The sequence below is a fragment of the Antennarius striatus genome, chromosome 22 (assembly GCF_040054535.1).
Source record: "Antennarius striatus isolate MH-2024 chromosome 22, ASM4005453v1, whole genome shotgun sequence".
Lineage (NCBI taxonomy): Eukaryota > Metazoa > Chordata > Actinopteri > Lophiiformes > Antennariidae > Antennarius > Antennarius striatus.
This window is the reverse complement of record NC_090797.1, coordinates 14,420,116-14,708,473: the sequence shown is the minus strand read 5'-3', so window position 1 is coordinate 14,708,473 and position 288,358 is coordinate 14,420,116. Positions and strand designations below refer to the sequence as shown.

At 44.8% G+C, this 288,358-nt stretch overlaps 7 protein-coding genes and 1 non-coding gene across 15 annotated transcripts in view; 6 read left to right on the top strand and 2 right to left on the bottom strand.

The window, feature by feature from the left end:
• tmem178bb (transmembrane protein 178Bb) overlaps positions 1-26,114 on the bottom strand; it is a 48,631-nt gene extending 22,517 nt beyond the window's left edge. The window contains exons 1-2 of the mRNA XM_068307197.1: positions 25,327-26,114; positions 6,145-6,258 (exon numbers count right to left, since the gene is read on the bottom strand). Of these exons, the coding sequence (XP_068163298.1) occupies positions 6,145-6,258; positions 25,327-25,717 (505 nt within the window). The 5' untranslated portion in view covers positions 25,718-26,114. The remainder of the gene's footprint in view (positions 1-6,144; positions 6,259-25,326) is intronic.
• A 14,613-nt stretch (positions 26,115-40,727) lies between these two features.
• On the top strand, positions 40,728-42,971 carry mrps33 (mitochondrial ribosomal protein S33). The gene is made up of 3 exons (XM_068307024.1): positions 40,728-40,865; positions 41,877-42,096; positions 42,696-42,971. The coding sequence occupies exons 2-3, from the start codon at positions 41,882-41,884 to the stop codon at positions 42,799-42,801; spliced, it is 321 nt and encodes a 106-aa protein (XP_068163125.1). The 5' UTR covers positions 40,728-40,865; positions 41,877-41,881; the 3' UTR covers positions 42,802-42,971.
• A 7,428-nt stretch (positions 42,972-50,399) lies between these two features.
• Positions 50,400-86,254, top strand: braf (B-Raf proto-oncogene, serine/threonine kinase). 2 transcript variants are annotated; one of them, XM_068306419.1, is made up of 20 exons: positions 50,400-50,582; positions 57,866-57,967; positions 58,064-58,345; positions 61,708-61,811; positions 62,050-62,152; positions 62,243-62,391; positions 68,725-68,844; positions 69,170-69,329; positions 70,684-70,723; positions 73,394-73,513; positions 76,007-76,143; positions 76,217-76,334; positions 76,449-76,533; positions 76,677-76,853; positions 76,933-76,979; positions 77,770-77,888; positions 77,965-78,096; positions 81,539-81,673; positions 82,254-82,407; positions 82,576-86,254. In XM_068306419.1, exons 1-20 carry the CDS (start codon positions 50,427-50,429, stop codon positions 82,596-82,598), a joined length of 2,463 nt encoding a protein of 820 aa, XP_068162520.1. In that variant the 5' UTR covers positions 50,400-50,426; the 3' UTR covers positions 82,599-86,254. The 2 variants fall into 2 exon arrangements, with proteins under 2 accessions (XP_068162520.1, XP_068162521.1); XM_068306420.1 differs by lacking the exon at positions 73,394-73,513 and having other exon boundaries at positions 50,401-50,582.
• A 16,065-nt stretch (positions 86,255-102,319) lies between these two features.
• large1 (LARGE xylosyl- and glucuronyltransferase 1) lies at positions 102,320-148,717 on the top strand. The gene is made up of 15 exons (XM_068306791.1): positions 102,320-107,235; positions 111,522-111,706; positions 116,368-116,666; positions 122,105-122,187; positions 123,057-123,180; positions 123,761-123,932; positions 124,273-124,377; positions 126,013-126,125; positions 129,694-129,819; positions 132,086-132,241; positions 143,077-143,240; positions 144,024-144,302; positions 144,464-144,610; positions 146,891-147,086; positions 147,806-148,717. Exons 2-15 carry the CDS (start codon positions 111,601-111,603, stop codon positions 148,001-148,003), a joined length of 2,268 nt encoding a protein of 755 aa, XP_068162892.1. The 5' UTR covers positions 102,320-107,235; positions 111,522-111,600; the 3' UTR covers positions 148,004-148,717.
• A 1,982-nt stretch (positions 148,718-150,699) lies between these two features.
• Positions 150,700-150,773, top strand: trnai-aau (transfer RNA isoleucine (anticodon AAU)). The gene has a single exon. It is a non-coding gene; the product is annotated as a tRNA-Ile (tRNA).
• A 4,213-nt stretch (positions 150,774-154,986) lies between these two features.
• On the bottom strand, positions 154,987-171,536 carry recql (RecQ helicase-like). Of its 7 annotated transcripts, XR_011034228.1 has the most exons (17): positions 171,150-171,522; positions 169,803-170,021; positions 169,554-169,733; positions 169,370-169,476; positions 167,135-167,333; positions 164,917-165,083; positions 164,754-164,835; positions 164,525-164,673; positions 164,204-164,321; positions 163,976-164,114; positions 162,173-162,264; positions 161,862-162,078; positions 160,638-160,767; positions 159,147-159,274; positions 158,714-158,835; positions 158,564-158,624; positions 154,987-158,458 (listed from the first exon to the last, which is right to left on the bottom strand). XR_011034228.1 is itself a non-coding variant. In XM_068307439.1 (16 exons), the coding sequence occupies exons 2-15, from the start codon at positions 171,163-171,165 to the stop codon at positions 159,170-159,172; spliced, it is 1,920 nt and encodes a 639-aa protein (XP_068163540.1). In that variant the 5' UTR covers positions 171,166-171,318; positions 171,413-171,536; the 3' UTR covers positions 154,987-158,458; positions 159,147-159,169. The 7 variants fall into 7 exon arrangements, 5 of the variants coding, with proteins under 5 accessions (XP_068163540.1, XP_068163539.1, XP_068163542.1 ...); XR_011034227.1 differs by having other exon boundaries at positions 158,564-158,835; XM_068307439.1 differs by lacking the exons at positions 158,564-158,624; positions 158,714-158,835 and having other exon boundaries at positions 171,150-171,318; positions 171,413-171,536.
• Positions 171,537-172,939: 1,403 nt separating this feature from the next.
• Positions 172,940-191,844, top strand: LOC137589345 (cyclic nucleotide-gated cation channel-like). The gene is made up of 10 exons (XM_068307034.1): positions 172,940-173,047; positions 173,857-173,967; positions 174,094-174,285; positions 174,365-174,475; positions 187,314-187,420; positions 187,529-188,016; positions 188,110-188,388; positions 188,474-188,572; positions 191,209-191,586; positions 191,659-191,844. The coding sequence occupies exons 1-10, from the start codon at positions 172,959-172,961 to the stop codon at positions 191,842-191,844; spliced, it is 2,040 nt and encodes a 679-aa protein (XP_068163135.1). The 5' UTR covers positions 172,940-172,958.
• A 14,783-nt stretch (positions 191,845-206,627) lies between these two features.
• fgl1 (fibrinogen-like 1) lies at positions 206,628-214,221 on the top strand. Its single transcript, XM_068307462.1, has 7 exons — positions 206,628-206,810; positions 210,635-210,803; positions 211,087-211,246; positions 211,331-211,428; positions 212,480-212,568; positions 212,886-213,073; positions 213,151-214,221. Exons 1-7 carry the CDS (start codon positions 206,748-206,750, stop codon positions 213,347-213,349), a joined length of 966 nt encoding a protein of 321 aa, XP_068163563.1. The 5' UTR covers positions 206,628-206,747; the 3' UTR covers positions 213,350-214,221.
• The last annotated feature ends 74,137 nt before the right edge of the window (positions 214,222-288,358 follow it).

Genomic DNA, 288,358 nt, shown 5'->3' with positions numbered 1-288,358 from the left:
CATGAAGTAAGGCACGCAATTCTCCTGCCTCATTGTAGGGGGCGCTGGTGACCCCAGGGATTCGGCCGAGGAAGACGATTCCTCGGCCGCAGAAGAAGCAAACGACAATCTACAGTATAGTCAGCGAGTCAAGTGCAGCCATGCATTTGTTTTCCACTCGTCTTGCCTTACTATAAAAATGGAGGCTTACATATCTCAACTCAAAATTTTTTCAATGCTTTTATTCAGAAGGAGCTGCGCATGGACTTCATTTATAAATAAACATAACAGATAAACATGTAGGTAACAACATAGCGGTTTTTTTTAGTCAAATATGCTTATTTGTGTTAGTTTGTATGTGTAAATTATTCTGCTCTGAGACTATAACAATAACCCACTCACTGTAGTTAATTAAATGGTAAATAAGTTACACTGTAGGTTCATGTGTTTATAAATCCACTTATGATGAGATCAGTGCCTCACCAGCCATGAACCTCATCGCATGTCAGTGAGAACGATGGCTTTGCCAGAGGTGTTCATGCCACAGAATATTTCCATGTGAGTCAGTAAATACTCATCACAGCACTGCTGTCCTGGTCTAAGGAAAGCTGCTGTTTTAAAGGCTGACCACGCAATATGACTTCACATTCTTCAAGAATATTAAAGAACAGCAGCCTCACATTCATCCCTCTAGGCATGATTCAGCATCTCACTTTATCTGTCAGAGCCAGTCAGAACCATGGAAGACAGCAGGGGCTCACACACTACCTGTCATGGCTGATTTAATCTCCATCTTCTGGCATGAAAAACAAGTTTTGGGCAGTTTATATCCAAAGACGTCAGTTATGCTGTTCAGCGGGGCAGAGCTCCTCCATCGATATCGTTCTACACGAGTGTAGTGACAACCTGATGCCCAGTAGGTGGCAGCAGTGAGACTAGAACTCATTTGCGCTTCAAGATTCATGGCTTCGCTACATCGCAGATTTTTGTAGGTAGTCACCTGATACCGTACGCGCATGCTATTGGCTGACAGCATCCATGTGTGTGTGTTGCGTTCTGACTCATGGTTCCTCCCGCGATTTTTCTTTAATACAAACATATTTTAAACAGTCATCTTAAGGATATTAAAAAAAACTGATGTCCAATTTGCAGCTACTATTCCGCTGAAGGATAACAACTGACGGCATCACCTTGGCCTCGAGCATTGATATGGCCACGGTGTGTCCTTTAACTTAAACCATTTAAAAAACTTTTAGGAATTATTTCACTTGTTAATTTTCACAAAAATAATTCTGCATCAAAAAGATGTGAAAAAAATAATCTAACACAGCCAGACACAGGTCAGAACATCATAACTCCTACATCAGCTGTGTAATAAACTAAACCTGAAGGTCATGTTGGAAACATGACTGAGCTGGCGATGCAGCTGTCAATCTGTTGTGTGCAGCAATAAAGATAGTCATGAACATGAAGGCATTTTTTGAGCAGGAGGGAACAGGACGGACATGTGGACCTGCTGGAAGACAAATGTTGATGAGGCTGGTAATTAACCTCATGTAAATGACACTGAGATCTGGCAGTTAACGTAACCCTGCTCCCTGTAGCTGCAGCAAGGAGCTACAAACAAACCCAACCTGCCCACAAGTCATCCAGAGGAGCTCCTGACTGTTTTTGAGGAGGCTCTGCTACCCCTCAACAGTGAGTCCATACCATGTACATACAGTTTTTTATTCTGTTAAAAACAAAGCCTGTTTGTTCCACTGATGAACACCTTCATTATTTAGAGCGGGGACATGAGATCACTGGTCACTAGAGACGTCTGTGGAAACGAATGTCAGATGTGAAGAGACAGCACTTCCATCTGTGATTGAGGGTGATCCCAGGTTTCAACAGCCCTGCTTTTAAACCCTACTGGATGATCAGAGTGGGTGACCCCACGTGTTACCTTCTAGTAAATAGGAATTCTTAACAGTATAATGTAAACATTCGCCTTATCAATATTTGACTTCAAACATTCAGCTTACATTCTTGGATGAACAAACACGACTACTGCAGTTCCCCTTTTACCTGAGGATGAACCAAATTAAAGAGTTTAGTTATAACTGCATCTAATACCTGAGGACTGTTTTTTTAGTAATTCATTGACACCACACGCTTTTTTATTACGGAGATTCTTAATAACATAATACATTTCTTTAGTATGTAAGGGACAGTTTATCTCATCATTAATGCTATGGGTTATATCACATGTGTTGAAATCATTAGAGTTTTCAGTTGAGTCAGCCTTTTTATGTAGAGCTTCAAAATGTTTAACAGAAGATTCTACGGTAACTTTACAAGGTGGAACCTTTTGACCCAAAGCTTTATTGATTAATTTCCAGTATTCCTTAGAGTCACTCGATTTCAAATTCCTAAGAGTTGAATGAAAACTTCTGATATACAATAAGTTTTTACTGAATTCAGTAAGAGACACTTATAACTGTTAGATTATACAGTTCAATCTGGGCCTCAGATGATATCAACTTTTTATTCACCTATGCAGCTGAGTGCGACGTGAGTGGGATGAGGATCAGCACCTCCAAATCCAAGGTCATGAGTTCCGAATGAAAAAAGGTGGTCTTTGCTCTAAGGAGTTCAAGTATCTCAGGGTCTTGTTCATGAGTGAGGGAAGGACGGCTTGGTTTCCTGTCTTCTTTTCAGCTCCACTTTCTCTAATCCATCCAACATAATTGTCCTCACCACTGTCTCCAATCCCTCCATTATGGCTGTCCTCACCACTGTCTCTAATCTGTCCATCATGACTGTCCTCACCACTGTCTCTAATCTATCCATCATGGCTGGTGTCATCACTGTCTAATCCAGCCATCATGGATGTCACCACTGTCTCTAATCACTCTGACATCTTACATGAAAGGTTGGTGGGGCTTTAATATAAAAATGTAATGACTTCATTTAACACAGTTAAGTAAGTGAAAGAGGACATGAAGGTAGTTGGTGTGAGAGAAGAGGATGCAGAAGACAGGGTTAGATGGAGGACACTGATTGGCTGTGGTGACCCCCGAAGGGTAAAGTCGAAAGGAAAAGAAGAGATTACTACAGTGATACCTCTACTTACGAATGTCTCTACTTATGAAATTTTCTACTTACGGAATTTCTCAGCTGGAAAATATTACCACTACTTACGAAAGAAACTTCGACTTACGTAATGTAAAAGCACAGTGTCGGCTGATACTCGAATCTCCCACAGGTTCCTGAATGCAACATTCTCATAGCTGCTCTGCCAATGGCTATTACCTATTACGTATCTTCCTGGCTTCCCATTGGCCTCTGTGTGGAGCTAGAACGGTGCTTATGGAGTTTCTCGGCATTCGGCACTCGACCCGTGAGGTAGTCTGATAGTTTTGCGCAAATATAATAACTTTTTGAGTACGTATTCGCTATGGACCCCAAGAAAGTGACGGAGAAAAGAGGAAAAGAAAAGACGAAGAAAAGAGTGTTTTTGTCCGTACAAACAAAGCAAGAGATGATAGAAAAGCCTGAAAAAGGGATGCGTTTGGTTGATCTCGCCAAAGAATATGGCCGTAATGCATCTACAATCACCACGTTATTAAAACTAAAGGAAGTTTAAGGAGTTTAAGGCATCGTGTGGGTGGTTGGAGAGGTTCAGAAGGAGGACTGGAATTCACTCTCTTGTTCATGGTGGGGCAAGAGGGCATGGACCAAAGAGGGCAATAAAACAATCGTCATTATTATTATGTACTCTATTCTTTGTTTTTTACATTATGCACAACTCTCATTTATTGTGTAATGATCTAATTGTAACATGTATTTGTTACATGTTTTGGTGCATTTTTATGCTTTATAAAACATTTATGTCTGAATTTTTGTGGGCTTGGAACGGATTGGGGAATTTGCATGAAAAAAGTGTCTCTACTTACGTAATTTCTTCCGGAACCAATTAATTTCGTAAGTGCAGGTACCACTGTATTATAAATTGCTGAAGAGTGCAGTTAATCTACCATTCTGTTTGTCTGTTTGATTATGATTTGAAGGAGGCTCTACCTTAGAACCTCGACAGGATGAAAGAAGCAACACTTAAATAAAACTAGAAAGTTTATGCCTCTCAATGACTAAAGTCCCTATTGGCATGGAGGCTCTTTGCCTAATCCAACAACTCTAGCAGCCACATCAGGAGTGGGAGTGGTTTTCCACGGAACAATTAGCCTCAGCCACAACCTTTAGCGGCTGCCTTGGATTAGACACTGTCACTCATTGCTAACTGCTTATGCTTCCTTTTGAAGTGACTAAACCCCTAAGCTGCAGTTGGAGAAACCCTCCAAAGCCAGCGTCAAATGTGTGCGATGTGCATCTGTGACAGAGTGTGGGTGGGAGAGAACGCTGTCCTCTCACTGCTTTGAGGCTCTGCAGGAGCAGCAAAAGAGTTTTTGGTTTGTGTCTGTTGCTGCTGTTGCCACTCACTGCAGCGTTTCTTGACTGACAGAAACAAATGAGTATCATGTTCATCTGTGAGCCTTGGAAGCAACGTTGACGTCACCGAGCAATTTCCTCACAACTATGTCATGGGAGTGTAGGAATTGCCGGAGCTCAATTTCACACTCTTAATGACAGTCGAGACTCTTCTGTCATTCTTACTAAATCCTTACAAGTCTTGCAGCATCGTGGGCAGATTTCATCCTGGACATCTGCGTTCAACATCAAACCATTAAACTCTGACCAAACTACTACAAAGTGTGAATTGGAGTCATCATCGTAATTTGCCTTTGATGCCAGTCCGGTCCTAGGGCAGCAACAAAACCTTTCCAACCCTTCTGTCCTACAGTGTTCTGTCCTATGAATGCTTGAGACTCTCCAACTCTTACTCCTATTCTATGCCAGGTGATCTTAGGTTGTCCTAGTGTAGTGTCCAGACTTCAGCATAGTGCTGTTGTTGTCATGTCAATGGGATCTTTTCTCAGCACAGGCCCAACCCATTTCTACCTCCTTCTCAGCACGATGGTCAAGAGTTTGGTCAAATGACACAGACAAGTCTTTGTAAACCTTTAGTATGAAAAGCAGACAGTTTGTGAAGATAATAATGGATTAGATTTCTAGAGCGCTTTTCTAAACACTCAGAGTCACTTTACAGTGGATTCATTATTCATTCACTGCCCATTGGTACTTGGTGATGGTAATGATGATGATGGTGCTGGTAAACTGCATGTGTAGCCACAGCTGCCTACACACCAGTGGGTGCCTTGCTGGAGGCATGGACGGTAAAGGGTCTTGCCCAAGGACGCAACGACAGATGACTTAGGAAGCAGGCTTTGAACGTTGAACTGTACGATCATTGAACAAGCTGCTCTACCACCTGAGCCACTGGCGCTCCAAGATCTCTGTCATTCTCCAACATCCTGTACTAAAGACCAGTCAACAGTTCAACTTTTGTTTTTGTAGAACACAGTTTTGACCTCCATATTTTATTCAGTTCATGAAATGCATTTCTTCCTTTGTTGAGATGGTCATTTAAATCCTTTTCTGCACCTCCATCATAACTTGCAGTTCTACCCAGACACGTATAGTACCAGCATGAGAGAAGTTTTCTCTATTAACCTGAATTGAGGAAGCAATTGTTTGACCAAGGGAGGATAATTTCTCCTGCATGTGTAGAAGCAGAGCAAGATCAGCTGCCTAATTTATGTTGTCAAGTGGCCATCGAATGCATCTATTCTGATCCTGAATTCTTTGATTCAAGTCTCAGGTAACCACAGCGTTGAAGAGCAATGCTGACATCACACAAATTATTTCACATAGAATTTATTTCCAACTCTACTCTGTTATTGTAGTGACTTTTGTTTACAGTACAAGGACGATCTCTTTAGACATTCCATAAGGCTCACTATATTTAAGAGACTTTCATGGTGGATGCAATCATCTCAACTACAAGAAGATGAACAAAAAAACGAATGAAGGAACGAACGAAGGAACCAATAAATTCTAGCAGAAAAGAAAAAAGTCTCTTTAATGTAAAACAGGACAACAAGTCAAGCATTCACTCCACATAAGATCTCCATTCATCTGACAGACCTGCCCATTAAAAACTGAAGCACCCTACTGGTCACACAAACCCAGTTAAAATGGCACATGGTCACAGAAAAGCAGACTTACGAAGGGAGTGCCACTCGTCCTGCCTTATGGTCTTGGTGATGTTGTAGGAGAGGTTTTTGGGTATCGTAGCCGAGGAGTAGTGATACTTGATGTAGGAGCACCTTGGAATGGAACCTGAAGAGAGAAAAATGATCAGCACTGAAACAAATGACCAATAGATAATAGATCCACACTGATGACACTCATGAGGACTCAACTGACACAACACATGATCAAGATACAGCTAAAGAGGCTACGTCTGCAATCATTTGCTGAACACCCAGACGCAGGAACTCATCTGTCGGACACTGCAGCCATCTGTAGTTCAGTGAGCATCTGGTGTCAACCTTTAACAGCTACTTCAATGTCTCACGACGATGGTGCCAGAAATGATGAGCCTGTTCACAAACCAGTCAACAGGACTGGTGAAAAAATATCTGAGTTCATTAGTAAGGAATAACAGCATTGGTGTTCTCAGTGTTTCTTGCTAAGATTCATTTGTATACAGCTCTTTGGAGTTGTGTGCAATGAAAACACAGACACTCCTGGGGTACGTGAACCTCGGTCTCCAACACAGAACCCTGTTATCATGCCACTGATTTGTGTTCAGAGTTTGCCGTTTCTTTTAAACTGACAGTATTGTTACAGAAACCTGCAGGTATATTCATAGCTAGTGTTTGGCAACAACAACCGTTTCTACATAAAGCTGTTCTTTTTCAGTGTTTTTAGTTCAGGTTGTTTCATTTCAAACTATCATGTGTCTGATGGTACTTGACTTACTGGGGTCTTTTTAATACATTCTCTGTGCACAGGGCTAGCATCACCACAACGTGAGACTAGAGGGTCTAACACTCGGTGTTCTGTGGCTGGTGAAATCCATTTCTGCATATGTGCCTAATGGGCTCGCTCTGGAGAGACTACATGGCGTACTAAGAACTGCTTTATTTGGAAACTTGGGAGATTTCAAAAGGGAGATTACCCCCCCCCCCAACAATCACTCGCCCATTACTGAACTCAACTTATTATGCAAGGCCCCTGTACATCCCTCAGTAAAACATGATCTAATAATGTAACTGTTATGACCTCCAGAATCACCTTGGCTCCTAGAATCAATGTGGCCTCCAGCTCCACTGTGAGGAATCTGGGGGTTACGTTTGATTAGGATATGTCTTTTAACTCTTTTTAAATCTAATGCCATACACATTTCTAGCACAGACATCTTTAAATTGTGTAATATCTCAAAAATAATTCTGTCTCTAAAGGTACAGAAAATTATTCCATGAATTTGCTACTTCCAGGCTGGGTGATTGTAATTCCTCATGATGAGACATCTGTCACCTCTCAGCCTCATTCCTTATCTGATGCTCCGGCAGCGCAAATTCATTTCTGTCAACTTTGGCTCAACAGAATGTCGGGCTAATAATGGTTTAAAATGTAGGCTGCAGCTAATCAATGCTATGCAATGCTATGTAGGCTGTAGCTAATCAATGGCGCCATATCTCTTTCCCGCCAGAGAAAGACAAAACGTTCCGTTCAGGTTTGCATCTACAGTAGCTACATTGCTAAACAGCATGAACACAGGTTCTTCTGAGTCAGCAACATGTTATGAGGTCACGTCCACTTATCGACTGAACTGTGAGGATGGACGAGAAAGCATGAATCCTGTTTATTCCTTTTTTACAAAGACATTCTCCCATTTAAGACGGGAGTGTGTTAGAACATTTCTCCAATGGCGATCTGACAGTCAAACTGGAGTCTAAAATACAATCCTACAATTGCTATCCCCACATAACATTCCCACTTTAAGAAGTGACAAAGCCATCATATTCTGAATCAGACCTAATTACCCAGGTACCTTTTCGACAGTCAGCAATGATGTGCTTAAAGTGTTCCCACATGCAGTCTTTAATATGACAGACTAACGTTACTGCTGCATCCTGTCTGGATGCTGCGTTTATCTGAGGAACCTCACGTGTCTGTACGTTATGCTTAGATTGAGACACGTCCACAGATTGTCAGGACCAGGCTATCAGAGCTGTGGGGGATGTATGGTGCGTAGCTTCAGTATCAGCATGCTGTGTAGAGAACATTTAAAATCAAAGAGACGTCTGAGCAAACGGCAGAAAGTTGGTGGTTAACAACAGGACTCTGAACGCATCACGCCCACGGTACTGGTCCGTGGGGCAGTCAGTACCGGTCCACGACCCGGGGGTTGGTAGCCACTGCCCATTGGCCCAGCCCAGACTAATCAGAAACACAACGTCACACACCTAGGCCACGTTATTTTTGCCACATATCTGTATCAACATGTTTGTCGGAGTGGAACACATCGCTGTACGTTTGAGGCTCCTGATGCGTGGACCCATGGACAGCTGAGTGACTCACTCCAGGAAGTAAATGACTAATAGACGTGACGTGAATCTGAGACATTTTTAAAAGGCATAACAGCTTCACTCTTCAGACTGAGGCTGGTCACAGACAGATCACACAGTACAAGATGAACAGTGTTTAGTCAACTGGTCTGATAGTCTGGCGGTTGACGCCCACTGACTTAATTATTATAAATGATATTCTGCTCTGTCCTGCTGTTATTAACACAAGCTACTATCTTTTATTGCTATTATGGATGAACATGTTTGTTTCTCTATTTGTACTTTTTACTGTGAACCCATAAATCCTTCCTCATCAGGGCGTGGCTGGTTGGTCTCTCCTGTGCACTCCAGTCTCCACCTCTCGTGGGTCGTCCCATTCACCAGCTCACCATAGACACACCAGATCTTCATCAGATCACCAGTTCTTCCTCCTAGTAACCTGTTGAGTCACTTCCTGTTTTATTCTTCATTTGCTAGATGCTAATGTTGCTGCACCTCCCAGCTGTTCTGGGCCCCGCCCTGGACGTCTGTCGGCTCTCAGATCAGCTGATCATTCATTCATCACTGTTTTTCAAAGCCTGTCATTTCCACTCATTAACTCTGTGTCAGTGGTTTCTGAGGTCCAGAGTGGGTCCAGTCATCATGACTCATTTAACATCATAAATTCGTCTCCATGTTGCTGAGGACGTCTCCTATTGGCTGAAGTGTGTCATGACAAACTATCTTGTGTGGTTCAGGAGGGTGTGTTGTTGTGTTGGAGGGATGTAGGAGTCATGGACGGATAGACAGGAAGTAACGGTGAAGGGTTACCAGAGGACCATGACAGGTCCTGGAAACAATGGTTCAGAACAGCAGAACGAACAACAGAAACAATAACATCATCATCATCAACAACAAGTATTACGTCTTGCTCGAAGCACATCTCAAACAAATGTTTTCAACTTCCTGGTTTGATATTAACGTCCTGCTTCAAAGCAGAGATGTAATGTGACTGGCAGTGTTTGTGTGTTCATCCGTTCTTCTGTCCGTTAGTTAGTCACAACCGTTACAGATAGAAAGATGAAACAAAGAGCACATTACTCAGGTGGCAAAGGGGATGAAAATGAGACGATGACCTTGAGAAAACTGGTTCAAGGCAATATTTCAACTTTTGTACACCGAGGAACCCGATAAGATAGATGAGGGAGAAGACCAGTGTGCGTGACAAAAGCACTAACTTTGATCTTTGGCCTACTCAAGTAGGTCAGGGTAAAATCAAAGCACTTACTTTGATTTTTGACCTACTCAAGTAGTCAGGGTAAAATCAAAGCACTAGCTTTGATCAATGCAAGTAGGTCAGGGTAAAATTCACAATTCAGAGGTGTCGCGGGATGTTGCAATCTGTGACTGCATTAGTTCTTGTTTCTTTGATCATGTTTTACTCTCATTTTATCAGTGAAATAATAATGAAAGGAAGTTTTCAGTCTCTTTTTATTTCTTCCTGTCTAGAAGTGATTGTTGAGCGGCTGAAGCTTCATTTGTGTTTTCTTCATTCAAACATTCATTTAAACAAAAAGAAAATACCTTGCTAGGGTCTCAGTTCATGGACATGGTGATTAACTATATAATGTGTGTTATTAACAAAACATACTGATGAATAATTAAGGATGAGCCAAACCCAGATCCCGCTCTAGAACACACTGTCACTGAAGGGGTGAAGATGCCATGAATAGAAAGAATAAATGTACTCATTGTTGTGAGTACTTGTAGGATATATTTAGTAGTTTAAACATGATTGAATTTAACATACTGTAAGCACTGCTTTATTACAAATACGGTCCTTGTGAATTATTTCAGTCTTGTGTTTTACAGAGCAAGAACAATAGTCATGAGACATCTGCAAAATGAATAGACTGAGAAAAGAATCGGCTCAGCAGCTCCAGCAGAGAAGAAGCTGCAGGAGGACACACTCTATGTCCACAGACGGGACACTACAGACGTGTGGCATGTCTGTGGCTGCAGGAGGACACACTCTATGTCCACAGACGGGACACTACAGACGTGTGGCGTGTCTGTGGCTGCAGGAGGACACACTCTATGTCCACAGACGGGACACTACAGACGTGTGGCGTGTCTGTGGCTGCAGGAGGACACACTCTATGTCCACAGACGGGACACTACAGACGTGTGGCGTGTCTGTGGCTGCAGGAGGACACACTCTATGTCCACAGACGGGACACTACAGACGTGTGGCGTGTCTGTGGCTGCAGGAGGACACACTCTATGTCCACAGACGGGACACTACAGACGTGTGGCGTGTCTGTGGCTGCAGGAGGACACACTCTTTGTCCACAGACGTGACACTACAGACGTGTTCACTGAGCTGACGATCAGGTAGTGATCGTCACATGTTGGTAACTACAAGAAAACATTCAATAAAAACATAGAATTAGGGATCAACAGTACAGGTAGTCCTCAACCTAGAGACAGGTAGTCCTCAACCTATGAACACACCTGGTTCAGAGAGGTTCTTCATAGCTGAATTGTTAGTAAGTTGTTATTTATTAAATTTCAATCTTTTTTAACCCTTACAGCCCTATGATCGCGGCCGCTCGATCAGATCACGTGATGTTTTTAAACCATTCGTAACAAATAAAGTCTGTCACGTGGATTGCTGCGTGCATGTTTACACGACAGTATAGATGTGAAACTGTCTTCCGGGTTTTATTTTGAGTTGATTGACCCCGGAAAACTGGAGATATGATTGTTTACATTTGATCTAAGACAAGCGGTTCAAATGGCTTCTTTTATTGGTCTAATCAGATGCAGGCGCCGTATTTCTGTCCATGTAGTCGCCATCGTACAAGTGGGGATGCGTTTATTCATGTTATTCAAACATGAATGAGTAAAACTCCTCAATACTCGTGCTCTTTCATTCATTTATTTATTCATTTTCCTGGCTGCTTCATCCGCTTGTGCGGGTCACAGGGAGCTGGAGCCTGGAGCTGAGAACTGCTGGTGCTCCATCGGCCACCACCTCCACTCCAGTCGTTTTGGTTTTTTTACCTGCTTGTTCATGTGCTTCATGTTCTGAGTTCATAAAAAACATGTTCTGTAACTTCTGTTCTTTTACTTCTGTGATCAAAAGCATTGCTTTGAATCTCAATTTTGAGGCTGCTCTGTAAATAGTTTTAACCCTTATTTCACGAGCCAAAAGGCTTCTACCCATCAGCCCTTTCTTTGTTGTAACAAAATAAAACTAGATAAATTTTTAAAAAAAGCTAAGCCCAGCTTTAATCCACTGAGGTGTTCCACCACACTCACGTGAATGATGCCCTGATGTCACTTCCTGGTCGTCAAAAGTCAGACACGCCTCTTTTTGTTTGATGACTCTGTTTGATTTCAATAAGTTTCTCAGTTAACTCCACCAACAGTTAACATCAACTAGCAAAACATTCAGAGTTCAGCGTTAGCGTCAGAAACCTGACCCGGACAACATTGGTTCCTACATAATTTAGTTCCTACAGGAGGACAACCCCATCAATAATGAATAAATGTGAACAGCAGGTGGTGACAGAGTTTTCTTACAGGTAGTCTATTCAACCTAACCTGACTTGTCTTCAGTCTCCATAAATACATTGTGGATTCTTTTTCCACTCAGTAGTTCACAGAGATGTGGAGAAAAGACGGACGAAACGCTGCAGATGACGCCAACAGGAAAGACCAAAAGACCACAGGAAGTCTGACATCAGAGAAAAATGTTCATTGGGTCTGAGATCTGCTGAGTCATGTTAACATGACATGTGAAATCTGAATCTCTGGGGTGTTAATGTTACACTGTTGGGTGGGTGTTGTGGCAGGAAAGGGAACTAGTAGTCAGATATGGCATGGGTTGTTCGTATCTTTGAATGTTCATAAATTGAATGTTTGTAAGTAAATGTTCGTAAATTGGATGTTCGTATTTAAGGACTACAGTAATCCCTCGTTACTCGTGGTTAATGCGTTCCAGGAACCACCCTCAAAAAATTCTGTGATATAGCAACAAACTATTTCTCTTTTTACGGTAATTTAAAAGCTTGTGAACCCTCCCCATACTGATATTAAACCACCTTCTATCTGTATTACCTTTAAAATACTCTGATAGACTGTTTAGAGCACTTTTTACATTCATAGACTCACAGAATGCAGCACATATCCTGATGCCATCAGCCAATGGAATCCACATACGTCAGTAGTGGACGTACGTTAGTAGTCCATGACTACCTACTAAAAATCCGTGATTAGGTGAAGCCACGCCTGTTGATGTGCGAATGTGCGAGGGATTACTGTACCTGTGTTGTGTATGGGTATAATTAGCATGCTAACACCTTAGTAAAGATTAAATAAAGGATGTGAGGGCCTGAAGAGTGAGCAGCTGCTTTCATTGGTGCAGCAGACAGGATGGACGGCCCCCACACAGATGGGAGGTCCTACAGTTCAAACACTGCATGGCCTCACTCTGGATGACCCACTTTCTGTCTGTCTCGGCCCCACATCCCTGCTAATACACCCATACGTATGGGATTAGACTGGAGAGCGGGGGGAGGGAGGGCAGCACAGCTATGGGGCAGATGGGGCTGGGGGGGCAGCTGAAGTCAAGGGATGGGGCTTCTGCTCGATCAAACCGTATTCACAAGCTGTCATCCTGCCTCCTGTCTTCTGCTCAAACAGTAAAGCTCATCTAGTGGATCATAGTAACGGTGTGGGAGGGATGCTGTTCCAGCGCATGGGGGGTGGGGGTGGGGGCAAAACCCTCCACAGAACCTAAACTGAACCAAAGCAAGCCAAAGAAAACTGATCTGAGTCGACCAGTAACAAATCCTGATGCAAACATCTGTTCAGCTCACAGCCGTCACCTCACCTCGTTTCCTCTTCCTTAACTCTGGCAGATTTAAGGAAGATAGCGTCAAATCAAAGAATGCTAACATTTTATTCTAACATATGTTAAGATTTATGTTACCATATATAGCTCAGTGTCTCTTTTAATGATCATGTTGACAGCACAGACATTGAGAGGTTGTTGGGTTTTTTTTAATAACAACTGGAAGAACACTGACTTTCAATGACTGAAGCTACGTACAACAGAAGGCACCATATACTAAAACCAGACCATAATGTAACCAATACCATTTAAAGATGCAGAATTGTTTCAGCACCAAGTTTCTTCAGGCTATTTTTCATTTAAAAGAAGGACTCTTCAAAAGCCAAACATCTTAAATGACTGTTAAATAAAAACAATAAATAAATAATAAATAAAAACAGAGATCGACCAAACTTCTTTCATGACGTCCCATCCTGAGTCCTCTGGTGGTAACTTCCCTTTTACTCAGGAGCTCAAATGGCTACAAACAAAAACACATCTCACATTCAAATACCATGGAAAGTTACAAATTATTTCAGGAACAACTGTGTATAATTAAAGCAAACTAAACTAAACTAAAATATTTCAAGCATTTTATTTTCATTTTGATAATTATGAACAGCTTAAAAATAAAAAAACATAAAAAACACATATCTTCTTCTTTCCCTTTCTGCTTTTCCCTTCAGGGGTCGCCACAGCGAATCAGTGTCCTCCATCTAACCCTGTCTTCTCATCCTCTTCTCTCACACCAACTACTTTCATGTCCTCTTTCATTACATCCATAAACCTCCTCTTTGGTCTTCCTCTAGGCCTCCTGCCTGGCAGTTCAGAACTCAGCATCCTTCTACCGATATATTCACTATCTCTCCTCTGGACATGTCCAAACCATCTCAGTCTGGCCTCTCTGACTTTATCTCCAGAACCTCTAACATGTGCTGTCCCTCTGATGTACTCATTCCTGATCCTATCCTTCCTGGTCACTCCCAGAGAGAACCTCAGCATCTTCATCTCTGCTACCTCCAGCTCTGTCTCCTGTCTTTTCCTCAGGGACACTGTCTCTAGACCAAACAACATCGCTGGTCTCACCACAGTTTTGTACACCTTTCCTTTCACTTTAGCTGAAACTCTTCTATCACACATCACACCTGACACTTTCCTCCACCCGTTCCATCCTGCCTGGACACGCTTCTTCACCTCTTTTCCACACTCTCCATTGCTCTGGACTGTTGAGCCTAAGTACTTCAAATCCTCCACCTTCTTGATCTCTTCTCCCTGTAACCTCACTCTTCCACTTGGGTCCCTCTCATTCACACACATGTACTCTGTCTTACTGCGGCTAACCTTCATTCCTCTCCTTTCCAGGACAAACCTCCACCTCTCTAGCTTCTCCTCCACCTGTTCCCTGCTCTCACTGCAGATCACAATGTCATCTGCAAACATCATAGTCCATGGAGATTCCTGTCTAACCTCGTCTGTCAGCCTGTCCATCACCATAGCAACAAGAAGGGGCTCAGAGCTGATCCCTGATGCAGTCCCACCTCCACCTTGAACTCCTCTGTCACACCTACACACACCTCACCACTGTCTTACAGTCCTCATACATGTCCTGCACTGCTCTAACATACTTCTCTGACACTCCAGACTTCCTCATACAATACCACAGTTCCTCTCTGGGCACCCTGTCATCAGCTTTCTCCAGATCTACAAAAACACAATGCAGCTCTGCTTGGCCTCCTCTGTACTCCTCTGTCAACATCTTCAAAGCAAATACTGCATCTGTAGTACTCTGTTTTGGCATGAAACCATACTGCTGCTCACAAATACTCACTTCTGCCCTTAGTCTAGCTTCCACTACTCTCTCCCATAACTTCATTGTATGTCTCATCAGCTTTATTCCTCTGTAGTTGCCACAACTCTGCACATCTCCCTTGTTCTTAAAAATGGTCACCAGCACACTTCTCCTCCATTCCTCAGGCATCTTCTCACTATCTAAGATCCTGTTGAACAACCCAGTCAAAAACTCTACTGCAACCTCTTCTAGACACTTCCATACCTCCACAGGTATACCATAGGGACCGAGTGTCTTTCCACTCTTCATTCTCTTCAGTGCCCTCCTCACTTCATTCTGACTAATCTTTGCTACATCCTGTTCCTCAGCAGTCACCTCTTCTAGTCTTTGTTCTCTCTCATTTTCCACCTTCATCAACTCTTCAAAGTACTCTTTCCATCTTCCCATAACACGACTGACATCTGTCAACAGACGTCCATCCCTACCCTTATAACAATATACGTATCGTTAATGTGGAATATTTTGACTTAGCTGCTTCTCACACGATCTTTAACCATCAGTCAAATTTTGCACCATGGAGAGCAGGTCAACGAGGACCACCGTATTTAGAAGAATAAAAGTTCCCTGGTGGTCTGGTTCTGGTCTAGGAAGTCCCTTTCCTTCATGCAGCCCATGAATGCCTAGACATGAGACAGGAAGTATTCAAACTACAATGGACTCTAAGTTAATATTTGATATGAACATCCAATATGTAAACTACACCTAATGCTAAAACTATATCTAGCACTAAATCCACATTTGAGAGTTAAACTACATTTCATATTTAAATAACATCCATCTGTCTAGTCACTCTACAGCAGCTTTTCCACTTTGTGAGTCATGGGGGTTGCTGGAGCTTATCCCAGCTGGTTACAGGTGAGAGGTGGGGTACACTCAGAACACATCGCCAGCGCATTGTGGGGCCACATGAAAGACAAACAACCATTCTGTCTGTCTGTCTGTCTGTCTGCATGCCTGTCTGTCTATCTACCAGGGTGTGGTTGTGTTTTCAGCACGTTCAGTGTGTATGTCAATAGATCATAATGAATAACAGGTGTCAGTCAGATAGCAGCGTTGACCCTGTCAATATAATGAACTACAATATCAATGAACTACACTAACAATGAACTACGCTACCAACAGACAGCATTAATGAAGGAACACATTTATCTTCAAGGGCTGAATGGTTGTCTTTCAGGTAGATCAGTGTTTTGCTATAAAATAAGATCTGTGTAGATTATCTAGTCACTAATCTATTGTGTAATGTAACAATCATCAATGCCGCAGTTTGTTTCAATTACCTTACATTTTCTGTATCTTTGCATTGACATTTGTAATACTTAAATAAAATAAAAATCACCATGTTCAGTGTTCCCACTCATATTCCTATGGGGTTCTTCTTTCTCCTGTATTGGACCAAAAGTTTTTGACAGTATCCGTACAACATCTCTTCTTCTGTTGTAACGCTTCATGGGAAAGATCTCGTATGTGTGGCTCAACCCTGGCAGCTTCAGAAGAAACATCTCCACACCTTATATTCATGCACGTGCAGCACTGAGGGTCATATGTTTGACTTTGGTGCAGCTGTTGAGGATGAATGTTGGGCTGCAGCCGGGACCCAGCCTCAGAGAGACCTTGACTGGACCTCAGAGAGACCTGGGTTCACCATGTGGTGGAATGATTTTGTGAATCATTGTCATTTGGTCCGTCTTACATAAAGTACTGTGCGAAGATGACCTATTAAGGAACTTATCCTGAAGAATGTTTTTGTGTCTGCAGAAGGTTAGTCTTGCAAAAACTGCTACGTGGCATCGCCAGAACCTTCTATTGGCCTGAGGCCACAACAAGAGCAACACACCTCCACATACACACACATTAGATTGTTGATGGTTTTAAAAGCTCTGAGGGAGAGAGGGAAAAAGTTCCAGGATTCCAGTGATGTCAGTACCAGAGATCTCTTAACAGTAGCTAAATCGTTTGTTTATATCATCGATGATACTGTTGGACTTCTCCTCAACTTATGTACATTATGATTTGGCAAATAAATATTTGTACCTCTGTACTTTGTCCTGTCTTATGAAATTCTCTCGCCACCACAACCACAAGGTCACAGATTGACCTGTGATCACAAACCAGAGCTATTGGTCTTCCTCTCTCAACCAACCTGTAATTACATCCATATTTAACAAAGTGATTCAGAGGCTAGGAAAGTCAATGTTTTGAAAGAATTTTCGATAGAATTTTATGATCGTGTTTTTAGTTGCTTTGAATAGTTTGTAAGCATATGAAAATGATGCTGCTGGGTAACATCAAAACCAATCAGAACCCTCAAAATTCCAGAGATCACACATAAATTAACTCTTTATGAATCTTTGTTCCTTCAGTTGTTCTGTGATTCATTCTCTTCTCTTCCTGGGGACACACCTAGGAAACACTGACAGCAGGTGTGGTTGGCTGGAGACAATGATGAGGAGGATGAGGAACGATGTGACTGCCTTCTCTCTTTCCATCCTGTTGTCATCTGAAAGCAGGAAGTCTCTGGGTGTCCACAGAAACACCTTAGCCACCAGAAAATCTTGGTGTAGTCCCTGCCTGTTACCATGACAACATAAACCAGAGGAGAAGTTGGGAGTTTCTTCATTGTTAGCAAGCAGATGGTGATGGTGTTCACATCCAGTCCCTCCAGTTAATCAGTGGGTGCACATTAGCAATCTGATGATGCTATGAGCACAGCGCTAAGATAACTGTCAGCTTTCACTTCCCAGCAGCCTCGGCTCTCTGCTCACACAGAATGGTCCCTTCATTGGACATAACTCTGGTATTGTCCAGTGCTTGAGAGTAGGAGAAAGGCCTTTTCATGTGAGGGAGGCAGCTGTGGCCACAGAGCGCCCTTCATCTGCTCTATCCACAGCCAGGCAGAAGAAGGCTCTGATTGATTAAGACTCTTTGAGCCCACAGCTCTCCTGACTTGATAAGTCATTGATTAAATAAGAGCTGGAAGGTGCAGGGGGAGAGAAGGGAAGTGTCTACTGGGGAGGGTTCGGACCCGGTTTCATCTAGAGGGTTTCAGGAGGTCTCAGTGGTGTTTGGTTCAGACAACTGAATAACATTCTGCTTTCAGTCATTAGGAGGCAGGGCTTACACCAACCAGTTGTTTTAAGGCTCCACTACTATCTCTAACATATTTACCTGTTGCATGTTTTCTACTCTTTGCCTTGATGAGGATAAGCCACTGACATAACAAATTTGAATTGTGTAGAGAATTCTCTCAGGCCTTTGCCGAGGTCATTAGAGGTCAATGAAAGCCCACAGTTCAAAAATAACAATAGTAACAATAGTAAAGTAAATGTATTTATTTCAAGATAAAATCCAAGATGGCTTGTGCCTCATTCTGTTAGTGTAAACAGGAGGTGACTACACTTTTATGTAATTGCTAACTGCTTAATATGCTAAACACAAACATGCCTCTGGCAAAAAAGCTCAATCAGTTACCATGGTGATCCAGGTTAAAATCGAGACACCTACATGAGGTTAACACTTCCAAACAGTCAGAACAAAGACAGAGGCAGGAACGGTGGTAGGTGTAACATTCAGACCATGAATCATGCGTGTGTGCTAACAACCATCCAACAACCATCCAACGACATGACTGTTCTTGATTCTAATGTACTAATGTGTGAATCATGGCAGCAGAAAGCAGTCCTGCTGTGTAATATGTGTAACACAGGACAGTGGAGGTTCTGCTGCTGTTGAGACAAAGGCCACCAACACACCTTGATCAGCCACTGATCACTGACCTCAGCCTGTACGTTCACCTCCTGGTAACCCTACCGCTGCTGGAGGATCTAAACAGACAGTTTAGATAAGACAATTTCCTGTCTTTGGGACTAATAAGGTTTGATTATTCTTCTTCCCCTTTCTGCCATTACCCCCCATGGGGTGCCTTCATGCAGCTCCAACACTCGTCTACATGCTACATGCTGTTGGACTATCTTAAAACTTAGTGGAGAGTTAATTGAAGTGTTTTCTTCGTCTTTTCATCAAGGATTAAATTATTAAAACTAAAACGCTTACCGTGAACTTATCTGGATTCAAAACAATCACGTGGATCACGAGTGATGCTTAACGGTAGATACTGGAGCTATAGATATTGGTAGATATTTGAACTATATGTACTGGTACATATTTGTAATATGGTTATTTGTTCTGCTCTGATTCATTGTACAGTAGCATGATATTATGTGTTTTTAACGGTTTGAGATCCCAATATTACAGTATTTGTGGTCGACAGATGTTAAATTGAGTGAAATGATACAAATTTGATAATTATTATTCCGTGTTTTTTTGGGGGTTTTTTGAACAGACATATAATGAAGAACGACTGAACTCTAATTCAACAATTCAAATTATGAACAATCTCTTGGAACCAGTTGTGTTTGTATGTTGAGGACTGCCTGTATCAACAAATGATAGCTTTTCTTGAATTCCTGCCTTCAGCCCACACTCTGGTAGTTTTTTGTTGATGTGAGCATCGTTATTGCTTCCCTTCTGAGCTACGAGCAGTGGCAGGAATCTATGTCTGTAAAACACATGAGGGGTCAGGATGGGCAGGGCTGTGACATTTCATCGTGTTACGCATCCAAACTCCCGTTCGGAAACTTTGACGACAGCTACATTTGCTGGCAAACAAAAAGAGGCTGGCTCTAGAGAATAAAGAGGTTATCCTTTTCCTGTGTGGAAGTTCACTCTTGTGTTTCTAGAACTAATCTTATCTTTCTGTAGATCATGAGGACACCCTGAGTGAAATCACTTGCAATATCTACAAGACCACACTAACACACATTAAACCATCTGTCTGTCCCTCCAAAGACTGATGGAACAACTTCTGTTCAACAATGATCAATAAGGTTGATTACACCACTTACCTAATGGTCTGTGGTCTAGTAAGTGTGACCCAAGTGTTCTCTCAAGGTCTCAGAAGCATCAAGCACCACATTCATCTAACTCTAAATCTCCTCCATCACACACCCTTGAGGTTGACCTCAACTATCTGTGGAACTTCAAGACAGTCACTAAATATCTTTCCACATCATGACTGACCAGCTTCTATATGAACAACATTTAACATCATCCAACACAATCTTGTGAAGCTAAGTGATTCATTAGGCCCACCCTGAGGTGTGATAACGAGGTGGGGTCAGCAGCACAGTTGGGGCATTGCTACCTGGAGGCAGCAGAACAGTCTTAAGTTAATGCAGCAGTATCTGTACTGCTATCTAAGGGGGACTTCGATAGTAGCATGTTCTGACATGCACAAACTACAACGTTTTTTTACACGTGTCATGTGTGGGGTGAGGATCCATATGCAGAACACCAGAGGAGTTCTCTGTCATAGTTTAATCAGACAAGCAGGAATCACAAGGAACTTTAAAAAGTCCGACCAACTGAAGCATGAAGAGGGAAGAAAACAATCTGGCACAGCACAAAAGGAAAATCCAGCTTAAAAAGCCTAAAACTATTCAGCCTGATGAGGGACAGGTGATGAGATTATGCACGAGGCTCTGCCTACAAGATGCAACTACAGAACTTCGACAGTACCCCCTCCACCTCCAACGTATCCTAGAGGAGTATCAGGATCGGGCTCCAGAACAGAATCAGGCACAGAATCTGGGACAGATTTGAGCTCAGGTTGAGGTGTGGGAACAGGCTTGGAGACAGGCTCTGGAGCTTTTGCTGAATTGGAGGCGAACGTCATCCAAGCATTCAAGCTGCAGCTTTTGGAAGAAGGCGGTGAAACATGGTATTCAGCGGCAAGTGGCGACGTAATTTATTTAGAGTCTTTTTTCCTCCAGGTTTTGGTGTTTTCTCAAGACTGTACCAGTACAGCAGCTGTACCAGGACCATGTTCTCTGCACTATCTGTGTCATTCCTCCATTATGACTTAAAGCCCATGGGCCAAGTCAGACCAACAGCTTCCAACCTGGGGCACCATGGATCACGTGAACACCCTGGAAGTACAAGCAGTTCTATTCAGGTATTTATTGTGGAGACAGGAAAGATGAAGGATCACATGACACAAGAGGAACGAATCACTAATAAAACAGGGACTCCACTCACACAGCATCTGTCAGACGAGAAGTCAAGCCTACACTGCTTCCATGTGTGTCGGATGAGCAGGCCTGCCAGCAGGCTCACTGACAGGGACCTACCAGGAACTTTAATCTCCTGGACACTCTTATTTATCCCTCCATATGATACAAGGCTCCTGAAGGGGATCCAGTTCTCCCCCTTCACAGTATGCTTGGACGGGAATGTGGTGTCTTATTCAGGACCTCAGTAGCAGATGGTGTAAGAAGAGGAGGTCTCACCTCCCCCACTCCTCCCCCATCTCCTCTATGACATCCTCATCTTCACGGCCATCTCTGGCAGCGCTCTTCATGCTGATCCAAACTGATCTGTATTCTGCTGTCTCTCTGATGCTCTTTATCTGCTTCTTTCTCTCCTGATGATTTTCCTTGTGAGTCAGTTAGCTCCTCCTCCTGCAGGAGGTCACATGACACACCCAGTCAAACAGAAGCCGAGCTACCGTACTGTGCGCTGGTACTGGTACTGTTTACTAGAGACGGTGATGTCTCCAGGTCTTCAATCGTCCCTCTGAGCTAAATGTTGTAGTCATATTCATGCACATGAAGACGTGAGCACATGAATGGACATCAGAGCCTGTCTGGACGCTGGGCAGGAACGACTCATGATGCCACGCTGCTGTGTCTTGTGCATCAATGGCAGAGAGGTTTGAGATGCTCACATCACAGGGGCTTACAGTCAAGTATCCATGACAACCTTGTAGAATGTTTAGCTCTCTACGCTCCCCATTCGCAATATGTACATGAAGAAGAAAAGACCTATTTTTTTACCTTCAATAACACCATTGATTCTACAATGATTGATTGATCGATGATGTCCATTTAAAGGATGTGTGTTAGTCCACTCAGACCTTCTGACCGTCCTACTCATCCTGTGACACATCCATCGTGTCCCACTGAAGACAATAAATATTGAGTAACTTCTGAAAAGGTCTGGTAATTTAAATATCTTATCTTACCAACGAAAAACGGTCTATTTCCTGTGGCGGATTAATCAACATTTGGTCCTCTACTAAGTGCTTGGGATTGAGTTAAAACATACTCCAGCGTGTGTGTGTGTGTGTGTGTGTGTGTGTGTGTGTGTGTGTGTGTGTGTGTGTGTGTGTGTGTGTGTGTGTGTGTGTGTGTGTGTGTGTGTGTGTGTGTGTGTGTGTGTGTGTGGGAAATCGCAGGCTGTCACATGGGTGGTCATCCGTTATGATGGATCAGAATCTGAATTTTTGAAGGATTTCTTAAAATTCACAAAGTTGTACTGACCCAGTATTTCTCTGTCTCTTTTCAGGTTGCCCTTCTTTTCATTAAAGAAATGTAATTCTGTATATCAGGCACAGACATTTGGCACAGACGTTTGCTGACAAAGAAAAATGTCCATGAGCCATTCTGAGTGACAGAAGTGGAATAAAGTGAACTACAGTTAAAAATAGATATATAATAAAGTAATTATAGATATGTAATTAATTAATTAAGTATTAATAAAACTGTAAAAAAAAAAAAAGTGATAAAGTAATGATTGATACATAATAAAGTGATTAAGTAACGACCAATATGTAATGAAGTGAAAAAGTAATGATTATTATGTATAAACATTATTTTTGTGTAAAGCTCCAACTTGAGCGACAACAGCTGGATTCATTCCTCTGAAAACAGAACTGTGTTGTTAAAGCGAACAGGAAGTGACTCATCGAGGCTCGAATCTGTGGCTGATTTAAACGAGAGCTTCCTGTGGAGAACATCAGCGTGAAACCGGTGGGCTCACACCGACGGACGTCACCGCCGTGTTCGATCTGGAGGAATACTTTGTTCTGGCATGAGTTTTTCTCCTTTATTCCTCAGAAAAATGTCTCTCTCAAATAAAAATCAATTTAACCTCCAAGAATTCCTTTAAATCAATATTCAAGACAGACTTTTATATTTGTGGCACTGATGTTTCACGTTCTGAAAGATGCAGCAATGATGTCATCATCATCCAACTCATGTTTGGAGTTTCTAACTGTATCGTGTGTCCATGTGGATAACATCTACAGTGTGAGTGTCCACATGTCATTGCGTTGCAGCAGATCATGCTAGTCGTCATCAGCATTATGTTGAGCAGCCGTCCTGAGTGCTCCATGAAGGCATCGATCTGCTCACAGCACAACTGTGGCTGAGCCATTACTGCAGACGGGGGCCATCAAGGCCATTCAGGCGTCCTCACAGGAAGACACAGCTGCAGTGCAGCACACACACAGAGCAGCACACACACACACACACACACACACACACACACACACACACACACACACACACAGAGTGCAGCACGCACACCGATTCAGAGACGACCCCATCTTCCAGTAACAATCCGCCTCCAGCCCAGCATGTCTGTTGGGACTATCGATCAGGCTTCAGAGGAATGTGTCTTTATGTTACGTCTCCATGTTTTTGAAATACTTGTGGGTAAAAATACTGTAAACAATAATGAATACCATATGATAATACTAAATACAGTACAGTTACATCAGTCATCAAAGACAATTACAGTAAGTTCAACGGTCTTCAAACGGCAACAGCAAATATTTGGCATGATAAATAACTTCTGTCACTCAGGGTGTGTGTCTGGACCGTCCGTCAGCATCCTGCTGTCCAGATCTAGTATTAAGAGACGACCCCTGACTCAAGTGAAGGAGACGTGTTTACTCATTAAAATCCACTCCTTCATGACTGAAGTGTCCTCTAGTCCAGCGGTCCCCCAACCCACGGACCGTTTAGCATCGGACAATATTTTCACAGACCGTCCTTGAAGATGTGGCAGATGAATACAACAAAATAAAATGACACGACCAGCAGAAAAACTGGTATTTATCAGCTTTCTTTTTCTCTGAAGTCACAGGATCTTCTGTCTCCTGCTGGTTCTTTTTCTCTGCAAAAAGAATGTTTCCACAGACGTTTGTTTCTTCTTGGTTCTGCTAGCTTGGGAGTTTCAATTTAGCTGTAATGTATTCTGTGTTAGCGTCCAAAGGTAGTCATGTGACCGAGGCAAGCATCTTGATAAGCGTCAAGAGTGACTCTTAGAGAGATGTGGAGGAGAGAATCCCCTCATTTATAATAAAACATCGTCTGCACTGTTTTCCTCTGGTGGCCTACTCTATTCTGTCAGGACCTCCACTAATCTGGTGTTTTATAACATTGGTATTAAGGTGTAAGTTGGTAAAAATAATAAAACAGCTCAGGTCTCTTCCATTCTAACAGCACTGCCTGTCTATCCACTACCCTGTTTGTGTTTTCTCTCTCCGTCTGGTCTCCTTATAACACAAAGGTGCAGCACTTCCCTCTCTGGTTCAAGGTAGGAAATTCTAATAAAGACTGACAACTTAGATCCCAGTGATGGTCACATGTATGCATTAAAATAAATAAGAGTTTTGCTGCAAGACTAAAACAAGCATTGATCTCATAAAAAGTTGCCCCCCTTTTATGGGGTTAAGCTATGAGAATACATGCAGACAAAAAAAAGAAAAACATCGTTCAGAATCAGATCAGAAAGAAAACAGGAATAATTGAAGTTCTAGATTCTATCTGTGTGGACTGACCCATAGACCAGTAACTGACTGACCCACGGACCAGTGACAACTGACCCATAGACCAGTACCGACTGACTCATACCCCAGTACCAGTCCACAGGCCAGAGGTTGGGGACCCCTGGTGAACCCCAGACACCAGGACTGCTGTGAACTCTTTAACGTTGCAGTATTTTTCCACACAGGTCCACAGACACCCCCTTGACAGTACCCACTGTCCTGAATGTCACATGTCCCACGGACACCTCACACCTGACTTCCTGAGAATGAGGTTCTAGCACCACACCTCCCACCAGCTTTGTGCATCACCGGTCAGACTGGGCTTGTTGCCTTCACCCACCGACAGCCGGCTACTAGTCTTCCTGGTGATGGATGACCCCCCACCCCCACCCCGGCTCGTGTCGGTGTGGTGTTTGACAGTCATCCCTACCTTTCTTGATGAGGGCCTCCATCTCCTGGTCGAAGCCCAGCCGGTGGCACCTCCTCCACAGCCCCATGTTGGTGGAGTTGTACTGCCTGTTGCACTCATCCGCAGCACTCATGGCGAACAGCTGCCGCCGGTTCCGGGCCAGCAGCAGCTTCTCCTCCCAGCGGGCCAGGCTGGCCCGGCTGGCCCGGCGGGCCCTCAGCGGCAGGCTGTTGTTGGGGATGTAGATGAAGCCCGGGTCCTTGCGGCGGCTGGAAACGCTTCGACACCGGTCCCGGTACCTCCGGGCGTCGGTCTCGTACCAGTGGTCGGAACACATCGCCACGGCCAGCATGCCCAGGGCGCAGAGAGAGAGCGACAGCCCGGCGTAGAGCAGTAACTTCCCGGCAGCCATTGTCGCCTCGGTCACAGCCGCATCAGCACCTCGACAGACGGACAGCTCCTCTGCGGCGTCCCGCTCAGCTCACATCCCCTCCGGGGCGCAGCGGCTGGACCATCATCCGGCGGCGCTCGGCTCGGACTCAGGCGGAGGCTTCCCGGCTCACGGGGCGCAGCGGGCTGGGAGGTGGGGGACACGGAAGGGCTTCGTCCTACTCGATGGTTGCTGCCGCAGCTCGGCTGGGTGAGAAGGAGCTTATCTCATCTGGTCCCCGGATCTCCAGCGTCCATCCGTCTGAGCCCAGAACGCATCAGCACGGTCCGGTCCAGAACGTCAGCCTGACGTCACACAGAACGGATAACGCTGCTCCGGTAGACGGCGGTCATCGGACACCGGCACACACACACACACACACACACACACACACTGACGCGGTATTAAAGCAGACGCATCGTTAGGCCTACATCTGGTTCAGCCTACCTGATGTCTGCAGCCCGTCAGCAGAGGGGGGAGACTGGAGGGATCAGGCAGCATCCGGCGCGCCTGATTGGATGACGGGAGGGCTGTGGACCAATCAGCAGCAGCCTGTCGTTAGCCTACATGCTGTGTGATTAAAGAAGCGTGAAGCTGCTCGTGTTGCTGCTGATGGAGCCTCGAACCTTCACCGCCGCTTCAGGAAGGGACGTGAACAACGAGGACTGGGGGTGGATGCACCCCGGGCTCCGAACCCGGACCGTCTTCACGAAATGTCCCCAAACGTTACAGGATCTGAACAAGCCTTCATCTTCCATAGGTCAAATATACCCCGAGTTTAAGACGTGAAGCTGTCGAGTCATCTGTTTTGGACTGTACTCATTGAAAATCTTCTTCTTCTTCTTCTTCTTCTTCTTCTTACATCAGATGTCGCTTAAAACTAGAATTTGGTTTCTATAAATTGACAAAAGACCTGAATAACTTTAGGAACATCTGGTGTTACAAAAATGCCCTATGCACTTTAGTTGATGACCACCTCACTTTTGCAAACTTCCTGTTATAATGCACTAATTCTTATATTGTATTTCCCTTTGTTTCTTGGTGTTTAATGTTTTTGAGTGTTTCGTATTTTTGAAATTTCATCTGATGAAAATTTGTAAAATGTTCTAAATGTTCTAAATGTTCTAAATGTTCTACATGTTAAATGTGATTGAAGTTTGTTTGGAAAAGATGTTTTGAGGCACTTAAATGCTTTCATCTAATGTAAAACTGCAAAATGTTTGAATGAGATTAAAGTGTTTTTGCAAAAAAAAATCTTCTTCTTCTTCTTCTTCTTCTTCTTCTTCTTCTTCTGTACAAACCTCCCCTCAAGAAAAAAACAGCCGACCTCCAGTGGAGGATTTTGCATGGTGCCGTCGGTTCCAATGCTTTTGTCTCTGTTTTTGCCCCTGCGGTGTCCAGCCAGTGTCCCTTCTGTCCTCTTCAGGAGACAGTCTTTCATACTTTCAGTGAGTGTGGGAGACTTGCAGTACTCTTCACTCTTCTAACAAATGTTTTTAACTTGTTCAATGAAAACTTTAGTATCAGGAAATTCATCTACGGTGCTGGGTACAATAGATCGAATCAGAGAAAGTGGCAGCTTTTAAATTTTATTTCTGGGGAGGCAAAACTTGCAATTCATGTGACCAGGAAGAGGAAAATTGAAAACGATACCACTCAAGAAGCAGCTACTGTTTTTTGCTGTAACATCAGATGTCGCTTAAAACTAGAATTTGGTTTCTATAAATTGACAAAAGACCTGAATAACTTTAGGAACATCTGGTGTTACAAAAATGTCCTATGCACTTTAGTTGATGACCACCTCACTTTTGCAAACTTCCTGTTATAATGCACTAATTCTTATATTGTATTTCCCTTTGTTTCTTGGTGTTTAATGTTTTTGAGTGTTTCATATTTTTGCAATTTCATCTGATGAAAATTTGTAAAATGTTCTAAATGTTCTAAATGTTCTACATGTTAAATGTGATTGAAGTTTGTTTGGAAAAGATGTTTTGAGGCACTTAAATGCTTTCATCTAATGTAAAACTGCAAAATGTTTGAATGAGATTAAAGTGTTTTTGCAAAAATCAAAAAAAAAAAATTCTTCTTCTTCTTCTTCTTCTTCTTCTTCTTCTTCTTCTTCTTCTTGTTCTTATCAAAAACCAAAGGGATGTTAATGTTCTGGTGGGTTTGACAAACTCATTCAATGTTTTAACTGCTGCAAAAGTAAACTGGAACAAAAGTGAAGCCCTTGCTGTTGGCGAGTGGCATGGCAACCTCCCAGTTCTTCCTCAAAACTTGTGTTGGAAGACTGATGGTCTCAAATATCTCGGTGTGTACCTGGGAGATGAGACAACAACCAGGAAGAACTGGGAGGGCGTCATTGACAAAATAGAAGGGAAACTTAAAAAATGGAAATGGTTGCTCCCCAGAATGTCGTACAGAGGTCGAGTTTTAGTGATAAACAACCTGGTGGCCTCGCAGCTGTGGCACCGCTTGGCCTGTATGGAGCCCCCATCAGGGTTTCTAGCCCAAATCCAGACCAAACTTGTTAACTTTTTCTGGGATGGGCTGCATTGGGTGCCTCAAGGAGTGTTGTTTTTATCAAGAGAGGAGGGGGGACAGGGCCTCATCCACCTGGCTAGCAGAACAGCCACGTTCAGATTACAGTTCATCCAGCGGTTTCTGACTGGACCAGCGAATCTGACGTGGAGAGAGGTGGCCAGCTGCATATTCAGACGAGTGAGCCACTTGGACCTGGATGCTGCACTGTTTTTAATGGACTCTAAGCTTCTAAAGTTAAATGGTTTGCCTCCGTTTTATCATGGTGTTTTTAAGTCGTGGGCCCTTTTTAAAAGCAGCCCAGGAAAAAGCTCCGACTCTTTGTTCTGGTTACTGAGGGAACCACTAGTGCATGGGGCCAGGCTGGACGTCTGCAGTGGAGCCACACCTGGTCTGTCTGCAGCGCTTTGCAGAACCAGGACCGTGACCCTCCAGCAACTGGTAGACAACGTCGGGCCTGCGCTGGCGGATGCCCAGGCTGTGAGTTCCCTGCTGAACATCCAGTCCACCAGGGTGGCTCAGAGGGTGCTACAACTGTGGAGGCAAAGACTTTCCTGGAAGGAGAAAAGCCTCCTCCTGGACTATAGTACAGGGACTGTACCAGACAGCAAAGATCCTTTCCCAGAGGTCCACATCAGTCCCCTGTTTGGAGAACTGGAGGGTCCTCTCCTCGGAGATGAACGACAAATCAGCCTGCACACGGCCAACAAAAAAATACTGCACAAACAATGTGTAAAAGTGATCAACAAGAAAAACCTGTGTAACAGAGCACCTACTACCTGGGCCAACAAGATGACGGGAAATGGACCTGACCCGCAGTGGAGACTTCTGTACAAACCTCCCCTCAAGAAAAAAACAGCCGACCTCCAGTGGAGGATTTTACATGGTGCCGTCGGTTCCAATGCTTTTGTCTCTGTTTTTGCCCCTGCGGTGTCCAGCCAGTGTCCCTTCTGTCTTCTTCAGGAGACAGTCTTTCATACTTTCAGTGAGTGTGGGAGACTTCAGTGCTCTTCACTCTTCTAACGAATGTTTTTAACTTGTTCAATGAAAACTTTAGTATCAGGAAATTCATCTACGGTGCTGGGTACAATAGATCGAATCAGAGAAAGTGGCAGCTTTTAAATTTTATTTCTGGGGAGGCAAAACTTGCAATTCATGTGACCAGGAAGAGGAAAATTGAAAACAATACCGCTCAAGAAGCAGCTACTGTCTTTTGCTGTAACATCAGATGTCGCTTAAAACTAGAATTTGGTTTCTATAAATTGACAAAAGACCTGAATAACTTTAGGAACATCTGGTGTTACAAAAATGCCCTATGCACTTTAGTTGATGACCACCTCACTTTTGCAAACTTCCTGTTATAATGCACTAATTCTTATATTGTATTTCCCTTTGTTTCTTGGTGTTTAATGTTTTTGAGTGTTTAGTGTTTTTGAAATTTCATCTAATGAAAATTTGTAAATGTTCTAAATGTTCTAAATGTTCTAAATGTGATTGAAGTTTGTTTGGAAAAGATGTTCTGAGGCACTTAAATGCTTTCATCTAATGTAAAACTGCAAAATGTTTGAATGAGATTAAAGTGTTTTTGCAAAAATCAAAAAAAAAAAATCTTCTTCTTCTTCTTCTTCTTCTGTTTTTGAGTGTTTAGTGTTTTTGAAATTTCATCTAATGAAAAACTGTAAAATGTTCTAAATGTTCTAAATGTTAAATGTGATTGGAGGGTTTTTTTAAAAAAAAATCTTCTGAGGCACTTTAGTGCTTCATCTAATGTAAAATTGCAAAATGTTTGAATGTGATTAAAGTGTTTTTGCAAAAATCAAAAAAAATCTTCTTCAAAGTCAAAGTCAGATCTATTGTCAAGTGTACCATACATGCACGACATACAGCACAGATGAAATTGCAGTCCTCTCAGACCCACGGTAAACAGGCAGTACAACAGGCAGTATAACAGGCAGTACAACAGGCAGTACTACACAAAGTATGAGACAAGACACAAAGGGATGGTACATCTCTATATACTCTCTAACCACATAGAGATGTTTATCTTCTTCTTCTTAAGAAGAGGTAGGAGTGTGTGGCGTGTTTGCTCATCTATTCACTCTATTTTTTGCTATTATTATATATTTGTACATGCTTTTGTGTACCATAATCTAACCACACTTCACTCTTGGGAGTTGGTGAGACGTGACATGACGAGAGTGTGGCATCATAGCACATTTCAGTCTTTTTTTCTGCTCGTATATTCACATTTCAGTTAGTCACAGTTACATCGCAGTTACGCTACGTTGGGTAGTTTGCGGGGCGTTTGCAGGGATTAGGAGATGATATGGTAGCCCCAGGGTGGGCAACCAAAGAGGAAGAAGCCGCACTTGAACAGCTCAGTCATGAGCATGGCATAAGGATGACACCAACTGTCAGCGGTAAAGGAGGCTCCCGATTGGACAAAAGAGTGGAGATTTTTCTAGATGAAGTTGAAAAAGGACATCAGTGCATGGGGGGGGGGGTTTGTCGGGATGTGGGTGTGGCGGATGGGGGTGGGAGGTTGGGTCTCCTTACCCCGTGCCACCTAGGCTTGTCCTGGGCGCCCTGGTGGTGTCAGCCACTGCCTCCTCTTGGTCTCTGGGTATACCTGGTTCTCGGTGCCCCCGGTGGCTCTTCAGGTGATGGCTTCTGGATTCTCCTGGCTACCGGGGTTGGGGGTGGTCTACTAGCCTCGCCATGATGGGTTCTGTTAGCCTCTCTGGGCGTTGGTTTCATCACACAGACATGTTGGTTCAGGGCTTACAAGCTCCTGTAGAGTGCAGTTGGTGAGAACCGTTGGGTCCCGTCAGAATGTGATGAGTCTCTCTTCAGACATCACACCTATCTCAGGCCCTCTGTCTTCTTTGTGCACTGGTTTCCTCTGGTGGACTATTCTATATTGTGATGACCTCCACTAATCTGATATTTCATTTCATTGGTATTAAGGTATCAGTTGTGAGAAATAATAAAACAAAGCTCAAGTCTCCACTCTAACAGCACTGCTTGTCTATCTACTACCCTGTTTGTGTTTTCTCTCTATGTCCGGTTTCTTCACTAATACACAAAGGTGTAGCACTTCCCTCTCTGGTTCAAGATAGGAAATTCAATAAAGACTGACAACTTGACCGTGATGGTCACACGCACACATTAAAATATATAAAAGATTTTGCTGCAAGAATAAAACGAGCATTGATCTCATTAAAAGTTGACGCCCTTTTGTGGGGTTGAATTATGAGTATACATGTAGACAAAAAAAAAAAAAGGTAGTTGTGAGCGGTGTGGTGATTAAGAACACTTTCACCCCCGTCCTCCCCCTGGCTAAAAGGGTGATCATAGGTCAGCAACAAGGCCCTGGAGATGGAGCTATCGGACATGGTCGGATCCTGACTCGTATGAAAACATACCCGATCGGCCACTGACCCCCAACAGGCATGTCACACCTTCCAGAGACAGGTTATGATGTGTTTAATGTGTGTCCAAATTGTTTTTAAATCAATCCACTGGACTTTAAGAAGGTTTCTTGAAGACGTTTCGCCTCTCATCCCAGAGGCTTCTTCAGTTCAGTTCATTAACCCACTGGGTTACACAGCTCGGACAAGACCAGCCACCAACAGAACTGAAGAAGCCTCTTGGATGAGAGGAGAAACATCTTCAACAAACTTTCTTAAAGTCCATTGGATTGACTTAAAGAACTTTTGATAACTTTTGATAAACCATCACAAGTAGATGTGAACTGAAGGCGCCACTGCCACCTACTGTAGTTGATGTGTAATTACACTTTATTTGGAACATCAGGAAATAAGCAAAGGGTAGTTTTGTCGTGCACATTCTCAAGGGTCACACGCAGCACTATTTGAGAATCACAGGGAAATGGGAGGAGTATTGTTCTGCCTGAAGTTCTGCACAAGGGGGGGCTCCTTCATTAAGTTTGGGGATAGGATATATTAACTGATCGGAAAAGGTTTTTCACTGGATTGAAGTATGGACCTCGTGTTTGGATGACAGATGATGAGCTTGGATGGATCATGGAATTAGGATATTTTCTATGGGCAGATGGGATGAGGATAGTGATTGATGGATGATAGGATGAGGATGGTGATTGATGGATGACACGATGAGGATGGTGATTGATGGATGAGGATGGTGATTAATGGGATGGCAGGATGAGCGTTGAGTGTTTAATTTTAGTAACTTTTTTTGTCATTACCAATGCTGGATTATGCATCCCATTCCTGTTTGTCTTCAGATTTATAATTTGCTTGGTGTTTATTTGTGAGTTTCTTCTTGGACTAAAACCTTTATATTTGAAGAAATCTTCTTTTCCTTTCTACTTTTCCCTTCAGGGGTCGCCACAGCGAATCAATTGCCTCCATCTAACTCTGTCTTCTGCATCCTCTTCTCTCACACCAACTACCTTCATGTCCTCCCTCATTACATCCATAAACCTCCTCTTTGGTCTTCCTCTAGGCCTCCTGCCTGGCAGTTCAAGACTCAGCATCCTTCTACCGATAAATTCACTATCTCTCCTCTGGACATGTCCAAACCATCTCAGTCTGGCCTCTCTGACTTTATCTCCAGAACCTCTAACATGTGCTGTCCCTCTGATGTACTCATTCCTGATCCTATCCATCCTGGTCACTCCCAGAGAGAACCTCAGCATCTTCATCTCTGCTACCTCCAGCTCTGTCTCCTGTCTTTTCCTCAGTGACACTGTCTCTAGACCAAACAACATCGCTGATTCTGCCTGTAACCTCACTCTTCCACTTGGGTCCCTCTCATTCACACACATGTACTCTGTCTTACTGCGGCTAACCTTCATTCCTCTCCTTTCCAGGACAAACCTCCACCTCTCTAGCTTCTCCTCCACCTGCTCCCTGCTCTCACTGCAGATCACAATGTCATCTGCAAACATCATAGTCCATGGAGATTCCTGTCTAACCTCGTCTGTCAGCCTGTCCATCACCATAGCAACAAGAAGGGGCTCAGAGCTGATCCCTGATGCAGTCCCACCTCCACCTTGAACTCCTCTGTCACACCTACAGCACACCTCACCACTGTCTTACAGTCCTCATACATGTCCTGCACCGCTCTAACATACTTCTCTGCCACTCCAGACTTCCTCATACAATACCACAGTTCCTCTCTGGGCACCCTGTCATCAGCTTTCTCCAGATCCGCAAAACACAATGTAGCTCCCTCTGGCCTTCTCTGTCCTTCTCTATCAACATCCTCAAAGAAAATACTGCATCTGTAGTACTCTTTATTGGCATGAAACCATACTGCTGCTCACAAATGCTCACTTCTGCCCTTACTCTAGCTTCAATTACTCTTTCCTATAACTTCATTGTATGTCTCATCAGCTTTATTCCTCTGTAGTTGCCACAACTCTGCACATCTCCCTTGTTCTTAAAAATGGAAACCAGCACACTTCTCCTCCATTCCTCAGGTATCTTCTCACTATCTAAGTTCCTGTTGAACAACCCAGTCAGAAACTCTACTGCCACCTCTCCTAGACACTTCCATACCTCTACAGGTATATCATCAGGACCGACTGCCTTTCCACTCTTCATCCTCTTCAATGCCCTCCTCACTTCATCCTGACTAATCTTTGTTACTTCCTGGTCCACAACAGTCACCTCTTCTGGTCTTTGTTCTCTCTCATTTTCCACGTTCATCTTCAAAGTACTCTTTCCATCTTCCCATCACACTAATAGCACCTGTCAATAGACTTCCATCCCTATCCGTAATCACCCTAACCTGCTGCACATCCTTCCCATCTCTGTCACTCTGTCTTGCCAACCTGTATAGATCAGTCTCTCCCTCCTTATTGTCCAACAAATCATCATAAGCCCCTTGTTTGGCCTTTGCTACCTCTACCTTCACCTTACGCTGCATCTCCCTGTACTCCTGTCTACTCTCCTCAGTCCTCTCAGTGTCCCACTTCCTCTTGGCTAACCTCTTTCTCTGTATACACTCCTGGACCTCCTCATTCCACCACCAAGTCTCCTTATCTACTTTCCTTCCAGATGACACACCAAGTACTCTCCTACCTGTCTCCCTGATCACATTAGCTGTAGTTGTCCAGTCATCTGGAAGCGCCTCCTGACCACCCATCTTATATTTGAAGAAATATGTGGCATAATTTCCAGAAGTCCTCTGAACTATATACTTCTGTGGAATTTAAGTCAGTTTCATGAGACCAAGAAAATAGTTTTTTTGATGTTTTGAAAATGTTTTCAGGAATTTTTTATGGATTTGTTCGTAACCTGTTAATGGTTTGATTTCAGTGAAATTACTTGACAAACCACAGATGAACGATCCCCTGATGATTCACTGTCCGACCTGACGATCCTCCTGGTTTATTGGCTGTCGAACCAGTCAGCAGACGAAACCTCCGCCAACAGTGCCTCCTGCTGGATGACTGTAGAAGCACAGACCCAACCATCAGTGGGACGGGATGGATAGATGGATGGATGGCACTCAGCCATAGTGAGGCCGAGACACACCACACAGAAAATAACAGACACTAAAATAACAGAAAATAATCACCCTGCTACTGAATCACGCAAGAGAAAAAAAGAGCATTTTTAAAAATCTTTTTGTAATTCATTTGTTAATGGATCTCTGCTCAGATTGTTGGTTCAGCTATAAAAGAAGAAGAAGCAGATGTTTTGATTTTTACAAAAAACTTTATCACAATCAATTAGTTTACAAAATAAATAAAAGTGCTTCAAGTACAAAAAATCAAAATTAAAAATAAGTACAATTTTCAAAATTCAGTGCATTACATCAGAAAATTTGCAAATGTAAGTTGATTATCAACTGTAGTGCACAGGATACTTTTGTGACACCAGATGTTCTGAAAGCTGTCAGGTTATTTTATAAAAACCAAACTCTATTTTCAACAACATCTGATGTTGCAACAAAAAAATTGCAGCTGCTTCTTGTTCTGTATTATTTTCAGTTTTCTTCTATCAGGTCACATAAATTACCCGTTTAGCTTCACCAGAAATGAAATTTAAAAGCTGCCACTTTTTTTTGGTTTGCTTTGTTGTACCCAGGACCATAAATAAAATTTCTGATATTAAAATTTTCACTGAATAAAATAAAAACATTTGTTAAAAGAGTGAAGAGCACTGCAAGTTTCTTACACTCACTAAAAACATGAAAAACTGTCTCACAAAGGGGACAGAAGGGACACTGGTTTGACACAGCAGGGTTCAACACAGAGATAAAAGCATTAAAACCAATGGCACCATGTAAAATGCTCCACTGGAGGTCGGCTGTTTTTTTCTTAAGGGGAGGTTTCAAACATACAGCCTTGCCCCCCGTCCTCTCTTGATAAAAACAACACTCCCTGGGGCACCCAATGGACCCCATCCCAGAAGAAATTTACAGGTTTAGTCTAGATCTGGGCTAAAAAACCTGATGGAGGGTCCACGCAGGCCAAACGGGGCCACGGCTGTGAGGTCACCAGGTTGTTGATCACCAGGACGCGACCTCTGTAAGACATTCAAGGAGCAACCATTTCCCTTTTTTAAGTTTCCGTTCCAATGACACCCTCCAAGTTCTTCCTGGTCATTGCCTCATTTCCAAGGTGCTTACCAAGATATTTAATTTAATTTAATGTAGTGACGTTTAACGTGATGAGGGAGAAGTTAAAATTCAGAACTTTAAAATAAATAATTAGAAATAAAAACAAAACTGTCGACCTCATCAGAATTAAAAACTCAGTTGTTTTCGTACTTTAATCATTTACTTTTTGAGTCGATATATTTCTTGGTCACTGAGTTCAGGCCTGGCTCTGTTTTTAATAAGTAGTTTTGCTGAATAATAAAATAAATAATAAGGAAAAAACTGTTCCAGATTTAGACCTTTCATGCCTTTAGTTTGTTGTAAGAACATTTTAAACATTTTTTTAAACATTTAAACATTTTTTTCCTCCCCTGCCCATTTTTCCTCTCCATTTAGATCATTTTCGGACAACCCATATTATTTATTCTGAATTCCCAAGGTTTAGTGGATAATTACTTCATGTCTGGAGCTGCTGGAAATCTTGAATAAATGTTTTTTTAACCAGATCCTCATCCTCATCATCTCCATCTTCCAACCAAGCGAGAATCAGAATCATGAAAACACGGGACGTGATGTTGAAACAGTCCATTGTGCCAAGGGGGGTGGGGGGGCGCTCACATTAGATTTGCCTTGGTGTTAAGAGTGGCATTGGGAGTTTCTTAACTATGGTATGTTGTTAATTTTGGGACACATCCTCAGTAGTGTACCTCCGAATCAGGGGGTGTTTCGGCCTTTAAACACTATACACCCTCATCGGAGGTGGCCAACTAAAGGGTGATCAAGCCTTAGCTTGTGTCCCATGTACAATCATTAAGGTCTGCTTCCCACGGGACCCAGCAAGGCAGGGGCGTCCTCTTCCCTGAGCCAGCCATACAGCTGACCGCATACCTCATGTGCCCTCATGTATGAGGGCTTTCAAATGGATTTCTAGGTGTGTGTGATGTGCAGGTGGGGGGGGGGTCATGATCGTAAAGCCCAGCAAGGATCTTTCCGCTTAATCCATATCCACTGGCTGTTTTTTTCAGCTGCTTGAGAAAGGGCTCTGGTGGCCTGGAGCAGAGCATGTCCATTGATGCCAATATCTTTCAGTAGTTTGATGGTGGAAGAAGCCACAAATCCTCTGCATCCCACTTCGACTGGACAGACCTTTGCATTCCATCCCTTCTGAACTGCATCAGCTGCCAGCTCTGTATAGCGCAGTTTCTTGCGCTCGTAGGCCTCCTCGACAGACTTCTCCCACGGGACTGTGAGCTCAATTATATACACAGACTTAAGTGAGGGGGACCACAGAACTATGTCTGGCCTAAGGTTGGTAGAAGCGATCTCAGGTGGAAAAATGAGTTGCTGGCCAACGTCAGCCAGCATCTTCCAGTCCCGGGCCATGGCTAGGTGTCCCGTTTCTGGCTGTGCAGGAGGATGTTTGGGCTTTGCTTGTCCCTCACGGATGAATGTTGTAGTTTTGAAGGGATTGTTTGTTCTTGGGGATAGGGAGTTTATTGCAGATCTCTTGGTCTCAATTGCTGCAGCCAGACTCTTGAGGACCTGATTGTGCCTCCAGGTGTAGCGGCCTTGCGTGAGGCTGGTCTTGCACCCAGTCATGTTGTGTCTGAGAGTCGCTGGAGCTGGGCAAAGGGGGAAGGTTGGATCCTCGCCATACCACTCATGTAAGTTTTTTGGTGACGGAAGCAAATCATATATAGCTCTTATGCTGAAGCTGATGTTGCTTGCTTCCATTTGCCAAGGTCCCCCCACTTGATCTTTCTCCTCTCCAGACCTTCCCAATGCATCCATTGCCCCTGTTTGGCAAGTGAGACAGCCTTTGCGCTTCTGGCAGTCTCCTCCTGTCTACGCACCTCCTCAACCACCAGCTTCCTCTGCTCAGACATTGATGCCTTATGCCACATTGGTTTGCTTGCTGCCAGGCCAAAGCCTCCTCTTCCATGCTGGGTATTCCTTACAATGTCTTGGTGTCTCAGGGCTGATGTAGCATGCTGCACAGCATTTGATGGAGTCCATTTGCGTCCCGTTAGTGGTGTGGGTGCAGCCTTGCTGATGGTCTGGTCCTTGGAGTCTTTCAACTACATCTGAAGCCTTACTTTGGAGAACTTGTATTCCTCTGTCAGACTTGTGAGAGGTAGTTCAAGCACCCCCTTTCCATAGAGGGCGATGTTGCTCAGACATCGTGGGACACCTAACCATTTCTTCACATATGAAGTAACGGTTCGCTCCATCTTCTCCACAGTTGTTATTGGGACTTCATAGATGGTGAGAGGCCACATTAGCCGAGGGAGAAGGCCAAACTGTAGGCACCAAAGTTTGAGCTTCCCAGGCAGTAGGGTCTTGTTGATGTCCTCCAGACCACTAGTAATGTCCTGCCTTATTTGCTGCACTTGATCTTTGTCTTTGAGGCTTGAATTGTACCATCTGCCCAGGCTTTTTACAGGTTGCTCAGACACCGTTGGTATCGGGTCCTCTCCAATATGGAACTTCACATCTTTTAGCTGTCCCCTGACTATGGAGACACTTCGAGATTTGCTTGGCTTTAATTCCATCCTGGCCCACTGGATTTTCTCCTGGAGTTTTCCAAGTAATCGTCTGGTGCATGCTGCAGTTGTGGTGATTGTAGTCATGTCATCCATGTATGCTCGGATAGGAGGGAGTCTGAGTCCGTTCTTGGTTCGTTCACCACCCACCACCCATTTTGATGCCCTGATGACGACCTCCATGGCCATAGTGAAGGCAAGAGGTGAGATTGTACAGCCTGCCATCATTCCCACTTCCAATCGCTGCCATGTTGTCGTGAAGTCAGGTGTTGTGAAACACAGTTGCATGTCTTGGAAGTAAGTTTTTACCAGTGTGGTGATGGGTTCTGGCACATGGAAAAAGTCGAAGGATTCCCAAAGGAGTTTATGGGGAACTGAGCCAAAGGCATTGGCCAGATCGAGGAAGATGACATAGAGGTCTCTTTTGTCCTTCTTAGCTGCTTGGATCTGGTGCCAGATCATGCTTGTATGCTCTAGGCAACCAGAGAACCCAGGAATTCCTGCTTTTTGTACAGCTGTATCAATGTACTTGTTCCTTTCCAGGTAAGTGGACAACCTCTGTGCTATTACACTGAAAAAGATTTTTCCCTCGACGTTGAGAAGGCAGATTGGTAATACTTGTCTCCTGTTTAACTTAGTTAGGAAGCTTAGATCCTGTCATTTATTTTTCTGTGAGGTTAATTATTTTTCTTTTGCAGATAGGATTGTTTTGTTTGTTATTTTGGCATTGGTTCAACCTGAAGTGAGCTCAACATATTATTTGGTATTTAGTTCTTGTAAATAAAAACTCAGATTTTCTTTATATACTTCAACCATTTGTCTGGTGGCTCCTTGGGACTCGGGGAAGATGGGGCCTGTTCGTGTTCTGGCTCAGGCCCTCCTAGACTGTGATTAGCCAGTAAGTCTGGTCCACATGAACAACCTGCCCCATCACTTTTCGTAGCCTGTTGGCCAAGAGCCTGGAGAGGAGCTTTTAGTCTGTGCAGAGGAGGGACACAGGCCGCCAGTTCCTGATGTCTTGCAAGTGTCCTTTTTTTGACAGGAACATGAGGACTGCCCTCCCACAGCTCAGGGGGAGCCGGCTTGTCATCGTGCTTTCCCTGAGCACAAGAAGCAGGTCCCCACCAATCACCTGCCAGAATTCTTTCTAGAACTCAACGGGCAGGTCGCCTAGGCCTGGAGACTTACCAGGTTTCATCCCCTACAGCGGTCCCCGGGCCGCGGACGGGTACCGGTCCGTGGGTCATTTGGTACCGGGCTGCACAGAAGGAAAAAATAATTTACATTACTTCTGTTTTATTTATTTCGGAGTCTGAAAGATGTTTTATTTCGAAAAGTGACGTCTGTGCGGAATGACACACAGATGAATGCTAGTGTCTGTCCTGCTTGACAGGTCTCAGTCACATGTCAGGTTACCAGCCCACACAATTAAGCGCCCACAACTGCGCCAGTGTTCTGGATTAAAGTCAAGGCAGATTATCCTGAGATCACATAAAAAGTATCCTAAACCCTGCTTCCATTTCCAACCTCCTGTCTCTGTGAAGTGGGATTTTCTGCAGTGACCGTAAAGAAAACCAAACTGGAGTAGACTGGACGTCCAGAACACACTTCAGGTGTCATTGTCTCCATTACCCCTAGATAAGCGGTATCCTAACACTAATTCTCATTATTATAATTATTATTATTGATTGACTCGTTCGCCTATTTATTGGAAATGATCAGTATTTCTCCTACGTTGAATTCAATGATTGTAAGTCGCTATATTTCAAAATAAACCTCATCAGTGCAGTCACTTGAATCGAGTTTTTAATATAATTATTTCTTATAACTATTTTGTTTACAAAGATGCTGATGATCAATTTATGAAAAAAAGGTTGTTTATCTGTTGATGTCTGCATTTCACGTAAAACCACTGCCGATGATTTATTATTAGACTACAGCTATCCTGGTGTCATTAATGATTATCCAGCAAATGAAGACCGATCAGAGAAAATATTGTCTTAGATGAAACCGGTCCGAGGTCCGGGGGTTGGGGACCGCTGGTCTACAGGGCTTCAGAAACCTCCTGCAGGGTATTCAGAGTGAAACAAGTCTTCACAGAAACCTCCAGCCCCGTCCCCTCTGTGGATGTAGAGTTAATCCTCCTCCCCCGCTCATATTTCCTCTTCAACCCACAGAAGAAATGAGTGGATTATCCATCAGATCGATATTATTAAATTTACTGCATACCATGGCGCCCCCTGCTGGCAGGGCCAGCAGCTCAGCCAAAGCACGCTTCCGGTCCCTGAGGAAGAAGAAGAAGAAGAAGAAGAGAACCAATCAGCGCTCAGATGTCGTGACTTGCGCACTGGCTGCAGTAATGGCGGCCATCGTGTGAAGGTTGACCTCAGTCGAGCCGCTCCACCGGAGTGAAGTCGCTTCTCTGACGGGTCCTTCCTCAAACGCTGCAGGTATGACGTCATCAGCTTGTTGCGTGTTTTATCTGTAGTCGCTCGTGACGATGGAGACACGCGGACAAGCGTCATTGTCGTCACGAGTCGTTGCTTTGTGCTGAGCTCCACCGCCACGTTGAGACGATCCGGGCGAGTTCTGCTCGCGTGTCACGTGACGACAAGGACAGTCCATCGGGCTTCACGGGAACAAGCTAACACAAGCTAGCATAGGTTAGCATGTTGACACACACCCCCCCCCCCGGAACCCCACGCGTGGAGGGTTCCGGTGTTTCCATGTCCTCAGTGGACAAGAGGGGCGTGTCTGAAGACAGGAACCGCCCCCCTCTGGGCGGCAGCGCGGATGGTTGTTCAGTGTCTCCACTGGTGTCTCTTTGCTTTGATGCTCCTTTGTGTTGGGGGGTTGAGCCGGGTGGTGGACCATGTCTGGTTGGACGGAGGGGGGCCATGTCTGGTTCTTGTTGGTGTCTCTATATCTTCTGTCCTGATGTAGGACTAGTCTACCTGATGTCCTACCGCTCCAGCGGTCTCACTTCCTGTCCTGTTACCTGATGTAGGACTAGTCTACCTGATGTCCTACCGCTCCAGCGGTCTCACTTCCTGTCCTGTTACCTGATGTAGGACTAGTCTACCTGATGTCCTACCGCTCCAGCGGTCTCACTTCCTGTCCTGTTACCTGATGTAGGACTAGTCTACCTGATGTCCTACCGCTCCAGCGGTCTCACTTCCTGTCCTGTTACCTGATGTAGGACTAGTCTACCTGATGTCCTACCTCTCCAGCGGTCTCACTTCCTGTCCTGTTACCTGATGTAGGACCAGTCTACCTGATGTCCTACCTCTCCAGCCGTCTCACTTCCTGTCCTGTTACCTGATGTAGGACCAGTCTACCTGATGTCCTACCTCTCCAGCGGTCTCACTTCCTGTCCTGTTACCTGATGTAGGACCAGTCTACCTGATGTCCTGCTGCTCCAGCCGTCTCACTTCCTGTCCCGTTGTCTCTCCTCTGTCCAGCGGCGATGGCCGGCCCGTCGGTCTACGCTGCACGCATGGCCAGATTGAGTGCTCAGATTTTCGGTGAACTCGTGCGTCCGACAGATGCCAGATCCATGAAGGTGGTCAGGATGTTCCAGGAGCCCCCCCTGGCCAGGAGGAAGGAGGTGTATGACTGGTACCCCCAGCACAACGTCTACTCCGCCATGACCAAGAAGCTGAGGTTCCTGGGACTGTTCAGGTAACTTTTATCTGCTTTGTTCTCATCCTGCCATTGAGTCACATCACAGTCCAGTTCATAGACCGCCGTTAAAGTGTGGTGGATAAATACAACAAAATAAAATGATACCAGCATTAAACTTTTTTTTAATCTAATAATAAAAGTGAATCCAGTTTGTATTAACTTTATTAGCAGCGTCCTCGTTAACGTCACACTAACGTTTGTTTGTTATTGGTTCTGCTAGTTTTGGAATTTCAGTTTAGCGGTAACGTATTCTGTGTTAGCGGCCGAAGAAGGTGGTCATGTGGCAAAGGCAAGCATCTTGACAAGAGTCAAGAGTGACTCGTAGACAGATGTGGAGGAGAGAATCCACTCATTTAAAATAAAACATTGTTCAGAATCAGACCAGAAAGAAAACAGAAATGATGGAAGTTCTGGAGTCTTTCTGTCTGACCCGGTACCAACTGACCCATGACCCTGGGGTTGGGGAGCACTACATAGAGGATTCTAATCAGGGTGATAATCACAGGCCATGTTTCACTACTGGAAGGCTTTTAATGTCACACTGCAGTAAGTATCGATGGGATGATACTTATTTTCCATTTGGTCTTCCTCTGCAGAGATGAACACGAAGACTTCAGGGAGGAGATCTGTCGTCTGAAGAAGCTGAGAGGGAAAGGAAAACCCAAGAAAGGAGAGGGGAAGAGAGCCAGCAAGAAAAAATAAAGGGAGCTGTGTGTGTGTGTGTGTGTGTGTGTGTGTGTGTGTGTGTGTGTGTGTGTGTGTGTTCCGGAGTCAACACCCAACGAACTAAATGTGTAACAGATACTTGTTTTTTTTTTTTTTACAAGCATCTTGTTTCACAAAGGATGTGTCTATTAAACAAACACAATATATTTGTCTTTGACATTTTTAAGGGGGGGTGGGGAGTATAATCTTAACATCCTGAACCGCAGAGCAGACGTCTAATACCTATAGGGAGGTTATTCCACAAGAAAGGGGCACGATAGGAGAAGGCCCTCTGGCCAGCTGACTTTTTTTTAACTCTAGGAACACACAAGAGACCTGTATTCTAAGAGCGGAGAGCCCTAATCGGTGTGTAAGGTTTAACAAGATCAGACAGATAAGTTGGAGCAGGCCCTTTAATGCTTTTGTATGTCAATAAGAGTACCTTAAAAAAAAATGTTCATTTGAGTTATCACCTCATGTTGATGTGGTGCTGAACCACGTTAGATAAATATCAGCTTGATATGAAAGTGCTGTATGTTCACTGTGTATAAGCAAAGCCTTCACTAAATACGCCATGGTAGCGGGGTTAGAAGGTCAGAAGGCAGAAACGACCAACTACCCAACCAAACAAATAAACAACCAGAGTTCGAAGAATAGATCACATCTCAATGTATTTCAGATGAGCGGCCAAAATCCCTCCCCCCAAAAGGGGTTGGGGGTGGGATTTAGCTATGGTTTGCTAATTAGCGTGCTGTTGGCTAAATCTGAGGCTTCTATTCAGATCACAAAGCATGATGGGAGAAAACAGAGTTGTGGTTATATGTTCAAGCCAGTCAAGTACAAATATGAACCATTATGAATCAAATACTGTATGAGACAGATACATGGTTTCTACTGACAGCAGACAAGGCTAGATTTAGAATAGACCCCTCCTCTCACCTGTAGACCAGTCATAGGCTCCAACAGAACCCATGACCTGCGAAGTGTGTAAGTGAGACAAGTTCGACAACAAAACAAATGGCTGAAGATGAGTGAATATTATATTAATTCACATTTACTACTTTAGGTTAAATGGGCATTATTCATCTTAAAATGGGAACTCTAAAATTGTAGCAGATCCATATCCAAACAGGACAATCTACATCAAGAGCAGCGACACATTCAGACTACTGCCTGATAAAGAAAATGGTGACAAAAGGATACGACCTGTCTGAAAACTGTTTTTTTTTCTACATATTAGAGGTGATAGCTGCCCCTGATACGAAACAAACATACATACAATGCAATGAACTCCAGCGCCCTTGATGCTGTGTTGAGAGGATTGACAAATCCATGATCCTGGATGAATACATGAGAAGATGGCCTTCTGGGATCAACAGCCTCAGGCAACAAGAGACAGAGTGATGAGGAAGACAAGGAGGCATCTCCAAGCGACGTGTCATTAGTTGATAGATGAAATACTTTTTACCACTTGCTGGAAAAGGCTGGTTAAGAAAACAACCCAGAACTCCACAAGGTGCAGCCCAACATAGACTAACAAGATTCAAGCTGGGACGGCACAGAAACATCTGTGTCAAGGATCTCGGTGTGTCCTGGTGTTCAGTGGAGTGAAGCTGCTCCTCCACAGGTCCTCAGTGAGATGCATCATCTCAACATGGAGAATCTGAACATGGGTGAACCCTCGTAGACGTGTTCCTAGACTGCCAGGAGCAGCAACGGCTCATTCACAGTCAGGCAAGATCCACAGAAGCATCCAGGAAACTTCAGACCTCTGTCTCCTCAGCTAAGGTCAGAGTTCATGCAACAATAAACAATAAAAATAAAAATCACAGTTCTACTAGTACTACAGTACTACAAGAACACTAATAATACAGCACTACTAATACAGTACCACTAATAATATAGTACAGTGATCCCTCGTTTAATGTAGCTGCATGAGGGCACAAGCCAGTGTCTTATTGTGCCAGTCCCAAGCCCGGATAAATACAGAGGGTTGCATCAGGAACGGCATCTGGCATAAAACTTTGCCAAATCAAACATGCGAATCAAACCTATGACTTCCATACCGGATCGGTCGAAGCCCGGGTTAACAACGACCACTACGGTGCTGTTGACCTACAGGGTGCCGGTTGAAATTGGACTACTGTTGGTCGAAGAAGGAGAGGAGGAAAGTGTTCATAGGAAGAGAGAGAAGAGGAGCACCAAGAGTATAGGACTGAGAGTAGGAAAAGGTAGAGTTGGTTGACATGATGCAGAGGAGGAAGGTAGACATACTGTGTGTTCAGGAGAGAAGGTGGAAAGGTAGCAAGGCTAGAAGTTTAGGAGCAGGGTTCAAAAAACAGCACCACTTTGCTACAGTACTACTAATGCCGCAGTACTACTGATGCTGCAGTACTACTGATGCTACAGTGCGACTGATTTTGCAGTCCTACTTATACTAAAATACTACTGATACTACAGGACTGTTAATACTACAGTACCAGCGACACTACAGTCCTACTAATACTGAATACTACTAATTCTGCAGTACCACTAATTCTGCAGTACTACTGATACTACTAATACTGCACGACTACTTATACTACAGTATACTGATACTATATTGATACTGGGAACTACTAAGTCTTACTACAGTATTACTGATACTACATTACTATTAATACAGTGATCCCTTGTTACTCACGGTTAACGTGTTCCAGGACCAACAGTGAAAAACAAAATTCCGCAAAATAGCGACAAACTCTTTATTCATTATTTTTGGAAGTTTAAACTTTTATGAATCCTCCCCATACTGATATTAAACAACCTTATATCTGTATCACCTTTTCTCACGATCATACAGACTGTTTACACTTGCATCCGTGTGCAGTGCACACACAAATGCTGTCATTCAACAGCATGCGCGTGACTACCAACTAAAAGTCTGTGATGTAGTGAAGCCGTCCATCCTGAAGTGCAAATGAGCGAGGGATTACTGTACTGCAGTATTACTGATACTATAGTACTACTAATACTGCAGTACTACTGATACTAAAGTACTACTGATACTGCAGTACTATTGATACTGCAGCACCACTGTTACTGCATTGCTACTTATACAACAGTGCTACAAATACTGCAGGACTACTAATCCTAAAGTAATACCAATGATACAGTGCTACTAATGCTGCATTACTAATACTACAGTACTACTAATGCTGTATTACTAATGCTACAGTACTACTAATGCTGCATTACTAATGCTACAGTGCTACTAATGCTGCATTACTAATGCTACAGTACTACTAATGCTGCATTACTAGTGCTACAGTACTACTAATGCTGCATTACTAATGCTACAGTGCTACTAATGCTGCATTACTAATGCTACAGTACTACCAATGCTACAATACTACAAATACTACAACACTTTGTATACTGGGGTATCACTGATACTACAGGACTACTAACACCACAGTACTACTAACACTACAGGACTACTAATTCCACAGTACTACTGATACTAAAGTAGTGCTAATACTTTAGAGAAGAAGCTGGGACTCAACCAGGTACGGGAGGTCTGGAATGGGATGAGAACCATCACCGGACACGAGAAAGGGTGCTACCGACATGACCGAGAGCGTCATCACTGCAGACCTGGTGACGACAACGCTGCAGAGGCTCCGTCCCTATAAGGCGGCTGGACCAGATAAGATCTCCCCAAGACTCCTCTGAGCCTGTGCTTTGGAACTGGGGGACCCCCTGCAACGATTGTTCAACCTCAGTCTGCAGCTGGGGAGGGTCCCGTCACTGTGGAAGACCTCCTGCATCGTCCCAGTACCCAAGAAAAGATGCCCTACTGAGCTCAACGACCACTGACCGGTCGCTCTTACCTCCAACGTAATGACCCTAGAGTGACTGGTCCTGGAGACCCTAGAGTGACTGGTCCTGGAGCTCATGCGTCCACAAGTGCAGAGTGCAATGGACCCTCTCCAGTTCACCTATCAGGCCAAGGTTGGAGTTGACGACGCTGTCTTGTACCTCCTCCACCGTGTGCTCTCCAACCTGGACACCGGGGGCTGTGCCGTCAGGGTGCTCTTCTTTGACTTTTCGAGCGCCTTCAACACCCTCCGGCCTTGGCTCCTACAGGACAAACTGACCTCCATGGCTGTGGACCCCTACCTCGTGAGCTGGATCACGGACTACCTAACAGACAGACCCCAGTAAGTCCGTATGGGGGACTGTTTTTCTTCTATGGTGACCAGCAGCACGGGGGCACCACAGGGGACCGTGCTCTCCCCCATTCTCTTCACCCTCTACACATCAGACTTCAAGCACAACTCGGATACATGCCACATACAGAAGTACTCCGATGACACTGCGATTGTGGCATGTATCCGGGAGGGTGATGAGGGGGAGTACAGGGCATTGGTGGCTGACTTCTTTGGAGTGGTGCCAACAGAACCAGCTCCAGCTCAACGTCTCCCAAGACCAAGGAGATGGTGCTGGATTTCCAGCGAGCAGCTCCCTCTCCACAACCAGTGATCATCGAAGGCAGTCAGGTGGAGGTGGTAGGAAACTATAAGTACCTGGGACTGCAGCTAGACAGCAGACTGGACTGGTCACTCAACTTGGACTGTGTGTACAAGAAGGGGCAGAGCAGGATGTACTTCCTGAGGAGGCTGGCCTCCTTCAACATCTGTCCTAAGCTCCTTCTCATGCTCTATCAGTCCGTAGTCTCCAGTGTGCTGTCATACGCCATTGTGTGTTGGGGTGGGGGGGCCAGGAAAAGAGGTATGGACCATCTTAACAGACTCATCTGCAGAGCGGGCTCAGTGGTCGGGCTGAGCCTGGACTCTGTGGAGCAGTTCTGGGGAGCAGGACCATGTCTAAATTCAGGGCCATCATGAACAACACCAGCCCCCCCTCCCCCCTGCACACCACCTTCTCCCAGCAGAGGAGCACCTTCAGCGACAGACTGCTGTCACACAGCACCTCCACAGAGAGGCTGAGGTGTTACTTCGTGCCCCGTGCCATCAGGGGGTACAATGACACCTCCCCCCCGCTCCTCCTGAGAGAGTCAGTGAGGTCAACACACGGTTAAATGGCTTTAATTTAATTTTACACTGTTTATATTTTCATTTTATACTGTTTATATTTTTATTTTTTTAGTATATGTACTTTTAATCTATCTATCTATCTATCTATCTATCTATCTATCTATCTATCTATCTATCTATCTATCTATCTATCTATCTATCTATCTATCTATCTATCTATCTATCTATCTAATGGTACAGTACTAATGCCACAGTACTGCTGATACCACAGTACTACTAATACCACAGTTGGATACTGCAGCACTACTAATGCTACCGTTTTACTTATACAACAGTACTGCTAATACTGCAGGATAACTAATATTACAGTACCACCAATACTGCAATACTACTAATGAGACAGTACTAATACTACTGCACAACTAATACTATAGTACTACTAATACTAGAGTACTACTAGAGAGTTCATTTTACCTCAAGAAAGTACTGCATCCCTGGGATGCGCTAACATGATGTTTATGCATCCCAAAAGTAACAACATTATATACGGTAGAAACCGTGTATGCAAGGATTGAGTTTTGGCATTAGTACAATATACAAACTAAACAGACTGTTAATTTTAAGAATTTAATTAACGACACCATGACTGTTTAAGTAAAAAGAATAAAAAAGTTCAATTATATTAGTTTTATCAAAATGTTAAAGCCTCGTCGTCATGTCAAAAACAGTTTTAGAAATAAAGAACGATGTACAGTAATACAGTTTTTTTTTACTTTTGCTTTTCACTCAATAGTTTTCTTTGCTTTTAATTCATATATTCTCCTGTGGACACTGCATCAAAATCTGACAGAACCTTCTCCAAATACATCCGTCTATTTTTCTTCATTAACTCTTGATTGTTTTTTATGCAAGAAAGCACTCATAGTCACTTCAGTACTGCTGACAAAGATGCCAACTTTTTTGGAGGCATGGTGATAATCAATCAATCAATCAATCTCTGGGCGTGATGCTAGTGCACCGTGGAGCCACTAAGAGACACAGAGAACCACGCATGCGCACACTCATACCTACAGTCAATTTTGTAGCCGGCCAATTAACCTGAAGATGGGAGGAAGCCGGAGAACCCAGAGAGAACCCACACAGACACGGGGAGAACATGCAAACTCCGCACAGAGTGGGACGCGAACCCGGAACCGCCTTGCTGTGCATCGACAGTGCTACCCACTGCCACATCAATCAATCAACATTTTTTGTATGGTGCTTAATCACATCAGCAGACATTTCAAAGCGCTTTAACACAGAGAAACCCAACAGGACTCTCTAAGGATAAGCGACAGCTTGTACTTGCACTGGAGGGTCTAACCAACTATTCGCTCTCACTGCAGCGTGTAAAATGAGCAGACGTGTGAGCGTTTGGTCGATTTTAATAAGGCAGAATCAGGTGAGTCTCATGACAAGAAACTCGCATGAGAAACTCGCACGAGATCATAACCATAACCATGAGTAACGATGGATTACTGCACTACTAATACTAAAGTACTGCTGATACTACTGTACTACTGATACTTCTTCTTTTTCTTTCGGCTTTTCCCTTCAGGGGTCGCCACATCGAATCAATTGCCTCCATCTAACCCTGTCTTCTGCTTCCTCTTCTCTCACACCAACTACCTTCATGTCCTCTTTCACTACATCCATAAACCTCCTCTTTGGTCTTCCTCTAGGCCTCCTGCCTGGCAGTTCAAAACTCAGCATCCTTCTACCAATATATTCACTATCTCTCCTCTGGACATGTCCAAACCATCTCAGTCTGGTCTCTCTGACTTTATCTCCAGAACCTCTAACATGTGCTGTCCCTCTGATGTACTCATTCCTGATCCTATCCATCCTGGTCACTCCCAGAGAGAACCTCAGCATCTTCATCTCTGCTACCTCCAGCTCCGTCTCCTGTCTTTTACTACAGTACTACTGGTACTACAGCACTACTAATACAGTACTTCTGGTACTACAGTACAACTGATCTCCATCTTAGTACCACAGCCTGAATGTTTTTATCAACACCAGCACCTCACCTCCATGTCTCCCGTCTCTATCATCCCGTTAACTTTTATCTCTCCCTCTTCTCTTCATCACCCCCTTGCTGGAAGGGAATCACTTTCTGGCTCTCTGTCTCCCCCTGCTGGCAGGAGTCTCACTAGGCCTCTCTGTCTCCCCCTGCTGGCAGGAGTCTCACTAGGCCTCTCTGTCTCCCCCTGCTGGCAGGAGTCTCACTAGGCCTCTCTGTCTCCCCCTGCTGGCAGGAGTCTCACTAGGCCTCTCTGTCTCCCCCTGCTGGCAGGAGTCTCACTAGGCCTCTCTGTCTCCCCCTGCTGGCAGGAGTCTCACTAGGCCTCTCTGTCTCCCCCTGCTGGCAGGAGTCTCACTAGGCCTCTCTGTCTCCCCCTGCTGGCAGGAGTCTCACTAGGCCTCTCTGTCTCCCCCTGCTGGCAGGAGTCTCACTAGGCCTCTCTGTCTCCCCCTGCTGGCAGGACTCGCCCTCTGCGCCTCCCTCTATTATTTTCCACTCTCTCTCTCTCGCAGTTTAAAATGGCGGCGTTGAGCAGCGCCGAGTCTCCACCGCCCGTCTTTAACGGAGACGCCGCAGACCGGGAGTCAGCCGCGGACAGAGGCCTGGAGGAGCTGGGAGCCGGTCTGGACTCCTCCTGCCCGCCGGGGCTCCCCGGGGACCCGCAAGATGAGGAGGTAAGCGCTCCGGCGGCAGGTAGCGGGCCAGGCTGGGCAGGAGACCCGGGCTGGGGACGGAGGGAACGTCCACCGACACCGGCTCGACTCGGGCGGGACCGAACGCGGCGCAGGCCCCGAACGCTCCGAGCGCCGGTTCCCGCAGACGATGACCTGCGGCGGCCGGGAGTGAGCGGGAGGAGGGACGTAGGCGTCCCGGGGAGGGGAGTCCGCTTCGGGCCTGCTGGAGTGCATCCGCTCCGGGCTTCGTGTTCCAGCCCCCCGCAGCCACCACTGGTGCGGCGCGGCTCCCGCACACGGCCGGCCCCGCAACCCACACAGGCGGCCTGAGAGGCTGAAGGGCACCGGGAACCAGTTTAATGCTGGTCTGAGGTGGGTTAGCTGGGAGTTTGTGAGGAAGAGGGAGGAGGAGAAGGAGGAAGAGGGAGGAGGAGGAGGAGGAAGAGGAGGGGGAGGAGAACTAAAGTCGTGCTTTTCATTTTTTAACATAACCGCAGTTCAACTTACAGTCCAGGCTTTAGAATGACCTCCACACACACACCCCTCCACACACACCTCATCAGGAGGGCCGTGAAGGGACCTCCAGGCTGGAGGCCTCGGTGTGGACCATCAGGACGCTCCCACGGTAACCGGATACACCAGAACACACTGGTGGGTTGATGTGGCTGAGTGGGTGACGGTGTCGGGGCTACTCAGTACCCCCTGGCAGCTCTTGTGAGGTCAGCGTGGAGGGTCAGAAAGACTTGGGGATTCCTGTCAGCGTTTTTGAACGTAGCAGAGCTTTTGGACCCTTTTTGGCCGATTCCACACACACACACACCAGTCAGTGGATTTCCATACTGGTGGGGACACATCAGAGCCACAGCTGAGGGATTTCTGATTCCCATTCTTCCACGGCTGGATGTGTTCAGGAACACGTCTATTTTATGGCACAGACTGGAGGTGAAGTCTGGAGAGATGCTTCTCTACACTTGAACAAGACAACATCCGTGTTGTGGATTGTTGACCTCAGCTGAAGGTGTGAAAGGGGCTCCTTAGAACTCTGGTCATGAAAACTTTTCCTCAGCTGGATCCGATGTCGGCTGTGAAGACAGTCCAGCTGTGGTGTCTGATTTAGGGTTTAGAGTACATGTGTCAAACTCTCAAAGCCCAGGGGCCAAATGTGGCCCTCCACATCATTTTATGTGGCCCGCAAGAGCATACAAGGTCAGAGTGTCTAAAAAAATAGGTCAAAAGTGTGCTTTGACCAAAAACAACATTTTCCACAATGCAGTAATTAAGTCCATTTCTAACTTGGAACGTTTTTAACAAAGTTAATGTCCTAACTTATGTTTGATGTTATGTTTCTTTATTCTCTTGAGTAGTTTGATCATTGATCGATAGTTATGTGTTACGTTATGTATAATAACCTGACAAATTAAAAAGCTTTTATGAGCATACTTAGAAGTGAGAGAGTTGTCATTGGTGCAGACTTCAATGGACATGTTGGTGTAGGTAACGGGTGATGAGGAGGTGATGGGCAGGTTTGGTATCCAGGAGATGAATGAAGAAGGACAGATGGTGGTTGACTTTGCGAAAAGGATGGAAATAGCTGTAGTGAATACTTTCATTCAGAAGAGGAAGGAACATAGGGCGACCTGTAAGAGTGGTGGAAGGAGCACACAGGTTGACTACATCTTGTGTAGACGGTGTAACCTGAAGGAGATCAGTGACTGTAAAGTAGTGGTAGGTGAGAGTGTAGCCAAACAGCATAGGATGGTGGTGTTTAGGACGACTCTGGTGGTGAGGAAGATGAAGAGGACAAGTCATCAACTCTTCAAAGTACTCTTTCCATCTCCCATCACACTAGCACCTGTCAATAGACTTCCATCCCTATCCTTAATCACCCTAACCTGCTGCATGTCCTTCCCACCTCTGTCTCTCTGTCTTGCCAACCTGTATAGATCAGTCTCTCCCTCCTTACTGTCCAACCTAGCATACAAGTCATCATAAGCTTCTTGTTTGGCCTTTGCTACCTCTACCTTCACCTTACGCTGCATCTCCCTGTACTCCTGTCTACTGTCCTCAGTCCTCTGTGTCCCACTTCTTCTTAGCTAACCTCTTTCTCTGTCTACACTCCTGTAGATATGTACACTCTTGCACATGTTAAAGGTTTTGGAGATAAAGTCAGAGAGGCCAGTCTGAGATGTTTTGGACATGTCCAGAGGAGAGATAGTGAATATATTGGTAGAAGGATGCCAAGTTTCAAACTGCCAGGCAGGAGGCCTAGAGGAAGACCAAAAAGGAGGTTTATGGATGTAGTCAAAAAGGACATGAAGGTAGTTGGTGTGAGAAGAGGATGCAGAAGACAGGGTTAGATTGAGGCAACAGATTTGCTGTGGCGACCCCTGAAGGGAAAAGCTGAAAGGAAAAGAAGATGTCATAACAGAGCAACAAACAAAAATACTTTTACTGTGCAACTGTAATGTTTGTAACTTGAATAAATAATACATTCAGAGTTAGATAACATTAACGAGTAGTTATATTACTTAATTACATTGACTTATATTAAGTTACATTTATAAGTTACATCTGGCTCTTTGAGGAGAGCCATGGTGCTGATGTGGCCCTCAGTGAAAATGAGTTTGACAACCCTTGGTTTAGAGCAGGGGTCACCCAACACGGTCGCCCCCAAGGACCACATAAGTTGCCCACAGGCTGTTCTAAAAACAGGACAACTTACATCACTACTCATTTCTGCTAAAATTTAATTTTATTCTGTTGCTATTCTTTTTAAATCACACTTGCATTTATATAGATTTGAAAATGACAATATCTTAAAAATATTTTAATTATACATGAACTTTAGATAAGTTTAGATCACCTCTGACCTACTCTAGTTCAAAGGTTAGTATGGTGCACGTGACAAAACCAGTGCTAGTGGATAGTGAGCTAGCAGGCACAGCGCAGATGAACACTGAATGCAGTTTCTGACCCCAAAACAAGTGTGGACAGACACTTCACTACGTGTCACATTTTTTGATAAAGAACAAGAAACCTTTTTCGGATGGTGAGGTTTTCAGAGAAGCTATGATGCTTGTAGCTAACACATTAGTCAAAGATACGAAACACGGTCCTGATGTCATCTCCTCATCTCCGATGTCCAGCTTGGAGCAAATATGAAGGCTAGACGAGTAACATCCTTGTGAATTTAACAGAGCAGCTGCACCGGGATCTCGCTGCCTGTACGTGGTTTAGTGTCCGGTGTCACGAGTCGGTAGACAGCGCCAGCACAGCTGATATTTATCCGAATGGTGTTTGATGACTTTTCTACAAAAGAACTGCTGACATTTCTGCCACTGAAGACAATAAGGCAGGGAGTTGACACATACGCCGCGGTCCAAACTTCTTTGTGGAGGAAGAGGTGCTAGTACAGAAGTTGGCATCAGTAACAACGAATGGGGCATCGGCCATGACGGGCCGGCATGCGAGCTTTATTGCACAATGCCAAAATTATCCAGAGTTCCCAAAATTTCTGCACTACCACTGCATCGTTCGTCATCAAGCGATTTGTGCGGACGTGACCGGTTTTGATCACGTGATGACTCCGGTAGTGAAGATCATAAACGGAATCATAAGCAACATGGAATGTTGAAGATGCTGCTGGATGAGCTGTCGGCTGAATATGGTGACCAGCTATTACACACAGAAATAAGATCGCTCAGCAGGGGACGGATTTTGCAGCAGTTTCTGTCATGTCTTGGTGAAATCAAAGAGTTCATGCACTCCTAACATCTGAACTGTGAACTGAAAGGTAAAGATAAAACTGTTGCTCACATGGTCAATGCAGTAAACACATTTAATGCCAAGATGACCATTTTTTCTGCGCAGGTGGAGAGGAAAAAAAATGCTGTATTTTCCCATTCAGTGTTAAATGACAATGTTGCTGCATCTGAAGCTTTGGATGAAGCTGTAAAAAAGTACTCCCAAGTCATAAACAGAACAGGAATTTGAAGAGAGATTTTCTGATTTTGAGCGGCTTGAACCATGTGTGTCATTTATTACAAATCCTTTCATACACGTAGACGTGACATCCACTGCTGAGCAGCTCAGTGCTTTGTTCAGTTTGAACGCTGGTGAGGTAGAGATAGAAATCCTAACGCTACGAATGACCTCCATCTCAAAGCTCATCAGTCTGCACTAAACCTTTGGTGCCTTGTGGACAAGGAGAAGTATAGTGGAGTATACACAGCAGCTATGAAAATTGCCTGCTTTTTTGGTTCAACCTATCTCTGTGAATCAGCCTTTTCCAACATGAACTTTATCAAGAACAAACACAGAACACGCCTGACTGATCCATGTTTACAGGACTCACTGAGAATTGCAGTGTCAAATTATTCACCAGATTATAACGCACTGGTGAGCAGCATACAGTGCCAGGCCTCCTGCCGTCATAGTAAATGAGCTGACCAATCACAGTTTTTTCTCATTGCTTAAACTGCAGCAAAATTCATCAAAAATATTGCACAAAATGTTAAATGTTCTGAAATGATTAATTCTTGTTCAGAGAAAAAAGTGTTTTCTTGTCTTAAATGGTAGAAGTGATTATTTGCAGGTGTCCCCTTGACTTTCAAATGTTTGAGCGAATAAACCAAGTGTTTCATGTTTAATGATGTTTTTCTGATTGTTATTGCTATATAAATTACTAATAATTGTGCAAAATAGTTATTGATATATGAACAATCACTTTACAATTACTGCTATCTTAATATCAGTATTACAAAGTTAGTTATTCATGCAGTTTTGTTATTTAGGCGGTTTGTAACAAACAGATCCTGTTTAGCCCTCATACTACTCGGTGGACATGAAGTAGCCCTCGTCCTCAAAAAGGTTGGTGACCCCTGGTTTAGAGGGTACCAGAGAGGCTCCATCAGTCACAGGTCATCATAACATTGTAATTTCACGTGGTACAAAACCAAACGGCAGGAAATGGGTTAAACAAGGTATGGAAAGACAGTTAGCTGCAGCTCCTGTAGATGTGTTAAGGTTAGCTTCGGGTGCTATTGCTTCATACCATGTATTCAGTCACAGATTCTTTTTGTTTAAAATGTATTTCAGTATATTGTAAGTACAAGTTCAGATCAGCAGTTGTCCATTGTCCAATGGGTTTGTCGCGGAGGGTATGATATAATCTAATTAGTTAGCCGTTAGCTTTGTGCCCCAAACTGTCTTCCATATCAACCTTTGTGTGAATTCGGTCTTCTAGACCAGTAAACATGGACATCAACCTGTTCAGTCGAGGAACCTGTAAGCAAATGCTGTCCAGCTCAACGGGGTTCTGGACATGTCGCTGTCCAGTCTAGATATTGAAGTTCCATTCTGGTGGACTGTCCTGTTGAAGCCCGTTTCCACATTGGTAAATCTTCAGCTTCTATTATTTCATTCCGTCTGGTGAGACCTTTGGCTTAGTTCAACAAAGTTTTAGTAAAAAAGGTGAAAGGCTCCACTTGATTATTTGTGCAACGTTATACCTCTTACAATTTTATCTAAGGCCAGGAATCCCCCCAAATACCTTTGACATTTCTTGGCTAAGGTACCGGTCGCATATTATGGGATGTCTGTAGGTGTTCATAGATCCTCTGGGTGCCTTCAGTGTGAATGAATTAAGAATCGCCGGAAGTGGATTTGATGTGTGTGTGTGTGTGTGTGTCTGTGTGTCTGTGTGGCCTGAGCAAACTGGCCTCAGATCTGAAAGGTTCTTAAAAGGAAATATTTTCTGTGAAGTGGAGCAAGCAGAAGAGATGTTGGATGTTTTTGACGGCCCCTGGGCATCTGCAGATGAGCAGACACTTGTTTTTGTTAAAAACTGTCAGAGTGTGTTTTGAATATTTTGGTGCCTTCTTGTGCCACCTGGATTTTCTTCCAACAACAGGTTGAAGATATTTCTTATTCTGCTGATACAAGGAAGGCTTCACACCAATATTATACTGTACATCCCCAACATTTTCACTTCGAAGACAGTATTTGTGTGGATGCATGATACTGAAACAATATCCCTTGAGAATGAGATTGTCGTCTGTTTGTAATGCGTTGGTCTATGGGTCTACACGTTGGAGGTCTGACAAGTCGGTCATTCTGACTGTTAAAGGACAACTTCATGTCCAGAATACTGTGAGTTTCAAGGGGCTGCTGATTTGTTCAGTTCATTCATCAGTCAGCATTTTGGTCTGGAATCGTGTGCCAGGAGCAGAGCTCCACATTTGTTTAGGGTGTTTGAGCTAAACCTTCTATGCACGGCCCCCAGGTATTGAAGAGTTGCTTTTTGGTTTGTTAATTCATCGGCTATTTTTTAGGAAATGAAAATCTCAACAAATGAGGCTGATTTCTGAAGGAAATTGCACACATACTGAAGGTGACAATGACAATTTCTTTATGATGCAGAATTCACTCACCAACATGCATTGTACAGTCGAACCTCGGTTTTCGAACGCTTCTGTTCTCGACCAGATCGGTTTTCGACCAGAAAATCCGAGAATTTTACGTCTCTGAACTCGACCAAAATTCGGCTCTCGACCAAACCGAAAGATGCCGAGCGTACCTGAACGCGACTCACTTGGGAGCCGAGTGAACTGCCCAGGATGCTTCCTCCGTAGCGCATTCGTGTTCAAAGTTCGGTAGGATATCTTTTATTAAAATAAAACACAGTATCTATTTCTACCCCTTTTTATTTATGGTAAACAGTACACAGTGCAGTTTATGGTGTAAAATAGTAAAACAAAACTTCTAAAAAGTTATTTTTTAGACTTGGAACGGATTAAAATTATTTACATTAATTATAATGGGAAAAATAGTTTCGAATTTTGAACAACTCGCTTTTTGAAAAGCCTTCTGGAAAGGATTATGTTCGAAAACCGAGGGTTGACTGTATTCGATATCATGTCGTGTTCACAGCTTTATTAGATATGCACTTTTTAATTGCAATTTTTAGTTTTATCAGGCCCTTGGCCAATGGGGGAAGTTCTCTGCTTTGACTGTTGGGTTGATGTGTTTCTGGTTGGCGGGTCTTTTGCCACCTTTTGATTGATATGGGTCCAGATAACAACGAAACCTACTGAATGACACTTTCCAGTGAAGCAAACTATTTCTAACATTCCCTCAGCAGAAAACTTGTGATGACAGTGGTGAGGAAAAGGGCTCTCTAACAACATGGAACTGGTTTCTGGCTGACCCTAATCTACTCACCAGCACTATGGAGACAGTGTCTGGGGAATGTTCTGATTTTGCTTTGGTGTGTTTGTCCCCAGATATGGAACATCAAACAGATGATAAAGCTGACGCAAGAACATTTAGAGGCTCTTCTGGACAAGTTTGGGGGAGAACATAACCCTCCGTCCATATATCTAGAGGTAGGATTAACAAAGTTTCACCAAACACAACATAGTAAATATGATTTGTTTCTTGTTGTTGTAGAGTCGGTGTATACTGTGTGCCATCTGTTTCAGGCTTACGAGGAGTACACAAGTAAACTGGATGCTCTCCAGCAGAGAGAGCAGCAGCTCCTAGAGGCCATGGGCAATGGAACCGACTTAACCTGCTCCCCCTCTCCCACACCCGCTCTCCTCGAGGTCAAGATGGGAGGCTGTGGGGTTGGAGCTCAGACTTTCCCTTCAGCTCCCAATAGCTTGGCTGTCTTGCAGACCCCCACTGACGCCAGCCGAGCCAACCCGCGCTCCCCTCAAAAGCCCATTGTCAGGGTCTTCCTGCCCAACAAGCAGAGAACAGTGGTATGTATGGCCGTTTTTGAGGATAACTTTGGAAACTATTTTAATTTTTTTGATTAACTATTTTGTGACGACAGTTTTCAAAGAGTGTCTGAAGCCATGGAGTAAAATAATGTTTAAGACCCGTCTTGATTTTGTATACGCTGACATTTGAGGAGTCAAAATGTTGCAGACTTTCTATTGGATTTCTTACTCTTAATGTACATTTTTTCAGTCGTCTGTGTAGGTTCTCAGTTATCCAGGTTATCGTTATCTAAAGATGTTAAAATCAATCCACTGAACTTTAAGAAGGTTTCTTGAAGACGTTTCACTTCTCATCCAAGACTCTTCTTAGTTCGGAACCTCTTCATTGGGAGTGTGGATGCTTCACCTCAAAACTAAATTTTTATTTCAGTCAATAATAAGTGATAATTACAATAACCCATAAACAAAGTTTAATGTGAGTTACTCGTGACTTTTTTCCTTTTTCAGACAGTGTGGCACAATGAGCAGATTTCATGAGGGCAGGCTTGAGCGCTACCAGATAAAAACTGAAATAAATGTCAGAAATATGTGGTCATCGGTGAAAACAATGGTCCTCAACTTCCTCTATACAAATGTGGAGATTTGTGGGAGCATACATGGGATAAACAATTTTGGACCATTCGCTGAGACCTGGGATTCATTGTTAACATGTGCAAACTGTGATCTGTCCAAAAGACTCCTAACTCTAACCTTTATACAGCGACTCTTTCTGTCCTGTCTGCCACTCTGTCTCTCTTTCTGTCTTATTTCTATCTCTCTCCCCCTCTTTCTTTCTGTCTTTTTCTCTCTTTCTGTCTCTCCATCTCTTGCCGTGTCTATCCCCATCGCATCTCTTTTGCACCCAAACGGTCAAGGTGGACGGCCACCTTCCAGAGTCTGGCTCTGCCCTCCGGAGTCTGGCTCTGCCCTCCGGAGTCTGGCTCTGCCCTCCGGAGTCTGGCTCTGCCCTCCGGAGTCTGGCTCTGCCCTCCGGAGTCTGGCTCTGCCCTCCGGAGTCTGGCTCTGCCCTCCGGAGTCTGGCTCTGCCCTCCGGAGTCTGGCTCTGCCCTCCGGAGTCTGGCTCTGCCCTCCGGAGTCTGGCTCTGCCCTCCGGAGTCTGGCTCTGCCCTCCGGAGTCTGGCTCTGCCCTCTGGAGTCTGGCTCTGCCCTCCGGAGTCTGGCTCCACTCTAATGATGAGCTCTAATACCTGACTGGAACTTTTCAAATAAGCTGTCATGTAGAAAATGTGTTCACTGACAAGCAATAGGCTTGTATAGAATTGTGGAGATAGATAGATAGATAGATAGATAGATAGATAGATAGATACTTTATTAATCCCGGAGGAAATTGCATATAAGGGGAATATTAGATTTACAGCAGGTCTGTAGTCAGCTGGGACCACTGGATCAAGAGAGGCTTGATTACAGCTGTTCTAACGGTCTTCAGACAGCTTTGTTGGGTTGACATCTCAGAGACAAGTTGCTGGTTTAGTAATTAGCTCGGGGTCTAGGACACAGGGTGTTGGTTTATTAGCTGGGTTGGGATCTATTCGACAAGTATTTGGTTTATTAGTTGGAATGGGGTCTAGAAAACAGGTTGTTTGCTTAGTAATTGGAATGGGGTCTAGGAGTTAGGTTGTTGGTTTATTCGTTGGGATAGGGTCAATCAATCAACCTTTATGTAGCGCTAAATCACATCAACAGACATTTCAGTGGGCGCAAGCATAAGCGACAGCGGCGGGGAAAAACTCAATAACTCCCAAAGTCCTTAAAGAAACTTCATTTAACAGGAGAGACAGAGAAAATAACTTCTGCAGTCGAGGCTATGGCAGCTTATCTAGTAGAATTTGTGTTTGTAATTGTAGGCTTTATCAAAGAGGGTTTTGAGAGGCCAGGAGATGGTTCCAGAGTAAAGGAGCCAGATAGCTGAAGCTTCTGCCTCCTGTTCTACACTTAAAGACCTGATGTGTTACCAGAAACCCTGCTACCTCAGATCGAAGGGCCCTGGGAGGGTGATACACTTCAATGGGGTCCTCAATGTAAGAAGGAGCCTTACAGCGACCAGCTCTATATGTGATCATGAGGATTTTGATTTTTATTCTAGATTTTATCGGGAGCCAATGTAAGGATGCCAGGACAGGAGAGATGTGCTCTCTCCTCCCAGTTTGAGTCAATATGCAGGCAGCTGCATTCTGAGCCAGTTGTAGAGTCCTAATGGAGGAGCTTGAACAGCTTGAACGTCTTTAAAGGATAAGAAATTTCTAATTTTAGCAATGCTTCGTAAATGGAAGAAGGCTGTCCGAGACACAGACTTAATATAAGAGTCAAAGGACAGATCTTGATCAAAAATCACTCCCAAGTTCCTGACATCATTAGTAGAGGATAAAGCAATGTCATCTAAGTGAATTGCAGTGTTAGAAAAATCGTCTTTAATATGCTTAGGCCCAATAATAATCAGTTTTGTTACTGTTCAACATTAAGAAGTTGTGAAACATCCAAGATTTAATATCCCTGAGGCAAGTCTCTAATTTAGTTAGTTGATCACATTTTCTTGTTTTATTCGACAAATAAAAGTACATATCATCTGCATAGTAGAGAAAATTGTTGTTTTCTAGTAAACAGGGTGTTGGTTTATTAGTTGGCATTGGGTCTAGAAGAGAGGGTGTTGGTTTATTATTTAGTTTGGGGTGTCTAGTTGACAGGCTGTTCGTTTATTAGTTGGGTTTGGGTCTAGTTGACAAGGGATTTATTAGTTGAATTGGGGTACAGTAGACAGGTTGTTGGTTTATTTCTTGGATTGGGGTCTAGGAAACAGAGTATTTACTTGTTGGGCAGGAGTCTAAGAAATGTTGTTGGTTTAGATCAAGAAGTAGTGACAGTATTTTGTTGCAGGTCAAAGAGAGAGCAGTCTGGGTACAGACTGGGTCTCACCACTGTGGTTAAGTGTGTTTGAAGGTAAATTGATCTAAAGGCAGGCCTTTAATAAGTGTATTTTGTGTGCTTGTAGAAATGCTGTGCTCCATAGATCTACAAACAAAAGCCATTGATGACTGCTACTTAACAGTTTGATGTTAAATACAGTCCAGGCATGACCCTGGCCCTGACAGTCTGACTGTTTTTCGTCTGTTTCCCTTAACAGAGGTTTTGTACTGATATTTTTACAAGACATTTTAGACGCCTGTCCAACCAGAACAGCTAATAGCTGGTTGAATTTAAAGTTACCACTAAAGTAATAGATTGGTATAACACAAATGGCAAGGAGGGTGCACTCTTTGAGTTATTGCTTTTGTCAATCAAACTGTATATGACCCCCTGCCTTTGTGATGCTGATGTCAGTTCAGTGAGTGTTGTGTTGTGATCAGGTCCCCGCCCGCTGTGGGATGACTGTGAGAGACTCCCTGAAGAAAGCTCTAATGATGCGAGGCCTCATTCCGGAGTGTTGTGCAGTGTACAGGATACAGGATGGGTAAGTTGTCTAAAGAGAATAATAAGATGCTCTACATGAGGATGATAACCCAAATGCTTAGTTCTAGAATATTATGTTCAAGTAAAAGAACTCATTCGTGGTACATGAATTTAGGCATCTGTTGTGACGCCTGTGTTGGGATTCTGCTGAAAATCATTATCCAAACTTTTCTGAAGTTTAAACTGCCAGAAGTGTGAGGTGTAGCCTCTATGGCCCAACTGTCCAATTCCTGTTTCAGAGAGAAGAAGCCGATTGGCTGGGATACGGACATCTCCTGGCTGACAGGAGAGGAATTACATGTAGAAGTGTTGGAGAACGTGCCGCTCACCACACACAACTTTGTAAGTACTGTACTGTCCAAAAGCAAACATCTCGGGTCAAATGGGAAACACCCATCTTGAAATGCTCATTCTTTTTTGTGTGTTTGACAGGTGAGGAAGACCTTCTTCACACTGGCCTTCTGTGACTTCTGCAGAAAGTTGCTATTCCAGGGTTTCCGCTGTCAGACCTGTGGCTACAAGTTCCATCAACGCTGCAGCACAGAAGTTCCCCTCATGTGTGTTAACTATGACCAGCTAGAGTAAGTCAGACAAACAAAGAGGTGTTTGTTTACCTTCAAACCTGTTGCACTGTACGGTTTTATGTTGCCTGGGTAAAGGCGTCCCTATATGTTGGTTTGTCATGGCGGCTATTGCCTTCATTAGGACCGGCAGTAGCTCAGTCCATGAAGTCTTGCCTTGGGATGGTGGTTGTTTCACGATCAGTATGGAGCAAAAGTATGGAGGGTCAATTGGTATTTGGAGAGGTACCAGTTCACCTCCTGAGCACTGCCAGTGTCCCCTCGAGCAAGGCACCAACCCTCATAAGTTGCTCTTTGGGAGCTCTGCTTAGTCCGTGTGTGTGTGTGTGTGTGTGTGTGTGTGTGTGTGTGTGTGTGTGTGTGCGTAAAAATAATGTCCCCACAGGGATCAATATACGGTAGTATTTAAAAAAAATACAGTATGTGTACAGTATGTATAGTATGTGTTGGAGCAAATTCATGCCACTAGTCCAGTGAACGTCATGAACAAACCAATGCATTTTATTTAACCAAATTAAAACATGGATATCAATCAAGTATATGTGACTAAATCATCATGTACTAGAAACAAGCACAGCACGTTACTATTACATCTGCAGGCAGTAGGCCTGACTGATGGGAACAACTGTATGTCATCAGCATAACAGTGATAGAGATGCCAGACATCACTCAGGAGGTACTCATAGAGACAAAACAAGATAGACGAGGACTGACTTGTGGAACACTGTACTTAATATGGCTGAAGGAGACAGATTTGCCAGTCAGGTATTGGACACCAGAAGAATTGCACACATGGAGCCTCAGTGTAAAATAATTCTGTGATAACTAAAAAAAAAAAATCCAATCCATCCATCTTCATCCGGATTTGGGTCGCAGGGGCAGAAGCTTCAACAGGGAACCCCAAGCTTCCCTTTCCCCGGGAAGCTTGATCGATCGTCCTCGTCTTGTCGTCACCAATTTGTGGTTTTAGCTTGTAAAAATAGAGGAGGTCATGACCCAAGTGAATATTTAATGATCGTGAGCGTTTGGGTCACTTCGGCTATTTCCGTCAGCATGCTTCGGCTATTTACATCTGCCGCTATTTCCGTCGGCATGCGCGCCGACGAAGAAGAAGACGAAGAAGATGCGCTCCGTCTAGCGAGAGAAAAAGTTTGTTTTCTTATGTATCGCTCGGGGATTTTCGCGAGTCCAAAAAAGTTGCAGTTTTAGCCTTTCTTTCCTAAAAATAAGAACGCCACCGTGGCTACACAAGCTAAAAACCTTGTAGCCACCCTGGAATTACTCCGCCAATGGCAAAGTGGCGAATGGCTAGTGCAAGCCCAGGATTTTGGCTGCCAGTCTGAAGGCAGCCAAAGAGACACTTAAAGGCTCATTCATTAAAGGCATGAGCATAGAGACTACTAGCAGTGAGTTAACCGGAATAAAGTGACACAGGACAGTCGTATATGTTCAGTTATAGTGCTATGTAGTTTAGTCCTGATGGCAGCAATGGTATTTATTTCGCTTCACCCTCACACACATTGACCGTAGATTGATGAACATTGAGTTCACCTTTACATAAGGACTTGTTTGGTCTTGAACTTGTCAAGATCTGCAACAGATGTTGGTGAACTAGTGGCAATCATACCCTGGACTCCCTAAAGACAGCTCACAGGTCTAAGAGAAATGTGATCAACTTCCCTGCGTGCCTTCAACAGATTCTGAATCTTCGTGTTGGTCTTATGAAGTGTGTCTCATTGCACCAGCCTGACTACTGTCTAACAACTGAACATTTAGGTTGTTTGAATCCACACTTCAGCCAGTTAACTCCTTTTACAACTACAGTGGTTTGAAAAAGTTTGGGCAGCCCTGATAATTTTCCAGATTATAAATCACTAGTTGTTTGGATCAACAATTTCAGTTAAATATAACATATAGCACCTCCCCTGTGCTGCTACCTTGCCGTAGTGGGGAGGCTTGCATGCTTCCGTGACTCTAAAGGCTACACCGGAGGGGGTTCATACCCCCAGTAGGTGAAACCATGCCGGGCAGGTTTTGGAGTAGTGGTCGGACAAAAAGCAGCACCTGGTCCTCCAGGTTGGGGGTTGGACGTGGGGCTAACAACCGCACCCCGTAAAACACTTGCAGTTACAGAAACGCCGACAAGAAAACCGACAGAGGACACAGGCCTGGGAGAGAGGAGCCCTTCAGTTCAAAGACGCATGACGTTGTGTGGTGAAAGCCAGGAGCCCCAGGAAGCCGCAGGACCGACCATCCTTCTCTCAACCAGGAAGAAAATTACCATCGGAACTTGGAATGTGAGAACAATGTACCAAGCAGGGAAAACCTTCCAAATATCACAAGAGATGAAAAACTACAATCTTGTACTTCTGGGAATTAGCGAGGCAAGATGGACACAGTCGGGTCAGAAAAGACTAATGAGTGGAGAACTACTGATTTACTCAGGCCATGAAGATGACTGTGCCCCACACACAGAAGGGGTAGCTAGAATGCTATCAAGAGCCGCACAGAGAGCATTAATAGAATGGGAGGCCTGTGAATCAAGGATCATCACAGCATTGTTCAGAACAGCACAGGAAAAGATAGAGATGAATGTCATCCAATGCTACGCTCCAATGAACGACAGTGAATGACAAAGAGGAGTTCTACGACAGACTGCAGAAGATACTGGACAAATATCCAGAGAAGGACATCACCATCCTTATGGGTGACTTTAATGCAAAGGTAGGAGAAGTAAGCATCTGATATGAAGAGGTAATGGGAACACATGGACTTGGAGAAACAAGTGAAAACGGAGAGAAGTTAATGGATATCTGCGCACTTAACAAGCTTGTTATCGGAGGCAGCATCTTCCCCCATAAAAGGATACACAAAGCAACATGGGTATCACCTGATCACACAAAAGAGAACCAAATAGATCACATCTGCATTAGCAAGAAGTTCAGAAGATCACTACAAGACGTGAGAGTTAAAAGGGGAGCAGATGTAGCATCAGACCATCACTTGCTAACTGCTAGACTGAAACTCAAACTGAAGAAGAACAATACAGAGAAAACGGCTAACAGACAGAAATACAACGCGAGCCTATTGAGGGAGCCAGAAAAACAAGAAGAATACAGATTGAAACTATCAAACAAATTTGAAGTTCTCCAGGACCTGCTTGAAGACGACAGCAGCACCAAAAGTCAGTGGCAACATATCAAAAACGCACTAGCATCCACATGCCGAGAAGTGCTCGGCTACAGGAAATTTCAACAAAAGGAGTGGATATCCACAGAAACTCAACAAACGATCCAAACAAGAAAAGAAAAGAAAGCAGCCGTGTCAAATAGCCACACAAAAGCATCAAAGGCAAAGGCACAAGAAGAATATACAAATGTCAACAGAATGGCAAAGAGATGCATTAAGGCAGACAAGCGCAAATACATTGACAACCTAGCAGATGAAGCAGAGGAAGCAGCCAGAAATGGGAATATGAAGCAGCTCTATGACACCACAAGAAATCTGTCGGGCAAGTATAACAGGCAAGAAAGACCGGTCAAGGATAAGGATGAACATTACAATGGACAGCCAACTAAGTAGATGGGCGGAACACTTTGAGGAACTGCTCAATAGACCCCCACCCGCAAACCCCCCAGATATCCAACCAGCACAGTCCGACCTCCCCATCAATTGTCAGATACCCAGCAGAGAGGAGATCAGGAAAGCCATTAAACAGCTGAAGAGTGGGAGAGCAGCAGGGCCAGATAACATCCCGGCAGAAGCCCTAAAGGCAGATGTAGAGACCACCATTAGCATGCTGCATCCACTCTTGAAAAGGATCTGGGAGGAAGAAGAGATACCCTCTGACTGGAAAGAGGGCCTTATCAACAGCTCCCTAAGAAAGGAGACATGGGCAATTGCAACAACTACAGAGAGATCACCCTGCTCTCTGTGCCAGGGAAAGTACTAAATAGAGTCATCCTCGACAGAATGAAAGATGCAATTGACCAGCAACTAAGAGATGAGCAAGCAGGATTCAGGAAGAATCGGTCATGTGTCGACCAGATTGCCACTCTTTGGATTATCATAGAACAGTCATTAGAGTGTGAACTTTGTTGATTATGAGAAAGCATTCGATAGTGTACATAGAGAAACAACCTGGAAGTTATTGAGACACCTTTGAGTGCCCACCAAGCTAGTGAACATCATTAAAAACAGCTATTCTGGAATGATTTGTAAAGTGATACACAATGGACAGCTAACAGACCCGTTTCCGATTAAGACCGGGGTCAGACAGGGTTGTCTATTATCCCCATTCTTGTTTTTATTAGTCATTGATTGGATTATGAGAACAACAACAGAACAAAGGAAGAATGGAATCCGGTGGACATTATGGACACAGCTGGACGATTTAGATTTTGCAGACGACCTGGCACTACTGTCACATAATCATCATCAGATGCAAGATAAGACAAATAGACTGGCAGAGACATCCTCACAAGTAGGACTTAACATCGATGAGGGGAAAACAAAAAGCATGACGATAAACACAACCAGCACTCAACCAATCATTCTAGGAGACACCATGTTAGAGGAAATAGTCCTTCACCCACTTGGGGAGCATCATCAGCAGTCGGGGGAGGTACAGAGGCTGATGTGAAAGCGAGGATAGGTAAGGCAAGAACATCATTTTTACTTCTCAGGAACATCTGGCGCTCTAGAGAGATACAGCTAGCAACAAAAATCAGAATCTTTAACTCCAATGTCAAATCCGTTTTGCTCTATGGGGCAGAGACATGGAGAACCACAAAGCTCACAATAAATTAACTGCAAACTTTCACAAACCATGCCTCAAACCATGCCTTTCAATGCTTCAGAAGAATCTTGCTGATCTTGATCCAGTAGATTTTCAACAACGATCTCTGGACGAAGACACAACGACTTCCAGCTGCAGATGAAATTGGATGAAGAAGATGGAGATGGATCGGGCACACACTACGCAAACCAGAGTCAAACACCACCAGACAGGCTCTGACCTGGAACCCTCAAGGGAAGAGAAGCAGAGGCCAGTCCAAAAACACCCGGTGGCGGGATCTCCAGACAGACACCAAGAGACTGGGATGCACCTGGTCGCAGATAGAGAAAAACGCCTGCGACTGTGTACAGTACTCTGGAGGTCCCTTGTCGACGGCCTATACCCCAGCAGGGGTGTAAGGCGTAAGAGAAGAGATATCATATAGCAGAAAAAACAGAGCAATATTTCCGAAGTGAATTGAAGTTAATAGGATTTGCAGAAAGTGCAATAATTATTTAAACAAAAGTAGGCAGGTGAATAAATTTGGGCACCCTTGTTGTTTATTGATTTGAATACCTTTAGCACTAATTATTGATCCACAAAATTTGTTTAGTAAGGTCATTGACCCTCGACCTACAGACAAAGATGATGCCAATCATGAAAAAGAGTATTTACGGTGGCCAGTTGTAAGTTCTTTTCCTCTTTGCATTTTCTATGAATAGTGGCAACATGGAAGCCTCAAAACGACTGTCACATGACTTGAAAACAAAGATTGTTTAACATCATGGTTTAGGTGAAGGATGCAAAAGGCAATCTCAAAGATTTTAGTCGTCAGTTTTCACTGTAAGGAACGTAGTGAGGAGATGAAGAACACAGGCACAGTTCTAGTTAAAGCCCGAAGTGGAAAGCCAAGAAAAGTGGTACGCCTGGCCGACAGAGAAAACAATGTTCCAAAACAAACACGTGCTAACCACAGTAAAATTTGGTGGTGGTTCCAGCATGCTGTGGGGCTGTGTGTCCTGTGCAGGTACTGGCAAATCTTGTTAAAGAAGGTCGCATAGATTCCAGTCTGTATCACCAGATTCGTGCAAGTAATGTTTAAGAATCGTAGACAAAGCTGAAGTTAGACTGGGGCTGGATATGTGGACAAGACAGCGACCCTAAACGTTGTTCAGATTGTACTAAGGCATTCATGTAGAGGAACAAGTTCAATGTTCTAGAAAAGCCATCTCACTCCCAGACCTGAATATTGTCAAAAATGTTTGGTGTGATTTAAAGCGGGCTGACCAGTGCTGGCAACCATCAAACTAACCCAACTGGAGAAGTGTTGTGAAGACAAATAGGACAGCATCTTCATGTGTAATGAGCGATTTACAGTTTTTTTTTTGTCACCCGTGTGAAAAGTCCCCAGAATCCATTGGGGCCTTCTGTTGAATTCAGCTGTTATACATTAAGTAATTTGTTCATGCCAAATTTGAACAGGCCATAACACACCAGCCAGAGTCTAGACACACACTCATTTAAACAATCGCTAATCTTCATGCTATGTTTTGCAGCTTGTTGCTGGTGTCCAAGTTCTTTGAGCATCACCCGTTCACCCAGGAGGAGGTGTCCTCGGAGGGAACTACCCCTGTGTCTGAGACCTGTCCGTCACTCCCCCCGTCAGACTCGACTGGGTGAGTCCTTTGAGCACCGACACAACACCAAGCTTTTCCCCTCCCATCCAGTAGCTTCATTTACCGCTGGGGGAGTCTGGTGGAGCTCGCCAGTGAAAGTCAGGCTTCTGATGATTTTGGACTGACTTTCACCAGTGCAGTGGTAGAAGCAGACGGAGTTGTTCTGTTGGGGGATAAACCAGAACTTAGGCCGTGTCTACACACATCCTGTGTTTTATGATGAGCTTTCTGTAGCAGGAACCAACTTCAGCTTCAGTTTTCAGACTCATCCAGCTCTGATAAATACGAATAAACAAACTGTAATCAACTGATCTCATCTATGCAGGTCTATTTGTCACACCACTGTGTCCCCGTCAAAGTCCATACCCATTCCACCCAGTTACCGGTCCAACGAGGAGGAGCACCGGAACCAGTTTGGCCAGAGGGACCGTTCATCTTCTGCTCCCAATGTTCATATCAACACCATCGAGCCCGTCAATATCGACGTGAGTGAACTTATAACACACATTAACTGTTCAAACGCTGCCTGCAGAGACTACGAGAGTTTTCCATTCGTATCTCTGTGGACGCAAATAGTCACAAGTTTAAGAATCTATCCATCCATTTTCTTATCATCGCTTTATCTGCTGTCGCGGGTCACGGGGAGCTGGAGCCTAACCCAGTTGGCTTAGGGCGTGAGGCTGGAGAACATGCAAACTCCGCACTGAGCGGGATGCGAACCCAGAACCGCCTTGCTTGTGCGACAACAGCGCTACCCGCCGCGCCACCGTGTCGCTTGAGTTTCAGAATAGAAACAAATAAAATGGGTCCAGGAAAGCTGAAAGAAGAATACTGGAGGAAGGGCAGAGACTCTCTGTACATCTTTATTCAAAGTTACACCTGCTTAGCCAATAGGGATCTCCGTCCACACGTATCCGCATCAGTGCGTTGATCAACACGTGTATCAGCAGAACAAATCCGACAACGACAGGAGAGAGGACCGGGAGGTGTGGAAATTCACGCCGTTCTCCTGAAGGACGACCTCCATCACAGAGTTCTCCACCAGGGGGCAGCGCATCCCAGTCTGACCCAGAACTGACGTTTGCGTCTTTGGCGAGGAATGTGAATGAATGAATAATAAATATATAAACTTTATGACACATAAATAAACAGACGAACAAATATTCAAGTGCAAAGAATGTCTTTGACGTGGAGCTGTTAAACATCAGAAAATAGCCAGTTTTAGCTCCGTTTGTACATGAAGACACGGGTCACATGCATGACGTCGCAGCGGTTTTTGTCGCGGGGACACGCCCCCCGGATAGAAAAAGTTGCGGATACAGCGTCCACACGACAACGCAGACCCAGCATTTTCAAAAAGTTGCATTGTTGTTCCGGATATCTGCGTTGTCGTGTAGATGGAAGGCGTAAACGCAACAAAAAAGTTTTTAAAAAGCTCCGTCATCATGTGGACGGAGCCTCAGTCTTCTTCATGTTTGCTTGCTTGAAAGCTTTATGGTCCGCTGTTGCAGTTTCACTGTGGAAAAAGAGAAACTGTAGTTTTACTGAACAGCTGTTGAGGTACTAAGTTTACAGCTGGGTTCCAGATCTTCTCCGGTCTTTGGAAGCTAAAAATGTGACAGAACTGAAGTAAATGTAATACAATACGTACTGCAGCACTGACCAACGCTCATACAGTGTAGTATCTTTCATCTCGGGCCATCAACCTGCTTTGGCCTCTACTCTTAGGTTCTGTTCATACATGTTTTCCGTGTCTCCTGACACTGAGTTGTTGACAAGTCTTCTGTGTTCACTAAACTATAAGGTAAACGCGTTCACCCAATTAATGTTTTCTTTCAGGACCTGATTCGAGATCAGGGCTTACCACGCTCAGATGGAGGTAGGGAGACGTCTGTGGTTTATTCCTTCATTTGTTTTCTTCACCCACCATTCTGTGTCTGCGTGATGTTGGTCTTGTGTTTGTGTCTGTGTCTGTGTGTGTGGCGTTCGGACCCCATAAGGCCTAGTCAGATCTATGGAATCCTGCACCGTGGACATAGACGTCCATTCAGATCTGTGGATCAGGGTTCCTCAAAGAACACTCCCATTCAGTTTGAAAACACCATCTAATGGTCATAGTAGCCATGCATGGAGCCCAGGGGCCTTTGGTTAAATTAACACGAGGTCCAGGAGGTCCACCTCCTCTCTGCTGAGGCCCAACAGATACCTACAGCTATAGCTAATGCTACATCTTCACATCGTCCACCTGTGTGTAACAGAAGTCTTTTCCACGTCTCCCCAGACTGAGAGTCAGACTTTCACAATAACTGCTGAAGCTCTGCATTACACTAATCTGCACATTTTTTTAATCAAGTTTTAAATTTAAGCAATTTTCATGTTATACACTGTCACAGTCAGGGGTTTGTTGCAGTTGCAGGGGTGGTTGTGTTTCCAGTTGCGTCCAAAGGCTTTATGGTCCATGAGAATCCTCCGTGTTTGGATCGGAACCGCTCTACATGACATCCAAATTTGTTTTGCTCCTTCAATAGCAGAAGAAGCCAGTGGGTTATGATTATTGCCTCGTTATACATAGATGCCTTCCTAAAGTCGGGTGTGTCTCACTGAGCTTTGCTGTTTAAACCTTACCACTGATCTTCTTTGAGGGACAGGTGTGTGGCCCCTGGCCCCTAGACTGCTGACTTGAAAGTTGTTTTTTGTTGGTCAATATTTACATCATTTTCAGTTTTTCAGAATAGAAATGTTCCCACAATGCTGCTGACAATGTCTCAATGTAACACTATGGAGTTTTGTTGAATTGCTGCTGTGTATTTTAAAGCATAGTTATTTATTTTAGACTAATTTTGCTATTTAAGCCTGGTGTTAAGCCTCTATTCTCTATTTTAGAAGTAGCTGTTATCAACTTTTATACAGTTGTCTATTTTAGATATGATCTATTGCAGACATACATGTCTATTTTAACCGTACTTTTCTGTTTTTACAAAGTCATCCTTTTTAGATATCCTTTAATTCACACAGTTTTTCGTACACAGTTGTCTCTTTGAAATGTAGTTGTGTATTTTAGACATGACACACAGTTGGATTCGTACCCAGGTCTGTCTTGCTGTAAGGCAGTCAAAACTATTTCATACATAGCTGTCTATTGTAGACAGTTTTCCTGTTAGACAAGCGGGTATAGTTCAATCTTTTTGTGTTTACGACATAGTTGTACATTTTGGACTTGGTTGTCTGAGAAATAGTGGTCTATTTTAAACGTCAAATCATTTGTTAATTTGTCTTTTTTAGACGGTTTTAGACATGGCAGATGTTTTAGAGGCAGTCAGAGTCTAGATACTGTTGTTAGGAACAGACTTAGGTAGAGACTCAGCTGAGATGTTCTAGTTTTCAGACAAACAAATCAGTGATTGTTTTTTTTTTTTGTACAATGGTACCTCTACTTATGAAATTAATTCGTTCTGGAAGAAATTTCGTAAGTAGAAAATTACGTAAGTAGAGAAGCGTTTTCCATACAAATGCCCTAATCTGTTCCAAGCCCCCAAAAATTCTGACATAAATGTTTTATAAAACATAAAAATGCATCAAAACATGTTAAAAATACATGTTACGATTAGATAAGTACACAATAAATGAGAGTTGTGCATAACTTAAAAAACAAAGACTAGAGTAAATAATAATAATGATGGTCATTTACCTTTTAACTGCTGTCCTCATTGTTTTTTGCCCTCTTTGGTTCATGCGCTCCTGCCCCACCATGAACAACAGAGTGAATTCCAGTCCTCCTCCTGAACTTCTCCAACCACCCACGTGATGCCTTAAACTCCTTAAACTTCCTTTTGTTTTAACAACGTGTCGATTGTAGATGCATTACGGCCATATTCTTTGGTGAGATCAACCAAACGCATCCCTTTTTCATGCTTTTCTATGATCTCTTGCTTTGTTTGTACTGACAAAAAAACTCTTTTCTCCGTCACTTTCTTGGGGTCCATAGTGAATACTCTAAAAGTTAATATATTTACGTAAAACTATCAGAACACCTCATGGGTTGAGGGCCGAATGACGAGGACGCTGCCTAGACACCTATGCAGCGTCCTTAGCCAATGAGGGACCTCCTCATTGGCTAAGAGGAGGTCAATCTTAGCCAATGGGATGCCAGGAAGATACGAGGTAATAGCCAGGAACCTGTGGGAGCTGCGAGTATCAGCCCATACTGTATTTTTACCTTTTGTAATTCGAAATTTCTTTCGTAACTAGAGGCAATATTTTCCTGTTGAGGCATTTCATAAGTGGAACATTTTCTTAAGTAGAGGTACCACTGTATACGTATTTGCGTCTTTCTCTAGATTAATTAGCTTAGCTTTAGCGCTGTGACTCTGACCTGTACGCTAGTGTTGAGCTCTGCAGAGCATCTGTAGACAATCAGAACCAAGCTAATGTGGTAGGAGAGGGCCACCCCCCCAGAAGCTCTGTTGGAGCTGTAGGCAGCAGCTAGGTGTAGGTGGGAGGGGCAGGGTGAGTAGCAGTGATGGTCTGTCTGTTTCTCTTTGCCCTGCAGCCCCCCCAACCCACCCTGCCCGCTGCTTGAGGAAGCACCGAACACGGACCTCAAGCCCCCTCCTATACTCCTACCCCAATGACATAGTGTTTGATTTCGAGCCCGAGCCTGTTTTCCGAGGTAGTTAGGCCTCTGTGTGTTCTTGTGTCCTCCCACCATCTCCCCCACTCCCTGCCCCCGAACCAGCCCTGTGTCACACCCACCATACCCTCCCCCCACCCCACCCCCCACCAGCCTGGTCTCCCCTTCATGTCCATGCTCACTTTAACACACAACCATCAGCTTCCTGGTTCCACAGAAACACCTTCCTTCACTCAGGTTCTTGCTCATTTTGATCTGCTCGCTTTAAAGACATTTGTGAGAAATCAGTGAGTCCACGTGTCAGCAAACAGTCATTTATGCTCTCTATTCTCCCTGTGAAGAAAAGAGTATGGCCTAGAGCAGGGGGGGTCAAACTAATTTTCACCGAGGGCCACAGTAGCAAAATGGCAGTCCTCAGAGAGCCAGATGTAACTCAGAAATGTAACTAAATGTAACTTGATATAATGTAAAATAAATGTAGCTACTCCCTAATGTTAAATACAGGCAAACCTCGGTTTCCGACCACAATTTCTTCCTGAAGGCTGTTTGAATAGTGATTTGTTCGAATTCCAAATACATTTTTCCCACTACAAATAAAGTAAATGGTCTTAAGCCGTTCCAAGACGCTAGAAAACGACCTTTTTTCAACATAATACCCATCCATTTTCTGCCGCTGTATCCGCGTACTATATTGTTATTTCATAATGTCATTTACTGTATATATCAAATTGTATAGTAAGGAAACATATCAAAGAAATGTAAAAGAAAGAAGCAAAGATGAGAAAGAAAGAAAAAAACCCAACGTAATCAGGTTAGCCTAAGGTACGAGTTACCGTCGTCTTTTGGACAGAAGTTTACGGTACCGTAACTCGTACCATAGGCAATGGAACGCAAATTAAGTGAAAAATTATTGAATACAGTAAACTAAAAGAAAAAGCACATTACCGTCACATTTTCTCTCCACTTTTCTCACGCTTGGCAGCGAGAAATAATAATAATAATGGATTAGATTTATATAGCGCGTTTCTGGACACTCAGTCGCTTTTACATTAAATCCACTATTCATTCACTCCTCATTCATACTTGTGATGGTAGACTACGTACGTAACCACAGCTGCCCTGGGGCAGACTGACGGAGGCGTGGCTGCCATTCTGCCCCTACGGCCCCTCCGACCACCACCGGAACAATCACACACATTCACACACCAGCGAGTGCCCCACTGGGGGCAAGGAGGCTAAAGTGTCTTGCCCAAGGACACAACAATAAATGACTCGGTGAGAGCGGGAATCGAACCGCCGACCTTAAATCATTGGACGACGAACGATACCACTGAGCCACGGTCGTCCCCAAAAGGCGTTCGTTTCACGATCGACTTCCAAATTTTGTTCAAATTCTAAGACGAAAAAATTCCGAATTTTTGGGTCAAATTCCGATTTGTTTGATGTCTAAAGCGTTTGAAAACCAAGGTTTGCTTGTAACTGAATGTATTAGTTATTCAAGTTACAAACGTTAGTTACAAGTAAAAAATGTTTGTTTCTCTGTTCTAACAGAAGTTCTTTTAATTTGTTATGGGTTTGGTCGACAGCCACAAAATTCCATCAATCAAGGATCAAACTATCCAATAAATAAAGAATAATAACATCAAACATACGTAGGCCATTAACTTTGCTCAAAAAGTTTTTGTCAATGTAAGAAAATGAGCTTAGCTACTGCATTGTGGGAAATGTAGTTTTGCTTAAAGCTCCCTTTTGACCTATTTATTTTTAGACGCTGACCTTTTTTGCACTCGCAGCCCACATAAAATGATGTGGAGGGCCACATTTGGCCCCCGGGCCTTGAGCTACTTGACCCGGCCCAGGGGCTGAATCCAGCCAATCAAGAGGGGCAGACCAGCCCCAGTTTTTTAGAATCACTAGTATGAAGAAGAAAAAAATGGACCAGTTGTGACTTCTGTATAATGTTTTATGAGTTCATTGACCCGGCCGCCTTGAGATCAGATGAAGCCACATGCGGCCCCCAGACCAACATGACTGCCACCCCCAGTCTAGAGTCCTTTAGTTTAGATCTGATGTGAGAAGGTTTACACCTGAGTGGAGCCACGATGACAACAGAACAAAACACGTGTAGGGAACGTGTTCTTGATCAGTGGTCTTTGTCTTTGGTTCCATCTCCTCTTTTGCTTCGGCTGAAACTGAGCACATCGTCCTGGAAACGAGAAACCAGATAATTCTAAATTCTAAACGTCGCTACAATAATTCAAAGTGCTGTTTGTTCAAGACCAGCTTGAGAAGAAGTTAAAGATCATTTAAGTCATTCAGCTCATACCTGCGACTTTGAAACCCAGTTAATCCATTAAAGGCCATCCACACAAGCACCCCCCCCCCCACACACACACTTCTTCGCATGTGACCAAACACACACCTGACTCCCTGTCCCGCCCAGTCCTCATTTCTTTCCTCTTCTGCTTTGCCTCACGTTTCCAACCCCCTGTCTACCTCACTGGTCTCCTGTCGTTGTTACGCTTCTCTCAGGCTCCACCACAGGGCTGTCAGCCACCCCCCCGGCGTCTTTACCTGGATCTCTGACCAATGTCAAGGTGCCTCAGAAGTCACCATGCCAACAGAGAGAGCGCAAGTCGTCGTCTTCCTCTGAGGACCGCAATAAGATGGTAAGAGGCGGTGGGAGATGCTTTGTGGGGTGCTGTGGGACCGATGGTGCTCACCCAGTGTCCTGTGGAACAGAAAACCCTAGGCCGACGGGACTCCAGCGACGACTGGGAGATCCCCGAGGGTCAGATCACTCTGGGTCAGAGGATAGGCTCCGGCTCCTTCGGGACGGTCTTCAAGGGGAAGTGGCACGGTACGAGCAGTTAACACCAACAGCACATTAGCAAACGATAACCCAGAACCACAGAGATCTGTGCTAACATGGGGTCAGTATTCGTAGCCTGACCTCTGACCTCTCCACTCCCAGGTGATGTGGCAGTGAAGATGTTGAATGTGACTGCTCCCACACCCCAACAGCTTCAGGCCTTCAAGAATGAAGTGGGCGTTCTCAGGTACTGCTCCCCCACCTACTCATTCGTTAGCATTCTGTCACGCGCTACATGTTAATGTCACATGACTGTAGACGTCTCTGAACAAAGTTACCCAAGGCTGCTGCAGTTATCAGGTTTCACCGTCCGGCTTATGCTCGCACCAGGAAAACCCGACACGTGAACATCCTGCTGTTTATGGGCTACACCACCAAGCCTCAGCTGGCCATCGTGACCCAGTGGTGTGAGGGCTCCAGTCTGTACCACCACCTGCACATCATCGAGACCAAGTTTGAGATGATCAAGTTGATTGACATTGCCCGACAGACCGCTCAGGGCATGGAGTGAGTTCCTCTCATTCAGTAGCAGTCAGAGCTAACCTCTGGTCTGCTGCTGTAAACCCGTGTCTGTCTCCCCCCTCAGTTACCTCCACGCCAAATCGATCATTCACCGAGATCTGAAGAGCAACAGTATCCTTCAGCAGCACGTCTCACCTGTCTGGTCTTTTTCATTCACAGTGTAGAGCAGGGGTCACCAACGCTGTGCCGGCGAGTGACCAAACGCCCCCGAGCACCCCTTATGGCGCCTGTGAGGCCTCCCACCTTCATAGTAAATGAGCTGACCAATCACAGACAGTTTTTTTCATTGTTTAAACAGCAGCAATATTCATCAAAAATATGGCACGAAATGTTAACTCATGGAGTTAACAGAGAAAGAGTCGTCAAACATCAAGGGGTGTGTCTGACTTTTGATGACATCAGCGTGTCATTCACGTCAGTGTGGTGGAATACCTCAGTGTAAACTGGGCTTAGCTCTGCACCCCCAGGAGAAAATCCATTCAACACAGAGAGATGTTAAAGATACATTACATTATTACAGGATTTTATTTGTTCTGTGTTGTTTTAATGTCCTGTAATTGTTTCTGGTCAGTCTGAGGGGATAGAACTTTAGTATTTAGAGTAGTAATGAGATTTAAATGACCCCAGATGGAGATTATAAATTGCGATTTATGAACACTCTTTTAATGCACTTTTGGTGACAATGATGGAGATGAACTCTGACTTAATTGATGTTCCAAAAAAAAAAAAAAAGACAACTATTGAAAGAACCAAATAGAACGGCCATTTGATGAGTGCTGCTCAGTGGACACATGCTTCTGTGTTCAACTAGACCCTTCAGTCTGTAGGGGGTGCTGATATCTCACTAAATGTCTACATTCACCAGGAGGCAGCAGAATATTTCCTTGACTTCCTCTCCCAGATATCTTCCTTCATGAGGATCTGACGGTGAAGATCGGGGACTTTGGTCTGGCCACAGTGAAATCCCGTTGGAGTGGCTCCCACCAGTTTGAACAGCTGTCTGGGTCCATACTGTGGATGGTCAGTGTTGAGTCCTCCCAGTGATTTACTTCTGGTTCTGTTCAGACGAGTTCAGATGTGTGTTCTGTTCTCCCAGGCTCCGGAGGTGATCCGACTGCAGGACAAGAATCCCTACAGCTTCCAGTCGGATGTCTATGCCTTTGGCATTGTGTTGTACGAGCTCATGTCGGGGGCACTGCCCTACTCCAACATCAACAACAGAGACCAGGTAGGAGGACCTGGGCAATCCCTCATCTGGCTTCTGTCCACACACTGAGCGTACGGGGCCTACGCCTGTGTTTCCTTCTTTTCCAGCACATGTCATTTTGATTTGACTTTTCCTTCTGTTCAAGTGCACAACCTGTCCCCCATCCACATATCACTTCACATGACATGAAAAAGCTAAAAGAGGAGTTTGAAGAACGTAATGAACCCATATTCTCCATAACAACTGTGCCATGACACCCCATGATGTCTAAAGCGTAATGTACATAGAGACAATCAAAACATATCATGGAAAAGTTTGATCATTTTTGTCAGTTATTTAAGGAAGGAAAAACATTTTTATTACAGCCTACAATTATTAGCACGAGCAGGTCGCATTTCAAGGGCTAGACTAACAGCTAGAGCCATGAGCCGGAGGTGAGTTCAGCCCTCCATCCCCTCTGTCATCATGGGGAACGTGAACTCTCTACCGAATAAGTTGGACAAACTGACAGTGCTGTGCAGGACTGGACAGTGCTACCGGGAGACCAGCTTGTTTGTGTTCTCTGAGATGTGGATGACTGGCAGCGTGCCACCGGGACATGAACACCACCGGGCAGAAGAAAGGAGGTAGATTAATTATCTACACTAATGACAGATGGTGCCATCCGGGACATGTAACAGTGAAATCAACGCTGTGCAACGGGGATCTGGCGCTAACAGCTGTTAGCATCAGGCCCTGAATTTTCACACGTTTTTGTCCTCGCCCGCTATGTCCCCCCACGTGCGGACCCAGAGACTGCACGGGAGACCATCTGTGGGACCACCTCTGCTCTTCGGACCCGGCACCCGGAGGCGCTCGTCATTGTCACCGGTGACTTTAACCACGTTACCCTGGACTCATCTCTCCCCACAATGGTCCAGTGTGTAGACTGCCCCACACGGAAGAACAAGACCATCGATTGGTTCTACACTAATGCCAAGGAGGCATACACCGCCACCCCCCTCCCTCCACTAGGTAAATCAGACCATAACCTAGTGCACCTACAGCCCACCTACACCCCACTGGTGAAACGGCTGCCAGCAACAACACGGCAGGTCAGGAGGTGGTCCCCGGAAGCAGAGGAAACGCTGAGGGACTGCTTCCAGACCACCAACTGGGATGTTATTGTGGGCTCACATGGGGAGGACATTGAGGGGGTAGCTCAGTGTTTTACAGATTACATGAACTTCTGTGTGGACACCGTGGCCCCTGTCAGGACAATCAGGTGTTACCCCAACAACAAACCATGGGTAACCAAGGAAGTCAAGGCCGTCCTGAACAGGAAGAAGCGGGCGTTCAGGAGCAAGAACGAGGAGGAGATGAGGAAGGCCCAGCAGGAAGTGAGACTCTGCCTGAGGAAGGCCAAGGAGGCGTACGGGAGGAAGCTGGAGAAGCAGCTGGGGCGCAACCAGGTGCAGGAGGTCTGGAATGGGATGAGAACCATCACCAGACACAAGAAAAGGCCTCTCCTGCCCTGCAGACCATTCTGCCGATGCTCCCTCCTCCTGTGCTTCCTCTCCATCCATCCCTGCCACCCTCCTGAGCCAACTCCAAGAGCTGCCATTGACAACAGCTGGATTGACAACTTCACCAGGACCCCTTCATTCCACCACGACAGAGACCGTCATCACTGCAGACCAGGTGGCGTTAACTCTGCGGAGGCTCAGTCCCTATAAGGTGGCAGGACCGGATCAGGTCTCCCCAAGACTCCTCCGAGCCTGTGCTTTGGAACTAGGGGACCCCCTGCAGCGATTGTTCAACCTCAGTCTGCGGCTGGGGAGGGTCCCGTCACTGTGGAAGACCTCCTGCATCACCCCAAGAAAAGACGCCCTACTGAACTCAACGACCACTGACTGGTCGCTCTTACCTCCCATGTAATGAAGACCCTAGAGCGACTGGTTCTGGAGCTCATGCCTCCACAGGTGCAGGGTGCAATGGACCCTTTCCAGTTTGCCTTTCAGGCCAAGGTTGGGGTTGACGACGCTGTCATGAGGAGGCTGGCCTCCTTCAACATCTGTCCTAAGCTCCTTCTCATGCTCTATCAGTCCGTAGTCTCCAGTGTGCTGTCATACGCCATTGTGTGTTGGGGTGGGGGGGCCAGGAAAAGAGATATGGACCGTCTGAACAGACTCATCCACAGAGCAGGCTCAGTGTTTGGGCTGAACCTGGACTTTGTGGAGATATTTCTGGAGAGCAGGACCATGTCTAAAGTCAGGGCCATCATGAACAACACCAGCCACCCCCTACACACCACCTTCTCCCAGCAGAGGAGCACCTTCAGCGGCAGACTGCTGTCACACAGCACCCCCACAGAGAGGCTGAGGTCCTCCTTCGTGCCCCGTGCCATCAGGGGGTACAGTGACTCTCTCAGGAGGGGGGTGATGTCAGCACGCGATTGAATGGAGGGGAGATGGGATATCAGCAAGTGCTACAGTGTAGTGGGGCCAAGGTGTTGTGGTGCATACAGAGCTATTGGGATAATGATGTGTGTTACTATTTAAGAAGGATGTACCTTACCCACCAGGTGGGTCTCCTGCTGTTTATCACTGTTATTCTATTTTATACTCTTTGTTCTTTAGTATATGTACTGTTAGTGTTGTGTATATCTGTCAGTGTAGTGTATGTCTTGTGGTATGTTCTGTGTTTTCAGTGTTTCTTTTTTTCTCCTGGTGTTTATTTATTTATTATGTATGTTCTGAGCAGTGGATATGTGCAATAAATAAAGTGTCTGTCTGTCTGTCACATTAGTAAATTTCACGTTGCGTTTTCATGAATGAAAATTGTAGTTAATCTCTCAGTATCAGTCGACACTGCTGTGATCATGGTGAAGACAGCTGACTGGACAGTATCCAGAAGATATTCACTGACCCCCCCTCCCCTACAAGGAGCTAAAGCCGTGGCAGATCACTGCTAGAGGGGCTGCTTGTTCTGAGAACTGGATCAAAGCTTGTTCATGGAAAGTCGAGAAAAGGACAAAATGTGGTAGAAAATGTCCACAAGCAGCAGGGAGGACCTCTGGCTTGAGAAGATTATCCAGCAAAAATGATTCAAGAACCTGGAGGAGCTTCACCAGGAGTAGACTGAGGCTGGAGTCAGAGCATCAAGAGCCTCCACACACAGGAAATGGACTACAAGAGTCTCAACAAGCTGGTCCGGAACCACAGACAGGCTCACAAGACACTCAACGTAGGCTCAGAACTGGACCATTGCTCATTGGGCCAAAGTCATAATGAAGGAAATTTGGCATTTCACTCACAAACCCATGGACTGGAGGAGGAGTGGAGAGAGACAGAATCCAGGGTGACGAGTCCACAGTCAGTGGTGGTTTGATCCATGTCCTCTGCCGGTGCCGGACACTTTTGAACTGCAGCAGACTGCACTCGTCGCTCCAGCCCATCTTCTAACGTCCATCTTTTTGTCATAGATCATCTTCATGGTTGGCCGGGGTTACCTGTCTCCTGACCTCAGCAAGGTGCGCAGCAACTGTCCGAAGGCCATGAAGAGACTGATGGCCGACTGCCTGAAGAAGAAGAGAGAGGAGCGACCACTCTTCCCTCAGGTAAGACGACGTCCTGCTGATGCCTCCACTCAACCTCAGAGTCAGCATCAGAAGCTCTGGACGCTGACTGAAGAGACTGATGGCTGTCATGACCGCCGTTCTTTTCTGTCGGGTCGGTGAGGGTCCTGGGAGGTCTGTGTAGGTCGGCATGGGTCGGTGGGGTTCAGCATGGGTCAGCGGGGGTTGGTGAACCAGCAACCCCCTGGTCGCCGGCTGAAGCTCCAGTGGACTGAGTTGCTGCCGGCCCAAAAGATAATATATATAAAAGCTACTCATGATAAAATAAGACAACCATGGAGAAATGTGCTTGTGAAGTGCTGAGATGTTTCCAGTTGATGGGCTTCATCTTTAAACGGTTTCAAAATGCTGGATTTCCTCATTTATTTTAAAGTTAGCTTTCTGTGAATTTCACATATTTCCACCCAGTCCTCTTCCGTCTTTTTATGTGTCTGCCTCCAGAGGGCGCCAGTGGGCTCTAGTCACCACCACCCAACCACAGCCGACAGCTGGGACGGAGTCTGCGTCAGGTTGTGAATCACAGTCCACCCTCACTGAGACCCTCTGGCTGTGTTCTTTTCAGATCCTGGCGTCCATTGAGCTGCTGGCTCGCTCATTACCCAAAATCCACCGCAGCGCCTCCGAGCCGTCATTAAACCGAGCCGGCTTTCAGACAGAGGACTTCAGCTTGTATGCCTGTGCCTCACCCAAAACCCCCATCCAGGCTGGTGGCTATGGTACACACACACACACACACACACACACACACACACATACACACACAGCATGAATAAAACAGCAACTTGCAAATCATGCATATAAAACTGTAGAACCCCTCTCCGTGTCATGTGATCAGTGTGATCCAATCAGCGCTCCTCATGTTCTCTATCTGTGTTGCTCTCCAGGTGAGTTCTCTGCGTTTAAGTAACGCTGCAGAGCCAGTAGTGGTTCCTGTCCCTCCTCCACATAGTGGATCCATCATCACTGACTAGACATCACAGATCGGCTCCTCCCCTCATGTGTCCACCCGACGGCCTCGTCGGAGTCCTTCCAGCAAAATGCTGTGCAGCAGCAGCGTCACGCAATTAGAGGATGTTTTTTAAAGACCTTAAATTGGTGAAAAAATGAACAAAGATAATCCGAACCAAAAGAGATGGAGGGCACGCCCCACGCCATGGACAGTCGTCTGTGGACGAAGAAAGGAGAAGTGAGGGAAGACGGACGTGGAGCTGATTTTGGAGCCGGACTGCACTTTGGACAAGGGCAGAAAGTGCCCCGGGGGGGGCCCCGCGGGGGTAGGAAGGAACCCAGGCCTGCTTCTCAGAGGGGCTGGAGGTCCGACCCCGGAGGAGGATGACCTGACAGACACATCGATTTTCTCATCTGTTTATTTTTTCGATAGCCATGCCTTTGGAGCGTCTCCTCGTTTCTTTTGTAGCACAAGCTTCTTGGTTTTTGTTTTTTTTTTGGGCTAAAGCTTGACCAGAATCTGCAAATTCCAGTATTTGTCCGTCTTGTTTTTCCTGAACGAGTCTGACAGCCGTGTCCAGAGGGGGGGGTCGTGCTGCTGTCATCATGTTCCCACTGGTGACGCTGCGTGAACTCGTTCACTCCTGTCTGTTCGTGTTCTCGACTCGTGGCTTTTCTGTTGCACTCGGCCCCCACTGGGACCTCCACCCGCTGGTGGGGGGGAAGCAGCGCCACCTGCTGGAAGGACAGCTGATCTTCGGCTACTTCTTAAACCACCTTTACTTTCTCTGCACACACACACACACACACACACACACACACACACACCTCTTCCATTCCAGCGCACATGAAGGGTTGTAGGTTTTTATTCTAGCATTATTTGCCTTTTTCTGTACAGGCCGGCCTGCAGATACGACTTATTTATGGAAACGTTTCTGTTCATACATTTATTTTCAGAACAGCTTTATTTGATCCTTCTTCGAATGCTTTTGTCGTTTCAGTCTTTGTGACTCGCATATTTGCACTTTGTAGAGATTTATCGGAGCAAATTAGCGACTTGCCTTTTCCTTTTTCTTTGTTTTTAATTGAAAAATGAATCATAGCAAACGGAGCTGATGATCCAAAATTCACTTTCCATTCCATGAATCATGTGACTGTTTGACTGTGAAGACTCAGACTGAATAGAGGACTGCTTGATGGGTATCTGGACACAGATCCTGGGCACAGGAGAGTTGAAGGCCCTCTGACCGATCCAGACATGAGTTCGACTCCCCAACAAGTCTTTAAAGCCGTTGTGTCATCAGTAACATCCACAAGCAGGAGCGATGCGCTGAAGCAGGAAGGCCCTCTCTCTGCTGGCGACAGCACTTCCTGTCGTGTGGACATTTCACTCAGACTTTGTAACAGGAATGGAGTTCATAAAACATGGTGCAGATGGATTGTCACCTGGGCCATCTGAAGTAGAAATCGAGGAATTGCTTTTGATCAAAGAGTTTGTGTAAAATATTTTGGCCCGAATCTTTTACGAGCTCTTCAATCGTAACTCCAAATCCTGGCCTCAGAACTCATTATGATTTTTAAAACTGCTCCTAATATTCTTAAAAAGTCACCTTTAAGATGCTGAGTCAGCAAGTATTTCATTCCATCCCAGGTCTAGTTAAAGAAGTAAAAAGCTGGTTCCAGGTCTCCCAAGCGGTCTGCCTCCTCACACACACCTGTTTGGTTCAGGTGTGTGAGGTTCTCCGTGATGCATTATGACTGCTCTTATTCTAGTTGTAGATAGGTTTACACTCGGTGTTGTAGATTGCGCATCCTAGAATTAGGAAAAGTCAATCGATTTCTGTCATTGAATTAAAGATCTTGAATTAGTCTTTGTGACTCTCATGACTCTCATACTGAAGGTATTAGTTTTTAATTTAAGATTATTTGTTGTTCTATTATTAGACATATCTTCTGGATCCGTAATAGGAAGCTGTTTCATCATCATGTCTGATCAAACTAAAAGAAGGTTTTTGGACAATGAGGTAGTTCTGTTTCGCAGCATTTTCAAACCGTTTGGTGGAACACCATCACCACTGCTTCTGCTGCCCAATAGGAAGCCTTGCATGAACAACAACACAGAAATTCAGACTAGTCCTAGTGATGAGTGAGATACCTGCAGCTGTCTAGTATGCTTGACATATTCAATGTTGTGTCCACTGACTAACCTGAACTGTGTTTAATTTGGAGTTTTATCCCCATGACTCCTCTGGAGTTAATATCCGTCCAAATAAAATGTGCAACCGTTGATTGACTGCTCCATCCTCATCTCCTCTAACCAGGCCTGACAAAATTCAGAAGGAAATGTGTTTCTTGTTGGAGCCAGGAGAGGGTTTACCTTGATTGACGTAGAAATGTCTAACTTGACCATAATCTGCCTCAAAATCTGCACAATTCACCCCCTGACCCCCAACAACGGAACGTGTTTTACTGATCTGCTAGACTTCTCCAGACTTCTAGACTAGATCTGCTAGACTTCTCTAGGCTTCTAGACTAGATCTGCTAGACTTCTCTAGGCTTCTAGACTAGATCTGCTAGACTTCTCTAGACATGACGTTCTGCAAACATAAACAGACCAACAAACCACTGCAGGTTTTCCTCTGATGTGAAGTAATGAAACATGCTATAGGAAATGAACAGATGGTTAAAGACACAAACAGCATGTACCTCATTCATGTGTGCTCACTTGAGTGTCCCAGTGGTCAATCTTTCTTGGTTCTGATTGTTAATTTTTGAAGAAAGTTGGGTCCTTTTGAAGGTGACTCTTGTCCAAGCCAAGGCCATCTGTTTTCTTTCTGTTAACTGCAAAATTAACTTTGCAACCACAATGAAATGCAACACATGGGGCACGTCATGTGGACTTATGTCACATTCATTCTACAAATTTGATTCTTCAGATCCTGTCAGACTTCTGGTCTGTTTGGCTTCAGTGGTGAACGTGACTGTCTGGGGCTGACATTTGTCCAAACATCTCAGCTTCGTTCTCTGACGTGTTGTTTTGGAGGTAAAAGCATCAGCAGTGCGGGGGTCCTGAATGGTTTTGTTGCCCACTCGGGTACGACATGAACTGGTATCAGGTACCAGCCCCGCTCTGACCAGCACACAGGAGTGGTTATTGGTTCAGATCCTTTACATGACGGAAATGAAGTAGCGCTGTATTTATTTTCTATGGGAACTATCAGCAAAGTATCTGCCAGACAAAGTAGAACTTAAAGGCCACGCATTCAGCCCCTCCCTTCATGGAAACCCTTTTTGACATTCCCTCCTCCAGTTCCCTGCCTGCACCTTAAAGACAACTCCTTTCATGAAAAACTTAATGAAGACTTGTTTCCCACCTGTAAATAGTTGTACAAAGGAAATACTACTGGTTTGCTAGGAGGCATGGAAACAACAAATGTAACAAATGACAAAACGCTCAGAAGAGTCAAAGACTAAAAGACATTTTGAGAGGGAGACCCCTCTCCCTCCCCCACAGACAAATGTTTTGTTTGAGTGTAAAATTATTTAAGGCTGTATTATAATGAGAAAGAGCTTAATGTATTTGTTGTGAATATGAAAAACTGATATATTAAAGAAGTGCATGAAAATGATTTTGTCCCATGTCATTTGTGTTGGGTTGTACAAGTAATCAGGGCTGTGGCAGAAAATTCTGGTTCAATCTGTTCCAAACAGAAACAATACAAGTGTTATGAACAGTATTATGAAGATGAATGGATGGTCTTCCAAAGAGTTAACATGATTGACAAGAGGGTTACAATTACATTTTCCTTTATTTAGAACCTGATCTTAGAGCAGAGCTGTGTTTACCAGCCAGCTGGATGTCGTGCTTATATTCAGACTGTCAGTGAGTTTCCTCCTATGCATGAGAACATGATCAGATTGGAGTGACTCAAGATTTGGTCTGTTACGTCTAATGTCTGTCCCACACCAAACAAAAACTTCCAAAGTCTGTCATGATTTCTGTCAAATCCCCAGCAGAGCAGCAGCTGTAAGAACATATTCTCATCTCGTATCCCAAATTGCATCTCATAATCGTTTGTATTACACAGACAATTTAACTTTTCATTCGATGCCATTTAACAGCTGATGAATGCATCTCATTCTGGGCTATAACGTCATGAACTCTTGTAAGAATGTTGTGTGTGAGAGAGTGTGGAAACCAATCAAAGATGGAGAGGATGTGTTCAGCTGCAGAGCATCAGAATGGGTGAAGATCTTTTTAATGTAGTCATAATGAGGTCAACAGCTTATGTCATCCTAGCAGTGTGTGTGTGTGTGTGTATGTGTGTTTTAGTGTAAGACATAGAGGGGATGATGGTGTCAAGAGACAAAGCTAATCATTCTAGATGTATTATCTCTCTCTCACACACACGCACACACATCTGGCTTTACCCTGTAGAGTGTCTATTTGTGGGGTCAAATCTACTTGCTGTTCATTGTTGGTTAGAGCCTGTAACCAAGCAAACCCCGCCTCACTGGTAGCAACGACCGCTAACGTTGTTCACTTCATTATTTTAATATTACTCAGTCAATTTGGAGACCATCATAACCACTGTTGTAAATAGTGTTGTAAAAAAACAGCATTGGTTCCAGCGGGGGGCTTTGAGCCTGACAGACACTCAACAGCCAGAGGGAAAACCTTTTCCCTCCCAAAGAACACTTCAGTGTGGAAATTTTTATTTTTGCTTTCATGTTCCTGTCAAGAACAAACTGCAACAAAACACAAAGCACCTTCACTTAAAATAACATATATCCATTTTCATTGTCAATAATCGTCTCGTCTACGGAAGCTTGTCCGCCTCGAGGGGTCACAGGTCTGCTGGAGCCTATTCCAGCTGGCTTCAGGTGGGAACCCTGATGCGTTGCCAGAATATCACAGATTAAGAATAACAATTACTGTAAAGGACCAACTAAGGAGGGAAGGTTACAATTCTGGTATCACCAACCTGAACATGGAGTGAAAACTAGTCGCCACTCATGAATGCATGTCTGTTCACCCTGACACAAGCAGCGTCCGTCGCTATAACTGTCCTAATGTCACATTAAAGCTGCTGTCAGCTATGCAGTGAAGGAAAAATATAAGGGATGCTTCCAGATTTCTCATTTTCATTTTTGTAGCCAAACAGCATAGGATGGTGGTGTGTAGGATGACTCAGGTGGTGAGGAAGACTCAGGTGGTGAGGAAGATGAAGAGGACAAAGACAGAGCAGAAGACGAAATGGTGGAAGCTGAAAAAGGAGGAGTGTTGCATGACTTTAAGGAAGGAGTTAAGACAGGTGGTCAGGAGGTGCTTCCAGATGACTGGACAACTACAGCTAATGTGATCAGGGAGACAGGTAGGAGAGTACTTGGTGTGTTATCTGGAAGGAAAGTAGATAAGGAGACTTGGTGGTGGAATGAGGAGGTACAGGAGTGTATACAGAGAAAGAGGTCAGCTAAGAAGAAGTGGGACACTGAGAGGACTGAGGAGAGTAGACAGGAGTACAGGGAGATGCAGCGTAAGGTGAAGGTAGAGGTAGCAAAGGCCAAACAAGAAGCTTATGATGACTTGTATGCTAGGTTGGACAGTAAGGAAGGAGAGACTGATCTATACCGGTTGGCAAGACAGAGAGATAGAGATGGGAAGGACGTGCAGCAGGTTAGGGTGATTAAGGATAGGGATGGAAGTCTATTGACAGGTGCCAGTAGTGTGATGGGAAGATGGAAAGAGTACTTTGAAGAGTTGGTGAACGTGGAAAATGAGAGAGAACAAAGACTAGAAGAGGTGACTGTTGTGGACCAGGATGTAGCAAAGATTAGTCAGGATGAAGTGAGGAGGGCACTGAAGAGGATGAAGAGTGGAAAGGCAGTCGGTCCTGATGATATACCTGTAGAGGTATGGAAGTGTCTAGGAGAGGTGGCAGTAGAGTTTCTGACTGGGTTGTTCAACAGGATCTTAGATAGTGAGAAGATGCCTGAGGAGTGGAGGAGAAGTGTGCTGGTGCCCATTTTAAAGAACAATGGAGTTGTGCAGAGTTGTGGCAACTACAGAGGAATAAAGCTGATGAGCCATACAATGAAGTTATGGGAAAGAGTAGTGGAAGCTAGACTAAGGGCAGAAGGGAACATTTGTGAGCGGCAGTATGGTTTCATGCCAAAAAAGAGTACTGGGATAGGCTCCAGCTTCCCGTGACTCGCTACTGCGGATAAAGCGGTTAAGAAGATGAATGAATGAATGAATGAATGAGGACATGAAGGTAGTTGGTGTGAGAGAAGAGGATGCAGAAGACAGGGTTAGATGGAGGCAACTAATTTGCTATGACTACCCCTTGAAGGGAAGAGCCAAAAGGAGAAGAAGTAGAATAACAAGAATTGAGATCAACTAAAGGGGTTTCAGAAGTGCTACCAACCACATTGACTTCAGTATTTTTTTCATTGAAATTGAGAAAATTCAGTGACATCTAGGTTTGAATGTCACGTAAACACTTAAGGAGCAGCTCAAGACTATAGAAGTCTGACTTCTTAGAGAGACATATATCTGACTATCATCATTATAACAATGAAAAAAAAAGCCATATTTTCTTATATTTGCACCAAGTGGGAGTAAGTATAGGGAAAATAACAGAGGGCCAAGCACAGAGCCCTGTGGTACCCGACACAAGAATCAAGGCTGACACAGAACGTTTGCTGAGATAAATATGATTTAAACCATTTGAGTGCTGCGCCACGAATGTTCAACCACTGCTCCAAATAAGCAATCAGAATATCATGGTCCACTGTATCAAAGCTGCGGTCAAATCAAAGAGTACAACACAGTGGCCAGAGTCAGTCAGTCATTTTCATATTACCACCACTGTATCCGCCGCAGTGGGTCAAGGGGAGCCAGAGCCTATCTCGGCCGCATAGGGCGTGAGGCGGGGGACACTCCGGGCATGACGCCAGTGCACACGGAGCCACACAAAGACATACAACCATGCACACACACACATTCATTCCTACGGGCAATTTGGAACGGCCAATCAACCTGAAGCGCACGCTTTTGGAGGTGGGAGGAAGCCGGAGAACCCGGAGAGAACCCACGCAAACACGGGGAGAGCATGAGAACTCCGCACAGAGCGGGACTCGAACCCGGGTCCACCGTGTTGTGAGGCGGCAGCGTTACCCACGGCGCCACCGAGTTTGTCGCCAAAAAGATTTCATTAAAAACTTTTCAAAAGTGCAGATTCAGTGCTGTGCAATGGTTTTAAACCAGACTGGAACATCTCTAGATTATTAAGTTCATTTAAAAAGTCCATGAGTAGAGAGTACAAGATCTTTTCTAAGATTTTAGAAAGGAAAGGCAGTTTAGAGATGGGTTTAAAATTCGTCATTATCGTGGGATCCAGCTCAGGTTTTTAAGCAGTGGTTGAACAACTGCATGTTTAAAATTGGCAGGAACCACTCCAGATGACAAACTGCTATTAATAACTGCAAGAAAAGATGGACCAACAGCCTGGAAAACTTTCTTAAAAACTTGTGGAGGAACAGCATCCTCAGGCGAACCAGAGAGATTAACAATCTCCTGAACAAAGGGCAGGGTCACAGCTTCAAATGTATTGAACACTGTAGTGCAGGAGACTGAGATTGATGGGACACTGGAAGGAGGTGAAACAAGTGCTCTGGCAGAAGACACTTGACACATAAAAACGTTAAGAAACGTTTCACACAGTGCAGGAGAGGCGTCGGTTCCAGCAGTCGGTGGTAGATGATCACTTTAAACAATATATGAGGTGTGTGTGAGTTCGAAACAACAAGGTCAGAAAAATGTTGTCTTTTGCCGTCCTTCACAGAGTTTTTATAATTATGCCAACCATCCCTCAATATTTGAAAAGAAACTGTCCTTTTTCCCTTTTCGTTCTGCTCTTCTACACTCCTGTCTGACGACACGGGTTGTTGCATTCAGCCAGGGCTCCGATAGTTTTATGTCGTTTATTCTTTAAAGGGGGCTGCAACATCAATGGCAGTCTGACAAGTTCTGAGAAACCAGGAGTTTCCGTATGCTTATACATTGATTCTGGAATTGCACACCTCTGTCCAAAACCTTCCAAGAAGAAAGCAGCAGTGGAGAGGTTAATAACTCGACATCTGCGAGTAGACGCACAAAATTTAACTGTGTGAACGCGAACATCAGCTTCAAACAGTACAGTATGTGTCAGTCCCAGAACAGACTGAACATGATTAAAAGAATCTATGATGTTTAGAAAGTCTTGTGCCAAAGGGTTTTTAGGGCAGCACACACGAATGATAAAAATCCCCAACAATCAGGATGTGGTCATATTTTGGCATAATATCAGCCAGGAAATCTAGATCCTGTGACGTGAAGAAATTGTTAAGAATAAATGACGTATTTCTAATAAGTCAGGCCAAACCTAGCAAGACCTAGCAAGAACCGCTAGCAAGACCTAGTGGGTCGGGCCGAGCAGAGTGGCTGCAGGTTCCCCAGATTTACTCCATGCCAGCGGATATGAAATTGTTGACTTCAGTTCTCAGCTCTAGCAGGGTCTACAGCTGAGATCATCCACCAGTAGAGCGTTAACAGTGTAGAAATAAAATGTGTCCAGAATAAAGTCCGCTTATTTGTTCTGTGTTGTCTTCAGGGTTGCTGTTCCCCAAACCCAATCAGGCAGCAGGTTACTAAAGCAGAGCGGTCCCTGCAGAGACAATTACACGGCCAGTCCTGTTTGATTTCAGACAGTCAGTCCAGGAGGTTTCCAGGCTTTCTCCTAGAAACATCTGACAAAGATGTGAAAACTGTCACAGAAACTACATGAAAACCCATTGAGTGTTTTAGATTGCCAATCATTTATTTCAATTTGATTATATTTCACTTAATCACAGTTCATGCAACGTTTCGTCGAGGCTCTTTCCTACAACAAGCAGTTTCTTCTGTCCCTGTCTGAAAGAGTAGAATTCCAGAAGATACAACATCCATTGTTAGTTAGTCGGTTTAGTTTGTTTGAAATTGTGGCAAGTGTCATGGAATTCAACTTAACCCCAAACTAGACCATTATCGCTGCCAGGTTTTCTAAAATCAAGATGTTTTTAAATAAAACATAATAATTAGTCCAACTGAAGAGACAGAATAATGTCCATGTTCACATTTGTTTGTGAAATGGAATATAGATACAGGAACTTTCTCTATGAAGCAACATGTAACACCTAGCATTACACAAGTCTATAAAAAAAATAACAGAAAGACCTTAAAATTTAAATAAAGTAGAACATCTTTAAATCATACACTAACATATATACAAATTGACAAAATCAAATAAAAGTTCAGAATTTAACCAGTTAGCAGACCTGATTGGTAACACTGGTCGAATGGATACAGAAAGCAATTGGTAAAAGTAGTGGCTAGGGTTAGGTGTGTCTACACAGAGATCTGCCTTCTGTCCCTCAGTGGATGGCGTAGTGTCAGATGGTCAGCGGTTTCATTCCCTTCCCCGGAGGTTGAGAACTTTAAGTCATGTGTGTGAATGGCTGTTGGTCCTAATGATCTGTCACATCACTCCCTGGTGCACTGACATCGAGCATGCGGTGATGCTTTCAGCCTACATCAGATTTCAGTACCTGCATTTAGGATTTGTTTGTCTGGGACATGTTGTGAATACTGTAGCTGAGTTTTGGACGTATTTTTCACTTAATTCCTTTTAGTTACTTGACATACATGTCACATTCATGCTAAATATTTGAACTGCACTTCTTGTGCCTGCACGGAAGTCATCCTCACACTGAACTGCTGAAACTGCAATCATTGTTGTTGTTTTTTAGTATTAGTATTAGTATTTAGTATTAGATGGATGACCGCCCTCCAGAGCCTGGGTCCTGCCCGGAGTTTCTTTCTCAATGAGGGAGTTTTTCCCTGCCACCATTGCTTATGCTTCCTCTGGAGGGCATTGTTGGCTTTCTATCTGTAAAGCACTTTGAAATGTCTTCTGATATGATTCAGCGCTATATAAATAAAAGTTGATTGATTGATTGATATTAACACACTGCAAATGACGTTACTAAAGGTAACTTTATAAGGCATTATGGAAAAATATGTCAGTTTTATTTTACTGACCAAACAACATGACAGATAAAACCAGTGTAGGCTACTAACGAAAACCGAGCCACATCTAGAGTTCATGTTGGTTTTTGGCCTTTTCATTTTAAAAATGGGGCAGGAAGATGAACATTTATCAGAAGCGAACAGCAATAGAGATTGAAAAACAAATGTAATATGGGGCTGATGTTCTTGCAGTAGCTCTGAACACATTTCAGGTCAGAGACAATCTTCTGGTCCCCACCAAAGTGGAGGCGTGTCAGCTACAGAAAGACCTGATCTGGTTGATGGATGGAGCTCCAGCTTTACGCTATCTGCCTTCCTGTCAGCGTCTCAGAAGTACTGCACAGAATCCCCCCCTCCATTGTTAACAACAAGCATTTCATTCATGTTATAAGAAACATTTCCTACTGGTCCACACACAGGAACCACAGCAACAATCCTAGCATAGAGATGGACCTGGATCCAGTTTGCTGTGGTTCTCCAATGTTTCTAGCTCATGTTCAGGCACTAAAACACAAGTCCAAAACTTCAACAGTTCCGATTTAGTAGCTGAAGCTCCAGCTCATGTCTCTGGATGCGACTAGTCCATCTTTAATCCACACTGATGCCAGGTTTTGCTGGCAGCTGGCAGTGATGCAGATGGGAGGGACTGAATGGGGATTGGATGCTTCCTGGTTATCGGGCCAGGGGAGGATGGAAAGAAAGAATTTCATTCTTGTGGGTTACCATGGGACCCAGACTATAGTCGCTCACAATCATCCACTCTGTGTGCTCCACACACTCCATCATGTCACCACAATATATATGTTGTCTTGTTTTATGATGTGATGCATTGGGATTGTGTTGCAGATGTACTGCAGGCTGAGGAGCAATCAGCTCTCAAACTGCTTCTGGAGCAGCTGTTTCTTGGTGTAATCATCCATGAAATGAAAGCATTACACCATTCATTTAAATTAATCTTAGTACAATCCCATTTTTCACAACAACTCAGACATTTTATAAAAGAAAAAAAAAGTATGATCATTTGCAAAACTTTGAAGCTGTCAAAATGAAATAATAATGACATCCAGATGTTAATTTCGAATACAAACATTTACAGGGTTTTATTCTTCCGATCAGCAACTATTTATCAACTATTTAAGATATTCAATTTAGTGCATTTTACAATGTAAGAAAGTTGAGCATAATTAAGTTATCATGGGTGTGGCTCTCTGACACAATTCAAGTTTGTCACGTGGCCCCTTGTAAAAATGTATTGCCCACACATGGTCTAAGGTCACTGAGAAGGGTCAACGTGTCCCAGGACCTGCTTCTGTCCTTCTACAGGTGTTCTGTGAAGAGCATCCTAACCAAAAACATCCTGGTGTGGCTCTGGAAATGGTCAGGAAGTCAGCACAGAGCATCATGGGAGTCGAGCTGTCCTCTCTGTGGGACATCTACAACACCAGATGTCCACGCAGGGCCACAAGCATCACCGGTGACAGTTCACACCCTGCCACAGTGTGTTCTCACTGCTGCCCTCTGGGAAGATGTACAAATCCATCAAGGTTCTGACCTGTAGACTGACCAACACGTTTTACTCAAACACTATCATAGTACTGATCACAGTGCTTTGACAGTAACTGATGACAACGCTGTTGGAGCATTTTTCTGACCATGTCCTCCATGCAATGTGTCTATTCCCACTGCTGCTCTCAAGTCCTCTGCTGCACAGACTGTACGTACTTACATTCTTGTCGACTCGTTGGAAATACAGTACGGCCTCGGCCATTCGCACATCAACGCTCGCGACTTCACCTTATTGCGGATTTTTGGTAGGCAGTCATGTGATACTGGACGCGCATTCTATTGGCTGATGGCATCCAGAAATGTGCTTGGTTCCATAAGTCTCGGACACAAAAGTGCTCTAAACAGTCTATCAGAGTGTGGGAAAAGGTAATACAGATAGAAGGTGGTTTTATATCAGTATGGGGAGGGTTCATTAACGTTTAAATTACCGTAAATAATAAGAAATAGTTTGTCTCTCGATCACGGAATTCATTAATTGTGTGTGGTTCCTGGAGCGCTTTAACCGCAAAGAACAAAGGCGCACGTACGTATATCCATATAGTTACCTTGTTTATGTGTGTACTGTTTTTTATACTTGTTTTTTGTACCGGAGTTTTGCACAAAGAGTTGTCTTTAAATTTAATTGTAAAGCTGTGTATGATGACAATATTTGAGGCGGCAGTAGCTCAGTCCACTAAGTCTTCGACTGGGGACCAGACGTCGCCCGCATTGGGCAAAAACTGGCAGTGGGAGGTGTCAGTTCACCTTCCAAGCATTGCCGAGGCACCCTTGAGCAAGGGGCCGTCCCCTTTATAAGCTGCTCACCATGATGGAGTTGCCTGCCACTCTAACCCCACACCCCCACCCCACTGCATGCCTATGGTCCCCTTGTGTGTGTGTGCTACAGGCCTGTACACACTATATATACAGTATGTGCATCTAATAACCAATGTGTGTAGAGTGGACTAATAATTTACCTATGCGGATCACTGTAGTTAATTAAAATTAAAATTTGAAAAAAATATAAATAAAAAAGCACTCTTTCTGTTCTATTCTTGTCTTGGGCACCCTGGTGGTGGCAGACGCTGCCTCCTCTTGGTCTCTGGGGCCTTATGTTTCTTGGCTCCCCCCATGGCTCTTCAGGTGATGGCTTCCGGTTGCTCCTAGCTGCCCATGGTTGGGGGTACTCTACTAGCATGTCTCTGCTGGGTACTGGTAGCCTCTCTGGGTGTTGGTTTCCATCACACATGCATGTTGGTTCAAGACTTACCAGCTTCTGTCTAGTTCAATTATTGAGAACCGTTGGGTTCCGTCAGAATGTGATGAGTCTCTCTTCAGACATCGCAATCTCTGCCCTCTGTTTTCCTTTTGCACTGTTTTCCATTGATGTCCTATCCCATACTGTCAGGACCTCCACTAATCTGTTCTTTTATAACATTGGTATTAAGGTATCAGTTGGAGAAATGCCGAGGGTTACCTGTACATCAAGAGGAAGGCAAAGGAAGTGGTTTGAAAGGCTGCACATGTGAGTCTGACAGCAAACGTGTGGACTACCTTGAATGTGGAGGCCTATCTTTACTTGACATGCACTATATCACAAACAAGGATACCCAAAGTACCACCTTGCTAAGTGTGAAATATTTTCCACTCAGTGACACAGCTGACTTAGCCCAGGTGGAAGAGTAGGAGAGCGAGCGTAAATTGAGGGGCTTGGTCACAGATGCTGTGTCCAACATGACAGCCCTTACAAGGTCACTGCAGGTCGGGCACAGCATCTGTGTCACCTACCCTCTCCGTTTAATAGTGTGTAGGTCATTTGACCAACTCCCTATGCTTGAAGACATATGAGTAAAATCAAGGAAGATTGTAACATACTTCCAGCCCACTACTACTAGAATAGATTGTTTATGTCACATGAAGGAGTGAATGGATGGGCCAAAAACTGGTGGAAGTAGAAACACAAAGGCGTACCACCCTAGTTTTGTCACAGTTATGCCATCTCATGTCACAGACCTTTTGTCACTCAGTGAGAAAACTGATTCCACAGTGGCCTGGTGGAACTGACCACAATGAAGTCTGAGGAGAAATACTGTATGTGTCACTGACCTGTCAATAATACCTCACACAAAGATGCTCATCCACAGCATGAAGCCTCAAATTTACAGACTGACCCAGCCAGACTGTTAGCTGACAGCCTAATCTGTGACTCAAAGAACATCTGGCCAAATTAAGACTCTGAGTGATGATGCTGGCAAGTCCTGGGGTTCCACAGCCAGCCAAAAGCAAATGAGCCAGCAAAATAGTCTCCCCTAGGAGGATTAGTAAAGTTGATTTCATTTTCACATTATTTCATTTCATTTCATTTCATTTCAAATGATTCCGGACGGAGTGTGCCAATGTAGTCACACTGCAAGATATTCCTCCACAGACGCCTCCATCAGACACCCGGGGGTGCAGTGGCATCATGGGTGGCCAATGGACTGGTTGGTCTTCCAGATTCTAGGAGTTGGTGGAGAGAGGGATGATCTCTATGCATACCCTATGCAGAGATCAGGAAAACATTTTCTTAATAGACCGCCTTTCAACATTCCATATTATGCTTCTTTTAATTCATGTGACTCAGCTGCCAGATGTCCAACTACACTGTAAGTGAAATGTCTTGCCTCAAAGTGATCCCTGGTCCTCAATATTTGTGATTGAATATGGTTAAAATCACTTCCGTTCTGAAACGCTCAGTGTTAATGGGCGTGATGCGAGCTCTCTGTCACCACACGGTCTCATTGTGGTCATGGAAAATGAGAGATTGTGGATAACACGGGAGCTAAGGTTACGCAAACTCATGAAAAATGGGATTTTTATCAGTAAAACCAAGCTGTTCTCTCTCTTGTATTCTCGTGTGTGTGTGTGTGTGTGTGTGTGTGTGTGTGTGTGTGTGTGTGTGTGTGTGTGTGTGTGTGTGTGTGTGTGTGTGTGTGTGTGTGTGTGCACACGCAGCTCTCCGATCACTTAGAAGAGCTAGAGCTGCTTTCATTCACCAAAAAACAGACAATTTTTCTGAATTAGTAATTAATGTGTTACTAGTTATGTGTTCACTGTGATGCTGGGGATAGCCTCAGGCGGACACACACACACACACACACACACACACGCACGCACGCACGCACACACACACACACACACAGACACACACACACACACACACACACACACACACACACACACATACACACACACCAGGCTGAAGCATCACTAACTAGTTAGCCAAATGCTAGCTGATTTCAACAGCGTGTGAGGACCTTTCACTGTGTAGCTCTGAGCCAGGTGGTGATCACACACTGGTACCAGGGGAGGCTGTGTTGGGACTGAAGACATAATCAGACGTGCGATTTGCTGGTTCAACTTCACAGCTGACGGAACTCCAGAGGCGTCCTGGTTCTTCAGACGAGGACCCACCAGTTCCAAGTTCAAGCAATGTTGTCATGTTTGGTTTTCATGTCTTCCTATCATGATTATCAATCAAATTTCTTCTGTAATTGATTTCCCAGAGAGACGTGGCAGTCAAATGCTTTGGATACAATTCATGGTTGCGTTTAATTTTTCCATTTGCAGTTTCAATAAGGGCAGACTGGTTAAGTGAAGTATTCAAGCTTTTTCCGAACAACGTTGATGTTGGATATATCTGTTGCTCGTTATGGCCAAATGAGCCATTTTGAATAAAGGATCTGGGCCAGATAAGCCATTTCATGAATGGTCCCGGACCGGGTCTGCGCCAGGTCAGCCGCTTTATGAACGGATCTGGATCGGCTCCACTCCCGATCTGCTTTGGGTCCGCGGGCCTTGCCCGCTCCGGGTCCGTCGTCTTGTGCAAGTGGACTCCATTCCGGGCCCGGTTCACGGATCCGTGGCGGAGCCGGTGGTGGATCCGTGGCCGTTCCGGGATGGAGTGAAAAGGCTATCTGGGTTAGCTGTATATTTCTATCTATCACTACTACTTGAAGCTTTGTTTGAGGGAACCTGACACAAGCATTTCATTGCCTGCAGCTGCTCCACGTGATTGCTGTACATGTGGAATGCAAATCATTGATTGATTAACTGATTGAGATGGTGATATATGTAAACAAGGCTGACCGAGTGTGAGAGGTGGCTGTGATGGAATAGTGTGAGAGATAGGTTTGGTACCAGAGCTTTCTAACGGTCCGTCAGCTGTGAGAAACAATCAGAGGCGGCTCCGGGTGCTTGGCAGCTAACAACCCCTCGCCTACATATCAGTGTTATTCGTGCTTTTACACTTTATAAAACACTTTTGTTCACAAATGTAATGTATAATGTAAACCATATATTACATTACATTACACTACTGCAGTGCATTTTGTTGACTTCAGGTCAAGTACAGTACACTAGCTGTTTCCCTTTATTAAAGTTTTCAGACCAAGGTTACCTTTACGAAGCAATTACCATTCAAACCATTAGTTACATTGAAATTTACAAGTATGCAAAAGCATTTTTTTTCTGGAAGTGATTAATTTCTCCTTAAAAAGCTGTTCTTTGTCTCCATATTTCAGGGTTTAAATCAGACGAACTTCTGAATCATGTCGGAAGAACAGCATCCACTATCCCAATTAGCTGATAGCTGAACGGCCCTGTGGGGGATTTTCAGATAATAAAGATTAGATAGAGCATGATGTTGGAAGCAGTGGGTGACGTGTGTCCTCCAAGACCTTCAGTCTGTTTTGTAACTGTTCTGCATGAGTGAGGAGGAAGTGTAAAAGTGTGACGTGTTACTCTGAATGCTGATCATCTGACAGTAGTATATTTGCCCCACACACACACAGACACACACACACACACAGACACACACACACACGTACACACACACACACACACACACACACACACACACACACACACACACACACACACACACACACACACACACACACACACACACACACACATTCTTTTAACTCACTATCTCATTTCTATTCGGAACACTCGTCGTTCCTGGTGGGTCAAAGCCCCAATTGTGTGCAGCGCTGATGAAGGCAGATATTACTTGACTTCAAGAGGGAAGAGGAGGCGCCCTGTGGGCTGACACCACGGCAGCCTACCAACGGCAGCACAGCACTGTTTTCAGCGCTAGAAGGTGGGATGCAAGTAGGGGTTGGGATGGAAAGAAGTGGGGGCATCCTATGCAGCAACCAAAACACAATCATTCCAGTCTGCTGCATGTTGCCTGTTCACCTTCGCCTGCCTGCCTCGACTCCTTACCTCCTGGCGACTCACCTGCTCTGCCTAGTCATCTGGTCCACCGTCTAGCAACATTCCTTTGTTAAATAAATCTCTTTTTCCCTTACCTGACATGCTTCGCATTTGGGTTCTACAGTAAACCATGACAGAACGAACTGGCCACATAGACCCAGCGGAGACACATCCGGATTGTGACCACCTAGCCCTTGCTAATCAAGTAGTCTGTCTTGGACAACATGAGCAGCTGCTGCATAGCCTATTGGAGTCAGAAGACTTAACAAGCCCAGATTTTACAGCTCAAGTCCATGATCCAGGAACTTGCCGGCAAACTCTCCACATCCAGTATTCAAGGTCAGCCTGTACCACTTCAACCTCAAGCTTCTGCTGCACCTCAGTCTTCACCTCCACCCTCCAGAGAAGTGCACATTCCGGACCCTGATCATTATTCAGGTGACATTTGGTTTAGTCTTTCGTCTAAACCAAATACTTACGCCTCTGATAATTCCAAAGTTGCTTTTATTATGGAACTATTATGGAACTTATTATGGAACTCCATGGGACGGCGCTAGATTGGGTAGCTGTAAAATGGCAAAGTCAACCGGAGATTCGCTACGATTATTTAACTTTTGAACAAGAGCTGAGAAATATGTTTGACCACCCGGTCCAGGGAAGAGAAGCGTCTAAGAGACTATTCTCAACTACCCAGGGAACTTGCAGTGTGGCAAAAGTATCTGTTAAATTCCTGTCACGGTTTGGTGTTTCTTTGCTGGTGTGTGGCAGGAGGAGAGGCCAAACTTGTGGTTGGAGCCTCGGCTCCACACCTGTGTCTGGTCTCCACACCTGGACTTGATCAGGGTGATTAACATGAGGCTTTTTAAGTTGGGTTCTGTCTGTGTTCTTGGCCAGTTCGTTTTGTAGCCCTGTGTTGTTTCTGTCTATGTTTTGTATCTTTGCTTACATACATGGGGGCGGCAGTGGCTCAGTGGTAAAGCGGGCGGTAGAGCGGGTCGTCCTATGATTTAAGATCGGCGGTTCGATTCCCGCTCCCGCCCCCCCAAAAATACCTGGAGGTGAGCTAACAGTGGGAGGTGTCAGCTCATCTCCGGAGCACTGCCGAGGCACCCTTGAGCAAGGTGCCGTCCCCTTTACAAATTGCTCATTTGAGGCGCACCAAGAAGGAGCTGCCTGCCACTCTACCTCCCCTGCATGCCTACAGGCCCCTGTGTGTGTGTGTGTGATACAGGGGCCTGTACTCACAAATATGTATGCATGCGTTTGTAATCAGTAGCTAGAGTGTGCTTTCTTAATTTCCCTTCGGGGATCAAACCAGTATATAAAATTAAAAAAAAAATTAAAAAATCTTGTCTGTCTGTTGCCTGTTCACCTTCCAGCCCGCCTGCCTGCCTCAACTACTTACCTCCTGCTGACTCACTTGCATCGCCTGGTCATCTGGTCCACCATCTCGCAACATTACTTTGTTAAATGAGTCTCTCTTCCCCTTACCTGACGTACTTCATATTTGGGTCCTACAGGAAACCATGACATGACCGCCCTCAGAGTCTGGGACCTGCCTGGGTTTCTTCCTCAGTGAGGGAGTTTTTCCCCGCTACTGTCGCTTATGCTTGTTCTGGAGGATTCTCTTGGGTTTCTCTGTCTGTTAAAGCTTCAGTAAACCTGTGAGTTCTGTTAGCGTCATATAAGGTGGCAAGACCAGACCACTAAAAACAGTCTTCTCTGCTATTTGTGAGGATATGGGAGCTAAACATCAAGCTCTGCTCCATCACACTGAAGCAAGGTGGCGCTCACGAAGAAAAGTCTTATCCCCAGTTTTTGAGCTCAGAGAGCAAATACAAGTGTTTTTGGAGCAGGAGCACAAGTTTGAAGTCACAAAAAATTTAGTGATGAGAACTTCCTGGGAAAACTGGCCTACCTGAGTGACATATTTGGAAAGTTAAATTAACTAAATCTACAACTTCAAGGGAAAGATAAACACCTCCTTCAGGTCACAGACAACATCATCTCTTTCACCCGAAAACTTGCAATGTGGGGTAGGCTACTTGATGAAGGAAGCACTGAGTCATTCGAGAACCTGCATGAGTTTGTGGACACTACGGACTGTGATGCTACCTCAGTGGGTCCACACATTAAGCAGCATATCTCATCACTGATGGGATTCTTTAAAAAGTACTTCCCTGAAAAACAGTCCTCAGTATGACTGGGTGAGAGATCCTTTCAACGCACCCGCTCCACTGTTTTCATCTCTGCAGAGGAGGACCAGTTCAGTGACACGATGTCTGACTCCACATTGAGACTGAGGTTCACATCACAGACACAGTGATTCTGGATGAGTGTAGAGAGGCAGTATCCACTCCTAAGGCAGAAGTCTAGATGTATTGAGATTCTGAGACTGATATTCTCTGCTGTTGCTGCACTGAAGACCAAGTACTGGTCCCAGTTTAACATTGAGCAGGAACTGAGAGTTGCAGTATCATGCTTCAAGCCTTGCTTCGAAAATCTCATTGTAGCCATTGATCTGTACTTCTTAATTTTGATAAAAGAAAGAATAAGCACAAATTGTTATATTCAATCAATCAACTTTTATTTATATAGTGCTTAATCATATCTGAAGACACTTCAAAGCACTTTACAGATAGAAAACCAACAATGCCCTCCAGAGCAAGCATAAGTGACATTCATTTTTATTCATTTTTTAAAATTTATTTTTTATTTATTTTTAATCTAATTTAATTTTTTTCAATTCATTTTTGTTTTGTAGGTAAAAGTGTTTCCCGAGTTATTGTTGTTGAATTGAATTTGAATTAGTTATTCTTTATTGATTTATTTTATTTTATTTTTAATTATAAAATGATGGATTAAGTTGGCCAAAAATGTTCACAGATTAAAAAGTTGTTGTTTTTTTTATTTCAGGCAGTTATGCAATTTAAACCTTTTCTGTTACAGACTGAAAACAATGTTAATAAAGGTCTTTGTTGTAAGTTGAACTATAATTTATTTATTTATTTTTTCTTGTTTTTTTTTTTTAATGTTAACGATACCATGTTATGCAGAGGTATACTTATAACAATTTGTAGACAAATTATATTATTTATAGTCCCGAGGGGGACTAGTTCTTTAGTTTTCCCACACAACATGGTACCTGACAAAGCTCTACTTCTTTCTAGTGACATGATGTACTGTATAATTTGCTGAACCAAGGTTCTGTCCAGTTATGTTGTGAGATGCTACCCTCTGGTGGAGCTGGCAGGTTTTTAACATCATTATTTTTTGTCTATTCAATACACGTTCTCTCCTTCACAACAGGCCATGTGTGTACCGTCATTAGAATACAGTGATCCCTCGTTACTTGCAGTTAATGCGTTCCAGGACCACCTGAAAATAACAAAATTGAGCGATATTTCGACGAACTCTATATTTTATTATTTACTGTAATTTAAACGTTTATGAACCCTCCCATACTGATGTTAAACCACCTTCTATCTGTATTACTTTTCCCCACACTCTTATAGATTGTTTAAAGCGCTTTCAAGTGTTTCTTTTCTGGGGCGGCAGTGGCTCAGCGGTAGAGCAGATGTCTTGATGTCGGTGGATCGATTCCCACTCCCGCCATGACATCACTTGGAGTGTGAGCTGACAGTGGGAGGTGTCGGCTCACCTCCCAGCCACTGCCAAGGTGCCCTTGAGCAAGGCGCCGTCCCCACCACAAGCTGCTCATTTGGGGCGCGACCTGCGAGCGCGACCCGTCACTCTTCCTCCCCTGGACTAACCGCATGATTACAGGCCCCTAGTGTGCTGTGTTTCAGGGGCTTTGTTCACAACACTGTGTGATGTGCTAAAAACTAACACAAATGCATGTACCACGAGTGTGAAGAGAATTTCCCCTCTGGGGATCAATAAACTTTGAATTATTATTAATACACAGTAGTACACTGCATTTCCAATACTCACAGAACTCACAGAATTTCCAATACTCAATACTGACTTCACACCTTCCATTCCAAACCATACAGTAAGAACCCATGTCTCAAGAAGACATCTTGCAAAAATGCTTTCTGATAGCAAATTAATGCAGTGGTGGCTAGAATCAGGGCGCTAACATAAATTGCATGTGACCAAGTACAATGAATGATTCAACTGGGAGAACACCGAAGTAGGCACGATATGCCAGTCACATTCACGCTAAGGCTGAGGGCCACTGAAGGTCTGACGGTGGAGTTGCCCTTATCTCTGCTCCATTACAAAAACAGCGCTAGTTTGATTATTGTGGATATATTTTTCTATGGATGAATGGATGGATAGGTAGGTAGGTAGGTAGGTAGGTAGGTAGGTAGGTAGGTAGGTAGGTAGGTAGGTAGATAAATAGATTCATTGCTGGACTGAATCAAAAACAATTGGATTGACCACAGCGCCAAACCTTACGTCATCTCTGGGGTGATTTATAGAGTAAATTTACCTACCCTGAGTCATTTGATTGTCCACCCAGATATGGGCGTGGTCATCCCCAAGATGGAGGTCGTTCAGGCTACGATAGCAGTGTGTGGTAATGACCTGGCTCAGAGCTGGATTATAAAACACTTCTAAGAACTTATCTTCAATGAATGGTCTGTTTTAAGTCTGTTTTAAAACTTTTTCTTAAATAAGACAAATTGAATTATATGAAATTGAGAAAATTAAAGACTTTTAGATGCACCTTGTAGTGTGGAAAATACTGCAGTGAATTGATCCCAAACTGGTAAATTTAGATTTAGAAGATTGTTGCTGTAGGCCAGGGGTGTCAAACTCATTTTCACCGAGGGCCACATCAGCATAACAGCTATCCTCAAAGGGCCAGCTGTAGAAAATAGAGAATAGGTTTCAATTCCCACCTCTACAAGGCAGATGCTGTATTTCTGTCCAAATAGTTGTCATTTTTGGGTCCAAACTACTTTCGCTGCCCTGTATTTACAGTCAATGACATGATCAGCGTGCAGCCGGTCAGTGGTGTTCAGACGCTGACCACAGCTAGCGGTCAGCTAGCGATTAGCTGGTAACAAACAGCAAAAGAAATTAGAAGAAGATGGAGTGTTTGGAGATGAAAACAAGGAGATGGTTGAACTGCAACGGGCTGTGGAGCTGTTTTATGGCGAGGAAGACGGCGATCATGTGATTTTTATCTTCATAACGAGAGAATCCTTAAAGCTGACCATCCAGATCTCCCCTGGCTCAGCCGCACCATCGCATGGACCCCTGGACAGCTGGAAGTTGACCCCGACACTGACCCCTGGATAAAGAGAAATTGTTTCTCAATGTATAATTGCACTATTTGAAAAAATAAAGCTCTGTTACTTTACAATTTGTTTTGAAGAATTGCTGCTAAAGTTTGTGTGTTTGTTTAGAGTTAACTAAAAGCTAAATGTGCCTATGAAAAGACATGTTTTTATTGTTAATATTTGTATACGGCATTATATAACTTTTGTCCTATTTTACTTTTATATATTCATGTTAGCATAAATACATTAAAGTCCCAAAACAGTTCAGTGAGCAGTGTTTGTGGTTTGTATTTCAATAAATACAATTTCATTTTCAATTTCAATTTGATTGTTTGCATATATTTTGGCAGAATATGCCAATGAAGTAGGTTATAGTGAAATAATAACCATCTCTTCATATAGATGAAGTTGTGCTGAAGAAAAAGATACATAGCATGGATATGTTAAACATTTTTATGTGGCATATAGAGACAAAAATAAAAGGTACCAAAGAATGTCCAGAATAGGTACAGGGAGTTTCACAAGCCTATTGGCTTCCACCCATCAGCCCTTTATTTTTCGGATGTTGTTGTTGATGTTGTAAATGTAATAAAGGTGTAAAGTCTGTTACGTTAAAATGTCTGAACAATGAATGAAGCTGCTGCCCCTGAGACCCGACTACAGATAAGCAGTAGAAGAGGGATACTGCTGTCATATTGTGTTTTGTCATATGAACATCAGATGATGCCGATCAGAAGGTGGTTAGCAGTGAAGGTGTTGCGTGGGGGCTCTCCTCAGGTAAACCTCAGCTTACGTCGCTAACTGGTTCCAGGAGACGCAATGTAAGTCAAAAAAAATTGACATAAGTCAAATTAACTAGTGTCCAAACCAAACTGGACATAACCATTCTAGTTATGTTCTGAACTTTAATAATGAATACATTTGAATAATATTTGTTCATACAAATCTATCTGAAGCTGATAAAAAAATTAAATTTAGTTTTCTTAATATAGTACAGAAAAAAATGTTTCCGTTTGGTCTTCAGCTTTTTTCTTATTTTTCATAAAGTAACATGGTATAACAAACTTTAAATTGTTTTCTGATCATTTTGCTATTCCAATATTTGTGGTGGACGGACGTAAAGTGGAGTAACGACACTGCATGTCATGCCAAGCCAATCCGAGGCAGAGAGGGCGTCACCATAGTAGGGTGAATGTCCCCCGGGCCCCTCTCCTAGACGCGTCCCTGGTGGAAGCGGGCTCTATCAGGGACGGGGGTCCGCTGCGGCCGGACGCGCTGCGGTGACCAGTTCGAGCTCCGGTTCGTGTAGCTCCAGTCCTGGTTTTCCTCCGCCCCCTCCCTGAATGCTGCTCTGTGATTGGATGCTGGCCTCTAGTCAGGAAGAAAGAGCTGCTGTCTTCAGGCCGACGACTGAAGCGGGATCGAGACGACGCAGGGACGCGTCCGTGACCGGGATATCTGCGTGGCAGCCGCATTTAGATCGAAGCGCTTCGTTGCGGAGCAGCCATCGGGCGGCTGTTCTCTTGATGACACCCTCCCGCTGCTGCTCGCTGTTATCCGGACGGACGACGCGCTGCAGCCGCAGACCTGTGTGAGTCCGGCCGGAGGAACAACGGAGGGGCTGCTGGACGCACCTGTCACGTCAGGAACACGTCAGTGGCGGACCACCCACTCACACTAACCCACGAACACGACTGACCTACAGACATCTGTCTTAGGTGGTTCTGACTGACCCACATCAGTTCGATTGATCCACGGTCAGGCTGACCAACCTACACCTATTCTGATTGAACTACACCTACTCTGACTAATATACATCTATTCTGACTGAACTACACCTAGTCTGACTAACCTACACCTAATCTGACTAATCTACACATAGACTTACTAACCTACACCTAGTCTGACTGACCTACAGATAGTCTGACTAATCTACCTTTAGTCTGACTAACCTACCCTTAGTCTGACTAACCTACACCTACTCTGACTAATCTACACCTATTCTGACTGAACTACACCTAGTCTGACTAACCTACACCTAGTCTGACTAATCTACACATAGACTGACTAACCTACACCTAGTCTGACTGACCTACAGATAGTCTGACTAATCTACTTTTAGTCTGACTAACCTACCCTTAGTCTGAAAAACCTACACCTACTCTGACTAACCTACATATATTCTGACTAAGCTACGTCTAGGCTGACCGACCCATAGACGGTCAGACCGACCCGCAGACGGTCAGACCGACCCGCAGACGGTCAGACCGACCCGCAGACGGTCAGACCGACCCGCAGACGGTCAGATCGACCCGCAGACGGTCAGACTGACCCGCAGACGGTCAGACCGACCCGCAGACGGTCAGACTGACCCACAGTGGACCTCAGCAGTGACCACCGGTCCTGGCAGCAGCAGTGGTGCCAGTCAGGTGAGTGAATCTGACCTCTGTGGATTGTCTGAGGTGCATGGTGACCTCCCCCATCCCCATCTCATTGGAAGCCCCACCATCCCCCATAACTTTGAAACCACCCCCGTCCCCATCTCTTTGATACCTATTTTTGAGATGATTTGAATGGGATCTACTTGACCTATGACCTCAGGGCTCCTGTCCATCTATTCATCTGGTGAGCAGTGCTACAGTTGTTCAACATAGAGAAGAAACAGTACAACCCCCCGCCCCCACGTCCACTCAGTGACCTCACCAAATATAGGGAGGAGGAGGGATTAGCAGTAGGAGCCTCCTCTGAGTTCCCAGCTGTCACGCTCGTCTTTAAGTAGCCTCTGATAATCCTGAACCTTCCAAATGTGACCAGAGTGGCACCAGCTGAAGCACCACATAACATGACTGTCTCCCACCACTGTCTAACACGACTGTCTCACACCACTGTCTCCCACCGCTGTAACACAAATGTCTCACACTAATGTTTACCACAATTGTCTAACATGAGTGTCTCAGACCACTGTCTCACATGAATGTTTAACACCACTGTCTAACATGAGTGTCTCACATGACTGTTTAACACCACTGTCTCATGCGACTTTCGCCATTGTCTAACACGGCTGTCCCACACGACTGTCTCACACTAATATCTCACACCACTGTCTCACACCACTGTCTCACACCACTGTCTCACAACTCTCACACTGCTGGTCTCACATCACTGTCTCATAGTCAGTGATGATGGTCTTAACTTGTTACCGGTCCGGTTACGAGACATGACAGCTCCCTGTCTATGTCCACTCTGTTGGTTCATCAAGAACAGCCCCCCCCCCGACCTCCCCAGTGACATAGTTCAGCTGCAGCTCAGAGGTTTATAATTACTAATTTTTCCAAGCAACATGAAGGAGTTCTGTAGTTTATCAGAGAACTTGAGAAAGCTACGGGAAAATAATAAACCGCAGAGTCAAAATAATCCAGAGTCATCCATCCATCCATCCATTTTCAATAGGGCTTCTTCTGCTCATGGCGGGTTGCGGGATGCTGGAGCCTATCCCAGCCAAGTGGAGCGTGAAGCAGGGTACACTCTGGGCGCGGTGCCAGTGTACTGCAAAGCCACATGCTGATAGATCAACAATCACAACTACGGGAATTTGAGGCCAGCCAATTCGCCTGAAGTCAATGTTGAGGAATTCCTGTTTGTAGCTTGAGCACTTCTGTATGTGTAAATGTCACACATCTTTCCGTCACATGAAGGAGCTATTTCCACATTACAAAGATATAAAAGCAATATTTAATTATTTCAGTAAGTATGTAGTTTTGCTCATGACTGACTAAAATGACGTTCCATTGAATCAGTTACATGTGTAACTAGAACCAAGGCAGTCAGAGACTGCAACATCCCGCGACTTACCCTGACCAACTTTCAAGGTAGGTCAGGGTATCCTGAAAGTAGTACAAGTGCATAGCTTTGACCTTTCAAGGTAGGTCAAAGCTACGCACTAGCTTTGACCATAGATAAAAGCTAGTGATCTATGGTCATACTCACACTGGCCTTTCCCTCGTCTTTCTATCTTATCCGGTTCCTTAGTGTACAAAAGTTGAAATTTGACATTGACCTAGTTTTCTCAAGGTCAAGGTCAAACCTGTCTAACTGTGGCTATTGCTACAGTTAAACAGGTTACATAGGTTCTCAGAGGCGAGCTGTTTCTGTGAACCGTTGAAATTTTGGCTATGCGGTAGATCCCATGACGTCTGTTTATCCCTTTTCTTGCGGTCTCATACAAAACTAGGCTTCCATTGGCCGTTGTCCAGCATTGTGGTGTGTTGGTGTGGTGGAGAGAAGTTTTCTTAAGACAGGAAAAAGTACATTAAGTATAAAATATTTGTCAATTCAAATCATACATAGGTTGAGAGAAGTACAACAGTGTCATCAATGATGCAGACAAACAATGTTAACAGATACTTATCTAAGAAGATCTCTGGTAACCACATCCCAGGAGTCGAGCTGGCACTCAATTGAAGTTTCTGTTGAATTCTTATAGCCAAGCTCTGCTATGTGTGTGTATGTGGTGGGCGGTTAACTGGACTCACCGGCAACTGGCCACATGTCAAACCAACCCCATGTCGAACTGACATCAATATTTCATCTTATCAAAACACATGCAAGTATGGTGATAAGGCTACTGCCAATACTCATCTGAGTCCAGGAAGAGGGACTCTCACTCTACATAACATCAGGGTCAGATAGTCCCTACGACTCCGTCAACTTCTGTAACACATTGCCCTTGCTGTGTGTGCATTTTATATTACTTCATTTTAAACATTTCACCACATTGGATAAAAAGGGCATTTCATGACTGGCCTGCTGTGTGCTAATGATCCTGTCTCCCTGCTACCCTCCTTGACTGCCAGTCATCCTTGATGACTGGATCTGCTGACTCAGTGATCCGAGTACAGTTTGACTGAGATCAACTGAGTCAATTTGGCAAATGTGTATGAAATGGATGAATTTGAACTAAAATCTTGACAAGGTATGGTCACGCTTCGCCCTGCATTGCACTAAAAAATGACAAATTAGTTGAAATCATCAAAGCGAGATTAGCGTGAGACCTTTATGGACACACCTATTTAAATTTGTTTGACATATTACAAATGGTTGAACTGTCACCTGTGGCGCGTTTCTGTGTGTATCCTGTATAGACACACATATTTCCTCTTTACCTGTCCATTCATCAAATGTCCAATAAAAGTCACCGCAGGATCAAGTGCTTAAGGTCTTAAGGTCAAAGTTCAACCCAAACCAGCAGAGAGGAAAGCACCTAATGTTATACAGGTAGTCGTCGACTTACGACCGCGATTGGTCCCGATAGATCGGTCGTAATTCGACTTGGTCGTAAATCGACTCTTAAGTAAAAATTCAATCCAGCATCGCTGGTACTTGGCTGTGGGTCGTCCGGATCGTCAGCTGGGGCAGCGCGTGGGTTGGTGGGAGCGGGAGACGATCTTTTCATAATCATTGTGAGCTTTGTCTGAATTGTTTGTTTCTTTTTCTCCTCATAAATTTCACAATATGGACGGAAAGCGTCGTTTACCATCCGTTCAATCCTTGCAAATGTTTCTATGTTCTATGTCCATTTCTTCAAAGTGTGCACAGAGTTTATTTAACAGGGAAAAGCCTTCTGACAAGCCTTTGGCGGTGAACATTTTTTCTGTTTCCTCCTCTTCTTTCTCTGCTTCTCTTCTCTCTTCTTCTTCCACTCTTTCTTCTTCCAGCGCAATCAGTTCTTCTTACAGCGCGATCATTCGTAAGTTCTCCAAGGAGAGGTTTTTTGCCAGTTTCACTATTTTCTCCTGAATCTGATCAAGTTCTTCGTCACTTTCAAATCCAGCAGAAGAGTTCACATAACGCTTGACAGTTTTTCCATACGCCATTCATACATTTCTCCATCACAGCCTCCTAAGCATTGATCTCACAGTGTGACTGAACAGCGTGTGTGCGCCGTGGTGACTGAAGAGAGCGCGGGAGTCTCAGAGCGTGAGTACTGTGGCTGGAGGGAATGCCCTCGTTGCCCGGACATTGTGGTCGTAAAGTCGGTCGGTCGCAAGTTGCATAGGTCGTACCTACCTGTACTCCCCCTCATTCATGTTTGTGTTAGTCCATCACTTTTCAATGCAGTGGCATTACAGTACTTATTACAGCCTGATCAAGTTAAATGCTCCAGTTTCTGAGTTGGATATTTTGGTCACATTAGACCTGCGGTGCAGTGGGTGCCGGCACAGTGGGTGGCGCTGTCGCCCCACAGCAGAACCAGGTTCCATTTTCTCCCTGTCTCTGTGTGGATTCTCTCCGAGTTCTCTGGCTTCCTCTAAAGCCATGCAGCATAAGTGAACTAGTCGCTCTAAATTGTCCGTAGATGTGAGTATGAGCATGAGTGGTTGCTTGTTCTCGTGAGGCCTCACAATGACCTGGCATCCCATCTAGGGTGTACCCTGCCGTTCACCCGTAGCCAACTGGGTTAGGCTCCGGCAGACCTGTGACCGGCACTGCGGGCAAGCAGCTGTAGACAAGACGTTTACAATCTTGTTTCCAACAAGAAAATGGACGGATGGATGGATGGATGGAATATACCTGCTTTGCTTCTACAACATCTAAACGTTGATAAATAGCCTGTTTCCTTCAGATATGCAGTGTTTTCCTTGTGAATCAGCATCACCCCAGGTCATCGGTGGTCCGAGGGGTTTTCTGCTCTGAGCTTCTCCTTCCTCTCTTCCAGTGCCATGAAGCAGCCAGGACAGCAGCTGCTGCCCACATAGAGGTCCCTTCACCTCTCTCTGTCTGCTTTGGTCCACAACATGTTGGGAATGTGTCGTGGGCGCAGGAAGTTTCTGGTGGTTTCCCTCGCCCTGCTGTTCATCCCAGCACTCACCTGGCTTTACCTGTCAGTTGGGAGCTTCCAAGGTAAGAGCACTCAATGAAAACACAAACACATTTATTTAGATATAAATATAAAATGTTCATGATAAAATGTAAATGTGAAATGGACAATGTAATACTTTAGGTAGTTGTCATTGGTTGTCTACTACAAAAAAACTTTTCCTCATTTACTCACAAATTGATATTTGTTTTATATTGGTTTTAACTGTGGTGCCATTCCACCTATGATTATAAGAGTTGGGTTTTTGGAGTTAATTTTCTCAGCTATTATCCATCCATCCATTTTCTTCTGCTTATCCGGGGTCAGGTCGCAGGGGCAGCAGCGTAAGCAGGGAAGCCCAGACTTCCTTCTCCCTAGCCACTTCGTCCAGCTCCTCCGGGAGAATCTCAAGGCGTTCCAAGGACCAGCTGGGAGACATAGTCTCTCCAGCGTGTCCTGGGTCGTCCCCAGGGCCTCCTCCCAGTAGGACGTGCCCTAAACACCTCACTAGGGAGGCGTCCAGGAGGCATCCTAACCAAATGCCTGAGCCACCTCATCTGGCTCCTCTCGATGCGGAGGAGCAGCGGCTCGACTCTGGGTCCCTCCCAGATGACCGAACTTCTCACCCTATCTCTAAGGGAGAGCCTGGACACCCTGTGGAGGAAACTCATTTTGGCCGCGTGTATCTGGAATCTCGTTCTTTCGGTCACGACCCATAGCTCGTGACCATAGGTGAGAGTAGGAACGTAGATCGACCGGTAAATCAAGAGCTTTGCCTCTCGGCTCAGCTCCTTCTTCCCCACGACGGACCGATACAGAGTCCACATCACTGCAGACGCTGCACCAATCTGCGTGTTGATCTCCCGTTCCATCGTACCCTCACTCGTGAACGAGACCCCGAGATACTTGAACTCCTCCACTTGGGGCAGGATCTCATCCCCAACCCGGAGAGGGCACTCCACCCTTTTCCGACTGAGGACCATGGTCTCAGATTTGGAGGTGCTGATTCTCATCCCAACAGCTTCACACTCGGCTGCAAACCGCTCCAGTGAGAGTTTGACATCACGGCTTGATGAAGCCAACAGTACCACGTCATCTGCAAAAAGCAGAGACGCAATACTGAGGCCACCAAACCGGACACCCTCAACGCCTTGGCTGCACCTAGAAATTCTGTCCATAAAAGTTATGAACAGAATCAGTGACAAAGGGCAGCCTTGGCGGAGTCCAACCCTCACTGGAAACAAATCCGATTTACTGCCGGAAATGCGGACCAAACAGCCCTTATTAAAGGGCTCGGTACCCCATACTCCCGAAGCAGCTCCCACAGAACCCCCCGAGGAACACGGTCGAACGCCCTCTCCAAGTCCACAAAACACATGTAGACTTTTTGGGCAAACTCCCATGCACCCCATGGACCTTGCAGACGGTGTAGAGCTGGTCCACTGTTCCACGGCCAGGACGAAAACCACCCTGCTCCTCCTGAATCCGAGATTCGACTTCCCGATGGACCCTCCTCTCCAAAACCCCTGAATATACCTTGGGAGGCAGAGGAGTGTGATTCCCCTGTAGTTGGAACACACCCTCCGGTCCCTCTTCTTAAAAAGGGGGACCACCACCCCAGTCTGCCAATCCAGAGGCACTGTCCCCGATGTCCATTCGATGTTGCAGAGGCGTGTCAACAAGGACAGCCTCACAACATCCAGAGCCTTTAGGAACTCCGGGCGGATCTCATCCACTCCCGGGGCCCTGCCACCGAGGAGCTTTTTAACTACCTTGCTGACCTCAACCCCAGAGATAGGAGAGCCCGCCTCAGAGAACCCAGACTCTGCTTCCTCATGGGAAGGCGTGTCGGTGGAATTGAGTAGGTCTTCGAAGTATTCTCCCCACCGAGTCACAAAGTCCGGAGTTGAGGTCAGCACTGCCCCATCCCCACTATACACAGTGTTGATGCTGCACTGCTTCCCCCTCCTGAGACGTCTGATGGTGGACCAGAATTCCTCGAAGCTGTCTGGAAGTCGTCCTCCAAGGCCTCACCGAACTCCTCCCACGCCCGAGTTTTTGCCTCAGCAATCACCAAAGCTGGTACCCAACAGCTGCCTCAGGAGTCCCACAGGCCAAAAAGGCCTGATAGGACTCCTTCTTCAGCTTCACGGCATCCCTTACCGCCGATGTCCACCAACGGGTTCTGGGGTTGCCGTCACGTCAGGCACCGACCACCTTACTGCCACAGCTGCAGTTGGCCGCCTCGACAATGGAGGCGCGGAACATGGTCCACTCAGACTCAATGTCCCCCGCCTCCCCCGGGACATGGGCAAAGTTCTGCCGAAGGTGGGAGTTGAAACTCCTTCTGACAGGGGATTCCGCCAGGCATTCCCAGAAGACCCTCACAATACGTTTGGGTCTGCCAGGTCGGACTGGCATCTTCCCCATCATTGGAGCCAACACACCACCAGGTGGTGATCGGTTGACAGCTCCGCCCCTCTCTTCACCCGAGTGTCCAAGACATGCGGCCGTAAGTCCAATGACACGTACACAAAGTCGATTATCGAACTGCGGCCTAGGTGCCAAGTGTACGTATGGACACCCTTGTCTCTGAACATGGTGTTCGTTACGGACAGTCCGTGACGAGCACAGAAGTCCAATAACAGAACACCACTTAGGTTCTGATCGGGGGGGCCATTCCTCCCAATCACGCCCTTCCAGGTCTCACTGTCATTGCCCACGTGAGCATTGAAGTTCCCAGCAGAACGATGGAGTCCCCAGTGGGAGCGCTCTCCAGCACCCCCTCCAGGGACTCCAAAAAGGGTGGGTACTCTGAACTGCTGTTTGGTGCATAAGCACAAACAACAGTCAGGACCCATCCCTCCACCTGAAGGCGGAGGGAGGCTACCCTCTCATCCACCGGGGTGAACCGCAATGTACAGGCGGCAAGCTGGGGGGCGATAAGTATACCCACACCTGCTTGGCATCTCTCACAACTCCACAGTGGAAGAGAGTCCAACCCCTCTCGAGAGGACTGGTACCAGAGCCCAAGCTGTGTGTGGAGGTGAGCCCGACTATATCTAGTTGGAACTTCTCCACCTCACACACCAGCTCAGACTCCTTCCCTGCCAGAGAGTTGAAATTCCATGTCCCAAGAGCCAGCTTCTGTAGCCGGGGGTCGGATCGCCAAGGTCCCCGCCTTCGGCCACCACCCAGCTCATAGTGCACCTGACCCCTATGGCCCCTTCCACAGGTGGTGAGCCCATGGGAATGTCAGCTATTAGTTTTCTCTTACTTGTTATTCTTGCAATTTATCATAATTAGTGTCTTCCTATTTTTTGTCCATTTTTAATTGACAAAAAAAATCTGATTATTTTAGCCAAGTATTATTAGTATTTTTATCTAGTTTTAGTATAGTATTATAGTATTATTGTTGTCCAGCCACAGCCCAATATGTTTATAGGTCTGCAAAACCTCCACCTCCTCTGATCCTATAAGAACTGGTCTATGTTGGGATCTGCCCCTCCTGAAGACCAGCTCCTTAGTTTTCAAGGTGTTGAGCTGCAGGCTGTTGCTGTGACACCATTCAACAAAGTCCTTCACCAAGCATCTATAGTCCTCCTCCTCATTGTCCCTGATACATCCCACAATAGCTATGTCATCAGTGAACTTCTGGATGTGACACAGTTCTAAGTTGTAGCAGAAGTCCGCCGTGTACAGGGTGAAGAGGATTGGGGACAAGACAGTCCCCTGTGGAGCACCGATGCAGCTCACCACAGTATCAGATGTGATGTCCTTTAGCCTGACAAACTGTGGTCTGTCGGTGAGGTAGTCGGGGATCCAAGCAACCAGGCCGGGGTCCACTTGCATTTGTAGGAGTTTTTCCTGTAGTATACATTAGTGGATGGTGTTAAAGGCACTTGAAAAATCCAGCAAAAGGATCCTCACAGTGCTGCTTTCCCTGTCCAGATGTGAGTGGGCTCGCTCTAGCATGTGAAGGATGGCTTCCTCCATGCCAAGCTTTTCCCAGTAGGCAAACTCTAAAGAGTCCTCAGCATGTTTCATCTGAGGCTGAGGAGATTGAGGAAGAGCCGTTCCAGAGTCTTCATCAGATACGATGTGAGCACCACCAGTCGGAAGTTGTTCAGCTCACAGGGACGGCTCTTTTTGGGAACTGGAATGATCGACATCTTCCTGAGACACACCTTCCTGAGACACACCTTCCTGAGACGCAGGCTCAGGTTGAAGACCCGTTGTAGCGGCTCCCCGAGTTCAGCGCGCAGGCCTTGAGTAGATGGGGGCTCACTCCATCTGGTCCTGCTGCTTTATGTATATTATTTATTTTATTTTATAAAATATTTTATTTATTATGTATTTTATTTATTATGTTTTATTTTAATGTCCTGTAATTATTTCTTGTCAGTCTTGGAGAATAGGACTTAAATAATGGCTCAAGAACAATTCAACTTACGAACAACCTCTCCGAACCAGTTGTGCTTGTAGTTTTAAGACAACCTGTATTCATCAATAATATTCATTAAATGATTGTCAGCATTATACATAGCATTTTTTCCAAAAAATATCTGATAGATTAATCAACTAATTAATAGATTAGTCAGTAGACAAAATATTTGTTACATCTATAAGCATAGCCACATTCACTGATTTTAACTGTCAAGTTCTGTTCACAGTCCTCATATTAAATCAGTTTCTTACTTCACAGTGAAGCCCCTCCCCATGTCACCGCTGGAAGCCCAATTATCAACTCCAGTGGGCGGAGCTGGTGAGCGCCAGGCCTTAGAGCTACGGGTGCGGGCAATGGAGGAAGAAAACCGGGTATTGCGCCAGGAGCTCAGCCAGCCACCCAAGAGCCTCCCTGCACGCCTTCCTAACAGTGGTCACCTTGGCAACCACAGCCGAACCCATTCAGAGGAGGGCACTGGTGACAATGAAGGCCAGAAATCTGCTCCAGAGAGGAACAGCTCCTACTGCGTGCCGCAGCCAGTGGTCGATAAATGTCAGGTAAGATCAATCAATCAACCAATCAACTTATCAATCAACTTTTATTCATAAAGTGCTTAATCACATCAGCAGACATTTCAAAGCACTTTAACAGAGTGAGAAACCCAACAGAACCCTCCATAGCAAGCATAAGAGAGTGCGATGGGGAAAAATTCCTTTATTGAGGAAGAAACTCTGGGCAGGACACAGACTCTGAAGGGCGGAGCCAAACTCCAGAAGGTGGCCATCCACCTTGACTGGTTAGGTGGAAAAGAAATACAATGGAGAGATAGATCTTATTGGTCTAAAAAATGCCATTGTTGAGTATCAATGATGTTATCTGGAATCTAGTGACGGTCCATTCTATTAATTTGCGGAAACACATGGAGAAAATGGTATAAATGCGAATGAAAGACCCTCAAAGATTAACTTCCTTTCCTGAAATTTCATGAGCTGAGTCACTGCTAGACAAAGGTGCCTGGTGTGCTGCAATTAATTTGCAAATGTAGTTGATACCTGAAACAACAGGTAATTGTGTGTGTGTGTGTGGGGGGGGGCAGTTTAGGCTGATGTATTCTGTATGGCAGCGACGTGCGGCAGGTTCACGGCAGTGAGACACAGACATTAAAGTCAGTTCTATGAGTAAAACAGAGCATTGCATTTGCCAGTAAATTAGCAGCCTGACTTTAAAAACTGGTTAAAAAATTATTTAAGACACGTAATTCAGCAGCAAATAGCTGTGCCTCACCTCCGACTGGACTACCGATCGATTGAAACAAGATTTAATTAATAAATGACTGCTTGCGCCTGGAAAACTTGGCTTTCTGTAAATAGGCTTGAGAAAATTCTTTAGATCAGCTTTATGTGGACTTCTATTAGGATTTGGCGCTTTAGAAATAAAATGTAATTTTATTATGTTTTTAGATAATTTTGTGCAACAGTATTTTGTACTACTTTTGTCAGTAAATCTCAGCAAATAAGGAAAAAACTCATGCTTGTTGACTTTTTTCTAAGATAGAAAAGTGATCAAGTGATCAGGTTTCCTTGATGAGGCTCAGAATGGCCTCGTTGACATAACAATTAGGGCCGTTCACAGTTGATTAAAGGTACTCTGACAGTCATGAATGCTCCATCTAGTGGACTGAATGAATGAACACCCACCCTGCATGAGGCGCAGGGTGGGTATGGGGGTACTCAGAACCCCACGGCTGAGGGCTGCTGTGTTGGAGTTTACCCGGTGGATGAGAGGGTCGCCTCCCTACTGCTCAAGGCTGTGGGAGGGAAAACTCTGACTGTTGTTTGTGCGTACGCACCAAATAAATTCACAAGGGGCTTAGAGTAGAGTCGCTGCCCCTTCGCGTCAAAAGGAGTCAGCTGAGGTGGTTTGGGCATCTGGTGCAGATGCCTCCAGGGTGCCTCCCTGTGTGTTGCTTGCACGTTCAGCTGGGAGGAGACCTCGGGGCAGACCCAGGACCAGGTGGTTTAACTTTGACTTAGACAACAACATTGGTATGCCATAGTTTAGTTTTCAATAACATGACTTTTCATTTCAATTTAAAAAGGCATATAAAATAGCAAGCGAGGTGAATACACATTTACAGGCATCGCTGGTTATTCCTGCTGGTCATAGGGAACAAAAGTGTAAGACTACAAACAAGTATTGATAATACCTTTAATTTACCTTCTGATCGGTCTGTCACCACTCCTCCCCCCTCTCAGCATTCACCATTTGTTTATTAATGAGGACTTTAACACCAACTCTACAAGAAAACACTGGATTCTTTTGATCGATCGACCTCACCTTGTCCTCACCAATTCGCGGGTTCAGTTTGTAAACATACAATATTTTTGTTTTTCTTTGGACGAGAGGAGGTCATGACCCTAGTGCATATTTAATGATCGGGAGTGTTCGTGTCACTTCAGCTAAATTCCATCAGCATGCGGAAATAGTGGCGCTATTTTCGCTAGTGGAAGTAGCCTAGCGGAAATAGCGAGCGCCGCTAGCGAGCGAAAAAGTTGTAAGTTTTAGCCTTTTTTCTGTAAAAATAAGAACGCCACTGTGGCTACACAGTCTAAAAACCTTGTAGCCAATCTGGAATTTACTTTGCCTATGGCAGAGTGGCGAATGGCTAGCGCAAGCCCAGAAATGTGAGTTCCTGTTTGCTTTGAATCTCTTTTTGGATTTTGTGTCAAAGTGACTATCTTGTATTTTACTTTTATGAATAAATGTAATTTTAAAAATCAAATCGATCTTCTTTTATTCCTGTTGCATTATGAATCACTAACAAGATGTCAGATGTTTAAAGCAGCCATACTATGATCATATGCGCAGTCAGCTTTTCATATGTACTTTGGTTGCATGTTCAATTGTAATGTTCACTCCATAACCTAGTTTACACTAAACACCCTAATGACACTACAAACCCAAATTTACACTACATATCCTACTACCTACACTATATACACAAATGTATTTTTTTATTTTATATACTGTTATAATTCCTGAAGAGAAATTAGAAATGCACACTCTAGTATGTTATTCAATCAATCACACGCATGCTTGTAATACACACAACCACATACAAGGGTGCCTGTAAGTATGCAATGGGAGGTAGAGTGGTGGGCATATCCTTCTTGGTGCGCCCCAAATGAGCTGCTTGTGAGGGGAGCAGCACTTTGTTCAAGAACGCCTCAGCAGTGCTCCAGAGGTGAGCTGACACCTCCCAGGGTTGGCTCACACTCCGGGTGTTTTTTGGGTGGGATCGAACGATATTGGATGACCCACTCTACCACCTGCTCTACCACTGAGCCACTGCCACCCCATGTACACTACATACCCTAATGTACACTACATACCCTAACTTACTCTACATGCCCTAATTTATAATTCATACCCTAATGCACACTACATACCCTAATGTACACTACATTCCCTAGCTTACTCTACATGCCCTAATGTATAATTCATACCCTAATGTACACTAAATACCCTAATGTACACTACATATCCTAATGTACACTACACACCCGTAGGCTCCTTGCACTTCTGGTAGACCTTAGATGTAGATGCATAAATAGCCAAAGGAGGTACTTCTGTATGTTTAATGGTACATGCTGCACCTACAGCAGATGCTTCAGGACATGTTCACTGAGGGAAAGATCTGTGGCCCTTCAGCGAGAGGACCCTCTGCCTCCACTCCCAGTCCTCTTTCCAATGCGAGAGAGTGACTGCATCGTTTCATTGGTTTACGGGGAGTGGGGCAGCCTCTGTAAAATGCATAGTGTCCAGCGTCTTATCAATGACTGAGGTCTGTCACACCAATGGGATGGAATGTTCATGAATGTTCTGCATCAGAGCATAGTCCAGGTTCATAGAGTCCTGAGGCCCTGCTTGGGTTGACTTCAGGTGTCTGTGAAGGAGGGCTAATCATTGGATCAGTTAGTTCTAGTATTAAGTCACCAGTAGCAGAACAGGAAGGTCAGAGGTGTTGTTTTCTGGGGCCTGAAACACACCAGCTGGTGCAACATTCACGTGTAGTGCTCTTCAATGGGTTCTTATACCCACCTTCCACCGTTCTTCCACATTACAGTACGTTAGTGGTCTATATGTAAACCATGTGTCCTGTGTTTAATGACAATATCAGTCTTACTTTAATGCAGTGACTGCTGGAAAGTCACTGCATAGCTGAGCTGCTTCAACTGGCTCAACTTTGAAGCGAGCCACTTGAAGCTCACTGCAAAGCTACAAGTAGCTCCTCTGCTCCACTTCAAGTGGAGCAGAGGAGGAAGACGCTGCTGATCACCAGCGTGATGAAGAGCATTCACACATTCACATCTCTCGGTTGCTGGGCTGGATGGATCTGGATGAATTTACTTCATCAGCCCCAGGTTTAGGGTTTGGTTTAGGGTTTGGTTTAGGTTTAGGGTTACAGCAGTAACTCAAACTATCAAGTTCTTCACACACTTATTGACACAGTTAATATACAATGAATACCCTCATGTGGTATAGAGGTAGAGGACTTACACAGAGTCACAAGCATTCTGGGTACTGAATAAAGAGACAAAAACAGAAAAATGAAACATTCTACCTTAAACCAAAAAAGAAAACATTTCTTGACAGTATGCATAATTGTTTTAGATATTTTAGAAACATAAGATGATATTGATGGAGTGTGTTTGTAATTCTATGGTTGTGTTTTGCATATTATGCACATTATTGTGGGATATGAGTCAGGAACTCGCCCTTAGCTGTGATCTTTGCTTCTGGAGCTAAATCAGAGAAGAAATTGTCTATTTTTGTTCTAATTCTTTGCTTGTTACTTAATGTATGTTACTATAATTCTGTTCTGTCATGAATTGGTATTCTATCCAAGAGGAAGATTGTCGTGTGTGGCCACTTGTCTTCCGTCTCGTCCCTGCTCTTGTATCACTGGGGTTTCTTCATCTTTTGTGCTGAACCATTTGTTGCACACTGAAATGAGTGAACTGGGCATCATGCTGGGGATTAACTTCCATACAAGGACAGGTTTGAACTACGTTTAATTGTACACTGGAATCATGCCATCCTCCACGCAAAAACTGGTGCTTAAGAAATTCTCCACTGTTAAACTGAATTTTTTTTTCCGTTCTGGGTCTTGTTACAATAGGAATGTGAAATGTTAATTTCACAATAGTCCTGGATTCATTTATTAGACCCTAGGGTAACTTGAATGTATGAACATTAGTTGTACGACTGAACTCAGTGTCTATGGATCAATAAAACCTGAGAATTTGATCCAAATATTAGTAACACTGAACAAATTATTTTGTCTGAAAAACTTTGATCAAATGAAAAAGTTTCTGTTTCTGTTCTCACCACATAATGAAAATAATGAAATAATTTTGAGAATAATCCCTTGCACAACATTCACTGAACTCATGCAGCACCTGAAGAACAGCAGTGACCCTGACCCTAACATTTGACAGAAGGCGGACCACACACACACAGGTTCTAGATGCAGACCGGTTACCTGACGTGAACACATTTGATCCCCTCTTTAAGGTCCTGTTCATCAACACAGGAAAGTAGAGGGCATATATCTATCTGAGCCTCAACAGGAATGGGATCAATCCTGTCGCAATACATGAACATGGGGGTTTTCAGCAACCTCATCAGTTTCACCTTCACAAATTCCATTGGGCTGAAAGTGTCTGATTATCATCTGCAATAAAATCAGAGCTGTTGTTGAATGTTTTTGATTGAAATTGCGTTATGGGTTTAAAAAAGGTGAAAAATGTGACTCCCATGTTCTGTTAACTTGTGTGTTTGACACTGGTTTGCTTTAAACGCTGTTCTTTTCACTGGAAGTCTTGCCATTGGATCGGATCATTGGATTACTGTAGATCATTGCATCAGATCTTCTGTCTTTATGTGTCCGTGTGTTGCTTGTAATGGTTTGCTCTTATGGTGATCTCCACAGACCATCCACGTGGCCATCGTATGTGCCGGTTACAACGCCAGTCGTGATGTGGTGACACTGGTCAAGTCCGTCCTCTTTCACAGGTACAGCTCTTTACACATCAAGCCGTCTAACATATAAAAAGAAAATGCTGCCATGTAATCAAACTTCCAGACAGTAGCCGTGAAGACGGGCTGTGGTTAGCGTATGGTATGGTGTTACAGTCCTTTTGAAATGGCAGAGTGAAGCAAATTTCACTCTTTTCTTTTTCACCACCCATCCGAAAGTATTTTTAGTTTGTCTTTTTTAGTTGTTTCATTTGTCAGTTGTTCTACTGAATGTTGCCATGTCATAAATTCTACTTGTGTTGTGAAATGAAAACCTAAATGAGCCTCTGTGTTTGCTGTGTGCTGCCATCTGCCAAGTCACAGAATGTGATGAGTCGGAATTCTTCAACTTAAAAGCAGCTATATTTTCATTCCTTCCGTTCCTTCAGCAAATCGACAAATATGATGTGTTCATGGCAGCCAGAGCTACACAGAGCAAACAAAATGGTACTTAAGGTAATGCAAAAGTAGTGAGGGCAATTGAGAGGGAGATCCCACACGCCTCTGCTTTTGATATTAATGGTGTTTTTGATTTAAAGGACCAGTTAAATTGTGTTTATGCCAGCAGTGGTGCAGCAGGAGACTTGGCTCGTGCAGTGGAATGATCCATAGGGCAAAAGAGGACACTAAAACACATCTGAAAGGCTTTAACACTAATAGACTCCTGACGTTTTGTTTGCTACTTAGTTTTAGATTTGAATGACTTTAATCATAATTTTGATCAAATTGGACCTGTGGTCCTTTTTCTTTTACTTTTCCTGAACTGGTGTTTCTCAAGTCCTGTGGCTTCAGCTTCAGGTGGCTGATTTCATGGATAAATGGAACTGTGTCATCTGCATTACAGATGTTTGTTTATTTGTCCACAGACGGAACCCACTACATTTCCATTTCATCACGGATGCCATTGCTCAGCAGATCTTGTCCTCTTTGTTCCACACCTGGATGGTTCCTGCTGTCAGCGTTTACTTCTATGATGCAGACGAGCTTAAGGTGAAGAACATCAACAAGAAACGGGAATATTCTGTCTCTCAAGGTCAATCTGTGCTCATTAGTAGAGACACAGATGCAAACAGAGACCACTTAGCATTCATAGTTTGACATGTTTTTATTATGAATACGGATAAAATGTACAAAATGGAGGGATCCCACCAGAAATATTTTGGAGTCCTTTATCTATAATCCAAGCAAGACACAACAGAGTGGACAGACACACAAAAAAATGTTTCTTACAATTTAATGTAAGAGCACAACGATAGGAGGAGGTTGGGACTTTTAATAGATCGCCACAATTTCCTGCTATCACTGTTGTTGTTGTTGTTGTTGAAACCTTTGACCACACTGCCCTCTGGTAAACTGATCAGTGGCCCATGAGTTATCCATGCCTACATGAGGAACGGATGGAACATATTTGTACGGAACGTTTTCTGTGCTCAGTGATCCAACCTGCTTTAACTCCATGAGACGAACATGAGCTCTGCTAACCATCTTTATGGCTGCTGTTACATAAAAAATATTTTTTAACGTGAAGTGAAGCTCGTGATTGAAGGTTTGCTTTGGGGTGCTGTTTCAGTCTGAGGTGTCTTGGATACCCAACAAGCATTACTCTGGAATCTATGGCCTGATGAAGCTGGTGCTCACAAAGACGCTGCCCTCTGACTTGCAAAGAGTCATCGTCCTGGACACAGACATCACGTTCGCCACGGACATCGCTGAGCTCTGGGCCGTTTTCCACAAGTTCAAAGGTAATGATGGTCCTCAGGACAACACAACTCTAATCACATGACGCTGATGCTGGGCTCAATAGTCCCACCGATTGTTCTAAATGTTCAGTTATGTCATATGTTAGTCCAATGAGAAAGCAGATCGCTTAACGTCCACAGTAAAGTGTCCCAAAAAGGAAGGGAATCAGTTTGTGTTCAGATACTTTACTTCAGGGATGCTTTGAACACCACATTCCTTAAATCCAGGCCCCCAGCACAAAATGCAAAGAGCAGATGCAAGCAGATACTTAATACTTTTTGATACTTTACATTAAAATATATAAACTCAGTCAAATAACACTGGTGGTTTTAATTTGTGCAGGTCAGCAGGTTCTTGGTCTGGTGGAGAACCAGAGCGACTGGTACCTGGGCAACCTGTGGAAGAATCATCGACCCTGGCCAGCTCTGGGCAGAGGCTTCAACACTGGTGAGGAGAAGGAGGCTTCAATCAATCAATCAATCAAGTTTTATTTATAAAGCGCTTAATCATGGCAACAGACATTTGAAAGTGCTTTAACAGACATAAAAACCCAACAGAACCCCCCAGACAAATCAAAAGCAACAGTGGTGAGGAAAAACTCCCTCATTGAGGAAGAAACTCCGAGCAGGACCCAGACTCTTTTAGGCGGCCATCCGCCTTGACCTGTTTGGTGGAAAAGCGATACGATGAAGATAAGGACAGGGTAAGAGAGAGGGTCAGATAGTCCAGATCGAGTCAGTGTCTTTATGGTTAGGCGATTTGATGCAGGCGCTGAGGTGGGGAGGGGAAAGTCAGACTGCGTCCACCGACTCCTGGGTTGTTGTCTTCAATACATGTTCCCCATCATGTAGTTGGTTAATTCAAGGCATAATTACAGCTGCATGGATGACTGTATGGTGGCACGGGGGAAGAAAGGCAGTAGGACCCCAGCCAATGGATTGATGAGGGATAATACTAGTGGGATTAGAGGAGCAGGTTCACAACGGATTGGCGGATGAGGGGTGAACCTGAGAAAAAACTTAGAGGACGTAGAGCACAGAGACTCCAGGGAAGAAGTCGAGTTAAGTAAAGGTGTGATGGGAGACTTGGAGAGAAAGAGGATGGAGAGGAGGAGGAGTAACAGAGGGTCAGAGAGAAGGAGGAGGAGAGAGGAGCTCAGTGTGTCTTCATGTTGAGTCTCTAACAGAGGAGGTCTATAAGGAAAAGAACCTAGTACTCTAATCCGCCTTAATTGTCAAATTTTTGAAATAGAAATGTTTTAAGTCTAGCCTTAAATAATGAGAGGGTGTCTGCCTCCTGAACTAAGGGAGGAAAGTTGTTCCACAATAAAGAGGCTTGACAGCTACGGGCTCTAGCCCCCGGCCTACTTTTGTAGATACTGGGAACCACCAGAGGCCTGTACCATAAAGCTGGATTAACCCAGCCGGGCTTCCTCTTACTTATCTGGCTTCACTTACCGAGACATCCGCCCTCCGGATTTTCGGTATCATAAAGCTGGCTATCTACTCACTAATTCAATTCAGGCCTGTCCACTCTAGATCTGTGCGCACTCACATAAAAAGGGCGGAGGTTGCTGCATGCGACCAATCGCAAACATGCAACAAACCGGCCCGAGCTGCATATTTCACAACGGAGGAGCAAACATCAGGATCATGAAAGAAAAAAAGGAAATTAGAAGAAATTAATGGTTATATTTATCCAGTGATGTTTATTATAAAGTTATTTTCTTTTTAACATCAATAATTTTGGATTTTTTTTTTAAATTTGAAAATCGCTGAATTTTCACATTTACTGCTGAAATACTGATTAGAGACCTGCGGTGAGGCACCAGCCAGCCGAGCCTCGCCATAGATTGATCAATGACTCGACTAGCTGTGCTGGCATGCTAAACAGTGAGACGTAATGGTAGCTCTCTACATTTCGCTAATAAAATGTTACAAACACGTTTGCTATATGAAGTGAATTTCCATAATTTAGCTAATGTATAATTTAGCTTTGTGTTGATGTCCAGAGGAGCACGTCTCCAGGTCAGGTGCAGTGGGTTTGCTTTATGAACTCAGGACTCATACCGATGTTCTCCAGGTGTGATTCTGCTCCTCCTTGATCGTCTACGGAAGCTGAGATGGGAACAAATGTGGAGGCTGACGGCAGAGAGGGAGTTAATGAGCATGCTGTCCACCTCTCTGGCAGACCAGGTAAGCAGGAAACCACGGCATCATGGGTAGTCTACACACACCAGGAAACCACAGCATCGTGGGTAGTCTACATGCACCAGGAAACCATTGCATCATGGGTAGTCTACACACACACACCCACACACACACGAAGAAACCACTGCATCATGGGTAGTCTACACACACCAGGAAACCACAGCATCGTGGGTAGTCTACACACACCAGGAAACCATTGCATCATGGGTAGTCTACACACACACACACCAGGATACCTCAGCATCATGGGTAGTCAGTGACGTGTGGTGAGGTTCATGGCTGGTGAGGCACTGACTTCACCATAATCAGATTTACAAACAAATGAACCTACAGTGAAGCTTAGTCACCATTTAATTACCAACAGGGAGTGGGTTATTTTTAAAGTCTCAGCAGAATTATTTACATATACAAACTATCACGCAAACAAGTACATTTGATTAAAAATGAAGTCCATGCGCAGCTCATTGTGAACAAAGGCATAATTTTTTTTTTTGAGTTGACATGTAGTCCTACATTTTTATAGTAAAGCAAGGCCAGCGGAAAAAAAACAAATGAATGGCTACACTTGATTTGCTGACTATAGATTGGAGCTTGCTGTCACTTATTCTGTGGCCAAGGAGTCCCAAAAAGAATCCCTGGGGTCACCAGCTCCCCCTATCATGAGGCAGGAGAACTGCATGCCTCACTTAGTGCCTTTTCCCAGCAGTTCTGGACCGCTCAACTCAAGAAAGACGTTACACACATAACAGCTGTTGACAAAAAACGCTCTACATTATATATGTTAGCTAAACTATGGAAATTTAGTTCATTAAACAAACATGTTTGAACATTTTAATAGCGACATATAGAGAGACAGCATTACGTTCTCACTGTATAGCATACCAGCACAGCTAGTCGAGTCAATCCTTGGTGAGGCTCGGCTGGCTGGTGCCTCACCGCAGGTCTCTTCTCAATATTTCAGCGGTAAATGGGAATATTTGGCGATTTTGAGTAAAACTAATCTAAAATCGGTTAATGTTAAATAGAAAAAAGATGAGGCTGTGCCTCACCTGCTGCTGCATCATAGGTAGTCTACACACACCAGGAAACCACAGAATCATAGGTAGTCTACATACGCCAGGAAACCACTGTACCATGGGTAGTCTCCACACATCAGGAAACCACTGTACCATAGGTAGTCTCCACAGAGGACTAGGACTCAATGACAGCTAGGGGATTTCAGTTCAGTCCTTTAACGGCTGAATTCTAAGTAGAATTGTCCAAAACAGGTAATATAACACTCCAATGAACAGAAAACAATCTAGTAATTCCAATGGGACCAAGTCGGAATCAAAAGAATAAAAAATAATTAGAGGAATGCTAACATGGTATACAAGAGCAAACACTGAGCAAAACAACAACATTGCAGTCAACAAGAGGAATGATAGACAAATATGCTGAGTGATACCACGGCAACAAACAGCTTAGCGTGGCGGGAACAGACAGCTGGTGCAATAATCAGACATTCACAGTAGAGGGAAAACTATGGGTGAAGGCACAAGTAAGGTGCAACGACACACCAACAGATAGGCCCAGATAAATTAAAAAGGATTTACAACCATCTGAGTAGTGACCATCGACTGAAACACAGGAGCCAACTGGGAAACACATGAAAAAAGAAGGAACCAACTGGGAAACACAGGACAAGAGAAGGAACCAACTGGGAAACACATGACAAGAGAAGGAACCAACTGGGAAACACATGACAAGAGATGGAACCAACTGGGAAACACAGGAGAAGGAAAGTACATGAAAGACATGACAAAAGAACTGGAAACTGTCTCAGAACCCAAGGACATAACAGTGAACACCTCATAAACATGTTCCGTCCCTCCCTCTCAGTGAATTTGTTTTTGGTCCTTATTTACTGTAACTTCATTTGACTAAGTAAATTTCCCTGACGGAACCTCTTTAAGGAATCAATAAAGTACTATTCTACTCTCTCTACTCTAAAATGACTTTTTAGTTCATGAAAATAGTATTTTGGTTTCGTTTGGTTGATAAAGATCTGTATTTTAGATTTTCTAAGACATCAGGTTATTATAAACAATCATCTACTGATTGGTTCTTTCAGTCTTTGGCCCCTATATAGACCACTTATTTTTACATCATTGACCAGTTTGATTAATTTATATACAGTAGCACAAGGCAAAGTTTATCAAGGCATTTGATACACAGAAAAAAGCATGCTTATATATTGTATTGATTCTTAAATGTCTCGTGATTCATTTTCCCAGTGGATGTACAGCAACATTAGCAGTCACCAACAACTACGGGAAATGATCCAATGTGCTTACAGTCACACATGTGCTGTACTCTGTGTTTCTCCTGCTGGTGACAGCTGTGTGTCATCTTCATAAAAACCTACGTCTTCATCCTGTATGATCAACAACAGGCTGTTGGAAGTCCAGTGTGGACTGCTTTGTTTACACATTGGATACTGATGGAGAATACACAGAAAATGAAGATTGTACTGTATGTAAGAGATACTATAATAAAGGGATATATAAGAGAAACCTTCAGTTGCCCCTTGGGGACAAATTAAGTTTTCTGAATTGAATTGATGAAACATGTCATGTGAAGAAACACTTCAGACCTCACTCAGGAAGTCAGGGACACCAGGATCTTTTCAGTGAGCATGAAACACCACAGTAAATCTAAATTTTCTAAATTATAAATAGATGCTAAACAATATGAGGTATGGAGCATATAAGTAGCGTAGAGCAGTGATCCCCAAACTTAGGGTCAGTTAGTACCACGCCACACAGAAAGAATACAGAACTTCCATTATTTCTCTTTTCTTTCTGATCTGATCTGATTCTGAACAATGTTTTGTTTTAAAATGAGTTTGTCCACATCCATCTATGAGTCACTCTTGACGCTTGTCAAGATGCTGACCTCGGTCACATGACTACCTTCTTAAAGGGTCTGCTCCGGCCGCTGACACAGAATACATTACCACTATTACATCAATATTGTATTGTTGTTTCAATATTGAGTGCAAAGAATGCAAACCTTGATATACAGTAGGTATGTGACAACACTGTTATACAGTAGATCTGTGCTGAAACACCAGTCTATAATGCATCTTCATCTCGTACAAGTTTTGTTCATATGATCTTTTTCAAGGTAACCATGACAGCTTTTAAAAAATTCTTGTTGAATAAGTATATCTGACGCTCATGAAATCATGGTGAATTTGGCCCTTTAGGTTTCATGAACATTCCTCTCTATCTATCTATCTATCTATCTATCTATCTATCTATCTATCTATATCTATCTATCTATCTATCTATCTATCTATCTATCTATCTATCTATCTATCTATCTATCTATCTATCTATCTATCTATCTATCTATCTATCTATCTATCTATCTATCTATCTATCTATCTATCTGAAAAATGCATACTGTAATGCTTTGTATGTTTGTGTGTGTGTGTGTGTGTGTGTGTGTGTGTGTGTGTGTGTGTGTGTGTGTGTGTGTGTGTGTGTGTGTGTGCACCTGTCTGTAGGACATTTTCAATGCTGTGATCAAACAGAACCCATTCCTGGTCCACCAGCTGCCCTGCTTCTGGAACGTCCAGCTGTCTGACCACACTCGCTCTGAGAAGTGTTACAAAGACGTGTCGGACCTGAAGGTGAGATCTTGCTGTCCCACGGTGCTCACGCCCACTATACTGCACTACACTGCACTACTAGAACAGATCAAGAGTCTGAATCAAGCCCCCAATCCTGTGACATTTGGTTCAACTAACCCACGAATACCCTAAGGCAGGGGTCTCCAAAAATTTTCCTGTAAAGACCACATCATTTTTCAGTTTTTAACAGAAAAACTGTGATGATCACGGGGTTGCTTGACAGTAAACACTTAACATTTTGTTGGATCTATCCACCAAACCCTAAAGGAAATATTGTCAGATGTTAAACTGGTCTGTGGTTGGGGATCAAAGGGTTAAAGAAGATTCTATGCTTTCCACATTATAAAGAGACAAACCAAATTAGTAGCTACTAGAAGCTGAACAATAATTCAGCTGGTATGCATACAGTAGACACATGGACATACATAGATGGCTATGTGCTGTAACTATTGTTGCCTTTCCACAAACCAAATGTTCTATATAATAATCGCTGTTCAAATATGCACATGATTTTACCGTTCTCTACTTTTTTCTTGAAATTCATTATCATGCAAGACACAACCAGGTCCCTGCTGCAAATGAGGAACATTCAGTCGTCTCTGAACGTAGACACAACACACATTGATGATCCTTGTAGTGTTACGATAATATTCTACAGACTAATGAAACGAAACCTGAAGTGTTTGAATGCTGTTCTTGTAGCAACTGGTGTGATGACACAACATTAATTTACTCCAGTATCAAACTAATGTTAGTAGTACCTCAAATAATACCTCAGTACCTCGGACAGTAATACAGTAGTACCGTAAGGTACGAGTTCAATCAATTTAATGACTGAACTCGCAAGTCAAAAATCTCCCCATTTAAAATAACTGAAATCAATTTAATCTGTTCCAGCCTTTTAAGAAAGCCCCAAACCCCCTAAATCATAAAAAAAAAACATATGTCTGCTTGTCTATCAACTAATAGACATACAGACTTTACCTGTGTATAATTGGGGCGGCAGTGGCTCAGCGGTAGAGCAGAGGTCTTGAAGACAGATCGCCCAGCCATCGGTGGATCGATTCCCGTTCCCGCCAGAACATCTCCGGAGTGTGAGCTGACGGTGGGAGGCGTCAGCTCACCTCCCAGCCACTGCCGAGGCACCCTTGAGCAAGGTGCCGTCCCCCTTACAAGCTGCTCTATTGGGGCGCACTCCAGGAAGCTGCTGCCCGTCACTCTGCCTCCCAATGTACAGCTTGATGTTGTGTTGTGTTGTGTTTGTATACTAACTGCATGATTACAGGCCCCTTTGTGTGCTGTGGTTGTTTCAGGGGCCTGTACATACATAGTGTGAAAAACTAACACAAAAAATGTAACAAACACCTGAGTGACAAATGTAATTTCCCCTAGGGGATCAATAAAGTGTATCTTCTTCTTCTTCTTCTTCTAATAAATTATATATAAGTTACATAAGCAATGCTAAAGACTAAAAAAAACACAAAAGTCATAAGAACACACAACCTACATCTTACTCCACCAACGGGAAGAAGATCTGGTCTCAGCTGACGTTGCATCCATCCACCAACACATGGTAAAGAATGAGGTCCGGTCTCAACTAATGCTGTATCCATCCACCAACACGTGGTAAAGAACGACATCAGGTATCAGCTGATGTTGCAGCAGTGGTCTCCTGAAGCACATATCTTAGATTTTTGCTCGTTGTTTTTCCAGCATTTAATCTTAGACCAAGTTATCATAGAACTGTCCAAAACCTCAACAGTGCAATTGTCTCAAAAAACACTTGTCAAGCACCTTGTATCTAGAGGTGCTACGGTATAAATACACACACACGCACGCACACACACACACACACACACACACACACACACACACACACACACAAAGACATGTTACGATTAGAGCGGGAATCGAACAGCCACACACACACACACATGAAGACAGACAGGAAATGAGGAAACATCTGACAACATAATCAGTCCAGACCAGATTCAAGATTGGAAACGCAAAAACAGCAGTTTATAAATTCTCTTTCGGGCTTGTTATTCAACTATCACCTGACATTTTTTCCTCATCAAATAAAACGATCATTTACAACCTGTATTTTGTATTTGTTTAGGTTGCCTTTGTCTTAGGATGGATTTAGTTTTAAGATCCAACATAATTTAGTTAAAGGTCCAGACAACAGGAGCAGATTCTGTAATGTTTCACTGCATGTGTAAACATGAAAATAACATTAGCATTTTGTTACCTCTCTCCTGACCAGGTGATCCACTGGAATTCTCCGAAGAAATTGCGAGTGAAGAACAAACACGTTGAGTTTTTTCGGAACCTGTATCTTACTTTTCTGGAGTATGATGGCAACCTTCTGCGGCGGGAGCTGTTTGGGTGTCCCAGCAAGATCGACCTCAACAGTGAGAATGTATGTGAAAGGGCCTCTATTTCTGTTCTTGGGTTTTCAATGCTTGGGGCGGGGGGGGGGGGGGGGCAGACTACCTGGCTTCAGTTGAAGTCAGAGGTCCTGGATACTGATGGGATTTATGCTGCATTTTCCTGGCTGAACACACCAGCGTCCACAGGTGTAACTGTGAGTGTCTTACTGTGTGCTTGCATGAGTGAGAAAGAGAGATATAATTCTAGTCCAGAAGACAGAAGTTCTTGCCAACTCTTGTCTGACTTGGGAATGTCTTGGTAAGGTGGCTGGGGACAAGGAGGTTTGGGATCCTCTGATGACACTGTTGGGGGCAAACGAGAGAAAATCAGTGCATGACATGGATGAAAAAGATAGTGTCTTGATTTCTTGCATTTTTTGTGAGAAACAATATTTCAGAATCTTCTTTTCCTTTCGGCTTTTCCCTTCAGGGGTCGCCACAGCGAATCAATTTCCTCCATCTAGCCCTGTCGTTTGAATCCTCTTCTCTCACACCAACTACCTTCATGTCTTCCCTCATTAAATCCATAAACCTCCTCTTTGGTCTTCCTCCATGCCTCCTGCCTGGCAGTTCAAATCTCAGCATCCTTCTACCAATATATTCACTATCTCTCCTCTGGACATGTCCAAACCATCTCAGTCTGGCCTCTCTGACTTTATCTCCAGAACCTCTAACATGTGCTGTCCCTCTGATGTACTCATTCCTGATCCTATCCTTCCTGGTCACTCCCAGAGAGAACGTCAGCATCTTCATCTCTGCTACCTCCAGTTCTGCCTCCTGTCTTTTCTTCAGTGACACTTTCTCTACACCAAACAACATCGCTGGTCTCACCACAGTTTTGTACACCTTTCCTTTCATTTTAGCTGAAACTCTTCTATCACACATCACACCTGACACTTTCCTCCACCCGTTCCATCCTGCCTGGACATGCTTCTTCACCTCTTTTCCACACTCTCCATTGCTCTGGACTGTTGACCCTAAGTACTTAAAATCCTCCACCTTCTTGATCTCTTCTCCCTGTAACCTCACTCTTCCACTTGGGTCCCTCTCATTCACACACATGTACTCTGTCTTACTGCGGCTAACCTTCATTCTTCTCGTTTCCAGGACAAACCTCCACCTCTCTAGCTTCTCCTCCACCTGTTCCCTGCTCTCACTGCAGATCACAATGTCATCCGCAAACATCATAGTCGATGGAGATTCCTGTCTAACCTCGTCTGTCAGCCTGTCCATCACCATAGCGAACAAGAAGGGGCTCAGAGCTGATCCCTGATGCAGTCCCACCTCCACCTTGAACTCCTCTGTCACACCTACACACACCTCACCACTGTCTTACAGTCCTCATACATGTCCTGCACCGCTCTAACATACTTCTCTTCCACTCCAGACTTCCTCATACAATACCACAGTTCCTCTCTGGGCACCCTGTCATAAGCTTTCTCCATATCTACAAAAACACAATGCAGCTCCCTCTGGCCTCCTCTGTACTTCTCTATCAACATCCTCAAAGCAAATACTGCATCTGTAGTACTCTTTTTTGGCATGAAACCATACTGCTGCTCACAAATGTTCACTTCTGCCCTTAGTCTAGCTTCCACTACTCTCTCCCATATCTTCATTGTATGGCTCATCAGCTTTATTCCTCTGTAGTTGCCACAACTCTGCACATTTCCCTTGTTCTTAAAAATGGGCACCAGCACACTTCTCCTCCATTCCTCAGGCATCTTCTCACTATCTAAGGTCCTGTTGAACAACCCAGTCAGAAACTCTACTGCCACCTCTCCTAGACACTTCCATACCTCTACAGGTATATCATCAGGGCCGACTGCCTTTCCACTCTTCATCCTCTTCAATGCCCTCCTCACTTCATCCTGACTAATCTTTGCTACATCCTGGTCCACAACAGTCACCTCTTCTAGTCTTTGTTCTCTCTCATTTTCCACGTTCATCAACGCTTCAAAGTACTCTTTCCATCTTCCCATCACACTACTGGCACCTGTCAATAGACTTCCATCCCTATCCTTAATCACCCTAACCTGCTGCACGTCCTTCCCATCTCTATGTCTCTCCCTCCTTACTGTCCAACCTAGCATACAAGTCATCATAAGCTTCTTGTTTGGCCTCTGCTACCTCTACCTTCACCTTACACTGCATCTCCCTGTACTCCTGTCTACTCTCCTCAGTCCTCTCAGTGTCCCACTTCTTCTTGGCTAACCTCTTTCTCTGTATACACTCCTGTACCTCCTCATTCCACCACCAAGTCTCCTTATCTACTTTCCTTCCAGATGACACACCAAGTACTCTCCTACCTGTCTCCCTGATCACATTACCTGTAGTTGTCCAGTCATCTGGAAGCACCTCCTGACCACCCAGAGCCTGTCTTAACTCCTTCCTAAAAGTCATGCAACACTCTTCCTTTTTCAGCTTCCCCCATTTCGTCTTCTGCTCTGTCTTTGCCCTCTTGATCTTCCTCACCACCAGAGTCATCCTACACACCACCATCCTATGCTGTTTGGCTACACTCTCACCTACCACTACTTTGCAGTCACTGATCTCTTTCAGGTTACACCGTCTACACAAGATGTAGTCTACCTGTGTGCTCCTACCGCCACTCTTATAGGTCACCCTATGTTCCTGCCTCTTCTGGAAGAAAGTATTCACTACAGCCATTTCCATCCTTTTTGCAAAGTCAACCACCATCTGTCCTTCTGCGTTCCTCTCCTGGATACCAACATCCTGGATTGAACATCACACCTATTTCTAGCTTCAGACTCATCACTCTATCCGACACTCTTTTTACCTCCAGGACATTCCTAACAAACTCCTCCTTCAAGATAACTCCTACTCCATTTCTCTTCCTGTCTACACCATGATAGAACAACTTAAACCCTGCTCCTAAAGTTCTAGCCTTGCTACCTTTCCACCTGGTCTCCTGTACACACAGTATGTCTACCTTCCTTCTCTGCATCATGTCAACCAACTCTCTACCTTTTCTTGTCATAGTTCCAACATTCAACGTCCTACTCTTAGTCCTATACTCTTGGTGTTCCTCTTCTCTTTCTTCGAGCGAACGCATAGTTGTCAGTATTACAAATATACAGAAAAATGTTACACAGAAATAAAGAAATACACAAAAATATAATACATCATTAAAGGGGTCCTATTATCCATCCATCCATCCATCTTCCACCGCTTATCCAGAGTCGGGTCGCGGGGGCAGGAACTTCAACAGGGAGCCCCAAACTTCCCTTTCCCGGCCACATCCCTAAGCTCTGACTTTGGAATCCCAAGGTGTTCCCAGGCCAGTGTTGAGACATAATCCTTCCACCTGGTCCTGGGTCTGCCCCGAGGTCTCCTCCCAGCTAGACGTGCCAGGAACACCTCCCTAGGGAGGTGACTCGGGGCTCTCTACATATACGGGGGGGTCCTCCCTAACCCTACCAAATCCTAGAATCTGGAAAACAAATGTTTCCTGCAGCAATAGATATAGATAGCAATAGATTTAAAAGATAAATCTTTTAAATCCATGGCTGGAAAGACTCAAAAACGATTGGATTGACCACAGCACCAAACCTTACATCATCACTGGGGTGATTTATAGAGTAAATTTACCTATCCTGAGTCATTTGATTGTCCACCCAGATATGGGCGTGGTCATCCCCAAGATGGAGGTCGTTCAGGCTACGATTGCAGTATGTGGTAATATCCTACCTCACACACTGAAAGTTCCACACAAGCTGTTGAAGTCAGCTGGCAGTTGGCTAATTAGTTGGGTCCACTTTGCTCGTGTGTGTCTGTGTGTGTGTGTGTGTGTGTGTGTGTGTGTGCGTGTGTGTGTGTGTGTGTGTGTGTGTGTGTGTGTGCGTGCATGCGTTTGTGTGTCTGCTTGATTCGTGTTCAGGCTACAGCAGCAGTGTGTGGTAATGACCTGGCTCAGAGCTACACATTGAAAGTTCCTCACAAGCTGTTGAAGTCAACTAGCATTTTAGATAGATGATTGATTATTAATCCCGGAGGAAATTGCACATATCCACTGCTCAAGCATTAAATAATGAATAAATACTGGATAAATACCAGGAAAAAAATAAATACTGACACCACAGGACATACCACAATACATGCACTACACTAGCAGACACATGCAGCACTAACAAGACATATACTAAACTAACACTAAAATACAAACAGTGTAATAAAATAATCCGTTCCAGCCGTCTTATAGGGATGGATCCTCGCAGCGTTGTCGTCACCAGGTCTGCAGTGATGACGGTCTCGGTCGTGGTGGGAGCAGGAAGAAACGGCTGGCAGCAACCGTTTCTAATTTTGCTAATTAGACACACACACACACACACACACACACACACACACACACACACACACACACACACACACACACACACACACACACACACACACAGGTAGAATGGCAGGCAGCTCTGTCGTGGTGCGATCTTAATGAGCAATTTGAAAGGGGACGGCGCCTTGCTCAAGGTCGCCTTGCTCAAGGTCGCCTTGGCAGTGCCTGCTAAGGAGTGTGAGTTGACACCTCCCACTGTCAGCTCACACTCCGAAAAATGACTGGGCGGGAGCGGGAATCGAACAGCCGATCTTTGATCATTGGATGAGCCGCTCTACCTTTGACCCACTGCCGCCCCAATAATCTTCATTTGAGGTCATTTTAATCTCATTACTACTCTAAACACTAAAGAAATGTCATTACTACTCTACTAAAGTTCTATTCCCTAAGACTGACCAGAAACAATTACAGGACATCAAAACAACACAGAATAAATAAATAGCAGGTACAGGTTGTTTTGAGTCCAGCTGTTCTTCATTGTATGTTTAAAAAAAAAAACATTACACATTAATAAAAAGGTAGTTTACGTAATTTTAGTTGACTTACATCTGTCCACGACAAATACTGTAGTCTAAAAATCACTAGAAAACTGTTTAAAGCTCATAATATCACCTCAATTAAGATTTATATATATGGTTTCAGCGTGTCCTAGGCCTTCTTCGAGGTCTCCTCCCGGTAGGACATGCCTGGAACACCTCCCCAGTGAGGTGTCTAGGAGGCATCCTGAACAAATACCCGAGCTTCGTCAGCTGGCTCCGTTCGAGGTGGAGGAGCAGCGGCTCTACTCTGAACTCCACATTGGTGGCTGAGCTCCTCACCCTATCTCTAAGGGTGCGCCCAGCCACTCTATGAAGGAAACTCGTTTCAGTCACTTGTATCTGGGATCTTGTCCTTTCGGTCATGACCCAAAGCCCATGACCATAGGTGAGAGTAGGAACGTAGATTGACCGGTAAATCCAGAGCTTTGACTTGCGAATCAGCTCCTTCTTTACCACGACAGATCTATATAGCGACCGGATCACTGCAGAAGCTGCACCAATCCGTCTGTGAATCTCGTGAACATGACCCCAAATACTTAAACTCCTCCAATTGGGGCAAAGACTCTCCACTGACCCGAAGAGGGCACACCACCCTTTTCCGATCGAGAACCATGGCCTTGGATTTAGAAGTGCTGATCCTCATCCCACTTGCGTCCCACTCAGCTGCAAACCGTCCCAGTGCACGCTGAAGGTCCAGGTTTGATGAGGCCAACAGGACATCTTCTGCAAAAAGCAGAGATGAAATCCTTTGGTCCCTGAACCGGACAATCTCCAGATCCTGGCTGCACCTAGAAATTCTGTCCATAAAGATTATGAACAGGTCTGACCAAAAGTTTGGACACACCTTCTCATTCAAAGAGTTTTCTTAATTTTCATGACTATGAAAATTGTAGATTCACACTGAAGGCATCAAAACTATGAATTAACACTTGTGGAATTAACTAAAAAGTGTGAAACAACTGAAAATATGTCTTATATTCTAGGTTTTTCAAAGTAGCCACCTTTTGCTCTGATTACTGCTTCGCACACTGCTTCGCACACTCTTGGCTTAGCACTTGTTGGCCCTTTTGTCTTCACTCTGCGGTCCAGCTCACCCCAAACCATCTCGATTGGGTTCAGGTCCGGTGACTTTGGAGGCCAGGTCATCTGGCGCAGCACCCCATCACTCTCCTTCTTGGTCAGATAGCCCTTACACAGCCTGGAGGTGTGTTCCTGTTGAAAACTAAATGATGGTCCAACTAAACGCAAACCGGATGGAATAGCATGCCGCTGCAAAGTGCTGTGGTATCCATGCTGGTTCAGTATGCCCTCAATTTCGAACAAATCCCCAACAGTGTCACCAGCAAAGCACCCCCACACCATCACACCTCCTCCTCCATGCTTCATGGTGGGAACCAGACATGTAGAGTCCATCAGTTCACCTTTTCTGCGTCGCACAAAGACACGGTGGTTGGAACCAAAGATCTCAAATTTGGACTCATCAGACCAAACCAGATTTCCACCGGTCTAATGTCCATTCCTTGTGTTCTTCAGCTCAAACAAGTCTCTTCTGCTTGTTGCCTGTCCTTAGCTGTGGTTTCTTAGCAGCTATTCTACCATGAAGGCCTGATTCACACAGTCTCCTCTAAACAGTTGTTCTAGAGATGTGTCTGCTGCTAAAACTCTGTGTGGCATTGACCTGGTCTCTAATCTGAGCTGCTGTTAACCTGCGATTTCTGAGGCTGGTGACTCAGATGAACTTATGCTCCGCAGCAGAGGTGACTCTTGGTCGACCTTTCCTGGGCCGGTCCTCATGTGAGCCACTTTCTTTGTAGCGCTTGATGGTTTTTGCGACTGCACTTGGGGACACTTTCAAAGTTTTCCCAATTTTTCGGACTGACTGACCTTCATTTCTTAAAGTAATGATGGCCACTCATTTTTCTTCACTTAGCTGCTTTTTTCTTGCCATAATACAAATTCTAACAGTCTATTCAGTAGGACTATCAGCTGTGTATCCAGCTGACTTCTGCAAACACAACTGATGGTCCCAACCCCATTTATAAGGCAAGAAATCCTATTTATTAAACCTGACAGGGCACACCTGTGAAGTGGAAACAATTTCAGGTGACTACCTCTTGAATCTCATCAAGAGAATGCAGAATGTGTGCAAAGCAGTAATCAGAGCAAAAGGTGGCTACTTAGAGAAACTAGAATATAAGGTCTATTTTCAGTTGTTCTACACTTTTTTGTTAAGTACATATTTCCACATGTGTTAATTCATAGTTTTGATGCCTTCAGTGTGAATCTACAATGTCAATAGTCATGAAAAGAAAGGAAACTCATTGAATAGGAAGGTGTGTCCAAACTTTTGGTCTGTACTGTGTGTGTGTGTATATTTATATATATATATATATATATATATATATATATATATATATATATATATATATATATATATATATATATATACACCGTGGTACCTCTACGAAATGAATTGGTTCTGGAACAATTTTCTTAAGTAGAAAAATTTGTAAGTAGAGACGCGTTTTCAATGCAAATGCCCTAATCCATTCCAAGCCCCCCAAAATTCAGACATAAATGTTTTATAAAGCATAAAAATGCACCAAAACATGCAACAATACATGTTACGATTAGATTATTCCACAATAAAGGAGAGTTGTGCATAATGTAAAAAACAAAGAATAAAGAATAAAAATGACGGTCATTTGCTGCTGTCCTCATTGTTTTTTGCCCTCTTCGGTTCATACCTTCCTATCTCACGATGCTGAACAATGAAGTGAATTCCAGTCCTCCTTTTGAACCTCTCCAACCACCCACGCAATGCGTTAAACTCCTTAAACTTCCTTTTGTTTTAATAACGTGGCGATTGTAAATACATTACGGCCATATTCTTTGGCAAGATCAACCAAACGCATCCTTTGTCATGCTTTTCTATTATCTCCTGCTTTGTTTATACGTACAAAAAAACTGTTTTCTTCTTTTCCTCTTTTCTCCATCACTTTCTTGGGGTCCGTAGTGAATACTCAAAAAGTTAATATATTTACAGAAAACTATCAGAACTTTCAGAACACCTCATGGGTTGAGGCCGAATGAGGAGTATGCTGCATAGACTCCTACAGTATACTGTATAGCTACACATGGAGGTCGCTCTTAGCCAATGGGACACCAGGATGCTAGGTAATAGCCAATGGCAGAGCAGCTATAAGAATGTTCAGGAACCTTTAGGAGCTGCGAGTAGCAGCCCATACTGTATTTTTACCTTTGGAATTTTGAAATTTCTTTCGTAACCAGAGGTAATATTTTCCTGTTGAGGCGTTTTCTAACTTGGAAATTTCGTATGAAGAGACGTTCGTAAGTAGAGGTACCACTGTGTAGTGTATACAGGCCCCTGTAACACACCAACACACAAGGGGGCCTGTAAGCATGCAACAGGAGGTAGAGTGGCGGGCAGCTCCATCTTGGTGTGCCCGGAATTAGCAACTTCTGAGGGGGATGGCACCTTGCTCAAGGGCGCCTCGGCAGTGCTCCAGAGGTGAGCTGACACCTCCCACTGTCAGCCCACACTCCGGGTGTTTTTTTGGGTGGGAACGGGAATCGAACCGCCAATCTTAGAACATTGGATGACCCGCTCTACCACTGAACCACAGCCGCCCCAGAATTTCTTCGAGGCTGACCGATAGTCCTCGGTTGGCCTCGAAGATGACCTCCCCAAACTCCTCCCAGACCTGAGTTTTTGTCTCCGCAACTACTCGTTTTGCAGTATGCCTCGCCTGCCTGTACCTGTCAGCTGCCTCCGGAGTCCTACAATTCAACAAGATTTGATAGGACTCCTTCTTCAGCTTGACGGCTTCCCTTTCTTCCGGTGTCAGCCACCGGGTTCGGGGGTTACCGCCGTGACAGGCACCAGAGACCTTGAGACCACAGCTCTGAGCAGCCTCTTTGACAATGGAGGTGGAGAACATGATCCACTCTGACTCAATGTCCCCAGCCTGCTTCTGGATCTGTGAGGAGCTCTCCCGGAAGTGAGGGAGTTGAAGACTTCACTGACAGAGGGTTTTGCCAGACGTTCCCAACAGACTCTCAAATAGGTTTGGGCCTGCCGACTCTGTCCAGCCCCCTGCTCTGCCACTTGATCCAGCTCACCACCAGGTGTTAATTGATTGACAGCTCTGCCCCTCTCTTCACCCGATTCTTCAACACACACGGTGGGAGGTCCGATGATACAACAAGGAAGTTGATCATCGACCTCCAGCCTAGGGTGTCCTGGTGCCATGTGCACTTATTGACATCCCTGTGGCTGAACAAGGTGTTCGTTATGGACAAACTGTGACTAGCACAGAAGTCCAATAACAGAAAACCACTCGTGTTCAGATCGGGGAGGCCGTTCATCCCAATCACCCCTTTCCAGGTCTCACTGTCATTGCCCACATGAGTGTTGAAGTCCCCAAGGAGAACAATGGATTCCCCAGTTGGAACACTATTCGGTACCCCTCCTGGGATCATTTGCCCACTCAAACTCCCGCACCACGATAAGGTATCAGCTCTGGCGGGGAGCTGGCACTCTGTCTTTCGGCTGGCCTGGGAACGCCTCGGGATACCCCCTCTACCCAGACACCTGGAGGAGGTGTCTGGGTAGAGGGAAGTATGGGAAAACCCTCATGAGACTGTTGCCCCCAAGACCCAGCCCAGGAAAAGTGGTTGAAGATGGATGAATGTATGGTTTTAGTATCTACCATTAAACGTCCCTCGGGATTCACATGATCATTTTAATCCAGATTAGTTTACAGTAAACTTTAATCCTTATACTTTAATCCTTGAGGAGAAGTGCCATCAGAGAGATGGTAACCTCTACCACTATCTTCCCTAGCCATTGCTTTATCATCCATGATAGTAAAGTAGCCATGGGGGCAGGAAGCAGGATGTTAACAGAGACAACAACAACCAACATCAAGAGGGGGGCGAGAGTGTTAGAGGTGCGTGAACACACTGGTGCTGCCCCCGTGGAGGTTGTGGTAGAAAGTGGAATTTTGTTCGAATCTTCAAATGGTCGTAAGTCGAATGTTCACATGTTGAGGACTATTTGTACTTTACAAACGTCTCTTGTCAAAGACTTGGGCATCAAGGTTTGCCCAATGATTGACTGTTTTGGCTGACAGCTCGGCTGAGACAGACACAACTAACTTACCTTGGAATGCTCTGCATAACATCTGAGTCGTGCTTCCACTGTGGGTTCTTCAGTGCTCTGACACAAATGGCACTGATAACACTCTCTACTTTTAGCACACCCTAAATCACACACAAATTTAAATTCAAAATACTTTATTAGTCCCCAAGGGGCAATTGAAAGCACATGAAGCAGGACAGGTGTAAAACATAGTTTAAATGTAAACATAAACAATAAACATAAATAATAATTATTAAATAATAACAAATAAATATAAATAACAATGTTTATGTTAGTTAATAATTCAAAACCTAGTTAGTTTGGAATCAAGTGAGTTAGGTCAAAACCTAGTTAGTACAAAACCTAGTTAGTTTAGAACCTAATTTGTTCAAAACCTAATGGGGTAGTTAATTATTCAGCCAGTTAGTTCAGAAACTAGTTATTTTAAAACCTAGTTAGTTATTTCAAAACCTAGTTAATTTAAACTAGTGGTGGCAAAGCTACACTCAGTGGTGAAACTTTGCAGCCAGCAGGTGTCTCAGTGTTCAGTTTGTGTTTCTGGTAGATTTCCTCCTGGTCCAGCTGCTGGTGAGAAAGGACGGATAGTTCAGGTGCTCACCTGTGATATTTTAGCTTTCCTCCCCTTGTATCATTCCTTGAATTGTTCTCATGCTTTCTCTCTCGTTTCTCTGTTTTTTTCTCCCTCTCTCTCTCTATTCCTCTCTTCAGTGATGGACTCTCATGTTATCTTCTGTCTCCATGCAGCTCCAGAAGACTCTGTCAGAGTTGGATGAAGATGATCCTTGTTATGAGTTTCGTCGAGAGCGCTTCACCGTGCACCGAACGCATCTGTACTTCCTCCACTATGAGTATGAACCCAGCTCTGACAACAATGATGTGACTCTAGTCGCCCAGCTGTCAATGGACAGGTAGGCTGTTATTCTTTACTCATAGAAACAAAACTTGGCCAAAAGGCCGATCCTTTTCTGGGAAAATCCCTGGCTATTCAACCAGTGAACCATTATGCCTTATTCTGCTGCCTTTCATCAGAGTGTAGCTAAAGAGTGTAAGTACTGGAGTACCGACTCAAAATGTGTGGCATGAACCAAATTACACAACCACAGTTGTTCAACAGCAGGAATGGAATTTATTGATTTTTGAAATTTCAATCAGTAGTGTCTCCTCTTCCCCAAATCTTACTTAAAGTCAAGTTGATTTGATTTGTATGGCACCTATTCAAGGCACCCTCCAAAACGAGCAGGTCTCTCTTCATTGTTAATCAGCAAAACTGAACACAAATTGTTAAAATATAGATAAATCTGTTCAACAAAATGCCAAAGCCCTAGGATATTAAAATCAAAATTAAGCAACTAAAATGACCGGTTCATCTTCCCCAGAATGAGGGAATAAATTAGCTCCATAAAATGCTTTTTTATAAATCAAGAAAAACCGTAATTAGTCTTATTTGACTGATTGACCCAAAATGTTGCCTTTTACATATATCAGGGTTTGTTTTTAATTTATGTTCTGACCACTCCATGTCTGAGTTCAGATGAATGATAAATCAGCAGGTAACAACATGGTGGGCAGAGAGATCAGTGACATCTTTTAAAAAAAGACTCTGTTACTCTGTTACCATTCGATTAAAGTAATGGTGTAAAACATTGCGGTCCTCTTTCAGTAACTGTCATTTCTCTGTCCTTCTGTTTCAGGCTCCAGATGCTGGAGGCCATCTGCAAGCACTGGGAGGGGCCCATCAGCCTGGCCCTGTACCTGTCTGATGCTGAGGCCCAGCAGTTCCTGCGCTACGCTCAGGGCTCGGAGGTGCTGATGAGCCGCTGGAACGTCGGCTACCACATCGTCTACAAGGAGGGGCAGTTCTACCCAGTCAACCTGCTGCGCAACGTGGCCATGCAGCAGGTCAACACACCCTACATGTTTCTGTCAGACATCGACTTCCTGCCCATGTATGGCCTCTATGAGTACTTCAGGTAGGAGGGGGGAGACAAACCAGATGTCTTGAATTAAATTAGAGGGAAAACACCTTTTCCATGATATTCTTTTGGTGTTTTTTTTAATGTAACTTCCATGCATGGTTCTATTTAGTAGTTTTCATTCGTCGTTTTCTAACCTCCATTGAATCTGTTTGCAGGAAGTCAGTGGTGCAACTGGATGTGGCCAATACCAAGAAAGCTCTGGTAGTTCCAGCCTTCGAGACGCTGCGGTATCGTCTGTCTTACCCAAAGTCCAAGGCGGAGCTGCTGTCCCAGCTGGACATGGGCACGCTCTTCACCTTCAGGTGAGCCACCTCTTCGTTTCCAATCAGCCATGTTCACGTCTTCTGCTTTCCAGACCTTTGGCTTACTTGAAAGCCAATGCTTTAACATGGATTCAGGAGCGGTTGCAGAAGACGGATGATTATTATTTCTTTCTATCATAGGATTCTTTGTGGTTTAATTGTGTTTATTGGAATAATTGAGTTGTACATAAAGTCTTTTATTCATTCATGTTCAGGATCGAGAACATTTCAAATATTAAAACAGAGAAATACAATTAATTTTGAGTTACATGAACAGGTTGACTCCATTAACACTTTTTAATGTTCATGACCTCCTTTTTCATCGACACTAAGCATTTGGGTTTCCTGAGTCGTTCTTTACATTTCATATTGCACCAAAGATTTTCAATGGGTGGCAAGTGTAGACTGCCAGCTGCTCAGCATCTAGTGTCTTGTACTGAGGAGCCATATTGTGGAATTCATGCAGAATGGAGCTTCAGTTTCCTGCCGTTTCCGAAAAGAGCACTTGGTAGCATGTGTTGGTCTGAAACATGTGGTTCATCAATAACAGAATGTTCACTAAATTGCTCTATTTCATGAATCCCTCCCCATCATCATCACACTCTTACCTCTCTTGAGGTTCTTTTTCACCCAATCACGCTGCTAACCTGTTGTCAGGTGACCTCATTACTGCTGAGAAGTTCCCCCAGGTATTTTTCTGTTAGCATTTCACTATTTTTCCAGTTTTTCGTTTCCACTGTCACTACTTTATCAAATCTGCATCAAAATTCAAAATGTCACATGGTTTTCAAAATATACTACATTTCAAATTTTAAACTTTTGATATCTTTGTGCTATTTTCAGTCAGGTTTCAGTGTCTTGCAGATCACCAAATTCTATTTCTATGTACATTCTAGAATCTCAATTCTTTCGGAAATGAAGCTGAACTCTATTTTCTGATCAAAAATGTTTTGTAGTTGGTTGTTATCTATTATGGTAATTATGAATGATCTGGAGACACTATATGTTTTAATTTTCATTATAGGATTCATCAAAGTTTGGAGTTGATTTTCTCTAAACTTTCAGATTTGTAAAGTTAAGTACAGTATTTTTGGCACTATAAGGCACAAAAAAGCCTATAATTTTCTAATAAACCTACAGTGCGTCTTATAATCTGATGCGCCTTATTTACAGATTAATATTAATATTGGCTAAAAACAAAAATGCTGAAAAAAAGCCTGCAGGCTGACGGCAGTCATGCTGCACTACGCCACCAGGGGGCGCCCTCAGAAGGCACTCTCAGGGGGCGTCGCTGTAGTGCCGGCTCTCACTCAGGATTTGGCGCTATAGCAATAAAATCCAATTTGATTATATTTTTAGATAATTTTGTACTACAGTATTTTGTACTACTTTTATCAGTAAATCTCAGCAGCTAAGGAAAAGCCCATGCGTGTTGACTTCTGTCTAAGATAGAAAAGTGATAAAGTAATAAGGTTTCCTTGATGAGGTTCAGAATGGCCTCACTGACATAACAATAGGGGCCGTTCACAGTTGATTTAAGGTACTCAGACAGGGTAGCGCTGTCGCCGCACGACACGGCAGGTTCGAGTCCCGCTCTATGCGGAGTTTGCATGTTCTCGCCGTGTCTGCGTGGGTTCTCTCCGGGTTCCTCCCACCTCCAAAAGCATGCGCATCAGGTTAACTGACCGGTCCCAAATTGCCCGTAGGAATGAGTGTGTGTGTGTGTGTGTGCGTGGTTGTTGGTCTTTGTGTGTGGCTCCGCGATGCACTGGCGTCGTGCCCGGAGTGTACCCCACCTCACACCTAATGCCAGCTGGGATAGGCTACGGCTCCCTGTGACCCGCTGCGGCGGATTAAGCGGAAGACAATGGATGGATGAAAGACAGTCATGAATACTAGTGGACAGACTACTGAATACTAGTGGACAGACTACTGCAATGGCAACTACAGCCACTACAGTTTTGTTAATTTTTTTTTTTAATTATATACGCCTTATAATCCGGTGCACCTTATATACAAAATAAATACACAGGTCATTAAAGGTGCGCCTTATAATCCGGTGTGCCTTAATGTGCAAAAAATACTGTAATATGGCAGCACACAATGAGTGAAAGATAAAAACCGTCTATCTTCTCCCAGGTCAACATCTCAGCACTTCTGAAGCTTTGGCGAAACTATATATGTATAACAATAAACGTCACGTTTCCTGTGGAAGATGAAGACAGAGGGTATCTCACGCGCCTCGACAGTTGATTACAAAAATCTTTCTGCTCCTTCCAGGTACCATGTGTGGACCAAAGGCCACGCACCTACCAATTTTGCCAAATGGCGGACGGCCACCACACCTTACAAGGTGCAGTGGGAGGCGGACTTTGAGCCCTACGTGATGGTGAGGAGGGAGAGTCCTGAGTACGACCGCCGCTTTGTGGGCTTTGGCTGGAATAAAGTGGCTCACATAATGGAGCTGGACGCTCAGGTACGAGTCAGCATCTCGTGAAGGTAGATTTACCATCGGAAATGTCTTAAAGTATCAGGATTTCATCTTGTCTATGAAAAGGGTAACTTAAAATACCACCTTTTTGTTGGACCTGTAATCATTTAGTAGATATTTTAGGTAGTGTAGGTGATTCTTTTCTGTACACGATAACAATAGTGATAAATAATTATGAGCTCTTCCAAATAAGCAATTTCAAATTATTGCGTTGTTGTTTCCAACTTAATGCCCAACATGAATGACATTGTTAATCATTTTATCACATACGCATGGAAAAAATCCAGAATTTGAAAGATCCATTCAATTCAAGATTTCAAATGTTCATTGAAGTTTTCATTATAATTTTACTTTAAAAAACATCTAATCAAATAGTTGTGAGTTTAGAGTTTCTTGTGTCCATTTGTTAACAGGGTGCTCCACAAATATTAATAATAGGTTTCTTACTCTTGCGTGAAACAAACTGAGCTTTAATTACGAGACTGTTCTTATGAGTGGAGTTAAATCATCATAGAGACAGGTTATTTCAAACAGCTAATAAAGAGTATATTTCTCTTCTAATTCTCAGTAGGGATAGAGAATTTGCTTCCAACTGAAAATGATGAAGTGAAAATGATTTTCGCCAGAGGTGTCTGGGATTGGAGCGAAACAAATGTCAGCAGACACCATCAGGATGTCCGTTCTTCCCTTCTTTCTCTCTGCAGGAGTATGAGTTTGTGGTTTTGCCCAACGCCTACATGATCCACATGCCTCACGCACCCAGCTTCGACATCACAAAGTTTCGCTCAAACAAGCAGTACCGAGTCTGCCTCAAGACCCTGAAGGAGGAGTTCCAACAGAACATGTCGCGTCGCTACGGCTTTACCGCTTTGAAGTACATGACAGCTGAGAACAACAGCTAGCCTCCGCTGCAGACCCCCGACCCTGAACACCTCCCATCATCCACAGGGAGAAGTGACTGCAAGAAACGAACACCCTGTGGAAGCCACGCAGATTAAAGTGCTCATGCATTGTAGGACCGCAAAAGGTCTTCATGCCCTTTGTCTTGTCTGCTGTGGATGAAAGAGAGAATCAGGGGGTTTCCTGCATGTTGGTCTGTGTTGAATGAAGTCAACTGGACTAGTAGGAAAAGCCTGGACTGAGAATCTCCACAGAGTCTTCCTCTGTCAGTGTGTGTCTGTGTTTGCAGTAGATCTGAATAGGACTGTATGTCTGTTCCTCCAGGACTAAGCAGAAAATCTCATGGAGAGCTAAATGTGTGAGTTTGCATTTTGTCTATGTGTCTTCTAAGTGCTAACAAAGAGCAAAGGCAAAGGTGGTGAACGTGATCACACAGACCCGGACTGAAACCCTCGCTGTGAGGAGAGGCACGCAGCCGGTGGACCGTCTGCTGCTGCTCAGTGTGTTGGGTAGCGACCAGACGGTTCTCCTCCTGTAAGGACGCCGTGGATATTCAGGGAATCTCACGTCAGGAGATGCTGCTTCCTTACAACCACTGAATCTGACAGCAGAACACTGTTAACACAGTGTCCCCTGATGTAACCACAAAGTCAGTCACAACAAACTGCTCTGAGGATTCTTGATTCAGGAGAACTTAATAAAGTTTACTAAATTGCTACAGACAATTCTAATTCACTTGGTGTGCTTTTGTAATTTGCTCTGTTTGTCTTTTCTGAATGTGGCAGCATCGCTGTCCCACCCAGCTCTGTACAGGTATACCTGAAGTTATGTCGTTCTCCATTATGTCGGTTCCAAAAAAAAAAAAATTACAAGGAATAATCAAGCTGACCTCATTTTATGTCTTTCCACCACAATCATTGGTACCCTGAAATCACTAGTAAACCTTTAAGAGCAATAAATATCATGTTACTGTGGTGGAGAGAGGTTTCCTTAAGACAGCACAAAGTACATAAGTTCAAATATGTGTTTGTCAATTCAAATCATACGTGGGTTGAGGATAGGCCCAACAGTATCATCAAAGATGCAAACAGACAATTTAACAAAACTTACCTAAAGCGATGAGATCTCTGGTACCATTATTCTTCTCGCCTCAAACAAACTCTCTCATATTTATAAGGAGGGAGAGTAAGCCCAAACATTTCATGTGTGTGAAGGTTTTTCCTGTTCTTGTGGCACTAAGTCACTGGAAAATTCTAGGCTTGTGTATTCTATCTGGCACCGACGTTAAAGTCAGTTCTATGAATAAAACAGAACGCCGCATTTGCCAGTAAATAAGCAGCCTGACATTAAAAACAGGTTAAAAACTGATTTAGGACACACAGCAGCAAATAGCTGCACCTCACCTTCGAATGGACTACCGATCGATCGAAAAAAGATTTAATAAACCAAGATGAATGCTGGAGCTTAACTGTTTCAAACTTCAGATCAGGAAATAATCCACCCTGTTCTGCTTTTTTCCTCTCCACTGCTTGGCTTTCTGGAAATAGGGTTGAGAAACGTCTTTAGACCACCTCTATATAGACTTCTGTTTGGATTTGGCGCTATAGAAATGAAATTGAATTTTACTATGTTTTTAGATAGTTATTAACTACAGTATTTTGTACTACTTTTATCTGTAAATCTCAGCAACTAAGGAAAAAGCCCATACGTGTTGACTTCTTTCTAAGATGGCAAAGTGATCAAGTGATCAGGTTTCCTTGATGAGGCTCTTAATGGCTTATTGACATAACAATAGGGGCCATTCAAAGGTAGTCAGCAAGTCATAAATGCAATCATGACTGCTTGAGCAGAGTGGCTTTATCTAGTGGACGGATTGCACAACTACAGCCGCTGCAGTTCATCAAATAAATTTTAATTTTTATTGTGTGCGCCTTATAATCTGGTGCGCCTTATATATGAAATAAATTATAGGACGCACAAAGTATTGATGGTGCACCTTATAGTCCAGTGCGCCTAATAGTGTGGATAATACTGCAAATATTTTTGGGAGCACCGGTGCGTCTAGGGAAAAAAATCTGGTGCGCCTTTTTTTGCGCCTGCGGTCCTGAGTGTGTGTGAATAGATGTCTGTATTTGGTGTGGCTCAGCAGTTCAACAGAGACGGACGCAAATGTCTCATGCTTTTCACCTGTAGGCTGCAGGGATAGGCTCCAGAAAACCCTGTAACACCCAAAAAGTGTAAGAAGCTGCAGAAAATAATGTCATACCTTCATATGTACATTCATAGTTTTCCAAATATTTTTGAATTTTGTGGAAGAAATATTTTTGACTCCTTCCTTTGTAGCTATGAACTCAGATGAATGAATGATAGGCCTAGACCATTTTATTTAAAATGTCTTAAAACACAAACTAAAACCAATGCAGGTTAGCTCAGTTGGTTAGAGAGTGGTGCTAATAACACCAAAGTCATGGGTTCAAACCCCATACTGGCCAAATATAGAAATTTCTGTTTAACGAAGATACTTTTTAGACTTGAAACCAAGGAGTCAACAAAGTGAGGATGGATTGATGAATTAAAAGTCGTCTCACTTCTAAGAATATTAGTCAGTAAAATTAAGTCTTTTCTGATGAAACTTGTATATATGGGCTGTGAACAAACCTCTACAGCTTTTCATCTGCATCTATTGAAGATTGCTGAAGGCTGGTTAGCTCAGCTGGTTAGAGCGTGGTGCTAATAACGCCAAGGTCATGGGTTCAATCCCCATACTGGCCAAATCGCATGCATTGGTTCACCTGTTTCAAAGAACCTTTAGGAAAAAACCCAGCACGCTTTTTGTGATCATAAAAATACATTTTAAACTGATAAAAAGAATGACTTCCATAACTGTTTAACTTTTCAAAGTCAGCTTTATTGTCAAATGTACCATTTATACACGACATACGGCACAGTACAACACAGGCAGTACAACAGGCAGTACAACACAGGCAATACAACCGGCAGCACAACATAGGCAGTACAACAGGAAGTACAACACAGGTAGTACAACAGGCAGTACAACATAGGCAGTACAACAGGCAGTACAACATAGGTAGTACAACAGGCAGTACAACACAGGCAGTACAACATAGGCGGTACAACACAGGTAGTACAACACAGGCAGTACAAAAGGCAGTACAACACAGGCAGTACAACACAGGTAGTACAACAGGCAGTACAACACAGGCAGTACAGCACAGGTAGTACAACAGACAGTACAACAGGCAGTACAACAAGCAGTACAACCCAAAGTATAAGACGAAACACAAAGGGAGGGTAAACATCTCTATATACTCTTTAATCCCGTAGGGGAAGTGACGTGTGAGCAGTCCCTGAGTTGACGGGAGGAGAGAGAGATACTCAGGTGCCGGGGGGTGAGGGTAGAATTCAAAGCTGTGGCAGGGGGCAGAGCAGAGAGGGAGTTGAGCGTCCTGACTGCCTGGTAAAGGAAACTGTTCTTGGGCTGCTAGTTTTGGCCCGAGACTCTGCAGTCTCCTCCCTGATGGCAGGAGGCTGAAAAGTCTGCTTCCTTTTTCTTTATCATTTCAAGAGAATCTTGTTTTTCTTCACATTTCAATTCAACCCAAATTTCCCCTAGTCACTGAACTACTACAGTTGTTGATCCTCATTCCTGCTACAGTACGAATAACAAACACACTGTTTTCTTGAGATGCTTCCAAAACAATGATAATAGTTTGAACAACCTTCCTCATGCTGGGTGGCGCAGTGGGTAGCGCTGTAGCCTCACGACAAGAAGGTCTCCAGTTCAAATCCGACTGAGGGCCTTTCTGTGAGGAGTTTGCATGTTCTCCCGTGTCTGCCTGGGTTCTCTGGCTTCCTCCCACCACCAAAAACATGCAACACAGGTGAATTGGAGATTCTAAATTGCCTGTAGGTGTGAATGAGTGTGAGAGTGGTATGGCTGTCATTCTATATGGGGTAACTCCTGCAGGAGATACCCCACCAAAAAGTCAGGCATATTGAAAGAGCATTTAGACAGGGAATGAGAGCGGTTGAGTTGTCAATCTGTGTGGGTCTGTGAGTTGTTAACTCCTCCAGGGTTAAACCCACCAAAGGAACATTCTACACAATTAGAGAAACACTTAAAGACAACGAATGAATGTGGTAAAATTTTTATGATCTTCCAAAACAAAGAAATCGGTAGTCCCCAACCTGTGAACACAATTGGTTCATAGTAGCTGTTTGGAAGTCATTATCTATTACATGGCTCGAAATTGTGCCCATTTTGGTTGCATATCCACCTGCTGTAGACCTGCATCTCTAATCCCACCAGTATCACCCTTCATCTACCCATCGGCTGGGGTCCTGCTTCCTTTTCTTCCTCCGTGCCATCATGCAGTCATCCATGGAGCGTAATTGTGCTTTGAATTAACCAAATACATGTTGGGGAATATGTACTGCATGGAAGATAGTAAACCATCTAGCGACTCACCCCAGGTGTCTTCATCTGAATCACATTCTGACAGAGGTATCCAACTAGTTATAATGTCCCGTTTGGGTTTACTGTGTGTATGGAAAAGTTAACCATGCTACCAATGCTAACGCGCTACCCCGTCATAGGGATTTTCCATATTATGTTAGCATTGAGCTAGCCGCCATTCGTTACTGGTGGATTTTGTTGAATTAATGACAACTCTAGTTTATATTAATATGTCTTGTATTTATGAATGTATAATGATCAGTGCCTGACATGCTGTTTTTGTGTGTTTTACTTCAGTGTCACAGATCTTCTCAGTAAAATGACCTGTCTATCACTTTTTACGTTTTGTGAGTGCCATAATCGTGCAATAATCTGGTCATAAAACCATTTATACAATCTCTCCAGTAGCTCCAGACATTAATTATCCACTAAACCTTGGGAATTCGGAGTAAATACTGTGGGTTGTCCAAAAACGATCTTACCTTCAAATCTCTCTGGGAATCCTCCGAGGTAAAGTGTTCATGAAGATCCTCGGATCCTGGGTCATATTGACCCGGTTTATCAGTGCTCTCCATCTCCTTCCGAGCTTCCCAGAAGGTATTCTAAGGAACGACAGGTCCTTGTCTTTGTGTCTTCTTAATGTTCACAACCGTTCACCGTGCAGGTAACCATGATATTTTTGGAGTTAATTGCGTCTAGAATTGCATTGTTTCTTATGGCTGCCAAGCTAAGTTGGGCGCCAGTGACGTATGACGCCCACGTGACCACTGAATGCGGAAGCTGCTGTGGCGCACATTTTAAGCTTTTCTGACCAACAAGATGATGCTACACATATAACATTTCTCTTTTCTTCTATTTTTCATAATGATGAACTACATATAAGTCACTTAAAATTCACTTTACTGTCCCTTTAACCTGTCCTTATCATCATTGTATTTCTTTTCCACCTGACTGGTCAAGGCAGATGGCCGGCCACCAGAGTCTGTGTCCTGCCCGGAGTTTCTTCCTCGATGTGGGAATTTTCCCGACTCCCGCTCTGGAGGGTTCTGTTGTTGTTTTTTTCTGTTAAAGTGCTTTGAAATGTCTATTGACGTGATTAAGTCCTTTATAAATAAAACTTGATTGATTGATTGATTGAGAAAGAGGAGCACGTCACAGCCACTGTGCATTCTGGGAGAAGATGTGGAGGAGGGGGAGGACTACAAGTACCTGGGCGTTAGGATCAGTAGTAGACTGGTTTGGAAATCCAACACAGGAAGGCGATGAGCAGACTCTACTTCCTGAGAAGCTGTGATCCTTCAGCAGCAAGATGTTGGACCAGTTTCTTGTGGCCAGCGTTCTATGGATGTTCTAAGATGGCACCAGTGCATCGGGCAAATCGTCAGCTGCTCAAACTGTTGTGTGTGTCTCTGTTATTTCTCTCAGTTTATACATATACTGTTAACACTCTACTGGTGTGTGATCGTCAGACCCTGCTAGAGCTGAGAATAGATGTTAATATAATCTCGTTAGATCCAGCTATTAACCCTAGGATGCACTTGAGGGGGCAGGCATGACCCCATTGGTTGCTTTTCTTCAGCAGCTTCAAAATAAAAGCTTGTAATATAGTAATATTCCAGGTAGTCCTCATAAAATATGTCTCTGACATGAGGCCATTTTCATTTTTACAATGTAATGAATTATTTTCAAAAAATTAGTTTTTGTATCACTAACCCACTCCTCCACGAGCGGGGTCACATATGACCCAGAATAGGTTTATTAGCCCCACAAACGTAATAACTCCCAGAAATGTAATAATCCCACAAACATATTAAAAAATGCAGCTTTAAATGTAATAATCCTACAAATATTATCTTTACTACAAATGTCGCTTACCACAAACGTAATAATTATTACGTTTGCGCGAATTTATTACATTTGTGGGATGGTAAGAAGCTTCAGCTTCTGAAATTGTAATAACTTCCCACAAATGTAATCAAATTAGTAAGTCATGTATGCATGAATATTCATTCATCCTTCGTTTCTTGTTTCTTACTATTTATTGTCAACCTTTGGATACCTGCCTCTATAGAATGATCAAATGTTCCAGCTACACATGGTAGTAATTCCAGATTAAATGGTGTTTGATTACAAATACATGTGGAACAAAAACACAGAATTACCTATATACAATATAAGTGCTTTGAAATGTCTGATTAAGCCCGAAGTGTTGAGGCCCTTTATAAATAAAAGTTGATCAATTGATTGATATAATTAACTATAGCAACTCTATAACAAGCTTCAGTATGAACTTGATATCACTTATTCTAATTAAGTACTGCAAATAAAATATCTGGATAAAATTATAATTGTGATTGAAGTATTTATTTTGAATAGGAATATGAATGATATCAGCTCGAAGAGTTAGAACACAGGTGCTGATAACACTGAAGTATAAATGTACTGAAAAAATTGACATACTCATAAACGCACAGCAGGAACATATTTTTATTAATAACATGTCCAATATTCAGACACAGCTGTCTTGCTGAGGGAACAATTATGTATTCAGAACATATACTTCTTTTAATCTGACACACAAAGAACATTTCTGAACCTTCTCAATTCAAAGCTCCTGAGCTTGTAAACAAACTAGCCAACATTTGTTTTATCTTTCAACAACTTTGTACAACATGTTGCCTCCATCTAACTCTGTCTTCTGCATCCTCCTTTCTCACACCAACTACCTTCATGTCCTCTTTCACTACATCCATAAACCTCCTCTTTGGTCTTCCTCTAGGCCTCCTGCCTGGCAGTTCAGAACTCAGCATCCTTCTACCAATATATTCACTATCTCTCCTCTGGACATGTCCAAACCATCTCAGTCTGGCCTCTCTGACTTTATCTCCAGAACCTCTAACATGTGCTGTCCCTCTGATGTACTCATTCCTGATCCTATCCATCCTGGTCACTCCCAGAGAGAACCTCAGCATCTTCATCTCTGCTACCTCCAGCTCTGTCTCCTGTCTTTTCCTCAGTGACACTGTCTCTAGACCAAACAACATCGCTGGTCTCACCACAGTTTTGTACACCTTTCCTTTCATTTTAGCTGAAACTCTTCTATCACACATCACACCTGACACTTTCCTCCACCCGTTCCATCCTGCCTGGACACGCTTCTTCACCTCTTTTCCACACTCTCCATTGCTCTGGACTGTTGAGCCTAAGTACTTAAAATCCTCCACCTTGTTGATCTCTTCTCCCTGTAGCCTCACTCTTCCACTTGGGTCCCTCTCATTCACACACATGTACTCTGTCTTACTGCGGCTAACCTTCATTCCTCTCCTTTCCAGGACAAACCTCCACCTCTCTAGCTTCTCCTCCACCTGTTCCCTGCTCTCACTGCAGATCACAATGTCATCTGCAAACATCATAGTCCATGGAGATTCCTGTCTAACCTCGTCTGTCAGCCTGTCCATCACCATAGCAACAAGAAGGGGCTCAGAGCTGATCCCTGATGCAGTCCCACCTCCACCTTGAACTCCTCTGTCACACCTACACACACCTCACCACTGTCTTACAGTCCTCATACATGTCCTGCACCGCTCTAACATACTTCTCTGCCACTCCAGACTTCCTCATACAATACCACAGTTCCTCTCTGGGCACCCTGTCATCAGCTTTCTCCAGATCTACAAAAACACAATGCAGCTCCCTCTGGCCTTCTCTGTACTTCTCTATCAACATCCTCAAAGCAAATACTGCATCTGTAGTATTCTTTTTGGCAAGAGAACATACTGCTACTCACAAATGCTCACTTCTGTCCTTACTCTCGCATCCACTACTCTTTCACATAACTTCATTGTATGCCTCATCAGCTTTATTCCTCTGTAGTTGCCACAACTCTGCACATCTCCCTTGGTCTTAAAAATAGGCACCAGCACACTTCTCCTCCATTCCTCAGGCATCTTCTCACTATCTAAGATGCTGTTGAACCCAGTCAGAAACTCTACTGCCACCTCTCCTAGACACTTCCAAACCTCCACAGGTACAGTATATCATCAGGACCGACCTCCTTTCCACTCTTCATCCTCTTCAATGCCCTCCTCACTTTGTCCTGACTGATCTTTGTTGCATCCTGGTCCACAACAGTCACGTCTTCTAGTCTCTCTCATATTCTTCGTTCATCAACTCTTCAACGTACAGTATTTTCAGCACTATAAGGCGCACCTAAATGCCTATAATTTTCACATAATCTCGTAGTGCGCTTTATAATCCGATGCGCCTTGTATATGGATTAATATTAATATTGGTTAAAAACAAGATCGCCGAAAAAAAGCCGGCAGTCACGCCACACTACCCCACCAGGGGCACCCTCACAAGGCACTCAGGTATCACCCAAAAAGTATCTTACACCCTGTTTCCATTTCCAACCTCCTGTCTCTGTGAAGTGGGATTTTCTGCAGTGACCGTAAAGAAAACCAAACTGGAGTAGACCGGACGTCCAGAACACACTTCAAGTGTCATTGTCTCCCGTTACCCTTAGATCAGAGCTCCACAACCACTAATTCTTATTATTGTAATTATTATTATCTGATTGACTTGTTCACCGTTTAATTGGAAATGATCCGTATTTCTCCTACGTTGAATGCACTGATAGTAAGTCGCTATATTTAAAAATAAACCTCAACAGTGCAGTAACTTCCATCGAGTTTTTAATATGATTATTTCTTACAATTAGTTCATTTACAGAGATGTTGAATATAAATTTATGAAAAAAAGGTATTTTTTTGTCTGTTGATGTCTGCATTTCACATAAAACCATTGCTGATGATTTATTATTAGACTACAGCTGTCCTGGTGTCATTAACGATTATCGAGCAAATGAAGACCGGTCCGTGAAAAGAATTTGAATTAATAATATGAAACCTCGCAAAAAAGATTGGGGGACCGTTGGTGAGGAAGATTTTCCTTCAGCAAGAGCATGAGTATTGACGGATTTTACTCGCATCATGCTCGTACTCGTCAAAAATGCTTTATCCGTACTGGATACTCGTCTGAAATGAGTATCAACCTAAATGGACACATCAGCTGAGACCGCATCTCGTGCTTTCCCACGTGTTGGCGGATGGATATAACATCAGTTGAGACCAGATCTTGTTCTTAAAATTCTTAGACCAAGGAGCATTGCTCTGTTCTGCAGTTATAAAGCAGATTATCTGCTGGTGGCTGTGAGCGATGTCAGACTGATCTATAGCGGTTAGACATGTTGCTGTGACTGAAGGTAACTCAGCCAGCTGTGATGAATAAACAGACAAAACCAGGAAATCTTCACAGAAGCAGGGAATAAACATGAATTTATTGCTTTCTCAATAATTCCACTGCTCTTACGTGAAGTTCTCTCACTTCCATTCAGTGCAAAACATCAAGCACACCAAAACATCTTAAATGGTTCTCTATTCAGGATTTTTTTTTAAATATAAGCTCACATCATTATATCAAACTTCAAAACTTCACAACACGATCGTGAAACCATTCATCTGTTGGCAGCAAAACTGTTGAGGTATAAAAGTAAAGTAAAGAACATTTAAAGACACTGAAGGGAAATGGAGACAGCAGCCAGTAGTGACTAACAAACGTGATGTGATGGTAAAGTCTGCCTGAAGCTCTGTGATACCAATGTGGAACCATGTCTGAGTTTCCCGTCTGAGCAGCAGGAAGAGGATCCTTGAAGACTCTTGTCTTGACAGACTGCCCCAGGTATTCATGGGACTTGTAGTTTTTCCCAGTGGTTTTTCCTTCAGCTGCTCTGTTTGGACTGGCTGACTGGTTTCACATCATCCTGCACATGTTTGTCTGTTTTTGCTGTGGAGGACAGCTGTTGTTGGTGGAGGGGCGGGGGCGGGGTCAGTCATCACATTCATCTCCTCATCAATGGCCTTAACTTCAGACGTGGCCTACAATCGTGAAAAGTCCTGCGAGTGAACAGCAGTCGATCGTCCTATTTGCACAAGTCAAACACCACGTCTGTCACTCATCATGATGCTCACTTTCTTATTGTCAAATTAAAATAATCTACAACTAAAATAGAAAGCATCCGTAATACCTCCTTCAATCTGACCGCCTTTCCCATCGGTGACAATAAAATGACTGCATTAGCAGAGCCGCTGTTAAAAAAAGTGTTTGGCCTTTGTCAACAGAGTCAAAGGCTTGGGTGACATTCAGCTGAAATGCTGCTGTTGAACTTGTGACAAACCTTCAGTCTCTAATCCATCCACGTTCAGTGTTTGAAGCAGGACCAGCTGTCCAAACTAACTTTCAATTTCAGCGTACAATTTCATCATTAGCAGTAAAAGCTGCTTCTTCTAGTTGCAATACCTGTAATCAATAACTTATTCACCTGTGGACATTTCACCAGGGTCTGTTTATTTGACAAAAACTGGTGGATGAAATACCATAAAATGCAGATCACTTTGTTATTTTCTTTCTCACAGACTAATGCTTGGGTTTATAAAATAAAAGTCTGGCACATTTATCATTTAGGAAAGTGTATTCTACTGTTGTGTGAAATTGTGACACAGATACAAATAAAGCTCTACCCAAATTATGGCTACAGGACAATTAGCTTGATTCTAGGAAAGTCTTGCCTGGAAGTGTGAACAGTGTGAATAGTGAATGATGGACGTTACCTCGTCTCTTGAAGAGGGAGGGTTTACAGAAGGTTTGTCTTGACTTTCTTGGACACAGGGGATTCTTCAGCACTTTGTAATGATCTCTTCCTATCCTTGGCTTTGCATTGGTCCTTCACACCTTTTACCTTCAGGTAATTAAAGGAGTCCTTATGTTAGAGGACTCAGGGCCCTACATGAGGTTGCTTTATGAGGCAGGACAGACACTCATGAAATAAATGACAAAATCTTACAGAAATCATCACACCAGCCAAGAGGTCTCTGTATTCAGAGCTCATCTCCTTTCAGGTCCTTGATCTGTCTTTCAAGATTTACATGGAACATTTTAGGACACCAGCTTCTGGTTTTCCAGCCAGTCCTTTAAGGATCTGTGTACTACCAGCAGGTAATCAGTTATGATGCTGTAACACTGTAAAAAGTTGACGACTAGTGGCGACTACGGGTAATGCAGTCACCACTAGTCTAAAGTAGAATTTATCCAATTCAATGCCAGTAAACTGAATAATAATATTAATACAATTGAATAATACAGTTGAATACTAAAAAACTGAATATTATTAATAATAATAATAAAAGAATAATAAAATTACAATTTAAATTAAATTAAATAGTAATTTAATAATCATTTAATAATAATTAAATATTACTATTTAGAATAAATTATTGAATACTAAAATTACTATTTAAGACACTGTGCGTAACAAACAGGTGTGTGATCAAGAGTTTCATAACCCTTTCTTGTACTGAAAAATCTCCCCACCTACAGTATACAGTATATTTGAATAAGCTCACTTGAAAACTGCACACTGTCACGCTTTTTAACTCCGCCCACTACCTGTCAATCAAGTCCCCAACCAAACACAGTGCCCAACCAATTTTTTGAAAACGCCGGATCTGCATTGTCGTATGGACGCTGTAACATACATTTTTCCTATGTGGGGGGGCGTTTCCCTGCGACAAAACCGCTGTGACGTCAGTGTGTGTGTGACCTGTGTCTACATGTACACACAGAATGGAGTTAAAACCGTCTGTTTTCTGACATATAACAGCTCCACGTCAAAGACGTGTTGATAAACAGTTGGATATTTGTTCTTCTGTTTCTTTCTTTATGAGTCATAAAGTGAGCAGCGTGACTTTCCACACGTCCTGCTCCCGTTCTCTGTTGTTCTGCTTATAAACGTTTTGATCATCGCACTTATCTGGCTACGTGTGGACATGACCTGATTAGGGTAGTGGTTCGATTGGTGCCGCGAGTTTTGACAGCGATATAAGGCGGGTGTATTCTAAAGCAGGGCAAGTATTGTCAAAAAAATCAAATAAAGATGACCTAATACCTGCCACAGTGGACAAAAATCTCTATGAAACAAAAGGCACTACACATTCTCAGTAACTGGTTTTGATGAGTAGAGGAACAGAACCATTCCTTTTGTATTCCTATTCCATTCACCACAGGGGTAACACATCTATTGGTCCAACAGCGTTAACACTCACCACAGCAGAGTGGCCCTCTGCGGCCCTCATCTTCATGCTGAGTGTGTGACTTTGGTTCTTCAGCAGAGGAGCTTTGCGGCCCAGCTTCACATAGAAGTACGTCGTGTATGGAGTGAAGCTGAAGTCCTCTCTGAGGCCATAGACAGAAGCCATTAGTTACTGTCCTGACACCTTCAACAGGATGGACCTGGACCTATCAGTGAGAACGGATCCCACAAACACAACATCCACCTCACGGTACACAGAACATGAGAGCCCCAACATGTCAAAGGGAACCGTACCGTGACGACCGTCTGCCTCTTATTGTGTAGGGCTAGGGTTTGGGTAAAGGGTGAGGGTCAGGGGCTAGGGTTAGGGGTTAAGTGCTAGGGTTTGGTGTTAAGGGGTTAGGGTTAGGGGTTATTAGTTAGGATTAGGGGCTAGGGTTAGGGGTTAGGGGCTAGGGTTAGGGGTTAGGGGCTAGGGGTAGGAGTTAAGAGCTAGGGTTAGGGGTTAAGGGGTTAGGGGCTAGGGTTACGAGTTAAGGGTTTGGGGTTAAGAGTTAGGATTAGGGGCTTGGATTAGGGGTTAAGGGCTAGGGTTAGGGGTTAAGGGGTTAGGGGCTAGGGGTAGGAGTTCAGGGTTTGGGGTTAAGAGTTAGGATTGGGGGCTAGGGTTAGGGGATAGGGTTAGGGGTTAAGGGATTAGGGGCTAGGGTTAGGAGTTAAGGGTTTGGGGTTAAGAGTTAGGATTAGGGGCTAGGGTTAGGGGTTAAGGGGTTAGGGGTTAAGGGGTTAGGGGCTAGGGTTAGGGGTTAAGGGATTAGGGGCTAGGGTTAGGAGTTAAGGGTTTGGGGTTAAGAGATTAGGATTAGGGGCTAAGGTTAGGGGTTAAGGGGTTAGGGGCTAAGGTTAAGGGTTAAGGGGTTAGGGGCTAGGGTTAGGTGTTTGGGGTTAAGAGTTAGGATTAGGGGCTAGGGTCAGGGGTTAAGAAGGTATTTGGATAAACGGACACAAGAACGAATGAACACACGAACACTGACAATTACATTACATCACCGCTTTGATGTAATTACTATCATTATAAACTAATGACATTGTTTTTATAGGTTGGTTGATTACGAGGACAGAATAAAAAACACCAAATCACGCTAGAACAATTTAATCTATGAAAAGCAGACAAGTAATCTCAAACAATCAATAGACTAAGAATGGTACTGGCTGTCCAGTGAACAGCAGAGTGAACCTGATATAGTCGAGCAGCAGCAGCTGAACAATCACACGTTCAACCTGCAGCCGAGACAGCGTGGTGCTTTGGATCATCTTCCTCCGCTTGGCCGGGCCTTTCCCCATCCAGGCTTCAACCAGCTTCAGAGGCGTAAGCTTTTCGTCCACGGAGGCTGCCAGTTCCACAATCTGCACCACCTGCTTGGCATGCTGGGTAATGTCTACTGTGGTGGAGACTGGAGGGATAGAGGACAGATCACGGTTCAGACCACACTGAAAGATTCCAACATCTGTGAAGAACATTTGAATCACACGCTAAAGAGGACACACCTTCTGCATGGCGGCAAGTGTCACACATCTGGTTACACCCCTCATTGTCCCACACCTCATCAAAATGAAGAGCGATGAGAGAACGCCGACACCTTCACAGCAACACGGGACAAAAGACACATTCAGTCATACTGAAGACGCAGAACGACATCAGTCAAGAAGCTCATGGAGTTACTTCTGAAGAGGCTTCTGGTGGAACGCTGGACTCAAAAGATCTAAGACCCCCCAGGACTGAGAGGAATCAGCTGCTCTGGCAGTGAAGGTCCTCCTACAGGGTAGTAGTTCTAATGTGGGGCTATGACTCTGTCTTCCCGTGCGATTAGTGCACTTATATAACATATTACACATGTCATGAAGATTTGTCTTTTTCATTTCAAGTGGGAAAAATCAGTTATATGAAAAGTAAACAAATGAAAATTGCTGTTGCAATTTAATTCTTCTAATGCACCATGTAACTCACTATGATCAGAGGTTTTGAACAAGTGTGATACTAGTGTGTAGGCACGCACATCTGATGTTGCTCAGATTAACGTCTCTGAATTAGAAGGTCCACCAACTCTCTAGAAACCCCACATTGTTTCTGGGGGGCTCTGCCCACTCGCCCATCTGTTTTATCCTCCAATTCCAAACTGAAGAAAATTATATTTTACTTGTTCAACCAATGAAATAATAGTGCAAGCAAACCTTGGTTTTCGAACGCTTTGGACATTGAACAAATCAGAATTCGACCAAAAAATTTGGAATTTTTTTTGTCTTGGAAGTCGAACAAAATTTGGAAGTCGAACGCAAAACAAACGCAGTAACATCCACCATCCTTCTCTCCCTCTCAATCAATCAACTTTTATTTATATAGTGCTTAATCACATCTGAAGACATTTCAAAGCGCTTTACAGATAGAAAACAAACAATGCCCTCCAGAGCAACCATAAGCAACAGTAGCGGGGAAAAACTCCCTCATAAAGGAAGAAACTCCGGGCAGGACCCAGGCAACATTCAACATTCACATACACCAACTTCTCACCACCACAAAGGTAAAAATTCTTATCTTTATTGTTCTTATGCTTTAACTCTAATGTGCTTTTTATTTTAGTTTACTGTATTCAATAATTTTTCACTTAATTTGCATTCCATTGCCTATGATACAAGTTACGGTACCATAAACTTCTGTCCAAAAGACGACGGTACCTTAGGCTAACCTGATTACGTTGATGTTTTTTTTTTCTTTCTTTCTGTATCGATACCAGACTTGCTCATCTGGAATCTGCGTGGTGAATGATAAGCGGAACGAAATAAGATTTTCTCTTCTTTATTGAACCGGAGCCCGCTACGCTCACCTGAACATACAATTGAACACTGGCACATCACGCATGTTGCACTCAACCGAACAAGAGCATTATACTTACATGCAACCACTTCCGGGTACAACAGGAAGTCCCAAAATAAGAGCGACACATGTTTGCTTCTTTCTTTTACATTTCTTTGATATTTTTCATTACTATACAATTTTGTTATATAAATGACATGCAGTAACAATATAGTACAAGGATACAGCGGCAGAAAATGGATGGATATTATGTTAAAAAAGATAGTTTTCTAGCGTCTTGGAACGGATTAAGACCATTTACTTTATTTGTAATGGGAAAAATGTATTTGGAATTCAAACAAATCGGTGTTCGAACAGCCTTCAGGAAGGAATTGTGGTCGGAAACCGAGGTTTGCCAGTACACTGCTGGCACGATCTGTCAACTGGGAAGATCCCAATATGTGGCCTGCTATACACTGATCCTAGTTTGTGTGCGCTACCTGTCAACACTCTGACAGTAGTCCACCATCTGCCTCAGCTTCTGCTGACCAACGTTCTCCATCACCACCATGGTGCTGATCCTGAAGATATCAGGGAAGCCGAAGTAGACGATGCAGTCTGCAGGTTGGTCGTCCCGGCCTGGAGCCACACACACACACAAACACACACAGTGGTTTTAATGCAGGTTGAGCTCATGCATCCGCCCCACCGTTACCAGACGGCTCTACCTGCACGTCCACTCTCCTGGTAGTAGTTCTCTATGGATTTGCTGATGGTGTGGTGGACGACGAACCTGACGTCAGGTTTGTCGATGCCCATGCCAAACGCCACGGTGGCTACGACTACCTGGGACGAGAGGGTCACATGGTTTAACGCTTCATCACACAAGATTTAGAACGCTATAACAACACTATAACAACATCATAATACGTGTACGTTGAACTGAACAGTTTGGCAGAAGAATAAGAACCCCCCCACCCTCTAATAAGTGGACCACTCTTCCTGCCGTGTTCTAGCCACTCACCATACCATTGCCCATTCCCCCTAACCTGGATTTTGTTCGAGCTCCATTTACGGTGAATGCATGACTTCTGCTCAGGGTCCATGTTGGCGTGGTAGGGGTAGGCCACGATGCCTCTCTGCTTCAGTCCAGATGCCATGGACTCAGCGTCCTTCTGAGAGAACACGTACACGATCCCTGTGGATCTCTGGAGTTAGTCTGGATTCAGCACGTTTGTGTTATTCTTTTTCTGGACGATGGTTTTTCTGTTGCCTTACCTGACTGGCCCTTGTATCTGGCGTGAATCAAAGACGTGATGTCATCTGTTGACGCTTCTTTGTCTGAATCTTTCATACGAACCTGACAATCAAGCAGACACAACATGCATGTGAGCCATGATCTGGGCCCCATATGTGTGAATGTGTGAATCATGGTTCCCACCTCGTAGTAGAGGTTCTTCCGGTTGAACGATGATGTCAGAGTGATCGGCTGCTTCACACACAGGATCTTCTCACAGTCCTTCAGCACGGAGGAGGTTGCTGTGGCTGTCAGCCCAAGTAGGGGGACTCCAGGGAACTGCCTCTTCAAGATGCCCAGCATCTTATAATCTACACCGCGATGGACATGAACACACACACACACACACACACACTGAAGACTGTAAGATATCCAAAGAGGAAAGCTCTATACAGGTAGTCTAGTCCTCAAGATACAAACATCCGTAGATATGTACACCCGAGCAGCGTCACGTCTGCATACTGTAGCTCTACTTTCTGGATAGGGTTGGGGTTAGAGGTTAAGGGTTACGTTAGCACTGCTGCACTCACACAACTCCAACGCTCATCTCCGCCATCTCGTTCTTGTACGTGTGACCATCTCAGCGTGTCAGACTTGGTACCATATTCAGAACTTTCCTGCAGAGCTCCCCAAGCTCTTTTTCTCCATGAACCGATTCAACGTCAGACGATGTTTTCACGGACTGCCCTTTAAGGTGTGGTGGATACATACAAAAAAATAAAATAACACCACCAGCATGAAAAATGGTTATTTTGCAGCTTTGAAGTCGTTGGTTCTTCTGTCTCCTACTGGTTATTTTGCTCTTCACAAGGAAACTTTCCCAAGACGTTTGTTTCTTGTTGGTTCTGCTTGCTTTGGAGTTTTAGTTTAGCGCTAATGTATTCTTTAGAGGCCAGAGCGGCCCCTTTAAGAAGGTAGTCATGTGACCGAGGCAAGCATCTTGACAAGCGTCAAGTGTGACTGACAGGCAGACCCACGGACTGGTACTGGCTAACTCACAGACCATTACCGACTGACCTACAGACAGGTACCCACTGAACCACGGAACAGTACTGACTGACCCACAGAGCAGAACAGATCGATCTTTAGAATTGAGAGTAGTGTGACAATTTTATTTAGTATTGAGAGTAGTTATGACATTTAAATCCCTTCAGAGGGAGATCACATGAAATTTCAGAATCAATTTTGTTTATAGGTTGAGGACTTGCTGTTGGTAAATTGAGGACTATGTGTTTGTAGGTTGAGGACTCTCTGTTCGTAGGTTGAGGACTACCTATTGGTAGGTTGAGGACTACCTATTGGTAGGTTGAGGACTGCCTACCAAAACCTGTTGGTAGGTTGAGAATTACATAATTTTCTGCACTATAAGGCACATATATTAAACAAAACAACAACAAAAAAACTGTAGCAGCTGTAGTTACGCTATACGTCCACTAGATGGTGCATTCATGACCGTCTGAACAGCCCCAATTGTTATGTCAACGAGGCCATTCTGAGCCTCATCAAGGAAATCTGATCACTTGATCACTTTGCTATCTTAGAAAGAAGTCAACACGCATGGGTTTTTTCCTTAGCAGCTGAGATTTACTGATAAAAGTAGTAGATAGATACTTTATTAATCCCGGAGGAAATTGTATATATCCACTGCTCAGGCATTACATAACGAATACAAAATACAAAATACTGTACAAAATGTACAAAATATGTACAAAATACTGTAGTACAAAATTATCTAAAAACATTGTCAAATTAGATTTTATTTCTATAGCGCCGAATCCAAACAGAAGTCAATGTAGAGCTGATCTAAAGAAGTTTCTCAAGCCTATTTACAGAAAAGCCAACAGAATCTCCAGGAGCAAGCAGTGGAGAGGAAAAGAGCAGAGTAGAGCGGACTATTTCCTGAACTGAAGCTCGAAGTTCCAACGTTCATCTTAGTGATTAATTAAATGCCAGAAAACCGAACTGTTCCCTGTGTGCTCCGCAGGCTGCTACTTGGTCAGAGAGCAGGTCAGTGAGAGCCTGCGCTTTGCCACCACTATCACGGCACTGTGGTGATGCCCCCTGACTGCCATAGTCAGGGGGCGTAGTCCGGCCAGACTACCGGCCAAAGTGCCTTCTGAGGGCGCCCCCTGGTGGCATAGTGTGGCATGACTGCCGGCCAGACTGATGGCTTTTTTTCAGCGATCTTGTTTTTAACCAATATTAATATTAATCCATATATAAGGTGCATCGGATTATTAGGCACAGTGTAGGTTTATGAGAAAATTATAGGCTTTTAGGTGCGCCTTATAGTGCGGAAAATACTGTACCTGTTCATAGCTTAAGGACTACCTGTACTCTACCCCTATCGGGGACCCCTCACCTGGTCTGAAGTCGTGCCCCCACTGGCTGCAGCAGTGCACCTCATCAACAGCCACACGACTCAGCAGGTTAGCGTTGTAGGCTTTCTCCAGACGGGACATAAGCAGCTTGCTCTTGGCGATCTTCTCTGGAGTCACGTAAACCAGTTTGAAGGGGACCTTAGGATCTGTTAGTCCAGCCAGGACTGTCCTGGAGTGCTCCTGTGGAAACAGTCATCCGTCTTGTTTGTAGGGATGTCACAAGGAGGAATTGTGCCATGTGGGGGTTCAGGCTGGATAAACTGTGCATTATGCAATATAGTCCACATTTGTTTTCGCAAATTACTTCAATTATTCTTTATCGCTTATCAGCCTTTTAGAGAAGACTTCGGTCTCTCCCATACAGGACTTGGTCAAGCTTCTTTAAATAGTTCCTGCTCCTTGGGAGAACACTGCATTTGTGCCAGCAGGAGCTCAGTCTACCAAGTCTTGGACTGAGGCCCAGATGTCGCCAGTTCACGACCCGTGTGGGCCAAAACCCCTTTACCAGGTGTCATCATCAGCTACACAGAAACTTCACAAAAGGTTTTTCAACATAGTTGTGAAAACCTGTGGCTGCTTTAAATTATGACACTTTTAAATAAAACTTAGAAAAAGTTTAGCTTACAAATCATGGAGTTATTCTATATAAAGTTAGATATATTTTACTTACATAACATTATATAATATTATAGTAGTGTATATTATATAATTCTAACATGTATCATGATATACTGTATATTGCCTAGTAATACTATATAATATAGTTATATTATTAAGTAATACATATTATAATATTATTATAATAATAACTATATAATATATTTAGATTGGGGTGGCGCAGTGGGTAGCATTGTTGTCACTCAGCAAGGCAGTTCCGGGTTCGAGTCCCGCTCTGCGTGGGTTCTCTCCGGGTTGTACGGCTTCCTCCCACCTCTGAAAACATGCGCTTCAGGTTAACTGGCCGTACAAAATTGCCCGTGGCAGTGAGTGTGTGTGTGCGTGTATGTATGTCTCTGTGTGTCTCTGTGCACTGGCGTCGTGCATGGAGTTTGCCCCGCCTCATGCCCTATGTCAGCCGGGATAGGCTCCAGCTCCCTGTGACCCACAAAGCGTATGAAGCAGTAAGCAGATGAAAAAAAAAAGAATGAATAGTTATATTACGACAGGATATATTCACCTGTTTATCTATCAGAGACGAATAGACGAGTCTTGGTTTGGCCAGGAGTGTAAACTGTGGTGGTGGTGGTGGTGGTGAGGGGTTGATTTTCAGATCTGGGCGTGGAGCCTGAGTTCCAGTGAAAGGAACTTTGAATGCTTCAGCATACCGCGACATTTTGGACAATTCCATGCCCCCTACTTTTTGGGAACAGTTTGGAGCCCCCCCCCCCCCTTCCCACCAGATGGGTCACCAGTCCACAAAGCAGGTCCATGACGACATAATGACAGAGTCTGGGATGATCAACTGGACCAGCCTCACAGAGACCTGAACCCTACTCAATAGAACATCTTTGGGATGAACTAGTGACAGACAGCCAGGTCTAGTCCAACATCAGTGTGACCTCACACATGATGAGGTCACACATGATGAGGTCAAAAGTTCCCATCAACACACCCCTAAACCTTGTGGACAGCCTTCCCAGAAAAGTTTAAGCTGTTCTAGCAAAGGTGGACCGACGTCACGTTGACTCGTGTGAATCAGGAATGGGACGCCACTCAAGTTCATGTGTGGTGACAGCAGGTTTGGAAATATAGACTATCAGAAACATTCTTTGAGGTTACATCTGCCAGATACTGAAAGACTTGGATGAAAAGTTCGGAAATAAATCTTTCTAAAAAATCTGCAGCATATCTTTTCACATTCAACAGTAGCTCTAGTGCTGTAGAATCTGAGCCTCTTGCAGTTTTGTCACTGAGGAGCAGGAGACCAACAGAGACCAACAGCTTGAAAAGAAGAGGAAGAATCCTTTATCCCGAAACCAGAAAATTCTCATTCCACTCACCAATACAGGTTAGACATGCACATATACGTATATGTTGTGTTTGTTCAGGGGCCTGTATACAACACACTAGGGGCCTGTAGGCATGCAATTAAATATATATAGGGGGAGGCAGAGTGAAGGGTTGTGTGAGGGATCGCACCCCAAATGAGCAGCTTGTGTACATTGAGTCGTAAACTACATGCAATTAATAATTAGAATACGGTTGCCAACGGTTACCTTGCCACTAGAAGCATTCAGCATGACAGCTGAAACATTGATGGACTTCAGGAACATGATTTGGTCCTCCATTAAGGACACCAGGGGACAGACGACCAGCGTGAAGCCTGCCGCACCCACAGAGACAGATGTGATGGCATTCAAACAGGAACGGTTCCGAGCAGCCATTTGGGTCCAGACTCACCCGCGGAGCAGACTGCAGGCAGCTGGTAGCAGAGGCTCTTCCCTCTCCCTGTTGCCATCACCACGAACAGATCTTTGCCTGACATCGTCACATTGACAGCCTTCAGCTGCTGCGGTCTAAACGCCGACAGGTGAAACGAGTGTTTCAGGTGTTTTTCCACTTCTTTGGACCAGGGGAAACCTACAGACATCCAGCGGTAAACAGAAACATCCCACTGATGACACACCTGGCCATGTGTGTTCACGGTACCTGTGTCGTCATAGTGCTGAGTGTCTTGCTCCTGTGAGGAAGAGTAGGAAGAAGACGAAGACGAACAGGATGGCTGGACAGAACTGAAGGCCTCATCCAGCACCTGCAGCAGCGCCTCCCTCCGAGTCGTCAGCTCCGTCTGCTTCTGCTGGAGCTCTGCCATCTGCAACCGGACAGCCTCCAGCTCCAGCTCCACAGAGTCCAGCTCCGCCTGCACATCTGAATGGTACACAGCAGGAGACACGGTCAGGTTGCCATGGTTACATAATGTCATCAACTTTTCACGCCTTTGTGAGTAGCAGCATGGTTTGTGAGCAGCAGTATGTTTTCTTGCCAAAAAAAAAGTACTACAGATGCATTATTTGCTTTTGTGGATGTTGATAGAGAAGTATGGAGAAGGCCAGAGGGAACTGCATTGTGTTTTTGTAGATCTGGAGAAAGCTGATGACAGGGTGTCCAGAGAGGAACTGTGGTATTGGTATTTGTGGTGAGACCAGCGATGTTGTTTGGTCTAGAGACAGTGTCCCTGAGGAAAAGACAGGAGACAGAGCTGGAGGTAGCAGAGATGAAGATGCTGAGGTTCTCTCTGGGAGTGACCAGGATGGATAGGATCAGGAATGAGTACATCAGAGGGACAGCACATGTTAGAGGTTCTGGAGATAAAGTCAGAGAGGCCAGACTGAGATGGTTTGGACATGTCCAGAGGAGAGATAGTGAATATATTGGTAGAAGGATGCTGAGTTCTGAACTGCCAGGCAGGAGGCCTAGAGGAAGACCAAAGAGGAGGTTTATGGATGTAGTGAAAGAGGACATGAAGGTAGTTGGTGTGAGAGGAGAGGATGAGAAGACAGGGTTAGATGGAGGACACTGATTGGCTGTGGAGACCCTGAAGGAAAAAGCTCCGAAATGAAAAGAAGATCAACTCTTCACAGGATGGACAAGCTGTCCGTTTCAGAAGCTGGAGGTTCTCCGTGCTCACACAGTGTGATCAGTGTGGACAGCAGGTCGACTGTTCTCAGTCTGAAACTGACTTGTTTTTCACGCAAACAAAAGACAAATGGAATCAAACCGGGGCTTCACAGCTCAGCAGTCTGACCCATACCAGATTTGTCAGGTTGCTGTTCTCAGACAGGACCACCGGAGGTCCCGATCATGTCACCGGCCGTGGGGTTACCGGCCACCGGCCCCAAGCCTCCTGCTTTACTCGGAGCTCCTAAAGGAGTCCATCAAATCTCCGTGCTTTGCGGTGGCGAAAGTGTCACCGCATGAACAGGTGTTCCACCTCTGCAGTTCGGGTTCGGGTTAAACTAACGTGCAGAAAAGGACTTAAACAGAACAAGTTCTCACCATTCAGCGCCTCCATCTAAGCTGCTTCGTTGTTGTCGGATCCACTTCCTCGGTGCTGCTCCAGGGTGTTTCTTCGCCCTGCTCTTCTCCTGTCAGGCTACACACAAGTTTGGAAGCACGCTCCAGCATTGACATATCATACCAACCATGGTTTTTTCCCCTAATGCATCTGAAAAATACAGTTTTATGCTAACTAGGTTTAATTTAAAGCCGGAGAATTCTGGTGCAAAGCAAATATATATGTTCAGCTCAGTGGCGCCTACCGGAGTCGTTCAGGGCAAAAAAAACCCCAAATGAACGTAGGATACATTCAAAACAACAGATTCACTGGAGAAGGCTGCGTTCGTAACGCATGCTTCCGGTAGTTCACTCATTCACGTCATCCCAGACTTTACGGTAGGTCTGTCTCCCACGTGATCCTACCGGTGTTTCTACCGGAAGTACAAGCCGCGACTTTTGACTGCGAGTTTACGCCACTTTCAACAATACATGCCGGCTTTAATTACCTCAAAATTAATGATCGATTTTTAAAAACACAAATAAAAAAATTAAAAGATAATGAAAACAAATTTCCCAGAGTACCCCGTAAAAAAATGTTTGTGGCGGAGAGCTGACCCCTCCTGAGGGGTACATGCTTAGCGGTCCGGCTCTCACCATGTTTTGGTGACTCTGACGACCTGATATTAAGATTCTGACGATCCTGCATGTAAACACTGCTGTTACCAGGTTACTCACACATAATTTGTTGACAATAACAACAGACGCTTAGCTAAGTGACCCCCCCCTCTTTCTTTCTGACAAAGCCCTGTCCAACCTGTGTCCACACACCACCTACACCTCTGAACAAATTCTCCCAATGTTACACATCACAAGGACTGAAATGCTCCCGACTACACCTTGTAAATTAATTTTGTAATTAACACATTAGTGTTGCTGCTAAATGAGGACAAATTAACAGCAAAGCAGATTTTCAATCAGCGTTGAGGACAGAACGCTGGATTTGATCCTCACAGTCCATTTTAAGAGAATGCTGCTACTGCATCAGCACCACGCTGTACATTTTACAGGTTTTTGGCTAAAAACACTCCATCGAAACAAATTATTCCCTCAGTATTTAGATCCAAATTCAGTCTAAAATCAGCATAAAATCACAAGGATCAAAGCGCCTCACTCTGTATTCAGGAACACGTGAACCTCAAACACGCATGTAGATCTGAGGCCACTTCAATGGAGGGTCTGGAATTCAGATGAGCTTCATGCTGAAAGAGAACACACACACACACACATACACACACACACACACACACACACACACACACACACACACACACACACACAGAGAGACAATTTGCAATTAAAAAGATCCTTTTGTGAACTCCCATGTGATCATTCCTTTGAGTGGCTACTTTTGTTCACTCCATCCATCCCATCATATCCCCAGCGGTTTGTCCTCCACGATGAACGTCTCTTGGTTCAGACAGAGCCAGGAGCAGATGAACTACAGATGTGAACACAGCTGAGGGATGAGTAACACAGCATCTGGAGATTTATCTGGAAATCCATCAGGTCTGTTGACTCTGGACATCTTGTGTTGTCATTTACAGCTTGTTGCTATGCCATCTGGTTTCCGTGGTGATGTGTGATACAGCATGATGACCAGATAACCTTCCTTCTCTCACAGTGGCTTCAACATTGCGTGTGTGTTGGTCAGTCTGTGGGTTCTTTCTGTGTGTGTGTGTGTGTGTGTGTGTGTGTGTGTGTGTGTGTGTGTGTGTGTGTGTGACAATGGCGTCATGGCGTGTTCTTAGCATGACAGGTGGGCCTCGGGATTCACACAGACTGTCAGCCAAAACCTGGACGGAGGAGGAGAGTGAGCGGGCCGACAGCACACTGAGCAGGTACCCAGACTGATGTTCACACTCACACTGTAAAGACAGGCAATGTCCAAAAACTATTACAACTAACCATCAGTCTAAAGTTTACATTTTTAAATGTATTCATGTAAATGGAACTGACGTTTTCTATTTAGCTGCACCAATCAGTGTTTCCACATCTTCACAATGGAATGAGTGTGTTTAATTTCGGAGGTGGTAACCAGATATTCTGTGGCGCCCACTACAGTACAAAGTGTGTTGTGCTCCTTCCTGACAGGTCTGGTCTCCTACCTGTTGTTAGTCCCTGCATCAGCGCCGGTTCAGGAGTTTAACCACTTCTGACATGCTTTGCAAAATTCATTGTGACTCCAGTTCCTGAACAGATTTCTGATCCAATTGTTTTCTAAAACACAAATCCATTTAGTTGTAATACATCTTTTATTTTTTTAATCAGCTTGCAATCCAATCAGACAAGCATGGTGAAGCACAGTGTGTTACTGTTAGCACCCCTATAATTGCTGCTGTTTTTGTTTTTTATCAGACCTTGTGGACATATTAATAATAATTTGATTTATTAATTGGTGAGAAATGCTTTGTCTATGTCTGAAAATGGTGATAACTATTTATTAAAATCTTCATCTTCTTCACTCCATGTCGGTGTTGTGTTTCTCACTAGACTCTAGAAGTATCTGCAATATAAGTTCTCGTTACCCAGTTACTCTTGACATGTACTGTGGTGTGGTGTGTGTGTGTGTGTGTGTGTGTGTGTGTGTGTGTGTGTGTGTGTGTGTGTGTGTGTGTGTGTGTGTGTGTGTGTGTGTGATCGTTTGTAGAGCACAGTCGATGTGTGATGACACGTCTTCAGAGCTTCAGAGAATGGCAGCCAATGACAGAACAGATATAAATTCCCAGAATTCTTTTCGTGGGAGAGGAGCTCTTTCCAGGTACATGATGGCTTCACTGTTTCTCATCACAAGACGTCATCAGAACTCTTTTACATCCAGTGTGTTCCAGCATTAGCAGGGGAGAATGTTTGGTTGATGCGGTTTCTGCCAACCGACTGTCTCCAGGATTGTTGGGATGGTGATGACTCTGAGAGAATGGGCTCAGAAGAGTCTGACAGAGGAGACGGAGAGGCCCGACTCCTTCTTGGAGCGTTTCAGGGGCCCAGCCCACGGCGAAATGCAAGCACCCCCCAGCAGGTTTAGTCGTAGCCACACGGGTTCGGAGGCCGACCATGAAGTCAGACGCTCCAGTCGCCGGTGAGGAGGCAGAAAGCAGCGCCGGACTCGTTTTCTGTTCCGTCAATTTGCATGTCAGTCACGTCCCCCCCTCTACCAGCAGGAGGACCTTCAACATCATGGTCCTGTCACCGTCTGATGATGCGTACTACCACTGGCTGATGCTGATTGGTGCTGCTGTCTTTTACAACTGGACTCTTCTAGTTGTCAGGTCAGTAAACATTAGTGTGCATACAGCAACACCAGCTTATTGAAAGACACCCTAGTCTAAAGATATATTCATTCATTCAGTCATTCATCTTCCAACCCGATTAATCCGCTAACGCAGGTCGCGGGGTAGCCAGTGCCTATCCTGGCAGTCTCAGGGCGTGAGGCGGGGGACACTCCGGGCACGACGCCAGTGTACTGCGGAGCCACATAGAAGCAAACAATCATTCACACACACACTCACTCCTATGGACAATGTGGGACCGGCCAATCAACCTGAAGCGCATGCTTTTGGAGGTGGGAGGAAGCCGGAGAAGCCGGAGACACGGGGAGAGCATGCGAACTCCGCACAGGGCAGGACTCGAACCCGGGTCCGCCGTGTTGCGAGGCAGCAGCGCTAACCACTGCGCCACCGTGCCGCCCTCTAAAGATATTTTTTTATTTTTATTATTAACATTAATATTGTCATTGTTTTCCAAATACTGTTTTGAATTAATATTTTATAGTTTTCCTTTTTGCCCCTGCTCTGTCCCTGATAAATGTGGCATCAGAGTGGATAGATAATTCTAGCATTTGTAAAACTGAAAGCAGCAATATGATGAAAGACGCTATCAAATATTAATGCTGACATCCATAAAAACACAAGACATATCTTAAAGGGACAGTAAAGTTAAAATGAACCAGGTCTGTATATGAAGTACATAAATGTAAAAAAAAGGCTTGGTGGCATTTTTATTTTTTTATTTGCAACGGGGACTTAGGAAAATGAAATTTATTGGCAGTTATGGAGCGCGCCATGACAGCGGAAGTGACGCAACCAGAGAACACAGGGTGAATCCATATCAATGCAGATAAAGCAAGCGACAACCTAAAGAGCCAGCATTTTCGTATTTATCTGAATATCGCCAAAAATAATGTCGTCATCATTGGAAACTGAAGACATGTTCCCAGTGAACCCACCTGGGGGGTAATTATTCCATATAATTACCACCTGATGTACAAGGAGGATGAGAGTTTGTCCATATCTAGCGACTCATCCCAGGTATCTTCATCCGAATCACATTCTAACAAGAGATATCCAATTAGTTATAATGTCCTGGTTTGGTTTACTGTGTGTATGGAAAAGTTAAAGGGGCCCTATTATGAAAATCACACTTTTTCAGGTCTCTACATATACATAGTGGTCCTCCCTAACCCGACCAACTCCTAGAATCTAGTAAAGAAACACTTCCTGCATCAATAGATATTTGGAGTTTTAGGAAGTCATGAACCGGACCGAGTCAAAACGATCGGATTGCTAAAAACCCCGTTCGTGACGTCTTTGCCTTTCGTGACGTATTTTATGTCACAGACTGCGCTATCTGATTGATGATATTGATTGGTTGACATGCCCAAGGGCGTGGCAATCCCAGAAGGGGGAGTTCATCCATGCTACGGTAGTAATGTCCTAGCTCAGAGCTACACAGTGACACGCTGTTGGACTCAGTTAGCATTTGGCTAACTAGTTAGAGGTCCAATTCAGTCATGTGTGTGAGCGTGTGCGCGCGCGTGTGTGGTTCGCGATCAGGATACTGTAGTGGTGTGTGGTAATGACCTGGATCAGAGCTACACACTGAAAGTTCCTCACAAGCTGTGAATTCAGCTAGCATTTGGCTAACTAGTTAGTCGTTGGTGTGTGTGTGTGTGTGTGTGTGTGTATGTGTGTCCACCCGAGGCTATCCCCAGCATCACAGTGAACACATAACCAGTTGTATATTAATTACTAATTCTGTTTTTTGGTGAATGAAAGCAGCTTTAGCTCTTCTAAATGATCAGAGAGCTGCGTGTATCGACACACACAGACACACACACACGCAAGAAAATACAAGAGGAAAAACTTGGTCTTGCCGGTTAAATCCCATGTTCCATTAGTTTGCGTTAGCTTAGCTCCCTTGTTATCCACAAGCTCTCGTTTCCATAACGATTTTCAGAAAACAGTGTAATGATCTCACCGGCCGGTCCAATCATGTTTACACAATGAGCCACAAGTTTTTGCCCAGCAAAGACTGAGGAAGCAGGTCCACGCTAAGCGCTGAAAAATCAACTGCTATATCATGAAAAACAAGAGTGCAAAACATGAAAATTATAACAAAATATGCAGCGGTGAAGTTACTGAACGTTAAAAAAGTTGCAGACAATTGCGATCGATCCGAAATGCCGGCGCATTCGAGTGGTAAACAAACGAACATGAACACCAGGGGAGGGCAGTGTTGATTGGTCAGCTCAGGAGGAGGGACATAGGGAAAGCTCAGAGGGGGGAGGAGAGACGGAGCTGAGAGCTACGTCCCATTAAAACCGTCCGTCACAGAGCAGTGGAGGATATGTCAATATTCAATAAAAGATATTGAGGGCCATGGATCACATTGAGACAAGACATTTCAAGTACATTGTAGTTAGACATCTGGCAGCTGAATTACATGAATTAAAAAAAGCATAACATGGGACCTTTTTAATCGCGCTACCGATGCTAACCTGCTAGGCCGTCAATGGGATTTTCCATATTTTATTAGCATTGAGCTAACCACCATTTGAAACTGTTGGACTTTGTGAAGTTAATGTAGCCACTGAGATGCCTGAGAACTCAGAATAGAGTTCAGGAGCATTAAATGACTAAATTGTGAGACTTGTCATGCTCATGGCTCATGAACAGGCCATAGATATTGAAAATTGGTACAAGCCATGGTCCAATAATGGGCAGAAACAAGGATCCTCCCCCAAGACTAAAAACTTATTAGAGAATAAAAATCAACACAAACACCAACGGACCTATCAGGTCTCAATTACCTGCATGAGCACTGCAGGATGGCCGGGATGACTGCAGTCAGGGAGCCAATCGAGGCCAGAGCCCGACACACACACTCACTTTTGTGACAAAGAAATCTAAGATCACATACAAAGCACATAAACTATAAGGGTTTACTGTAAGACCCAAATGCGAAGCACGAGAGGTAAGTAAAAAAAAGAAATTTATTTAACAAAAATGTGGAGAGATGGTGGACCAGATGACCAGGCTGAACAGGTGAGTCGGCAGGAGGTAAGTAGTTGAAGCAGTCAGATGGGCTGGAAAATGATCAGGCAAACAGGCAGCAGACCGGAACTAGAAACATGGAGAGAACAGAGTTACCACAATCACGAACTGGTGATGAATGGTGGGAAGCTGGTCCTCATGAAGGTCAGGAAATTGGAAAATAGAAGACAGGTGTGCTGCTCTGCTGCCAGGAGTGGCCACACCCAGGTAGGTGGGACCCAGGTGTGACACCGAAGAGGAGAGAGAGAGAAGGAGCAACTGCCAATTCTGACAGTACCCCCCCCTCAACGACCGCCTCCCAGCGGTCCACCAGGCTTGCCAGGATGGGCACGGTAAAAGTCCACAGGGTCAGGGTCCAAAATCAGGCTGCGAGACACCCAGGAATGCTTCTCTGGGCCATAACCCTCCCAATCAACCCAAAACCGGTAACCCCGGCCACGGTGGTGAACATTCAAAAGACGGCGAACGGTAAATGCCGGATGGTCATCAACGACCCGGAGGAGAAGAGGGGGATCGGCAGGATGGCAGAGAGGACTAGAATGGACCGGTTTCAGCTGAGAAACATGGAAGGTAAGGTGAATCTTAATGGAAGGAGTCAACCTTAGACGAACAGTGGCAGGATCGACGACCTCCACAACTTCGAATGGGCCAATGAACCGGGGTGCCAATTTTCAGGACTCCACCTGTAGGGGGATGTTTTTTGCTGCCAGCCACACTGTCTGAACTACTTGGTAGGGTTGTGTCAGAATCTGGCGTCTATCTATAAATCTCCCAGCAGGGCCAAACATGCTCTTGGACGGATGGAACAGCAATCGTTGCTTCCTGTTCAGGAAACAGTGGAGGCAAATATCCAAGAGCACATTCAAAAGGTGACATACCAGTAGCAGCTGACAGGAGAGAGTTGTGTGCGAATTCCACCCGTGGAAGATGCAAACCCCAGTCTGCGGGATTCTGCGCCACAACACAACGAAGGGCAGCCTCCAAGTGTTGATTGGCTCATTCACGCTGGCCATTAGTTTCAGGATGAAAACCAGAGGAAAGACTTACTCGAGCACCTAAAGCTTCACAGAACTGCCTCCAAACATGAGAGATGAACTGTGGTCCTTTATCCGACACAATGTCCACTGGGGTCCCAGTAAACGGAAGACATGCTGAACCAGCAGGTCAGCAGTCTCTTTGGCAGTAGGAAGCTTGGGTAAAGGCACAAAATGAACAGATTTAGAGGAACGATCGATTATTGTTGTAATGATGGAGTTACCTTGTGAGACGGGAAGACCGGAACTGAAGTCAAGGGCTATGTGAGACCAGGGACGAGTAGGGACAGGCAAAGGGCGGAGGAGACCAGCTGGCTGTTGGTTTGAAGTTTTACCTCTGGCACAAACTGTGCAGGCTAGAACATAGTCTCTGGTGTCCTTCTCCATCGCTGGCCACCAGAAATGGCGTCTGAGGAGGGCAAGGGTTCGACGAATCCCGGGATGGCAGGCAAATCGAGACGTATGCCCCCAATGGATGACCCGAGAACGGACAGCCTGAGGAACATACAAACAATTGGGAGGACCATTACCCGGATCAGGATCATTCTCTTGGGCTCTCCTGATGCAGGAGTCAATCACCCAGGTAACTGCAGAAACCACACAAGATGGAGGGAGAATAGTTTCAGGAGTGTCAGGGGAGTCTGCTGGGGAAAACTGTCCAGAAAAGGCATCTGGCTTTGTGTTTCTTGAACCGGGTCGATAGGTCAAAGTGAAATTAAAATGTCCAAAAAACAAGGCCAATCTAGCCTGACGGGAGTTGAGCCGCTTAGCAGACTGGATGTAGGACAAGTTCTAATGATCCGTCCAGACAATAAACGGGTGTTCAGCTCCCTCCAGATAGTGTCGCCACTCTTCCAAGGCTAGCTTGACAGCAAGTAATTCCCGATCACCTATGGTGTAATTCTGTTCTGCAGGGGACAATCGGCATGAGAAAAAGGCACAAGGACGCAGCTTTTGGCACAGAAGCAGATCGCTGTGACAAAACGGCCCCAACACCAGAATCTGAAGCATCAACCTCAAAGACGAACTGCAGGGTTGGGTCAGGATGAGTGAGAACCGGTGCTGATGTGAAACTTTTCTTCAGAGCCTGACAGGCTTCATTTGAGTCTGTAGACCACACAAAAGGAATCCTGGAGGACGTGAGACGAGTTTGCGGAGCTGCTACACAACTGTAGTTCTTGATAAAACGGCGGTAAAAATTAGCAAAACCAAGAAACCTCTGAAGTTGCTTACGTGTCTCTGGGACTGGCCACTGTGATACTGCTTGAATCTTTGAGGCATCTGGTTTCACCTGCCCGCTATCAATGATGTATCCAAGGGAACCCGACTGATTCGACATGGAACTCACATTTCTCAGCCTTGGCAAATAGTTTGTTCTCCAACAGTCTCTAACACCTGGCGGACGTGGGCAACATGCTCATCTAAAGAAGAAGAGAAAATTAAAATGTCGTCCAGGTAGACAAACACAAAACAATTCAAAAAGTCCCTCAAAATATCATTGACTAGGGCCTGAAAAACTGCCGGAGCATTTGTCAATCCGAAAGGCATTACAGGATATTCAAAATGGCCCAAATGAGTATTGAATGTCGTTTTCCACTCGTCCCCTTCGCGAATGCACACCAGATGATACGCATTGCGAAGGTCTAGTTTAGAAAAAATGGTAGCTTTGTGAAGAGGCTGAAAAGCAGAATTTATGAGGGGAAGAGGGTATTTGTTTTTTACAGTGATGTTATTTAATCCTCGGTAGTCAATGCAGGGACGAAGTGTGCCATCCTTCTTGCTGACAAAAAACATGCACCAACAGGAGAGGACAAAGGTCTGATTACACCGGCCACTAGAGAGTCTTTAACATACTGCCCCATCGTTTCTAGTTTGGACATTTTCGAAGTTTGGGTTATGTTTCTTTAACCAAGGATATTCCGAAATTCTGAGGTGAAGAAATTAACTTAAAATGTAATTGTTCCTGATGGTTGCCTGACAACAAAAGTTTGACTGGTTCCGAGCAGTGATTAGATGTTAATCTCCCATCTAAAGCATTTGCCGCTAGTGGGGTAGCAAGGGCTACCTTATCTAACCCAGTTTGTTGAGCCAGATTATAGTCCATAAAATTATCTTCAGCCCCGGAATCCACCAGGGCAGTCAACAGCAGGGCAGAGTTATTGATACAGAGCATAGCAGGAAGTAACATTTTTGTTGGGGAATTAGCAGTAGAAACGTGGCTCACCAGCACCCCCATATTTACTGATGAGCCCTATCTTTTGGCTGAATAGGACATGTGGCAAGAAAAATGTCCCGGACTTCCGCAATATATACAAACAGCACTTTGATTCGACGTTGCCTCTCATCTGATGTTAGCTTCGCCCGACCCACCTGCATCGGCTCCTCTTCAGCAATTGCAGTAGTAGGAACGAAAGACATGTGGGGAGGGATTGCGCTGAACCTACGTGGTGGGACGCTGCGAGGGTTAGACGAGGTGGAAATATGGTGGCTGGAAAGCTCCCTACGGCGCTCCCGGATTCGATTGTCCATTTTAATTGATGTCAAAATCAAAGAATCTAAATTAGCTGGATCTTCTTTCAAAGCAAGTTCATCTTTCAATTGTTCGGAATGTCCATTCAAAAACACGCTCTGCAGAGCCAAATCATCCCACCCACTCTCGACTGCTAGAGTCCGAAATTCAACAGAATTCTGCTACGCTGCGAGTCCCCTGGGTAATTGAGCGGAGTCTTTTAGATGCTTCCCTTCCCCGGACCGGGTGGTCAAAAACTTTTCTCAACCCTTGTTCAAAAGTTGAATAATCATAGCGAATCTCCGGTTGACTTTGCCATTTTGCAGATGTCCAATCTAAACACACTTTATTGTCCACACAAACGGGAAAATTATCTTTACACTCCTTGTTGTACATGCATATACATATATGTGTTAGTAGCACAGCACACACAAACACTGTATACAGGCCCCTGTAAAGACAACACACTAGGGGCCTACTGGCATGCAATTAATCACACATGACTGTGGGAGGCGGAGTGATGGGTCGCAACTTCGGGGTGCGCCCAAATGAACAGCTTGTGGGGGGTATGGTGCCTTGCTCATGGGTGCCTCGGCAGTGGCTGGGAGGTGAGCTGAAGCCCCCACTGTCAGCTCACACTCTGAAGATGACCAGTGGGAGCGGGATTCGAACCACCGATGGCTAGGTGATTTCTGGTCCTAAGACGTTTGCTCTACTGCTGAGCCACTGCCACCCCAGTGGAGAAGTCCCATAATAAAAGCAATTTTGGAAGTATCTGAGGCGTAAGTATTAGGCTTCTGACTAAAAATTAGTGAGCACTGAAGTAAAAAAAAACTCCCACATTTACCCATGTCACCTGAATAATGATCAGGGTCCGGAATGTGCACTTCTCTGGATGGTGGCAGTGGAGACTGAGAAGCAGCAGAGGCTTGAGGAATAAGTGGAACAGGCTGACCTTGGATACTGGATGTGGAGAGTTTGCTGACAAGTTCCTGGATCATACAGTTGAGCTGTGAAATCTGTGTTTGAGAAGTCTTCTGAATATCCAAGAGGTTATGCAGCAGCTGCTCATGTTATCCAAGCCGGGCTCCTTCATTTGCAAAAGCTAGGCGAACACGATCCAGATCGGTCCCCCCTGGGACCATGTGGCCAGTTCGTTCTCTCAGAGTTTACTGTAAGACCCAAATGCGAAGCACGAGAGGTAAGTAAAAAAAAGAAATTTATTTAACAAAATGTGGAGAGATGGTGGACCAGATGACCAGGTTGAACAGGTGAGTCGGCAGGAGGTAAGTAGTTGAAGCAGGCAGATGGGCTGGAAAGTGATCAGGCAACAGGCAGCAGACCGGAACTAGAAAAATGGAGAGAACAGAGGTACCACAAGTTGAGGTTGAGTCTCAAGAGCCACAGTGAAGATACTGACTAGCAGTACAAACAAACTGGCGATGAATGGTGGGAAGCTGGTCCTCATAAAGGTCTGGAAATTTGAAAATAGAAGACAGGTGTGCTGCTCTGCTGCCAGGAGTGGCCACGCCCAGGTAGGTGGAACCCAGGTGTGACACCAAAAAGGGGAGAGAGAGAAGAAGCAACTGCCAATCCTGACATAAACATAAAAACAGAAGACAACTTACAGCAGCATGTGTAGCAGTCAACTCCTAAGCCAGAAAGGAAGCATGGTAACACCTTATACCAATCCCTGGCTGATTGGTAGGAGGACCTGACTACTACCGAGCTCTGGCTCAGGAAGGACATTTTCAACCGGTCACATTAATCACAACTCTAGTTTATATTAATATGCCTTATATTTATGAATGTATCAGGATCAGGGCCTGACATGCAGTTTTTGTATGTTTTATTTCAGTGTCACAGATCTTCTCAGTAAAATCACCTGTCTATCATTTTTGATGTTGATTACTTTACGCGAGTGCCATAATCACGCGATAATCTGGTCATAAAAACATTTATACAATACCTCCAGTAGCTCCAGACATGAATTAATTATCCACTAAACCTTGGGAATTCAGAATAAATACTATGGGTTGTCCGAAAATGATCTTACCTTCAAATCTCTGGAAATCCTCCGAGGTAAAGTGTTCATGAAGATCCTCGGATCCTGGGTCACATTGACCCGGTTTATCCGTGCTCTCCATCTCCTTCCGAGCTTCCCAGAAGGTATTCTAAAGAACGACAGGTCTTTGTTGTTCTTGCTGTTCTGTTGACACAACCGTTCACCTCACAGGTAACCATGATATTTATCGAGTTAATCGCGTCGTTGATCGCATTGTCTTCTATGGCTGCCAAGCTACTTTTGTCGCCAGTGACACATGACGCCCACGTGACCACTGGATGCAGAAGCTGCTGCAGCGCAGATTTTAAGGTTTTCTGACCAAACGGATGATGCTACAGATATAAAATGTATTTTTTCTTCTATTTTTTTTTTGTAATGATGAATAACATATATATCACTTACAATTAAGTTTACTGTTCCTTTAATGGATTTCATCCATCCATCAATAGAACAGGGGTCTAGTTTATCCACACCTCAGAAAAGGCTGGGCAGAATTCCAGACACACTGAGTTTGTGTGTTTCTCATAATTGTTTTGTTTTTTTAACTTTATTTCTGTAATTTTCTTCTAATTGATTTTGTTTGCCTCTCCAAGGAACCATCACCTTAACGTGGTGGAGAGGTTTGTGTGCCCTAAGGATCCTGGGAGCTATGTTGTCGGGAGTCTTGTACTCCTGGTAGGGTCACCCAAGGCAAACAGGTCTCAGGTGAAGGGCCAGACAAAGAATGGTTCAAATATCCCATGAAAAACGGAAAAGGGAAAACTGTGACCCTGCCCGGAGGAAGCCCGGGGCCCACGTCTGGAGCCAGGCCTGGACGGAGGGCCCGTCAGCGAGCGCCTGGTGGCCGGGTCTGCCACGGGGCCCGGCCGGGCTTAGCCCGAAAAGGCAACGTGGATTCTTCCCACCCCTGTGGACCCACCACCCGCAGGGCAGACCGATGGGGTCGGGTGCGCTGCCATATGGGTGGCAGTGACGACAGGGGGTCACGACGGACCACACCCGGGCGGCAGAAGTTGGCTTTGGGGACGTGGAATGTCACCTCACTGGCGGGGAAGGAGCCGGAACTTGTGTTGGAGGTGGAGCGCTACCAGTTGGATCTGGTGGGGCTTACCTCCACGCATAGCCTCGGTTCTGGATCCAAACTCCTGGATAGGGGTTGGACCTTGTTTTACTCCGGAGTTGCGTCAGGCGTGAGGCGCAGGGCGGGTGTGGGGATACTCACAAGCCCCCGGCTGAGCGCCGCTGTGTTGGAGTTTACCCCGGTGGATGAGAGGGTCGCTTCCCTACGCCTTAAGGCTGTGGGGGGGAAAACTCTGACTGTTGTTTGTGCATATGCACCAAATATCAGTTCAGAGTATTCGGCCTTCTTGGGGTCCCTAAATGGGGTCCTTGAAGGGATCCCTGCAGGGGACTCCATTGTTCTCCTGGGGGACTTCAACGCACACGTCGGCAATGATGGAGACACTTGGAGGGGCGTGATTGGGAGGAATGGCCTCCCTGATCTGAACCCGAGCGGTGTTATGTTACTGGACTTCTGTGCTAGTCACGGATTGTTCATAACTAACACCATGTTCGAACACAAGGATGCTCATAAGTGTACCTGGTACCAGAGCACCCTGGGTCGGAGGTCAATGATTGATCTTGTGATCGTATCATCTGATCTTCGACCGTGTGTTTTGGACACTCGGGTGAAGAGAGGGGCAGAGCTGTCAACTGATCACCACCTGGTGGTGAGTTGGGTCCGTTGGCGGAGGAAACCTTTGGATAGACCTGGTAAGCCCAAACGAGTAGTGCGGGTGAACTGGGAACGTCTGGAGGAGGACTCTGTCCGTGAGGCCTTCAATTCACACCTCCGAAGGAGCTTCTCGTGCATCCCTGTGGAGGCTGGGGGCATTGAACCTGAATGGTCGATGTTCAAAGCTTCCATTGCTGAAGCTGCAGCTGAGAGCTGTGGTCTCAAGGTCTTGGGTGCCTCAAGGGGCGGTAACCCTCGAACACCGTGGTGGACCCCGGTGGTCAGGGAAGCCGTCCGACTGAAGAAGGAGGCCTTCAGGGGCATGTTGTCCCTGGGGACTCCTGAAGCAGTTGCAGGGTACCGACAGGCCAAAAGGACTGCAGCCTCGGCTGTGATGGAGGCAAAACAGAGGGTGTGGGAGGAGTTCGGAGAGGCCATGGAGAAGGACTATCGGACGGCACCAAAGTTGTTCTGGAGGACTGTCCGACACCTCAGGAGGGGGAAACGGGGAACCATCCAAGCTGTATACAGCAAAGATGGGACACTGTTGACCTCGACTGAGGAGGTTGTCGGTCGGTGGAAGGAACACTTTGAGGAACTCCTGAATCCAACTACCCCAAATGGCCCGTCCTCTGTTGCAGAGGCAGAGCTGGAGGATGATGGGGGATCAGAGTCAATCTCTCGGGGCGAAGTCACCGAGGTAGTTAAACAACTGCACGGTGGCAAAGCCCCGGGTATTGATGAGATTCGCCCGGAAATGCTGAAGGCTCTGGGTGTTGAGGGGCTGTCGTGGATGACACGCCTCTTTAACATTGCGTGGAAATCTGGGACAGTGCCGAAAGAGTGGCAGACTGGGGTGGTGGTTCCTCTTTTTAAAAAGGGGGACCAGAGGGTGTGTGCCAATTACAGGGGCATCACACTCCTCAGCCTCCCTGGGAAAGTTTACTCCAAGGTGCTGGAAAGGAGGGTCCGGCCGATTGTCGAGCCTCAGATTGAGGAGGAACAATGTGGGTTCCGTCCTGGTCGTGGAACAACGGACCAGCTTTTTACTCTCACAGGGATCCTAGAGGGGGCTTGGGAGTATGCCCATCCAGTCTACATGTGTTTTGTAGACTTGGAGAAGGCATATGATCGTGTCCCCAGGGATATACTGTGGGAAATACTGCGGGAGTATGGAGTGAGGGGGCCTCTTCTCAGGGCCATCCAATCCCTGTACGCCCAAAGTGAGAGCTGTGTTCGGGTTCTCGGCAGTAAGTCGGACTTGTTCCGAGTAGCTGTTGGCCTTCGCCAGGGCTGCGCTTTATCACCAATTCTGTTTGTGATTTTCATGGACAGGATATCGAGGCGTAGTCGTGGTGAGGAGGCTTTACAGTTTGGTGGCCTGAGGATTGCATCACTGCTTTTTGCAGATGATGTGGTCCTGTTTGCGTCATCAGCCTGTGACCTGCAGCGCTCACTGGTCCGGTTTGCAGCCGAGTGTGAAGCGGCGGGGATGAGGATTAGCACCTCCAAATCTGAGGCCATGGTCCTCAGCAGGAAACCGGTGGAATGCCTTCTCCAAGTGGGGAATGAGGTCCTTCCACAAGTGAAGGAGTTTAAGTATCTTGGGGTCCTGTTCACAAGTGAGGGAACAATGGAACGTGAGATTGGACGGAGAATTGGGGCAGCAGGAGCGGTATTGCAGTCGCTTTACCGCACTGTTGTCACAAAGAGGGAGCTAAGCCGAGAGGCAAAGCTCTCCATCTACCGTTCAATCTTCGTTCCTACCCTCACCTATGGTCATGAGCGATGGGTCATGACCGAAAGAACGAGATCGCGGATACAAGCGGCTGAAATGGGCTTTCTCAAGCGGATAGCTGGTGTCTCCCTTAGAGATAAGGTGAGAAACACTGCTGTTCGCGAGGGGCTCAGAGTAGAGCCGCTGCTCCTTCGCGTGGAAAGGAGTCAGTTGAGGTGGTTTGGGCATCTGGTGCGGATGCCTCTGGGACGCCTCCCTAGGGAGGTGTTTCTGGCACGTCCAGCTGGGAGGAGACCTCGGGGCAGACCCAGGACCAGGTGGAGGGATTATATCTCAACACTGGCCTGGGAACGCCTTGGGATCCCCCAGTCAGAGCTGGTGGATGTGGCCCGGGAAAGGGAAGTTTGGGGCTCCCTGTTGAAGCTGCTGCCCCCGCGACCCGATTCCGGATAAGCGGTGGAAGATGGATGGATGGATGGATGGATGATTTTGTTTGGACATATTTGAGGTGTAATTATTATTCTGGTCTGTCCACGTCAGTTTTTTATTACAATAACATATCTCTCCATCATTTTCATTCTCTGGCCTCTTGTCTTCATTGCCTTGAGTCTTTTTGTGTGCTTGCTTTTTTTTAGTTTACTGTCTCAATGTTCGGTGGTGTTCTGCCAGTGTCTCATCTGATCTGTTTCTGCAGGGCCTGTTTTGATGAGCTCCAGATGAAGAATGTGTTGGTGTGGCTGGTACTCGATTACATCTGTGATGGAGTCTATATCCTGGATATTGTGATACGTCTCCACACGGGTACTGAGAAAACGAGTGGCAACTTAAATATCCTTCCTTGCATGAAACAGTCTGATGTGATCTTGGGTTTTCTAATATCATTAACTGATTTTCATCACGTCCTTGAAGGTTTCTTGGACCAAGGCTTGATGGTGAACGACGTGCAGCGTCTCAGAGAAGCCTATGTGCGAACATCACAGTGTAAACTTGACATATGCTCCATCCTTCCGACTGACCTCCTCTACTTGACTGTAGGACTCAGCTACACTCCTCTTCTTCGATTCAACCGGCTGCTTCGCTTGCCACGCCTATTTGAATTTTTTGAACGCACTGAGACACGAACAGGTTACCCCAATGCTTTCCGCATCTGTAAGCTGGTTCTCTACATTCTTGTGATCATTCATTGGAACGCCTGCGGATACTACAGCTTCTCCAAGGTCATCGGACTGGGATCGGATTCTTGGGTTTATCCCAACGCATCAGATCCTGAGTTTGGATCCTTGACCAGAAGTTATGTGTACTGTCTGTACTGGTCCACACTGACCTTGACCACCATTGGCGAGACACCTCCTCCTGTTAGAGATGAGGAATATTTGTTCTTGATATTTGACTTTCTGGTAAGCACAGCATTTTAACTCGTATGATTGATACAAAAAGTCTTCTAGATCTCAGTTGTTCCAGTCTGGCTAAAGGTGGTATTTCTCACCCAGGTGGGTGTTCTGATTTTTGCCTCCATTGTGGGTAATGTTGGAGCCATGATCTCCAACATGAATGCAACCAGAGCAGCCTTTCAGAGCCGCGTTGACACCCTGAAACATTACATGCACTTCAGACATGTAAGCAAGGTGCTAGAGCAGCGGGTCATCCGCTGGTTTGATTACCTATGGACCAATCAGAAGACAACAGATGAGCAAGAAGTGCTGAGGAGTTTGCCCAATAAACTGAGAGCAGAGATTGCTATAAATGTTCACTTGGACACACTGAAGAAGGTACAACTGCAGCTCCATGCTTAAGTTTCACAAATCCAGGAATGCAATGTTTTTGCAAAAGTCAAAATGAACTCTGTGTTTACAGGTGCGTATTTTCCAGGACTGTGAGGCAGGCCTCCTTGTAGAATTGGTATTAAAACTTCGACCACAGGTTTTCAGTCCAGGAGACTACATATGTAGAAAGGTGAGTATTAATTAATGCTGTTTTGCTATATAAATCTCTTGTAAGCAATTATATAATACATATTGATCTATTAGGCACCGACTGAAATATTTATTAAAGCAAAAAATAAGTACTGTTCTCACAAATAAAGTACAGTGGTACCTCTACTTACAAAAGTAATTGGTTCCTTAAGAAATAACCTAAGTAGAACATTACGTAAGTAGAGACGCATTTTCCATGCAAATGCCCTAATCCGTTCCAAACCGTCCAAAATTCAGGCATAAATGTTTTATAAAGCATCAAAATGCAACAAATACATGTTACAATTAGATTATTACACAATAAATGAGAATTGTGCATAACTTAAAAAACAAAGAATGGAGCACATAATAATAATGACGGTCATTTACCTTTTAACTGCTGTCCTCATTGTTTTTTGCCCTCTTTGGTTCATGCCCCCTTGCCTCACCATGCCGAACAACAGAGTGAATTCCAGTCCTCCTTCTGAACTTCTCCAACCAGCCACACGATGCCTTAAACTCCTTAAACTTCCTTTTGTTTTAATAACATGGAGATTGTAGATGCATTAAGGCCATATTCTTTGGCGAGATCAACCAAACGCATCCCTTTTTCGTGCTTTTCTGTTATCTCTTGCTTTGTTTGTACGGACAAAAAAACTCTCTTCTTCGTCTTTTCTTTTCCTCTTTTCTCCGCCACTTTTTTGGGGTCCATAGTGAATACTCAAAAAGTTAATATATTTGAGCAAAACTATCAGAACACCTCACGGGTCGAGAGCCGAATGACGAGGACCCTGCATAAACACCGATCTAGCTCCACACAGAGGTCTCTCTTAGCCAATGAGATGCCAGGAAGATACTAGGTAATAGCCAATGGCAGAGCAGCTATGAGAATGTTGCTTTCAGGAACCTGTGGGAGCTGGGAGTATCAGCCCATACTGTATTTTTACCTTATGTAAGTCGAAATTTCTTTCGTAATTAGAGGCAATATTTTCCTACTGAGAAATTTCGTAAGTAGAAAATTTCATAAGTAGAGACATTCGTAAGTAGAGGTACCACTGTATGTAGAAGGCCAACACAGTCATGTTACCACATATACATAATGTAATATACAGAGGATTGAACAAGAAGATGTTCAAGAAGTTCAAAAATATCAATGAAAAAGAGCAGAGGTCTTTTACAAGCAAAATTAGAATTTGTTGTCTTGTTCAGGGTTTGCTTTGCTATTTTTCTTCACCTCTCAAATGACATCTGTTGTTATTAACTTTGAGTAATAAATACAGAACAATAAAAAAACACTTATGACATTTGGAACAGATTTCAAATGTCCCACACAGTGGTTGTATGTGGAATCCTCATCATTCTACATCTGATTAGTGGTAAAAGTAAAACCCACAGACTAAAGCCCTCAGAGGAGTTCTTACATTAAAACATTACCTAAGGTGTCAAACTGTGTCCTTCTAACACAATTATAAATTAATGGTGACACCATGAGAGCGTCGCAGGGCTAACACATTTCCGTCAGCGGTAGGCTGTATTTCAGTGGAGGAATCCACTATTGGTAGTGAGGTGGTGGAAAACATGGGATTACTGGAGCGTTATTGAAATTAAATTAATCAGGCCGTCTATGTTAGACCTCCAGACAGACAGTTATCATCTGTGCCTCCTCAGAGGTGTTTCCCTCCTTGATCAAAGAGTCCAACTTCGAATCTCAGTTGTTCTGTATGTTTATGCCATTTACACCATCACTGCTTATTGAGAAACTGAGAAATACCGGCTTCGGAAACCAGAAGCAGGATCTTGTCCAAGACCAGATAACAAGCAGAGATTACTCCAGCCTGGGAGTCTCTGCACTGCACTGCTTCACAATCAATTTTAAGGTCCTTTTATTAGTTTATAAAGTACTCAGTGGCCTCAGGCCTTCAGGTTAATCAGATTTATATTCATCCCATGACTGTTCCAGAACCCAAAGAAAAAAGCAAAAACCTTATTTTAATCAGGTTCATATATCTATCAATCTATGTATTATATTTTTATTCAATATGTTTATCATAATTCAATATTCTATATCTCTATATCAAAGGCAGTTTTTATTTTCATATTTCTGTTTTTCAAGCTCGTGCTTCATCTCTTCTTCTTTTCCCCTCAGGGGTCACCAGAGCAAATCAGTTGCCTCCATCTAACCCTGTCTTCTGCATCCTCTTCTCTCACACCAACTACCTTCATGTCCATTTTCACTACATGCATAAACCTCCTCTTTGGTCTCCCTCTAGGCCTCCTGACTGGCAGTTCAAAACTCAGCATCCTTCTACCAATATATTCACTATCTCTCCTCTGGACATGTCCAAACCATCTCAGTCTGGCCTCTCTGACTTTATCTCCAAAACCTCTAACATGTGCTGTCCCTCTGATGTACTCATTCCTGATCCTATCCATCCTGGTCACTCCCAGAGAGAACCTCATTATCTTCATCTCTGCTACCTCCAGCTCTGTCTCCTGTCTTTTCCTCAGTGACACTGTCTCTAGACCAAACAACATCGCTGGTCTCACCAGTTTCCTGCTACCTTTGTGCTTCACCTAATGTGCAATAATGCTGTTTAAAAGTATGGATCAATTTTCTCTGTTTTATTTTTCCCCAAGGGAGATGTGGGTAAGGAGATGTACATAATAAAAGATGGCCAGCTGGCAGTGGTGGGGGACGATGGGGTCACCCAGTTCGCGGTCCTCACCTCAGGAAGCTGCTTTGGAGAAATCAGCATCCTGAACATCAGCGGCAGCAAGATGGGGAATAGACGTACTGCGAACATCCGGAGTCTGGGATACTCGGACCTGTTCTGCCTTTCGAAACAAGACCTCATGGAAGCGCTTCAGGAGTTCCCCCATGCCAGGGCACAGCTTGAGCAGAGGGGGCGGGACATTCTGCGGAAAGAGGGGCTTCTGGAGGAAGTAAACGTGTCTGCAGGAGAGGACCTGGAGGAGAAGGTTGAGAGGCTGGAAACCAGTCTGGACCGGCTCCAGGTCAGTACTGGTACCGCCACCGCTGCTTGCTTCCGTCATTACACAGACAACCAATGAGCACCTTCCTTTCAGACATGTTTGGCCCGACTGCAGAGTGAGTTCAGTGCTTCCCAACTTCGACTGAAGCAGCGAATCACAACACTGGAACACAACATCACCACAGCTGCCCCGGGAAGTGGCTTCCTGTCTGATGCTGATGGTAACGACAGTGTTTCTGGTGGTGATGGTGTGCGCAGTGAGATCAACATCCGGCTCTGAAGTGCATCCCTCATCAGAGAAACAGATGTGAATAACAAACAGTCAGCATCTGTCAATGTCACATGTTAGCAAAGATGCTACAATTGAACATCAGAAACCTTTTATTTTGTTTGGTATTCAGTCAAGACTGGTATTCATAACTTTACTTTCAATGTCCTGGTGCACACTTTTTCTTAATATATTACATTATTTTGTCCTGTGAATTTTTGCATGGATTTGAATGACTTGATGTGTGAGTAAGTTGGGGAAAAAAACAACTATTGTTTCAATTGGCTCTAAAGTTTTAAATGGTCCTTTCCTGGTCCAATCACTGCCTGTACTGTCTTGTAGATATTATATAATCTGCGGGAATATCTTCAGGCATATGATCTATGAGCACTATTGATTACCTGCCTGTTCTCCAAACTGAAAGTTTAAATGGACAACACATGTCCATCATGTTGTTCTTTTTATGTTGGGAGTATCTCATGCTATCCACACAGCCTGTCGTACAAATACACTAATTATTTATCTTAGCATAGCAGGTTTAAAGCCACACTGAATTGTCACTCCTGCTAAGTCCAGAAGACCTGTTTTACCTTGTGAACTACACATATCTGTGACTGGAGATAACACCACAGTTGAAAGTTCTATGTTAATGAAACACTATCATATTTTATGATGAGAATGTGCTCTGGTTTTGTCCTGATATCCTCCGGCTGTTTTAAAATCTGTGAGTGGCAGGGCTTCCTGATGGTTATAGATATACAGCATTACCTTGAGACATGAGCCGTGGCGCTGTCCATATTTTTGTTGGACAGACAGTAAGAGCAAAATCCAAGATTCGGGTCATGCTTCGGGGCACCGCCATAATTTGGCGGAAGGATACAACATCAAGTGAGATCAGATCTTGTTCTTGTTTGTGGAGTAAAGACGTAACTCGTGTGTGCTCGTGACTCTTGTGTTTGTACATATAAATGTATATACTTTAATGATCCCTGTAGGGAAATTGTTGGTACACTCTAGCATAGTTAGTAATAACTATGTTAGAGTATGTATATACGCACGTGATATATACATACGTGCATATATATCCAAGCAGCTGGATAGTGCAGTGGTTAAGTCAACTGAATGCAGGAGGTTGTGGGTTCGAATCCCGTTCGGGACAAACATTATCCAGTCAGCTTACACAAATGCAGGAGGGGTGTGGTCTGGAATGCAGGAGGACGTGGTTTCGAACTCCAGACATGGCGGACACTATCCAGTGAGGGTCCTTAGGCAAGACCCTTAATGCTATACCAGCCTACCTCAATCATGAGTGAACGCAATAAAGACAGAGTCATACCGGCTCGGACGTCACCCAGGTTAACAAGGTCCATGTCAGTTGCTAGGGAACCAGGGCAATCTGATGAGAAATAGATTACTGGAACAAGACACACATGGACAAGGGCGGAGAATACGGAGTTGTTGGAATGCTACTACACGAGTAATCCCAGGGAGAGGGAATATATGGGGCGGATGTGGGACCAATGGATGCTTCGAAACCCACAATCAAGGCTAACAAAGAAACAGCTGTTAGCCCAGTGTTCCAACATCCGTAAGCTGAAACTGCTGTCACAACTAGAGATCGATGAAATACTACAACAATGCTACGGCAAGGGTGTGCCAGGACGCCAGGTCAGCGGGGGGGTTACCCCACAAGCTGATCCACAGTACAGCAACAGTAATCCTTGAGATGCTGGGATATAAGATCAACATAGGGCATAACAAACAATACCTTCCATGCAAGAGATGGTTAGAGGCCAAGATAAATGCGACACGGAGAGAAGTCAGCCAACTAGCCGAGCTACAGAAGGGGAACATGGTGAATAAAGGGGTACCCAGGAAATACAGCAAGCTCTCCATACCTGAAGCACTCGAAACTGCCAAACAGAGACTAATGGCTCTGGCTACCCGACTGAAGAGATACACCAAGGAGATTGAGGCCAGGAGAATAAACAAGACCTTCTCCACTCAACCAGCAAAGGTGTACTCTCAGAGGCAGGGAAATAGCATCCGGCCAGACCCACCAAGAGTTGAGGTGGAGAAATACTAGAAGGGCATATGGGAAAGAGAAGCATCACACAACACCGATGCCCAGTGGCTAATGGACCTGAGGACTGACCACAGCTGCCTCCCAGAACAAGAATCAGTAACCATCTCAATGGCAGACATCCAAGAAAGAGTGTCAAAGATGAAGAGTTGGTCAGCACCGGGCCCGGATATGATCCATACATACTGGCTAAAGAAGCTGACAGCACTCCATGAGCGTCTAGCAGCACAGATGAACCAGCTGCTAAGGGATGGGATGCACCCAGAATTGTTGACTGAAGGCAGGAGAGTCCTGATCATGAAAGACCCACAGAAGGAATCTACCCCATCCAACTACCGGCCAATAACCTGTCTCAGTACAACATGGAAGCTCCTGTCAGGCATCATGGCCGCTAAGATGAGTAGGCACATGGATCAATATATGAGTGGGGCACAGAAAGGAGTTGGTAGTAACACCAGGGGAGCCAAGCACCAGCTACTGGTGGACAGAGCAGTACACAGAGACTGTAAGAATAGGCAGACCAACTTGTGCACCGCCTGGATTGACTACCAGAAAGCCTACGACTCAATGCCACACACGTGGATACTGGAATGTCTGGAACTCTATAAGATCAACAGGACACTAAGAGCCTTCATCAAGAACTCAATGGGGAAGTGGAAGACAACCCTGGAGACTAACTCCAAGCCAATTGCCCAAGTTAACATCAAGTGCGGCATATACCAAGGGGATGCACTATCACCACTGCTGTTCTGCATAGGCCTGAACCCCCTCAGTCACATCATCACAAAGAGTGGCTACGGATACCAATTCCGAAGCGGGACAACGATCAGCCATCTCCTCTACATGGATGACATCAAGCTGTATGCCAGGAATGAGCGAGAAATTGACTCACTGATCCACACCACCAGGATCTACAGCAACGACATAGGGATGTCATTCGGATTAGACAAATGTGGCCGGATGGTATCAAGAAGAGGCAAGATGATCAGAACTGAAGGGGTCAACCTACCAGGGGCCAGGATAGAAGACATCAAGGACAGCTACAAATACCTTGGAATCCCACAGGCTAATGGCAACCATGAGGAGGCCGCAAGGAAGTCATCCACAGCCAAATACCTCCAGACAGTAAGGCAAGTCCTGAGAAGTCAGCTGAATGGCAAGAACAAGGTCCGAGCCATCAACATGTATGCACTGCCGGTCATCAGATACCCCGCTGGGATCATAAGCTGGCCAAAGGAGGAGATAGAAGCCACAGATATCAAGACTAGAAAGCTCCTCACCATGCATGGAGGGTTTCACCCCAAGTCCAGCATCCTGAGGCTGTACACTAAGCGGAAAGAGGGAAGCCGAGGACTAGTGAGCATCAGGGCCACCGTCCAGGATGAGACATCAAAAATCCAAGAGTACATCACGAAGATGGCCCCAACAGATGAACTGCTCAGTGAATGCCTTAGACAGCAGAAACCTGAGGAGGAAGAGGAGGAGGAGGAGACAACATGGAGGGACAAGCCCCTACACGGCATGTACCACCGTCAGATAAAGGAAGTGGCTGATATCAAGAAGACCTACCAATGGCTGAATAAAGCTGGACTGACAGACAGCACAGAGGCACTGATCATGGCAGCACAAGAACAGGCCCTAAGTACAAGGGCAATAGAGGCCAATATCTACCACAGTAGATCTGACCCAAGGTGCAGGCTATGTAAAGAAGCCCCAGAGTCAGTCCAGCATGTGGTAGCAGGGTGTAACATGCTCGCCAGCTCAGCATACATGGAAAGGCACAACCAAGTAGCTGTGATAGTGTACAGGAACATCTGTACCCGGTATGGACTAGAAGTACCCAAATCCCAATGGGACATACCACCGAAGGTGGTTGAGAACGGCAAGGCTAAGATCCTGTGGGACTTCAGCTTCCAGACCGACAAACAGCTACTGGCTAACAAACCGGACACTGTGGTGATGGACAACGAGCAGAAGAGAGCAGTGGTGATAGATGTGGCGATTCCAGCTGATGCCAACATCAGGAAGAAGGAACACGAAAAGATTGAGAAGTATCAAGGGTTGAAAGAACAGCTGGAACAGATGTGGAAGGTCAAGGTTAATGTGGTCCCCGTGGTAGTAGGAGCACTTGGGGCAGTGACCCCCAAACTGGAAGAGTGGCTCCAGCAGATTCCTGGAACAACATCTGAAGCCTCAGTCCAGAAGAGTGCAGTCCTAGGAACAGCTAAGATACTGCGCAGAACCCTCAGACTCCCAGACTCCCAAATATATATATATATATATATATATATATATATATATATATATATATATATATATATATATACACAGCTGGATAGTACAGTGGATAAGTCAACTGACTTGAATGCAGGAGGTTGTGGGTATTTGGCCTGGGAGTCTATATATATAAATATACATGTGCATATACATACACAGTGCCCTTGTGCATTCGGGCATCAATGCTCCCGACTTCACCTCATCGCAGATTTTTGGTAGGCAGTCACGTGATACCTTACAATGTAGCCGCAAGAGGGCACAAGCCAGTATCTTATTGTGCCGGTCCCAAGCCCGGATAAATACAGAGGGTTGCGTCAGGAAGGGCATCCGGCGTAAAACTTTTGCCAAATCAAAGATGCTAATCAAACCTGTGACTTCCACACCGGATCGGTCGAGGCACTAGTTAACAACGACCGCCATCGGCGCTGTTGACCTACAGGGCGCCAGTGGAAATTTGATTACTGTCGAAGAAGGAGAGGAGGAAAGGGCGTTCGCACGAAGAAAGAGAAGAGGAGCCCCAAGAGTATAGGACAGGGGTCTGCAACCTGCGGCTCCGGAGCCGCATGCGGCTCTTTAGTGCATCCCTTGCGGCTCACTCACTGGACATTAATCACAAAATAAAAAAATAATACTTAACAGAAAAAATAGATATTCCTCTTATAGCTAAAAATCTTTAAAAAAATAAAACTTATTGTTGTAAATTTCCTACGCTTTACTACATTACCATAGTTTTCGTGTTGTTTAAAAATTTAGTCAGGCTCCAATTAGTACAGCTCAGATGCACTGTGTGGTCCTTGGCAGTTGTTACCCTGGCTTTAGAAAGCAGTGGTGATTGGTTGGCAGCACAGTGGGCAGGTGGTGAGTGATGTGACATGAATCCTGACCAATCGGGTGAGACTCCCGGTATCTCTGGCCATCTGAGGGCAGGTCTACCCGGGTCTACTCCTTGCCGTCAGCCGCGGCTCTACCACTCTGTCCTGGAGGACTGTTGGACTGCGTCAGGTTGGGAGAGAGTCACAAGGATTCCACATTCTATTTAATAAAGGAAGCAGCGCTGCGGCCATTCAGCATACATATATTCATACAGATTAGACAGGAATTGAAAGTTGCGCTAATCGTGTTAGCCGTGCTAATTGCCCTAGCCACGCTAATCATGCTAGCTGTGCTAGTGAGGCTGGTCGTGTTAGCCACGCTAATCGTGCTAGCTGCGCTAGTGAGGCTGGTCTGGTCTGGTCACGTGAATCGCTCCAGCCATGCCAGCTGCTAATTGACTGTTAATAATAGCGATGTGAATACTGTAGTTATTATCATTAATCCAGAAAAGTGTGTTCCTGTTTGGGTTTGTTCAGCCTTATTATGTGTAATGTTATGTATGTATGGCCTGTCTGCGGGGCAGGTTTTTCTGGTAGGGGGTGAAATCGTGACCAGAGAAGCGCCGGTGAACTAGTTGTTCATGAAATTATGGTCTGTCATGCTGCAAGTTACTGATTAAATGCCAGAAATCAGCTGTTCCCTGTGTGGTGCCTGCTCTCTGACCGGAGTTACCACTGTGGATAAGGTGGTTCCAACACACACACACAGTCCCCCCGATTATATAATAGGTGGTGATTACACGGAGGACTCATTAAAATAATGAAAACAAAACAATACAGAAAGTTAGACCTGCTTCTCTCTGCAAAGACAGTGAAGGAAAGAAGACGCAACATCACCAATCAGACAATCTAGGACATTAATTCAACTCCTGCATTATCAATTAAACGTGAGGAGTCATGTGATGTGATCGCTAGTGAACAGACAGGCTGTTGTGCAGGTATGTAAACATGGAAAATAATGCATGCATGGAAAATAATGAATCTCATTATGCATTAACTATGACTAGTTAATCAATTTGATAGTAGGCTAATAGCTAATATAGACACTTAGAGCTTGTGTTGCCTTCATATAAAGCGTATAATTTTTTGCGGCTCCCGACAGGTTTGATTTTAGTTTTTTTGGTTCAATTTGGCTCTTTGAACCTTTAAGGTTGCCGACCCCTGGTATAGGACTAAGAGTAGGGACGGTGAATGTTGTAGCTATGACAGGAAAAGGTAGAGAGTAGGTTGACATGATGCAGAGGAGGAAGGTGGAAATACTGTGTGTCCAGGAGACCAGGTGGAAAGGTAGCAAGGCTAGAACTTTAGGAGCAGGGTTCAAGTTGTTCTATCATGGTGTAGATGGGAAGAGAAATGGAGTAGGAGTTATCTTGAAGGAGGAGTTTGTTAGGAATTTCCTGGAGGTAAAAAGAGTGTAGGATAGAGTGATGAGTCTGAAACTAGAAATCGAAAGTGTGATGTTCAATGTTGTTAGTGGGTATGCTCCACAGGTAGGATGTGAGCTGAAGGAGAAGGAGAAATTCTGGTTGGACTTTGATGAAGTGATGCAGAGCATGCCTGAAAGTGAGAGAGTTGTCATTGATGCAGACTTCAATGGACATGTTGGTGCAGGTAACAGAGGTGATGAGGAGGTGATGGGGAGGTTTGGTATCCAGGAGAGGAACACAGAAGGACAGATGGTGGTTGACTTTGCTAAAAGGATGGAAATGGCTGTAGTGAATACTTTCTTGCAGAAGAGGCAGGAACATAGAGTGACCTATAAGAGTGGCGGTAGGAGCACACAGGTAGACTACATCTTGTGTAGACGGTGTAACCTGAAGAAGATCAGTGACTGCAACGTAGTGGTAGGTGAGAGTGTAGCCAAACAGCAGAGGATGGTGGTGTGCAGGATGACTCCGGTGGTGAGGAAGATGAAGAGGGTAAAGGCAGAGCAGAAGATGAAATGGTGGAAGCTAAAAAAGGAAGAGTGTTGCATGACTTTTAGGAAGGAGTTAAGACAGGCCCTGGGTGGTCAGAAGGTGCTTCCAGATGACTGGAAAACTTTAGCTAATGTGATCAGGGAGACAGGTAGGAGAGTACTTGGTGGTGGAATGAGGAGGTACAGGAGGTACAGAGAAAGAGGTTAGTTAATAGGAAGTGGGACACTAAGAGGACTGAGGAGAGTAGACAGGAGTACAGGGAGATGCAGCGTAAGGTGAAGGTAGAGGTAGCAAAGGCCAAACAAGAAGCTTATGATGACTTGTATGCTAGGTTGGACAGTAAGGAGGGAGAAACTGATCTATACCGGTTGGCAAGACAGAGAGACAGAGATGGGAAGGACGTGCAGCAGGTTAGGGTGATTAAGGATAGGGATGGAAGACTATTGACAGGTGCCAGTAGTGTGATGGGAAGATGGAAAGAGTACTTTGAAGAGTTGAACGTGGAAAATGAGAGAGAACAAAGACTAGAAGAGGTGACTGTTGTGGACCAGGAAGTAGCAAAGATTCGTCAGGATGAAGTGAGGAGGGCACTGAAGAGGATGAAGAGTGGAAAGGCAGTCGGTCCTGATGATATACCTGTAGAGGTTTGGAAGTGTCTAGGAGAGGTGGCAGTAGAGTCTATGACTGGGTTGTTCAACAGGATCTTAGATAGTGAGAAGATATCTGAGGAGTGGAGGAGAAGTGTGCTGGTGGCCATTATTAAGAACAAGGGAGATGTGCAGAGTTGTGGCAACTACAGAGGAATAAAGCTGATGAGCCATACAATGAAGTCATGGGAAAGAGTAGTGGAAGCATGACTGAGGGCAGAAGTGAACATTTGTGAGCAGCAGTATGGTTTCATGCCAAAAAAAAGTACTACAGATGCAGTATTTGCTTTGAGGATGTTGATAAAGAAGTAGAGAGAAGGCCAGAGGGGGCTGCATTGTGTTTTTGTAGATCTGGAGAAAGCTTATGACAGGGTGCCCAGAGAGGAACTGTGTTATTGTATGAGGAAGTCTGGAGTGGCAGAGAAGTATGTTATGTTGACAGAAGAGGCTAGACAGGAATCTCCATGGAGTATGATGTTTGCAGATGACATTGTGATCTGCAGTGAGAGCAGGGAACAGGTGGAGGAGAAGCTAGAGAGGTGGAGGTTTGTCCTGGAAACGAGAGGAATGAAGGTTAGCCGCAGTAAGACAGAGTACATGTGTGTGAATGAGAGGGACCCAAGTGGAAGAGTGAGGTTACAGGGAGAATAGATCAAGAAGGTGGAGGATTTTAACCCTAGAACACTAACGCTAAAATAAGTAACACCATCACTAACGTTGGGTATATTTTACCCGATACAATATCCTGGATAAAATACAGTTTTCATCAATTTATGTAAAAGTACAACACTGTATGACAAACTTTAGTACTCTTCTTTAATTTCAAAATATACAATATCACATACATACCTTATGCCTTACATGCAGTTGGTACAGGCAGGGTAGTAATGGCGAGGACACACTGGTTGATGGCAGACATGACACCTGTGTCGTGCCCATGGCTTGATGAGTGCCATTGCCAAAGCCTGCATATACTGCCTCTTCATTTGTGGGTCACCTCTCTTCATGGCATTCTCCTTGTGAATGATCCATGACTTTATCACACCAGCGTTCATCATGCCATATAGCACACACAGTGGCCACCTCTTGGTGTTTCTTCCACAGCTGTATTGAGCACACATCTGGTAGAAAGTATCAACACCTCCCTTTGTTTGGTTGTAAAATTTGATCACGTCAGGGTTGTGAGTGGGTCCAATACTTGGTTGTGTGTGCATGGATGACAAAGAGTAGGACAAGCTTCTTTTTTGATGCTGTGTCATGGAAGGACACCAAAGTTAGGTCTTTGGTGTCAGGATGACAGCTGTGGATGAAATGGGGCAGGGAATGTGGCCCGCCTGAAGGTTGTTTCCATTGGAAAGTGCTAAGAACGCCTGATTTAAACACACTAACACTCATGTTCTGTAAATTCCACCCGTAAAATATGTTACTCTCTATCACTAAAGTCGGGTGAAAATCACCCGAACACATGCCTCTTGAAAAAACCATTGATAGGAGGAGGGAAACAAACATACAATTAATAACATCAGTGAGCAGCTTGAAGCTACCCAAGGACCCATGGAACTCAGACAATGGCAACACAGTGAAAATCACATGACAAGAATTGTGTGGGTGAAAATCACCCGAGGTTAGTGTTCTAGGTACTTAGGGTCAACAGTCCAGAGCAATGGAGACTGTGGAAAAGAGGTGAAGAAGCGTGTCCAGGCAGGATGGAAACGGGTGGAGGAAAGTGTCAGGTGTGATTTGTGATAGAAGAGTTTCAGCTAAAATTAAAGGAAAGGTGTACAAAACTGGTGAGACCAGCGATGTTGTTTGGTCTAGAGCAGCGGTTCCCAAACTTTTCAGTCCGCGCACCCACTTCTACCTCCCGACTTAGCTGACGCAACCCCAATGCCCAAATCATGAAAAAAAGAAAGACAAGGCATAGTCTTTATAGCCATATAGGTATAAAGTTTAATAATATAGGCTCCTGTTAACACAGAACAGATTGTGCAATAATGGACCTAATGGTCTCTCACTTTAGAAACGGTGGGGAGAATAATAGTAACAATATAAAAATGACAATAATAATATTTTAAGTCAAAATGGTCGCCGAGCGAGCCGACTACAGATGAATGATGAACAGCAGTTATTACTATGCAGGGCTCGAAATTAACTTTTTTTATTGGTAGCACTGGTGCTCTCAAATTTAGAAGTTAGTAGCACCAGCAAAGACTTCAGGAGCACCTACCCAAAAGCAAGGCAGTGACGGAGCGATAGAGACGCTCCATCCATCTCCATTCCTCCTCTCTACCTCGCCCAGGAGAGCAGCCGCAGCTGCGCTCTCATTGGTTCCTGGCAGGACCGTAGGAGCGCCGTCTCACAAAAAAAGGCGCACCAGATTTTTTTCCCTAGTCGCACCGGTGCTCCCAAATATATTTATTAGTTGCACTGACAAAAATTTGGGCACATATGCAACCAAAATGGGCACAATTTCCAGCCCTGCTATGTAACAAATAGGACTATTTAACAAACTGTAACAGTTATTAAATGGTAACAAATATGCTACTCCGCCACAAAGAATCAAAATAACATAGGCCCAAGTTCAACATCATATTTTGTCTTTCGAGTACGAGTCTCATTGTGTTCTTTACCCCCTTCTCCCGATGAATGGTCCGGGTGAGTTTTCTGTGTTCTGTGCTCCTCATTTTAAGTTTCCCCTGTCTCATCATCTTCACTCTCTTTTTCCTGCTGGATTCCTTCAGCCTGGTAGACTGCACAGCTCTCAGTTGTGGCCAAAGTATCCTGTCCTCTTTCATTTCTCCCAGATTTAAATACCGGACAGACTGCCCGTTTTTAACCCGTTCTGCATTTCGGCATATTATTGTTGTTGCTATCACAACAAGCTAGCACGTAGCTACAAGAAAGCCAAGTGTATTTTGGGTATTGTTTTTTAATTTAAATTTTTCCCAAAACGTTTTTTAATTCAAAATTTCAAATGATTTCCGTGAATGAATTTAAATATTTAAAATTTTAATCCTCCATTAAAAAGTGGTTAAATTATTTATTTAATTATTTATGTATTTCAAGGTGCTCAGCTGCCATTACACTCACGCACCCCCTAGCGGCAGCTCGCGCACCACACTTTGGGAATCCCTGGTCTGGAGACAGTGTCACTGAGGAAAAGACAGGGGACACAGCTGGAGCTAGCAGAGATGAAGATGCTGAGGTTCTCTCTGGGAGTGACCAGGAAGGATAAGATCAGGAATGAGTACATCAGAGGGACAGCACATGTTAGAGGTTCTGGAGATAAAGTCAGAGAGGCCAGACTGAGATGGTTTGGACATGTCCAGAGGAGAGATAGTGAATATATTGGTAGAAGGATGCTGAGTTTTGAACTGCCAGGCAGGAGGCCTAGAGGAAGACCAAAGAGGAGGTTTATGGATGTAATGAGGGAGGAGATGAAGATAGTTGGTGTGAGAGAAGAGGATGCAAAGGACAGGGCTAGATGGAGGCAATTGATTCACTGTGGCGACCCCTGAAGGGAAAAGCTGAAAGGAAAAGAAGAAGAAGAAGTCAGGTGATACCGTACGCGCATCCAATTGACTGACGGCATCAGGAAGTGTGCTACATTCTGTCAGTCTCGGACTTAAGGTGAGACACAAAAGTGCTTTTAACAGTTGATAAGAGTGTGGGAAAAGGTAATACATCGGCCCTCGTTCTTTGTGGTTAATAAGTTCCAGGAACCACACGCGATTAAGTTATCCGCGATGGAGATCGCGATCTATTTATCTTATTATTTCCGGTAATTTAGACATTTTTTAACTCTTCCCATACTGATATTAAACCAACTTCTGTCTGTATTACCTTTTCCCACGTATATTTCCCACATATGTATGTATATATACTGTATGTATATATATATACGTATATATGTGTGTGTGATTGGCAGCTCCTTTGTGGTGAGCTCTAGTGAGCAACTTATAACGTGCATGTTGCCTTGCTCAAGGGCGCCTTGGCAGTGCTCGGGAGGTGAGCTAACACCTGCCAAGGTAACTGGGTAGGAGCGGGAATCGAACCGCCAATCCTGTGATCATTGGACGGTCCGCTCTACCAACTGAGCCACTGCCGCCCCTCGTTTTCACACTTTATCATTTTTCATGCAGCTTATATATAATTAATCATACATAGGTAGAGTATCCATGTTTATTATAAAACATAATTCATAATTTAGGGATTTGGGGCAGAAATAAAAGAACCAAGACAATCACAGTTGCTTACTGAATAAATTGGGTGTAGTGATTAATCACAGTAATTGTGCACATTAGGTATTTCCTTTATGATGACAAAAGACAAACCCTTTGAAATGACACAAAGTTCTGAAATCACTTCAAAGGGTTTCTGTGACTGCAGAAGGACAATTTCCCAATGTGTTATTTCAGAGGCAGAATAAAGCTACTCTAAAACCTGAGAATACATTGATGTATGTCAGGGGTCTCCAAAACCTTTCCTGTATGGGCCACATAGCTTTTTCCTTCTCTGATGGGGACGGATGCCAGTTTTTAACAGAAAAACTGGCTACATCTGGTCTGCAGGCCATGGTTTGGGGACCACTGTTATAGCTTGTCCAGTCTCAGGCTTACATTAACCAGCTCAGTAGCCTTAAAAACAGTGAGTAAAAAATCCAGGTGGGTCTCCTTACCCCATGCTCCCTGGGCTTGTCCTGGGCGCCCTGGTGGGGGCAGCCACTGTTTCCTCTTGGTCTCTGGGTCTTCGTGGTTCTCAGCGCCCCCGGTGGCTGTTCAGGTGATGGCTTCTGGCTGCCAGGGTTGTGGGTGGTCTGCTAGCCTGGCCCTGCTGGGTTCAGGTAGTCTGTCTGGGTGTTGGTTTCATCACACATGCATTTTGGTTCAGGGCTTACCAGCTTCTGTCAAGTCCAATTGTTGAGAACCGTTGTGTCCCGTCACAATTTGATGAGTCTTTCTTCAGACATCACACCTATCTCAGGCCCTCTGTCTTCTTTCTGCACTGTTTTTCTCCGATGGACTATTCTATACTGTCAAGACCTCCACTAATCTGGTGTTTTATAACATTGGTATTAAGGGGTAAGTTGTTAAAAATAATGAAACAGCTCAGGTCTCTTCCACTCTAACAGCATTGCCTGTCTATCCACTACCTTGTTTGTGTTTTCTCTCTCAGTCTGGTCTCCTTACTAACTCACAGAGGTGCAGCACTTCCCTCTCTGATTCAAGACAGGAAATTCTAATAAAGACTGACAACATACTGTAGATCCAAGAGAGGACCGGTGATGGTCACATGCATAGAAAAGATTTTGCTGCAAGACTAAAACAAGCTTTGATCTCATAAAAAGTTGACCCCATTTTATGGAGTCAAACTATGAGAAAACATGCAGACAAAAAAAAAAAAGTAAAACCAATTCCAATAACAAGGAAACAGAGACACGTGCACGGTGCACCCTCGTTCTTTGCAGTTAATGCGTTCCAGGAACCACGCAATTAATAGTGCAACAAACTATATATCTTATTTTTCACCATAATTTAAACACTTATGAATCCCCCCTATACTGATATTAACACCTTATATCTGTATTACCTTTTCCCACACTCTGATAGACTGTTTAAAGCTGTTTTGTGTCTCAAGGAAGTACGAGACGAGAAGCACTGTAGTTGATAAGCAGCTTCTTATGTACTGAAAATAACTCCGTTTTGTAAAATGTTTCCCAGTACGAAGTGCCACTGGGCAACAGAGACACCTGTGCTTAGTTAATGAGCAGCTCCTTATACTGCAGATAACTGAAGATAACTGGTTGTAAATGTTTCTCAATGTGAAGCGCCATTGGGCAACAGCACAGAGCTTTTGATGAAAGTGATTCCCTGAAGTATGAGCTGAGGGCACACAAAACAGCCAAGCTGCTAGCTCCATATGACAAATCTACCCGACTCATACGTTCACAGCCCAGCACCGAGCAAAAGATTGTTCACCAAGGGTACTGTAGTTTGGGTAGAGTTCTTCTCATCTTTCTTGTTCATTTGTTCCCTCTCCTCAGCCTTTCTATTTTTTTCCTCATCAGTCTGTTTTCAATGTTAATGAGCAAACAGAAATACTGTACATAAACACAACTCTAAGCTCCACTTAAAAACTGGAGTAGTAAGATGATGCAAAGGAGCATCTGAGTTTCATTGCTGGTTTGCAGAAAGACCTGTTCGAGGTCAGCCTTGTAATGTGGGTCTTTCAGTATCTGCTGTTGGCTGTGCCCGTCTAAAGCCACCTTCCTTTAGTCAGTTTGGACACGTGGGAACCCTAGAAGACAAACAGAGTTGTTGGGCCTTGGAAACAGAACTGGCCATCCAAGCATGGCCAGTTCTATCAAACACGTCCACTGGGGGGTGCACTTTTTGCTATTGATTTTGTACATCCATCCATTTACCTTCACTGCTTTATCCGCCATCATGAGGAGCTGAAGCCTATCCCAGCTGGCTTAGGGCGTGAGGCGGGGCAAACTCCAGGCACAAGGAGTAAAACAACAAAATACACGTAAAAGAAAACAAACAAGACCATTGAAAGTAGTCAAAACCAGGGCTTTGGACCTTCAACTTTCAATCATAACTGGGAATGTCCTAGGATCTGGGCAAGAGGGGTGCACCAGGCTGGGTGGTAGGAGATCGACCACCACCCTCCAGGTAGGAGATAAATTTATACATAAATAATTACTGTTAAATACATGGTCTTCCCACTCAGTTCAACATATTATGTTAATTCAATGCACCTCTAGGCTGTAGATTCTTTTTGTTTTATTATCATATGCGCATTAATCAGGTGATGAATGAAATTCTTGTGTCACAGGTTCCCTCATACAGTGATCAGTAGTGATAGATAAATAAAAGTGAGTACAAGATTTAATTCTCATATCATTCCAAACAGGGATGGTTCCTCTCCTTCTGCTCTGTTCTGGAAACTCCCTGCATTTTCTGCATATTTCACAAGTGTAGAGAATGAGGTATTCAGCTTCTGCTTGTCTTTGGGTCCAGATGTGAGAGCATTTATTGGTCCAGTGTTGCTGACGATGATAACCAACCAGCTTGTACTCTGAATAACTAGTTGTTAACACCTAAACAAGACGATGGGAGGTCGTCAGCTGCTCACGGGGCTGATGGTCATCACAGCTCTCTCTCAGTCTCTCTGTGTAAGTAAACGTGAAGGAAGTTATTGCTGAGTTCAGCTAGGCTGACTTAGCACATATATTTTTAAAGGGCAAGTAAGAGACTTGTAAATTTTCTTTGAGTGCTTGAATTTATTTTTATTTGTAGTGCTAGTTCCAAATGCAGTGATGTTGTCGTATTTTTTTGTACTACTAATATTCAAGCTCAGTTTTTATATTTGCCCCCTGGGATATGCTCGGATTTCTTTTTCTGTGACTGTAAAAAATAAACTACCAGGGATAAAAACCTTTCAATGTTTTAGATGGTCTGGTCTCTTGAAAGAAACAGCTCAGAATTATTTTACATGTCTGGTTTGCTTTGCTCTGAATGAAGTGTTGGAACTCTTTGCACCAGCTAGCCTGGTGTTAGCACCTCCAGTTTAATTATATTATGTGTTTTATAATCGTTATTCTATTATTCTTTGAAGAATGAATGAATGAGTCCTTCAGATTTAGGATCCTGCTCATGGTTCTCGAATTATTTAAAAGTTGTATCTTTACTTTTGCAGGATAGACGCTTTACTAAAATATTTGCTTTTAAATTAGTAAACACAATGCAGACACTCAACGTAGCCGCAAAGGGGCACAAGCCACTGTCTTATTGTACTGAGGGTTGTGTCAGGAAGGGCATCCGATGTAAAACTTTTGCCAAATCAATATGCGAATCAAATATATGACTTCCATACCAGATCGGTCGAGGCACGGGTTAACAACGACCACCATCAGTGCTGTTGATCTACAGGGTGCCGGTGGAAATTGGATTACTGTTGGTCGAAGGAGAGGAGGAAAGTGTGTTCGTAAGAAGAGAGAGAAGAGGAACACCAAGAGTATAGGACTGAGTAGGGATGGATGTCGTGAAAGAGGACATGAAGGTAGTTGGTGTGAGAGAAGAAGATGCAGAACACACGTTAGATGGCGGCAATTGATTTGCTCTGGCAACACCAGAAGGGAAAAGCAGAAAGGAAAAGAAGAAGATAATGTAGACACCCAGAAAGTGTAGAACACGTCAGATCTGGATTTGATCTGGAATGGAATAATATTGATCAGCTGGTGATCCAGAATGTTTGAATTTACTGTTTGTACAAAATTTACACTGTGATTTAAGAAATCACAGCTTTTTACTCTTGCAGGGCTCCTAGAGGGGTCTTGGGAGTATGCCCATCCAGCCTACATGTGTTTTGTAGACTTGGAGAAGGCATACGATCGGGTCCCCAGAGATATACTGTGGGAGGTACTGCGGGAGTGTGGGGTGAGGGGGCCTCTCCTCAGGGCCATCCAATCCCTGTACGCTCAAAGTGAGAGCTGCGTTCGGGTTCTCGGCAGTATGTTGGAGCTGTTCCAAGTGACTGTTGGCCTTCGGTGTGGTTTGTCACCAATTCTGTTCATGATTTTCATGGACAGGATATCGAGGCGTAGTCACGGTGAGGAGGGGTTACAGTTTGGCGGCCTGAGGATGGCACCGCTGCGTTATGCAGATGATGTGGTCCTGTTTGCATCATCGGCCTGTGACCTGAAGCGCTCACTGGTCCGGTTTGCAGCCGAGTGTGAAGCGGCGGGGATGAGGATCAGCACCTCCAAATCTGAGGTCATGGTCCTCAGCAGGAACGCGGTGGACTGCCTTCTCCGAGTGGGGAGTGGAGAATGAGGTCCTTCCACAAGTGAAGGAGTTTAAGTATCTTGGGGCCCTGTTCACGAGTGAGGGAACAATGGAGCGTGAGATTGGACGGAGAATTGGGGCAGCAGGAGCGGTATTGCAGTCGCTTTACCAAACTGTTGTCACAAAGAGGGAGCTAAGCCGAGAGGCAAAGCTCTCCATCTACCATTCAATCTTCGTTCCTACCCTCACCAATGGTCATGAGCGATGGATCATGACCGAAAGAACAAGATCGCGGATACAAGCGGCTGAAATGGACTTTCTCAGGCGGATAGCTGGTGTCTCCCTTAGAGATAAGGTGAGAAACACTGCTGTTCACGAGGGGCTCAGAGTAGAGCCGCTGCTCCTTCGCTTTGAGTCAATTGAGGTGGTTTGGGCATCTGGTGCAGATGCCTCCGGGACGCCTCCGTAGGGAGGTGTTTCTGGCACGTCCAGCTGGGAGGAGACCTCGGGGCAGACCCAGGACCAGGTGGAGGGATTACATCTCAACACTGGCCTGGGAACACGTCAGAGTCAGAGGTAGTGGATGTGGGGGGAAAGAAAAGTTTGGGGCTCCCTATTGAAGCTGCTTATAATAATAACAATCATCATCATCGACTTCATCAGCGACACCATGACAAATTATAGTGCTTCATAAGGAGGAACGTACATTTCCATACGTGGGAGGATCCCTGGTGCTAAATCCAATCTAATCAGCAACACAGTGGGATTCTGTCACGGGGATAGGGGTTTGGACCCAAATGCAGAACACCGAAGAGACCAGTTTTGTCCATACCTTTAATCAAAAACTAAGAACTACACGGGCAAGATGCAAACCAGACTCAGGCAGACCAAGGCAGAAAAACAAAACAGACTTACAGGACCAAACTTCAGAAAAACGAACCAGCCCCGGCTGTGACAAAACCCCTGGCTTAAAAAGCCTCAAGACAATAACACCAAACAATGTTCAGATGTGCACGATCAGAACGGGGGTGTGGATGAGTTTCATGTGTGGAACCGTGGCTCCACACACCAGCACTGCCACGCCGAACCATGACAGTACCCCCGCCCTCAAGGGACGGCCCCCGACATCCCATAAACAGTCCCAGGGAGGGTCCGGAGCAGGATCAGACTGGGGCGGGGGTGCAGGTTCAGGATCAGACTGGAGCGGGGGTGCAGGTTCAGGATCAGACTGGGGCGGGGGTGCAGGTTCAGGATCAGACTGGAGCGGGGGTGCAGGTTCAGGATCAGACTGGGGCGGGGGTGCAGGTTCAGGATCAGACTGGGGCGGGGGTGCAGGTTCAGGATCAGACTGGGGCGGGGGTGCAGGTTCAGGATCAGACTCGAGGCGGGGAGTGGCAACAGGATCAGACTCGAGGCGGGGAGCGGGAACCGGATCAGACTCGGACCGGGGTTCAGGAACAGGATCAGACTCAGACCGGGGTTCAGCAACAGGATCAGACTCGGGCAGGGGTGCCCAATCAGGAGCAGACTCGAGCATAGGGACGGGAGCAAACTGGCGTCCGGGCGCGGGGACCGGAACAGGCTGAGGTCGGGGTGCGGGGACGGGAGCTCGCACTGGAAAAGGCTCGGGGACCAGCAATGCAGGTGGAACTGGAATTCCGGTGCGAGCTGACAACCACTTTAAGGTGGCGATTCCCCGCTGCTTCAACTCTGCAGCCCGTTCCGGATCCAAAGGCTCCTTCCTCACCAGGGCAGCACGAAGGTCGGTGTCCGTTGGGTCCAGAGTTGTTCTGTCATGTGGGTAGGGGTTGGACCCAAATGCAGAACACCGAAGAGACCAGTTTTGTCCATACCTTTAAACAAGAACTAACAACTACACGGGCAAGATGAAAACCAGCCTCAGGCAGACCAAGGCAGAAAAACAAAACAGACTTACAGGACCAAACTGTGACAAAACCCCTGGCTTAAAAAGCCTCAAGACAATAACACCAAACAATGTTCAGGTGTGCACGATCAGAACGGGGGTGTGGATGAGCTTCACGTGTAGAACCATGGCTCCACCCACCAGCTTAGCCTCTCCCTGCCACACACCAGCACTGCCACGCCGAACCATGACAGATTCAGAAACACAACATTTTAAATTGTGACTTTAGTGAAGATCAGAGTTGACCCACCAGAGATCCTCTCATGTCTGCCATGGAGATGTGTGCAGGTGTCAGACGGCTGTCGGCAGGAGGAGATCTCTCTGAGGGAGCAGGAGCGGCTTCTGAAAGGCCGGCTTCACCAACAGCAGCTCCTCCTGCAGAGGCTGCAGCTGCTGAATCCCCCAGGACACAAGGACACCGCCACACCTGAGCAGAGCGGGGGGTTCCAGTCCATAGGTGGGCCACAGACAGCAGAGACACAGACAGCAGAGACACAGACAGCAGAGACACAGACAGCAATTGATGTCTCACTTCAGCTCTATAGTGGACTGTGTGGGAGATTTAAAGTGTGTGTGTGTGTGTGTGTGTGTGTGTGTGTGTGTGTGTGTGTGTGTGTGTGTGTGTGTGTGTGTGTGTGTGTGTGTGCGCGTGTGTGTGCCTTCGTGTGTGTGTGTGTGTGTGTGTGTGTGTGTGTGTGTGTGTGTGTGTGTGTGTGTGTGTGTGTGTGTGTGTGTGTCAGACTGCTCCCAGCTCTACAGCTCTGGCTCCAGGTCCAGTGGTGTTTACTCCATCCGGCCCCCCAGCAGCTCCGCTCCAGTCAGAGTTTACTGCGACATGAGAGATGGAGGAGGCTGGATCGTCATCCAGAGACGGCTCAACGGAGTGGAGACGTTTAACAGGTGTTTGTGTGTGTGTCTGTCCGTCTTCTATCTGTCTGTCTGTCTATCTATCCCAATCCTAATCCTAATCTCTCTACCTAACAGGTCGTGGACAGACTATAAGGACGGTTTTGGGGACATGGATGCAGAATCTGGAGAGTTCTGGCTTGGAAATGACCTCCTGCATTCCATCAGCACACAGGGCAAAGACTGCTTTAAACATTCTGTATTGCATGTGATGTTTCAGCAGCACCCTGGCTGTGATCACATGTCTGCATGTGCTATTAAAGCTGGTGACAGGTCGTGAGTGTTACTCTAACCCAGAGAGGTTCTGTTATAAACTGTTTCTATGATGGAAGTCAGGTTCCATCAGATCATTGACAATCCCAGACAGCGGGGGACCAAAAACGGTCAGTGCCTTCGTGAGAGATTAAATCTTCACAGTGTGCAAATTTGACTGACTTTTTGGCAGCGACCCATGCAAACCGACGGTGTGCCGCTGCACCAGATTTAAATTAGGATTACAGGGTCATGAGTTTGATTTCTGGAGAAGGCTGATTAAATGGAAGGAGGGTGAGAGGCAGGTGCTGTAGTCAGTTGTTACCTGCAGGAATAGACAAGGATCCGATTTGAAAGGTCATGCAATATCATTGTTTTGATCAGAATTACATGGAATTATTATTTTTTATTATTTTCATGTTTATTTACAGGAAATTATTCTCTCAGGATTAACTTGTACTACGCCGAGTACAAGAACTTCGAAGTGGCCAATGAAACGTTGTTGATTCTAATTTACAAACATATGATAAATATAATTATACTCTACAATCCCAGACAGTGGGGGGCCAAAGACAAATGATCAGTCTACTTTTTCCCCTTACTTGTTCCCGTTTCAGGAAATTTCAGGAAGTGTCCAAACTATGACCCAGAAGGGTTTTTGAGTCATGTGATGAGCAGCGCCTTCATGAGAGATTAAATCTTTACAGTGTGCAAATATGACTGGCTTTTTGGCTGCGACCCATGCAAACCAATGATGTGCCCCTGCACCAGATTTAAATTAGGATTACAGGATTTGAGTTTGATTTCTGGAGAAGGCTGATTAAATGGAAGGAGGGTGATAGAGGCAGGTGCTGTACTCAGTTGTTACCAGCAGGAATAGACAAGGATCCGATTCGAAAGGTCATGCGATGTCATTGTGTTGATCAGAATAACATGGAATTTTAAAAAAAAAAAATATTTTCATGTTTTTTACAGGAAATTATTCTCTCAGGATTAACCTAGAAGACTTTGATGGTAATCAGCGCTATGCCGAGTACAAGAACTTCAAAGTGGCCAATGAAATGGTGTTGATTCTCATTTACAAACATACATACAGATGTCCAAATTAAGCTTTAAAATATTTAAATATTTCTTAATGCTAAAGAAGACAATCTTGATTCTAGTGCAGCCCTTTTTTTGTGGGAGCACCTGATTGATCTTCTTGTGCTAGGTTCATTTTTTAGCAAACACTCCATGCTAACTGCCTTTCCTCTCACTAATTAACACATTCTAGTTTTTGCAATATCTGCAAAAAATCAAATTGTCAAATGAGTTTTAGATAATTGAGATTTGTCAAACTCATCCTTTCATGTCAAATTTCAATCTCCATCCATCTGTCCAGGATCGCTACCGGCTTACCTTTGGAGCCTACGTGGGCACAGCTGGAGATGCCCTGTCTGGAAGCTACCGGGTTGGGGTGTCAGACTGGGCCAGTCACCAGGGCATGGCATTCAGCACCTACGACCAGGACAATGACAACTACAAGGGCAACTGTGCCCTGGAAGACAAAGGAGGCTGGTGGTTCAACAAGTATGGGCTGTCACGATGAGACCCAGATAAATGCAGTGTGATGCTGACAACTGGAACACCACATTCTACCTCTGCAGGTGTCACTCAGCCCATCTCAATGGCCTCTACTACCCCACCGGGCACTACAGTGCATTGACAGATGATGGTGTCGTGTGGTATCCTTGGAGAGGATGGTGGTACTCCCTGAAGACCAGCATCATGAAGCTGCGGCCCGTTGACTTCAAAATCGACCCCACTGATGACTTCAGTGCCGTTCACCCTGCACCACTGTCCTAGTTCAGACAGAAGCTGACGCTGAAGCCTTCTGAGATAACAGACGAGAATGGGGTTTGGTTTTTCTGGTTGGAAATACTTAACACATGTTCCTCGCTATTGCACATGAAACATTAATCAGTCTCTTTGTTACTTGGAAATAATTCTCTTCTTTTTATCGTTTCTGACTGCATCTGAGTGAACAGAATTAGCAGCTAAAGGTATGGAATCAAGTAGAAATAAAACTGTTAAAGATGGTTTGGCAATACTCTAAACTTTAGTAGCTGATATATTTGTAAGTACAATTGCAACTCTGAATTATAACCCTTGTTGATTATTCTAGCCATCACTTTCATCATAAATCTTTTTGAAAAATTGTAAACAAAACAAAAACATGAGAGTTTGACACCAGCTCCTTAAATGTGTTACTTTTTCAAGCCAGGGGTTCAACATGTGTGGCGCTGGCATAATTCCACAAATCTGTCTCCGTAAATCTATACATTATTTTTCATGTCTGTTTGATGGATTACCATGATGCTCTGTCACATATGGAAGAGTGGAGAAAACAGAATCAATGGACTGACAAGGGACTCTAAATTTTATATTAATGTTTGATTTGGCAAAAGTTTTACGTCGGATGCCCTTCCTGACACAGCCCTCTGTATCTAGGCTTGGGACCAGCACAATAAGACACTGGCTTGTCCCCTATTGCGGCTACATTGGTTACTGTTACTATATCTGAATATGTTTGGATGTAATTCTGTCTATTATTATGTTATTATTATGATATCTGCTATTTTTAATTCTACCTTATTTACTCTTCTCTTTTTTACCTTGTTCTACTGCAGAATAATTTTCCTTCCACGGGATAAATAAAGGATTCTGATGATCATTTATTCAGTTTATTGTTTTCTTTCCAGTCATGTTATTACATCATTTTCATCAGTTTTGGAACATCAACAACATCCAAAAAGAAAAAGAAATCTTTGATGGGTAGAAGACATTGGCTTGCAAAATTCCCATCCCCTGAATCAACAACATCTCTCTAATTACAACACATCATTAAGCAGATTCATACATTACATATCACATTTAAATTATTTAATTTTGGTACATTGGTGTTTTGAATGGTCCATTCAGTCCGATAGACATGTGTGTTTGCACACGTCTTTATCAGTTCACCTTCTCGTTTGCTGCACAAATTACTAGCACTTTGTGTTCAGTAACCTGTTCTATTGTCACCCCGTTCACTGTGTTTTGTTTTGTTTTTTCTGGAGCAGAACTAGAACAAAAACCAATTGTCCCTGAAGATCAATAAAGTATGGATCAAGATAGTACTTTATTCATAATTAAATGCAAATAACAAAAAATGTGCTCTTTGTGTCTCTACTATGAAATACTTCATAGTTTCTGAAAACAAACCCATCTTCCTCCTGAAGAAGCCTTTCTTGGGGAAACGTTGAGGCCTCCAAATTTGTGCTGTTTTTAATGGATTTAATATAGTAAGATAGAAAGACAAGAGAGAAGGCCAGTGTAAGATCATAGATTAAAGCTACTTACATCGATCAAAGATCAAAGCACGATTCGCATAAGTCAAAGGTCAAAACGAGAAACTATGTCAGGGTAAAATTTTGAATTCAGGGGTGTTGCAGGATGTTACAGTCTGTGACTGCAATGGTTCTAGTTTGTTAGATTTGATCTTGTGAAGAGTTCTCCAAGTTTGTTTTGATTTGTTATTTTGCTTCTTTTACACACGCTCTAATTGTGGCAAGGTGTCACGGCTTGTGGTGTATTGTTTCAAGCTGGGGTGATCGGACACGGTGCAACAGCTGAGACCCCTGCGAGCAGCCCCCATCTGACTGGCTGTAGTCCAATTATTAGTTTTTGTATCATAGTACTCAACAGAAATCATGGAATCAAAGCCGTCGTCGCCCCCCGTGACAAACAGCTTGCTATTAATCACTTCAGTGCCAAAATGACTAAGGGTTGTCAACATGGGGGGTAGTTCATGCCACTCATCGGCCTCTGGGTTGTAGGCTTCAACGCTGTTTAAACATGTCTTGCCATCGCAGCCACCAACCTATTAAAAAAATATGTATTCACTTGAGTGTTTGGATTCAAATCAAATTTAACATATCGTGAAGCATGATAAGAAATTTTAAAATTGTGAACATGGCAAGCATAATATGCAAACTAAACAGCAAAGAGAGGACATCTTCGTCTTTATTAGCACCTAACTCGACTAGAACTAACTTAGACTGGTCTCAGTCTAGGTTAGTTCTAGATTGTTCTCAGTCTAGGTTAGTTCTAGACTGGTCTCAGTCTAGTTCTAGACCTAGACTGGTCTCAGTCTAGGTTAGTTCTACACTGGTCTCAGTCTAGTTCTAGACCTAGACTGGTCTCAGTCTAGGTCTAGAACTAACCTAGACTGGTCTCAGTCTAGGTTAGTTCTAGACTGGTCTCAGTCTAGGTTAGTTCTTCATTTACTCACCGCAAAGATCCGGTTGTCATACAAAACGAGACCTAATCCACTGCGTCTGGTGCTCATGTCGGAGAACCTTTTCCACTGGTCAGACTCTGGACTATAAAATTCACAACTTTGATGGTATATTTTCTTATCATGATAACCACCACAAACATAAATCTAGACCAGGGGTCGGCAACCTTAAAGGTTCAAAGAGCCAAATTGAACCAAAAAAACTAAAATCAAACCTGTCGGGAGCCGCAAAAAATTATACGCTTTATATGAAGGCAACACAAGCTCTAAGTGTCTATATTAGCTATTAGCCTACTATCAAATTGATTAACTAGTCATAGTTAATGCATAATGAGATTCATTATTTTCCATGCATGCATTATTTTCCATGTTTACATACCTGCACAACAGCCTGTCTGTTCACTAGCGATCACGTCACATGACTCCTCACGTTAATTGATAATGCAGGAGTTGAATTAATGTCCTAGATTGTCTGATTGGTGATGTTGCATCTTCTTTCCTTCACTGCAGAGAGAAGCAGGTCTAACTTTCTGTATTGTTTTGTTTTCATTATTTTAATGAGAATGACTCCGTGTAATCACCACCTATTGGAGATATAATCGGGGGGACTGTGTGTGTGTGTTGGAACCACCTTATCCACAGTGGTAACTCCGGTCAGAGAGCAGGCACCACACAGGGAACAGCTGATTTCTGGCATTTAATCAGTAACTTGCAGCATGACAGACCATAATTTCATGAACAACTCTGTTTTGTAGTTCACCGGCGCTTCTCTGGTCACGATTTCACCCCCTACCAGAAAAACCTGCCCCGCAGATAATAAGGCTGAACAAACCCAAACAGGAACACACTTTTCTGGATTAATGATAATAACTACAGTATTCACATCGCTATTATTAACAGTCAATTAGCAGCCGGCATGGCTGGAGCCATTCACGTGACCAGACCAGACCAGCCTCACTAGCGCAGCTAGCACGATTAGCGTGGCTAACACGACCAGCCTCACTAGCACAGCTAGCACGATTAGCGTGGCTAGCGCAATTAGCACGGCTAACACGATTAGCGCAACTTTCAATTCCTGTCTAGTCTGTATGAATATATGTATGCTGAATGGCCGCAGCGCTGCTTCCTTTATTAAATAGAATGTGGAATCCTTGTGACTCTCTCTCCCAACCTGACGCAGTCCAACAGTCCTCCAGGACAGAGTGGTAGAGCCGCGGCTGACGGCAAGGAGTAGACCCGGGTAGACCTGCCCTCAGATGGCCAGAGATACCGGGAGTCTCACCCGATTGGTCAGGATTCATGTCACATCACTCACCACCTGCCCACTGTGCTGCCAACCAATCACCACTGCTTTCTAAAGCCAGGGTAACAACTGCCAAGGACCACACAGTGCATCTGAGCTGTACTAAATGGAGCCTGACTAAATTTTTAAACAACACGAAAACTATGGTAATGTAGTAAAGCGTAGGAAATTTACAACAATAAGTTTTATTTTTTTAAAGATTTTTAGCTATAAGAGGAATATCTATTTTTTCTGTTAAGTATTATTTTTTTATTTTGTGATTAATGTCCAGTGAGCCGCAAGGGATGCACTAAAGAGCCGCATGCGGCTCCGGAGCCGCAGGTTGCAGACCCCTGCACTAGACTGAACATCATATTCCATGTAATAATAATGATTGACAAATGTGTGGAGTGGTGTTGGGGAGTGAATGCTGGGAAAGTCTGGTATCGGTTTGTTGTGCTTGTGCTACTATGGAACGGTGGACTATTTGGGATGAGGGCAGATTTTTAAATTTTTATTTAAGTACATGATTTTTTCCAGTATTTGGATTTACACGACTTCTTTTCTTCTTCTTCTTTTCCTTTCGGCTTTTCCCTTCAGGGGTCGCCACAGCGAATCAATTTCCTCCATCTAGCCCTGTCCTTTGAATCCTCTTCTCTCACACCAACTACCTTCATGTCTTCCCTCATTACATCCATAAACCTCCTCTTTGGTCTTCCTCTAGGCCTCCCTTCTGGCAGTTCAAAAGTCAGAATCCTTCTACCAATAGATTCACTATCTCTCCTCTGGACATGTCCAAACCATCTCAGTCTGGCCTCTCTGACTTTATCTCCAGAACCTCTAACATGTGCTGTCCCTCTGATGTACTCATTCCTGATCCTATCCTTCCTGGTCACTCCCAGAGAGAACATCAGCATCTTCATCTCTGCTACCTCCAGCTCTGTCTCCTGTCTTTTCTTCAGTGACACTGTCTCTAGACCAAACAACATCGCTGGTCTCACCACAGTTTTGTACACCTTTCCTTTCATTTTAGCTGAAACTCTTCTATCACACATCACACCTGACACTTTCCTCCACCCGTTCCATCCTGCCTGGACACGCTTCTTCACCTCTTTTCCACACTCTCCATTGCTCTGGACTGTTGAGCCTAAGTACTTAAAATCCTCCACCTTCTTGATCTCTTCTCCCTGTAACCTCACTCTTCCACTTGGGTCCCTCTCATTCACACACATGTACTCTGTCTTACTGCGGCTAACCTTCATTCCTCTCCTTTCCAGGACAAACCTCCACCTCTCTAGCTTCTCCTCCACCTGTTCCCTGCTCTCACTACAGATCACAATGTCATCTGCAAACATCATAGTCCATGGAGATTCCTGTCTAACCTCGTCTGTCAGCCTGTCCATCACCATAGCGAACAAGAAGGGGCTCAGAGCTGATCCCTGATGCAGTCCCACCTCCACCTTGAACTCCTCTGTCCCACCTACAGCACACCTCACCACTGTCTTACAGTCCTCATACATGTCCTGCACCGCTCTAACATACTTCTCTGCCACTCCAGACTTCCTCATACAATACCACAGTTCCTCTCTGGGCACCCTGTCATAAGCTTTCTCCAGATCTACAAAAACACAATGCAGCTCCCTCTGGCCTTCTCTGTACTTCTCTATCAACATCCTCAAAGCAAATACTGCATCTGTAGTACTCTTTTTTGGCATGAAACCATACTGCTGCTCACAGATTTTCACTTCTGCCCTTAGTCTAGCTTCCACTACTCTCTCCCATAACTTCATTGTATGGCTCATCAGCTTTATTCCTCTATAGCTGCCACTACTCTGCACATCTCCCTGGTTCTTAAAAATGGGCACACTTCTCCTCCATTCCTCAGGCATCTTCTCACTATCTAAGATCCTGTTGAACAACCCAGTCAGAAACTCTACTGCCAATTTCCACCGGTGCCCTGTAGGTCAACAGCACCGATGGCAGTCATTGTTAACCCGGGCCTCGACCAATCCGGTATGGAAGTCATAGGTTCGATTCGCATCTTTGATTTGGCAAAAGTTTTGCGCCGGATGCCCTTCCTGACGCAACCCTCTGTATTTATCCGGGCTTGGGACCGGCACAATAAGACACTGGCTTGTGTCCTCTTGCGGCTACATTATTTACACGACTTCTTTTGTTGGTCACAATTTCTCCACATTTGGAGAACACTTGTTCACAAGGAACAGATGAAGCTGGTGTGCATACAATTGTTTCACCAGTTAAAGCAAGTTGGGGTAAACATTGTGATGGTTCTTCCAGTAATCCACATGTCTGCAGTGAGGTTCACAGCCTCCACCCTCGCCAGGGCAGCCTTGGTCTGGGTCTTCTCCTCTTCATTTCTGCAGCACCATGTTCTCGGGAGCTGGCCTAGATGGAACAACGTATGTGGGATCAAGCAATCCCACAAACTCTCATCCACGATGGAAAAGGGCTGCAAGTCTTTCAGCACCAGATTTACAGGAGCCTCATCCAGCTCTCACTTCCGGTCCACTATGACAAAGACAGAAAAATAAAAAGTAAATGATTAAAATAACAAAAGATTGTGAAACTGCACGTAAGTGAAGCAGGAGTAAGACTCATGAAACCCAGCCATGCCACATTATGCTAGTTTTTCTAATCTGCTTTTTCTTCCGGCTTTTCCTTTCAGGGGTCACCACAGCGAATCAGTTGCCTCCATCTAACCCTGTCTTAGCGGTAAGATTTTAAGTCTGAGTCCAACCTGACCCGGCCCGAATTTCGGGCCCGAATTTCGGGCCCGAATTTCGGGTCAGGTTGATCTCAAAAAGTTAGAAATTACGTGTGGGTCGGGCTTGGGTCGGGTTGGGCTTGATTTTTTAGGCCCGATCTTATGCAGGGTAGAGACCCTGTCTTCTGCATCTCTTCTCTCACACCAACTACCTTCATGTCCTCTTTCACTACATCCATAAACCTCCTCTTTGGTCTTCCTCTAGGCCTCCTGCCTGGCAGTTCAAAATTCAGCATCCTTCTGCCAATATATTCACTATCTCTCCTCACTATCTCTCCTCTGCACCAATGACAACTCTCTCACTTCTAGGCATTCTCTGCATCACTTCATCAAACAAGGTGACAAGGTGTACAAAACTGTGGTGAGACCAGCGATGTTGTTTGGTCTAGAGACAGTGTTACTGAGGAAAAGACAGGAGACAGAGCTGGAGGTAGCAGAGATGAAGATGCTGAGGTTCTCTTTGGGAGTGACCAGGAAGGATAGGATCAGGAATGATCCTATCATTCCTGATCCTATCCTTCCTGATCCTATTTTGAGATAAAGTCAGAGAGGCCAGACTGAGATGGTTTGGACATGTCCAGAGGAGAGATAGTGAATATATTGGCAGAAGGATGCTGAGTTTTGAACTGCCAGGCAGAAGGCCTAGAGGAAGGCCAAAGAGGAGGTTTATGGATGTAGTAAAAGAGGACGTGAAGGTAGTTGGTGTGAGAGAAGAGGATGCAAAGGACAGGGTTAGATGGAGGCAACTGATTCGCTGTGGCGACCCCTGAAGGGAAAAGCCGAAAGGAGAAGAAGAAGAGAAGAAGAGGTGTGCCTTATAGTGCAGAAAATACTGTAATTAGTTTGCATAATTCCTTTACCGATGTTTTGGGGTTTTCTAGATAAAGTACAATATCGTCCGCATTTAAGTTAATTTTATGTTCCGACACCAGAGAGGAGATACCTTTTGATATTTGGGTTTTGACGGATTGCCAAATTTATGAAGCGGTGAAAAAAGAAAGGTCCAGTTAACTTTGTCAAAGGCTTTTTCAGCATCCAGTGATACAACAACTGCTTTCCTGTTACAGCGTTGCCTCAAGCTAATCAGATTCAGTACTCTTCTGACATTGTTGGAAGTGTGACGACCCTTGATAAATCCTGTTTGATCATTGTAAACTATTGATGGAATAATTTTCTCCAATCTGGAGGCAAGTGCTTTAGGTATTATTTTAATGTCGGTGTTGATTAGTGAAAGAGGTCAATAGCTAGAAGGATGTGTGGGATCTTTATCTGGTTTTAATAACAACTTTTTTGCGGCTGTATTCATATGACCACTTATATATCCATTATTTTTAATTTCTATTACAACTCTGAAGAAAAGAGGGGCTAACACTGACCAAAAATGTTTGAGGAATTCAGCAGGGAAACCCTCTGGACCAGGTGCCTTGCCTGCTGGCATACTATCTAACGCACTTTGTAACTCACTGATAGTCAGCGGGGCGTCTACGATGTCTCTGTCTTCAGATTTTCATTTGGGTAGGTTTAAGTTGGTGAGGAAATTGTGAATATTTTCTTGGTTTGGCTTCATAGTAGTTGAATACAAGTTATGGTTATATCTATAAAATATGTCATTAATTTCTAGAGGAGATTAGGAATACTTACAAGAGGGATCCTGGATTGTTGTAATAAAGATTTTTCTCTGTTGCATTGGAGTTGGTTTGCAAGAAATTTGCCTGATTTATTGTTATGTTCAAAATCGTTATATCTCAGTTGTAACAATTCTGTTTTCTTTGACAGGATATTGTCAAGATTTAGTTTTGCATTTTTTAGTACAGACCATAATTTTTCATTTGGATTTATTGCATAATCCTTGGTTAGACGTTTGAGTTTTTCTTTAATTTTTGTTTGCATTAGTTCTTGTTTTTTTTGTATGAGGAGTATATTATTTTACCCCTGATTACAGCCTTCCCAGTTTCCCAAAGTAAGGAAATTCATTATATTTTAAAAATTCTACCCATTCTTGCCTTATTATTTTATCAAATTCTGGATCTTCAAGCAGAGAAATGTTGAAGTGCCAAGTCTGTAGAGGTTTATGGTAATTAAACTGTTTTTAGGCTGAGGAATATCGATGCATGGTCACTAATAATAATTGGATGAATTCTGATGGACGTTTTATGTGCGGTAGAATTATTTGTGAGAAAAAAGTCAATTTTTGAAAATGAATGATGCACCGCAGAGAAGAAAGTGTATTCCTTTTTTGTTGGGTTTTTAAGTCTCGAAATGTCGTCCAATCCAAAATCTTTCATATAATCCTGCAGAACTTTGACTCATTGTAGTTGTTTAGCATGTACTATTGAAATATTAGATTGATCCACTGGGATTCAGAACCATGTTGAAGTCCCCTCCAATAATAGTTGTTGAGCTAGCTGATAAGTCAGCTAAATGAGAAAAGAATGTATGAGAAAAAGCTGGATCATCATTATTGGGTGCATATACAGTGCCTTACGAAAGTATTGGCCCCCCCCAGGAACTTTTTGACATTTTGCTACATTTCAGGCTTTAAACCTATATCTCAACAATGACCTGGCCTTGGGATCCCCCAGTCAGAGCTGGCGGCCGGGGAAAGGGAAGTTTGGGGCTCCCTGTTGAAGCTGCTGCCCCCGCGACCCGACTACGGATAAGCGGTGGAAGATGGAAGGATGGATGGATAACAAACTTAAAATATTTTTCAGGAATCAACAACATGTGAAACACGATTGTGAGGTGAAACCAAATTTATTCAACATTTTATATTGTGTTTACAGATAAAAAACTTAAAAGTACGATTGCAAAAGTATCTGCATAGAAGCTCTAGTGCAGTGGTTCTTAACCTGGTTGGAGGTGCCAAACCCTGATGGTTTCATATGCTCACTCACCGAACCCGTCTTTACTAAAAAACAAATTATTTGTTTTTCAAATTTGACACCAGTATAACATAAGTATATGTTATACTGGTGTATTTAATGACTTGTGCATTAATGTCACCTTATTTAAAGAACAAAACCAAGACAGTGAATGAACTCACATGAAATGACCTACCTGCAAATCAGTATGACTTCTGCTGTTGTTATTGAGAGACCAGTTCAGATATGTGTGGCTTCACCTTGGCAAATTACTCTGATGTCATTTTCACATCCAAGTCTACAGTATTTCTTTATTTTCCATCAGCTTAAGGTAGTGTTCCTTTATTTTTGCCAGTGCCAGAGTAGAGTTGCTCAACTTGACATTGCAAATCCTGCAGAACACTGACTCCCATCACGTAGTGTGTTAGTGTATTTCTGTAGCTGTGGTGGCATAAATGACTGTCATTTCAGTTTATGTTGTTCTGTGACGTAGTTGTGTGACATCTATAAAAGGTGTGGCCGCGGGTTCTTCTGCACAAGTGACAATAAAAGGAGTGGGGCTGACACCGGTCTTGTCCCATTTTGAGAGAAGTTATAAAAGTCTCAGTCCTGAACACTACATTGGTGGCAGCGGTTGGAGCTGCTCACAGCATTATGGGATGTATTTATGCAAGTTTGACTAAGGATAGCATCACTGAAGGCCTAGGTATGAAATGCACGGCCCGCCACTGGTGTAAAGTTTATCAAAGGTTGCTGCCTGAATAACAATGCATCTGCCCTCAGGGTCTGTAAATGTGCTGTTTAAAGCGAAAAGAACTCTCTTATGGATTAGAATGGAGACTCCTCTTTGTCTGTTGTTATTACAAGATAAAAAAAAGATTTTAAGTGACAATCTAAGGCACTTACTGCTTCCGGCAGTGAAGTAGCTGCAACTGTTTGTCAATTTGTGTGTCTGTGATCGAGCGCCGGCAGAAACTGATAGTGGCACAATTTGACTCCAAAATTCAGAAAAGGTGCTGAGAGTTAACATAGTTAAGAGAATACGCCTGTTATGTCTCTATGAGCCAGGAGGTGGCCTGAAGAAAAGTGACCGTAAACTGATATAGAAATAAAATTATAATAACTGGCCGGTAAAAAATAAGGAAATCAAGTAAAATTAAGTATAACACAAGTAATTAAGAAAGTAATATAAAGGAAAATTTGGGAACCATAATGTGTGAAATAACATAGAAAAAGGCTGCAGCCAAATATAACAATCACATCATGTGCATGAATCTAATTTAATCTAAATTAAATTGAAGCCTCCCTCTGCACACATGTCCCACAGAAATAAAAGGGGCGTATGAATGCATAAACTACTGTATGTAAGTTATTGACATAAACTTTGTGGTGAGTCTTTCGGTGTCTGGAATATATCTGTGTATAGGGTGGCAGTGGCTCAGTGGTAAAGCGGGTGGTAGAGCGGCTCGTCCTATGATTTAAGATCGGCGGTTCGATTCCTGCTCCAGCCCCCCAAAAAAATACTCGGAGGTGAGCTGATAGTGGGAGGTGTCAGCTCACCTCCGGAGCACTACCGAGGCACCCTTGAGCAAGGTGCCATCCCCTTTACAAATTGCTCATTTGAGGCGCACCAAGAAGGAGCTGCATGCCACTCTACCTCCCCTGCATGCCTACAGGCCCCCTTGGGTGTGTGTGTGATACAGGGGCCCGTACTCACAAATATATATGTATGCATGCGTTTGAATCAGTAGCTAGAGTGTGCGTTCTTAATTTCCCTTCGGGGATCAAACCAGTATATAAAATTTAAAAAAAATAAAAATAAAATATACATAGGATGAGTTGCTCAGATCGTCACCCGGCTGAAATAAGGTCACCCAAAGTTAGTCTGTGTTTGATAAGATCTAACCATACATGTATGGGAAGGTCAATGTGAATGTGAATTTGTGTGACTGAAAGTACTGTACAAGCATACAAATTGAATAATGTGAACATACACAGCTTGGGATAAAACAAAGTTGTTCTTTTATGAGTGTGGAAAACTGCTTGGACGTCATAAGTGATACTGTGTAATTGAGGTGGAGTTTGTGCATTGATGGGTGAATGTTACTGTACGTGCATTCCAAGTAATACGGCTCCAGAGAAAACAGGGACTACTTCAGGGAGGAATGGTAGTTCTGATGTGTATAGTGATACTAGGGCTTGTACTCTGTTGTTGTGTTCCTGTGATGAGGTCAGTGTTGATACATAGAGAAATAGATGTTGGTTTGGGCTGGGGAACCTCCAAAGTTCCAGACCTATTTCCAGTGCCTGACTGGGAGGACATGGGAGGAACCAAAGCAGAGTCTTCCAGTGATGAAGATGATGAGTAAGGTGGCCTGACAGAAGAAAAAGGGAAGAGGTGAATAGACCCCTTCTCCAACATGTCAGCCAAAAGCCCACTGAAGTGGCGTACAAGCAGGTGGATTGTATCACCAGCCATGGGTCTACAGTATAGAATCTATACTGATCTATACTGATCAAAAGTCAGGCTGGCTTTGATCTACCCATGACATTTACACTTCCTGTAATATTTATGGGTATTTGACATATTTCTTTAATGTCTTCAATGTTTACCATGGTTTCATGTCTGTCATTGAGATAATCTCATTCAGTAAAGCTGTTGACTCAACTCAAAACAGTTCACTGTTAGTATTGAGAGGGGAGCTACTTCAAAAATGTCAAGATTAACAAGGAAGTATTTGGAACGTTCTTGTGACGCAGTCCTCTGTGCTGAGGGTGTCATTCACGGGATCATCATGATGTGTAACTGCGGTGTAACTTCCAGTGAGTAACTTATTGAATGTCAGTGTAAGCTGATAGAGTTCATCACTGAGTTCAGCACTAAAAGACAACTATGCAGCACAATTGTGACAAGTTTGAGGATCAGTCAGTCACATTAAGTAAGATTTATATTGATTTGGACACCTTTAATAATAATAAGGCAGTCAGAGACTACAACATCCCGCAGCAACCCTTGAATAAAAATTTTTACCCTGATCGACTTTCATAGATCAAACCACTGGCTTTGACCTACGGTTTTATTTACACTGGTCTCCTCCCTTGTCTTTCTATCTTTATCAGGCTCCTGAGTGTACAAAGGTTGAAATTTGACCTTGACCTATTTTTCCCAAGGTCACGGTCATCATCTCATTTTCATTCCCTATGCTGCCCGAGTAATGTACTTTTTGTTTCATCTTTCTATCTGCAACAGTTGTGAAGATTTTTGGTGGACGGACAGTTTCCCTATTAACACACAAAGATGCAGCACTTCCCTCTCTAGCTCACAATAGACAATTCTAATTAAGATTGACAACTTGGTTCCCAGAGAGGGCCGGTGATGGTCACATGCATGCATTAAAATACAGGTATATAAGATTTTGCTGCAAGACCATTTGGCGCCTCAGGAGGGGAAAGTGTTGGACAGCCAACACTGTTTACAGTAGAGGTGGAGTGCTGCTAAACTCAACTGAGGATATTGTCGGGCGGTGGAAAGAATACTTTGAGGATCTCCTCAATCCTGCTATCATGTCTTACGCAGAGAAAGCAGAGGCTGAGAGCTCTGTTCATCACCCAATCTGAAGTCACCAAGGTGGTTGTCAAACCGTAGTGGCAAAGAACCAGGGATGGATGAGATTTGCCCAGAGTACCTCAAGTCTCTGGATGTGCGGGGACTTTCATAGTTGACATGTCTCAGTTGGAGACAGTACCTCTAGATTGGCAGTCCGGGGTGGTGGTCCCTCTTTTCACAAAGGGGGACCAGAGGGTGTGTTCAAATTATTGGGGATGACACTCCTCAGCCTCCCGGGTAAAGTCTATTCCAGGGTACTGGAGAGGAGGATTCGACTTGTAGTCGAACAACGGATTCAGAAATAACAATGCAGTTTTTTGTCCTGGTTGCGGAACAGTGGACCAGCTGTACACTCTCCCCCCAATGCTTGAGGGTTCATGGGAGTTTGCCCAAGCAGTCCACATGTGTTTTGTGGATCTTGAGAAGGCATTTGAATGTGTCCCTTGCGGTATCTTGTGGGGAGTGTGGGGTTCAGGGCCCTTTGCTGAGGGCTGTCTGGTCCCTGTTTGACCAAAGCCAGAGCTTGGTTTGCATTGGTGGCTGTAAGTCAGACCTATTCCAGGTGCCTGCTGGACTTTGGCAGGGTTGCCCTCTATCACCGGTTCTGTTCATAATCTTTATGGACAGAATTTCTAGGTGCAGCCAGGATGTGGATGGAGTCCGGTTTGGGGACAAAAGAAGAAAGTCCACTTTATTGTCCCTCCAATGGGGAAATGGCGACATCACCAACGGGGTGGTTGGCGACATCACCTTTCTCCCATTTACAACCATGTCCTTTCAAAACTCCCAAAAAGATTGTCTCAGCAGATTGACCCAGGTGATGTGTCTCATGCTAATGACCCTCATTAGCATACAAAGGTGAAACTCACATCACAACGACCCCCTTTGACACCCCCACCAACTATCATTGAGGAGCCAGACGGATGTCAAAGACGGTTGTTGGAATGTGAAAAGCACTGACCACACCCCACAGGGTTTATAAGCTGGGACATGATCAGCCACTCTCTGAACTGAAGAAGTCTCTTGGATGAGAGACTAAATGTTTTCAAGAACTTTCTTAACATTCAGTGGATCGACTCAAAAAGCTTTTGGATAACCATGACCTGGATGACTGAGAACCTACACAGACATCTTGCAAACCATTTTGGGAGGAACACCCTCAGTGTGGTACGGGAGTATGAAAGGACAGCAAGGAAGATCTCAGACTACAGAAACCACTTGCGTTTCAACCTGAGATGTCGCCAGAACAACATCATCCCAAACAGTTGACGGCTGGGATCTTCAGTGAGGGGACACCGTGCCAATATCATCCTGGAGAAGGCTCACAACCAACTCCTAAATGAGAGAGTGAGGCAGGTCCACTTCCTCATCGAGGCACTGAAGACGAAGGCTGACCAGCTCTCCATGAAACTCATGTCAGTTTTGCCACCCAGGATCTTACAAGAGGTCCACAAGTTTGTTTGATACAGCCCAATTGGCTCAACACTCGAAGAGCAAAGAAAAGCAAAGACTTAAGTTTCAAAATGTCCAATCTCTGAAAAATACAAGGCCAGAAGAACTCAGCTGGAGGCAGAAACCACTGAGTACATCTACAGAAAGTGCACAAGACAGATGGGTGAGGAATCTATGAGACAGAGACAGAGAACTCACCCAACCAGAGAAGGATGTCCTCACCAAAGGATTGAACCTCGCTATCACCCCACAGCATGTACCAGTAGTGGACCTCATTACCACTACAGAATCAGCAATCAAAAAGAACAACCTTTCTGTAACAGAACCAGAGGGACTAAGGCTAAAGGTAACAGCAGCCCTTTCTGAAGCTAAGGTCCCCCCTTCCAACCTCTCCACCCAGGAACGGAAGGCAGTGACGGCACTGAGTAAGGACCAGAACATCACCATTCTTCCAGCAGACAAAGGAAGATGCACGGTAATCCTCAACACAACAGATTACCACAGCAAGGTTATGTCTCTACTCAGCGACAGCATGACCTATGAGACCCTGAAGCGCGAGCCAACCAGCAGTTACAAAAAGGTTGTGGATTGCCTACAGAAGCTACAGAAGGAGGAAAACTTTAAACCGCCTTCTCTACTTTCGCCTGTACCCTGGGGAGGCTATCCCATGCACATATGGCCTCCCTAAAATTCATAAAGAAGGAACCCCACTCAGACCCATTGTCAGCAGCATCAACTCCGTTACATACAACATTGCCAAGTATGTTGCTGCCATCTTGGCCCCGCTAGTGGGTAACAACCCCTACCATATAGAGAATTCCATGGACTTTGTGGAAAACGTGAGAGGACTGAGATTGGATACAGATGAGACCATGGTATCCTCCGACGACACCTCCTTATTCACATGTGTCCCCACAACGGAGGCTGTGGAAGCAGTGAGACAACGGCTTACACAGGACACCACCCTCAGTGACAGGATAAACCTCAACCCCGACCAGATCTGTAAACTTTTGGACCTCTGCCTCGACACTACCTATTTCCAGTACACATGGAACTTCTATAGGCAGAAACATGGATGTGCCATGGGCTCACCGGTATCTCTATCGTGGCCAATTTGTACATGGAAGAGGTGGAACACAAGGCCCTTACCTCATTCAACGGAACAACACCAAGCCACTGGTTCCGGTATGTGGACGACACATGGGTTAAGATAAAAATCCACGAGGTTCAACCTTTCACCCAACACATCAACTCGGTGGACAGCAACATCAAGTTCACCAAAGAGGATGCAAAGGACAACAGTTTGCCCTTTTTGGATTGCGAGGTCGGCATAAAAGATGACAGAAGTCTGTATGTTGGGGTATATAGGAAACCAACACACATGGACCAATACCTGCTTTTTGACTCCCACCACCCACGGGAGCAGATGCTGGGCGTCATCAGGACCCTCCAAGACAGGGTTGATAAGCGACCAATCGGTGCCCAAGACCAGGTGAAAGAACACCAACATGAAAAGGGCACTGAAAATGTGTGGATATCCTGACTGGACCTTTGTGAAAGGTCACACAAGATCCAGAAAGGAGAACAACCCAGTGAGGACGGAAGAGATTAGGCGTAATGGTATAGTGATCCCGTATGTGTCTGGAGTGTCTGAAAAAATGAGGAGGATATTTAACAAACACATGGTCCCTGTGTATTTTAAGCCAGGCAACATCCTCCGACAAAACACTGGTCCACCCAGGAGACCCCACCCTACACAGTCAGAAGACCAATCTGGTGTATGCAGTTAAATGCAGCGAGGAATGCTCAGATGTCTACATAGGGGAAACCAAACAATCACTACACAGACGTATGGCTCAACACAGAAGAGCCAACACATCAGGACAGGACTCGGCAGTCTTCCTTCACCTCAAGGAAGAGGGACACTCATTTCAGGACACCGATGTTCAGATCTTAGACAGGGAAGATAAATGGTTTGAGAGAGGAGTGAAAGAGGCCATCCATGTCAAAGTGGAGAAGCCATCTCTGAACAGGGGGGTGGTCTGCGACATCACCTTTCTCCCAACCATGTCCAACCATGTCCTTTCAAAACTCCCAAAAAGATTGTCTCAGCAGATTGAACCAGGTAATGTCCATCCATCCATCCATCTTCCACCGCTTATCCAGAATCGGGTCGCGGGGGCAGCAGCTTCAACAGGGAGCCCCAAACTTCCCTTTCCCCGGCCACATCCACCAACTCTGACTGGGGGATCCCAAGGCGTTCCCAGGCCAGTGTTGAGATATAATCCCTCCACCAGGTAATGTGTCTCATGCTAATGACCCTAATTAGCATACAAAGGTGAAACTCAGATCTCAACGATCCCCCTTTGACATCCCCACCAACTATCGTTGAGGAGCCAGACGGGTGTCAACGACGGTCGTTGGAATGTGTATAGCACTGACCACACCCCACAGGGTTTATAAGCTGGGACATGATCAGCCAATCTCTGAACTGAAGAAGTCTCTTGGATGAGAGACGAAACGTTCCAAGTACTTTCTTAACGTCCAGTGGATCGACTCAAACAGCTTTTGGATAACCATGACCTGGATGACTGAGAACCTACACAGACACCTCAACTGGCTACTCTCTTATGGAGGTGCAGCAGCTCTGACGTTGTCATGGATGTCTGCTCTTGCCTTTGCCTTGAGGCTAGCTCATGTATCTCTTCATCACCACTGATCGCAAGAAAGTCTCCCCTTCTGCTCAGAGTGGCCACTCAACCCTTTTTTGTTAGAGAACCATGGTCTCAGGTTAGAGGTGGTGATCCTCATACCAATCGCTCCAGTGCGTCCTGGAGGTCACTGTCCAATGAGGCCAGTTTGGAGCTCCCAGGTCTGTCTGGCATCTTCCAACAGGCCCTGATCATATTAACCACCAGGTGCTGATCAGTTGACAGCTCAGCTCCTCTCGTTCTCTAAGTGTCAAGAACTTATCAATCAATCAATCAACTTTTATTTATAAACCACTTGATCATGTCAACAGACATTTTGAAGCACCGTAAACCTTGACTTATGGCTTGCCGCTGGAAAGTGTGGCTATGTGCACACATATGTTTCATTGCGGTAGTCGCAACTGTGTGTCAATGACGTTCAAGACAAAAATACCTAAAATATTTTAGCAAACTTTCTAGGAGTTACGGTATTGAGAAGCCGTGTGATGATCTTGTGATACGTCCGGTGGTTTGCCTTCAGTCATTTACACATGGTAAAATGACTGTCACCCTCCGTCACCATCATGCAATTCATCCATGCAGATGTGATTGTGTTTTAGAAATAACTAGATGATGGGGACCAAGTATAGAAGACAACAGCCCAGGAGTCGGTGAAAGCAGCCTGATATACCCGTTCTAGAAATGGAAATACAGCAAGCCTTACTGTTTGGCTACAAGTTTTCTGTGTTTGAACGGGTTGATGACTCTTTGACGACTGGAAACACAGTCACAGCTGGTTGTTTGTTTACAGTTTGGTCATGAAGTGGTATTACAGCTACTTAATGACTTTTCTTTATTCACAGGGTCCTTTTCTTCCGACACGCGGGCGATAGATCACATTTTACCATCCCAGGCGTGTCTGCAGAAGTGATGGAGGTGATCATTGACTTTGCATACTCAGGTTCTGTCTCTGTGACAAAGGACAACGTACAAGATCTGCTTATAGCAGCTTACTATTTGTTTATAGGTGACATTGTAGAGTCATGCAACAACTTCCTGGAAGAGAACCTCACTCCAAAGAACTGCATTCCAACCTCCAAAAGCACATGCTTTTGGAGGTGGGAGGAAACTGGAGAACCCGGAGAGAACCCATGCAGACGCGGGGAGAACATGCAAAATTATGAAGCAAAAATTAGAGCTAAAATTGATAAGATTAGTCAGGATGAATGTAGCCGCAAGAGGACACAAGCCAGTGTTCAAGCCACATTCTCCCTGTAACCTCACTCTTCCACCTGACAGGGACCCAAGTGGAAGAGTGAAGTTACAGGGAGAGGAGATCAAGAAGGTGGAGGATTCTAAGTACTTAGGGTCAACAGTCCAGAGCAATGGAGAGTCTGGAAAAGAGGTGAAGAAGCGTGTACAGGCAGGATGGAACGGGTGGAGGAAAGTTTCAGGTGTGATGTGTGATAGAAGAGCTTCAGCTAAAATGCAAGGAAAGGTGTACAAAACTGTGGTGAGACCAGCGATGTTGTTTGGTCTAGAGACAGTGTCACTGAGGAAAAGACAGGAGACAGAGCTGGAGGTAGCAGAGATGAAGATGCTGAGGTTCTCTCTGGGAGTGACCAGGAAGGATAGGATCAGGAATGACTACATCACATGTTAGAGGTTTTGGAGATAAAGTCAGAGAGGCCAGACTGAGATGGTTTGGACATGTCCAGAGGAGAGATAGTGAATATATTGGTAGAAGGATGCTGAGTTTTGAACTGCCAGGCAGGAAGCCTAGAGGAAGACCATAGAGGAGGTTTATGGATGTAATGAGGGAAGACATGAAGGTAGTTGGTGTGAGAGAAGAGGATTCAAAGGACAAGGGCTAGATGGAGGCAATTGATTCGCTGTGGCGACCCCTGAAGGGAAAAGCCGAAAGGAAAAGAAGAAGAAGAACATTAGTCAGGATGAAGTGAGGAAGGCATTGAACAGAATGAAGAGTTGAAAGGCAGTCGGTCCTGATGATATACCTGTGGAGGTATGGAAGTGTCTAGGAGAGGTGGCAGTAAAGTTTCTGACTAGGTTGTTCAACAGGAGAAGATGCCCAAGGAATGGAGAAGTGTGCTGGTGCCCACTTTTAAGAACAAGGGAGACGTGCAGAGTTGTGGCAACTACAGAGGAATAAAGCTGATGAGCCATACAATGAAGTTATGGGAAAGAGTATATGAATCTAGACTAAGGGCAGAAGTGAGCATTTGTGAGAAGCAGTATGGTTTCATGCCAAAAAGACTACACATGCAGTATTTGCTTTGAGGATGTTGATAGAGAAGTACAGAGAAGGCCAGATGGAGCTGCATTGTGTTTTTGTAGATCTGGAGAAAGCTTATGACAGGGTGCCCAGAGAGGAACTGTGGTATTGTATGAGGAAGTCTATGTTAGAGTAGCGCAGGACATGTATGAGGACTGTAAGACAGTAGTGAGGTGTGCTGTAGGTGTCACGGAGGAGTTCAAGGCGGAGGTGGGACTGCATCAGGGATCAGCTCTGAGCCCCTTCTTTTTCGCTATGGTGATGGACAAGCTGACATACGAGGTTAGACAGGAATCTCCATGGACTATGATGTTTGCAGTTGACATTGTGATCTGCAGTGAGAGCAGGGAACAGGTGGAGGAGAAGCTGGAGAGGTGGAGGTTTGTCCTGGAAAGGAGAGGAATGAAGGTTAGCCGCAGTAAGACAGAGTACATGTGTGTGAATGAGAGGGACCCAAGTGGAAGAGTGAGGTTACAGGGAGAAGAGATCAAGAAGGTGGAGGATTTTAAGTACTTAGGGTCAACAGTCCAGAGCAATGGAGAGTGTGGAAAAGAGGTGAAGAAGCGTGTCCAGGCAGGATGGAACGGGTGGAGGAAAGTGTCAGGTGTGATGTGTGATAGAAGAGTTTCAGCTAAAATGAAAGGAAAGGTGTACAAAACTGTGGTGAGACCAGCGATGTTGTTTGGTCTAGAGACAGTGTCACTGAGGAAAAAACAGGAGACAGAGCTGGAGGTAGCAGAGATGAAGATGCTGAGGTTCTCTGGTAGTGACCAGAAGGTCACTACCAGAGACCTTCTGGATGGATAGGATCAGGAATGAGTACATCAGAGGGACAGCACATGTTAGAGGTTTTCAAGTCAGAGAGGCCAGACTGAGATGGTTTGGACATGTCCAGAGGAGAAATAGTGACTATATTGGTAGAAGAATGCTGAGTTTTGAACTGCCAGACAGGAGGCCTAGAGGAATACCAAAGAGGAGGTTTATGGATATAGTGAAAGGACATGAAGATAGTTGGTGTGAGAGAAGAGGATGCAGAAGACAGGGTTAGTTGTAGGCAATTGATTCGCTGTGGCGACCCCTGAAGGGAAAATCGGAAAGGAAACGGAGAAGACTGTCAGGCATACGCTGACAGAGGACAATGTGGGGTACCAGCCGGAAGCCACAGACACATCTGAGTCTGATGAGGAGGTCACTTCTGCTGAGGCTGCTCCTGTTGAAGCATTCAAGTCAAAAACTGGTTGGATCTTTTGGAGTTTAGTACCTCACCATGCACCTGCTGGGCAGGTGCTGAACAGGTCATCCAAATGACCCCTGGTATCACAAGGTTTGCTGTGACCAGAGTCATTGACACAAAAAGTTTTGTTTGTATTAAACAAAACTGGGGCGGCACGGTGACGCAGTGGGTAGCGTTGTCGCCTCACAACACAGCGTTTCAGGGTTTGAGTCCCACTCTATGCGGAGTTTGCATGCTCTCCCCATGTCTGCGTGGGTTCTCTTCGGTTTCTCCGGCTTCCTCCCACCTCAAAAAGCATTCGCTTCAGGTTGATTGGCCGGTCCCAAATTGCTCGTAGGAGTGAGTGTGTGTGCGTGGTTGTCTGTCATTGTGTGTGGCTCCGCGGTGCACTGGTGTCGTGCCCGAAGTGTCCCCCGCCTCACACCCTATGCCAGCTGGGATAGGCACCAGCTTCCCGTGACCTGCTGCAGCGGATAAAGCAGCAGAAAATGGATGGATGGAAGCTCATTTTTCTAACCAGGTCAAAAAATATATATGCATGTACAAAAAAGTGGAGTGTAAGAGATAATTTACACATTGTGTGGATAAATAAAGCGGATTTAATGGATTTAATCTTTAAATGACTTCAATACTACAAAGAACATAATTTCATCCAGATCATTTTTATTATGGAGCGAAAAATGGTTTTATTGAATTATGTTGAAAAGTCAAAAGCCTTGATGTAATAAACACATTTTTAATGATTCTTTTATGCATTTAAAAACTAAAAAACATTTTGGTGGCGGCCCAAACACAAAATGTTCAGGCTCAGTACAGTGTGCCCTCAAGCATTCGCGCATCAACAAGCACGACTTCACCTCATTGCTGGTTTTTAGTAGGTAGTCATGTGATACCGAACACGCATTCTATTGGCTGATGGCATCCGGAAGTGCGCTACGTTCCGTGAGTTTTGGACTTCCGTGAGACACAAAAGTGTTAAAACTGACTGGAGACTGTAGTGGACCCAAGTTGCAGGAGACAGGCAGTGTTCAGAAAGTTTATTATCACAGCAAGCAAGAACGCAAAAAGCTGCAGGTAGCCTGGTGGTGGCAGGTGGCTGGGGCTCCAAGTAATAACGGCAATGACGCAACAAACTGCAATCATCAAACAACAAGAATTAGTTCAGCTGCTCACTGGATAGCGCTACCGAACAAGACAGAATTATCTGGCACTGTAGTGAGTCAGGACCAGCTTTATAGTAAGGTTGATGAAGGTTGATTGCAACCTGGTTTGATTCTTTGTCACGCCTCCTCCACACACAAGCCCTGCAGGTCCTGGAAGGACAGGAAAAACAAAAGGGGAACCACAATAGCAGCCACACAGCACGCCTAGAAAAACCCAAAACCATTTTTAAAAAGTGCTTTAAACAGTCTATCAGAGCGTGGGAAAAGGTAATACTGTACAGATAGAAGGTGATTTAATATCAGTATGGAGAGGGTTCATAAACGTTTAAATGACTGTAAATAATAAGATAAATAGTTTGTCCCAATATTGCGGAATTCATTAATGGTGCATGGTTCCTGTAACGCATTAACTGCGAGTAACAAGGGTGGACTGTAGTTGGCTCGTCTTTTACAGGAACAAATAATTAAATTATAAGGTTACCTGGCTGGGTGTACCTGGTTTACACCTGCAGCTGAATCCAATTTTATCAGGATAAAGTAACAAAAAAATTTTCATTTCCATTTAGTTTTGTTTTCTGATAGTTTTCTGCTAATACAAAAACATTTCTACAGGTAAAAGTCATGTCAAACTGAAATTGTTGGTTTTTATCCTAGTTACTGTCTCAGAGTTCATTTGACCTCAATAAAGTAGTGCATCCCTAGGATGCGCTTCAAGAAGAATTTGTGCATCCCAACATGACGTTTATGCATCCCAAAAGTAATGACAAAATATACGGTAGAAGCGTACGCAAGGATTGAGTTTTGCCAATAGTACAATATAAAAACTAAACAAACTGTTGATCATGTTTTATTAATAACATAACTGTTTTAGTAAAAAGAAAGAGTAAAATTATTTATTAGTTTTATCAAAATGTTAAAGCCTGGTCATTTAAAAATCATTTAAAAAAACATTTTTAGAAATAAAGAAAGATGTAATGATACTTTTTCTTTCACTTTTGGTTTTCACTCATTTTTATTCTTCTTTATTCTATTCTCTTTTTTTTTTTTAATTCAAATACATGTACTGTCCTCTCATGTGGACACTGCACCAAACTGACAGAGCCGTCTCCACATACATTTTTTTCTTCATTAACTTTTGATGGTTTTTTATGCAAGAAAACACTCATTGTCACTTGCTTTTTTTGTCCAACCTTTGCATCTTTTTTGGAGGAAAGGTGATAATCAATCAACCTGTCTGAAAGCCTATTCGCTCAGCGCTGGTATTTACGAGATGCGCTTGAACGCCCCATCACGTGAACAGCGGATGCGACGCGCCGCTAGTGTGTTCATGCTCAGAGATGATGAAAGCAAGTTTTATGGACACTGAGTAAGTTCATTGCTACAGTTACAGATGTATCTCTTTGTATTTATATGTAACTGTGCATGCACGTTGTGCATTTACTGTTCATTGGGTTTTTACTGCATTGTTTTACATCCTTGTTACAGATGTTACTGTTAGTTTTATATGACTGTTATACTCATTGTATTATCTCCTTTTCTCTTTCTGTTTCCGTTTAGACCACACACACACACACACACACACACACACACACACACACACACACACACACACACACATTTACCTGTTGCTCAGAATAAAGCTGATAAAAGGATTCTCTGGCCGGAATCTATCCTTAGTGTCCGCATCCCTAATTGAACCCTGTCCATATTCTACACAACCTTTATTTGTATAGCGCTTAATCACATTAGCAGACGTTTCAAAGCGCTCTAACAGACAGAGAAACTCATTAGGACTCTCCAAGCGTAAGCGACAGCTTATGTTCGCTCTGGAGGGTCTAACCAACTCCTTGCTCACTGCACTGCGTAAAACGAGCTAACGTTGATTTTAATAAGTTGGAATCACATAGGTGGTGATTTGGTGATTTCTGGGTTCAAAATTTAAGTGTAAAAATGGAAAAATTGTCATTATTTTGTTGAATGGAAGTGCATTTAAAGCTTGCGTCCCAGGGACGCACACTGTCTTACGATCGTGTGTCCCTGTCAGAAAATGTGCGTCAAAGACACAAGGACACATGCAAATGAGAACACTGCTGACTGGCCTTAAACAGTACAGACGACATAAAGACTCTAATGTCTGATCCATATTTGAGCAACAACACTCAGTGTCTACAGATTCTAGAGGACTTCTTGCAACTGAAACACCAGCTGTCCAATGCCACACCGCCCAGGAGATATTGTTCTGACCTTGCTGCTCGTCCTTGTTTACCTAACGCCATCATTTTTGCTGTTGGGGGCTTCAACAACAACAATCTACCTAACATCATCGAGGTTTACGACTACGGTACTGATTGGTGGTTGGACATTAAAGACCATCAGGAAGAGCCTCGTGGCTATCATGGCACTGTCTTCCATGATGGGTTTATCTACTGCATTGGCGGCAAAGGTGGAGAAGAGTCTTACAACAGCTTGCGCAAGTTTGACGTGAACAGACGCGTTTGGCTTGAAGCAGCACCTATGAACTACCACCGCGGCTTTTTGAGTGTTGCTGTTTTGGATGGATATATATATGCGTTAGGGGGTTGTTGTATATGTTGCCTGAACACTGCAGAACGCTACAGACCTGAGACAAACCAATGGAGTCTAATTGAACCCATGAATGAGGCCAGATGTGCTGCTGGTTGTGCAGCATTCAATAAGAAGGTGAGTGAAGGTACAGAGTAGTGGGAAACATTGTTAGCTGTTAATTTAAAATATCTGTGAACTGCACTATATGATGAAAGTCATTCAATGAGAACTCTTCTTCTTCTTTTCCTATCGGCTTTTCCCTTCAGAGGTCGCCACTTTCTGTATATAAGAGGAAAGTGAAGAAAATGAGAGAAAAATGATCTTACCTGGCGCTTCTGCCAAGAACAGTTATATTAACAGCGGCAGTGGCTCAGTGGTAGAGCGTGCAGTAGAGCGGGTTTCCAATGTTTCAAAGATCGGCGGTTCAATTCCCGCTCCTGCCCAAAAAGAACACCCGGAGGTGAGCTGACAGTGGGAGGTGTCAGCTCCCCTCCGGAGCACTGTCGAGGCGCCCTTGAGCAAGGCGCCGTCCCACTTACAAGTTGCTCATTTGGGGCGCACCAATAAAGGAGCTGCCTGCCACTCTACCTCCTCTGCATGTGTACAGGCCCCGTGTATGTGTTTGTGTGTTCAGGGCATGTACACACATATAAATGCATGATTTGAACTAACTAGAGTGTGCCACTAATTTCCCTGTGGGGATTATAATCAGTATATAAAATTTAAAAAATTTAAAAATGTAAATTTGTTAAAACGACAGTAAAGTTAATTTTAAGTGACATATACAGTATGTTATTCATCATTATGAAAAATAGAAGAAAAAATAAATTTTATATGTGTAGCATCATCCGTTTGGCCAAAAAAGCTTAAAATCTGCGCAACAGCAACTTCCGCTTTCAGTGGTCACATGGGCGTCATACGTCACTGGGGCCAAACTTAGCAGCCATAAGAAACAATGAAATTCTAGACGCGATTAACTCCATAAATATCATGGTTACCTGTGCGGTGAACTGTTGTGTGAACAGAACAGCAAAAAGACGCGAAGACAAGGACCTGTCGTTCCTTAAAATACCTTCTGGGAAGCTTGGAAGGAGATGGAGAGCACGGATAAACCGGGTCAATGTGACCAAGGATCTGTCATGAACACTTTACCTCAGTGGATTTCAAAGAGATTTGAAGGTAAGATCGTTTTCAGACAACCCACTGTATTTATTCCGAATTCCCAAGATTTAGTTGATTCATGTCGAGCTACTGGAGGTATTGTATAAATGTTGTTATGACCAGATTAACATGCGATTATGGCACTCGTGAAAAATAAACAATATCAAACGTGATAGATAAATTGATGGGGGTTCGTTTCCCCTGGGGCATGTTAGTAATTTACAACAATTGCCTCAGATTTTGGGGGGTTAATCGTGCTAAAGATGCTAACGCGCTAGCCAGTCAATGGGATTTTCCATATAATGTTAGCATTGAGCTTATTGAGCAATAGTAGAGAAGAAGAAGTATATTTATCCCGCAAGGGAAATTACATTGCCACTCAGGTTAGTATAGTATACAGGCCCCCTGAACACAACACACAAGGGGGCCTGTAAGCATGCAGTTAGTACATACAGGTACACATCAAACTACACACATCAGGAGGCAGAGTGACAGGCAGCAGCTTCTGTAGCGCGCCCGAAATTGAGCAGCTTGTAGGGGGGACGGCACCTTGCTCAAGGGTGCCTTGGCAGTGGCTAGGAGGTGAGCCGACACCTCCCACCGTTGACTCACACTTGGTTGGATGTTCTGGCGGGAGCGGGATTCGAAGCCCCGATGGCGGGGCGTTCCTGTCTTCAAGATGATCGCTCTACCGCTGAGCTACTGCCGCCCCAACTATATATAGAACAAGTAAATACAAAGTGCATTAATAAAGTGCATGCAATAGGAAATTATCAACTACGAAGTATGCATGAACAAGAATTGTCATACTTTACTCTCCATCTCCTTCCTCGCTTCCCAGAAGGTATTCTAAGGAATGACAGGTCCTTGTCTTCACGTCTTTTTGCTGTTCTGTTGACACAACCGTTCACCGCGCAGATAACCATGATACTTTTGCAGTTAATCGCTTCTATAATTGGATTGTTTCTTATGGCTGCTAAGCTATGTTTGGCCCAGTGACGTATGACGCCCACGTGACCACTGAATGCGGAAGTTGCTGCAGCACAGATTTTAAGCTTTTTTGACCAAATGGATGATGATACACATATAACATTTATTTTTTCTTCTGTTTTTCATAATGATGAATAACATATATGCCACTTTGGGGCAGCAGTGGCTCAGCGGGAGAGCAGATGTCTCGTAGACAGATCACCCCAGCCATCAGTGGATCAAATCCTGCTCCAGCCATGTCACCAGGAGTGTGAGCTGACAGTGGGAGGTGTCAGCTCACCTCCCAGCCACTGCCTATGCACCCTTGAGCAAGGTGCCGTCCCCCCTGCAAGCTGCTCAAAATTGGGTCGCATTCCAAAGCCACTGCCCGTCACTCTGCCTCCCTGATGTGTGTAGTTTAATGTGATTGTACTAACTGCATGCTTACAGGCCCTCTTGTATGCTGTGTTCAGGGGGCCTATATACTTGTCAACTAACTCAGTGACTTTGTAATTTCCCCTTGCAGGGATCAATAAAGTATACTTCTTCTTCTTAAAATTAACTTTACTGTCCCTTTAACTGCCTTTTCTTTTTCATCTTTTTCTGTCTAGACTTACATTTGTGGTGGTTATGATGGGGATATTTACCATTGAAGTTGTGAATTTTATAGTACAGAGTTCGACCAGTGGACAATGTTCTCCAACATGAGCACCACATGCACTGGATTATGTCTCGTTTTGTATGACAACCAGATCTTTGCGGTGAGTAAATGAAGTTGAGTTTAGTTGAGTTTGGTGCTAATAAAGTCGAAGATGTCCTCTCTTTGGTGTTTAGTTTGCATTATGCTTGCCATGTTAACAATTTTAAAATTTCTTATCATGCTTCACAATATGTTAAATTTGATTTGAACTCAAACACTCACGTGAGTATGTTATTTTATTTTTTTCTAATAGGTTGGTGGCTTAGATGGCAGGACATGTTTAAACAGCGTTGAAGCCTACATCCCAGAGACCGACGAGTAGCATGAGCTAACCCCCATGTTAACCAACCACAATGTTTCTGGTACTGAAGTGATTAATAACAAGCTATTTGTCATGGGGGGCAACGATGGCGTTGAAATCACCACTTCTGTTGAGTACTATGATTCAAAAACTAATAATTGGACTACAGCCGGTCAGATGAGGACTGCTAGCAGGGGTCTGAGCTGCTGTGTCGTCTCCAATCACCCCAGCGTGAAACAATACGCCACAAGCCGTGACACTTTGCCACAATTAGAGGAGTTCTAAAACTTTGAGAACTCTTCTCAAGATAAAATTAAACATGGATTCCTCTTTCAGTACAGTCCCAGCCAGTACCACAAACGTGTATGACAGAACTTTGAGATAGTTATGGACGGACGGTCGGATGGATGGATGGAGACTTTGCCTTGTGGTCCAAGTAGGCAGGTGTATCACTCAGAGCTTGCTTTGCTGAAAGACAGTGAACATGACAATATAGAGGAAAACTGTACAAGAGTGACCTGCTATCATTAATAAATCAACTTTTATCTATATAGCCTTTATCACATCTGAAGATATTTCAAAGCGCTTAGCAGATAGAAAGCCGGCAGTGCCCTCCAGAGGAAGCATAAGCGATGGTGGCGGGGAAAAACTCCCTCATGGAGGAAGGAACTCCAGGCAGGACCCAGACTCTGGAGGTTGGTCATCCGCCTTCACCTGTTGGTTGGGAAAGAGAAATACACTTAGGATAGAGACAGAAAGAAAGAAAGTATACTTTATTAATCCCCAAGGGGAAATTGTCACTCAGGTATACATTTTTGTGCTAGTTTTTACAGTTGGTGTGTATAGGCCCCTGAAACACAGCACACAAGGAGGCCTGTAAGCATGCAGTTGGTACACACAATATCAAACTGTAGGTAGAGTGATGGGCAGCGACTTTTGGGGCGCGCCCCAATTGAGCAGAAAGAGAGACAGAGAGAAACAGACTGTTTTCGGTTTAGAGAAACTCCTGTCTGAACTTTGGGTAAATATGAGGCTGCAGCCTCAGCAGGTTCTCCTGGGAGCACAGCTCAGTAGGTGATCAGGAGGTTCTGAGCAGCTGGCTGCCGTCTGATGAGATCTTCCTGAGGAACACATCAAATGAGAGACGAGCTTAGATGAGTCGAAATGTCATTATATTAAAGATTCAAGCTGACAGGTGCAAAGGCCCTGCAGGAATACCAGAAAGTACAAGTGGATCATGAAAACGCCTGAAAGTTGGTATCAAAGTTAGTCTAGCCTTAACTCTTAGGATGGTGAAGAGATTTAAATACATGCTATTCATTATTTTGCTGGTTGCATAAGGATTTAGTTTTAATCATTCAATAAACTTTTATATCACTCTGTCTCTTGAACACTTGAACTCATCTAATTTGACACACACACACACACACACACACACAGCGCATAGACGGTGGTCTCTGTTCTCTCTAATCTGAATCACACACACACACGGTTGCAGTGGCAGTTCCATTTGATGGATGTAGGCAAATTTATCTAATCTGACACACACCCACACACCCAAGGTAACAATTGCATTTATGGAATTTTTCACACTTATGGGGTGATCAGGATGTAGGCAGGTTTGTTTACAGGATGAAACAGAAACTACACCAAACGGAAGCAGCCAAAAAACTGTCAAGATCTGATTGGCCCAGGAGGCACCACATCCCCTCATGCATATTCTTAATCTGAATTGTTTAAATTTGACCGGACCAAGATAGAATTTGGTCTTCTTCAGCTGCGTCTGATGTAAGACCTGTGTAGTACCAGAGAGAATAACTAACCCACCTTCTGCCAAATTCTTTTGATTGATGACTTTGACCGCTGTTTGACCCTGAGCTCATGATTACGTAACGATCACGTGGTGTTCGTATGTTCGTATGGTTTTTTCCTGGAGGCGGTGTGGGGTGGGGCTTCTTATGGAGGTAATATGAGAAAGCAGTGTTGAATCAGTGTAGAAAAGTGTGGTGGTTTTGGCGACATGTGTTTGACCTACTGTATGTTTGACCTATGAGCTCATGATCATGCGATGATTACGCAATGATCACATGATGATCACGTGGTGATCGTACAATGCAATGGCCTTCCCCAGGTGATTGACCTAGTGAAGTTTCTCACCTGTGCTTTGTCACACTGTGGGGGTGAGGGAAAGTTATTACATTATCTGATGAACAATTGGGGCTAGTTATGAAAAAAGAAACAAAACCAATGAAGTTTCATTTAGGCTTTCCCTGCCGCTGCCTTTAATGAAGATCAATTTGTTCATTTGAAAAGTGGGGGTAGTTACGTGTGTTATACAAGTACCTTATTTTCACACTGTAGGTTGAGGGAAGTTGTGTGTGTGTGTGTGTGTGTGTGTGTGTGCGTGTGTGTGTGTAATCCGCTCTCAGTGACTGATGTAGCAGATAATAAAGATCAAGAAAATGTAAGAACAAGTGTTTTTAATAACGAGTGTTTAGTTTAGGAGACAAATTTGAAAAATTTTCACCTCAGTCTTGTTTTAGTTTCCATTTTGTCTAAAATGTTTCTCCTAAATTTCACTAGGAGAAATAGGCGAGACAGCCTATTTTACAGTGAGTTATACATGAGACTTAAGGATATATAGACTAGTGTTTTTCATGGCTCCTATGTTTCTCCTTTGGAAGAAAAATAAGCAATACTGAAGCTACTATGGAGCAATATGTGAGACACTCACCCTCCCTCTCATGTCCACACACACACACACATCCACCCCTGTGGCACTTATTATTATTATTATTATTATTATTATTATTATTATTATTATTATTATTATTATTATTATTAATAATAATAATAATATAAGGAGACAGTCATGAATAAAATCTGAATTTGCGACTTTATTCAAATTCAACACAGTAGTCCTTAGTTTTCAAGTAAAATGACTGGTTATTTAGAGTATTTCAAGTAGCTGTAATAATATTAATAACAATGGATGGATGGATGGATGGATGGATGGATGGATGGATGGATGGATGGATGGATGGATGGATGGATGGATGAATAGATAGATGGATGGATGCATGGGTGGGTAGGTAGGTAGGTAAGTAGGTAGGTAGGTAGGTAGGTAGGTAGGTAGGTAGGTAGGTAGGTAGGTAGATAGATAGATAGATAGATAGATAGATAGATAGATAGATAGATAGATAGATAGATACTTTATTAATCCCGGAGGAAATTGCACAATAACACCAAATTCAAAGAGTTTTTAAAGAAAGCAAAATATATTATGTCACAGTCTCCGCCTCTCATTCCCCTCCTGTCACACCCCTGCAGTATTTTTCCACTCTCCCTCACTCTGCTCCACTCTACCTGCCGGCCACGCCTACTGCTTCAGCCCATGCTGCTCACCTGCTTCTGATCACTGCAATCAAGCCTGCATTTAGTCTCTCCAGCACCTTCACTCCATGCCAGATTGTTCTTCAGCGTCATGCGAGACTTTCCAGCGTTTTTTTCCCTGTCTGATTTTCCGGTATCGACTCTGCCTGTCCCTGACCTGCCATCCTCGTCTGCCTCCCGGTAAACTCACCTGCCTTCTGTCCCTGACCTCGTGCTTCGCCTCAGCACCTCTGGTATCTGCCTGCTCGTTTGGTTTCTACTCCTCCGCCTGGCCTCGTCTCTTCTCCTGCCTGTTCCTCAACGGTACCTCTGCCTTCACGGACTGTTCACCTGGCTTCGACCTCCCTGCCTGCCCCGACCTCTCTTCGGCTCACTCCTCGTCGGTCTCACAGTTCGTGCTGCCAGCTCTCCAGAACTCAGGGCGTCCTGCCTCTGCTGAAGTAAGCTTCATCTTATCTCCTCTACAAAAGAGTACTGCATTTGGGTCCAAACAACACCCGTTACAGTACAATCTGGCCAGAAATGGACCCAGCAGACCCCACATCCCCCCAGTCTCGCCTAGCCCTCGTGGAGGCAATGCTTCAGCAGCATGAGTCTCTGTTAGTCTCCAACACGGCAGAGGCTCGTCAGTCTGCATCATCCCTGGAACGAGCGCTAACCTCGCTAGCTGCCCAGGTACAGCAGATGGCAGCTTCCATGGCGCAACACGCTGCTTCGGTCCCCGTTCCGGCCCCTCCTGCTCCCACCCCTGTGCCAGCATCAAGTTCCACATCTGAGCCCCGTGTGGGGGCACCAGAGCGCTACGATGGGGATCCTGAGGGTTGCAATCCCTTTTTGACGAACTGCTCAATCCTGTTTGCCCTGCAACCCCATACCTTCGCCACAGAGGGGGCCAGAGTCGCCTTCGCCATCAATCACCTCACTGGTAGAGCACGTCTGTGGGGGACGGCGGAGTGGGAGAGAGGCACGCCTGCCTGCGCCACATTCCAAGCCTTCGGTGAGGAGCTTCGCAAGGTGTTCGGACCCGTTTCCCTGGGTCCTGATGCAGCTGGGGGACTCATGAGTCAGAGGCAGGGAGATCGGACAGTTTCGGACTATGCCATAGACTTCAGAACTCGGGCTCGTCTCAGCGATTGGAATGCTGCTGCCCAATGTGACGCCTTCCTAAATGGGCTGGCTCCTTACGTAAAGGATGAGCTGGTTCCGTTCGACCTTCCCAATTCCCTGGACGGTCTCATTGAGCTGACTACGAGGCTGGACAGGCGGATACAGACCAGGAGGAAGGAACAACGCTGTGAGAGAGGTGATCCCCGGCGTTCTGCTCGTTCACATAGGGTCCCAGTCATTCCTGTTCCCTCTTCTGAACCTATGCACGGGGGGGTGGAACCCATGCAGGTGGGGCGAACCAGCCTTACACCAGAGGAACGAGAACGACGACGCCGGGAAAATCTCTGCCTCTACTGTGGCCAAGCCGGCCATTTTGTCTCCCGGTGTCCAGTAAAAGGGAGGGCTCAGCAGTAGAAGGGGGCATTTTGCTGAGCCGGTCCCAGAACTCTGCCCCTAGCCCACGACCTCTGTTTCATGCCCAGCTCCTGTTGGTAGGGGGGTCCCACACCCTCGCCACCTTCATCGACTCGGGGGCAGACGTCAACCTGATGGATGAGGACCTCGCCCGTCAACTGGACATCAGTCGAGATCCTCTCCCTCGCCCCATGCCAGCCAGCGCTCTGGACGGTCATCTCCTGGGAACTGTCACCCATCAGACTGCCCCCATCTCTATGCTCCTGTCTGGCACACACCGTGAAACCATCCGGTTTCATATCCTGAGGTCTCCCAATCTTCCCCTCATCCTCGGCTACCCCTGGCTTCGACGCCACAACCCCCATATAGACTGGTCCACGGGGTCCATCCTGGGATGGAGTCCCTCCTGTCAGCAGATCTGCCTCAGACCTGTGGGGGCCCCCACGCCGTCTGCCAGCCCCTGTTCCATTCCTGATCTCTCCATGGTGCCTTCTGACTATCACGACTTCCGGGAGGTGTTCAGTAAGGCGAGGGCCACCTCTCTACCTCCTCATCGGCCCTACGACTGCGCCATCGACCTCCTTCCCGGCTCTGTACCCCCCAAGGGCCGTCTCTACTCGCTGTCCGCACCTGAAAGGGAGGCCATGGAGACCTACATCAGCGATGCCCTGGCCGCCGGAATCATTCGACCCTCCTCGTCACCTGCTGGAGCGGGGTTTTTCTTCGTCGACAAGAAGGATGGGTCTCTGAGGCCGTGCATCGACTACCGAGGTCTGAATGACATCACTGTGAAGAACCGCTATCCTCTCCCCCTCATCGCCTCAGCTTTTGAGCTGCTCCAAGGGGCCACCGTGTACACCAAGCTGGATCTCCGCAACGCCTACCATCTGGTGCGGATCCGAGAGGGAGATGAGTGGAAGACGGCCTTTAACACCCCTACAGGACACTACGAATATCTGGTGATGCCGTTTGGGCTCACCAATGCCCCGGCTGTGTTCCAAAACCTCATCAATGATGTGCTGAGAGACATGCTAAACAAGTTTGTGTTTGTCTATCTAGATGATATCCTGATCTTCTCCCGGTCCAAGCAGGAACATATCCTCCATGTCCAGACGGTGCTGCAGCGCATGCTAGAGAACTCCCTGTTTGTCAAGGCCGAAAAGTGTGAGTTCCATGCCTCCTCCGTGTCCTTCTTAGGTTACATCATTGGCCGGGACCGCATGGAGATGGACCCCGCAAAGGTCTCAGCTGTCGCCTCCTGGCCTGTCCCTGACTCTCGCAAGCAGCTGCAACGCTTTTTGGGGTTCGCCAACTTCTACAGGAGGTTTATCCGGGGCTACAGCACGGTGGCAGCACCTCTCACCGCCCTCACCTCCTCCAAGGTCCCTTTCCACTGGACTTCGGCCGCCGAGGAGGCATTCCAGCTCCTGAAAGGGCGTTTCACCTCGGCCCCCATTCTCCTGATCCCTGACCCTGAGAGACAATTCGTTGTGGAAGTCGACGCCTCTGATGTGGGGGTAGGGGCCGTTCTCTCTCAGCGTTCTGCCAAGGATCAAAGACTACACCCTTGTGCTTTCTTCTCCAGGCGTCTGTCCCCAGCAGAGATTAATTATGACATTGGGAACCGAGAACTATTGGCGGTGAAGCTGGCTTTGGAGGAGTGGCGCCACTGGTTGGAGGGAACCAAGACCCCCTTCCTCGTCTGGACTGACCACAAGAATCTGGAGTACATCCGCTCAGCCAAGAGACTGAACTCCCGTCAGGCCCGGTGGGCTCTATTCTTCGCCAGATTCCGTTTTACCCTCTCCTACCGGCCAGGCTCCCGCAATGTAAAACCTGACGCCCTATCCCGACAATTCATGGGCGGGGAGGAGGCCCCCTCTAGTCCTGACAACATCCTTCCTGCTTCTCATCTGGTGGCTGCTCTCACCTGGGAGGTGGAGGAGCGCGTGAGAGCTGCTTTGGAGGACCAGCCGGGGCCCAGCTCCTGCCCCCAAAACCGCCTATTCGTTCCCCAGCAGCTAAGGTCTGAGGTTCTACAGTGGGCCCACGCTTCTCGACTCACCTGTCATCCCGGAATACACCGCACCAAGGAGGTTCTGCAGCGGCGGTTCTGGTGGACCTCCATGGATGATGACATCAAAGACTTTGTAAACGCATGCCCAGTCTGCAGTCAGAACAAGGCTCCTCGCCGGGCTCCCGCCGGGCACCTGCATCCTCTGCCTGTGCCCCACCGACCCTGGTCCCATATCTCTTTAGACTTTGTCACCGGGCTGCCACTGTCAGGAGTTTACACCACCATCCTGACAGTAGTGGACCGGTTCACCAAGATGGCCCATTTCGTGCCCCTGGCCAAGCTCCCCTCGGCCAAAGAAACCGCTGAACTGGTCCTGCAGCACGTGTTCCGGCTCCACGGCCTCCCATCCGACGTGGTCTCAGACCGAGGACCCCAGTTCACCTCTGCTTTCTGGAAAGAATTCTGCCGCCTCCTGGGAGCCTCCACCAGCCTGTCCTCCGGGTTTCATCCTCAATCCAACGGCCAGTCCGAGAGGATGAACCAGGAGATGGAGACAGCGCTCCGCTGCATGGCTTCAAAGAATCCTGCCTCCTGGTCCACTCAACTGCTGTGGGTGGAATACGCCCATAACACCCTCATCAGCTCTACCACCGGCCTATCCCCATTTCAGTGCGCCTATGGCTACCAACCACCCCTCTTTCCTGCACAGGAGAAAGAGACGGTCTGCCCCTCCGTGGAGGCCTTCATTCGCCGTTGCCGTCGGACCTGGACGCAGGCTCGGACAGCTCTCCTGCGAGCCATTGACCGGTACACAACAGCCGCCAACCGCCGTCGATCCCAGGCTCCCCCCTACCAGGTGGGACAGAAGGTGTGGCTGTCGACCCGAGACCTTCCGCTGAGGGTGGAGTCCAAGAAATTGGCCCCCAAGTTTATTGGGCCATTCCCCATCGAGAAGGTGGTAAACCCTGTGGCTGTTCGGCTCAAGTTGCCCCGCACCATGCGGATTCACCCCACCTTCCATGTTTCCAGGGTCAAACCGTTCCAGGAAAGTCCCCTGCAACCTGCCTCCCAGCCACCTCCGCCGCCTCGCTTCATTGACGGGGCCCCTGCTTACACAGTGCACCGCCTGCTACGCTCTCGTCGCCGTGGGAGGGGCCTACAATACCTCGTCGACTGGGAGGGGTACGGTCCGGAAGAACGGTCATGGGTCCCGGCCCGTCAGATCCTGGATGCTAGACTCATTAAGGAGTTTCATCGCCTACACCCCGACCAGCCTTCCAACACTGTCTCTGAACGAGGGGGTCCCATCGGCAACACTCGGTCTCCTCCTGCATCTGGGGCATCTACAGGGGATGACGTCAGCTCAGCCTCGGAGGGGGACAGTTCTCTCTCGGCGGACGACGAGACTAGGACGGAGGCCTCTGAAGAATTCTAGCCCTCCACCTGGCCCCCTCCACCCACCCGGTTCCTCTGCGGCAGTTTTGGGACGTCAGGAGCCGTCCCTTGAGGGGGGGGTTCTGTCACAGTCTCCGACTCTCATTCCCCTCCTGTCACACCCCTGCAGTATTTTTCCACTCTCCCTCACTCTGCTCCACTCTACCTGCCGGCCACGCCTACTGCTTCAGCCCATGCTGCTCACCTGCTTCTGATCACTGCAATCAAGCCTGCATTTAGTCTCTCCAGCACCTTCACTCCATGCCAGATTGTTCTTCAGCGTCATGCGAGACTTTCCAGCGTTTTTTTCCCTGTCTGATTTTCCGGTATCGACTCTGCCTGTCCCTGACCTGCCATCCTCGTCTGCCTCCCGGTAAACTCACCTGCCTTCTGTCCCTGACCTCGTGCTTCGCCTCAGCACCTCTGGTATCTGCCTGCTCGTTTGGTTTCGACTCCTCCGCCTGGCCTCGTCTCTTCTCCTGCCTGTTCCTCAACGGTACCTCTGCCTTCACGGACTGTTCACCTGGCTTCGACCTCCCTGCCTGCCCCGACCTCTCTTCGGCTCACTCCTCGTCGGTCTCACAGTTCGTGCTGCCAGCTCTCCAGAACTCAGGGCGTCCTGCCTCTGCTGAAGTAAGCTTCATCTTATCTCCTCTACAAAAGAGTACTGCATTTGGGTCCAAACAACACCCGTTACATATTCTAACATAAAATCTGTGCATGTGCATTTTTTCAGCAAAACTGTGTTTTAAAAACAGTAACAGTGTCTAACAGTTACACAACATCAAATAAGTCTTCCATGTTAACATGTTTGGTAGTCTGGGAAAACTTGTGTCTCTGACGTTCATTTATTGCTCAGAGTCAAAATAGAAAGATTTTAGCTATTTTGATATTTTTATGAGTTTTGTACTTTCAACATTGTACCAATTATATCATGGTGAATATGTATTTCAAGAAAACAAAAAGACAAAGTACTTATTTTAAAATTTTGAATCCTTCTGTTCGACTATCCATCAGCAAATCCATTGAAAATGATTGCACATCCAATCATGTTATTCCTGGGTCATATTATGAACTTTATGTATAGAAAAAACTTTGATCAGGCTTAACTATAAGATGGGTCAGCCAGCAAACATAACCTCACATTACACTTGCTGTTTACATTACACGTATGTATAAGGACAATAGGATTTAGGATGCTGAGACATAGCCGAGGAATCCTGTGGAATGTCCAAAGCCATTTTTTCACTTTTAACCTTTTAGCATATTGTAGATTAAAATGCTCATGACTTTTGATCTAAAATGGCTATCAGTCACAGTTATGACTAGCTTAGAACTTTCATATATTAAAACATATATATTTTTTAAAAATTGTATCAACCTGGATGTTTCATTTAAAAATATATCTTAGCTGGTGTGTTTGTGCAGCAACTCCTATTCCTTTTCAGCTGGGAAGCAAAGAACGAGCAAGGCTTGATCTCCAATGTGAATCTGACTAAATGCCAAAACGAAACACACGTATGGTATCATGTTATCATGTTAACACTAGCTTCAGCAGCTCTGGGTAGCATGGCGTTACTTGACAACACTTGGATGTGTAGTAATTGTAAATGTGACTTTAATTGTAAAGTTAAATATGAAAATGAAAAATGCATAATACATGATAATTCCAACGGGATCAAAAAGATTAGTGAGGACGGAGGTGCGTTTGATGTGTGGCTGTGGCCGTAAACTGATGAATGTTGTTATGAAAGCCGCCACCCCCTTCCCCCCATGGCCCCACCCCCCAGCATCCATCACTTTCAGTGACAAAGATGAAGGCCAGGGGAATGATTCCCTGGAAGGAGGGAATGCTCCTTCTTCTCCTCCTGGCTATGATGGGGATGATGATACAGCACAGTTTCCAGTTATTCAATTCCCCAAAGAGAAGTGATACCAATAATGATGTTAACAATCTATTAGAGCAGAATTAGAAGGGAGATAAGGAGTAGTCCTGGACGTCACTGAACTCTTCCACAGGCTGGAGTCACACTAACAGACCTTTTCCAGCTCCTACAGCTCCATTGACATCCAAAGGTGCTGAAGGCCCACCAGGCCTGAGACAACTAACTATCACTTTCTCCCATCTCACAGAAAAACAGGCGGATGTCTCCAGAGAAATGAATGTGTGTGAATGTGTGTGTTGTTGAAAGTAACAACACAAAAATGTTCTGAACCTAAGTGGACAGGTCCCTTCCAAGTGACTGAGCGAACGGGAACTGCAGTCCGTTTGCTGGGAAAGGGGGACACGTGGTTCCACATCTCATCTACCAGACCAGCCAGAGCCGACCAAGAATCTACTCTCCCTCCACCGGCTGGTGAAGGTGCCACTCCAGACCCTGATCTGGAAACAGAGGTTGCAGCTCTTGCAACCCCAGAGAGTTCCTCGGTTAAGGAACCAACAAAGGCAACGGCCTGAACTGAGGACATTGTGTGTTGAGTCGTTGAGGACGTCGGTTGTTTTGGTGTGAGAGGAAAAGATCCAGACAACTCATCCCAGAGGAAAAGATGAGTGAAGCGTCCCTCTACAACGCGCACAGCAGTGGTGGGGACTCCTGCCAGAACTCACCCACCGGTGTGAGGGGAAGTCTGACTACAAAGAGGGGTGGATGTATAGATTCCACTCGTCTTGATGTCAGTGAAGCAGGGAGAGCCTCACACCATTAGGGGTTGGGCTCTGGGGGAATGTCCTTATTGCCGTACAGCCAAGCACGGGAGGAGAACAGTGTGAAGGGCTAGTAACTTTGTGTCACCAATAAGTATTTCAGTGATAATTCATAAACTCACTACTACATATTGTTCAGTATGTAGTAGTATGACCTCCCTACACTTGTCCATAAGTTCTATCAGATTTCTCTCATGGTCTTTTGCGGCTTCTTCATCTGTGTCTCCACACCCAACCACCAGTATGTCATCTGCGATGGGTTCTACCCCCCTGAGCCCTGCCAGTATCTCATGCTGGTTTTGCTGGTATATCTCTGGGGCCACTGACACCCCAAAGGGCAGCTTTAACCAGCGCTTCCTGCCCCAGAGCGTCCAAAATGTGGTTGTGTAACTGCGTTCCTCGTCTAGTTTACACTGTAAGAAAGCATCACGTGCATCCACAAGGGTGAAAGAATGGGCCTTGGGCAGTTTGTATAGAACATCCTCAAGTGTTGGCATTATGTAGTGAGACCTCTTCAAAGCTAGATTTAGTGACTTGAGGTCTATGCAAATCCTCAGTTTCTCTGGCTGCCTGACTATAACCATGTTGCTAATCCACTCGGTTGGCTCAGACACTGAGGCTAGGTGTCCATCTTGCTCATGTTTGTCTAATCGAGCCTTTACTGTCTCTCTGAGAGCCACAGGAACATTGCGTGGAGAAGCCTGCACTGGAGCTACATCTTTGTCTAACTCAAGATGAACCTTCCCTGGCAGTGATTCAACTGGCGCATTGAAAACATCGTCATAAGTGCGGATAAGGTGCTGCCTAGAGGCTCTGAGCTGCTGTGTCCTACCATAAGTAGCTCCTCTGGTATGGTGAAGTGCATCAAACCTAGACGCTCACTGGTTTCACCTGACAACAGGGGTTTCTGTGTACTCCTCACTATCTCAAAGCTCAGCTTGTGTGTTTTCCCTACCACTACACACTCTGTTTTGAATATGCCAATGGATTGCATTGACTGGCCTGAGTACAGTACTAGTTTGGCTTGGCAATAGCTTAGCATGGGGTACCAGTCTCCTCATATCTTTTATGCTCATAACATCACAGGTTGCCCCTGAATCTAACTGGCACCTCTGAGACCCCCTGTCATTTTAATATTAGCAAACCATTTTCTTTCCACATCCCTGTACTGCCCCTATACTCTCTGTGGTGTATGTGTGTGCCTCGGGGTCGGGCGGGTTCATGTCTTCCGGATATTCAGTGTCCGCTGCATTCAGATGTCTGTTGGCCTGGCCATTCTTCAGGCACATTTTTGCTAAGTGATTTGCTATTCCACAATGGCGGCAGTTCTTGACATATGCAGGGCAAAGTTCACGTCTGCGCCTGTTGCCACAGAATCTGCATATTGCGCTCTCACTCGTGCCAGGTGCTTGATTCTTAGACCTGTCATGGCAGGTCTGCCTGGGTGCAGCCTGCGTCTGACGGCTGCCCGTTACGTGCACCGTCTCTGTAGGCCTGTCATGTGCTTTCAAGCTCATATCCGTCATTTCTGCAGCTTGGCATATTCCTATAGCTGATGCGAGTGTGAGCTGTTTTTCTCTGAGCAGGCGCCGTCGCACAGCCTCATCACACACACCTAGCACCAGTCTGTCTCTTATCAAATCCTCTTTAAGGTCTCCATACTCACAGGACGCAGCCTTCTCTCTTAGACGTGTTACGACCGCGTCAATGGGTTCCCCCTCGTCTTGCTTGCAGTTGCCGAAGATGTATATCTCGAATATGACGTTCCTGGCCGGCTTGAAATGCACCTCCAAAGCATCAAGAATGGCCGTGGGCTCCTTTGCCTGCTCCACTGAAAGTCCAAGGTTGTGTTTACATATGTGTCGACACTCGCTTCCCATCACCCGATGCAGGGTTGCTGCCTGCACATCTTTTCCTTTTTCATTCAGACCCGTCGCCAGCATGTAATCTTCAAACTCCGATCTGAATTCGTCCCAGTTGTTCGCGAGGTCGCCGGTCAGTTTCAACTCTCCCCGCGGTGGTATTGTGGACGCCATTGTGATGCTGATGTCTTCTTGTGTGTTATCCCCACTTAGCTACTTTCCTTGGCCACTTCTGACACCATGTTTGTGTGCAATAAATGGACAGGATACGTGAGGCATGTCAGTGCACAAACTGTATTCAGAACTGGCGCCCGAGAGCAACAAATACACTTCCTCCTTTTTCTGTTGGACAGTACCATTTACGTGTAAACACTGGGGGGGGAGCTTAACCTATAGAACTGTCCCATAACAGTCTCCACAGGACTGTAAAGTTCCCTGTGATCCAGGATATCAGTGGAAGCTTTTTACCTGAGTGAGCAGATTTCCTCCACTGATGGCAGGTTGCATATGCGGATGTAGACCTCGTGGGCCATGCGAATGTATTTTGCGTAGCACCACTAGCTAGCACCACTTGTTTAGCTGCTTCATCAAAAATCTGATTGGAAAGAGACGATATTGAATGAAACAGCATTTTTAAACACATCTTTATCACATCCTTCAAAGCGGTGATGTACTAAGGCCCCGTCCACACGCTGACAGATTTTTTTGAAAACGTAACTTTTTGAAAACGCATCGAAAACGATTTGCGTCCACACGACAGCGTTCAAAATAATTTCCGTCCACACGTAAATGAATCAGTGCGTTTATCGACATGTGTATAAGCAGAACAACTCCGAGAATGACAGGAGAGAGGACCGGGACATGTAGAAATTCATGCTGTTCCTCCTGGAGGAGAACCTCCATCAGAGTTCTCCCACCAGCAGGCAGCACGACCCAGTCCAACCCAGAACTGGCGTCAGCGTCTTTGGCGAGGAATGTGAATGAATGAATGAATGAATGAATGAATACATATATAAACTTTATGACACATAGATAAAGAAACAGATGAACAAATAATAAAGTGCAGAGCATGTTTATCAACGCATCTTCGATGTGGAGCTGTTATACATCGGAAAATAGCCGGTTTTAGCTCCGTTTGTACATGTAGATATGGGTCACATGCATGACGTCACAGCAGTTTTGGGCCAGGGACACGCCCCCTGGATAAAAAAAAGTTGCGGATTCTCTGTCCACATGACAATGCAGACCCAGCGTTTTCAAAAAGTTGCGTTTTCGTTCCGGATATCTGCGTTGTTATGTGGACGGCAGGCGTAAACGCAACAAAAAAGTTGCATTTTCAAAAAGTTCCGTCATTGTGTGGACAGGGCCTGAAATTGTCAGTGTTCGTGTGTTTGTCTGTTCGTCCGCCAGTTTGTCCAACAAATATCTTCACAACTGTTGCAGATAGAAAGATGAAACAAACAGAACATTACTCAGGCAGCAAAGGGGATGAAAAAGAGATGATTACCTTACCTTGATTACCTTATCCGAACCCTCCACCTCCTCCTCTTTGTCCTGCTCCTTGTCCTAACCCTCCACCTCCTTGTCCTCCTCCTATCTCTATTCTTCTTACTTCTGCCTCTTCTATTCTTATTCCTAACTCTCCACCTCCTTGTCCTCCTCCTATCTCTATTCTTCTTACTTCTACCTCTTCTATTCTTATTCATAACCCTCCACCTTCTCCTCCTCTTTGTCCTGCTCCTTGTCCTAACCCTCCTCCTCCTCCTCCTCGTCTTTGTACCCTCAAATCCTGCACGTTTCATGTTGGATCATTTCCTCCACGTCCCTGTCCAGCGTGTGCCATTGTTAGTTATCTGTGGAGGCATGTCAGGACTCTTTACTCAACACACACATCCATAAGTTTCACACACAGCTCCCCGTTTGTGGGTAGTGTATATATATATATATATATATACAGTGATACCTCTGTACTCGACCGCCTCTATACTCGACCAAATCGGTGCTCGACCAAAAAATTCGAGTAGAAAATGTATCGGACCCTGAACAGATTTTCGGTACTCGACTAGCCGAGTCGACCCGAACGCGCTCCTCGGCTGCGCTCCTCGGCCAGCGGGTAAGCGTCAGTTTGACTCAGACCGCCAGCGGAGTAACACGTACGCAAATTACGTACGCAAAGACGTACGGAAATTATAGCAAAATATGAAAGTGGTGTACGAGCCATTTCCACTATCTTGAAGCAGAAGCAACTGACAATGGACAGGCTCCTTCTTAAAGAAAAGAGGAAGGCTACTGCCCAGCCAGATTCACCTCCACGGAAGAGAGAGAAGGGAGAAAACCCCTGGAGGCGCGTTACCTAGCGTCATCATGGAAGGGGATTCCCCTTCCATGATGACGCTAGTGCCATCAACCACTCTCTAAAACGTAAGTAAATTATACAAAATGGTTTATAATGCTTTATCTTTATCATGTACTGCTTGTGCACATTTACGTATTCATTGTTGTTTAGATACACGTTCTTATAATATTTTAGGTATTTTTCTAAATGGTAAGAACGGATTAAAATACTTTCCATTATTTCTTATGGGAAAATTGGTTTCGGTGGTCGAACAAATCGGTGCTCAACCACCACCTCAGAACGGATTATGGTCGAGTACAGAGGTATCACTGTATATATATATATGGATGACTTCCATGCCGCCTCCTCATGGTTGCCATTAGCCTGTGGGATTCCAAGGTATTTGTAGCTGTCCTTGATGTCTTCTATCCTGCCCCCTGGTAGGTCGACCCCTTCAGTTCTGATCATCTTGCCTCTTCTTGATACCATCCGGCCACATTTGTCTAATCCGAATGACATCCCTATGTCGTCGCTGTAGATCCTGGAGGTGTGGATCAGTGAGTCAATTTCTCGCTCATTCCTGGCACACAGCTTGATGTCATCCATGTAGAGGAGATGGCTGATTGTTGTCCCACTTCGGAATCGGTATCCGTAGCCACTCTTTGTGATGATGTGACTGAGGGGGTTCAGGCCTATGCAGAACAGCAGTGGTGATAGTGTATCCCCTTGGTAAATGCCACACTTGATGTTAACTTGGGCAATTGGCTTGGAGTTAGTCTCCAGGGTTGTCTTCCACTTCCCCATTGAGTTTCTTGATGTAGGCTCTTAGTGTCCTGTTGATCTTATACAGTTCCAGACATTCCAGTATCCACGTGTGTGGCATTGAGTCGTAGGCTTTCTGGTAATCTATCCAGGCGGTGCACAAGTTGGTCTGCCTATTCTTACAGTCTCTGTGTACTGGTCTGTCCACCAGTAGCTGGTGCTTGGCTCCCCTGGTGTTACTACCAACTCCTTTCTGTGCCCCGCTCATATATTGATCCATGTGCCTACTCATCTTAGCCGCCATGATGCCTGACAGGAGCTTCCATGTTGTACCGAGACAGGTTATTGGCCGGTAGTTGGATGGGGTAGATTCCTTCTGTGGGTCTTTCATGATCAGGACTGTCTTGCCTTCAGTCAACCATTCTGGGTGTGTCCCATCCCTTAGCAGCTGGTTCATCTGTGCTGCTAGATGCTCATGGAGTGCTGTCAGCTTCTTTAGCCAGTATGTATGGATCATATCCGGGCCAGGTGCTGACCAACTCTTCATCTTTGACACTCTTTCTTGGATGTCTGCCATTGAGATGGTTACTGATTCTTGTTCTGGGAGGCAGCTGTGGTCAGTCCTCAGGTCCACTAGCCACTGGGCATCGGTGTTGTGTGATGCTTCTCTTTCCCATATGCCCTTCAAGTATTACTCCACCTCAGCTCTTGGTGGGTCTGGCCGGATGCTATTTCCCTGCCACTGAGAGTAAACCTTTTCTGGTTGAGTGGAGAAGGTCTTGTTTATTCTCCTGGCCTCAATCTCCTTGGTGTATCTCTTCAGTCGGGTAGCCAGAGCCGTTAGTCTCTGTTTGGCAGTTTCGAGTGCTTCAGGTATGGAGAGCTTGCTGTATATCCTGGGTACCCCCTTTATTCACCATGTTCCCCTTCTATAGCTTGGCTAGCTGGCTGACTTCTCTCCGTGTCGCCTTTATCTTGGCCTCTAACCGTCTCTTCCATGGAGGGTATTGTTTGTTATGCCCTATGTTGATCTTATATCCCAGCATCTCGAGGATTACTGTTGCTGTACTGTGGATCAGCTTGTTGGTCTCAGTTATGTTCCCTGTGGGGATGGTTCTTGTTGCAGCATTCACATCTTCTAGCATATCTTCTGAAGGTACTTGACAACTTAGCTTCGGTATTTGTCGGAGGCTCCAGGTTTCCATTTGGGTCACGATCTTCCTTCTCAGGTCAGCAGCTCTTGTATTGAGGCAGTGTATGTCACTTGGGGCTTGGTACCCAATCTTGGATTGTGGGGGGGGTGACATCCCCCCGCTGACCTGGCATTCTGGCTCCCCCTTGCCGTGGTATTGTTGTAGTATTTCATCGATCTCTAGTTGTGACAGCAGTTTTCGGTTATGGATGTTGGAACACTGGGCTAACAGCTGTTTCTTTGTTAGCCTTGATTGTGGGTTTCACATTCATTGGTCCCACATCCGCCCCATATATCCCCTCTCTCTGGGATTACTCGTGTAGTAGCATTCCAACAACTCCGTATTCTCCGCCCTTGTCCATGTGTGTCTTGTTCCAGTAACCCATTTGTCATCACATTGCCCTGGTTCCCTTGCATCTGACGAAGACCTTGTTAACCCGGGCGATGTCCGAGCCGGTATAACTCTGTCTTTATTGTGTTCACTCATGTTTGAGGTAGGCTGGTATAGCATTAAGGGTCTTGCCTAAGGACCCTCACTGGATAGTGTCCGCCATGTCTGGGGTTCGAAACCACGCCCTCCTGCATTCCAGACCACGCCCCTTTCTGCATTTGTGTAAGTTGACTGGATAGTATTTGTCCTGACCGGGATTCGAAGCCACAACCTCCTGCATTCAAGTCAGTTGACTTAACCACTGTACTCAACACATTCAACACACAAGGAAATCCAACTGTAAAATATTCATTTAACCCAACGGTACACTGGCGTCAGGTGTGCACAAGCAAGTATGAGCTGGAGGAACTACATGGATGGATGGATGGACGGATGGACGGACGAACGGACGAACGGATGGATATAGATAGACACTTTATTCATCCCTAACTGGGAAATTTAAAATTTTAATATAGCTGTATTTACTGTGTTTAAACATGCTGGCAGCAGACAGCATGAAGCCTCATAAATTAAAGGGGTCCTATTATGAAAATCACACTTTTTCAGGTCTCTACATATACAAAGTGGTCCTCCCTAACCTGACCAACTCCTAGAATCTAGTAAACAAACACTTCCTGCATCAAATGATATTTGGAGTTTTCAGAATTCATGGCCCGAATCGAATCAAAACGATCGAATTTTAATGATAATAATAATAATAATAATAATAATAACAATAATAATAATGGATTAGATTTATATAGCGCTTTTCTCAAAATCGCTTTTACATTGGATCCATTATTCATTCGCTCCTCATTCATACTGGTGATGGTAAGCTACGTACGTAGCCACAGCTGCAGTGGGGCAGACTGAGGGAGGCATGGCTGCCAATCTGCGCCTACGGCCCCTCCGATCACCACCGGAACAATCACACACATTCACACACCAGCGAGTGCCCCACTGGGGGTAAGGAGGGTAAAGTGTCTTGCCCAAGGACACAACGACAGATGACTCGGCGGGAGTGGGAATCTAACAGCCGATCTTGAATCATTGGACGACCCACTCTACCGCTGAGTCACTGCCGCTAGAATGGCGATTTGTAACATCACAATTGGCGCACTGTGATTGGACAAAGGGATTGACGACATAGATTGGTTGACATGCCCAAGGGCGTGGCAATCCCTGAGGCTTCGTAGCATTGTGCCATAATGTCCTAGTTTAGAGCTACACACTAAAAGTTCCTCATATGCTATTGACATCAGCTAGCATTTGGCTAGTTAGTGTCTACCCGAGGCTATCCCAAGCATCACAGCGAAAACATAACCAGTTACACATTAATTACTAATTCAGAACAATTGTCTGTTTTTTGGTGAATGAAAGCAGCTTTAGCTCTTCTAGATAGTAGAGCTGTGTGTATCCACGCACATAGTGGGGCGCCCCCTAGGGGGGCATTCCCCCATCGTCAAACAAGGACAAAAACGCCCACAAAGTATCTACACTTTCTCAAGTCCGTATTTTTACAACCCAAGTTAACGCCTGAACGTGTTAACAATAAAGTGAGATAAACAACTTTTAAACTTCCACGCACCTGCGTTCATCCTCCTGTCTCTCCAGCCCTGAAAACCTAACGGCCGATGGAGCCGAGTAACAGAGGCAGAACTACAAGCGCGGGTCAGTCAATCACGTTACTTTGGGTAATAGCGGCCGCTATTTGTACAAATCAGCAGGTGCCTTTTCACATTATCCTCTAAGAAAGAACAGATTGTAATTTCAACTTCTGAACATGATAATTAAACCCAGTATACTTGTTTTAAAAGACAATCCAAAAGTTAGACTTAATATTATTTAAAACAAAATAAAAAATAAAAAAAATGATGAAGTGATCTTCATGGAGTCGATGAAACACCTTCAGGTTTGGCGTCTGTTGGAGGCGGTTGATTGGTCCGTTCTTCATGTCGTCACCACGTCTGAGCAGAAACCACTGATTATTCACAGGCTGTGTTTTTGTCTGTGTTACAAACATCACCAAACAACCCACCTCCTCATCCTCGGTGCTTCCTTCATATCGCAGGTCAACCTGTCCTGTGTGTGTGTGTGTGTGTGTGTGTGTGTGTGTGTGTGTGTGTGTGTGTGTGTGTGTGTGTGTGTGTGTGTGTGTGCGTGTGTGCGTGTGTGCGTGTTTGTATGAGTCTCTGTGTGGCTCCACTGGTGAGTGTGCCCCACACCCTCAGCCAGATGAGATAGGCTCTGGCTCCCCGCGACCCGCCACAGCGGATGAAGTGGTAAGAAGATGAATGAATGAATGGATGAATGAATGAATGAATGAATGAATGAATTTCATTGTAACGTCATCAGATTAACGTCAGGGCAAACAGCAGGTGGCAGCACATACACACGCGCACACATACTTCCATTCATTCATTCCATTCAGAAGTGTATAGTTGACAGCAGATGTGTAAGTGGGACAGTAAACGTGGCTCATCATTAAAGTTTCATCCAAAAATCCATAAAACCTATTTGGGGGTAATATGTGAATCCATTTGTGGAAGAGTGGGGTAGTACTACAAAAACTGCAATTTCATGACAATAATTTATGTTTTAAAAATGAAAATGGCCCTATGTCACAAATATACTTTATGAGGAATAACTGGAATATGAATGTGTTACAAGCTTCTATTTTGAAGCTGTGGAAGAAAAACAAACAACTGCTACCAAATATTTAAGAGTATTCAAAACATAATTCCTAACTTATTGTTGTATTCAGGAATCTTGGAAAAGTTGAGAGGATATCGTCACATCTACCTGAGTCATTCACCAGCTTTGACGATGCTGAAATGTCTCTTCCATCTTCTGGAAAATCACAGAGTTGTCTGCGGTATGGTGAGCAAAGACATGACCTCTTGACAAGCTTCCCCACCAAGCTGCCCTTCAACATTAATAGTCCTTCGAAGATTTGGGTACCCTAGAGAAACGGCCATAGGGCTACTTGGTGGCAGCGGAGATCTCTTTCGATGGACAGTTTTCAGACCCCAAGAAATGTATCCTGTGCCGCTTGCAGCATCATAGAAGTGTTCCCGAAATAAAACAAAAAATAATAAATGTGTTGTCAAACTAAGCTCAAAAGAAATCTGAGCGAATGCAAATAACAATATTACACACACAAAGCTGTGTGCATAATATTGATATTTGGATGCTGTACAAAGAAAGCTTTACATTAATTATGATAACATAGCCTTTGTTGGCTAATGGATCCTTGAGGGAAGAAAACAGCATCACTATCCAAGAAGCAAACTCCTCTGGAATTGCTTTGGTAGGGAGGTGCCAAAGAGGAGATGCAATATTAGGAATCGAAATTTATGCAACTGCCATGCAGTAATTTAGCACAAATATTAAGGATATGAAACACGCACCCATGACTATTGATCATGTGAGCCACCAGTATGTTAACCATTTGTCTGCTTGTAGCATCTGCCAAGGTTTCTGCTGCTTGGTCCTCCTGTAGTACTTCCTCACCACCAGACCTGCTTCTGAGGACAGCTTCAACTACCTGATAAGAAACAAAAAGAGAAAACAAACTAACATACAGAGAATGTAAAAGCAGGTGGTATTAAACTTTAAGACTTGAGTGGAAAAGAGTCAAAGTTAAAAAAAACAGCTTTGTTACAACCTGCTTAGCAGATACTGCATCTCTTGCATTCTCAATTCTGAGTTTGTTGCAGGGGACCTCCTATAATATTATAGTTGAGGAACTGGAGCTGAAGCTTGAGTCAGACATCTCACAGGGGGAAGACAAACCAGAGAAGTCTGAAGGAAAGGGAAAATGTCAATTATTTTACCTGTTACTGTTTGAAGTACTTGATTAAACCTGCCTGCGCATCTCACCATCATCAGAGAAAACTGTCAACAACAGGTTGCCTTGTACAATGAGGTTGATCAACTTCTGTCCCTGTTGCATCCTTGTAATATACTTTAGCATCAGGTGGAAGATAAAATCTCTCATTGACTGGAAAATATAATAAAACGGAATGTGTTTTTGTAGTTGGTGTTGCCGCTTGCCTCACAGCAAATAACTAAATGTTAAAAGCATTCATCAATTACTATGTAATTATCAAATATACCTGCATCAGTCACCCTCTTGAAGCCTATTCTACCTTTACAACTTTCAAATCGACAAAGGGATTTTATAAAGTGACTGTTTCAGTGTATACAGTGATTTACGCTATTGGGTGCAAACTGCAGAGGTATTACAAGAGGTATTGGGTAGTACTGGATCAATTTTTAGCATATCCCCAAACCAAGCTGGATAAAATTAACTTGCATACTTTTTTCATGAAATTGCAGGAAGTCATATTGTCCTCCAACCCCATCTACATTCACGTACTTCTGTTGTTTGTGTCGCACTTGGACCAGCATTTAGTCTGGGGAATGCAAGAAAATTCGAGAAGGTAAAATAAATTTGTAGAGGATATGTTAAAAATACAGCAAACTTCCAGTGACAGACAAGGAGACATGTGAAACAGGAGTCCTCATGTTCAGACCACAGACCGTATACAGAACTGGACGGAGCTTCCGTCTCTGAAAAATGAAGCCAAAGCGGAGGTGTAGTAACGCTGTATTCTCACCGAAATCCAGCAGGGGGCGATCGAGCTGATTGCAAAAAGACGCCTCTCCCATATGGAGTCATTCTACTTTACAGACAAAATAAACACAGTTTCGGTCTCTACTGCTAATATCCCCCAATGTTCACTGAACAAGACTTGAATTTTCATACAAGTCATTCGTTGATTTTATATTAAGGCTTAAAGTTCGGGCGAGGTTTCCTGATTGACAGGCGTAGTGCCCTATGGTTGTGCCACTCACTCACGCTCAGCCTATGGTCCCGCCCTACTTATATGCCATGACGTCATATCATACATCAAAAAACATCGGTGATTATATTTTAGGTTTGAATTTTTCAATTGTACCAAAGACGGCTCGCTAACGTCAGCTAACTAGCTAACATTAGCTAACATTAGCTAATTAATTTACAACACATGCACTGTTCAGTCCAGGCAACAAACAAGCGCTCTGTATGCTATATATTCACCACAGTTGTTTAATTTCAGATTGCCCAGTTCACAACACCACTTCTAAACTGTTTCAGCTGTAGTGGGGTTCCGTTTTTCTTAGGACAGGACACAGTGTATAAGTACAAGATACTTATTTGTCAATTCAAATCATACATAGGTTGAGTAGAAGTCCAATAATATCATCGATGATATAGACAGACAGGCAAGTTCAACAAATACTTATCTAATTATAATGAGATCTCTGGGGACGATGAACAGTCCATCTTAGCTTTATTGCAGAATATTCTGGGCACAGGAGACTTACAGACAAAAGCTGCAGCGGTGCACAAGTGCAAAGATATGAAAGGGTCACACATCATTTTTCTCTAAAAGGCATGTCTGTGAGAGGTATGAATCTGTTGTTTAACCTCGACACATCTGCTCTCAACCAGTTCTTTACCAGTTTCAGTTGGTACATCATGACCTCCAGACGTTAACAAAAATGTCAAGTCGACAGTTACACAAAACTATCTGATGATAACATAATCAGTCACGCGAACCCCGCGAGGACATATCTGCTGTAGACAAAACCATCCAAGGACACCGACAGTCATGCAAGCATTTCCAAATATGGTCAAACAGTACATTATATCCATACAGAGCCTTCATGACCTCGGGACAGCCTGGTGCCACCTTCACGAGCGCTGAATGATTTGACACACATTATTTTATTGTATTTAAAACATTCCACCACACAGCAAATTTGACTTAATTCCACTTACCATGTAGCACTGCAAACCAAGAGGAAATCTGCAGACTGTCCTGCTGCTTCTCCAACCGGAAAGTAAAATTCCCAGGCGAATGTACACTCTAAAAAAGGATTCATGGACTATGCTAGACTAACTAGACTTTATATTAAGGCTAGACTAACTTGGACTAGACTAACGGCTAGAGCCGCTAACCGTCTCCTCCTTCATCATGGGGAATGTGAACTCTACCGAACAAATTGGACGAACTGATGGCGCTGTGCAGGACTGAACAGTGCTACCGGGAGACCAGCTTGTTTGTGTTCTCTGTTAACCGGCTTCTCCTCCGTAAGAGCGGACCAGGACACAAACACCGCCGGTAAGAAGAAAGGAGGTGGATTAATCATCTATACCAACGATAGATGGTGCCATTCGGGACATGTGACGGTGAAATCAACACTGTGTAACTGGGATCTGGAGCTAACAGCTGTTAGTATCAGACCCTACTACCTGGCGCGTGAATTTTCACACGTTATTGTCCTCGCCGTCTACATCCCTCCATGTGCGGACCCAGAGACTGCACGAGAAACCATCTGTGGCACCACCTCCGCTCTTCAGTATTAAATTAAATTAAATTAAATCCAAATCCATTTAACCGTGTGCTGACCTCGCCACCTCCCCCCGCTCCTCCTGAGAGTGTCATTGTACCCCCTGATGGCATGGGGCAAGAAGGAGGACCTCAGCCTCTCTGTGGAGGTGCTGCGTGACAGCAGTTTGTCGCTGGGAGAAGGTGGTGTGCAGGGGGTGGCTGGTGTTGTTCATGATGGCCCTGAATTTTGACATGGTCCTGCTCCCTAGAACTGTCTCCACAGAGTCCAGGCTCAGCCCGACCACTGAGCCCGCTCTGCGGATGAGTCTATTAAGACAATCCATATCTCTTTTCACCACCCCAACACAATGGCGTATGACAGCACACTGGAGACTACGGACTGATAGAACATGAGAAGGAGCTTAGGGCAGATGTTGAAGGAGGCCAGCCTCCTCAGGAAGTACCTCCTGCTCTGCCCCTTCTTGTACACACAGTCCGAGTTGAGTGACCAGTCCAGTCTGCTGTCTAGCTGCAGTCCCAGGTACTTAGTTTCCTACCACCTCCACCTCACTGCCCTCGATGATCACTGGTTGTGGAGAGGGAGGTGCCCGCCGGAAATCCAGCACCATCTCCTTGGTCTTGGAGACATTGAGCTGGAGCTGGTTCTGTTGGCACCACTGCACAAAGTCATCCACCAATGCCCTGTACTCCCCCTCATCACCCTCCCGGATACATGACACTATCGCAGTGTCATCGGAGTACTTCTGTATGTGGCATGTATCCGAGTTGTGCTTGAAGTCCGATGTGTAGAGGGTGAAGAGAATGGGGGAGAGCACTGTCCCCTGTGGCGCCCCCATGCTGCTGGTCACCATAGAAGAAAAACAGTCCCCCATACGGATGTACTGGGGTCTGTCCGTTAGGTAGTCCGTGATCCAGCTCATGAGGTAGGGGTCCATAGCCATGGACCAGTTGCTCTAGGGTCTTCATTATGTGGGAGGTAAGAGCGACCAGTCGGTGGTCGTTGAGCTAAGTAGAGCGTCTTTTCTTGGGACGATGCAGGAGGTCTTCCACAGTGACGGGACCCTCCCCAGCCGCAGACTGAGGTTGAACAATCGTTGCAGGGGGTCCCCTAGTTCCGAAGCACAGGCTCCGTGGAGTCTTGGGGAGATCTTATCCAGTCCAGCCGCCTTATAGGCAAAGAGCCTATGCAGCGTTGTCACCAGGTCTGCAGTGATGACGGTCTCGGTCATGGTGGGAGCAGGAAGTCGTGGCGAGGTTGGAAGTCCAGTGGTTGAGGTGGGGCCGTTGAGCTTCGCTACATGTGTCTGTTAGTATAGTGTATGTCTTGTGGTATTTCCTGTTCTGTTTTTGTTTTTTCCTGGTGTTTGGCTGAGCAGTGGATATGTGCAATTTCCTCCAGTATTATTAAAGTATCTATCTATCTATCTATCTATCTATCTATCTATCTATCTATCTATCTATCTATCTATCTATCTATCTATCTATCTATCTATCTATCTATCTATCTATCCATCCATCTATCCATCTATCCATCTATCTATCCATCTATGGAGATCTGCTATGGAGCCATTAGACCCAGTTCAAACACAGCAGCTTTTTTTGTACAAAAAATTAAGTTCGTGATTTATTTACAGGTAGTCGTCGACTTACGACCTATGCAACTTACGACCGACCGACTTTACGACCACAATGTCCGGGTAACGCGGGCATTCCCTCCAGCCACAGTACTCACACTCTGAGACTCCCGCGCTCTCTTCAGTCACCACGCCGCACACACACTGTTCAGTCACACCGTGAGATCAATAGCCAAGCCCACTACTGATGGGCTGGGCTTCTTCTGTGACGGAGAAATGTATGAATGGACAGCGACAGAACATGAAAGTGAATGAATGAATTACACATATTAACCTGAAGCGCATATTTCCGGAGGTGGGAGAAAGCCGGAGAACCCAGAGAGAACCCAGGCAGAAACGGGGAGAACATGCAAACTCCACACAGAGCGGGACCCAAACCCGGAACTGTCATGTTGTGCGGCAACAGTGCTACCCACTGCAACACTGTGCCACCCATATGTATATGTGAAAATGCAGTGCAGACCAATTTAACACATATGTAGACACATACGCAGGAGGAAAACGTCATAAATGACGTTCCATGAATCGCAACACAATCATTTCTGTCATACATGACTTCACACGGCGGCACTGTGGCGCAGTGGTTAGCGCTGTCGCCTCACAACACGGCGGGTCCGGGTTCAAGTCCTGCTCTCTACGGAGTTCGTATGCTCTCCCCGTATCTGTGTGGGTTCTCTCTGGATTCTCCGGCTTCCTCCCACCTCCAAAAGCATGCGCTTCAGGTTGTTTGACCGGTCACAAATTGTCCGTAGGAGTGAGTGTGTGTGTGCGTGTTTGTATGTGGCTCCAGCGTTAAATTAAATTATCCCCAGCGTGTCGGCATGCTGTGAGGTGGCAGCCCCACCAGCCGACTATCCTGCGGAGGGCTGACAACCCACCCAGGAGCGACCCTTTGTTACAAAACTGACCAGAAAAAGAAGCCGGACTGACCAACACGATAACGGATCCCAGCCTGCCCCCCAACCAACGAATACGGAACAACCTTCGTCGTACGACCCGTGTCGCCACATGGAACGTCCAGACACTCCTTCGTTGCCACTTTGCTGTCCTGAGAGCTCAGCCGATAGATAGATAGATAGATAGATAGATAGATAGATAGATAGATAGATAGATAGATAGATAGATAGATAGATAGATAGATAGATAGATAGATAGATAGATAGATAGATAGATAGATAGATAGATAGATAGATAGATATACTCAGGGCTCGAAATTGCGAACATTGTGGTCGCATATGCGCCCAAATTTTTATCAGTGCAACTATCAAATATATTTGGGAGCACCGGTGCGACTAGGGAAAAAAATCTGGTGCGCCTTTTTTTTCCACTTCTCTCTGCTGTTTCTCTCTCTCCATAGAGCAGGGGTCACCAAATGGCGGACCGCGGTCCGGATCCGGACCACGTGGTGGTTCTGTCAGGACCCGTGACCACTCCATGATAAATTCACGAGAGTAGATTTTCTTGGCGCATTTTTACTTGCAGTTCGAGGCTACAGACGGCGTGCGCTGCTCCTCCAGTTAATACGGTAATAGCTCCACTCAGTTCAGCCAATCAGATCATTTGTCTACCCTGTGCTGTCAGTGCACCAGGAAGTGAGACAGCTCGCTACCGCTGTGGGTCTACCGCTACAGGAGCACAGAAGAAGGGAGACAGCAGAGCTCCAAACGAATGGAGATTAACAAGGAAAGCTGCTGGTTAAGAATGAGTGGACGAAATTTATGTTAATTCCTCCATCAGGCAGTTCAAAACAATTTTACCTCATATGGTCTGAACACGTAGCATGAATTAAAAGTGGTAACATGAAGCGCCGCTTTGAAACAAAGCACAGATCTTTTGCGCAGAATCATCCCCTGAAGTCCGAGCTGAGGGCTAAATGACAGAGAAAAATGTAGAGGAATGCTCACTAAAGGCATGGTGGTTTGGGGCAACATAAAACATCTTTTAGTGATGTTTTAAAATACAAAACAATCCAATAATAACCAAAATGGTTCAGTCCAGGTTGGCCTGATAGCGCGCCACAATGCACTATTTAAGCCACACCCAGGTAGTGCCTCGATTTGGCCCCTGACCCGGAGGCGTACCAAGGCAGCAGCGTCTCTTATACAGTTTTGTGTGGATATGGGGAAAATGCGTATGCGCCGTGTGTGCACCCTCGAACGCACTACCGCGACAGTTTGTCTGATGCGGACATGTGAGTGTGGACCTGCCGGAGAATGTGCGCAAAACAGTCTGCGGTCCTGCCAGGAAACAATGAGAACGCAGCTGCAGCTACTCTGCTGGGCGAGGGAGAGAGGAGAGCGGAACGGAGATGCACGGAGCGGTCTCTACGCTCTGTCACTGCCTTGCTTTTGGATAGGTGCTCCTAAAGTCTTTGCTGGTGCTACTAACTTCTAAATTTGGGAGCACCAGTGCTACCAAGAAAAAAAGTTAATTTCGAGCCCTGATACTGTGTTAATCACGGCGGAAATTGCACATATCCACTGCTCAGGCATTACATAATGAATAAATACTGGATAAAAAAAAAGAAACACTGACACAAAAGGACATAACACAAGACATACACTGCACTCGCAGACAAATGTAGCATTAACAGGACATATACTAAACTATCGCTAAAATATAGATAGATAGATAGATAGATAGATAGATAGATAGATAGATAGATAGATAGATAGATAGATAGATAGATAGATAGATAGATAGATAGATAGATAGATAGATAGATAGATAGATATTCAGGTGACATCTGCTCACAAGAGATACAATAAATACACATAACAATGACAGAGAGAAATGGTACAACCAAAAGACGTTGTATAATTACATTATTTACATACTGTTGCATAATTATAACAACAGGAAACAGTAGAACATAGAATAAAAGGAAGCATAGGGACATGAGAAAAGAAAGAAGCATTGGGTGTAGATGATGTATGATCAGAAGCAGAAACACGTGGATGTACCGAGCTGTAAACTGACACTAAGGACCCCTACAAAGTGTCCCACAGTGCATCCACAGTGCGTCCCAGGCCCCCCTCGTCTATCCCTTCTCACCCGACCTTGATGACCCTGCAGCTTTGGCCCCACTCCTTCTGAGAGAGTGGTTGTGCCCTCTGATGGCACGGGGCACAAAGGAGGTCCTGAATCTCTCAGTGGAGGAGCTTGGTGACAGCAGTCTGCCACTGAAGGAGCTCCTCTGCTGGGTGAAGGTGGTGTGCAAGGGGTGGGTGGTGTTACCCAGGATCGATCTAAACCTGGACATAGTCCTTCTCTCTAGAACAGTCTGTATTGAGTCCAGATCCTGACCGATCACAGAACCAGCCCTCCGGATGAGCCTGTCGAGTCTCTCTGTGTCCCGTTTCCTTGCACCACCACCCCAACAGACAAAGGCGTAGGACAACACACTGGACACAATGGACTGGTAAAATAGTCTGAGTAGATTAGAGCGGATGTTGAAGGAGGCCAGCCTCCTTAAGAAGTACATCCTACTCTGACCCTTCTTATATACACAGTCCAGGTTGTGCAACCAGTCCAGTCTACTGTCCAGCTGCAGCCCCAGGTACTTATAAGTCCCCACTACCTCCACCTCCTTACCCCCGATGACTACTGGCTGTGGGGAGGGTGGTGCCCGCCGGAAATCCAGCACCATCTCCTTGGTTTTGGAGATGTTTAGCTGAAGCTCATTCCGCTGACACCACCCCACAAAGTCCGTCACCACTCTCCTGTACTCCCTTTCATCACCCTCTCTGATACATGCCACAATTGCAGTGTCATCAGAGATTTTCTGCATGTGGCACGTACCCAAGTTATGTTGGAAGTCTGTTGTGTAGAGGGTGAAGAGAAGGGGGGAGAGTACTGTTCCCTGCGGGGCCCCTGTGCTGCTGGTCACCACTGATGACAGACAGTTCCCCATACAGACGTACTGGGGTCTGTCTGTTAGATAGTCCATGATCCAGCTCACGAGATAGGGATCCACAGCCATTGATGACAGTTTCTCCTGCAGGAGCCGGGGCTGGATGGTGTTGAAGGTGCTCGAGAAGTCAAAAAAGAGCACCCTCACTGCACAACTCCCGACATCCAAGTAGGAGAGGGCCCGGTGGAGGAGGTACAGGACTGCGTCATCAGCCCCAAATTGTGGCCGGTAGGCGAACTGGAGAGGGTCCATTGCGCCCTGCACCTGGGGACGCATGAGCTCCAGGACCAATCACTCTAGGGTCTTCATCACGTGCGAGGTGAGAGCGACTGGTCGATAGTCATTGAGCTCAGTGGGACGTCTCCGCTTGGGTACAAGGGACGATGCAGGATGTCTTCCACAAGGACAGGACCCTCCCCAGCCGGAGACTGAGGTCGAAGACCTGGTGTAGGGGTTCGCCCAGTTCGGCAGCACAGGCCTTGAGGAGTCTTGGGGGGACCTGGTCTTGTCCGGCCGCCTTCCTTGGGCAAAGCCTCCTCAACGTAGACGTCACCTGTTCCACAGTGATGGCCGTGTGTGTGGGCATGGCACGTTGATCCCTCCGGCCGGGGGGTCTGGCAGTTGAAGTGGGGGAAAGGTCTGGGTTTGGACTGAGGTAAATGGGTGAGGTGGACGGAGAGGGAGAGGTGGACGGAGAGGGAGAGGGGGAGGCAGATGAGCTCGACGGAGAGGGGGAGAAGGAGGCACATGGAGTCAGATCAGCTGGGCCGGGGGAACTCTGGGGACAGACGCATGGAGTGCTGGGGGAGCTGAACCGATTAAAAAAGCTGTTAAGTTCATCAGCTCGCTCCACGTTCCCCTCCACTGTACTGCGGCTCTCTCCATAGCCGGTGATGGCCCTCATGCCACTCCAGACCTCCCGCACCTGGTTGTGCCCAAGCTGGTTCTCCAGCTTCCTTCTGTAGTTGTCCTTGGCCTCCCTCAGGCAGAGTCTCACTGCCTGCTGGGCCTCTCTCATCACTTCCTCATACCCACTCCTGAACGCCTGCTTCTTCCCATTCAGGACAGCCTTCACCTCTTTGGTTACCCAGAGTTTGTTGTTTGGGTAACACTTGACTGTCCTGACAGGGACCACGGTGTCCACACAGAAGTTCATATAATCCGTTAAACACTGGGCTGCCCCGTCGATGTCCTCCCCATGTGAGCCCACGATGACATCCCAGTTGGTGGTCTGGAAGCAGTCCCTCAGCGTCTCCTCTGCTTCCAGGGACCACCACCTGACCTGCCGTGTTGTTGCTGGCAGCCGTTTCACCAGCGGGATGTAGGTGGGCTGAAGGCACAATAGGTTGTGATCTGATCTGCCTAGTGGGGGGAGGGGATGGTGGTGTATGCCTCCTTGGCATTCGTGTAAAACAGATCAATGATTCTGTTCTTCTGAGTGGTGCCATCTACACACTGGGACATGGCGGGGAGGGATGAGTCCAAGGTGACGTGATTAAAGTCCCCCGTGATGATGACAAGCGCCTCCGGGTGCCGGGTCCGAAGATCAGATGTGGTCGTACAGATGGTCTCTCGTGCAGTCTCTGGGTCTGCAAGTGGGGGGATGTAGACGGCGAGGACAATAACGTGTGAAAATTCACGCGCCAGGTAGTAGGGTCTGATGCTAACAGCAGTTAGCTCCAGATCCCTGTTTACACAGCGTGGTTTTCACGGTCACATGTCCTGGGTGACACCATCTGTTGTTGGTGTAGATGATCAGACCGCCTCCCTTCTTCTTGCCAGCGGTGTTCGTGTCCCGGTCCGCTCGTATGGAGGCAAAGCCAGCCAGTCCGACGTTAGAATCGGGAACGAAGTCCGTAAGCCACGTCTCTGAGAACACCAACAAGCTGGGCTCCTTGTAGCGCTGCTCGGTCCTGCACAGCGCCGTCAGTTCGTCCACCTTGTTGGGCAGCAAGTTCATGTTCCCCATGATGACGGACGGAACCGAGGGTCTGACCCGCCGGCTGTTAGCTCTAGCCGCTAGCCTATCCCACTTTTGTTTACCTCCCCGGCTCCCTCTGTACTGCCGCTGGATCTCAATGGGGATGAGATAGCGTATCCCGGGTTCTCCTTTAACTTTCATGGACAGCATTTGCTCTCTGGAGTACATGAAAACAGTGCTATTCATTGTGGTTACATAAAATAGGAAAAGACTTAGATAAGACAAGGAAAAATGATAAAAAAAGAAGACATACAACAGAGCAGACGAAAATTTGCGGCTAGCTCGCGCATGCGCGGTTCAGTTCTCTAACATCACCCTGGCAGGGCTCTGTGAGGTACAATGGCAAGGCAATGTCGAAAAACATTAGGCGACCACTGCTATATCTGGAGTGGCCCCAAGAGGCGGACAGGCCTCTACGGCGTGGCACTTGCCTTCGCAAAGGCCCTCCGTAAGTTGTACTCAGCTGGACTCCTGAGTGACACTGTTGTCGGCTCGTTTTCTCCACCAACACGGCAAGATGACACTCATTGTTGCCTATGCTCCCACCAATGTCGCTGATGAGGATGCGAAGGATGCCTTCTTTGACCAACTCCATCAGGCTGTTGGCCAAGTCTCACCACACGACATCACCATTATTCTCACTGAAGCCAATGCCACTCTTTCCAGCAGTGATTGGTCCACAGGCTCACCTGTCGACACAACTTTTGCTGACAAGCTTACAAATGACAACAGTCACCACCTTCTCATTCTCTGCCACCACAACAACCTCTGCGTCATTGACACCTGGTTTACCCGGAAACTAATCCATCTCTGGACATGGTACAGCCCAGATGGCAGAACCAGGAAAGCGTTGGACCACACCCTCATCTCCCGATGCTGAAAGTCGTTTGTCACCAACTGCCGTGTGTACAGAGGAGCAGAGTTTGGCAACACTGACCACTGCCTGCTGGTGGACCAGCTGAAGTTAAAGCTGTGAGCCAACAAGAACACCAAGACTCAACTGGACTCCTCCCTACTCAGTGATCAAAACATTGTCACTGAGTTCAGTTGCTCCATCCGCCGCACCTTCGATGCCCTGACCACTGACAAAGTGACAGACTGTTAGACCCTCAAGGATAGTGTCATCCAGTCAGCTCATAATGTCCGTGGATGCTCTCGATGCTCCCTCAAAAAGCCTTGGGTATCAGAGAGGACACTCCACATCATCGCTCAGCAGCGCTAAGCCAGACTCCAAGGCGACCTGACTGAATACCGGCAACTGAACCACCAGCACAACGTGGCCACAGCTGAGGACAGAGAGAAGTTCTGGCAAGCACAAGCTGACCATCTCGAGTCCGCGACCAACACCCATAACATGAGCCGTGTCTTCACTCTGCTGTGCCAAGCCTGCAATGGCCCACGCTTCACAAGACAGCCCTGGTGAAAGACTGTGATGGCAACATCATAACAACAGAAGCAGACTGCCTTGCGTGCTGGAAAGAGCACTTCAGCCTCTTTTTGCAGCACAGTTCCACCCCAGCTGATCCCACCATCATCGCGGCTACAAACACCACAGTCCCTAGCGAAGCCTGCAGTACAGATCCCATCACACCCAAGGAAGTCAGAACTGCTCTGAAAAAACTCAACAACAGGAAAGCCCCTGGCATCTGCGCAGTAACGGCTGAGATGCTAAAATATGGTGGTGACAGTCTTGTTGAGTGGCTCACCCACACCTTCAACCATGTGTGGGAGACAAAGAGACTTCCCAGTGACTGGACCAGAGGAGTCATCCTACCATTCTGGAAACATAAGGGTGATAGGCTAGTCTGCAGTAACCACAGAGGCATCACACTTCCCTCCATCCCCGGCAAGCTCTTCACCAGGATCTTGCTCACCCGTGCTCTCCCAGCCATCAGAAGTCGCCGCCGTCTCCAGCAGGCTGGCTTCATGCCTAACCGCTCCACTACACACCATATTTCTGCAATCTACCTGCTCATAGAGAAGACCCATGAATTCCGCAAAGATCGCCAGCTGTACATCAGGTTCGTTGATCTGAAGGCCGCCTTTGATACTGTCTGCCATGCCTCTACAGACCTTCTACAGACCCTTGGAGCACCACCTAAAATCGTTGCCCTGCTCAAGCTGCTCTACCGCAATGCAGAGAGCTGTGTCCATATCAACGGTAGAGACTCTGACTGGTTCCCCAACTCCTGTAGCGTTCACCAGAGCTGTGTGGCCGCTCATGACCTTTTTAACTGTATCATTGACCGTCTGATGTCCAGAGTCTGTGATCGAGTCCCTGGGGTGTCCCTCGGAAACTACCACCTGACCAACCTGGAGTATGCTGATGCACCATCCTACTCAGCTCATCCTACAGCCTGCTGAAAGATGCCCTGGACATATACAGAGGAGAGGCGGAGAAGCTTGGTCTTTGAGTGAGCTGGACTAACCAAATTAATGCATATTGGTGACGGACCGGATCCAGCTCCCCTGCAGCTGGGTGATGACACTGTGGAGCCTGTCAAGAGCTTTGTGTATCTGAGGTCCATAGTGACGGACAATGGAGACCTTAAACCAGAGATTCTCTGCAGAAGAGCTCTGGCAGCATCAGCTCTGCAGTCTCTTTGGAAGCCACTCTGGCGGCACCAGACCATCTCACGCAAGACGAAGCTCAGAATTTACAACTCTGCTGTCCTCTCCATCCTGCTCTACAACTCGGAAACTTGGCCCTTAAATAAGACCCTGGCTGCCAGTGTAGATGGCTTTGATATCAGGGCTCTCAGAACCATCGAAAACATCAGGTGGCCCCACCAGGTTTCCAACAAAGTGCTTGGAGCCCCCACATGCCAGCCCAGACTTCTTGCCAGGCGGCGCAACGTCGTACCCTCTGGTTTGGTCATGTACTCCGCCTTCCCCCTAATCACCCAACAAGAGCCATTCTTCAGTTTGACCCTAAGACCGCAGGCTGGAAACAACCTTGAGGAAAGCTCCATCCTCCGATGGCTTGACGTCATTGCTAGCGACCTCTGACCGCAGGGGGTCACTGTGGAGGATGCAGAGCAGCTGGCACAAGACCCCCATTGTTGGAAAAAACGGACTCATCTGGTTGGCTCAACGCACAGGGACGGGACACCCCCCCATCTCAAGAGTCCTACTGACTGACTGACTGACTGACTGACTGACTGAAAGTCAAAATGACCCAGGTCTTTATTTGAAGTACATAAGTAAAAAAAAAAAGGCTTGGTGGCATTTTTATTTTTTTATGAGCAATGGGGACTTGGAAAAACAAAATTTATCGTAAATTATGGAGCGCTCCATATCACGGTAAATCCATATCAATGCAGATAAAGCAAGTGACAACGTAACAAGCCGACATTTTCACTATTACTTATCAGGATTTAATCAAAATCATGTCATCACCGTCAGATACTGAGAACGAGTTCCCTGTGGACCCACCTGAGGGGTAATTATCCCGTGTAATTACCACCCGATGTCTGCAGAGGATGAGAGTTTGGACATCTAGCGACTCATCCCAGGTGTCTTCATCTGAATCACATTCTGACACAGATATCACCTAGTTATAATGTCCCGTTTGGGTTTACTGTGTGTACGGAAAAGGTAATCGTGCTACCGATGCTTACGCGCTAGCCCGTCAATGGGATTTTCCATATAATGTTAGCATTGAGCTAACCGCAATTCGTTACTGTTGGACTTGAAGGAAAATATAATCAAATATATTCTCAGGTTTTGTATTTACTTTGTATTTCACCTAATAATGATATAGCTAAATACATTGTGTAATGGGCGTTAAGCGGCGGACGCCGGCTGTGTAATTTGTTTTGCTCTTTGTTGTAGGTGGAGACACTGGAGACTGGTACGGGAGACTGATACTGGTGACAGACACTGGAGAACCATATAAGGGAAAAACAACCAGCCAGAGAACGATACGATGCATACTGTATGTGTTAATGTATAGCGACTCATCCTTAAGGTGGAGCCTAGAGACGGGCATAATAAATATCTGAGATTCTCTGGATAAAAGTCCGTTTACCTAACAGTTAATTTGGTGATCCTGACGTGATGTGCAGCAGAAGAAATCTCGACGACAACTCCATTTGACGACTGATAGTTCGGTACCGGGGAAACGACGCGTATGACTTCAAGGTGAAGGCGCGGTTAGCAGAGAATTTGGCTGAAACTGTATTCACAATCCTACGGCGTCTCCAGGGGATGCTATTACACCAAATGCCATTGGTAGCTACACCGGGGGGAGACAATTATAAGCCATTCTCTTTGACAGACACGGCACTTATGATTGAAAAATTACCAAGACTAGCACAAGGAGGTGGACAATGGGTTGCAGCATTTGTGAGCTTATTTAAGGGCACACGATTGGTGATTGGAGATATAAAAAAGGCCATTGCTTCCAGTTGTACATTAGTTGAAGCTCGAATCATTGAGGAACAGTCACATATTGCAGATTTACCCCCAGAGACACCGTTACAAATTCATGCTAGATTTATCTTTAGAGTCATAAAAACATATTTCCCTCCACAGATGGCAGATGTTCCAACAGTGTTTCTATATAAACCTGATACAGAACCATTAGAGTTCTACGCTAACTCCATGCATCAGTGGATCATGGCGACTGGGCGAAACCCAGCCAGATCCCCATTTTCACAATCCATGTTTAGGACAGCTTTATTGGCTGGACTACCAGATGAACCAAAACAAGCACTGAAAAGAGATCCTGATGTCATGATTAGTGACGAACAAAGATTTAAACACGTACTTTCACATCATCTTAGACTATACAACGATTCTAAATCTAAAACAAACACTGATTTAAAAGAGATACAGTTGGCTAAGGCACGTGAAGAAGTCAATACAAAGAAAAAGGAACAAGGAAATGAAAAAATTATTAAATAACAAGGGGTAGAAGACGGCCAATTTTGGCAAGGATCAATGCGTGGAGGAGGTCGAGGTGGTCGTGGTTTCGGGGGACCCGATATGGGGTGTTATAGATATCCAACAGGAGTCCAAAGGAGCAATGCATGCTTCATCTGTGGTCAGTAGGGTCATTGGGCTCAACTGTGCCCACACAATCCAGTGCAGAACCAACAACAGTGGGGTCAAGGCACAAGATGTCCGTTCCAACCCCGTGGTTGTGGTGGTCTTCTTTCAATCGTGGCATGGCATCATCCAGGGGACAAGCCCCACAGCGACCATGGCAGATGAGAGATGTGGCTGGAGTCAGTCAGTTTTATAACTGGGACCCTGCACAGGAATAGGGGTACCCGGAAACTGTGGGTAATGGTGCATCGGCAGAACCATTACTCCCGGCTAAAGTGGCAGAACAAGATATTTCTATGTTGGCTGACTCAGGTGCTACTTTCTCAACCCTGAGTTTACCACTTCCAACGTCATCATTGTCTTCAAAATCTGCCTCACTGACTGGATTTTTGGGAAATCCCCAACACCTGCCTTTTACCAAGCCACTGTCAACCGAGGTTGCTGGGTATCGGTTTGAAAATTCATACATTCACTCGCCTCAAACTCCTGTTAACCTGATGGGAAGAGACATTTTGCTGAAGACAGGCGCTACTATTTTATGTGGCCCATTGGGTGTGACGGTTCAGTTTCCGAATGGAATTGAGTTTGAATGCAACCATCAAATGTTTTGTGGACAAGATGGACTATGGCTGGTACAAGCTGAGACCCCACCTGACCACGCGGACATCTATTGGTGTGCGTTGCTTCCTGAGGATACTTCTGGACATGGTATCTTCTCTGCCTACATGTTGTGGAAACCATGGATTGCGTCTGTTCAAGACTACAACCCACCTATTGATCCTTCACATTGTACATTGTACTACGATAGACAAGGGGATGAGGTTTATGCTGAGGAATTTAGGTCAATTGAAGGCTGTCGATGGAATCTTTCCTCGCTTCTGATTTTTGTGGGACCTGAGGGTGTCGATGCTAATTGTGTTTTGGAAGACACACAGTTATCTTGGTATAAGACGGCCCCTAAGGCTGCACCGCACATATCTTTAGCTTTGAGCCCAGGCCATGAGGGGAAGGAGCTCGGCCCCATGGTCAGGCGATTAACTGACACCACAGATATACCTATGGTTGACTTTTCTCCTTCTACAGATTCATAAAGGATACATGTTGGTCATACATCTGATTTGTCTTCTTTGGAACATCATGTCGTTTCACGTGACCATGGGCGAGAGTTAACAGACCACCCAAATACACAGAAAATGTTGCAAACCATACCCGAAGGGGTCTGGTCATCTTCACCCTTCGATGTAGGGTTTTGTGAAAACTTTCAGCCAATACACATTCAACTACAACATGATAGACCTATTCACCGTCCTCAGTATCCTTGGCCACCTGCAGCTGACCAAGGCATGGAAGATACGATCACAGGGTTATGGGATGCAGAGGTTTTGGAGTTATCGACTTCTCCATATAATACCCGTTAAGGCCGGTTCAAAAAGCCAATGGCGTGGATTGGAGAATGGCACATGACCTGAGACCTATATATGACGTTACAATTACGTCAGTTTTACCTGCACCTGACCCACATCGCTGTTTGACCACACTGGGACCTGACTTGAAATGGTTTACAGTAATTGATTTGGCTAATGCCTTTTTCTGTTTACCATTACATTCAGATTCAAGATATTATTTTGCTTTCAGGTACAGAAATTGTAAAATACAATACACCCAACTTCCACAACGTTTCAAAAACAGTCCAGGTATTTTCAATCAGTCTTCATTGCACATGTTATCGACGTTGCGACTCCCAGACGGTTGTAAACTTGTACAATACGTCGATGACCTCCTCATTGCTGCAAAAACAGACACTATTTGTCTTGAAGCAACACGGCTTTTGCTTCTCAAGTTGTTTGAACTTGGTTTTAAGGTCTCCAAGAAGAAGCTACAGTGTTGCAGAGCCACTATGTCTTTTCTTGGCAGACGACTGTCAGCTTGTGGTCTCTCCATGTCACTGGACCACCGCTCTTCTATTTTGAAACACAAAAGACCCACAACTGTAAGGGAAATGCTTTCTTTCTTGGGTCTTTGTGGCTACAGTAGACAATACATTCCTGACTATCTTGTGAAACCTGCTGCTCTACGACGGCTGGCGAAGGACCAAGGGATTCCGAATCTTTCTGCATCTCTGACTTGGACTCCTGATGCAGACCTTTCTTTTACTACCTTGGTTAGGGACCTATCCTCGGCCCAGTCTTTGGCAACTCCAGATTATTCTTTGATCTTTTATTTGGATGTTTCTTGTGCTGATGGCATGGCACATGGATGTCTCTTTCAGAAATCTGATGGTGGCAGATCAGTTTTGATGTATGCTAGTGTTATGCTGGATGGCAATGAAGTTCGTCATGTAAACTTTGCCCAGATTTATCAAGCACTATCATCTCTAATAGCACATGGAAATTCGCAGATGGTTGTTGTTGGCGCAACAACACAGGTAAGTTACATGCTGCTGCTGCAGTTGTGACGCTTGACGATTCTCAGGTTCCTGGTTCTTTCTTGGGCCATGGTGAAGTTTTGGTGGATTATCCACCTTCTGCTCAGGCTGCTAAAGTTTTGGCCCTTTGCCTGGCTTTGGAACAATCAACTGATTTGGACGTGACAATTTTCACTGATTCAGCGTATGCTTTGGGACCTGCGCTGGTTAATTTGGTGGAATGGAAAAGAAATGAGTTCAAAACGGCTAGAGGTTCTCCTATAGCTCATGCTGATTTGATGATGTGTTTGGAAAAGGCCATACATTTACCTCATTTGGTGGCCATTGTGAAAGTCTCTGGACACTCTAAATCTGATTCTATTTTGGCTGCTGGCAACAATGCAGCTGATGAATTGGCCAAACACACTGCTGGTTATCCCGGTCCCTCCGCTATGATTGTTCGTTCAGACTTGTCTTCTTCTCAACTTGTGGATTTGGATTTGGATTCGGTGTTATCGGAACAATCTCGAGCCTCACCTGAGGAAAAGACTTATTGGACCCAAAGCAAGGCGGTACAACGGCAAGATGGTTTATGGGTGGGACCAAATGGTTGCCTGGTCCTTCCCATGGGTCCACTTTCCAAGTATTTGCTTAAATTTGCTCATTCACCCTCCCATGTTGGCCCCCATACCATGCATGCTGCCTTGGCAGCGTGGTGGCATCCTCATATGACTGATTTGATCTGGGACTATTGTCAGGCGTGTCAAACTTGTCAATTTTTTAATGCCAAACCTACTCTCAAACCTCTCCCTGGCCGTTTCCAACCAGCCCTATGGCCAGGAGCTGAGATTGTTATTGATTTCACTGACATTATCAGGCCAATCCGTGGCAAACGCTACCTTCTGGTCGTTGTGGATTCTTTTTCTAAATGGGTTGAAGCTTATCCTGCGGGTCGTGAGGACTCCGCAGTGGTCATCAAGGCTCTTGTCAACGATTACATACCAAAACATGGGTTTCCTTCTCGTGTTCGTTCGGACAACGGTACACACTTAACAACAAAGCTTTACAAGCAGTGGAAAGGATGCTAGGCATGGACCATCGTTTTGGTTGTGTATATCATCCCCAAAGTCAAGGTCAGGTTGAGCGCATGAACAGGACTCTGAAAGAAAAATTGGCTAAAATATGTAATGACACAAATTTGAATTGGTTGGATGTAATACCTCTAGCTCTATTATCTGTCATACAGTCTGTTAACAAATCTACAGGTAATTCACCTTTTGAACTCCTTACAGGTCGACTGATGCCAGGTCCTACGTCTACATTAATTTGTGACTCTGATGTTTCTTTTACAGATATTTCTCACCGTGACTATCACAAGACCTTACATGCTATTGTCCAGTGTTTTTTCTTTGCACTCTACATCCTCAAGTTTGGGACTCTGCTTATCTCAAGGTTCTTTCCAGGAAGTGGGACAATCCTCGTTGGACTGGACCTTACGCTGTGACTGCGCGCACACACACTGCTGTCCAGTTGCAGGGGAAAGGACAGAAGTGGTTTCATTATTCCTTAATTCGTCCCGCCCACACACATGGCTCTGTATAATGGACTTCGTTTCCCTCAGTACAAGAGAGGGAGACGACGGTTATATAGTCTACTTATTTTTTTGGTGTTAGTTACAATATTGACAATAGTAGCTACGTGTTTGTACACTAACTATATAAAACATAAACCTATAGTCGAAAATATCCAAATATATAATTCCACTGTTATATTTAATGCACGTTATAAATCACGTGACACAGATGAGTTATTGAAGGATCAGTTGGCTAGAAATAGGGGAATACACTACACAGTCCTTTATAGAGTTGTGGAAGAACATGCTTCTCTCCTGATCAACAAGCACAGAGACTACATTGACACATATGAAGAATACATCATGTATCCAGCTAACTGTAAAGATGAAAGTGATTTACGGTGTAAAATACAGGCTGTAAAATGTTTGATATGTGCCAGGATAGATGATATAGGGATATCTTCGGATATTAGACCATATGCAACATGTGAACAGTTATTCAAACTTGACCAGGCCATATGGGAAGAGAGAACATGGAAATGTATAGCTATTTTCACATCTAACGACGCTATTAAACCAGATCATCAGGAAGATTTAGTAGTGAATTTTGAGGCTCCAACCCCTTTAACTGTAGATGATTGGATCAGAATTTGGACGGGCTAACAGGTACTCAAAATAATTGGCTCTTACTTATTGAACAGGCAACAGAGAGTCAAAATGAAGATTGTGTAGTGTGTATGTCTTCCAGGCCACAATTTAGGATTGCAGCGGCACCTATCCAGGCTGAACACATCATAGAGGTAATGTCTTCGGACAAACTCACTGGTAATTTGGCTAAATTTGATCTATTGTTTCCCGCAGTAGGTGTAGTTTCTTCTGGAAAAACCTATATTTGATAAAAGAGTGGCGAAATTACCATTTATTCGTGCAGATAGATAGATAGACAGACAGATAGATAGATAGATAGATAGATAGATAGATAGATAGATAGATAGATAGATAGATAGATAGATAGATAGATAGATAGATAGATAGATAGATAGATAGATAGATAGATAGATAGATAGATAGATAGATAGATAGATAGATAGATAGATAGATACTTTATTAATCCCGGAGGAAATTGTATAAACATTTAAACACAATACAAATCCTGTTAACGTTGGAACTACCCCTGAAGTATTTCGTAACATCACTATTGTGAGAACAACTAATGTTGCCATGAAACCTCGTGCTGACCTCTGGTGGTGGTGTGGAAATGATCAACTATATGATATAATTCCTGTAACAGCACAAGGGCATTGTACTTTAAATACTTTTCTACTGCCTGTTAACATCTATGCAGTAGATTAGTAGTTTAGCTTCTGAGTCTAGGATTGAATCTAGAACATCTATGCAGTAGATCTAGATTCAATCCTAGACTCAGAAGCTAAACCTATTTTAAGTCGTAAAAAAACTGTGAAATCAAACCAGAATGGTTGGGAGAAAATGACCCTACATATTTAGATGCGATTGGAATACCTAGAGGAGTACCTGATGAATATAAACTTGCTAATCCAATTGCTAATGGTTTCGAAAGTATTCTCCCTTGACCACTACTAACAAAACTGTAGATAGGATTAATTATAATATCCAAAAATTAGGAAATTATACACTCCGAGGTTTTGAAGCAGTGCACGAACAGCTTAAAGCCACTTCTCTTATGGCTTTTCAGAATCGCATGACTCTAGACATGCTTTTGGCTGAAAAAGGAGGTGTATGTGCCCTGTTTGGTGATCAATGTTGTACTTTCATTCCTAACAATACTTCTCCCGATGGTAAGTTAACTCAGGTAATTGATGGCCTCAAAATCCTCACGGATAAGATGAAGAACCACTCTGGATTGGATCTTTCCATGTGGGATTCTTTTCAATCCATGTTTGGAAATTGGAAAAGACTTTTCATGTCTGTTCTAATCTCTGTTGCTGCAGTAGTCGCTATGCTTGTTGTATGTGGTTGTTGTTGTATTCCTTGCATCCGCTCTCTGCTCACACGTTTAGTGGCTAACATGTTTGCTGCTCCAAATGGTAAAGTTCAATGTGTGTTTGTCCCTACCCCTGACTGTAAGGAAGGTGAGTCTATTCTGCCAAGGGACATAGTTACTTTTCCCTAAATACCATACCTTAATTTTTGTATTCAAATTTTATATTTTATCTTTATTTTTGTTATTATATTCTTTTTTTATATATTTCAGAAGTTGTGTTTATTACAAAAACAAAAAAACAAAAAAACAAAAACAAAACAATATATTTTTATAATAAATAATATGAATTTTTTACATTGTATTTACGTTACACTGGATGATTTTTGTGACCTATTTTCAATAGGTCAAGAGAGGGAATGAAGGAAAATATAATCAAATATATTCTCAGGTTTTGTATTTGCTTTTTTCACCTAATAATGATGTAGCTAGACACATTGTGTAATGGGCGTCCACCGTTTAGCGGCGGACGCCGGCTGTGTAATTTGTTTGGCTCTTTGTTGTAGGTGGAGACACTGGACACTGGGAGACTGATACTGGTGACTGACACTGGAGAACCATATAAGGGAAAAACAACCAGCCAGAGAACGACACGATGTATATGTGTTAATGTATAGCGGCTCATCCTTAAGGTGGAGCCTAGAGACGAGCATAATAAATATCTGAGATTCTCTGGAATGTGTTGTTCCTGCCCTTTGTCACGGTTCAGACAACACCAGATTTTGTGTTAGGGACAGAGAACCCAGATCTGCTTAGAAATATTGTATTAGGGTAAAAATACATATTTGATAAATGAGATGGTTTGTTTCTTGTTCTTCCTTCCAGTTTTGAACACGCACAACTGCTCTGGGTGGACTTCGGGATAAAATTCTGTTTACCTAACAGACTGTGTGGAGTTAATAACAACTGATTATATTAATATGTCTTGTATTTATGAATGTATCAGGATCAGGGCCTGACATGCTGTTTGTGTATGTTTAATTTCAGTTTCACAGATCTTGTCAGTAAAATGACCTGTCTATCACTTTTGATATTGTTTACATTTCATGAGTGCCATAATCGCGTGATAATCTGGTCATTAAAACATTTATACAATTCTTCCAGACATGAATTAATTATCCACTAAACCTTGGGATATCAGAATAAATACTATGGGTTGTCTGAAAATGATCTTACCTTCAAATCTCTTTGGAAATCCTCCGAGGTAAAGTGCTCATGACAGATCCTTAGATCTTTGGTAATTTTGACCGTTTATTTGTGCTCTCCATCCTCTTCTTAGCTTCCCAGAAGGTATTCTGAAGAACGACAGGTCCTTGTCTTTGTGTTTAACTCCTGTTGTGTTGGCACAATCGTTCACCTCGCAGGTAACCATGTTCTTTAACTGGTTTATGGCTTCGGTGATCTACTGTGTTCTAATGGCTGTCCTGACTGTTGAAGCGATGGGTGTCTCCAGTGACGTATGACCCCACGTGACTACTGGATGCAGAAGCTGCTGCAGGTTTTCTGACCAAATGGATGATGCTACACATTATAATAATAATAATAATAATAATAATAATCCACACAATGGGGAAATTATGTTTTCCTCTCCAGTTTTTTGTACATGCATATATATATGTGTTAGTCAGCACACACACACAAACATTGTATACAGGCCCCTGAACACAACACACACTAGGGGCCTGTAGGCATGCAGTTAATGACGAGTACAGGGAGGTGGAGGGACGGGTTGCAGCTTCAGGGATGCGCCCCAATGAGCAGCTTGTGGGGGGGACGGCGCCTTGCTCAAGGGCGCCTCGGCAGTGGCTGGGAGGTGAGCTGACACCTCCAACTGTCAGCTCACACTCCGAAGATGTCTGGCTGGAGCGGGAATCGAACCGCCGATGGCTGGGCGCTGTCTGGTCCCAAGACGTCCGCTCTACCGCTGAGCCACTGCCACAATTTCCTCCGGGATCAATAAAGTGTCTGTCTGTCTGTCTGTCTGTCTGTCTGTCTGTCTGTCTGTCTGTCTGTCTGTCTGTCTGTCTGTCTGTCTGTCTGTCTGTCTGTCTGTCTGTCTGTCTGTCTGTCTGTCTGTCTGTCTGTCTGTCTGTCTGTCTGTCTGTCTGTCTGTCTGTCTGTCTGTCTGTCTGTCTGTCTGTCTGTCTGTCTGTCTGTCTGTCTGTCTGTCTGTCTGTCTGTCTGTCTGTCTGTCTGTCTGTCTGTCTGTCTGTCTGTCTGTCTGTCTGTCTGTCTGTCTGTCTGTCTGTCTGTCTGTCTGTCTGTCTGTCTGTCTGTCTGTCTGTCTGTCTGTCTGTCTGTCTGTCTGTCTGTCTGTCTGTCTGTCTGTCTGTCTGTCTGTCTGTCTGTCTGTCTGTCTGTCTGTCTGTCTGTCTGTCTGTCTGTCTGTCTGTCTGTCTGTCTGTCTGTCTGTCTGTCTGTCTGTCTGTCTGTCTGTCTGTCTGTCTGTCTGTCTGTCTGTCTGTCTGTCTGTCTGTCTGTCTGTCTGTCTGTCTGTCTGTCTGTCTGTCTGTCTGTCTGTCTGTCTGTCTGTCTGTCTGTCTGTCTGTCTGTCTGTCTGTCTGTCTGTCTGTCTGTCTGTCTGTCTGTCTGTCTGTCTGTCTGTCTGTCTGTCTGTCTGTCTGTCTGTCTGTCTGTCTGTCTGTCTGTCTGTCTGTCTGTCTGTCTGTCTGTCTAAAAATATTTTTACTTCTATTTTTCATAATGATGAACAACATATATGTCACCTAAACATGAGTTTACTGTCCCTTTAACGGGTCATTAGTGGATTTATTTTATATGATTAATTCATTTACATCTTGCTTCAGAGGACAAATTATGGAATGGTTGTTTACTGCTTTTGAAAGGAACATTGTAATTCTGAAGTTCTTGTTGCAGTTCAGTAAACGTGCCACCAGAGGACGCTTTTAGCTGTTCTCAGGCTTCCTATTCTACATGATTCAAGTAATCAACCTTTAAATATGTATTGTATGGATATTGAAAGGATGATTACTTGTGTCTTACTTGTGTCACAAGTAAGACACAAGCACAAATAAACAGGTAAACTTGTGTCACAAGTTAACCTTTGAATGCTGCAGGGAGACACCATCACACCCAGCGCAGTGTGCTCACGTCTCCAGATTGCTGGCAGGTCTTGCAGTGTTTTATTGAATAGTTGAAAAGTACAGAGCAGCCTTAAAATTGAGATGCAATGCTTTTGATCACAATAGTAAGGGAACTACATACAGAACAAGTTTTTTAGGTATTTAGAACATGAAGTGAGTTAATAAATACAATACATGCAATAGGAAAATAAGAACTAAATTATGCATGAACAAGAATTGTCATACTCAACACAAATTTCTATATTTTTTCCTTTTTTTCTCATTTTTTACGATCAAACTGTTTTTTTCAATTATTTATTTTTAACACGTAATGTTCTGTTCACAAACTTAAACAAAGTTTACTAAGGTGTGTGAGCATCTGTTTGTGCATGTGTGTGTGACTGAGTGACTGTGTGTGTGTGTGTGTGTGTGTGTGTGTGTGTGTGTGTGTGTGTGTGTGTGTGTGTGTGTGTGTGTGTGTGTGTGTGTGTGTGTGTGTTTGTGTGTGTGTGTGTGAGAGAGAGAGAGAGAGAGAGCATATGTGTGTGTGTGTGTGTGTGTGTGTGTGTGTGTGTGTGTGTGTGTGTGTGTGTGTGTGTGTGTGTGTGTGTGTGTGTGTGTGTGTGTGTGTGCTTGCTTGCTATGAAACAGTTAAAACATCTATACAGTAAATAAATTCTTAATTTGAACTGACGTGAGAAAGCATCAAACTGAGAGCAAGCTGGTAAAAAATAAAATAAAATACACAACTGAAACCAGTACCGGCTCAACTCTAGAAATAATGAAACAATAAAAACAAATGTGACTCAGTGAACAGTTTGCTGTGATGTCAGACTTCATGTGGTCTGTTCTTCTCTCCTGTTGGCGTAATCTGCAGCGTTTCCTCCTTCTTTTCTCCACATCTCTGTAAACTTCTGAGGAGGAAACAAACCCATGATGTTCATGGAGACTTTCATGAAGATCTGAACACACAGTAGACAATTCAGGTCAGGTTGAAGGTTAGAGCAGCAATACGGACTATAGACCACCTGTCAGAAAACTGTTAGTTCACATTCATTCATTGTTGACGGGTCGTCCTCCTGTAGGAACTAAATGATGTAGGAACCAATGTTGTCCTCCTGTAGGAACTAAATGATGTAGGAACCAATGTTGTCCTCCTTTAGGAACTAAATGATGTAGGAACCAATGTTGTCCTCCTGTAGGAACTAAATGATGTAGGAACCAATGTTGTCCTCCTGTAGGAACTAAATGATGTAGGAACCAATGTTGTCCTCCTGTAGGAACTAAATGATTTAGGAACCAATGTTGTCCTTCTGCAGGAACTAAATGATGGTGGAGCGAATGTTTTCAGGTCAGGTTTCTGCTGGAAGCATTAACTGATACTGAACTCTGAATGCTTTGCTAGTTGATGTTAACTATTGGTGGATTAACTGAGAAACTTCATGAAATCAAACAGAGAGCAGTGGAAACCATCCGGTTTTAGTGACAGTAAATCTATTCCATCTATGAACAAATACACAAAACAACCAGTGTGGTTCTCCAGAGGCTTCAGACAAACATCTCATTCTGAGCTGTACTGAAATTCTACCGTTACATTCAGAGAAACCAGTATATAGTATACTCACACTGACAGCTCAACGGCCTCTTCTCTTTCACCTCGACTAACAAGGGAGAGGTGTGAAGAGGAAAGTGGGTTCCATCTCACCAGAGGATTGTAGGGCTCTGTACCTCTGTTGGATCTGAAGTGAAGCACCAACAG

What these genes read in the sequence shown, in the direction of transcription:
- mrps33 (XM_068307024.1), top strand. Translation starts at nt 41,882, where the DNA reads ATGGCCGGCCCGTCGGTCTACGCTGCACGCATGGCCAGATTGAGTGCT. An exon ending in AGGTTCCTGGGACTGTTCAG is followed by an intron (nt 42,097 to 42,695) that starts GTAACTTTTATC and finishes CTTCCTCTGCAG; the next exon opens with AGATGAACACGAAGACTTCA.
- fgl1 (XM_068307462.1), top strand. Translation starts at nt 206,748, where the DNA reads ATGGGAGGTCGTCAGCTGCTCACGGGGCTGATGGTCATCACAGCTCTC. An exon ending in CTCTCTCTCAGTCTCTCTGT is followed by an intron (nt 206,811 to 210,634) that starts GTAAGTAAACGT and finishes AGATGTGTGCAG; the next exon opens with GTGTCAGACGGCTGTCGGCA. An exon ending in GGAGTGGAGACGTTTAACAG is followed by an intron (nt 211,247 to 211,330) that starts GTGTTTGTGTGT and finishes TCTACCTAACAG; the next exon opens with GTCGTGGACAGACTATAAGG.
- large1 (XM_068306791.1), top strand. Translation starts at nt 111,601, where the DNA reads ATGTTGGGAATGTGTCGTGGGCGCAGGAAGTTTCTGGTGGTTTCCCTC. An exon ending in AAGTCCGTCCTCTTTCACAG is followed by an intron (nt 122,188 to 123,056) that starts GTACAGCTCTTT and finishes ATTTGTCCACAG; the next exon opens with ACGGAACCCACTACATTTCC. An exon ending in ATGATGCAGACGAGCTTAAG is followed by an intron (nt 123,181 to 123,760) that starts GTGAAGAACATC and finishes GTGCTGTTTCAG; the next exon opens with TCTGAGGTGTCTTGGATACC.
- braf (XM_068306419.1), top strand. Translation starts at nt 50,427, where the DNA reads ATGGCGGCGTTGAGCAGCGCCGAGTCTCCACCGCCCGTCTTTAACGGA. An exon ending in CTCCGTCCATATATCTAGAG is followed by an intron (nt 57,968 to 58,063) that starts GTAGGATTAACA and finishes CATCTGTTTCAG; the next exon opens with GCTTACGAGGAGTACACAAG. An exon ending in CGCTCACCACACACAACTTT is followed by an intron (nt 62,153 to 62,242) that starts GTAAGTACTGTA and finishes TGTGTTTGACAG; the next exon opens with GTGAGGAAGACCTTCTTCAC.
- LOC137589345 (XM_068307034.1), top strand. Translation starts at nt 172,959, where the DNA reads ATGACAGGTGGGCCTCGGGATTCACACAGACTGTCAGCCAAAACCTGG. An exon ending in TCTTGATATTTGACTTTCTG is followed by an intron (nt 188,017 to 188,109) that starts GTAAGCACAGCA and finishes TTTCTCACCCAG; the next exon opens with GTGGGTGTTCTGATTTTTGC. An exon ending in ACTTGGACACACTGAAGAAG is followed by an intron (nt 188,389 to 188,473) that starts GTACAACTGCAG and finishes CTGTGTTTACAG; the next exon opens with GTGCGTATTTTCCAGGACTG.
- recql (XM_068307439.1), bottom strand. An exon ending in TCAGCACTATGACGACACAG is followed by an intron (nt 169,734 to 169,802) that starts GTACCGTGAACA and finishes GGATGTCTGTAG; the next exon opens with GTTTCCCCTGGTCCAAAGAA. An exon ending in CTGCTGCTCGACTATATCAG is followed by an intron (nt 160,768 to 161,861) that starts GTTCACTCTGCT and finishes CTATGGCCTCAG; the next exon opens with AGAGGACTTCAGCTTCACTC.